Source organism: Panicum hallii, chromosome 3 (genome assembly GCF_002211085.1).
Source record: "Panicum hallii strain FIL2 chromosome 3, PHallii_v3.1, whole genome shotgun sequence".
In the NCBI taxonomy this organism is placed as follows: Eukaryota; Viridiplantae; Streptophyta; class Magnoliopsida; order Poales; family Poaceae; genus Panicum; species Panicum hallii.
Window position 1 is genome coordinate 16,155,053 of NC_038044.1, and position 278,843 is coordinate 16,433,895.

At 47.6% G+C, this 278,843-nt stretch overlaps 26 protein-coding genes, 2 long non-coding RNA genes, 2 other non-coding genes and 5 pseudogenes across 43 annotated transcripts; 19 read left to right on the forward strand and 16 right to left on the reverse strand.

Moving 5' to 3' along the window:
* The first annotated feature begins 7,627 nt into the window (after positions 1 to 7,627).
* Positions 7,628 to 8,675, forward strand: LOC112886220. The gene is made up of 3 exons (XM_025952037.1): positions 7,628 to 7,815; positions 7,897 to 8,002; positions 8,227 to 8,675. Exons 1-3 carry the CDS (start codon positions 7,777 to 7,779, stop codon positions 8,379 to 8,381), a joined length of 300 nt encoding a protein of 99 aa, XP_025807822.1. The 5' UTR covers positions 7,628 to 7,776; the 3' UTR covers positions 8,382 to 8,675.
* Positions 8,676 to 11,269: 2,594 nt separating this feature from the next.
* Positions 11,270 to 12,113, forward strand: LOC112886333 (putative glycine-rich cell wall structural protein 1). The gene has a single exon (XM_025952204.1). It carries the CDS (start codon positions 11,321 to 11,323, stop codon positions 11,897 to 11,899), a length of 579 nt encoding a protein of 192 aa, XP_025807989.1. The 5' UTR covers positions 11,270 to 11,320; the 3' UTR covers positions 11,900 to 12,113.
* A 1,440-nt stretch (positions 12,114 to 13,553) lies between these two features.
* Positions 13,554 to 31,072, reverse strand: LOC112885285 (annotated as a pseudogene).
* Positions 15,195 to 15,929, forward strand: LOC112886097 (glycine-rich cell wall structural protein 2-like). The gene has a single exon (XM_025951877.1). The coding sequence runs from the start codon at positions 15,217 to 15,219 to the stop codon at positions 15,718 to 15,720; it is 504 nt and encodes a 167-aa protein (XP_025807662.1). The 5' UTR covers positions 15,195 to 15,216; the 3' UTR covers positions 15,721 to 15,929.
* On the forward strand, positions 21,597 to 22,389 carry LOC112886095 (putative glycine-rich cell wall structural protein 1). Its single transcript, XM_025951876.1, has one exon. The coding sequence runs from the start codon at positions 21,617 to 21,619 to the stop codon at positions 22,187 to 22,189; it is 573 nt and encodes a 190-aa protein (XP_025807661.1). The 5' UTR covers positions 21,597 to 21,616; the 3' UTR covers positions 22,190 to 22,389.
* On the reverse strand, positions 23,519 to 36,418 carry LOC112886094 (annotated as a pseudogene).
* LOC112886096 lies at positions 27,613 to 28,185 on the forward strand (annotated as a pseudogene).
* A 1,597-nt stretch (positions 36,419 to 38,015) lies between the features above and the next one.
* Positions 38,016 to 38,592, reverse strand: LOC112886098. The gene has a single exon (XM_025951878.1). The coding sequence runs from the start codon at positions 38,486 to 38,488 to the stop codon at positions 38,231 to 38,233; it is 258 nt and encodes an 85-aa protein (XP_025807663.1). The 5' UTR covers positions 38,489 to 38,592; the 3' UTR covers positions 38,016 to 38,230.
* Positions 38,593 to 41,725: 3,133 nt separating this feature from the next.
* On the reverse strand, positions 41,726 to 46,049 carry LOC112886100. 2 transcript variants are annotated; one of them, XR_003227331.1, is made up of 5 exons: positions 45,853 to 46,049; positions 45,649 to 45,766; positions 44,268 to 44,572; positions 43,770 to 44,080; positions 41,726 to 41,879 (listed from the first exon to the last, which is right to left on the reverse strand). It is a non-coding gene; the product is annotated as an uncharacterized LOC112886100 (long non-coding RNA). The 2 variants fall into 2 exon arrangements; XR_003227330.1 differs by lacking the exons at positions 41,726 to 41,879; positions 43,770 to 44,080 and having other exon boundaries at positions 44,180 to 44,572; positions 45,853 to 46,038.
* Positions 46,050 to 48,137: 2,088 nt separating this feature from the next.
* On the forward strand, positions 48,138 to 49,230 carry LOC112886431 (probable histone H2A.4). Its single transcript, XM_025952333.1, has 2 exons — positions 48,138 to 48,479; positions 48,563 to 49,230. Exons 1-2 carry the CDS (start codon positions 48,264 to 48,266, stop codon positions 48,833 to 48,835), a joined length of 489 nt encoding a protein of 162 aa, XP_025808118.1. The 5' UTR covers positions 48,138 to 48,263; the 3' UTR covers positions 48,836 to 49,230.
* Positions 49,231 to 52,836: 3,606 nt separating this feature from the next.
* Positions 52,837 to 53,912, forward strand: LOC112885286 (annotated as a pseudogene).
* A 24,850-nt stretch (positions 53,913 to 78,762) lies between these two features.
* Positions 78,763 to 80,293, forward strand: LOC112886288. Its single transcript, XM_025952145.1, has one exon. The coding sequence runs from the start codon at positions 78,798 to 78,800 to the stop codon at positions 79,935 to 79,937; it is 1,140 nt and encodes a 379-aa protein (XP_025807930.1). The 5' UTR covers positions 78,763 to 78,797; the 3' UTR covers positions 79,938 to 80,293.
* Positions 80,294 to 82,847: 2,554 nt separating this feature from the next.
* On the forward strand, positions 82,848 to 85,941 carry LOC112884686 (ras-related protein RABE1c-like). The gene is made up of 9 exons (XM_025950164.1): positions 82,848 to 83,004; positions 83,097 to 83,214; positions 84,472 to 84,544; positions 84,662 to 84,762; positions 84,851 to 84,916; positions 85,007 to 85,104; positions 85,235 to 85,297; positions 85,372 to 85,464; positions 85,541 to 85,941. The coding sequence occupies exons 2-9, from the start codon at positions 83,142 to 83,144 to the stop codon at positions 85,619 to 85,621; spliced, it is 648 nt and encodes a 215-aa protein (XP_025805949.1). The 5' UTR covers positions 82,848 to 83,004; positions 83,097 to 83,141; the 3' UTR covers positions 85,622 to 85,941.
* Positions 85,942 to 86,318: 377 nt separating this feature from the next.
* On the reverse strand, positions 86,319 to 87,082 carry LOC112884687 (zinc finger protein ZAT12-like). Its single transcript, XM_025950165.1, has one exon. The coding sequence runs from the start codon at positions 86,943 to 86,945 to the stop codon at positions 86,394 to 86,396; it is 552 nt and encodes a 183-aa protein (XP_025805950.1). The 5' UTR covers positions 86,946 to 87,082; the 3' UTR covers positions 86,319 to 86,393.
* A 1,944-nt stretch (positions 87,083 to 89,026) lies between these two features.
* Positions 89,027 to 91,618, forward strand: LOC112884688 (coatomer subunit zeta-1). The gene is made up of 6 exons (XM_025950167.1): positions 89,027 to 89,185; positions 89,457 to 89,616; positions 90,296 to 90,443; positions 90,546 to 90,623; positions 91,195 to 91,276; positions 91,361 to 91,618. Exons 1-6 carry the CDS (start codon positions 89,183 to 89,185, stop codon positions 91,418 to 91,420), a joined length of 531 nt encoding a protein of 176 aa, XP_025805952.1. The 5' UTR covers positions 89,027 to 89,182; the 3' UTR covers positions 91,421 to 91,618.
* Positions 91,619 to 91,715: 97 nt separating this feature from the next.
* On the reverse strand, positions 91,716 to 95,090 carry LOC112884685 (protein ALP1-like). Its single transcript, XM_025950163.1, has 2 exons — positions 94,793 to 95,090; positions 91,716 to 92,900 (listed from the first exon to the last, which is right to left on the reverse strand). The coding sequence occupies exons 1-2, from the start codon at positions 94,923 to 94,925 to the stop codon at positions 91,861 to 91,863; spliced, it is 1,173 nt and encodes a 390-aa protein (XP_025805948.1). The 5' UTR covers positions 94,926 to 95,090; the 3' UTR covers positions 91,716 to 91,860.
* A 6,456-nt stretch (positions 95,091 to 101,546) lies between these two features.
* Positions 101,547 to 103,993, forward strand: LOC112885929 (very-long-chain (3R)-3-hydroxyacyl-CoA dehydratase 2). Of its 2 annotated transcripts, none has more exons than XM_025951635.1 (9): positions 101,547 to 101,705; positions 101,790 to 101,875; positions 101,976 to 102,023; positions 102,125 to 102,213; positions 102,320 to 102,373; positions 103,073 to 103,140; positions 103,339 to 103,388; positions 103,467 to 103,520; positions 103,690 to 103,993. In XM_025951635.1, the coding sequence occupies exons 1-9, from the start codon at positions 101,647 to 101,649 to the stop codon at positions 103,803 to 103,805; spliced, it is 624 nt and encodes a 207-aa protein (XP_025807420.1). In that variant the 5' UTR covers positions 101,547 to 101,646; the 3' UTR covers positions 103,806 to 103,993. The 2 variants fall into 2 exon arrangements, with proteins under 2 accessions (XP_025807420.1, XP_025807419.1); XM_025951634.1 differs by having other exon boundaries at positions 101,548 to 101,705; positions 103,467 to 103,564.
* Positions 103,994 to 105,380: 1,387 nt separating this feature from the next.
* Positions 105,381 to 108,451, forward strand: LOC112885853 (probable monofunctional riboflavin biosynthesis protein RIBA 3, chloroplastic). 3 transcript variants are annotated; one of them, XM_025951529.1, is made up of 7 exons: positions 105,381 to 105,554; positions 105,675 to 105,990; positions 106,571 to 106,792; positions 106,898 to 107,223; positions 107,414 to 107,543; positions 107,645 to 107,941; positions 108,042 to 108,451. In XM_025951529.1, exons 1-7 carry the CDS (start codon positions 105,499 to 105,501, stop codon positions 108,300 to 108,302), a joined length of 1,608 nt encoding a protein of 535 aa, XP_025807314.1. In that variant the 5' UTR covers positions 105,381 to 105,498; the 3' UTR covers positions 108,303 to 108,451. The 3 variants fall into 3 exon arrangements, with proteins under 3 accessions (XP_025807314.1, XP_025807316.1, XP_025807315.1); XM_025951531.1 differs by lacking the exon at positions 105,381 to 105,554 and having other exon boundaries at positions 105,852 to 105,990; positions 106,587 to 106,792; XM_025951530.1 differs by lacking the exon at positions 105,381 to 105,554 and having other exon boundaries at positions 105,984 to 106,032; positions 106,587 to 106,792.
* Positions 108,452 to 108,485: 34 nt separating this feature from the next.
* Positions 108,486 to 109,140, reverse strand: LOC112885854 (histone H2B.11-like). The gene has a single exon (XM_025951532.1). It carries the CDS (start codon positions 109,067 to 109,069, stop codon positions 108,635 to 108,637), a length of 435 nt encoding a protein of 144 aa, XP_025807317.1. The 5' UTR covers positions 109,070 to 109,140; the 3' UTR covers positions 108,486 to 108,634.
* A 3,541-nt stretch (positions 109,141 to 112,681) lies between these two features.
* TRNAV-AAC lies at positions 112,682 to 112,755 on the reverse strand. The gene has a single exon. It is a non-coding gene; the product is annotated as a tRNA-Val (tRNA).
* An 813-nt stretch (positions 112,756 to 113,568) lies between these two features.
* Positions 113,569 to 117,006, reverse strand: LOC112887712 (ubiquitin-conjugating enzyme E2 7). Its single transcript, XM_025953968.1, has 6 exons — positions 116,814 to 117,006; positions 116,615 to 116,717; positions 114,851 to 114,948; positions 114,669 to 114,769; positions 114,288 to 114,365; positions 113,569 to 113,954 (listed from the first exon to the last, which is right to left on the reverse strand). The coding sequence occupies exons 1-6, from the start codon at positions 116,863 to 116,865 to the stop codon at positions 113,877 to 113,879; spliced, it is 510 nt and encodes a 169-aa protein (XP_025809753.1). The 5' UTR covers positions 116,866 to 117,006; the 3' UTR covers positions 113,569 to 113,876.
* Positions 117,007 to 120,800: 3,794 nt separating this feature from the next.
* Positions 120,801 to 123,187, forward strand: LOC112886847. Its single transcript, XR_003227444.1, has 3 exons — positions 120,801 to 121,513; positions 121,616 to 121,700; positions 121,843 to 123,187. It is a non-coding gene; the product is annotated as an uncharacterized LOC112886847 (long non-coding RNA).
* A 3,581-nt stretch (positions 123,188 to 126,768) lies between these two features.
* LOC112885287 (retinitis pigmentosa 1-like 1 protein) lies at positions 126,769 to 128,280 on the forward strand. Its single transcript, XM_025950939.1, has 3 exons — positions 126,769 to 127,077; positions 127,189 to 127,590; positions 128,269 to 128,280. The coding sequence occupies exons 1-3, from the start codon at positions 126,769 to 126,771 to the stop codon at positions 128,278 to 128,280; spliced, it is 723 nt and encodes a 240-aa protein (XP_025806724.1).
* Positions 128,281 to 153,609: 25,329 nt separating this feature from the next.
* Positions 153,610 to 157,659, reverse strand: LOC112886911 (cysteine--tRNA ligase CPS1, chloroplastic/mitochondrial-like). Its single transcript, XM_025952935.1, has 9 exons — positions 157,209 to 157,659; positions 156,372 to 156,435; positions 155,848 to 156,009; positions 155,420 to 155,590; positions 155,058 to 155,339; positions 154,838 to 154,963; positions 154,537 to 154,740; positions 154,241 to 154,423; positions 153,610 to 154,124 (listed from the first exon to the last, which is right to left on the reverse strand). Exons 1-9 carry the CDS (start codon positions 157,460 to 157,462, stop codon positions 153,915 to 153,917), a joined length of 1,656 nt encoding a protein of 551 aa, XP_025808720.1. The 5' UTR covers positions 157,463 to 157,659; the 3' UTR covers positions 153,610 to 153,914.
* Positions 157,660 to 161,693: 4,034 nt separating this feature from the next.
* LOC112884556 (probable mediator of RNA polymerase II transcription subunit 37c) lies at positions 161,694 to 164,668 on the forward strand. Its single transcript, XM_025949964.1, has 2 exons — positions 161,694 to 162,043; positions 162,711 to 164,668. Exons 1-2 carry the CDS (start codon positions 161,833 to 161,835, stop codon positions 164,450 to 164,452), a joined length of 1,953 nt encoding a protein of 650 aa, XP_025805749.1. The 5' UTR covers positions 161,694 to 161,832; the 3' UTR covers positions 164,453 to 164,668.
* Positions 164,669 to 166,337: 1,669 nt separating this feature from the next.
* LOC112884557 (60S ribosomal protein L36-3-like) lies at positions 166,338 to 168,201 on the reverse strand. Of its 2 annotated transcripts, none has more exons than XM_025949965.1 (4): positions 168,105 to 168,201; positions 167,874 to 167,991; positions 166,964 to 167,163; positions 166,338 to 166,563 (listed from the first exon to the last, which is right to left on the reverse strand). In XM_025949965.1, the coding sequence occupies exons 2-4, from the start codon at positions 167,973 to 167,975 to the stop codon at positions 166,530 to 166,532; spliced, it is 336 nt and encodes a 111-aa protein (XP_025805750.1). In that variant the 5' UTR covers positions 167,976 to 167,991; positions 168,105 to 168,201; the 3' UTR covers positions 166,338 to 166,529. The 2 variants fall into 2 exon arrangements, with proteins under 2 accessions (XP_025805750.1, XP_025805751.1); XM_025949966.1 differs by having other exon boundaries at positions 168,110 to 168,132.
* A 289-nt stretch (positions 168,202 to 168,490) lies between these two features.
* Positions 168,491 to 172,640, reverse strand: LOC112884558 (fasciclin-like arabinogalactan protein 4). 2 transcript variants are annotated; one of them, XM_025949968.1, is made up of 2 exons: positions 171,072 to 172,640; positions 168,491 to 168,807 (listed from the first exon to the last, which is right to left on the reverse strand). In XM_025949968.1, the coding sequence occupies exons 1-2, from the start codon at positions 172,386 to 172,388 to the stop codon at positions 168,658 to 168,660; spliced, it is 1,467 nt and encodes a 488-aa protein (XP_025805753.1). In that variant the 5' UTR covers positions 172,389 to 172,640; the 3' UTR covers positions 168,491 to 168,657. The 2 variants fall into 2 exon arrangements, with proteins under 2 accessions (XP_025805753.1, XP_025805752.1); XM_025949967.1 differs by lacking the exon at positions 168,491 to 168,807 and adding an exon at positions 169,248 to 169,841.
* A 3,853-nt stretch (positions 172,641 to 176,493) lies between these two features.
* Positions 176,494 to 183,025, reverse strand: LOC112886074 (protein ESMERALDA 1-like). Its single transcript, XM_025951841.1, has 10 exons — positions 182,462 to 183,025; positions 181,154 to 181,223; positions 180,300 to 180,367; positions 180,103 to 180,191; positions 178,938 to 179,135; positions 177,767 to 177,971; positions 177,454 to 177,621; positions 177,108 to 177,275; positions 176,836 to 177,026; positions 176,494 to 176,727 (listed from the first exon to the last, which is right to left on the reverse strand). The coding sequence occupies exons 1-10, from the start codon at positions 182,906 to 182,908 to the stop codon at positions 176,565 to 176,567; spliced, it is 1,767 nt and encodes a 588-aa protein (XP_025807626.1). The 5' UTR covers positions 182,909 to 183,025; the 3' UTR covers positions 176,494 to 176,564.
* An 874-nt stretch (positions 183,026 to 183,899) lies between these two features.
* On the forward strand, positions 183,900 to 183,972 carry TRNAK-CUU. Its single transcript has one exon. It is a non-coding gene; the product is annotated as a tRNA-Lys (tRNA).
* An 886-nt stretch (positions 183,973 to 184,858) lies between these two features.
* Positions 184,859 to 189,409, reverse strand: LOC112886073 (kinesin-like protein KIN-10C). Of its 2 annotated transcripts, none has more exons than XM_025951840.1 (13): positions 188,997 to 189,409; positions 188,421 to 188,586; positions 188,124 to 188,324; positions 187,869 to 188,040; positions 187,583 to 187,788; positions 187,205 to 187,509; positions 187,032 to 187,117; positions 186,643 to 186,866; positions 186,513 to 186,559; positions 185,655 to 185,676; positions 185,504 to 185,572; positions 185,357 to 185,395; positions 184,859 to 185,250 (listed from the first exon to the last, which is right to left on the reverse strand). In XM_025951840.1, the coding sequence occupies exons 1-13, from the start codon at positions 189,176 to 189,178 to the stop codon at positions 185,206 to 185,208; spliced, it is 1,764 nt and encodes a 587-aa protein (XP_025807625.1). In that variant the 5' UTR covers positions 189,179 to 189,409; the 3' UTR covers positions 184,859 to 185,205. The 2 variants fall into 2 exon arrangements, with proteins under 2 accessions (XP_025807625.1, XP_025807623.1); XM_025951838.1 differs by having other exon boundaries at positions 186,643 to 186,869; positions 188,997 to 189,406.
* A 32-nt stretch (positions 189,410 to 189,441) lies between these two features.
* Positions 189,442 to 199,375, forward strand: LOC112885288 (annotated as a pseudogene).
* On the reverse strand, positions 195,908 to 199,842 carry LOC112886075. 6 transcript variants are annotated; one of them, XM_025951847.1, is made up of 3 exons: positions 199,571 to 199,842; positions 197,611 to 197,840; positions 195,908 to 197,064 (listed from the first exon to the last, which is right to left on the reverse strand). In XM_025951847.1, exon 3 carries the CDS (start codon positions 196,956 to 196,958, stop codon positions 196,299 to 196,301), a length of 660 nt encoding a protein of 219 aa, XP_025807632.1. In that variant the 5' UTR covers positions 196,959 to 197,064; positions 197,611 to 197,840; positions 199,571 to 199,842; the 3' UTR covers positions 195,908 to 196,298. The 6 variants fall into 6 exon arrangements, with proteins under 6 accessions (XP_025807632.1, XP_025807630.1, XP_025807628.1 ...); XM_025951845.1 differs by having other exon boundaries at positions 197,611 to 197,846; XM_025951843.1 differs by having other exon boundaries at positions 199,326 to 199,842.
* A 19,521-nt stretch (positions 199,843 to 219,363) lies between these two features.
* On the forward strand, positions 219,364 to 226,598 carry LOC112887170 (transcription factor MYB3R-2-like). 2 transcript variants are annotated; one of them, XM_025953277.1, is made up of 9 exons: positions 219,364 to 219,573; positions 219,678 to 219,886; positions 221,569 to 221,620; positions 222,090 to 222,147; positions 222,792 to 222,886; positions 222,971 to 223,074; positions 224,023 to 224,151; positions 224,825 to 226,058; positions 226,174 to 226,598. In XM_025953277.1, the coding sequence occupies exons 2-8, from the start codon at positions 219,714 to 219,716 to the stop codon at positions 226,041 to 226,043; spliced, it is 1,830 nt and encodes a 609-aa protein (XP_025809062.1). In that variant the 5' UTR covers positions 219,364 to 219,573; positions 219,678 to 219,713; the 3' UTR covers positions 226,044 to 226,058; positions 226,174 to 226,598. The 2 variants fall into 2 exon arrangements, with proteins under 2 accessions (XP_025809062.1, XP_025809063.1); XM_025953278.1 differs by lacking the exon at positions 226,174 to 226,598 and adding an exon at positions 224,247 to 224,422 and having other exon boundaries at positions 224,825 to 224,959.
* A 1,744-nt stretch (positions 226,599 to 228,342) lies between these two features.
* On the reverse strand, positions 228,343 to 230,779 carry LOC112886669 (laccase-13-like). Its single transcript, XM_025952633.1, has 3 exons — positions 230,547 to 230,779; positions 228,959 to 230,450; positions 228,343 to 228,846 (listed from the first exon to the last, which is right to left on the reverse strand). Exons 1-3 carry the CDS (start codon positions 230,667 to 230,669, stop codon positions 228,716 to 228,718), a joined length of 1,746 nt encoding a protein of 581 aa, XP_025808418.1. The 5' UTR covers positions 230,670 to 230,779; the 3' UTR covers positions 228,343 to 228,715.
* Positions 230,780 to 235,201: 4,422 nt separating this feature from the next.
* Positions 235,202 to 238,454, forward strand: LOC112887540 (probable glucuronosyltransferase Os01g0926700). Its single transcript, XM_025953729.1, has 2 exons — positions 235,202 to 235,357; positions 237,117 to 238,454. Exons 1-2 carry the CDS (start codon positions 235,240 to 235,242, stop codon positions 238,259 to 238,261), a joined length of 1,263 nt encoding a protein of 420 aa, XP_025809514.1. The 5' UTR covers positions 235,202 to 235,239; the 3' UTR covers positions 238,262 to 238,454.
* The last annotated feature ends 40,389 nt before the right edge of the window (positions 238,455 to 278,843 follow it).

Consider the following 278,843-nt stretch of genomic DNA (forward strand, 5'->3'; position numbering starts at 1 on the left):
GCTGGGATATGGCCCCACCTGCGGGTTCGTTCCTCACTCGAGGTGGGCCCGGGGGCCTCTGTCGGTACATACGAACAGGGGTACCTCCTGCTAGGGTGTCCAGACCCTTAGCGTCTCGCTATCGCCTCACAGGTAAGGGCGTGATGGTGTCTGGCTCCGGCGTGTGTGCCAAGCGCATCGTGGTGGACGCGCGCCACCACATGCTTGACCGCCTATCCTCCATCATCGCCAAGGAACTGCTCAACGACCAGAAGGTCGTAATAGTCCACTACGAGGAGGTCTGCATCTCCGCGGGCCTAGCCCGTCAGGGAGTCACCTGACAGTCTGTCCGCCATGGACACGAGGTTATCCGTGACCTCACCCTTATCCTCTGGGAGACGGGACGTACGGCCCGGACCTGACAGTTGGGATCGTGGTCTCCGGACTTTCCCCCCGAGCTCATATAGGTCCGGCGCCCCCACGTGCCCATGAGGACAAGGTACTCGAGGATGGCCTCCACAGGCCCGGACCTCCCAGGGGGTACGGCACCGCCACGTGTGGGAGCCAGACCCCTATGGGTCTGTCTCTCCAACTGGCCTCGGGGGCCCGGACCCCCCTTTCCTCCGGGATGGGGTCCGGCGCCACCACGTGCTGCTAAGGTGGCAGCTCCAGGGCCAGCCCTGCCACGTGCCCGTGGCAAAAGGCCCTCCACGAGACGCCAGCCCAACAACCGCATTAAATGCGGGTAGGTGGGCTGGGTGTGCCCAAGTCAAAGCGTGGTCTGCCCAACTGACACCACGGTAAGCCCGCCTATTTCCAAGACGGCGTGTCATTGTGCTCTGTGCGCAGGCAGACGGCGTGTAGTCATATCATGGCGCCGCGCGTGGGTGATGATGGCCTGCTGCAGGTGAGCCGAGGCGTGCGCTGCAACAGTGTGCGCGGAGGCGACGGTGCGGCGGGTCAGTGCTGCTCCTTCACTTGTTAGAGGGTCCTGACCCAACAGTGGTAGCACGGCTTCCACTGTTGGGTAACACTGGCAGCAGTCACTATGTCCGCAAGGCGGCACACGGCCATATCTTGGCTATAGATACGCACATCAACTTCTCGATCGTGAGAACTACAGGAAGGAGTTGGAGAAGAAGATCACATATCTCTCATATTACAGGCTCCTGTTGGCCGAGCCCACCTGTCGGGGCCTCGTACAGTGTAAGCACTCCCCTTAGTTTATAAAAGGGAGAGTGCACTCGTTAGAACACAAGTCCCTCCTCAGGCTTACACAAGGTCTTGACTCACAAGCTGTCCGCAAGCACACTCGAGCAGTACAACTCAAAAGTGGACGTAGGGTATTACGCTCTGGCGGCCCGAACCACTCTAAATCCTTGTGTCCTTCCTGTGTTATCCGCCCATCAATCAAGCGCTCCTAGGTCTCCCCCAAACTCTTCCTAAACTAGGATTTGGCGAGTGCATTCCGCCACCCGGCTGGAGATTTCCTCCAACAATCTCCCTTTGGTTTGGAGGCACGGCGTAGCGTTCTTTGTCTGGATTCTTCATTTTCCAGAGTCTTGTGGTGATCGGCACACGTGCATGAACAACAACCCCACACTAGGTTGTAAACCTTTTACCAGCCTCCTCTAGAGCACATGGGCAGCCTTTACATCCACTTGTGTGACGAGCTGTCTTCCCTCCATCTTTTTGGTCTGCTGTCGTTTACCTTTGGACTTGCTATTCTTCGATCCGGAGGAGGACTGAAAAAAGATATATTAATAAAAAACTAATATTAATACAAAATGTAAATCAAGTTTCTGTGAACATATATATAAGATACGTACCCCGATAGGAATCTCGCTGGAAATAGGGTGCTCATGCCTCGGCGCAAAGTCATCATCTTCTTCTTCTATGCCATCTCCGGACATATTTAGGAAAGAATCAGCAGTCCGGGCCTCTTCTTCACCATAGCGCTCCTAGACAATTGTACTATCATAGTTGATTTGATCTAAAAGAAACCGTTTGGTGTCTGGACCATTGCCTTCACCATCCATCTTAACTGAAATCCTAAGACCTGAAAGATAAACAAATTATTAGAAAGTGTATGCGTGAGTATGTGAGTGTATGTGTGTGTGAGAGTGTATGTGTATGTGAGTGTTAATAAGTCTAGAAAATGGCACGCGTAATTTCATGGAACACTTTACCAAGAAAAATGTGTGTGTGAGTGTTATGTGTGTGTGTGTGTGTGTTATATGGGTGAGTGAGTGTGTGCGCATGTCTCAGAGTGTGCGTGTGTTATGTGCGCGCGCAATAATTAATAAGTCTAGAAAATAACACATATAATTTCCATAAACAATATTATATATATACATCTTTCAAATTACACATCTTTATAATAGATACACATGAAATTTCATAATTAAAGAACTAAAGAAAAACTAAATTTGAATGTAAACTAAAGAAAACTAGATATGAACCTAAACTAAACCTAATTTCATAATTAAAGAACATGTACCTAATCAATGTGATTTATAATCATCATAAACCTAAATAAAACATATAAAAAAATCTAACTAAACCCTAATAAGAAAAAAAATATAATAATAAAAAAGCCTAATGCGTTAATGCCCTTACGTTAGGGTGGCGGGTGGCCGAGCGTTTCGTACATCGTCGGAGGAGGGTGGGGCGTAGAGGGGGGTGGGGGGGGGCAACACACGAGTACGGGCTGACGGTGGCGGATCGGAGGCTGTGGAGGGGCCGGTGTGTCGCGGTGGCTGAGGCGCGGGCACGGAGATGGCGTGGACGAGGCCGGATTAGAGGAGGTGCGTGGGCGGAGGGGTGGGGGCAAAGATAGGAGGCGCACCGGCTCGAGGCAGCACGAGCACCGGGCGCCAGCGCAGGAGGCGAGCGATGGCGGGTGTGGCCCCGGTGCGGACAAGGAGGTGCACACGGGCGCGAGAGGAGGAGGCAGCCGCGGGCGCACGCGCAGACTAGAGGTGCGCGGCGGCGAAGAAGGGGGCGATGAGGAGGGTGAGCACGTCGGTGGCGGCTCGGGTCGGCTCGACGCGGCGTGGAGACGAGCAGCGGCGGAGGATGAGGGAGGCCAATGGCGGCGGAGGACGAGCGAGGGCGAGGAGCGTGGTGGCCGGCATCGTCGATCGGGCTGGACGAAGAAGGAAGGAGGAGGAAGAGAAGGAAGGAAGGACCTTTAGGTACCAGATGAAAATAAGAACCGGTACCTATAGAAGCCTTAGGTACCGGGTGGAAAGTTCAACCGGTTGAACTTTCCACCCGGTACCTAAGGGGGCACCAACGGGCGGGAACGAATTCCCCCCTTTAGGTACCGGTTCTTATTTTCACAGGGAATTCGTTTCCCACCGTTTTATTTTTCTTTCTTTTTGGTTTTGTTTAGTTTTTGTTTTTCTGCAGAAAGTCTTTTATTTCCCTAAAAAATCATATATGGGTGCAAAAGTTCACCCAAAAAATTATAAATATTATATTTTTTATATCTAATTACATGAAATTCATCCTAAAAAGAGAGTGTGTGCTAGTGAGTGAGTGTGTGTATATGTATGTGAGTGTGTGTTAGTCAAAATATTACATGATGACTAAAAATTATTCAAGAGGCTAAAAATATTACATAATGATAAAAAAATTATATGATGGCTAAAAATTATTCAAGAGACAATTAATCATCTAATGGAATATTAACGATAGTTTTCTATACAATCATCCCTTCATTATGATCATGGCGTACTTAGGGAGTGTCCTCCTGGGGTAAAAGGATACTTGTGTCAACATCCACTGCGAATGGAGTCCTATCCTCAGCTTATGTATTCTTCTTCATCCATGTCATTGTCGACTCCCACAATTTTTCTTTTGCCTGCCAGAACTATGTGGCTCTTTGGCTCATCATCTTCTGACTTGTCATTCATTGATTTTCTAGATTTGTCCTTCTTGGGTTTGCTGGACAGGTCCTTCATATAGAAAACTTGAGTAACATCTTTGGCTAGGACGAACGGTTCATCTCGATAGCCAAGCTCTTTGAGGTCTACGGTTGTCATTCCGTATGCGTCAATATCGATGCCTTTTCCAGTCAGCTTCACCTATTGGCAACAAAATAGAGGAATCTTCAAAGGCCCATAGTCAAGTTCCTAGATCTCCTCAATGTAACCAAAATATGATTTGCTTTGGCCATTAGTATCTATGACTTCTACACGGACACCACTATTTTGATTGATGCTCCTTTTGTCCTGGGATCTAGCTCGTGTAAAATGTGTATCCATTAATTTCATATCGTTGGTACGTCAAGATTGTATTGGATGGACCCCTAGCCAACCAGACAAGTTGTTCATTAATGTCCTCGTTAGCCATAAGTTCCGTGCGCAATTAGGTGGGAAAAGTTTCAATGTGATTCTTTGTAATCCAGGTTTCAGGCTTCCAGGGGTACTTGCTTCGTACGATCTGCTGTGCTCCTCAATGTACGGAGCCACCAAAGCTGACTGTTGCAGAACCGTGAAATGTACTTTGCTCAACGAAGCATGATCATTGCATTTATTGATTTCTTCCTAGTGTGCCCTTTCCAATCAGCCTCCCCTCATGCCGTGGTACTGGAACTCCAATTGGGCAAAGTTCATCCACATAGTCAACACAAAACTCAATGACCTTCTCTGTCATATAACACTTTGCAATGCTTCCTTCTAGACGAGCACAGTTATGAACCTATTTCTTTAGGATTGCAAAGAATTGTTCAAAAGGAAACGTGTTATGGAGGAAGACAGGTCCGAGAATACCGATCTCTTTGACAAGGTGAACCAGAAGATGCATCATAACATTGAAATATGATGGAGAAAATATCATCTCAAGACTAACTATACTTTGGACAGCATCTTCCTGTAGCTTCAGTAGACTCGTCGGATCGATTGCCTTATGTGAAATTGCGTTGAAGAATGCACATAGCTTTATGATTGTTGCTCGAACATTATCTGGTAGAATACCTTTCAATGCAACTGGAAGTAATTGCGTCATGAGCACGTGACAGTCATGTGACTTTACGTGTGCGAATTTCTTCTCTTTCATATTTAGTAGCCTCTTTACATTTGAAAGAGTAGCCTGACAGGACCTTTTGATACTGTTCAAACATTCAAACATACTTTTCTTCTCTTGCTTGCTTAGAGTATAGCAGGTAGGACCTAAGTAATGGCATCTTTTATCCCTCTTCTCTGGATGCAGGGCGACTCTTTGTTTCATACGTTGCAGGTCTTTGCGCGCTTTCGGTATATCTTTCGGCTTACCATACACACCAAGGAAGCCTAACAGGTTCACACAAAGATTCTTTGTGAGGTGCATCACATCAATTGCGTTGAGGATCTCTAAAACTTTCCAATAAGGTAAATCCCCAAAAATACTCTTTTCTTCCATGTAGATGCACGTCCTTCGACACTCGGCACTGATCTGCTACTAGGTCCTTTTCCGAAGACTACTTTTATATCTTTGACCATTGTAGTATCTTCAAAGAAGGCACCGTAGTAATCGTCCTCAAAGTGAGGAACAAAATCATCTTCTTTTTCATCATTCTCCAGTATAATCCATCTTTCTCCATGCTCAATTCAAACAATGTAGTTGGGCATGAAACCGTTTCCAAATAAGTGACTGTGAATGGTTCTTGTTGACGAGTAATCCTTCTCGTTCTTACAGATTCGGCATGGACAACGAAAGAAACCATCATATTTGTGATTGTTGGCCACATCGATGAATTCGTGCACGCCATTAATAAACTCCGTTGTTGGTACTTTAGGCCTGGATCTAAAGTACCAGCATAGGCATGGTACCGGCTGCTTTAGGCCTGGATCTTTAGATGATCCAACATTTGTAGACTCTATAGTTGGTCAGCTTTTAATTCTTATTTTGGTGGGTCTCAGGTCAAAATTTGTTTCTGGGCACTGCCTATGCTATATTGCAAGCTGTTCTCGCTCCATTCTTGGTTGCCCGTGGTATCCAACAAGTGGTCACATGATAAATGGGACCATTTCCCCCAATCCTCCGTATAGATGCCTGATCGGCTTTGGGACAGCGATTGGCCAAATTTCGGTTAGATGGGCCACCACGCGATCTTATGGGACATATCGCTGGTCACTGCAATGTGGGCCATGATATCTGCCCGCAAGGAAGGATTCGGTTCTTCTGCGGCTTGACCACCACATGTGGATCTTCCACCACTGCTAGATCTAGCCTTAGCAGTGGACCATCCTATAGTGCTAAACCGATGGCGCCCCACACTGCAAATTCACGAGCTGATTCGTGCCACGGGTGACACTGTCCGGAGTGCCAGGTGCTTGATTGAGCTCTCTCCACAGTATCATTATTGTATTCTGCTGTCACGCCGTGCCACTACTGTACGCACGTCAGTAAATTTACATAGTATGCGTAAAACAAGACACTCCATAGAACGTGATGGCTATCCAAATATACATAAACACGTGTCTATTTTAGTGCTGTGATTAGTTCCAATATTTGGATAGATTCATGCGTATGTGCATCACACAAAACAAAATAAAAGACTCTCGATCCCAATGCAAGTTTTGCGAACTACTACCTCCTGGTCATCAATAAGTATCGTTTTGGACATTTTATTGTAATATATATATTTCTAAGTACAGCAAAAGTAATATACGTTTATGAGACTACCTTTTAAGACAAATCTACCCGCATATCATGTTCAAATATCCAAACCCAACATAAAAAGTAATTCCTAATCAAATAATTAAAGTTTAGATCATGCATTTGCACACAAAATCAGACATGCATCATTTATTTTTTACTGGAGGGAGTACACTTTTTTTTCCCCATACGCATATATCACACTATAGTAATCAAGGCCATCAAAGTGTAAGTGGCACATGGTAATATTGTGTGGCGTGCGCTGTATGGGGACTAGGCGCATCATCGTCTAGCCTGCTAGATGACTGACATTTTGGTAGATTGGAGAAGAAAAGTCTTTCAGATGCATTACAAAGTTTGCACACTTTGCAATCATAAATGGTGCCACGAAGTAACGTGCACATTGACCTTATGCTTAAGTTCAATACTAATTACCAATGAAATAGACATAATCCCGTTTGTTCAAAAAAAATACACATTTGGTTCTAGCTTAGGAGGCCTAAGTTCAAGGAAAATAACTGCTGTTTTGCAGCAATGTATACGTATGAATCATCATAGGAAAAAGCTACAGCAAAAGTTGGCCAGTGCCCAATATATATAAGGACTACAGGAAAGTTAATTCTTTTGTTAAATCTGAGGAAATACATAAACGTCCATGGTACGTCGTCTTTCAGCAGATAGAATGAAAAGAAGAGCACGCACTCAACGTCGTGTAAAAGTAAAAGACTAGTAGACTAGTATGTCCCGCGGGCAAACACGCCAAAATATGAAGGCCCAAGCACAGTGAATTCCGCCTTAGCTGGCCGTCCATGCATAGCTTGCCGCTTCGGCCGCCCACACACTCCAGCCACAGAAAAGCATGATGGCTTGAGCCGAGAGCCTGAGAGCGAGGTGTGGGCCCGGAAAAATCTCCCCGGCCACCTCCCGGCCAATGAGGAGGCGGTGCCCACGTGGAATCCTCCACGTCCCCCTCTCCCCATTCCCCTATTTCTATCGCCTCGCCGGTGGTCGTTGCAGCTTGTAGAGGCACACACAGGCCGGGCGATCTTCTTCTACGCTACTCCCTGTCCAGTGTGCTCAAAGCAGCTAGCAGCTAGCTCTGAAGCTTTCCTTCGAAGCCCTAGCTGGTGGTGGTGTCCTACTCAGCTCACCATGGGCGACTCCTCATCCTCAGCATCTTACATCAGAATGGTATGCATGTGTGCTATATCATTTCTACATATGGAAGCATCAAATGATAAGCTTGGTTATTTTAATTTGCTACTGTGTCAGGTTCACCATCTGATAGAGAAGTGCATCTGCTTCAACCTGAACAAGGAAGAGTGCATGGACGCCCTGGAGAAGCATGCCAACATCAACCCTGTCATCACTTCCACTGGTATGCTTTAGTTCCTGCATGCCTCTCGGTTTATTAGCCACTTGTCGGTTTCGCATTCATGCTGCTTCAATTCCCGATCGATACTGTAATAGCCTGCAAGGTCGACTCATGCTTGCTGCGTGCGGATCATGTCGGCACCCTTTCTTGTGTTGCTCTCTTCTAGTCTGTCATTATCATTTCATGTGATCTGAACATTTTCATATATGAATTTATGCTATGCGCAGTGTGGAAGGAGCTGGAGAAGGAGAACAAGGAGTTCTTCGAGACGTACAACAAGGACCGCGCGGAGCGGAACATCGAGGCGGAGACGATGCAGCGGATCCAGAAGATGCTCGCCGAGGCGGCGGCCTCCAAGACCTCCGACGACGACGAGAGCTAGCAAGCAGCCAGCTAGCTAGAGCTTTAGATCAGCCCGTGCATGGCCTCATGTCCACTACACAGCAGCGCCTCCATTAGCTCCGTGGGAGAAGCCTACACACCGTACCTCACGTGAGACCATTCTGTGCAGCTAGCTTACTTAGCGCTACCAATAATTATATATGTGCCTTTTGCAAGAACACCATGCGTGCATGTGTCGTGCTTAAGATTATATTAGGAAGTCATCAAGATAAAACTATGTTTCATTCATGTATGTATATGTATTCATGTACAAAGAGGATCCATATTCAACCTATATATATAGGAGTACACACAAGGATCTCCACAGGCCTCCAAAGCTATAGGTACGGTGGATCTAAGCAGCAAGTAGCCAACAAGCAAGTAAGCTAGGCTTATCACTGCCGGTAATCTTTTCCGACACGTGGCGGTCGCCGCGCGTATCCGTCTGTGATGACGTGTAGCCGATCGGCGATGCTACTTGCTGGCGGTTCCGCGCGTGGGGATAGCCCGGCGCAGCTCGCCTTGTCGTCTTCCAACCCCCTCCCAGTAGTTAGCTAGCGTAGTGCCGGTCTTTCACGTGACGAGGGCCGGGCGCGCGATCGATCGTCTGGATTTGTCGTAGGGTTGCTTCTCGCCGTCGTTCTGGGCCCCCGCTTTGCAGGGTCCCTCGCCGTCGTTTCGGCCCCGTGGGGTGTGGGGGAGGGGGGGGGTGTTGCGGCGCGGGCCGCCGGCGACGCGACCCCCTGAGCTGGACGTCAGCGGCTGCCGCGCCTTTCCACAGGTGTGCGTCGACGCCAGCCGGTCGGCCGGCCGCTCGTGAGGGCGACGCCAGTCACGCCACCGCCCGTCTCGCTCGAGCTACAGTGTGGAGCAGGCGGGGCCGGCCGACCGGTATTAATGGCGCAGCGCAGGGAGGCTTTTGAGCTTTGCAGGTCGCAATCCAATCCCGTAATGAGTCATCCACTCGTGACAACGAGAGGATCGGAATGTCATGCAATCGACCGGGCTGGCATGCTCGAGCAGCTGGTTGGTGGTGCACAAACGGAAGAGCGGCCCAGGGCCTGCCCGGCCGATGTCGTGGGCCTCTTGAAGGGGCATGGCCCAGGGAAGCCCCCCTGTTTGTGCCCTACGATTAAACTGATCCTGAAATTTATGCGCGCTATGCCATTTGTCTGTATCAAAGCAGGCCAAGTATGGCCTATTGGCCCATGGACCTCAAATTGATCAGCTGAATGTTTAATTTCTTGTTAAGTTGTCGTCAATGTGTGCTGTAGCAATTGTTTTCGACCAATGAAATCAATTAACTCGCCCAGTGTCGTTTGGAAGTATTTAAGCAACCAAGAAGGCATGCATGAGAAAAAATTACAAGCGCGATCCTAGCATTCCAAGATGACATCTATTTCAGAAACGAGGCAGTAGTAAAGTTTTGTTGCTGTCAGAAAATGATGGTGGTATATGAGCATTTTCTTTTACAATACTATCTGACGGCTAGGAAGGGACTAGAACACACAGGACCCTAGCCTGTTAAATGTTGTTGCTGTAGTGAACCACCGGATGATCTGCAAGTGGATACTTAGGGTTCAAGATTTCTTTTCCTACTAAATACTAATACAGCTTGGATTGTACTAATTAATAAATAACCTGGGGAGTTGCCAACCTTATCTTGATCACCACATGCATATAGTTCTTAGGTCTACAGTTGAATTTGTCAAAGTCTCTACGAAAACCTCGAGGTCGCCTCTGCAATGTCAACCACTGCAAGAGGAATAGAATTGTTCGGGTGATCAGCGGATGCCTGTGTTGATCTCCAACCATGCAGTTAAGAGTTAATGCGGGTCGTCGTTTACTAGCACTACTGTTAGTATAATACTTACAGTATCCCTGATCAGAAAAAGTAAATCTTGGGTTTAACTACTGTGGGCCATCTAATTATCTTTTGATTGTCGTGTCACCAGTTGTTCACGTTTCACGGTGCTGGAGAGTATGGTCAAATGTATGACACTATGAGCAATGCAAAGTCACGAGCATTTATATATGAGTCACCATTTCCATCAAAAAAAAATATATGAGTCACTTACCTGTCCACGGTTCCCTTGCGTGTGCTTGTATAGCACATATAAATTTGCAGATATTTCATCCAAAACAATTTATCTCATGAGAAGTAGTCAAGAAAAAAAAATAATGTTTGATAGAGGGTGATCTACTAATCCTTCAAATTAGAGTAAGAAACTTTGTTCTCAGATCGGTTGAAATTGGAAATTTCGTTACAAATCGATTGGAAGTTACTACTATTATACTATCCATGAACATTTTAAGTACTTGTCCAAGAACACATCAAGGACAGAGACGACATTTTAAGTAAATTCCAAGCAACAGGTTATGGACCTTGACCCAGCTCTCAACTATTACACAAAGCAATTCAGACAACGAAACCTTTCATATATTTAGTAGCAGTGACAAGAAGTACGGAAAACGGTAATAACTATATGTATAACTTCACCATTGAGACCAAGAATACTAATAAACTGCCTACTTAGAAGTTAGAACGGAACAAACAGTTAGGTTTAGTTTCAATGGGCCTTTTAGACACACCAATCATCATATCAAATGCTAAACCTTTGCGCCAACGATAATCTGTGGGAGATGGGCTTTTCAGAAGCTAGAACTTAGCAGAGCATCTAGGTAGGCACTAGAGCATAATTAACAAGTACTAGTGTGAAGACAAGTTGTAAATTACAACCACACATTGCTACTTGCATGTGGTTAATCGTCAAGTCAAGAAGCTCCATTAATTCCAGTGGCCTTTAAAAGCCTCCACTTGGTCTCCTATGGGAACACCACTGCCGCTAACGTGCATGCAATGGCCTCAAGATCTATAAATACCCATGCATCCTTCATTTGGAACTCATCACAACCCATACTCACTAGTAGTAGCTCACAATGGCAGGCACCAAGCTAATAGCGCTGGGTTTTGTTGTCCTCATGAGCATGGGGTTAGCCAATGCCGTGAGGGTGGCTAGATACTCTAGTGCTGATGGAACAGGCACAGGAGGAGGAGGGGGTGGCGGATATGTGAATGGTGCGGGATCAGGATCTGGATCCGGCACCGGCGAAGGTGAGAGCAGTTCAAGTGGTGTCCACGCAACTGCTGGAGGGGGTGGCGGAGGTGGTGGAACTAGCCAATACGGTGGGTCTGGTTATGGTGGAGGGTCCGGGTCAGGTTCAGGATCTGGTACATATAACCAAGGAACCTATTCTGGTTATGGAGAATCTTCCAATGCTGGTGGTACGGGTGGTGGTGGAGGAGGAGGACAAGCAGGAGGTTCTTGGGGATCTAGTGCACAGGGGTCTGGTAGTGGCACTGGATCTGGCTCTAGCTACTCTAACCGGTATTGGTACGGACCTAGTTATGCAGGTGCAAATGCTAATGGCAATGGTGGTGGCACCGGGAGCAGTCAAAATGGTGGGGGAGGTGGTGGTCAAGGTTCTGGATCCGGGTACGGCAATGCCAACCCCTGATTACTGCATCAACTCCATCTGAAGTTGGAGCCCATCATCCTTTCTTGTTTGAAGTCGTGAGATTGTTTCGGTTTCTTTGTACTTGTGTTATGCTTTTGTTAGAATGAAATTAATAAAGGGCCCAACGTTTCTAGTAAATGCAGCCTACTTTAAGGTGCAGCTTATGAGATGGTGTAAACATGTCAGTTTAATGATAAAATTAATACTTCTGTCATTGTCACTGCATCTGGAGAAATTTCATGAGAGAACTGTTTTGTCTTGGGAGTTTTTAAGTTTAGATGCCTACACCCCATGCTTATCACATGGTTGTGTTCTACCTACTACTAAATAAAGACGTTAATTACAGGCTCCAAGCGACTCAGTTATTGTAATCTAACATCAATGAAAGCTACTAGAGTAGTTCTTGGCATTTTTTTTTCTTACACTGAAGTCAACTGAGTAAGGCAAGAAGTGCTGCCACGAGCCCAATAACGTTAGTGATGACGTCAAAAAAATGATTTTGTGCCTAGTCCTTTCTCAATTTCATTGTTGAATGAGCGGCAATATATGATCGGGAGAAGCTTCAAATGTCACTGATGAGAGCACAATTTCCTGCTCTTTTTGTCAAGTGGAATTCATTCCTGGAGCGAAGTAATCAATATTAATTGCTGGTGTAATATATAGGAACCAAAAACATTTCGAAATAATAAACAGTTGCAATTCCAATGTCAACTTTTCGAAAATATGAGTGTTATAGTTATTTTGGTGTGGCTCACACAGTTCATGTTGTAGTAGATAACGTGGGGTTTAGCAGGGAGATGAAGCCGTGCTCCTCCGATCCTTACGGAGGCTCGGGGGGGGGGGGGGGGGGGGGGTGTTTCCTTGCTTTACCGAGCTGTTCTGCTGTGCTGAATATATAGCAGCAGCACTATAAAGTAGATGCGCCCTTCTTCCCTTTCCTCGAGCGCTTGCTTGTATGTTATGCCCAGAAAAGCGTCCACAGCAGTTCATCTGGCTTCTATAAAGATTAAAGAATCAACAGTCAAGCAGTCTGATGCAGGTACGAACATAAAGTACGCCAAACAGGCAGGGGAACAGTTTCTTTTCTGACTGGCTGACTGACGGTAATCTTCCCCGATGAAGAACATGAAAAATTTCGTCCTTTTAGAGGCACCCAGAAGTGAGAAAGGATCACGTTTCGAGTTGCTCTAGTTCGTTGTAGCTCTTGACAGTCAATCCCAGCCGCTTATCGAAGCTTTGTCTTGAGTTGCTAGTCGATCTCCCAGCCGCTTCCAGTTGCTCTGGTTGTAGCTCTTGACAGTCAATCCCCTAGTGGAGTTACGACCAGGCCAGATCTCACATTTCCAACAGAATGGCCTGGTTGGTTGCTGTGTTCTCTGGAATGATGACAGAGCAAGGCTCGGAGGATCAGGCAGCCTACATGAGTACGTACAACGGCTACCGACTCTGCAGTAGATTACCCACCGTACCAGCAGTAACTTCCTGCTAAAGCTCAGCAGGCAATGAAATAAAATAAAATATATGCACGACTGAATCACGGACGTGCTGCTGTCACGTCTCACGTACTCACTTGCAATCTGCCTGCGTCCGGGCACATTGCTGTGCCTGTGCTGATAGCTCTGAAGTTCTGCAAACCTCACTGGATTTCAGCCAGCTACGTGTCATGCGTCCGGGCATGCTCGGGCAGTTGGGCTGGTGCATGGGTGAGCTCGTAGTCGAGGTGGACGAAGGCCCGCCAGAGTTCGAACACAGGAGCTTCAGGTTCTCTACAGGGCCTGCCGATCTCGTGGGCCTCTCGCAGGGGCCTCTCTTGCTTGCATACATGCTGGTATAAAAAGAAAAAAAAGGAAACAGGACTGGTACAAGGACTTATTAGTGAACTAAAAGAAAACGAAGTGCCAAAGGCAAAAAAATAGCGAACGGCATGAAGCAAAGCTAAGGAAAACAAAACTCCTAGCGAATTCCTTTGCCCTAAGCCTGAAGTAACATGTAAGAGGTAAATCCTTCCACCTAGAAGAGAAGCTGGGTCTTTTGTCGTAAAAATCAAACCAATTTTGACGCTTCCAAATGAAATGTGTTGTCTTATGTTATAGTTACTCTCATTGCAAGTAAATGTAGCCTATTTACATCTTCTACCTTCATCCATTATTTTAATAAGAGAGTGTTAAAATAAGCCACTATATTTGATGAGCGAGTCTATAAATTACCACGTTGATCTGAAAAAAAAGAGAACATGGACCCTTAGATTTTATGATGATCTAATGGTATACATTAAACCAAAGATTTAATATCTAATACAATCAAGAAATAGTAAATTCGGAATAGCTAATTATGTTCAAATAATAGTAGTATGATAGTATCTGAAGGATAAAAGGGTACTAGAAAACATAAAAGGGGTGTTATTGCTACGATGTACCAGACGATCTGCCTGCCTTGTGCCCACTTCGATCCAACTACTGCAAGTGGATGGGTTCAAGATTAATTTTGCAACTAATACAGGTTGCATTGTACTAATTAATTAAAGTTGTGACCTGCCTACTTATCATGATCGCCACATGCATATAGTTCTCAAGATCCCATCTGAATTGGTAAGTCTCACTACGTTAATTAATTAACATGTGACCTGCCTACTTATCATGATTACCACATGCATATGGTTCTCGAGTTCCCATCTTAATTGGTAAGTCTCTTTATGAAAACCTTAAGGACATCTCTGCAATGTTGACCACTGCAAGAGGAATAGAATTCGGGTGATCAGCAGTTAAGAGTAAATACTGTTCCTTGTTTACTGCTAGCTTTGATGTCAGTATAATACTAACGCCTGGTCACAAAAAAAAAACTTAGTATGGAAAACGGTAATAATTATATGGATAACTTCACCATTTAGACAAAGAATACGAACAAACTGCCTACTTAGATAGAAGCAAACAGTTAAGTTTAGTTTCACTGGGACTTCTAGACACCAATGATCATATCAAATGCTAAAACATTGCGCAAATGATAATCGACGGTGATGACTTTATTGAAGGACTTAGCAGAGCATCTAGACAGGAAGCATAACAAGTAGTAGCGTGAAGACGAGTTGTAAGTTGCAACCACTTTGCTACTTGTGGTTAATGGTCAAGTCAAGAAGCATCCTTCCCGTGGCCTTTAAAAGCCTCCAGTTGATCAATTATGGGAACACCAGTACCGTTAACTAACATGCATGCTACTAAGATAAAGAACCAGTGCATGGCCTGAAGCACTATAAATACCTATGCAACATTCATTGGAACTCATCACAACCCATGCTCACTAGTAGAAGGTCACAAGTCACAATGGCAAGCACCAAACTAATAGCACTGAGTTTCATTGTCCTCATGAGCATGGGGTTAGCCAATGCTGCAAGGGTGGCTAGATACTCTAGTGCCGGTGGAACAGGCACGGGAGAGGGAGGGGGTGGCGGATATGTGAATGGTGCGGGATCAGGGTCTGGGTCCGGCACCGGCTTAGGTGAGAGCAGTTCAAGTGGTGTCCACACAACTGTTAGAGGGCGTGTAACTAACCAATATGGTGGGAATGGTTACGATGGAGGGTCCGGGTCAGGTTCAGGGTCTAGTACATATAATCAAGCAACCTATTTTGGTTATGGAGAACCTTCGAACGCTGGTGGTGCTGGAGGACAAGCTGGAGGTTACTGGGGATCTAGTGCACAGGGGTATGGTAGTGGCACTGGATCTGGCTCTAGCTACTCTAACCGGTATTGGTACGGACCTAGTTCTACAGGTGCCAATGCTAATGGTAATGGTGGTGGGTCTGGGTACGGCAATGCAAACCCCTGATTTCTGCATCAAATCAATCGAAACTAGGACTCCATTGTCCTTTGTTGTTTGATGTCGTGCAATTTCGATTTCTTTGTATGTTTGTGATGCTTTTGTTGCAATCAAATTAATAAAGGGTCCAACTGTTCTTGTAAATGTAGCATTCAGCTCATGAAAAGATGTTGTAACCATGTCAGTTCATCGATACTCATTTGCCATTTGGTACTGTATCCGGAGAAATTCCATGTGGAAACGTTATTTTGCCTTGAAAGTTATTCATTAGATGCCTACACCATGCACATAGAGTGGTTGTATTCGTTTTTTAAATATATAACTTTTAGGACAAACTAATTATTTCAAAGTAATTAGCTTGTCCTAATTAAACGATATATATTAAAATTGAAAAGTGAGTGAGTACATTGAAGCCCCTAATTCCCTAAATGGTTTAATTTTTAAAATTTAATACTCCCTCTGTCACATTTTTACTTTTAGATTTGTTCTAAGTCAAACCATCTCAAGTTGACCAAGTTTATAAAATAATATTCACATCTATACACCAAATAAGTACATCATGAAAGTATGTTTCATGATTGTTTTAATAATAATGAATTTCCATAGGTCTTGATAGATTTTTCATATAAACGGTCAAACCTAAATAGTCTGACTTAGATCTAGAGCATCTCCAATAGATTACTCATACCTCATAGACAAAATACACTCCCTCCATTACCAATAACTATTTTTTATTTTTGGTAATGGTTACTAAAATTCAATCACCAAGAATAAGGTAGAGAGATAAATCTCCTTCATTTATGGTGGAGGAAGGTGTGTTTTGGTGATTGCTAAAAACTTTTAGGTATTGGGGATTAGATTGGTAATCTGCTAAAGCACCTCTAATCATCAAAATATCAATTTTTTGGTATTGGAATAAGGGATGAGTAATCTATTGAAGTTGCTTTTAGGATAAACTTAAAAGTAACTATATTTTAGGACGTCAGACATTTTAGGACGTCAGACAGAAGAGTATCAGACTAGTTCATGTCATATTACAGAAGTAGAAACAAAGATTGAATTACTTTTATACTTATAACGGCAGCACACCAACTGGGTCGATCCATGCTCCAGCAGCCTTTCATCATCACATAATAGTTGACGAAGTGCTGCCATAAGCTCAATAACGTTAGTGCTGACGTCAACAAAGTGATGCTGTATGTACATATAGCCCTTTATAATTTCTTTGGTGAATGAGATCGAGTCTATATATGGTCAGGAGAAGCTTCACCACTCTCACTCGGAGCGTAATATCCAAAGCCTACTTTTGCTTCTCTTTTTGTCAAGCGGAGCCCACTCCTCCCTAGAGCAAAAGTAATCAATATTATTTTTGAGAGGCACTCAAAAAGTGAGACGGGATGTCCTGATAATAATATCTATCAGAACTTTTTGAAGCTTTGTAACTTGCCTCCAGAGCTAATCTCCCAGCGAGGCTGATTTGCTTTGAGTTGCTCTAGCTGTAACTTGTGTCAGTCAATCCCCTAGTGGAGTTAGGGCCAGATCTCCCATTTCAAATGGGAACAAGAGCGACATGTATCCAGCAGAATGGCCAGATTGATTGCTGTGCCCTGTACGCTTGTGAGGAACATGGTTCCATTAGATTATAAGTGTGATTTTAGTAATTGTGTGATAAAATAGTTAATGGGAGTAATAAGTTTGTGACCTCAAGTTTATAGAAACCATATAGGATTTCTAGGTCTCATAGATGGAGTCCAATTCATATATAAAATGGTCCAATAATTCACTGTTAAGATGTCTAAGATGGTCCAATTCGCTGTCAAGATGGTCCAAATGACCACCAAGATGATTTGGACAAGATTTAGCATGACTACATGTGTCGGTTAAACCGAGAGCATAAACTTATAACGGGTCGGTGCTTTGGTGAGTTGATATGGTGGTCAAGTGAAGAAATTGCAATAGCACCGGTTGAACCGATGCTATAAGAATGAAGGCGTTGGTGCAATAAGAAGATGACATGGCGATAAAGTGAAGAAATGACACAGGCGCTAGTTAAACCGACGGTGCAAAAGAAGGTATCGGTGCAAGCGTGATATGGTTACTCAGTATGCATGTTTTGGTTCCATAAGGGTTTTAAAGTAAAGTCTTCAGCACCGGTTAAACCGACGGACGTCGGTGCATTGCGTCGGTGCAATGACGTCAACAGAGAATGGCAGTTGGAGTTCAACGCCTAGTAGGCAGGCTGAGTGCGACCGGTTAAACCGATGGTAACGACTGGTTCGGTATAACCGGCGTTTTATGCTTTTCTAGGTAAAAGCAAGCAACGGCTATGAGCTGCCCTCTAGTCTATATAAGACCTCACCTTGGATAATTCGAGGTTGCTGGAGTTCGTGAGAAGCTACCCATACTCTAAAGAAGTTCTCCAAGCCACCAAAAAGCTCATCGATCACATCTTTAGGTTTAGCATAAGCTTTGAGAGTGTTAGTGCTAGAATTAGCTCTAGAGAGTGAGCGAGCAAGGAGTTGCTGCCTTGTATAGTGAAGCACAAGTTGTATCTCAGTGCCAGCCTCTTGGAGTTTTGGTGGCTCGCCGGCAAGTCATCGACCCTCCGGCTTGGTGTGGAGCGGCGACGACAGCTTTGTGCGGAGGATGTGGAGACCCCCTTCATGGAGGCGAGAGCCTTGGTGGCGAGTCAAGAAGAGTTCCGGAAGAGACTCGGTGACCGGGAAGCAATACTCGGTGCTTCAACAACATGGACTAGGGATAATCTTGTGCCTACCGATATCACGGGATAAATTTTCATGTCGAGAGTTTGCTTCCCCTCATCCCTTCCTTTAAACTTCTACATTTCTTGCAATCTTGTGCGCCTTACAATCTTGTGCGCCTTTATATTCTTAATGTAATATCTTGTTAGGATTGGCTATAAGTTGAAAAAATTGGAATAAAGTTTTCATACTAGTTGAACCTTAATTATACATTTAGATAATATGTTTTAGGTTATATTTTGTGCTAACTAGTCTGAGCCATGTAGATTAAAATTTTTAAAATTATCTAATTCATCCCCTCCGCTTCGTAGATCACGAGCACGGATTCTTTCGTCGCTTCTCTGGAAAGACGAAAGAACAAGGCACGGATGATCAGGAAGCGTACATTAATCTAAAATTGCAGCTAAAGATATACTAAAAATAACTTCAGGATCAACGCCTAACAACTCTGTAGTAGACTATCCACCAGTAGTAACTTATTGCTAAAGATTAGCAGGCAGTCAAAAAAAATATGCACGGACTCACGTGCAATCTGCCTCGGCGCCAAAAACAGGTAACTCCCAGGATTCTCAAGCTGTGCTGATCCCGTTAGCATCAGATCGCTCTGAAGTCTGAAGTTCTGCAAACCGCAATGGATTTCAGCTGCTTGGGCTGGTGGGTAAACTTGCCGTGGTCAGGTTTCTGAAGGCCCGCTCGATTTCAGGCAGGCGCTCCTCCTGCGGAGCCTCGCCGATGCCATGGCCTCATGGGCCTCTCGCAGGGGCGTGGCGCAGGGGAAGGATGATGTCCACCTCAACGAAGCAGTGGGAACCCAATGTGTAAGCCGGTACTGGGTCGATTTGCCTCACCGTTTTATAGGTGAGCTTCCGGAGAAATCGACCAGGGAGTGGGGCTCCGTCGATGACCACGTCCTGATAGTGTAGTTTGCGAGCTGCAAAAGAGCAAAGGATGTATTTTTTTCTCTTTTTTTTGAGCAAGAACAACAGTAGGAAAACCATGCTGTGGTAGAAATATATTAGTATAGGAAAGAAAAAAGGGAACTGTAGGGGCTTGAAGCCACATATAAAACAAGCTGTAAGACAAGGAGAGGAAAATTAACCAAGCGGATTGAGCCATTAATTGCTAAGAAAATACTCATTGCGGGTGCCTTTACTCTATGACCCTGAAGTAGAATGACATCAGTAAATCCTTTCTTCCAAGGAGAGTTTTCGTTACTTCCAATTGAACCATGTCGTCTTTTATTTGTTACAGTTGTTATCGATGCAGGTAGCCCCTGTTTGTAAAAACCAGAATAGAGAACCTACGATTAAATTGATCCTAGAATCAATATATATGGTTTTGTGCTATGCCATTTGCATCAAAGCACACCAACTATGGGCCATATTAGCCCATGGACCTCACATTAATCAGCCCCGATGTTTTATTTTAGGATGCAAAACAGACCAACTATGGGCCATTAGCCCATGGACCTCATATTAATCAGCCCCAGTGTTTTATTTTAGGTTGTCAATGCTCAATACTGTGTGTTGCAATTCATTTAGACCAATAACATCAACTCGCCCAGTGCCATTTCACAGTAATTAAGCAACCGACATGCATGTACGAAAAAAATTGGAAGCAGGATCCCAGCATTCCAAGATGATATCTATTTTGGAAGGGAGGTAGTACTAAAGTTTTGTTACGTTAGCGATGATGGTGGTATAAGTACGTATTTCCTTTTACAATACTATCTGACTGCTAAGAGGGGATTGCAAGACATAATTCTGTTAAATGCTGTTGCTATGGTGAACCAGACGATCTGCCTGCCTTGTGTCCACTTTGATCCAACTTATTCTGCAAGTGGATACTTAGGGTTCAAAATCTCTTTTGCTACTAACAGCTTGCACTGTACTAATTAATAAACCTTGTAAGCTGCCAACCTTATCATGATCACCACATGCGTGTAGCTTATTAAGTCCACATCTGACTTTGTCAAGATCTTATGAAAACATCGAGGTCGCCTTGCAACGTCAACCACTGAAAGTGGAATAGAATTGTTTGGGTGATCAGCGGATGCCTGTGTTGATCTTCAAACATGCAGTTAAGACTTAGGAGTTAATACGGGTCGCCGTTTACTAGCTGTTAGTATAATACTAATAAAATAAGCTCTGGGTTTAATTACTGCGGGTGATCTCATTATCTTTGGATTGTCGTGTCACCCAATTGTTCACGTTTCACAGTGCATGAGAGTATGGCCAAATATATATGTAAGCAATGCAAAAGTCATGAGCATTAGTTTCTGAGTCTATTGCAGCAAATATGAATTTTGCAGGTATTTCACCCAAAACGATTTATCTACTGTAGAAATCAAGAACAAGTTTAATGTTCCAAAGAGGGCACATTGTCCTTCAAAGTAAGACACTCTGTTGTCAGGTCGAATGAAATAAGAGATTTGTTAAAGATTGGAAGCTACTAGTACTATCCTTGTGAGTTCAGTATCGTACTTGTCGATACTGAACTTATTTTTGTTTTCTTCTAATAAAACTTGCGGCAAAGCTTTTTCCATCCATTCGAGAAAAAGTTCAGTATGCACACATCAAGAAGAGACGACATTTTAAGTAAATTTCAAGAAACAGGTTATGGATCCGGACCCAAGCTCTCAACTGTTGGACAAAAGCAGTTCAGTTACCAAAACTTTTCACATATGTAGTAGCAGTGACAAGTATGAAAAACAGTAACAATACATATAAACTGCCTACTTAGGACGGAGCAAACAATTAGGTTTAGTTTCAATGGGCCTTCTAGACACCAATGATCTCAAAGGCTAAAAACTTTGTGCCAACGATAATCTATGGAGATGATTTTTAAGAAGCTACTAAGACTTAGCAGAGTGTCTAGACAGGAGAGCATAACAAGTACTACCAGCATGAAGACAAGTTGCCACTTCGGTCGCGACTAGCATGTGGTTAATGGTCAAGTCAAGAAGCTCCACTAATGACAGTGGCCTTTAAAAGCCTCCACTTGATATCCTATGGGGATACCACTACCGTTAACGTGCATGCTATTTAGATAAAGAACCACTGCATGGCCTCCAGCACTATAAATACTCATACAGCCTTCACTCGGAACTCATCACGGCACATACTCACTAGTAGTGGCTCACCATGGCAGGCACTAAGCTAATATCACTGGGTTTCATTGTTCTCATGAGCATGGGGTTAGCCAATGCTGTGAGGGTAGCTAGATACTCTAGTTCTGATGGAACAGGCTCGGGAGGAGGAGGGGGTGGCGGATATGTGAATGGTGCAGGATCAGGGTTAGGGTCCGGCACTGGTTTAGGTGAGAGCAGTTCAAATGGTGTCCACGCAACTGCTGGAGGCGGTGGTAGAGGGGGTGGAAGTAGCCAATACGGTGGGTCTGCTTACGGTGGAGGGTCCGGATCAGGTTCAGGATCCAGTACATATAATCAAGGACCGTATTATGGAGAATCTTCCAGTGCCGGTGGTACTGGTAGTGGTGGAGGAGGGGGACAAGCTGGAGGTTATTGGGGATCCAGTGCACAGGGTTCTGGTAGTGGCACTGGATCTGGCTCTAGCTATTCTAACAGGTATTGGTACGGACCTAGTTATGCAGGTGCAAATGCTAATGGCAATGGTGGTGGCACCGGGAATAGTCAAAACGGTGGGAGAGGTGGTGGTGAAGGTGCTGGGTCTGGGTACGGCAACGCCAACCCCTGATTTTTGTATCAAGACAATATAAAGTTGGAGCCCATCGCCTAGTTGTGGCACTGGGGTTATTTTTGTTTATTTGTACTTGTCTTATCAGAATCAAATTAATAAAGGGCCCAACTGTTCTAAGTAAATGTAGCAGCCCAGTTTACGAGAAGATGTTGTAAACATGTCAGATTCAATGAACTTCTACTCTTGCCATTTGGTCACTGTATTTGCGCCACAGCACTTTTACTGTATTTGCGCCACACCACTTTTGTCATAGCGGCCGTCTGGCTTGCCGTACGAGCCAAGGAATCCATGGTAGCAGGAGGCGGCGAACAGATGCATTCGTCATGTAGTTTGTTAGCATATCTCCTATAGGTTAGATTTGTTAGCCAGGCTGTTAGTTGGATAAGATTGTTAGCCGTAGGCTCCAGCAATAGCCCCTAAAATATACCTTCCAAATGGTAGATGGGGCTGCCTCAAACTTTTAGAAGTTTCTAAATTTATTTTAACTTCAGCAATAGCCCTCAATTCTAATTTATAATACCCCCCTAGAATGGAGGGTGGAGGAGGAAATTTAGAGACCTCCCAAAATAGAGGGTCGAGTAGAAGCTTTGCTGGACTGCATATTTTTGGTTTAGCCCTCTAAATTTTGAGATAGAGGTCAGAATCTACTGGAGTTGCTCTTGGAAGCTATATATATATGCGCCACCAAATCATCTATTGGGAATCAAGCAGGAATTAAGAAGGAAAAAGCCTTCTTGCTTGGTCATGGGCAGAGGCCCCCAGCCAGCGATCTCGCCTTCAATCCTCTCTCGCTCCCTAACCCTCACACTGATGAGCCCATTATAGCCCATGGGTCTCACATTGACCAGCCCAATGTTTGAGGTTAAGTTGTCATTACTGTGTGTTGCAGTAATTGGTTTAGACTAATGCAATCAACTCGTTCAGTGCAGCTGTGAAGTACTAAAGCAACCAACAGGGTATGTATGGAAAAAATTAGCCGGTTGATCCCAGCATTCCACGACATCTATTTCATGAGGGAGGTAGTACTAAAGTGTTGTTACATTAGTACCCTTACGTTAGCAACCAACGATGATGGTGTAAGCATTTGCTTTTAAATATTATCTGACGGCTAAGAGCAGACTGGAAGACGTAATACTCTGTTAAATTTTGCTGCTAAAGTGAACCAGACGATCTGCCTGGATTTTGTCCACTTCGGATCTGAAAGTGGAGACTAATTAATTAACCTTGTGAGCTGTCTCCCTTATCATGACCACCACGTGCACCTAGTGATCAAATGTACCTGAAGTCATGAACTGGAATCGGCTGACTTGGTTAGTCTGCGTGGCGTGAAGATTGAAGTGGGCTGATTGTTGCCACATAAAGACTATAGAACAGTCAACACATAGTTTGATAGTTATATACGCACGAACTCTTCTTCCACGGAGGAAAAATACATATAGAAGCTCCAGAGGCTACACCCGTCTATATGTGCGTTTCAACGTGGATGTTCAGACAGAGCTTACTCCAAATTGGCAGCCATCCAAGTTCAGCCTTACATGTGGATTCCTCATCTATCACCCCGCTGAAATCCAGACCAATAGGCATATGTGATATACTGATATGTGCAGTGGAAACATGGATGCTATTATAGGACGCCCCAAGAAATGAACCGGACTACAGCCTCTCTAAACTAAAATAATTCACCTCTACAGTGTGGTGCCGGACATGCCACTTTATGCCATAGTTTTCAGCCGAATCGGAAACAAAACCATCGACGGAGACCTGTAAATATGGAAAACGAAAAGGCAAAAGTTCAGCTGGTGCATGTAGTACAAATAAATCAGTTCAAATGAAGCATTGTAGCACATATAACTGAAAACAAAAAACTTGGAAGTACCGCAAAATATCAGTCAATTACATTGATGACCCATGATAGGCAAACTAAAGAAAAAGGCATTGCAGAATAGGAGGGTTTAGAAAATCAGATTTCTTCTGCAACCTTATTGATATCAGTATCAGACAATGTTGGCACACGAATCACAATATAGTAAAGAAGTTAAACTAATTTCTATTCCTGATTGTCAGAACTGGGAAGCAGGACAGGTTGTACACCTTCCTAGTTCATGACTCGACTAACATCTTAGCAACATTACCAACCTGAAATATTGACGAAATAGAAGACACAACAACATATATGTTCTGGTAAAAGAAAGAACAGAATTGAGTATGCAGCTTTAGGTAGCCAAGGATTAGACAGCGTGGAACCGTCAACTTTCTAATAATGACAGGCATACGGCAAAAGTAATGATCCCATCCCTCCAAACCAGGGCAAAGGCAACACCATCAGTCAGTTACCTCCTGACCACAATTTGTAGTAGACTGGTTCTTGGAACCTTCTCACTTTACCTGGAAATGAGGCCCCTGCTGCTGTGGCCATAAAACAGAGGCCTTTTATTCGCAGCCAAAGAGGAAAGAAACAAATGAAGTAGGCAATAATTCAGTGCACGTTCTCAGGTGGATAGGATCTATGGTATTGTTTCCAAATGACAAAGATTCATATATGAAAAGGCACATGCATAAAATTTGTTGTTAGACAAAACCAAGAGACCATTTATCAATTTATATGTCTTTATTATGGTCTTGCAATCCGTTTTGTCCTAATATGACTAAATGGCAGAAGTGCCTACATTGAACTCTAAGAATTGCTATTGCCCGGATGCCCTCACATCATGCTTGGAAGGAGATGCCGCATTCATCTATATAACCAGCATGACCTTGCACTGTATCTCTATCCCTCATCATGTATGTCTTGTTAATGTGCAAGATACCTTTCCAATCAAATGACAAAAAAAAATCTGATTAATCAACAGCATCTCTGCATATAAATATATAATCATGAAGGTAAAGTGATTTTTAGCATCAAAGAACAATGGGAAAATAGCTATAAGTAGTATATTTGGACGTATAAAGATGACATATACATGCATAACACAGACACCAAACAATGGTATGGATTATGAATAAATCAGAATTAAATTGCAACGCATAATGAAGGCTAATTTAACCATCATTAACCAGGATTTAGAAAAAACACCTCGGATTGTTTTTATGGAAATAGTCTACTCATTTACCAAAAAAAAAATGCATCACCACTTAGCATCTTGTATGTCAGTGCCCTAACGAAGTTTGCATCTGACTGACATATAGAACCCAGTCATGTTGCATTGCCTGGTTGACCATGTGGCTTCAGGATGGCAGGGTCTATATATAATAAAGCAAGAAGCAGAGGCCAGCAATCCATTTGAAATATAGAAACATACAAACCATGGGTCTTCAGCTTCACTTCCTGGAGAAGAGATTGAAATCAAAGAATAAGAAATGTAGAAGTAAGAAGACATGTATCATCCGGTGAGGCAAACAGTTCACAGCAAATTAATTTCTCATATCTGCAACAAAACAATTGCTCCTATTTTCTGCAGGATGTCAGCCAATGTAAAAGAAAAACAACTACAGAGCTTAAATTTGGGCATAATTTGGTAACCACTAACCACATCATGAACACACAGACATCATTTTCAGAATTCCTCTTGATATGAGGTAGCAATGAGATTAACCTAACTACGCCTAATTTATTCTGATGGGAAATTTGGACATGGGTGGGGGAGAGCAAAGGAAGGGCAATCATGCGATCTCCATTTCAACTGGCTCCTGCACTATTATTCCATTAGAGAGAGGGATGAAAAGAGAGGTACCTGAAGTTATGTTTGGCGTTGCCGAATCCATTGGAGGTGAGCAGAGGATACAACAGCTTCAGTCCCTAGAGTGCCAGAGCTGTTGGAGAGGACATTGGGGAACAGGCATTGATGCACTCGAGGTTAGGCGCGGTAGATGCCTCGGTTGCGGTGGCCACGGACAGGCTGGAAGTTGATGAGGTCGCCGCTGCCGGGGCGGATAAACCCCCACGGACGGCATCCCAGATCACTCCTCTGTCCACCTCCTCGGCAGGAGGCTCGGAAGGAGGAAGCAGCATACCAGCGCCAGGGCTAGGAGGACCCTATCCCTGTCCGCTGGAGAAGGGGCAGTGGAGGGGCTGCGTAGATTCCGGTGGAGGGGCTGCATAGATTCCGGAGAAGAGCAGTTCGGATGGGGAAAGGTGACGGAGGAGGCGAGGTGGGAGGCGGTGGCGAATGGAGCAGTAGAACCGAGGAGGGAGAAAGAGGACCGAGGGAGACGTGATGGCGTGGAAAGCGCTGGTGTGGCCTGTGGGCGATTTCTTTTGGAGGCAAGGACGAACCCCACGCAGACGCAGGCATGTGGCATGTCTTCATTTTCCACTGCGTTAGGGCTACCACGTAGATAGCACGCGAATGGGCATGCCTCGACACGTGTGCTTTTATCGTCCACGTAAGACAGATCGTAGCGGTGAACAGTAACGTGATATCCTGGGAGAGCTCCTTTTTCTTCGAGCATAAGAGATAAGTTATAATGCTAGTACCTGATAAGAAAAGATAAAGCCTGGGTTCAAATACTATGGGCGATCTCGTTATCTTTTGATCGTTGTGTCAGCAGCTGTTCATGTTTCACAGTGCTGGAGCCTGGAGAGAATGGTCAAATGCACGTAAGCAATACAATGTCATGCATGCAATATTTAAGCGTATTGTAGCATGCATGAATTTTGCAGATTTTTCAACTAAACAATTTATTCTAAGAGAAAGCCAAGAAAAAAAATTCATGTTCCAAAGAGGGCAAAATCCTTGTGAAAGTGACACGCTTGCTTTTGTTCTCAGGTCAGGTGAAATGAAATATATCTTAGAGTTTGGAAGTTTCTAGTATACTTGACAGATCTGTATGGTCCTTGTCCAAGTCTCCAAGAACCCTATAAATGCACACATCAAGAAGAGACGTGACATCTAAGTAAATTCCAGGCAGTCTGGTCCTAAAATCTTTCGCTCATTTAGTATCAGGCATGAAAAACTGTAAAAACTCAATAAATAACTTCACTATTGAGAAGAAAGTACAAATAAACTGAACTACTTAGAATCGAGCAAGCAGCTAGTCTTAGTTCGGATGGGCCTTCCAAACACCAGTGACCATATCAAATGCTGAAACTGTGTGCCATCGATATTCTATGAAGATGACTTTAAGAAGCTAGCACTTAGGAGATCATCTAGAGAGGAAAGCTTAGCGAGTACTAGTGAGAAGACAATCATAAATTTTCGACACTTGGCTTCTTGCATGAAATTGATGGTCGAGTCAAGAAGCTCCATTAACTCCAGTGGCTTTTAAAAGCCTCCACTTGGTCTCACACCGGAACACCAGTATTTTTACAGTGCATGCTATTGAAATAAAGAACCACTGCATGGCCTCAAGCACTATAAATACCCCTGCAGCCTTCACTGGGAACTCATCTCAACTCAAATACTCCCTAGTAGTAGCTCACAATGGCAGGCACAAAGCTAATATCACTGGGGTTCATTGTCCTCATGAGCATGGGAATAGCCAATGCTGTGAGGGTGGCCAGATACTCTAGTGCTGATGGGACGGGAACAGGAGGGGGAGGGGGTGGTGGATATGTGAATGGTGCATGATCAGGGTCTGGGTCCGGCAGCGGCGCAGGTGAGAGCAGTTCAAGTGGTGTCCACGCAACTGCTGGAGGGGGTGGAACTAGCCAATATGGTGGGTCTGGTTATGGTGGAGGGTCTGGGTCCGGTTCAGGGTCTGGTGCATATAATCAAGGACCGTATTCTGGTTATGGAGAATCTTCCAATGCTGGTGGTACTGGTGGTGGAGGAGGAGGAGGACAAGCTGGAGGTTACTGGGGATCTAGTGCACAGGGGTCTGGTAGTGGCACTGGATCTGGCTCTAGCTACTCTAACCGGTATTGGTACGGGTACGGACCTAGTTATGCAGGTGCAAATGCTAATGGCAATGGTGGTGGCACTGGGAGCAGTCAAAACGGTGGGGGAGGTGGCGGTGAAGGTGCTGGGTCTGGTTACGGCAACGCCAACCCCTGATTTTTGTATCAAGCAAATCTAAAGTTGGAGCCCGTTGTCCTTTCTTGTTTGAAGTTGTGGAACTTTTTGTTTTGTGTGTTTTTGTTAGAATTAAAGTAATAATAAAGGGCCCAACTGTTCTAGTAACAGTAGCAGTCTAGTTTAAGGTGCATCTTATGAAAAGATGTTGTAACCATGTAAGTTATGAAATATATACTTCTTTGTCAGTTTGTCACTGACTGAAGAAATTTCATAAGGAACTGTGTTGTCTTCGGAGTTATGTAGTTTAGATGCCTACACCATGCACACACATGGTTGTGTTCTATCTTTGTTACTAACTAAACATATTAATGTTTCTAAGCAACTTGGTTATTAAAATATATATATATATATATATATATCAATGAATTACTAGAGTAGTTTCTATCATAATACAGAAGTAAATAGAGATTGGATTAGTTTTGCTTACAACGATAGCTCCAACAGGGTCAATCCAGCCTTGAACATAATTAGCAAGAAGTGCAGCCACAAGCCCAATAACGTTGGTGATGACATCAAAAAAGTGATCCTGTGCATAGGCCTTCACTATTTCATTGGTGAATGCTCGGCAATATATAACCAGGAGAAGCTTCACCAGTGTCACTGAGAGCATAATATCAACAACCCACTTTTCCTGTTCATTTCTCAAGTGGAACTCATCTCTCTGGAAAGCAAAAATATTCAATATCGGCAGTACCAGTTACAGAAAAGATTCAGAAGTAAAAATTGCTATTACAAAACCACTGTTCATACAGAAACTAATTGCTTGATTCATTCGCTATGTTAATTGTGCCAGATAGGCAGGGAGGACGAGTCTGGGTCAAGAAGAAGTGCACGATAGAATAAGCACGAGAAGTGGACTTACATCAGGTACCAGTGAGCGTGTAGATTCTATGATAACGTGAAGGCCAAGCGTAGCCATGATAGAAGCGAAAACTAGTATTCCCTGAATCATATATTGTGGTAAAGTTGTCAAAAAGATAAATAGGCAACTATGGACAATTTAAAAAACATTTTATAAAAAAACTGATGGACAAAAAAGGTAAAAGGTAAAAAGTTTCATGAAACATGTTGAAACTGTGATTTTGGTTATAAGGATCAAAGCCTCAAACTGCCAGATGAGCGTACTTGCTGAAATTCCAGTGCTGTCCAAGATTGTTCTATGTGGTGTTTTGCTAAAATTTTGCTAGAGGTGTCAATCTTGGCATAACTTGCAAACTTCGCAAGTAATACTGTAATAGGACCAATTGAAATTCTAGTTCGCATAAATAACATCATAGATGAGCATAATTGTGCCCTAACATCCAGTCTCCCAAGAATGAATGTTAAAGACCTGAACAGGGAATAGAGGGCCATTTCTTCTATCCATTTGTTAGTCAGTTGTAAGTGCTTTTTCCCTTTTTTTTCCTTTTACATTATGTGCTAATTCACTTTGCTGAATTAATATATGTGAGACACATCATTTCTAACAATAATACACAGGGACTATTGAAGAAAGCAACGTACAATGAAAATACTTCGATTATTCTATCCAAACAGAATCAAATGCAAGAAATAAAAGTAGATAAGAAGCATATCCTACTTGATGTGGAACTCACCAGAGGTTGCAGGCGCCTTTTACCAATTGGGTATCTGTATGGGTTTGGTGTTTCCATGGAAAAGGCGGTAAACCACAATATAAACCCAGATAACAAGTCGAGTAGAGAATCCAAGGTGGAAGCAATAATAGCTAGGGAGCCACTCCTTACTGAGGCATAAACTTTTGCCAAAAAAGAATCATGTTTGCAATGTTAGATAATTGGATGGCCCATGTCTCCTTTTGGGCAACCCTCTCAAGCTCTTCTTGCAAGTAGGAAGTAGGATAATCTATAGGTGAAAAAGGAATTGCTTCATCTGGAAAGAAAAAAAAATGCTGCACATTTTATCCGCAAGGAAGTGTTTTCTCTTTCCTTTTTCCATGTCACGATCAGAGGAAGAGTACACAACAAAACTTAGACATTCCAGGAAGGAAACCACGGTCTGTCAGTGTATCCATTTCATTAAAACCTTCCAGCATTTCAGACTGTTGTTGGCAGTATTCTGCAACATCATCAGCAGGGCCTTGAGCTGCAGATAGAGTTAAAAATGGAGCATTAGGAGATGAACTATACCAACAGGATCCAAATAATTGTACAGCATTAGTCTCAGAGAAACTCAATCCACAAGAATAATATTCGTGGAGCAAATAGCAACATATGCAAATACATCAAAGGAACCAATTCGTTGGATTTCATTTGTGTGCGAACTATTTGCACATACAAAATGTGAACTTCCACCATCCATACACAATCTTTTTCCTTATGTAAACAATGAGATTTAATCAAGAGGTGAGCCTGAATGTAAGGTACCATAGCAAACAAACCTATTCCAGAAATTTTGTACAGATTTAATCACACAAAATGCTTATTGCAAGGGAGTACCCATGAGTAACTCTGACATGGATACATCAGGTTGCAAAAGGAACAAATAGACAAGATATTTGCTGAAACATACAAAAACATGATCCGTGTGATACTTCTGTTGTTAACAATGAGGGCATAAACCAAACATCAAAACTCAATGCTGAAAGGTGCAGCACGGTCTAAGCAACATTAGCCCGCAAAAAGGGGTCGCCGGAAATGAGTATTTACAATGCCATGTCAACAAAAACTCAAAGCATGGATGAAATAGGCCAGATAGGATGACAGGTACATGAGTGGAACTTGCTATCTGTACCTCAACCTGCTATAATTGATGGATGCAGGAGCACCCTCACATATGACCAATCGCCGAAGAAAGGGAAATAACACCATATAAATGCTGTACAAGGCAAAGCAGTACGAGTGGTCCTTCCTATCGGCCGTTCTCAGGCGGTACGGTTGTCTTGCTCACTATGCCCTTGCTAAAATAGTCCGCCACAACAGAAAACCCGTCCTTCGAACCCCTCAACTGCCTGAAAAATAGGTCATGGTCTCTGGTGTTTTGTTCTAGCTTCTGCTTTGCCTCCATAACAGATCTATATTCAGGTGCACATTCTGGGCATTCTTTTTCATTGTCCCCAAGGCAGCGGAGGTGGAAAGAATGCATGCACATGAAATGGACAGCTGGAAGATCAAGAGTGAAAGTACAAGCTGTACACTTGCTGAGTTGGAAAACCTTCGCGTTTGTCTTGAGACCTTCAATCTCCCTTTTCATCAACTCTGTCTCCTCCTGTAAAAAAAAATATTGATTCACAGAATGTTCGATTTCAATCGTTGTAGATTATTCTTGCTACCAAGTTTCAAATATCCGCTCACAAATCATGCTACATCTGAAAAAGATTATGGTGATCCCTCTTTCATACACAAGAAATACAAAAAAGATTCACTTGTGCATGTGCTTGTTATAGGACTGTTAATCTTTAGGCACACTCAATTTGCATTATCGATACAACGTCAAGTGAAAGTCAGGTGTGGGTCATCATCAATTTCAAGAATTTCATTGCTACAATGGAAATGATTTTTAATCAGTGATTCTGATTTCATTGTCAGACTCCCAAAATTAAAAGAAGGAAACTTGACGATGGAAGAAGACACCCCCCTTTGTCTCAAGAAAGGGGAGTACCGAACCATTTAGGGAGGTTCTCATGTCTCAAGAAAGGGGAGTACTGAACCATTTAGGAAGGTATTCACACAATTGCAAGCACCCAGGTTCCATTTGACCATGGGGAGAAGACCTCCCCCTTTGTCTCAAGAAAGGGGAGTACCGAACCATTTAGGGAGGAACTCACACAACTGCGAGCACCAAGGTTCGTGCCCACAACTGGAGGCTCTACCAACCAAGCTATTCTACCATAATTTTCTACATTAACCTCTGTGTGTTTGACATGAGAATCATTATAGTTCAGAATCATATTTTAGTATATTAGAAAAAAATGACTATGTCTAATCTAAGTATGAACAGTTCAACGTATTATGATGTATGATTAAATAAAAAGTAAAAAGAAAACTAGAACTCAAGTAATATTACCATGGTGCATGGTACACATAAGAGGATTTTAAAAATTCAGTGAACTGAGAGAATATGGTCCAATACATAGGTTCCTCACATGTAAAGGGACTTGGTGGTAAACTGAGAGTAGCTGCTGAATGTTGTGCTACTGCTACCTCCAGCTACTGCTGTATCATGATTGCAGGGTACAAGGGGAAAATAAAACCAATTACTAGAACTACATTTGAGGTAACATCATCTCAAATAACACCCTCATGTAATGTGTTAATGCCAACAGCCAAACACCAATTTGCCACGTACTTATTTTAAACTGATCCTGCATTGCATTGTATCTAAAACCATTATTTTTTCTATCTTCGATTTATCAAAGAACCAAGAAATATTAATGCCTTCCCCTAGAGATTTTAAAAGTACTAAGAATGGCAATGGGAAATAAATGTCACAATAACTTCACAAATAAATTACTAACCTTATACTTGTCAATGGATTTTCTATCATCTTCAATTAGCTTTGATTCTTGCTCAAGTTTGCGAGCAATGTAATCCCTGACAACTGAGAGTGTCAAGCATGGGTTTTTTGACAGTGTCTATAGCACAACAATGGGAGGCACAACATCGTCCTTTTCAATGTAGGTCAAGACCTCTTTAACTTCTTTAGAGCAATCTTCCCCTAGCTCCCCAAAATACTTCAACAAATCACCGCACAGAGATGGATCCCCTCCTTGAGATGAGTCCCCTAGCTTCTTGCAGCATGCAATTAAACCTTGATGATCGTGAGCTTGCTTGTAACAACTAATAACTTCTTTGCAAAGTTTTAGTTTCTCATATAAACAGAGCAATCCATCTTTGAATGCATGTGTATTACAAAGAATAAGAGCAAGATCAACATCATACAAAGGTTCTTGCATCTCAGATGTCCAAGCAGACTTGAGTAATGCAAGCCCTTTTCTTCTCCTATCAGCAATACTCTTTGCTATTTTAGTATCTTGTTTTCCAAGAATTGCTTTCTCTCTTGTTCCAGACTTATAGCCATTTGCAGTTTCCTTAGCGTTTATTTCTTTTATATTGTGATTCTCAAAGCCATTTTCTTGTGACACAGATGAGAAGCTCAAAGCATTTGAAATATAGAGCTCCAGAAGGGTGTTATGAATTTCTGTTTGTGCAGGTGAGTCCTTGACTGCTTTGATATAATTTTCCAGAAATTCCATAAGATATTGTGGGCTGTGCACAAATATATTCACAAAATCCATTGGCGATGGTATCATAAGCAAGTGCATGTTGTTTGAACCTCTTGTTGTAGGATCTCCAACATCAGTACAGAGCCTTAACAGTATTTCAACTGTTTCGGAAGGTCTACGTTCCACAAGAATTTTCCCATATTCTTTTACAGTAAGACCTGCTTGATTTGCCTCAAGGCCAGATACATATTGCAGTGCCTCATCATATCTACCCAGATCCTTAAGTAAAATTTTCAAGTACCTCCCAGCCTTTTTTGCCACAAACATGGCATGTTCATGATATCCAGCAGCACGGCATACTCTTATAGCAGTTTCCACATCGAACTTGATTTCACCTATCCCCTCTTCATCTTTGATGAAATTGTTAAGTTTCTCCACATCTTTCAATTTGGTATAGCAGTTCAACAGAAGGGTCATGTGGTCTTTGGATGCTAACCCTCTATCATGTAACTTCTCTAAATAATTTGTCAGGTTGTAGATGTGCTTTGCATCAAGGAACTTCTGTATAACATATGATGGTTCAAGATGACCAATAGTGTGGATATACTGGGACATAGCCTCATCATAATCCTGTTTCCCATACAGATGGTCACCATACTTCCGCAGCACCTCAGCAGTCGAAGCAGGATCAGCCTGCTGACTTTGTACAAGATTGATAGCAACTGTATAAAGATTTTTCTTGAACAACATGTCAAGCTTACTTTCCATGTCTTTCTCTCCAATGCACAGAATCTTTTTGTCAGCTATAATAAGAATAGTATAACCCCACTCACAGACCAAATGTGAAACATCCCCCACAGGCATGCTATGTGCAATCAGCCGATTCTTAAGGTCGTAAACATTAAGGGTACCCTTCTGAGTCCTCTGATCTTCAATAATGCAAAGTAAATAGCCTCGAAACCAACCTACGAACTTTTTCTCACCATCAAATGCCCAGCAAGGACCCCTACCATTGACTTCATAGAAATAGACAGCTTCAGGTCTACCAATAATTAGATCCTGTTGAGTGAATATGGAATAAATAAAGTTTGCAGCTAGAAATATAAATCTCTGATAACAAATGTATTAGAACAACACAGGCATGATAGATAAAGAAGTGTGTGCGCAAGAAAGTAACCAATTGGCCAAACTATTAAACTAGCCTAAAGTTTCCTAATATCATATACATTGTCTTGTGGACAAAACGTCAAAACCATACGATCAACATCTGTAGCAAATTGGATAATGATTTGGTAGATTGTGAGTCCCTTTTCAATATACTGAGAGACTATTTGGACAATTGACACACATTACCTGCCAAGAGTATCAGTTGCTGCAACAGCATTTTAGTTGGCAGGTTGCAGCAAATTTGAGGCTTACAATTAGGTGACAAATTAACCATGAACTTTCAGCTAGTAAAACTTCTTCGGGTCATGAACTGCACCCTAGCTTGCCTAAATTATTTGTAAGCCGTGCAACTAACCAAACAAGTAGCAGGTCCTAAAGCATATTGAATTACCCAAAAATTTACAAACAGAATCCATAAGCTATATGATCAGAAAATTAGCAGAGGAACATTTGTAATCCATCCTTACCATTCTGTCACTCATTGCCACAGCATTGGTCTGGCAACCAATCTGATCAAGTGTTTGCCTCCTTGGTGGTTGAACATGCAAGCTGAACAAGGATACAGAAATAGGAGTTACAGCAAAGAGCTGATGTGCTTGCCCCTCAACTCGGAAACCAAGACCAGTGATAGGCAAACTAGTGCTGCCATTTGAAGCAGCCTCAACCTGCAACTTGAAGCGTGTAATACACTCACGTGCAATGTCACCTTTGATGCAATAAATGAAACCATTGTCTAGTCCAATAGCAATCAACAATATAGGTGGTGCTTCTTCTAGAACCATAAATGATGTAATCTGCAAAAAGTCAGTAAAATAAGCCAATTAAACTAGAATCGCATGTTAACATTCATATAATATATGCAAATCTTCGTAATAAAAGAACATAGGAAATGCATTACATTGGGTTCAAAATGAATTAGGAGAATTTACCTTTGCTTGAGGAAAGTGATCGGTGAAGACCCGCAAAATTTGAACACAGAAAGGAGTTGTTGTACTTGATCCCTCTTCTTGTACTTTGTCAAGGTCGAAAACCTTGAGGCATATTGCCGATGACTGCAAAGATGATTGATCATCATCTCCAACTGTGACAAGAACATTCCTTTGCTGATCACACAGACAGATAAGTTGTTGATTAAGTATATGATGTAGCTGTAGTTATCACAATGATACAGTGCATACATGTTTCACAGTGCAGTAATAGGAAATACACAGATTAGCAAATGATCTATGGTACTGGCACCGCTACTGAAGCAAATGGTACTTTTGCCCCGAGAATAGGGAATTTGATAGGCTAACACAAATGAAACCGTTGATGATAAACATTGGCGTAATCAATCAATTCAGCAAGATACTTGTCCAAATTCAGATACAACTTTCTGGCATTGCTTCAGGACTCAATTGCTGTGCACAACTTATGAGTCCATCTAAGACTGGGCAGCCACACGTCAGTTGGTCATCATACGCTGCAGCTGATTCCGAGTCGTAAGAAGAAACATGTCATTTTTCTCTTTTTTCTTGTTTCTAATATAATGCACCCCAATTACGCACGACCCAGTAGCAGACGACGCTAGCTAGTACAGTAACAAGAAAACTATCGACAAACCCAACGAATTTCCGAGGCGGAGAAGAATCCCGCCCGCAGCATCAGTCAGATCGAGTCTGCGCGCCCGTACCTTGAGCTGCTGGAGGAAGAGGACGGAGGAGGCGTGGGCCTGGAAGCCGTAGGAGAGGCGGAACCCGCGGTCGAGGAGCCCCAGGGTGCCGTCATCGCACCCCACCGCGACGCGGCCGCGGCCGCCCGAGCAGCAGGTGACGCGGCCCGCGATCTCGGGCGCCGGCGGGGCGATGCGGGTGGGATTGGGCTCGGGGGTGGACGGGGGGAGCAGGAGCGGCTGCGAGCGTGGTGGGTCGTCGGCATAAACGACTTCTTCGGCAATCACTGGGCCGGAACCGAGGAGGAGAGAAGGGAGCCGCGAACTCTCCTCCCCCGCGCCAGCTATGCGGGAGGCCCAGGCCCGGCCCGGCAAAATTCGCGCCCCAGCGCCAATAAGTTTCCTCGGCCCACTGCGCGAAGGCCTCGATTAGTCCTTTCACTTCATTTTGCTCACTTCAGGTCATTGAGCCTACTAATAAAACTTGTTCAATTTTTTTAATCACAACGGATTCTTCTTGTGATGCCTTGGATAAAGAATTGTAAAAATTTAGGAATAGACCAACTCATGTAACTAGGACAAAGTGATTCATGAAAACAAGCAACGAACTTCTTGTAGAACTTTTAGTTGTTGGCTTCTCGTCTCATACTACTCCCTAGAAGAACATAACCGCGAGATTTAGCTTCCGGTGGCTATCACTACCCAAATCCGCTCATTTACCACCCAGTTCACTCCATGTTCTCTGCCCCGCCGAACCATAGACGCCACGGCAGATCATGCAACCATACACACCGAAGCACAGGCGTCCGGCGGGCACGAGCGCTAACCCAGAGCCGTGGTGTCTAATCAGGACGGTTAGCTTAGCTATCAGGCCGTCCCGTCGCGCCTCGCCGCGTGCATGCTCCGTCATGTGGAGCTGCTCCAGTCCAGATCGAGATCTGGGCGCCAGATACGGCGGAAACCACCCGAAGTCGACAGCCCGGAAAAGCAATAATTCCGAGGCGCAATTATAGGGGGCCTGCACACTAACCAACCGTACGTGCCAAGAGACGCAGGTGCAGGTACGTACGTACGTACAACATGATCCGTCCGGTATTCTGCAGCCAGCGCAATGATGCGTCGCATGCAACATACTCCGAAAGTACCCAACAGCCTTGCAACTTTATTATCTTTGCATATATGTTTTATTTATATATATATATAAAAATGTATAATTGCGGTTGCTGGAACGACATGCGCGGCATGGGCGAGGGGAAGGAGCCAAAATGCGGCGAACGTGCCCTGTTTCTCGAGCGAGGGACAGGGCGCCCCTACTTTAATCTTTCTTTGCTCGTACGTATTGCCATGGGAGATTGGGAATTTGGGAGCGCTGCAGCCAGCCGGAGTGTGGCTGAGAGACTTCACCCGATCGAGGAGAACTGCTCCAGGAACCTCCCGCGATTTCGATGCGCTTTTGCAGACGACGCTGTCCAAGTATAGAACGACAGGCGCTGGCCGCTTTCTCAAAGGACACGAATCTGTTCGAGGTACTGTGCTTATGCTGGGCTTGCGGCCACTTGCCATCTCTCGTCGTCAGAGCAACAAAAGACAGATTTGAACAGAGTCTGAAGAACTGATACGAGTTCTAGACTTCTAGTTCTAGCGAGGAGAACAAGATCGGTCACTGCGTCTAAAATCTAAACGCCAGTCGCGCGCTACTCAACAGATGCAAGATATATTGGTGATCGTTACTACCTTTTCTGGCTATCAAAACACAAGGCAGAGAAGTCCTCCTCTGTCGCAGAGCAGAGGTACTGATTGATCTTGGTATGCGATGAAAAGTTCAAATACTTTCTTCGTCGTGAGGAGAAGTTACATAGCAGTAATATTACATGCATGAGCCAAAAAAAAGAGAGAGAGCAACGGAGAACTTGAAACTTGAGCCACTAGTAAGCGTCGATCAAAGCTAGCTTCGGGTACGGTTCACCCACAGGGCTCTATACACACACGACGCGACGTGTGGAGGCGCACGGCCTCCGTCAGGCTCAAGCGCCGATCTTGTAGCTGCCGAGGTCCTCCTTAATCAGCTCCAGGTCCCTGGACGCCACGGCCACCGACATCGCCCGGCGGTGGCGCCCCACCGGCGGCCTCGCCTGCTGCTCGGCGCCGGAGCCGTCCGTGCCGGCCTTATTCCCGCCGGCCTCGGCCGCCGCGTCGACGTCGAGGGTGGCGAGGTTCTCCGGGAGCACGAACACGCTCTGCGACGCCCGGCGCTGGTGCCGGCCCGGCCGCTGCGACGACATCGGCCTTGCTCGGAGGTCGCGGAGGCACGGAGGGGTGTGTGGTACGGAGTGAGTGAGCAGAGGCTGGTCACTTGGCTTCGGTGCGTCTGGATTTGAGAAGAGAGCAGGGGGGAGTCGCGGCCTTATATAGGACGGGGTCCGATGCTGCTGCGTTGTGCTGTACTGCTGTGGCCAGCCGGCGAGCATTATTTTTCCATTATCTTTTTAAATTAAAGATTATTTTTACACTAGCTAAATACTTTAAATGTACGTTGCAGCAGTGCAACAATCAAGTAATTACATGTTCATACATAGCTGGTACGAAAATAGAAGAAATACAAATGACTTAGGTTTCACGCGCTTTGAATAAGTTGCTGAAGATGTGTGTTCAAGGACAGTAGTGGGTGGACAGGCACACCATCAGCACCAACTTAGAAAGTTCTTAAGCAGTAGAGACGGCATTGTTTGTCTGTCTAATGAGAATCACCAGCATCAGAAGCTATTCCAATGGTCGCAAAAGTAGCTCCAAATTACAAAGAATTATCACAACGAAAAAGAAAAGGAGAGAGAGAGGAGAAGAATTTGGTGAGCAAAGGGATATTGCTGCAGGAACGGAATAGATGCCCGCATCTTCGTGCATGAACTGACAGACGCGTACAGGGGAGGCGGAGCACTCTGCGATGCGCCAACGTTTAATAAAGATTTTGGATCTCCGCGACAGTACACGCATGCGGTTGCGGGGCGTGATCCATCACGATCCGTCCTTATCCTTTCGAGCCTCTCGTCGGGTTCCTCATCACGAATACTAGAAAGATGGCACGGGGATTTTGACGATTGATAGCGACCCGGCAAATCCTTCCTCGGCTGCTTATACTTAGTTAGGGCTTGTTCGTTTCCTACTCTCTAAACTTTAGACCCATCACATCAAAAAGAATCTTGCTATTTAGAAGTATTAAATAAAATCTGTTTATAAAACTTTTTGCACAGCTGGGTGCTAATTCGCGAGACAAATTTAATGAGCCTAATTAATCCATAATTTGCCACAGTGATGCTACAGTAATCATCCGCTAATCATGGACTGATATACCTCATTAGATTCGTCTCGCGAATTAGCCCCGGGGTTCTACAATTAATTTTGTAATTAGACTTTATTTAATACTTCTAAATGATAAGATTCTCTTTGATGTGACCCCTCTAATCTTTAGACCCCCGGAAACGAACACACCCTTAGAACGTTAAGCGCGTTTGGCGCGTCCTATCACAATTCTAATATTAGGTATAGAAATATCTATAATAAAATAGTAGTATATTTTGAAAGTATGCCAATACAGCCCTCAAAATTCTGTATAGTTATAGGTTACAAGTTTATATCTTATGACCAGAATTTATAGCTACCATACTGATCCAAATGGGGAGAATAGTGAATCTGTTTATCGCCATGATCTTAACAAACGCATGTATTTCTAAAAAAAACACATGTCTCGGTCTAGTTTTTTAAAATCATCGGACTTCAATCACACATGACCAGGCACATAAAAGGATGATTGAAACGGGTAAAGAATGGATGCTACCTTCAGCAGATAATCAAACCTAAAAAAGAAAACAGCCACAACTACTATGGGCAAACTGGATAAGACCACCCTTCTGACTATATATGCATCATCGCTTGGGCTGTAAAGGAAAAACTAAATGAATCACGGTTCTATATAATTAGAACATGCAGAAGACTTGTTACTCAGATCTCATCCAAAATATTAGAATATGTATGTAAATTAATGAGCAAAGACGGTGCAAGAAATTACCTAGTTTTAGTATAGTCATCTGCACTGTTATTATCATCATCATCTCCACCATCACCTTTGTTAGTTAATAACTTTCTGGCATTTTTTTCTAGAAGATGAGCGAGACCTATAAGTACATATATAAGTTTATGTTTTATTTATATTACACAATCGACAAAAACTTAAAAAATAGGATGTTAGTGGACCTAACTTTTCCTAGTAATATTTTTCTTTATCTTGTTTGTAGAATCATCAGATGCATTTGCATTGAAAGCAACAACAATGTCTTATGATAAAATACGTTAAAAACAAGCAATTAAGGTCACTACAACTTAGCTACTCGTGTGGCTATCACAGACAGACTACTGCACCATGCCTAAATTAGCTGCAAGATTTTTTCCAAGTTGACTAAATACATCAAGGGCAGGTCTAATCACATAATTTTTACTTCTTGTGCGTATAAGAAAAAAAACTCATTGGTAACTCAAAATTTGTCGTACAATATTCAAATGATGTGTTGGTATTTTTTTCATTAATGTGTTATCTAACCTGGTGGCAAGGGGCATAGGTTCGTAATTTTTTTTAAAACATAACAAATGATACATTATAAATATTGAACTAGATACACACGGCAACTGGGGCATGTCGTCTACGTCCGAGCAGCAGTAAAGCCGAGCGAGGGGTCCAACCGCCGCGTCATGAGCCCTCTGAAGCACGATGCACACCGATTCCGCGAATTGAGCTTAGCTCAGATGGTAAGATTTTCTTGTGGCGGAGTCTGCTCATCCGGATTTCATATCATAGACTCGATATGAGTGCTCGTATTTTACTGGACTATTCTAATATTTAACTGACGCTATTCTTTCAGTGGTAGGCGACGTACCCGTCGACAGCGAGGCGCTTGTGCTGACTTCCGGTTTAGTATTTCGGAGATGCTTATATGGGTAGAGTTGAGTAGGTGTTTTCTTGAAGTGAGTGTGCATTGTATATAAACACCTACATCTTTACTATATTTTAAAAAGATAAGCACTAATTCCATACAGCAGACCATCTCGGAGCTGATGAGTGGAACATCGTTGTGTGTCCTATTCCACTGTATCAAGCACTCTAGCCTGTACAATTGTACGGTTCTTGCATATAAAAAAGAGCATGCAATTTCTATTTTCTTTAAAGGAGTGTGCACTTCCTATTGGTTGCAGCCCTTTAGGCCTGCAGTTGCAGCGCTCGGAGCCGCAGAGCTCGCGTGGGGCGTCACGCGTCATGTGAAGTCCGGAGGTAGCTCCAAACGCCAGCATCTTTTAAGAAACCCGACTAGGATGAATTGCGCGCTTCGGCGCGCCCATATAGAGGCTGCCTGCGTGATTACTTCTGTTTGATGTATCCTATTTTTTTTTCTTCTTGTTCCTACCGAAATATGTTTGTTGGAATGTGCATAGGGCAGTGTTCGTGCAATACAACTTCCAAGCACACACCAAGGTTAAGGAACTAGTATGCAACTGAATTATTCTTAGGAAATAAAATACAAATGGCTTTGATATGCACGGGGTCGTTGCCTGATCCCTTGGGTCCATCTACATGCTGTTTAACTCCATGCACCAGGCAAACACCATTGTAGGAATGATTAGTTTCCCCTACAAAGATGAAAAGATTGTTTCCAGTATTCATAAATCGACCAAAAGAGCAATATATATCAATCGAAACAGCACAATTCAATAAGGACAATATGAAACTTTGCTTGCTTGTTTGGGCGCAAAGGACAAATGCTTGTTGCCATGGTAACAAAACATTTTGTTCGTTAAGCATGCACCACATCAAAGTTTAAAAAACAAAATTGAATCGCAGTGATGCCCAGGTTGTGCGGGAAAATGACCCAGGGTCGCTCGTGAGGGCGGCGCGGGAGTGACCGCGCGTCCAGCCGCCGGTCCCTCCTCGACCATGCTCTGACGCCCGCTGCCGCCGCCGCCACCGGCGACCGGCCGTGGTGGTGGCGACCCAACCCCCACCCGTCTCCCCCCCCCCCCCCCCGCGCTGTTTTCCTTCCCACTCTCACTCTCACCCTTGCAAACCCTAGGTCGCCGGTTGCCCCATTCCGCCGGCGGTCACCGGCCACCGATGGCAGATCCACCTCCCCAAAGCCCGGATCTACGCATCCCTTGCGGGGGGAGGGGGGTCTCCCTCGACAACTGCCTCGCCCTGGCCTTCCGCGGCTGCATCCCACCCCTTTTGCCGCCTGGTGTGCCGGGGCGCGAATGGGTGCCACGCCGCCCCTGGCCGGCTTCCCCGGACCTTCACCCGCCCCTCCGCCGCCTTGTGTATTGGGGGCACTGCTATGGTGCGGCGCCGCCGCCCGGCGGCCGGATCCGTGCCGCCCTATCGGCTGGGTTTCGCTCGCCCCATTCCTAGGGCTGGGGGAGCGGGTGGAGTGTGTCGCGGCCATGCCTGGGTCTGGCGCGGAGGCTTGGTGCTTCATCATCATGTTTGGCCGGGTGGCTGACACACCCATGGGTGGAGGCACCCTCTGCTGACGGCGGGGGTGTCCGGCCGGCGGTCTACCCCGATCCGCGTTGTGGCGACACTCCTCAGCCCGTGGCAAACGTTTCTGGTGGCGGCAGTGTATTCCGGGGAGGGAATAGGGAAGGTGAAATTCTAGGGCCTGCTTGCGGGCCACTGAGGGCGACGCTCTCGGGCGCGTTTACCTTCTTGAAGGCGTCATTCCCCCTTCTCCTTCCTCTCCGGTGAGTTTTCCTGGTGAAAACCTTGACCTTGTAGGTCAGACGATGACGACGCTAGTGGCGTCGCCCCTCCTTTGAGGTGTCGTTATGGATGCTTTGCCGGATGTCACTACCATCACTTGGGGAATTGTTGCCAAACGCCGTCCCCGCTTATCTCTGGCTTGTCATTGTCGTGGCGGTGGTTGTCAGCTCTTCTCAGGGAGTTTCCTCTTATGCGCCTGTCTTCGCTTTGATTCGGCCACTTCGTCCAGGTTGCTCAGGTCGTCGTCGTCTGGCGAATGCTTGGCCGCCCCTCTCTGCGCTGGCAGATACTTTGCTGCCGTTGATTGCTTATTCTGGTGGATGCTTTGCCGCCACCGTCGTGTTGGTCGTATCGCTTCGGGTGGATGTTTTGCCGCCTTGTTTCTGTTATTTGGGTGGATGCTTTGCCACGACCTTTGGCAACCTTGTCGTGGTAGTAGGTTCAGATGTTTGGTCTTATCTAGATTTAGTGAGTTTGAGTGTGTTCTGCCCGTGTTATTCTTGTTGTTCTTGTGTTGGGTCGCCTACCATTAGCTTGGTGGTGCTCTGCAACCATCTTAATACCACTAGCTTGGTGGTGCTCTACAACCATCTTAATAGTCTAAGGTTTGTACTGTTCGTATTGCTTTCCTCTTAATGAAAATACGTGCTAAGGCACGTTCTAGAAAAATGAATCGCATACTGAGAGAGTTCATGTGATTAACCAAGCACTCAACTGGAGATCTCTATAGTGAAGCATGTATGCAAAGGAAAAAAAAGGGGGCTTACCTGGAAAAACAAATAACACAATAATTTGGTATGCAATATCCAGAAAACCATCCTGTGACAATTTGAAATGGAAATTCGAAGGACAATATATAAATTAAAAGGGAGCATCGTCAAGAAAGAAAGGAAAATATATTGAAGGTACAGTTACTCTGTCAAATTTGTATGACTATCCTAGTGGATATTGATTCGCTAGTGTCCACAGGGTCTCAGGGAGAAAGTAAAACCATCTTTCTATTAGCTCAGCAACTGCTCTGTTACGGTGATGCACCGAATAATAAAGCATCAAACCAAGGGTTGAAAGTTTGTGTTATCTGCATGGAATTTTAATTCAACATTAACCTGATGAATTGTCACATGGAGAAGATGCAAACGCACTCAACAAATTGTGGTGGATAAATTCCAGATCCCAATTCACAATACTAACTAAAATTAGTCACATTCATTAAAAGAGGAATAATGTCAAGGAATCATAGGGACAATAAACGAACTGAATTGCACCTGTTGTCCACAATGTCATATCTACTCCATGTGTAAGGACATGCAGTGCCTCTTGTTCCAAATTTGCGTAGAAAAATAACCCAAAAGGAACGACAGCAGGTTCTCACTTAACACCGCAATGAGGACATCAGAAGGCAACAATTGTTAAGAAAAATATGGGGCTAAAACACCAAGGCGATTAAGGGCTGAAACCTAGTGTGGTGTGTGCATCTCAGGTAGGATTTGTTTCCCATACTGCTACGGCTTCACCAGATCGAAAATTGCATGTCCATGGAGATAGCTCATTTGGTTTAGGACACATGTCACTGTAACAGTAAGAACCAAAAAGCAACAATGAGCTTAATTCATACTACTGCTGTTGTGTAAACCTGAAAAACAGGAAGAAAACACCATATACAACTGAACTTGGCCATCCAAATGTGACAGGGTACATGAATTTTTAGTCAATATAAGCAAACAGGAAGAGGAGCTAACCTGACTTACAGTAGCTAATAAGAGGCGGCCAACACCAAAGGTTGCTAGTTAGGCTTATGAATTAGCCCCCAATAAAGAGAAGAAAACTAACCTATCATATTATCTTAGCAATTATTGGCAGACTATGAGGTCATTTCAATCCTAAATAAATATCTATCCCATTATAGTGATGCAGCTAGGTCTCAAAAGAAAAAAAAATTATGTGAACTTAATGTTTTGTAGCCTTGTTGATCCAGGCATACAACAGTTGTATTTTTGGATCTGGTCCTGCTTTCAGTAGAAGGTGAACAATATAGCTGAGAAATATGAAATATAGAAGATGCTTAATTTAATTATCTAGAGCATATTAGATATTTATATTACTATATAACTACTATCTCCTTCATGGTTATTTTTGGACATTTGTATAATCAAAATCCTCTCCGTTTCACTGAAAGGGATCATGACCACAGCCAATTACTGCGACAGAAGCAATCATCATGCAAAAGCGATGAGGAAACAAAAATAAGCAGGGTCTAAATAGCATCACCATTATGCAGGCCGGGGTTGAATAATGACAGCAGATTTCGGAATAATGATTCTATTTTTGCATATTAGTACCTATGAGGTATGTGATGTGCTCAGGAAACGGATTGCAACAACACACGGAAATACCAAAAGGTAAAAATTTGTGAAATTTGAGAGAAAAGGACTGTACAGGAAGCAACACTTGTAGAAGAATTCAGTAAGTTGAGAGGAAATCGCCGATTTTTCTCCCTCTGTAGATGAAGGACACGCACCTAGAACTAATTCATCACCACTTAATATACTGTAATCTATCCCCTTTAGGAGAGCTTAGCTACTATTATTTAGGAGAGCCACAGGGGTTAGGGGAAGCACAAAAGACGAAGACAGGGAGCCCTCTCACCGGATCAGGCTCGAAGGAGACGCTAGGTGCCTCCCTTAAATTCAGTCTCGGCAAATTGATCCGTGCAGCCGCTGAGGTGTGCAGCCTAGCAACACAGCGAATCCAGAATCGAGGAGCACTAGCATCAACGGAGGCAGCTAAAGTCAATCCCAAGAGGCTCGGAGTATCGGACGAGGTGAACACGAGAGGGAAACCGTAGCTTACCAAGGAAGACGAAGAGGAACAGCCAACCCGAGGAAAGGCGGCCGGCGAGACGCCGACGCAGCATCGACGGAAGGGGCGGTTCCTACATGGGCCAACAGCGGGAGGGCAAAACGTTGAGGCGGCACCGACGACGCGTACGGAGGCGAAGCCCAACCACAGGTAGAACAAACGGGCCAAGACGGAAGCAGATTGCGATGTGGCAGCCAAGAAAAAAAAGAGAGCAAACAGCTCAAGCGTCAGTGGCAAAAAAAAAAATTAGACACGGAAAGATACACGCGTCAGGAAGCAATACGGTTAAAACAGAGAGTTGCTCCCGTCGCTCGGATTTCTTCGGGCATAAGAGTTTACATGCATGTTTACCGTCCATTTTTATTCGCTGTCCGTCGGCAATCGGCATGAGCCTTTTGCTACGACAACTGAGTGACGCTTCTCCTGTATTCCAACTCTCTGGAAATTCTCTTTATTCGTATCTGAGGCCGTCTCTTAATTCGCCCTCCAAACTCTCTGAAAATTAGTACTGCGTCCTTTGAATTTCTTTGTAGATTTCGTTGGGCTCCTGGACATGTTTCGATGGAGTTTTCCGTGTTTGAATTCAGACCACTTAGGAAATGAAATGCAAGTACCACATGGAGTTCAGTTCGAACAGAGTTAGTACTAGTTCATTCCGGTTCTACGTCTGATCACCGAAGAGCACGTTACTCTCAGCAAATCTGATCTTATCGTTATCGCTCACCGGATCACGCGTGGTTGATACGCCTTGCATTGTCTTCGGGGTCTTCCGGACTCGCACAGCTCAGGAGACAGAGATTGCCAGTAGCTACACGTACCGGCGCACGCGTTCCCCACCGCTCGCAACAAAGCTCCGCGCGCGCCGAGCAAACGAAGCGGACGGCGTCGCGGCGCGCCACATGCGTAGGCAGGCACCCGGGTCCGCGAGCTTTTACTTCAGGGCGACCGGCACACATGACACATGGCCGCGCGCGGCCACCACCGACGGCAATCATCGCCGGCCACCACAGCTGAAGCGCCGGGAGGGACCGAGCCCCGGGCGACGCGAACGCGAGCAGCAGGGGACGGACACTTGCCGGGGCTGCAGCGCAGCCGCGCGTGCGGCGGCGGGGCACCCCCGTGTGAAGAAAGATTGAGCGGCCACATGCCCCCGGGAACCGCCCCACGTTTGCTGGTCCCGGGGCCGCGCCCGCAAGCACATGGGCACCGGCACCGGCTGCGCGCACGGGCGGGCGGGGCACCCGTGAGGCCGTCGCTGGCGCGCGATCGCCGCCGCGTGGTTGGCTAGGGGGAAATGGAGCGCGCTGCCGCCTGGCACCGGGCATATTTCATTGCGTCGTACGTCGTGAAATGGCCCGATTCGTGACCAGGCCCACCAAACTAGCCTACGTAATTCCAAACAGCCCAGCAGCAACGTTTGTTCATGCTGTGGGCTTTCTATGTCAAAGGCCCAGCCCATGAAGGCACAAAGCCACCCCCGGCTTGCCGCTGGCACCCCGGCTCCACATGGTTAATTGAATTATAAGCAATCATCCCACCAAAATTCATTAGATGGCACTATGATGAACTGTTGCATTCTAGACGAGGTAATCCGTCAAACCAAATATTATATTTATCCGTAACTCAAAATATCTCAAAAATTTAAGGTGAAACTCCCTAATTCATCATAGTAGTGCGTGATATGAATTACTAGTGCAAGACCAGACATTACAGAAGGGGGACGAGAGAGCATTACTAAGGACCTAGAGCTTTGACAATAGTTACGGAATGGGACATCTTCGCATCTCCTGGCATGGGAGACGGGTAATTGTGGAGAAATAAACGGTTGAGAAATCCGAGGAAGCATGTCGCGGTTGCATGTTACTAATAACCTTAATTGGAAAAAAAATCCTACCATCTCTCGTCTGACCTCGTCGTCTTCCTAATTTCAAGCAGAATTCATCAGTTTGGGTTCCAGTGCCATGCAAAGTGAAAATTCAAAGTTTCAAACAATCTCAAGATTAGAAATATCGAATTCGCAGAAACCTCGAGGGCTGAGGTGCACTTCCAACTTCCAACTTCCAAGAGAGGGGCAAAAATACAATAACACCCACGAGGAGCAATGAATCATGATCTCTCACCCCCTCCAACCTCTCTTTTCATTGGTCGGTTTCCCTCACCCACGGATCGCCGAGTCCCATCCGACGGCTCACATCAGCTGAGCCCGAAACGCCAGCACTCCAGATCGCAGCACCGCCCTCCTCCACAAACACCGAAAACACAAACAACGCACACAAGCACAAGGCGCAAAGAAAAACCAAAGAAATCGAACGCGAAAAAGGGTGACGAGAGAGGGAAGAGAAGAGGCCAAGAGGGGAGAGAAAGAGGCGTGGGGAGGGAGAGCGCGCGCGCTTCGATCGGCGATGGATGTCGGAACGAAGGTGCCGAGGAAGGCCGCGGCGGGGCGTCGCGGCGGCGGCGGCCCCAAGAAGAAGCCGGTCTCCCGCTCCGTGAAGGCCGGCCTCCAGTTCCCCGTCGGCCGTATCGGCCGCTACCTCAAGCAGGGCCGCTACTCCAAGCGCATCGGCACCGGCGCCCCCGTCTACCTCGCCGCCGTCCTCGAGTACCTCGCCGCCGAGGTCAGTGGGCCCCACCCATTCCCTACACGCCGCTGAAGACGCGGAATCCCTGATTCGTCTCGTCTCGACCCTGCCTTTTTTAGGTCCTCGAGCTTGCGGGGAACGCGGCGCGGGACAACAAGAGGAACCGGATCATCCCGCGGCACGTGCTGCTGGCGATCCGCAACGACGAGGAGCTCGGGAAGCTGCTGGCCGGCGTCACCATCGCGCACGGCGGGGTGCTGCCCAACATCAACCCCGTGCTCCTCCCCAAGAAGACCTCCTCTGCCGCCACCAAGGAAAGCAAGGAGGGTAAGGAGACGAAGTCGCCCAAGAAGGCCGCCACCAAGTCGCCCAAGAAGGCGGCCGCCGCGTAGGTCCCGGCAAATGGTGGTGCCCTGCCTCTCGCTCTCTCCCTGTCCGCTCTGAACTGGAACACTCCTAGTTGTCGTCGTCATCATGATCTTTGCTGTTTGTCGTGGTTGTTTGTGTGTAATTGTGTGCCTTTTGCTCAATCATCATGCACTGTGTAGGTTGACACTGGTCTAGGTTCGATCTGTAAGCCACTGGTTTAGGTTCGGAGGAGTGTATCTGTGAAGGGCAATGGAGGGGTGGGAACTGTGAATCATTAGGTGCTGTTTGTAATAAGATTGTGAAGATGTGTAAAATGATGGGCCTCCATTCTGTGCTTGATTGTCTGGATGTGGTTTCATGACCGTGATTATGTTTATCCGGTTTTGTTTGTGCTAATTGGTGACCGTTCTTATGTTTATGTGGTTGTGTCGGTGTTATTTTGTTTGCTGGGATGCTGTTTCTTATCAGTTCTTGTTACAATTTGAACTCATAAAGTTTATGGTTTGTACCCTAAATAAGTAGGCTACGGTTTGGTTTTGTTGTATATCATGTGAAGTGATGATTGCAAAACACTATCTGATGTTAACATCAATTGAATAGGGGGCTGTCGACATTTCTGTTAGCTGATCAATGACACTAAAACCCAATTGAAGGGATGGCTGAAAAAAATTATGTGGTGTTATGTTCAACCGAATAGGGGCTTGCCTTCTATTGACATTTCTGCTAGTTGATCAATGATGAATTGTGCTGTTACATCACACGCTTTCTGACACCCCATTGTAGATGGCGGAATATGATATCCAGCAAAGTTCATTCAAAATCCCAACTGTGAAATATGGCGGCTGGGTATCATGCTTCTGTAGATCTTTCAGTTTTCACTTGTGATTCATTCGGTAAATTATAGCAACATATGTAAGAATTGATACCTGAGAATGTTGTGCAATTTGTTCCAGAGTTATACAAGAGGTGCAAAGTTGAGTTTATGTTTTGTTTTGTGCAACATGTGGTCTCTGCATTTTCCGGTATGCACTTGGGGCAGAGTGAGTTACTGCTATAGGATTTAGCATACTAAACAAGCCATGTTTTTATGTCCAGGAAGACAGAATTTTAGGAGTTTCAGGTCAGTACTTCATTTTTCTATTGGTAGTTTGTTGGCTTCCAAATTTGTGTAGTAACATATATCTTTACACGTTAGGTTAGCTGTGAAGATGTTATTCACTTATTTGATGTGTATGTGTTGCCTATTAATTGGGGCAATGGTTGAATGTCAGGGTTGTTTCGTTGTTATCAGAATTTGGGAGCAGATGGATGGCATGGCATGTTATCTATATGCTTAACTTATTTTTTATTTATTTCTGTCACTGATAGTTTCACATTGCATTGGATGTCAGGGTTATTTCTTGGTTTGGTTTTTTTACAATATTTGAATTTTATATCGTTTTCATTGATGGTGATTGGTTGGATCTTTAAGATAAGAAAAAAAGGTTGGGTAAACTGCATTTAGCCTAACTCACAATTGTAGGTTTCTGTTGGAAACTCTTATCTATCTCCTTTTGACAAAGCTCTGGAATAACCAAAAACAGGTTTAGTCAGACTGCATTTTGGTAAATCATGTTCCAAGTTCTAACCGTATAACAGCTTAAAATCTGAATGCCTATTGCACACTTCAGAACACGTTGAGAGACATTAGAACCCCCTTTGGCTTTGATGCAATATCGCGGCAGTCGGTATGCCAGGTTTTGTTGTACTCTGTATTCATGTGGTCATGTCGATCAGTATAGTTATATTGAAATGCACTATAATTTTAGTTTGTGATGCCTATGTCAACATATCATGTGTGGATAGGGCGTCGCTAATAGTTTATGGTTGCAATTCTGGAACGATTTTTGTCAACATTCACATCATTATATAGTATAGGAAGGTGGTCGCTAATTTGATATTGCCTGCCTTGCCGTTCTGAGTTTGTCACCGGTCTTGTTCAACACCACGGATTCAGAATTCAGATGCTTTACCTGGTCTTGGAGTTGCACCGTGCACGGTGCGAGCACACAGAACTGGGTAATTGAATGTCATTTCCCTTAACCGACACCTCAAATTCTGCACAATCTCCAGTCCATTGAGGGCAGGGAAACATGGCAAACCGATCAGGACTCACTCTCCGTTTCAATCTCGCCTTCGCCCAATCTACAAATAGAATGCTCTGCACTGTACCAGACCAGCAGGCAGCAGCAGCACGTAATGCACGGACGGCACTCGGTGCGGCTTTCCGATTCCACAGTGACATTGTTGTCCAGGAAGAGAATGAAGCCGTTGTTTTCGAGGGAAGGGAAAGAAAAGAGAGAATATAGCCGTTGACCGCCGAAATAGAATTTTCCTCGTAGAAATTGATTGGTGCGGCACCCTGTATCTGAGCAGGATATATGAAAAATCTGACCTCCATATATTGCTCACTTTCAACCAATCTCTCCCGCATGCTCAGTCCAGCATCAATCATAGGCGTTGTCGTGTGGCGTGGCAGCACGGCGGCGGTGGCTCGCCGTTTACATAGAGCCTCTTTGGCAGGGTTTCTTGAGTGGCTCCAAAACCGGCTTCTTAGGGAGCCATGCCAAATAGTGGAACTGGGAAGGGTTTCGGCACCGGAGCCCACGGTGACCAGAGCGGTTTAGGCGAGCGGGAGCCAGAAGACGTGGCTCCGTCCGGTTCTGCGCGGCTCCTCCCCCTCACTTACTTTTTTAACCTTCGGATGGCGTGAGGGGAGGCCCGCGGCGCAAGCAGAGGCTACCGGTGCAAGGCTGATGCGGAGGCCTGAGGTGGAGGTGGCGGCCGCCGGTGCGAGCTCGAGAGGGGGGCGGCGGTGCGAGCATGCAGGAGGCGCGAGATTGGGGCGGGCCGATGCAGGGAAGAAGAAGAGGATAAGGAGGAGAGAGAATGGGAGGAAAGAAAATAAGAAGGAAAAGAAATAGAAAGAAAAATAAAAAAGAAGGATATTATGGACATTTGATCTATTTTAAGCAACTGAAGAAGCCGTTTTGCTCAATATTTTCAAAACAGCTTCAGCTCCACTAGAGAAGCTAAAGCCAGAGCTATTTTTAGAGAAGCCGGAGCCTTACCAAACAGGCCCATACATGTGGTTCTTTATGCCTTTTGGTCAACAATTTGTTTAAATTTCTGCTAAGCACATGTAGCGTTACCAACACACTACTTCAAAGCCGGACATGCGAATTGCGAAGAGCTACCCATACAGGGTTACCAGCACGACTTCAAATGCTATTTTGCGGTAAATGGCACGTGATGGTTGTGGTGTATGTATAATGTGAGGATTGTTATGATGCAAGTCGTACGAGCCACTAACGTACGTAGAGGGGGAAAACTTAAGTGATTGGACTATTTGGATGTCATTATTTCGAAAAACTATAGTAAAAAAATGATTTTATATTATAAAAATGAGCAGCACAGTGGCTCACGATACCATGGTTTTTGAAACTTGAAGATTTGTTGCATCCAAACACTCGACATCTTTTGAGAACCAAAGTATTTTTTGAAATCTTAGGGCATGTTTGGATGTTATAGTTTTAGAAAATTAATTAGGGCATCAAGGAACTACGGTTTAATAAGCCAAATATGTGCTTTTGGAAAAAGAGGTCTTTTGATTGATTGGAGATCCAGAAAATCTAAAAATAATATGGTTTGATAATACTATATGGGTTTAGAAGCTAGAAGATTTGTTGTATTCAAACAACCAGCAGCTTCTGAAATCAAATTACTCCAGTGTTCTAAGAATAATTTCCATCCAAACAGAACCCAATTAATCTAATAATTCAAAAAGAAATTGCATCCAAACATGGCTTAAATGATATTTAGAAAATCTAGTCTTCAAGCTAAACTAAAATATGTACACACTGTACATATTTTTTTGGATGAAGTGTGACATGCGCATGGATGACTGGCGTATGCCTAAGCAAAGTCAACGACATCCAGCTCATTGACTTTCCTCCTTTGATCCCTCGCCGGCACTCACGCCACGATGAGCTGGTCCGATCTGCCGGTCGACATTGCAGCTGCGATAGCCGACAGGCTCACCGAGGTCGCCGACCTCGCGCGCTTCCGCTCGGTGTGCCCGTCATGGCGCTCGGCTTCCAGCGCGCACGCGGCGCGCCGCCCCTCTGCTTCTCCTGCCCACCCAATACCACTGCATCGTCATCAGCCGCCGTGCCTGGTCCCTCGCCGACGGCAGCCTCGCGGAGGTCCAACTCCCCGCCGCGCGCGGCCGCTCCTTCCTCTTCGCCTCCAACCACGGCTGGACGCTGGCCGCCTCCGGCCGTGACCTGTCGGCGACCCTCGTGCACCCATTCACCGGCGCTTCCTCGGACCTGCTGGCGTTGTCGTTCTGCCACGGCGACCACCGCGAGGCTGTTCTCCGTGAACTGGCGTGGGAGTGGTCCCCACATGGCGTCCTGGTGTCCCCGCGCAAGGGAGCGTTCTTCTGCCGGCCCGTCGTGGAGGCCCGTTGGCTGCTCTTCCGCCTCTATCAGCAGCATCACCTACTGCGACGGCGTGTTCTACCTCTTCGACGGGAAGACCTGCAAGGCGACGGTCGTGGACGCCGAAACTTTGGCCGTTGCCGCGGTGATCGAGCCGCCTGCGCTGGAGATCCCCTGGTCGGACTTCGAGACCAGCCTCGTTGTGTCCCCCGACGAGCTCCTCCTCCTCGTCAAGAGTTGGTGCTGGGAGCGGCGGCACGGCAGATTCGTCAAGGCTTTCCGTGCCGACCGCTTGCCGCCGGCCGGAGGCCGGAATCCGAGCTGATCGCAGGTGGGCGACATCGGCGAGCGCGCCGTGTTCGTAGACCACCTCCGCGCCTTCTGCGTCGAGGCCAACGGCCTCAACGGGGTGAGGAGGAACTGCATGTACCTGGCGAGCTCGCACGAGCAGGTCATCAACGACTACTACGGAGTGGACGTCTGCAGGATGTACACTGTCTCCGTGCTCGACTGCTCCGATCCTGTCCAGGAGAATCTCGGGCATGAAAGGTTGCTGAACGTGGAGGGCAGCACCTTCTGGCAGTGTCCTCCGTGGCTGTTGCCAAACCCTCATTGCTGATGACCTATCACGTGCGAAATGATTCAGAGTGCGTGAGGCAGCGTGTTTGCGAGCCTTTGGAATTTGCATGATTTCGTCTTATCAGTAAGTCCAAATAATTTTTTTCAAAAAAAAAGTAAAAAACAGTAGAGGACGGAGACAGTATACTGTATTTCAGGAATGGCAAATAAATAAATGTAGTAGTGGTGCACAATTTGAATACTTAACTGGAGGTGCCAGCGTGTTTGTAAAAAGGTAGCTGTTTACGCGAAATCCAGTCAACACACTAAAAGCGTTAGAACGCGCGGATTATAAGAGGATTGAATAGCTGTGAATCTGTGAAAAAGCCGTTCAGCTGAGTTTTGCCGCAAGCGGTCGTCCGAGATGAATAACGATCACACTTACGCGATGGAGAACGGTGAGGTTTACAAGCAAACCAACAAAAAATAACCAACGCTATTATGTGACGAAGAACAATCAGTTTATGAGCAAACTAGCAAAAGTTCTTGATGCTCTCACCCAAGAGGGATCTTGTCGGGATGTGGATGTCATCGATGGTGATGGAGATCAGTAGATGAACATAAAAAGAGGTTGGAAGAAAGAATTAGGGCTTAGGAGGTAAAAAGTAAATGCATAATATATTTGTTAGATTAGATGTGTTTCAATCGTGGACACAGAGCGGGAAAATCTTAACTTAATAGGAGTCGAAACTTATACAAATTCTATAATAAAATACATATCCTAATTTATTGGATTGGGCTATTAAGACCGATCTGACCGGTCCTCCAACCGATCTCACCACCCTCGGATTGCTTTGACCTAGGTGTGGTCTTTCTGGAGCTATAACTTCCTCGTCCAGATTTTAAATTGAACATACTATATATGTATTTTGATGTCCTCTACAGATCTACGCAATGGTGCAGTCAAATTGATAATTTGACAATGTTACTCAGACCAATTTGATCGGTTTATAAGACCGGTCAGACCGGTTTGCTCAAATTGTCCAACAAATCTGATTTTTGCCAAATTTGATTGCCAACGGTAGACAAATTCAGGCAATTCACACTTGATTTGTATGTATTTCAGGACCATTTCTATGACGAAAATGTCAGATCTTCGCCCCCGTGTCACATCCCGAATTTTCAATTCTGCAATTACCTTAGAATTAGCTTAATTAATAACTATCCAAGTATTTAACTAGAAAAGATTAGTAAATAAAATAATAATAATAAAATAAATTAAACATTAAATCGAGCTGTACAATATATTGGCTCTCCAGACTTCATAAACTAATGACAAATACACAGACTATATTCATTCATGCACCAGACGCAAAACTCCATACGTGCGGATAGAACTCCGTATCGCGCTAGCGTCTCGCAGCACCAGCACCTTCTCGAACGAGCTCGCCCCTTCCCTCGCCACCGCCATTCTATGTCAGCCGTTTCCCCGACCGCACGCTGCCATCTGCCTGCCTCTCAGCCAGAAAGAGAGGAGGAAGAGATGAGGCGTGAGAGAGAGAGAGAAGAGAAAGAAAAGAAAGAGCGATGAGATGTGAGACACAGAGAGAGAGAGAGAGAGATGAAACCTGATAAGGAATGGAGAGAAATGAGACATGACATGCATGTGTGGTGCAAGTTGACTACTATGCCTTGATGTGAAATGGCGAGCTGCAGAGGCACAAGTAACCAGCCCTCTCTCTCGAACTATCCCTGCAGCATTCAACACAGAGTAACCAAAGAGAATAGTTCGCGCACGGTACGCGTCGTCGTACGCTCGCTGCAGCGCAACCTTATCTCCTCGCACTGTGCCGAACCGTCTTATCCCGTTTATAAAAAGACAGCGGCGCTGGTTTGCGATCTCTCGCCAAACACTGAAAAACCAATCGACCCTCTCCCAAGAATCACTGAGCTTTCTCCAACTCGCAGTAACAAGGTAGCCATTCCCGCTGATCTCCGAACTCGTTTTTCATTTCCGAAATTAATACACAGCCACACTGTAAATTTCATATCTCACCCATCCGAGCTCCGAATCACCCAATTCTTCTTCCTAAATTAATATAAATTCAAGTGCTATTTTATAATGATGATTGTGTGCTGAGCTTGATTGTCTGTGTGATTATTTGATGCGATAAAGAGGCTGTACCCGAGGAAGATCCCGTCGAGCAGAACGACCATGTGATGGGTGTTGAGAACGTTAGCGAGGACGAAGGCAAGTCTCACAGACCCTTTGATCATATTGATCCTATGAATGATTGCTTATAGTAGAGCCTGGATAGGTGATCATTGCATAGTTGAATGCATTGCCGTTGTGAACCTCATTGACTGCCTTGATTTGCATATTGTGATTTTGAATGCCTTGATATGAGTCTGCATTTAATATTTATTATTCCTTGTTATTGGATGCATGGTTAAATACTTGTCTATGTTTGAGAAGTGATAATGATTTATGGACAAGGCCGTGTAAGTACTACCGTTGGTGTAGGCTTACGCTCAAGCGCTATCGTGGTGATAGACTTGGGTAGGCGAGTTTTGTGATTAAGGATTTGTGGTTGTGGTGCCATCTCACCTAACCTTTGTTCGTACAACCACTCGATCCTGTATGGGCAGGGCATAGGCTAATCCCACTGGCTATTTCGGTGACCGTCCTGACATTGAGTTGATTTATATTTGAGACCGATAGTGGTCTGGATATAATGATGGTGCTGGACGGGTTTATCCATCCGGGATAGGCCATGGCTGGGTGTCGCCTATGTTCGGGCCGTGCTGAGCGGTTCCGGCTTGTGGGTAAAGTGTACAAGCTCTGCAGAGTCTGAAAATCCATTCAAATGGCCGTGTCCTCGGTATAGGACAGGTTACGGTGTGGACATCTGTGACGCCCTGAAAATTCGCCAAAATAAATCACGCGCTAGAGTGCTTTGTTTAAAAGTCATTCGTCGTCAAAACCCTAACCCTAACCCTTGACGACCCACAGCGGACTTGACCGCCGTCCCATCCCGCACCGCTCACGCACGACCGCTTTCTGCGATTAGCACTGGCGCGACTCTTTTCCTCGCGCAGCGCGCGAACGCCGCGCACGCGTGGCCGACCCGCACGCGATCACCCGCCGCGTTCGGCGCCGGCGCAGTCCCCTTTCTCGCGCAGCGCGCGAATCCCGCACGCGCGTGGCCGCGGCCGCCGCCGCGACCGGCGCCGACACGCCCCCCCTTCTCTCTCCCCCCCTTCCTTTTTTTCCCATTTCCCAATCTTTCTTTCTCTTTTCCTTTCTTCCTTTTCTCCTTTCTTCTCTCTTTTCCCTCTCTCTTTCCTTCCCGGCTTCCTCCTGCTTGGCTCCCGCACGCGCACCCCTGCCCCCCCCGTGCTGCGCCAGGCACTGGCCGCGCCACCCCTTTCTCCACGCTCGCGCGCCCCAAGCACCGCACGGCCGCGCCGCTTGCCGTGCCGTGCGCACGCGTGCCTGCGCGCACCGCGTGACGCGCCGCCCGGCACTGCCGTCCCGGCCTCGTCGCTCGCCCCATCGCGCCGCCCGCCGCTGCCGTGACCCTGCCCTGGCCCACGCCTCGCCGGACCGCTCGCGCACGCGCGCGCTTTCCCCCTGCGCGTGACCGCGCCGCCCGCCGCTGCCGCTTCCCTGTGCGCACCCACGCGTGGCACTGCCGCCCACGACACCGCGCTGCCCGCCGTCGCCGCGTCCTGCCCCGCCGCGAACGCCGTCGCTTCCTCGCTCCTGTGCCGGCACAGCTCCATGTACGGCACCTCGGCGCCCTCACCGCACGCCGCGTCGCGACGAAAGCAAATGGCCGAGCGCCATTAATGGCGCTCCGCGCCGCTCGCCGGCCTCCATCTACCTCCGGCCTCCCCACCGCCTCAATTCGCCTATAAATTGGCTCCCGCCCCGCTCCTTGCTTCCCCACGGCCTCCACAGCCACCGCCTGCCACCCCTCTCGCCTCCAGCGCCGCCGCCGCTCACAGCCTCGCCGCCGCCCTCGGTCCGCCGCCGCCCGGCCTCCGCACGCCACCCCGGCCCGAGGTGAGGCCGAGGATCGGTTCCCCTCCTCTCCCTCTTCCTTTCCCCCTCTCACCCGAGCCGCCCCGGGCCCTAGGCCGCCGGGATTTGGGCCGGCGCCGAGCCTCTTCTCCCCTCCCCTGTTTTCTGCTGGCAAGAGGAGGAAGAAGGGGCATATTTGCCCAAAACCCCCTGCCCTTTCCCTTTTTCCCTCAAGAACCTTTCACCCTTTTGCGTTTGTTTGCAAAAGAAACCCTGCCCTTTCTGGTAATCCAAATTACACCCTCCACCATATAAACTTAAACCTCCACCACTTTCTAATGAGCCTCAAACATATATAGAAATTACGACCAAGCCCTTTCCATATCATATACAATTACGAATAGGCCCTCGGACCCTAGTTTAAACCCTAAACACCCCGTTAACTCGTCATTTTATGTGCGAAACGACCTCCGATCGACCCGAAACTTTACCACGCCCTTTCTAGTGTAGTTTTAGCCGTGCCAATAAGAAACCACCCAAAGATATCACCCCTAACTCCGTAACTAAATTATTTCCGATTCAAGCCCAACGATAAAAGCTTTCAGTTCTTGTGCTTGATTGTGTGTCTGTTTGTTTGCGTCGTAGGACACGGAGTGAACGAGGAAGGCCTCGACTGCGATCAAGCGAACGAGAACCAGTTCCGTGACTCCGAGCCCGAGGGACAGTGCTACGATCAGGACCTTCCGCAAGAGTTTGACGATGGCAAGTTCAATTCCGCCCTTTGATGCATGTTTCTGTCCTAGTTTTTATAAACACAACCCAGTGGCCTGTTTTATAAAATTGCATGGTTTTGCGTGCTGAAAACATGGTAGGATAGCCACCCTTGTTTGAGATAACCCTACCTTGACCACCTGATTTTATAAAGAAAATGTGTGTGTGTGGGAAGGGATACAATGTGGTTTTGAAAGACGAGTTAGACGGGATGGATGGCATTTCTGTGTGAATTGCCGTTGGTGTGCTCGTACCTGTGTGGTTGAGCGAGGAAGGGAGATATCCATCCTGTCACCCCTAAGGACCGAGTTGATGTGACATCTCACCTAGCTTCTTGTCGTGCGAACCACTTGACCGTTGTATGGGCAACGGCTTAGCATAAATCCCACTAGTTAGCCTGATAGCCATCAGGAGAGCTGAGAGCAACGGGTGATCAAGGAGACGGGATAAGCTCTGTGTGACTTATGCCCCGGTTAAACCTCGGTGATAGGTCGAATGACCCCTTGATGGATCCCGCGGTGGCTAGTCAGGTCTAGCTAAGGTGGGTAATGGCTTTGTTGGGATCTGCACCGGCACTAAGGTGTTCGTGCTGTGGTACCCCACCTGTGGGTAAAGTTGCACACCTCTGCAGAGTTAAAAATCTATTCGAATAGCCGTGCCCACGGTATTGGGTAAGTTACGGTGTGGTCACATAACTAGTGTTTATCTTGGGAATGGATGGGCTAGTGTGAGTTGTTTGGAAAAGTGTCCGGCAGTTGTGCCGTGTGCTACGGCGGACGGGGAGTCCGGTAGCAGTTTAAAACTTGGATCCTGTGTGGATCAACATCGTGTGCTCCTTGGTATTGGAAAACTTATTTTGAAAGTGTTTTCAAAATGAACCCTTGCATATAACTGAGTTTTCCGTAAATAAACCCTAACCGTATCCTTGGATTGCCCTTTGCATTAATTCCTGTATTACCCCCTCCGTGGGTGTGATTGGACTTGCTGAGTACGTTTGTACTCACCCCTCTCTTACTTTTACAGTGGAAGACCCAGACTACATCCCCGAAGACAACGAGTAGGGTTTCGTCCTGCACCCAGTCTTGCCTGTGGTTGAGGCCACCGTTGGATTCCGCATGGCGCAAGACTCTGATGATCCTTTGTTCGTCGCTAGTGTAGTTGTGTGGGTTCTGGTTGTAATCCTCGCGATAGTGGCGCTTCACTGCCCATTACCGCGTAGAGTTGTACGGTGATGTACCATCTGATGTAATAAAAGTGTTATCAGCCTTCTGGGACTGATAAATCAACACTTTTAAGTCTTCCCTGATGGGGGGACGCTTCAGGTGGTATCAGAGCCGTAGGCTGGCCGTAGGACGTGACCCTAGGAACGAGACCCCTTTTCAGACCCTAGAACTTGTCCCGGTTTAGAAACTTTCTGCACAAACACTCACCACTGGTCTTTTGCCTTGTTCCAGATGGCTGGCAATGGATGGGTTAGCGGAATCTGCCACGCAGAGCCCGGCCTCCCCAAGTTACTATTGCTCAGCCTGGAACGCATTGGGGTCATGGAAACGCCGGAGTACGCCTTCCGAGAATACATCTCCGGTAGCACCCTTCGGTGCGACACGATGATTTTTGTGGAGAGGAGCACCCGCTACCCTGATGTGGACCCTTGGTTTATCTCCACCACTGGCTTCCGATTCCCCGACACCTACCGAAAGGCCGCCCGTAAAGCCCTGCGCCGACTACGTGTGCTCTACAGGCACCACCTTCAGCGGACTCCTATGGGATTTTTCCCACCCGCTGAAAGAAATGGACGCACCTGGATTGCCCGGATGAGGAGACTTGGACGAGAAGAAGAAGGCTTAGAAGATGCGGTCTCCCACCTGTCCATCTACCTTACTGGCTTGGATGCACTCTGCAACGAGCAGGCGGCACAACTGAAGAAATTAATCCATGGGATTGAAAAGATAACCCAGGAGCTGGAGGAACAACGAACTAGGGCCGCAAACGCCGAGTATTCCTTAGCCGCCCTCCAAGCCCAAATGCAAGAATACGAGAACCGCAACGGGATAGGTGGATGGATCGAAGAAGAAGAGGAAGAACCCATGGAAACCCATTGGGATAAGGGAACTCAGACCGAAAACGAGATGGATCGGTTCCTTCCAATAAAGAAGCGCTCTATTAGGACCGAGGAAGAATCCCCATGATAGGATTAGCGCCCCTAGCCAAAACCCTACCCTGATGAGCACGTATCCATGAAAACTGTACCACCCTTGTTGTAATAATAAATATCATCTACTCCCTTTTGCACCTGTACCAGGTTGTTTACCCTGTTCCTGTTTCAGATGGCTGAGGAAGGATGGACCCAGGGCGATTGCCAAGCTGCACCTGGATTCCCCGGCCTCTTAATCAACACCCTGGAGGACCTTGTCGTTACAGAGCGCCCAAGGTACTACAGCCGAGAGTACGAGCACCATTGTACCCTCCGCTGCAGGGTGATCCTGGTCATCGCCAGGAGCAACCGCTACCCCAACATTCAGCCCTGGCGGGCGACCGCCACAGGGTTCAGACACCAAGACACCTATCCCTTGGCCATCAGGAAAGCACTCCGTTATTTGTGCCGGATTTTTGAAGAACACCTCGCCCCCACGCCAGCGAAGTTCTTCCCGCCGGCCATCAGAACCCCAGTCTGGGAAGCGCGCATGAGAAACCTGGAGCGACGTCGCCACGAAGAAGGCCCCCTATACCAAGTGGCTACTTACCTAGCCGCCCTGGACCAACTCTTTGACGAGCAAGCCAACCTTCTGAGGGAGCAGACTCACCGAGCCGAGCAAGCAGAGCTCGCGGTGAGGATACAGCAGATCCGAGCCGCCCATGCCGAAGCGAGAGCCGCAGCCGCGGTCAGTAGCGAAGCAGTCGCCCAAGAGAGCCTCAGGCAGGCCCGGGACCGGCGTATGCAAGATTGGACCCAAAGTGGAACACCAGTCCCGGCGATAGGGGAGGACCACGTTTTACTCGGGACACCCGTCATAGGGTGGGGATCACTCTTTGGGAGCACGCGAGCCCCACCCGAGAATCCTGAAAGTTCTGCTGCCGCCGACGAAGGGGATGCTGCAATGCAGCCCCTGACCGATGGGAACCCAAAAGACGGCGAGCAAGAACCCCTCACCCTGTCCGCCCCGGAAGAGGACACACCACGCAAGTAGAGTGACCGACGCCATCCCAGTGATGCCCCTCCCCAGCCTTTCTGATTACGCCGTAACCTTAAGACAAAACCCTGGCCGAGTAGCACGAGACCTAGTCGTACCCCCAAGCTGTACCCTCCTTGCAGTAATAAAATGGTTTGTGCTTGTTGTTTGTGATGTTGTGTGCTGGTTTGTTGTGTGCTGATTATTTATATGAGTACCGGCAGGAGGTAGATTCTGCCTTATATACATATACGAATTAAACAACTTAAACATCACATAAACGTAACCCCAACCTACCCGATCAACAGGTGACCCCCCGGAATGTCGCGAGGGCCTCCCGTGGCCGGAACCCCGTAGCCGCTAGTGTCGGAGCACATCCCGTTGAACAAGATCTTCCCCAAGGAGAACAAGAAGTAAGCCAGAACCGAGGGGGAAGTCAAGAAGGAGAACAACTACCACCACCCCCACCCCTCGGAGACCTGGCGCAGATCATCCATAACCAGACCCTCATACTGGAGACTCTGGCCAATGCCCTCATTAACCGGCAGCCACGAGGGCAGAATATGAACGACAAGCTGACGGCCTTCCTAAGGACCAAGCCACCTACCTTCGCCGGATCCTGCAACCCGTTGGATGCTGACGACTGGTTGCGAGTAATTCAGAGGAAGCTCGAACCATTCGAATGTCAGGACCGGGATAAAGTCCTTCTGGCAGCCCACCAGCTCACCGGAACAGCGTTATCCTGGTGGGAAAACTATTGTGCCGCAGCCGAAGATGCCTCTACCATCACCTGGGCAGAATTTGTAAGGGAGTTCCGCCGCTATCACATTCCTTCGGCTACCATGAAGCGCAAGGCGGATGAATTCCGCGCACTACAACAAGGAAGCATGTCGGTGGAAGAATACACCCACCGGTTCATAGAATTGGCCCGGTACGCGCCGGAAGAGGTGAACGATGACGACAAAAAGCAAGATATGTTTAAGAAAGGATTGAGCCCAGAACTCCGGACCCTGCTCACCCCTCAGATCTACCCTGACTTCAACACTCTGATGAACAAGGCCATCCTTACGGAAAGGGCCAAGGCTGAAGAAAGAAAGGACAACAAACGCAAATTCCTGGAAAGCAAGGCCCGCCAGCAGGACCGTTTCCAAAAGCCGAGAAACTCCAGCTACACTGCACCAAGATCACAGGCCCCGATGCAGTATAGGACCCAGTCTCAGGTGACAGGATCACAGGCCCCACCCAGGAGCCAGAATACCACAAGGGCCCCGCAGAGCAATACAAGCCAGGTCGCCCCCGACAATAACAATGTTAGGGCCTGTTTCAACTGCCGTGAAATAGGGCATTACATCGCCAATTGCCCTTATGCCAAGAACAAGCCGGCCACATCCGCCTTCTCCAACTCGGTGAATGGACCCAGACCAGCCCTGACCGGTGCCAACCGAGTGCCTGTCCGCAACAACGACAACAGCCAGCAGACAAAGCAGCCCCAGCAATCCTTTGGACGAGCCCGCGTCAATCACATCGACGCGCAGGAGGCTCAAGAAGCTCAGGGCGTAGTGCTCGGTGAGTACCTAGTCAACTCAGCTCTGGCAACAGTACTATTTGATTCTGGAGCATCGCACTCATTCATATCCTCGAGCTTTGTGGAAAAACACAAAATACCCACGGTACTACTAAAAACACCCCTATTAACCCGGACGCCTGGAGGCGACATCAATTGTCAATTAGGCTGTCTACGGGTAAGAATCAATTTAAGTGGGGTAGAATTTCTAGCAGACTTGGTAGTACTTAAGTCAGGGGGAATAGACGTGATCCTTGGGATGGATTGGTTAAGCCGACACAATGGTCTCATAGGCTGCACTAACAAAGTGGTACATTTAACAAACCCCGAAGGAATACAAGTGATCTGCCATACCCAGGATAGTAAGTTTGATCCAATGATGTTCAGCATGGAGGCCAAGCCCTTAGAAGGAGTCCCGGTAGTAAACGAATACCCAGATGTGTTCCCCGAAGAGCTCCCAGGTATGCCGCCAGATAGGGATATTGAGTTCGTCATAGACCTTATCCCCGGAACATCCCCTATAGCCAAGAGACCCTATAGGATGGCGGCCTCTGAGTTAACAGAATTAAAGGGACAACTGGAAGAACTGCAACGAATTGGCTTCATTAGACCAAGCTCGTCGCCGTGGGGAGCCCCAGTGCTGTTTGTCAAGAAGAAAGATGGAAGTATGAGGTTGTGTGTAGATTACCGAGCTCTGAATGAGGTTACCATTAAGAACAAGTACCCCCTCCCCAGGATTGATGACCTTTTCGATCAGCTAAAAGGAGCCAAGTACTTTTCCAAGATCGATTTAAGGTCGGGGTACTTTCAGCTCAAAATTAGAGAAAGTGACATCCCTAAGCCAGCTTTTGTCACCCGCTACGGGCAATTTGAGTTCACTGTAATGTCCTTCGGACTAACCAATGCCCCTGCCTATTTTATGAACCTCATGAACAAAGTATTTATGGACGAGCTGGATAAGTTTGTCGTAGTTTTTATTGACGACATACTTATCTACTCTAAGAGTATTCAGGAACATGAGCAACATCTGCGGGTAGTATTGGAAAAGCTGAGGGCACATAGGTTATATGCCAAGTTCAGCAAGTGCGAATTCTGGCTGGAGAGAGTAGCTTTCCTTGGTCACATCCTGACCGCGGAAGGCGTAGCAGTGGACCCAGAGAAGGTCGAAGCCGTTTCCAATTGGCAGCAGCCAACTAACGTTAGGGAAATCAGGAGCTTCCTTGGATTAGCTGGGTACTATCGGAGATTTATTGAGGGATTCTCCAAAATAGCCCGACCCATGACGGAACTTCTTAAGAAGGAGAAGAAGTTCGCCTGGACAGAAAGTTGTGAAAGAAGTTTTCAAGAGTTGAAACAAAGGCTGACAACTGCTCCAGTGCTGACCCTACCGGACATTCATCGGGATTTTGTCATTTACTGTGACGCATCCCGACAAGGATTAGGATGTGTACTGATGCAAGAAGGGAAGGTCGTTGCATACGCTTCCCGCCAACTCAGGACTCATGAGCAGAATTACCCGACCCATGATTTGGAATTGGCAGCCGTAGTGCATGCCCTTAAGATTTGGAGACACTACCTAATTGGAAATAAGTGTGAGGTTTACACCGACCATAAGAGTTTGAAGTATATATTCACCCAACCAGATTTAAACCTAAGGCAAAGGAGATGGTTGGAGTTGGTTAAGGACTACAATTTGGAAATCCATTATCACCCCGGAAAGCGAACGTGGTAGCCGACGCCTTAAGCCGGAAACCCTATGGACCCAAGAAGGACAACCTGTGCGAGGAAATGGCACGATTAAATGTGCACATTGTTCCTCGAGGTTCCAGCCATGTGCTAAGCGTCAAATCAACCTTAGAGGATAGAATTAGAGAGGCTCAAAGCTCGGATCAGGGGTTAATAAAGATTTGCAAGCAAACTGGAGAAAACAAAGCACCGGGCTTCAGAGTAGATGATAAGGGAACGTTGTGGTACGAGAATAGGATTTGTGTGCCCCAGGAAGGAGACTTCCGGCAGATAATCATGGACGAAGCCCATAACTCAGCCTACTCCATCCACCCAGGATCCACTAAGATGTATATGGACATAAGACAAAAATATTGGTGGAATGGAATGAAAGCGGATATTGCGCGATTTGTGGCGCAGTGTGATACTTGCCAAAGGATCAAGGCCGAACATCAAAAGCCGGCAGGATTATTGCAACCCCTACCCATTCCAGTTTGGAAATGGGATGAGATAGGCATGGACTTTGTAGTGGGACTGCCCAGAACACAGAAAGGACACGATTCCATATGGGTAATAGTGGATCGACTCACTAAGTCGGCTCATTTCATACCTGTACGAACCACTTACGGTGGAGAAAAGCTGGCAAAGCTTTATGTGGAGAATATAGTAAAGTTACATGGAGTGCCTAGCAGAATTGTCTCAGATAGAGGGACCCAATTTACGTCTAGGTTTTGGAAAAGCTTGCATAAAGCTATGGGTACTAAGCTAGACTTTAGCTCCGCATACCACCCACAGACGGATGGTCAAACCGAAAGGGTGAACCAAATTATGGAAGATATGCTGAGAGCATGTGTCCTGACCTATGGAAATGATTGGGAGCAAAGTCTACCTTACGCAGAATTTTCGTACAATAATAGTTACCAAACCAGCTTGGGCATGTCGCCATTCGAAGCCCTCTATGGAAGGAAGTGCAAAACCCCTTTGATGTGGTCAGAAGTTGGAGAACGTACCCTAGTTGGACCCGCGCTCATAAAAGAGGCAGAGGAAAAAGTAGCGGAAATCCGCGAGAAATTGAAAGCGGCTCAATCCCGACAAAAGAGCTACGCAGACAAGAGAAGGCGAGAAATAAGTTTCAACCCAGGAGATTTTGTTTATCTCAAGGTCTCGCCTATCCGAGGAACGCGGAGATTTCAGGTACAGGGAAAATTGGCCCCTCGGTACATTGGACCGTATCGAGTTCTGAAGAAAGTCGGAGCAGTGGCATACCGACTGGAGTTACCAGAAGAAATGTCAGATATACACCCAGTATTTCATGTCTCGCAATTAAGAAGGTGTTTAAGAGTACCCGAGGGAGAACACGTGCCGGTAGAAACAATAGACCTGCAACCGGATCTGCGGTACCAGGAAGTGCCGGTCAAAATTCTGGACACCGTCACCAGAAGGACAAGAAACTCCGAAGTACGGATATGCAGAGTTCAATGGAGCAGGCACGGAGTAGAAGAGGCAACCTGGGAACGCGAGGAGGCTCTAAAGAAGGAATTTCCCCATCTATTTAGGAGCCAGCCGAATCTCGAGGACGAGATTCATTTAAGGGGGGTAGGTTTGTGACGCCCTGAAAATTCGCCAAAATAAATCACGTGCTAGAGTGCTTTGTTTAAAAGTCATTCGTCGTCAAAACCCTAACCCTAACCCTTGACGACCCACAGCGGACTTGACCGCCGTCCCATCCCGCACCGCTCACGCACGACCGCTTTCTGCGATTAGCGCTGGCGCGACTCTTTTCCTCGCGCAGCGCGCGAACGCCGCGCACGCGTGGCCGACCCGCACGCGATCACCCGCCGCGTTCGGCGCCGGCGCAGTCCCCTTTCTCGCGCAGCGCGCGAATCCCGCACGCGCGTGGCCGCGGCCGCCGCCGCGACCGGCGCCGACACGCCCCCCCTTCTCTCTCCCCCCCTTCCTTTTTTTTTCCCATTTCCCAATCTTTCTTTCTCTTTTCCTTTCTTCCTTTTCTCCTTTCTTCTCTCTTTTCCCTCTCTCTTTCCTTCCCGGCTTCCTCCTGCTTGGCTCCCGCACGCGCACCCCTGCCCCCCCCGTGCTGCGCCAGGCACTGGCCGCGCCACCCCTTTCTCCACGCTCGCGCGCCCCAAGCACCGCACGGCCGCGCCGCTTGCCGTGCCGTGCGCACGCGTGCCTGCGCGCACCGCGTGACGCGCCGCCCGGCACTGCCGTCCCGGCCTCGTCGCTCGCCCCATCGCGCCGCCCGCCGCTGCCGTGACCCTGCCCTGGCCCACGCCTCGCCGGACCGCTCGCGCACGCGCGCGCTTTCCCCCTGCGCGTGACCGCGCCGCCCGCCGCTGCCGCTTCCCTGTGCGCACCCACGCGTGGCACTGCCGCCCACGACACCGCGCTGCCCGCCGTCGCCGCGTCCTGCCCCGCCGCGAACGCCGTCGCTTCCTCGCTCCTGTGCCGGCACAGCTCCATGTACGGCACCTCGGCGCCCTCACCGCACGCCGCGTCGCGACGAAAGCAAATGGCCGAGCGCCATTAATGGCGCTCCGCGCCGCTCGCCGGCCTCCATCTACCTCCGGCCTCCCCACCGCCTCAATTCGCCTATAAATTGGCTCCCGCCCCGCTCCTTGCTTCCCCACGGCCTCCACAGCCACCGCCTGCCACCCCTCTCGCCTCCAGCGCCGCCGCCGCTCACAGCCTCGCCGCCGCCCTCGGTCCGCCGCCGCCCGGCCTCCGCACGCCACCCCGGCCCGAGGTGAGGCCGAGGATCGGTTCCCCTCCTCTCCCTCTTCCTTTCCCCCTCTCACCCGAGCCGCCCCGGGCCCTAGGCCGCTGGGATTTGGGCCGGCGCCGAGCCTCTTCTCCCCTCCCCTGTTTTCTGCTGGCAAGAGGAGGAAGAAGGGGCATATTTGCCCAAAACCCCCTGCCCTTTCCCTTTTTCCCTCAAGAACCTTTCACCCTTTTGCGTTTGTTTGCAAAAGAAACCCTGCCCTTTCTGGTAATCCAAATTACACCCTCCACCATATAAACTTAAACCTCCACCACTTTCTAATGAGCCTCAAACATATATAGAAATTACGACCAAGCCCTTTCCATATCATATACAATTACGAATAGGCCCTCGGACCCTAGTTTAAACCCTAAACACCCCGTTAACTCGTCATTTTATGTGCGAAACGACCTCCGATCGACCCGAAACTTTACCACGCCCTTTCTAGTGTAGTTTTAGCCGTGCCAATAAGAAACCACCCAAAGATATCACCCCTAACTCCGTAACTAAATTATTTCCGATTCAAGCCCAACGATAAAAGCTTTCAGTTCTTGTGCTTGATTGTGTGTCTGTTTGTTTGCGTCGTAGGACACGGAGTGAACGAGGAAGGCCTCGACTGCGATCAAGCGAACGAGAACCAGTTCCGTGACTCCGAGCCCGAGGGACAGTGCTACGATCAGGACCTTCCGCAAGAGTTTGACGATGGCAAGTTCAATTCCGCCCTTTGATGCATGTTTCTGTCCTAGTTTTTATAAACACAACCCAGTGGCCTGTTTTATAAAATTGCATGGTTTTGCGTGCTGAAAACATGGTAGGATAGCCACCCTTGTTTGAGATAACCCTACCTTGACCACCTGATTTTATAAAGAAAATGTGTGTGTGTGGGAAGGGATACAATGTGGTTTTGAAAGACGAGTTAGACGGGATGGATGGCATTTCTGTGTGAATTGCCGTTGGTGTGCTCGTACCTGTGTGGTTGAGCGAGGAAGGGAGATATCCATCCTGTCACCCCTAAGGACCGAGTTGATGTGACATCTCACCTAGCTTCTTGTCGTGCGAACCACTTGACCGTTGTATGGGCAACGGCTTAGCATAAATCCCACTAGTTAGCCTGATAGCCATCAGGAGAGCTGAGAGCAACGGGTGATCAAGGAGACGGGATAAGCTCTGTGTGACTTATGCCCCGGTTAAACCTCGGTGATAGGTCGAATGACCCCTTGATGGATCCCGCGGTGGCTAGTCAGGTCTAGCTAAGGTGGGTAATGGCTTTGTTGGGATCTGCACCGGCACTAAGGTGTTCGTGCTGTGGTACCCCACCTGTGGGTAAAGTTGCACACCTCTGCAGAGTTAAAAATCTATTCGAATAGCCGTGCCCACGGTATTGGGTAAGTTACGGTGTGGTCACATAACTAGTGTTTATCTTGGGAATGGATGGGCTAGTGTGAGTTGTTTGGAAAAGTGTCCGGCAGTTGTGCCGTGTGCTACGGCGGACGGGGAGTCCGGTAGCAGTTTAAAACTTGGATCCTGTGTGGATCAATATCGTGTGCTCCTTGGTATTGGAAAACTTATTTTGAAAGTGTTTTCAAAATGAACCCTTGCATATAACTGAGTTTTCCGCAAATAAACCCTAACCGTATCCTTGGATTGCCCTTTGCATTAATTCCTGTATTACCCCCTCCGTGGGTGTGATTGGACTTGCTGAGTACGTTTGTACTCACCCCTCTCTTACTTTTACAGTGGAAGACCCAGACTACATCCCCGAAGACAACGAGTAGGGTTTCGTCCTGCACCCAGTCTTGCCTGTGGTTGAGGCCACCGTTGGATTCCGCATGGCGCAAGACTCTGATGATCCTTTGTTCGTCGCTAGTGTAGTTGTGTGGGTTCTGGTTGTAATCCTCGCGATAGTGGCGCTTCACTGCCCATTACCGCGTAGAGTTGTACGGTGATGTACCATCTGATGTAATAAAAGTGTTATCAGCCTCCTGGGACTGATAAATCAACACTTTTAAGTCTTCCCTGATGGGGGGACGCTTCAACATCACACCTAGAGTGAGATTCTTGGAGATGAGATATGCTTCTGGATAAGATTTGTTTGCATATATAGTTATTGTTGTTGCATGGGTATATCCTGATAATTTGCATTACAGTTTCGAGATCATTCACCTTTGAGCATATTTATTTGATCATTGCATTAATTAATTGCTCTATATATCTCCCTCCCTGGCAAGGTGGGACTTGCTGAGTACCTTGTACTCACTCTTTTATTGTTGATGTTTTTAGCCGCCGATCCGGATTACGTGCCTGAAGACTGCGAGTAGTTCGCGTCCGCACCCAAGTCAAGCCTGTGGAGTTCAATGTGGAGTTGTGGTCGAGTCGTAGCGTCTAGTTAGTATGTCTGAGAGTGAAGACCAAATAAATGCCCTCGTGTTAACGATCATCGCTGCTTTAGTCGTTGTTATCATCTTGATGAGGTGTTGTGAATGTCATTAGTGTGTTATACGACTATGTACCACTTGTGTTATGTATTGTGCCAGCTACTGATCCAGAGACTAGCACTGTACTACATAATAAACTCCGATTTATTTGATTGGGGTACTTCAAGTGGTATCAGAGCCGTACTTGGCTGTAGGACGCGAACCGTAGGGTGTAGGAGACCCTAGGACATTGGTCTTAGGTCAAGAAACCCCATAGAAAAATTAGAAATCGTAGGAATCGCGTAGAAATAGGATTTGTTTGAAAATCCTGACCCTTATTTATTTTGTTAGTCAGATGACAAATGACTGGACCACCACCTACTGCATCCATGAAGAAGGTTTTCCCAAGGTGCTCTATGCCACCACTGTCTGACTTGGTATCCCGGGTCGCCCGGAGTACGTAGGTCAAGAGTACATGGAGCAAGGCACGGAGTACTGTGAAGTCACGGTCCATATTGGCACCAGTGACAAGTTCTTGGAAATGAAGCCTTGGTGCGTTACTGCTACAGGAACTCGCTTGACCGACACCTACCAGCTTGTTGCCCGCAAAGCCTTGAAGTATCTTTGCCAGATGTATGAATGGCATCTGGGACCCACTGCCATGAAGTATTACCCACCCTTGGACCGCAACCGACCAGCATGGGAAGCCAGAGTCCGAACCTTGGAGAACTTAGGATCCCAAGAGAATGACCCTACTTTCGTAGCCATGTCTGGGTATTTATTTGCCCTGGACGACATGTGCGATCGGCAGATTTTACAAGTAAAGTGCCTCACCGCACGCGCAGAAGCCGCAGAAGCCCGTTGGCGCAAGTTCCGAGTGGAGCTGGCTAAAGCCGAAGCACGCGTCGCGCACGCCGAAAGCCGTATTATCACCTTGGAAGAAGAGCTGATGGAGCAGGCCGACCGCCACAGCAAGCTTCTCAGAGGTGTATATTTAGTGGAGCGTGCTAAAAGAAAGGAACCCCATCCCGAGAATGCTGACCCACCAATTCTGGAGGGAATCCCACTGTTTCACAAGCCCAGCTCTCCTAAAAGAATATGCGAGCCTGTGCCACCCACTCCACCGACATCGCCTCGTGGTGAGGGAACCACCCAGAAGGAAGACCTTGGTGACCGTGCCAAGCCTGAAGATGAAGACCCTTAGGTGTCATAGCATTAAAGTTCGTCCCGGCCGACTTTATGCCAAGTATTGTATCTTGTGTTGTAGTAGACTATTGCCCTGCTTGGTTTAAATGAATGTATTGCTTGGGTGTCCTCGTTTGTGCCTGTTTGTTGGTGTGTGATTGACTGCTTAATAATTAGCCTGCAGTATAGCAGGAATATTAAAACATATACATAAATAATAATAATAATAAAACAATAAAAAATTATTATTAAGTAAACAATAACAGTAACATTTCATACAAGAGTCTAACCTCCTATCCCCTCCTGGTTAGCAGATGGTGAACTTGGCTCAAAGGGCCGAGAGTGAAGTCCGTCGAGCTGCAGGAGCAAGGGGAGCTTTCTCTACCCTAAACCCACTCCTAGCCGAGCACTCTAGGCGAGTGATCAGGAGGACCACGTAGAGAAAAACAATCCAGAGTTACCACCACCCCCGGCTGTTGACTTAGCCACCATTCTGGACCGCCAAAACTGCATCCTGGAGCTGCTAGCCAATGCCATCCTGACCCAGAACACCAACAGAAATGGTAATGAAAATGGAAATGGTCATCATGCCCTTTCATCATATACCCACAGGATTGTGGACTTCCACAGACTTATCCACCAAAGTTTGGAGGATCTGACAATCCCATTGAAGCTGATGATTGGCTAAGGGAAATCGAGATGAAATTGGAGGTTATCCATGCTGACGACAGAAATAAGATGCTCTTAGCCGTTCAACAGCTGACTGGGCCCGCACTAGCATGGTGGCAGAGTTATAAGGAAATTAATCCTGAAGCACGCACCATGCTCTGGGATGATTTTTTTAAACTATTTAGGGAGCATCACGTCCCTATTAGTGTGATGAAGTTAAAAAGGTAGGAATTCATGAGCCTTCAGCAGAGGAACTTATCAGTGACAGAGTACTTGCATAAGTTCACAGAGTTATCCCGTTATGTCCCGTACGAGGTGGACACCGAAGAGAAGAAGTAAGATGCTTTCCTTCGTGGCCTTGACCCTGAGCTGAGGACTTATATTGAAGCTTCTGTCTATCCTTATTTTAGCACCATGGTGAATAAGGCCATCACCACTGCAAACAACAAGTAGGATGAAATGAGGGACAAGAAAAGAAAATTTGAGGCAAAGAAGGCTTATTCCCAAGAGAAGACTTTGAAGGTGCAGCAACCTACCTTCTCTGGACAGAAGAACTATAGTAAAAATTCTTATCAAGCCCCCACCAAGACCTACCAACCATCCACTTACAAGCCACCCACTTCTCCCGCAAAAACCCAAGGATCTTTCCAGAAGCAGTAGACGGGAGGAAGTCAAGTGACCAATCCGAAGGCTTGTTTCAATTGCAGAGAGGTTGGACACTTCATTGCCAATTGCCCTTACAAGAAAGCAACCCCATCGGTCTTCTCCAATTCTGTGAATGGACCAAAGCCAATGACTGGGATCACTCGTGGGACCACTGACAAGACACAACCATCCTTTGGAAAAGCCAAGGTGAAACATGTGTATACTGAGGAAGCCGAGGATGCACCAATAGTAATACTCGGTGAGTTCCTAGTCCAATCCTTCCTAGCTACGGTACTTTTTGATTCCGGAGCCTCCCACTCTTTTATTTCGTCGTATTTCCTGGAAACCCATGATATACCCACCGTAGCCTTGAAAAAGCCATTAATAACTAAACCCCCTGGAGGCCACATCCCATGCCACTTAGGAGTGATCAACATTCCTATTAATCTAAGTGGGGTAGTATTCCTCACCAACCTAGTGGTCCTAAATTCCCACGGAATAGATGTAATCCTTGGAATGGACTGGCTATCCAAACACCGAGGGAACATCGCCTGTGCGGAAAGAACTGTTACTGTCACAAACCACCAAGGAAAAACTATCACTTGTCACATCAGACCAAGCCTATCTGACTCCTTTGTCCACAACCTAAAAGTTGAAAACCCTGAAGATGTCCCCATAGTAAAGGAGTACCTTGATCTGTTCCCTGAAGAGTTGCCTGGAATGCCACCCAAATGAGAAATTGAGTTTGTAATAGACATGGTCCCTGGGACCGCACCTATTTCCAAGAGACCCTATAGGATGGCAGCCACTGAGTTGGCAGAACTTAAGAATCAACTCATTGAGCTTGAGCAGAAAGGATACATAAGACCTAGCTCGTCACCGTGGGGAGCACCAGTCCTTTTTGTAGCAAAGCAGGATGGAAGCAAGAGAATTTGTGTGGACTACCGAGCCCTGAATGAAGTAACCATAAAGAATAAGTACCCACTGCCAAGAATCGATGATCTATTTGATCAACTAAAGGGAGCCAAGTATTTCTCAAAAATAGATCTGAGGTCGGGGTATTATCAGCTAAGGATTAGGACTGAGGACGTGCCTAAAACAGCTTTTGTGACCCGTTATGGACAATACAAGTTCACAGTAATGTCGTTTGGACTAACCAATGCTCCGGCCTACTTCATGAACCTCATGAACAAGGTGTTTATGGAAAAACTAGATAAATTTGTCGTTGTCTTCATCGATGACATATGTCTATTTTCAAAGTGCAGAAGAGCATGGTCAACACTTAAGGATTGTCCTTGGGAAGTTAAGGGATCATCAACTGTATGCCAAGTTCAGTAAATGTGAATTTTGGCTACAGAAAGTAAGCTTCCTAGGACACAACCTGACCGCTGAAGGAGTGGCCGTGGATCCTGAGAAAGTGACAGCAGTGGCAAATTGGAAGAGGCCAACTACTGTCACAGAAATTTGGAGTTTTCTTGGACTAGCTGGCTATTACCGAAGATTTATTGAAGGATTTTCTAAGATAGCCAGACCAATGACAAAGCTACTCCAGAAGGACAGGAAATTCGAATGGACCGGTGCATGTGAAATAAGTTTTTGTGAGTTGAAGAGGAGGCTAACTACCACCCCGGTGTTAGTCCTACCAGATATTCGCAAAGACTTCACCATATATTGTGATGCCTCTAGACAAGGCTTAGGCTGTGTGCTTATGCAAGAAGGAAGAGTAGTAGCCTATGCCTCTAGGCAGTTGAAGACCCATGAGCAAAATTACCCAACCCATGACTTAGAATTAGCAGCCGTGGTCCATGCTCTTAAGATTTGGAGACATTATTTAATTGGGAACAAGTGTGAGATTTATACGGACTACAAGAGTCTTAAATATATCTTCACCCAATCAGACTTGAATCTGAGACAAAGAAGATGGTTGGAGTTGATCAAGGATTATAACTTGGAGATCCATTACCATCCTGGTAAAGCCAATGTAGTGGCCGATGTCTTAAGCAGAAAAGCTTATTGCCACCACCTGGTGACCCGAAAGCCGGAGTTGAGTGAAGAAATGAAGAAGCTAAACCTGACCATTGTGCCCCAATCCCTCAATTACAACCTTAGTATCCACCCAGTCCTAGATGACCAAATTAAGGAAGCCCAAAAGGATGACGGAGAGTTGATGAAGATTAAGAACCAAACTGGAGAAAATAAAGCCACAGACTTCAGAGTGGACCAATATGGAACCTTATGGTTTAAGAAGAGGTTATCTGTGCCAGAGCAAGGTCATTATAGGAACACCATCATGGATGAAGCTCATAACTCTGCCTACTCTATCCACCCGGGAGCCACTAAGATGTACGTGGATATTAGAGAAAAGTATTGGTGGAGAGGAATGAAAGGTGACATAGCCAGATTCGTGGCACAATGTGATGTATGCCAGCGGGTTATGGCCGAGCACCAGAAATCTAGTGGATTACTTCAGCCATTACCTGTACCTGAATGGAAGTGGGAGGAAATAAGTATGGATTTTATTAATGGACTCCCAAGGACCCCAAGAGGTAATGACTCCATATGGGTAATTGTTGACTGCCTTACTAAGGTCGCGCACTTCATACCTATGCGTACCTCATATGGCGGGGACAAATTGGTAAGGTTGTATGTCAACAACATTCTAAGGCTACGTGGAATTCCAAAAAGGATAGTGTCTGACCGAGGAGCACAATTCATATCCAAGTTCTGGAAAAGTTTACACAAGGCACTTGGAACCAAATTGGATTTTAGCTCAGCATATCACCCTCAAACAGATGGACAGACTGAGAGGGTTAATCAAGTATTAGAGGATATGCTAAGGGCATGTGTCCTTACTTATGGCGAGAACTGGGAAGATAGTTTGGCCTTTGCAGAGTTCTCCTATAACAATGGATATCAAACTAGTCTAAAGAAGGCCCTTTCGAGGTGCTTTATGGAAGGAAGTGCCGCACGCCGCTAATGTGGTCAGAAGTTGGGGATCGTATTGTCGAAAGCCCTGACTTTATCAAAGCTGCAGAAGAAAAGATAGCGGAGGTGTGAGAGAATTTAAAAATAGCTCAGTCACGCCAGAAAAGCTATGCTGACAAGAAAAGACGAGAGCTAAAATTTGAAGTAGGAGATCATGTGTATCTCAAGGTTTCACCAATTCGCGGGACACAAAGATTCCACGTGCACGGAAAGTTAGCCCCGCGGTACATTGGCCCATACCCCATCACAAAGAAGATAGGTGCCGTAGCCTATAAGCTGAAGCTACCAGAGCAACTGTCCGACGTGCATTACGTCTTCCATGTCTCCTAATTAAGAAAGTGTCTACGTGTGCCACAAGAGCAAGTAGTACCTGACACTTTGGACCTACAAGATGATCTGAGATATCAAGAAGTACCCATTAAGATCTTGGACACCATGGCCAGAAGAACCCGGACGAGGACCATTAACATGTGTAAGGTTCAATGGAGCCGGCATTCCGAGGCAGAAGCAACATGGGAAAGAGAAGATGCGCTTAAGGAGGAGTTTCCCTATCTGTTCAAGGATCACACCGAATCTCGAGGACGAGATTCAATCTAAGTGGGGTAGGTCTGTCACATCCTGAATTTTCAATTCCGCAATTACCTTAGAATTAGCTTAATTAATAACTATCCAAGTATTTAACTAGAAAAGATTAGTAAATAAAAAAATAATAATAATAAAATAAATTAAACATTAAATCGAGCTGTACAATATATTGGCTCTCTAGACTTCATAAATTAATGACAAATACGCAGACTATATTCATTCATGCACCAGACGCAAAACTCCATACGCGCGGATAGAACTCCGTACAGCTCTAGCGTCTCGCAGCGCCAGCACCTTCTTGAAAGAGCTCGCCCCTTCCCTCGCCACCGCCATTCTGTGTCAGCCGTTTCCCTGACCGCGCGCTGCCATCTGCCTGCCTCTCAGCTAGAAAGAGAGGAGGAAGAGATGAGGCGTGGGAGAGAGAAGAGAAAGAAAAGAAAGAGCGATGAGATGTGAGATAGAGAGAGAGAGATGAAACGTGATAAGGAATGGAGAGAAATGAGACATGACATGCATGTGTGGTGCAAGTTGACTACTATGCCTTGATGTGAAATGGCGAGCTGCAGAGGCACAAGTAACCAGCCCTCTCTCTCGAACTATCCCTGCAGCATTCAACACAGAGTAACCAAAGAGAATAGTTCGCGCACGGTACGCGTCGTCGTACGCTCGCTGCAGCGCAACCTTATCTCCTCGCACTGTGCCGAACCGTCTTATCCCGTTTATAAAAAGACAGCGGCGCTGGTTTGCGATCTCTCGCCAAACACTGAAAAACCAATCGACCCTCTCCCAAGAATCACTGAGCTTTCTCCAACTCGCAGTAACAAGGTAGCCATTCCCGCTGATCTCCGAACTCGTTTTTCATTTCCGAAATTAATACACAGCCACACTGTAAATTTCATATCTCACCCATCCGAGCTCCGAATCACCCAATTCTTCTTCCTAAATTAATATAAATTCAAGTGCTATTTTATAATGATGATTGTGTGCTGAGCTTGATTGTCTGTGTGATTATTTGATGCGATAAAGAGGCTGTACCCGAGGAAGATCCCGTCGAGCAGAACGACCATGTGATGGGTGTTGAGAACGTTAGCGAGGACGAAGGCAAGTCTCACAGACCCTTTGATCATATTGATCCTATGAATGATTGCTTATAGTAGAGCCTGGATAGGTGATCATTGCATAGTTGAATGCATTGCCGTTGTGAACCTCATTGACTGCCTTGATTTGCATATTGTGATTTTGAATGCCTTGATATGAGTCTGCATTTAATATTTATTATTCCTTGTTATTGGATGCATGGTTAAATACTTGTCTATGTTTGAGAAGTGATAATGATTTATGGACAAGGCCGTGTAAGTACTACCGTTGGTGTAGGCTTACGCTCAAGCGCTATCGTGGTGATAGACTTGGGTAGGCGAGTTTTGTGATTAAGGATTTGTGGTTGTGGTGCCATCTCACCTAACCTTTGTTCGTACAACCACTCGATCCTGTATGGGCAGGGCATAGGCTAATCCCACTGGCTATTTCGGTGACCGTCCTGACATTGAGTTGATTTATATTTGAGACCGATAGTGGTCTGGATATAATGATGGTGCTGGACGGGTTTATCCATCCGGGATAGGCCATGGCTGGGTGTCGCCTATGTTCGGGCCGTGCTGAGCGGTTCCGGCTTGTGGGTAAAGTGTACAAGCTCTGCAGAGTCTGAAAATCCATTCAAATAGCCGTGTCCTCGGTATAGGACAGGTTACGGTGTGGACATCACACCTAGAGTGAGATTCTTGGAGATGAGATATGCTTCTGGATAAGATTTGTTTGCATATATAGTTATTGTTGTTGCATGGGTATATCCTGATAATTTGCATTACAGTTTCGAGATCATTCACCTTTGAGCATATTTATTTGATCATTGCATTAATTAATTGCTCTATATATCTCCCTCCCTGGCAAGGTGGGACTTGCTGAGTACCTTGTACTCACTCTTTTATTGTTGATGTTTTTAGCCGCTGATCCGGATTACGTGCCTGAAGACTGCGAGTAGTTCGCGTCCGCACCCAACTCGAGCATGTGGAGTTCAATATGGAGTTGTGGTCGAGTCGTAGCGTCTAGTTAGTATGTCTGAGAGTGAAGACCAAATAAATGCCCTTGTGTTAACGATCATCGCTGCTTTAGTCGTCGTTATTATCTTGATGAGGTGTCGTGAATATCATTAGTGTGTTATACGACTATGTACCATTTGTGTTATGTATTGTGCCAGCTACTAATCCAGACACTGGCACTGTAGTATATAATAAACTCTGATTTATTTGATGGGGTTACTTCACCCTGGCCCCTTCATTTTCTGATTCCGCCGCTGCCAAAGCAAGTCAACCGCATCTTTCCCCATTGCCTTGCATCTCCTGCCTTCGCCGGCACGGAGGGGCACACAAGATGGACTGGTCCGATCTGCCGGCCGATCTCGTCGCGGCAGTCGCCGACAGGCTCGGCACCGAGCTCGCTGACCTCGCGCGCTTCCGCTCGGTGTGCCGGCCATGGCGGTCGGGATCCGCGGCGCACGCCGCGCGCCTCCGCGTCCCTCTGCTTCTGATACCGATGATGTCCTACGACACCAGCGCGGAACGCCTCGTCTGGTCCCTCGCCGACGACCGCCTCCGGGAGGCCCCCCTGCCAGAGGCGCGCGGCGGCCACTCCTTCGTCTTCGCCTCCCACCACGGCTGGATCCTGACCGTCGTCGCCGGTGACGGCGGCTTGAAGGCCACTCTGGTGTACCACTTCACCGGCGTCTCGGAACAGCTGCCCCGCCTGCCCTCCTCGTTCGGTGGCAAGGGCGGACGGAGGGTGACCCTCGATGGCCTGTCGTGGGATCGGTCCCCGCACGGCGTCGTGGTCTCCCCGGGCAAAGGCGCGTTCTTCTGCCGCCCCGGCGACGGATCGTGGAGGAGCGTCGGCTGCCCTTCCGCCGCAGTCACCAGCGTCACCGCCTGCGACGGCGCGCTTTACCTATTCGACAGGAAAACCTGCAGCGCGACCGTCGTGGACGCCGAAACCTTGGCCGTGGTGGCCGTGATCGAGGCCCCCACGCTGGAGGTGCCCGGGTGGGAGCGGAAGGAAATTGAGGCCAACCTCGTGGTGTGCCCGGACGAGGTCATCCTCCTCGTCCGATCGAAGCTCCATCACCCGTGGTGCAGCGGCTGGCCGAGTTTCTGCAAGGCCTTCCGTGCCGACCCCCGCGCGGTGACTGGCGGCCGGAGCCCGAGCTGGTCGGAGGTCGCGGGCATCATCGGCGACCGCGCCGTGTTCGTGGACAACCTCCGCGCCTTCTGCGTGGAGGCCAATGACCACAACGGGCTGAGGAGGAACTGCGTGTATGTAGCGAGCTCGTACCATGCTGTCGACGACGACTGCGACTACACTTTGGATCGATACGGGCGGATGTACTCCGTCGCCGTGCTCGACTTCGCCAACCACACGACGGAAAGCCTCAGCTTTGGAAGCCTGGTGAAGCTCTGGAGCCCTGGAGACGGACAATGCTCTTCGTGGTTGATGCCTAGCTGCTGCAGTCTGCACTGATGGATCGCAAAATGCTTCACAACAAGTGGGAAGAAGTAATAAGTAACAAAAGGTGAGTCTCTTCTTGGTGCCTCTCGGAACAAATGAAGATCAGCATGCTCGTGTTTTATTCGAAGAAACTCGGAGTAAGTAAGAATTGTACGTGAAACAATAATTTTTGCAAATCGATTCGAAATAGCGGATCGAGACAGCTTGCTTTAGTTCAAACTCGTATGTGCTAATAAGTCCGTGAAGGCATCTTGGGTATGGATATCCTATATTGTCTCGTTTGAAATCTTAGACTCAAAATATTAAATTTTGTGTGATTTTGAAATTTTTGTTTTTTGTTTATGTTGAATAAACAGGATTTGAGAGAAGTAACTTGAAGATTCAACTAGTAATTTCAATTTTTTTTACCCAAATTTGACAATCATGATCCATCATTTAATATCTCTTTGATAAACTAAGGCCACATCATCGACCAAGTGATAACCGCAGTGGCAAAACCATTTCGTCCAAGTGATTATTTGCATGGCATCGAATAGTTCAAGGCCCTCGATCCTCGCCCCAAAAAAGAAGGAATGGTTCAGGGGCTCAAGCTCAACTGACGACCCATGTTTTTGCATCAGTTTCATTTGAGCGCCTCTCCCTCAACACAAGTCCATACTCCCCAGAGGGAACTGCGGCACAATGCGCGGAAGCTGATCGTCTAGCGCCATGGCCCCACAGAGCTCATGAGCTTCGATTGCCACACCACTCCGCCACTCCATATGTCACCGTCGCCACCATGCGTCAAGGTCCAGACAGCAATGGTGAAACTAGGACCAGGCGCCATCGCTGCGGACAACTTTGACGAACTTCATCGTTTCAGCCTTGGTTACGCACACAGCCTGCGGCAAGTCGCTGCGGAAGGGATGGATTTGTGGGCTTTGCCAAGGCAGATGGCCCAATTCTTGCGCACAGCAAGCCCATATAACCATCGACCACTCTCCTATTATAGCGCACGTGCCCCATAAACTTAGGCTCTGATTTGTAGGCTGCATAAGAATTTATTGTACAGTGCAGGTTTGGATGTTTGATAGTCTGAATAGATTCGTTAGTCATTCTTCGGTTGTGCAAATAGCCCAATACAATCTGCATAGTGGGAAACACAAATAAGATTCGTCTCCGATTGTGCAGGCTGCACAGTCCTCGGCTGGCTAAGTTTTAGCCTCAGTCTAGCTACAACGGTGCAGCCCTGGGAGCAATAGTCATTCAAATAAAATCTTATGCGAGTCAAGACAAGATATACAACCAACCAAATAAACCCACAAAATACTACATAATCTTAGTTTGAGCTGGCCTGCGTAACTCCTGGCCAGATGAGAAATAGAGCAGGTGACCAATCACGCTTGGTTGGACTTGCTCGAGAGTTGAGACAGCGACACAGGCCGGCGTTCACCTCCTCCACCAGAAGTAACCGGAACACTAGCAATAAGCTAGCTCTCTGCTCTCGGACCAAAAATGGCAGCACTCAAATATCAAGCTAACTACGGCAGATTACATTAGCTGGTACTATTCTGGCCCGAGTCTAGATCCATCCCGGTGCTTGAATTTTTGGCTAATGATCCTTTTAGTGACGCTGACGTTCCTGACAACAATGACATGATGCTTATGGTAACTTTATTAATCTTAGAATCTACTAAGAGCCTCTTAAAATATATAAAAAAGCATACCGCTTTTCACAATCTTAAGCCGTTAGCGTATGCTAATCAGTTCTGCATTTTGCCAGCGATGGCGACTTGAGCTTAAGTAATGCTAATATCTACGGAATTTGCTAGTAGAGTACTGCCATCTGAAAGAGTCTGGCACTTCTGTCATTTTGCTCCGCAGATAACATATAAAAACAGAAACGGAGCATTGGATGCAATGCAATTAGAGCTGCCCTGGCAAATCATGGTTGCAAGAAAAAGTGCTGGTCCTGGCTGGACACCACCCACCGTTTAGGCATTTTGCTGCGATCGCTTCTCGCGCGCACTGTCCGGAGCCTGCACGTGATTGGTTAGCGATTTGAGGCTTTTGGAGTTACCAGCTACGGCATCAGCGCGGTTTAGAATCCTGATGGTGGCATTAGCACGCTTGAAAATGCCATCAAGCCAACCCTTTCTCCCACCATTGCTTGCACCGTCCGGCTCCGGCCATCCTCTTTCGCGTGCTGTAACTGCACCGAGAAGCCACTGACGAGTGCAGTTTCCAAAGGGAGCAGGGAGGGCGGCATGGAGGCTGCGTGACCACACGGATGGCATTTGTGGAGTTGAAACCTGAAGACTCGAAGAAGCACACCACCGATCTGCTTTCCGTTTATCCCTTTCTTTCACGCAAATGTTGCTACCACTTTAGTCTTGTACCACCAGTCCACCGCATAGGGCAACTGCTAGGTACACTTGGTGATTGTTGGGTTCTTGGGGAAAAAAAACTTCATTGATTGCCCACGTAGTCGAGTTTGAAATGCTAAATACTTGTACCTCTGGTTCAAAATAAGCACCAACTTGTACCTCTGGTTCAAAATCGACACCATCTTTTGTAAAACTAATTTTTTAAAACTACAACATAAAACCGTACACGCCAAACGATTCGTATGCAATGTCTACCATAGAAACCAGCAATCTCCCACATAATCCCTAGGCTGATGATATTCTACAAGGAGCATATATATCCACCATCCAGTACAATTTCTCAATTGAAAACTGGAACGGTCTCCCTCCCCTCACACTGAAAAAATTGGCAACGATCTTGCATCGCCATTAGCGCAGGATACCACCCGGTGTCAGGCTTAAGCTCACCGGTCGGTGGCTGCTCGCCTCGGGTCGCAAACCGCCGCAAGTCACCCAGCCGGCCAGCCCTTGTGTCTTCCAATCCAAGTGACCCGCCTGACCCCATCATATCACACGCTCGCTCACGCGCCCGCCCTCCGGCCGAATCAAACCACCACCGATTGGTTTTAACCCCCCACGAATTTTTTCCCCCGTCTCGCTTCCCCACCCTCCGTCTGCGCAGCCCCCAGATCCGGCGCCGCCCGCTCCTCGATCCCCGCGCCCCGTGCCCGCAGGTGAGCCCGCCGATCCGCCCCCCGCCGTCCGCCGCCGCCATCCCCACGGGGTCGCTCACGCCGCGGGTTCCTCGTCCGCCCTCTGCGTGCAGGTCGGGGGGTTTGCGCGCCCCGGGCACCGGAGGAGGAGGAGCGGCATGGCGGCGCCGCCGGCGAGGGCCCGGGCCGACTACGACTACCTTATTAAGCTGCTCCTCATTGGGGATAGCGGTGGGTGCCACTAGATCTCTCTCTCTCTCTCTCTCTCTCTCTCTCTCTCTCTCTCTCTCTCTCTCTCTCTCTCTCTCTCTGGATGTGTTTGTCTGTACGCGCGCGCGCGTTCGGGGGATCGGGGGTTGGGCTTGGCTTACACGTCATGTGGATCCCGCTCCTGCTGCCTGTAGCCGTATTCGTGCGAATGATCCGTGTTCAGTTTCTACTTCGTAGTAGAGAGCGGAGTAGATGTTGCTTGCTGGTTCCTGCTTTCTGCCTAACTTACCGTTCGTTCATCTAGTAGCCGCTTTGCTGCGTTAGTTTGATCTGCGAAATTAGGGGGCTGTGAAGGGAAGGATGGTTTGTGCCTTGCTATGTTTTTTTTTGTTTTCTTCTTTGGATGAACACTCAGTTGTGAAATTGCTGTGAGTTTTTTTCCCTTCATTGACGAACATTCAATTGTAATTGTTTGGTTCAAGGAATATGCACACTGGAAACAGTCCGATTTGTGGAAATGTGTTTTCAAAGTTCCTTGCTCAGCAGATTAAGTTGGTAGACCAGTTCAAAGGTTGACGTGTTGAGCTGATACTTCCTGGTTAAGCAATTGTTTCTTTTACCCATTCTTACATTGAGCAGACAGACTAGAAAAGAATATGTTCAATATAGGTGCTTTAGATGATGAAAAAAATCATTCATAGTTGATGTTCTGTCTTTTATTAAAACCATGAAACAATTGAATTTGCTGTGTAAGTGGATAGAGAGAATTGCTTGTTTGTGGGGTATGGATAACTTGTGAAAATGGCAGCTGTTGGATATTAGTTGGAGCAGTGAAACTAATTTATCGGCACTGGTAAAACATTACAATTTTTCTTTAAAAAACTTAACCACAAAATATGCCTCAACAAAACTAGGTAAATTGCTGTGTTCCCTACGTGATTCATTTTAACCATATTTCACTCTTTACCTAATACAGCGTTACTGATGATCATCTAAGTCGTTCTTGCTACACAAGGGTGTCTGTGTGTTCTATGCATTGATTTGGAGCATTTCTGGTATTTGCTTGAAGTCCATTAGTTTCTGGCATAACCTTGGTATTATGCTAATGTCTGAATCTTGCTCTAGTAGCTATGTCGTTATAATATGTATAGTTTTGGACAGTGACCATACGAAGTTTTGTTTTTGACTGAAAAGTTAATGTGTAGCTACGTTCATGTTCATTTGTTAAGTTTTCCATTGTGTCAATTGCCTGACAAGCCCTCTGTTACTTGTTTCTAGGTGTTGGCAAGAGTTGCCTCCTATTGCGGTTCTCCGATGGTTCCTTCACTACAAGCTTTATTACCACAATTGGGTAAGTCTCTTCGGTGTCATGAAGACTGTTTAACTGCTCATCATGTCTTCCCACGTCCAAAGGGATTGTGGTATTTGTTATGTACTCCACACTGATTTCAATGCTTGTTTTGTGCAGTATTGATTTTAAGATAAGAACAATAGAGTTGGATGGCAAGCGCATCAAGCTACAGATTTGGGATACAGCAGGCCAAGAACGCTTCCGTACCATTACCACTGGTATAATGTTTTATTTCATTTCCGATGGTCTACTTCCTTGAAATTATATGATAAACATTTTGATCCAGTAAACTTTATTTTATCTCAGCATACTATCGAGGAGCTATGGGCATCCTGTTGGTTTATGATGTCACTGACGAGTCCTCTTTTAACAGTACGCTCTTAACAACACACTCTATTCCCTAATGCTTCCATTTTGAACAATTTTAACCATTTGTTGACAATTGTTTTACCTAACATACAGACATCCGAAACTGGATTCGGAACATTGAGCAACATGCCTCTGATAATGTCAACAAAATATTGGTCGGCAATAAGGCAGATATGGATGAGAGCAAAAGGGTAGAGATCCCTGAAGTCATCTTTCCCTTTAATTGTTGTAATGTTCTATAATGTTGACCGATTTCACCCAGTGTCCTTTGTTTGAAATCACTAGTTATCATGCTTAAGTTTACTGTAACTGTTGCATCAGGCTGTACCTACTGCAAAAGGACAAGCGCTTGCTGATGAGTACGGGATCAAGTTCTTCGAAACTGTAAGTTTCTGCCTGAATCGGACCTTTTCAGTGACAGTCGTCCTAGTCTGACAGTAGCGTTCTGTGTTTTGCAGAGTGCCAAGACAAACCTTAACGTCGAGCAAGTGTTTTTCTCGATTGCACGTGACATCAAGCAGAGGCTTGCGGAGACTGATTCTAAGCCTGAGGTACAGATGGTTGCACCATTTACATTTGGAATTTTATCTCAACCAATGATCTGAGCAATATATCCTTGCACTGTAGGAGAAGGCAATCAAGATTAACAAGCCAGACCAGGGTACCGAGCAAGCAGCTGGTCAGGGATCTGCTTGCTGCGGTTCATAAGCGATGTGCGGTGTCCATGATCATTGGTTATTTGACGTTATTTATTTCCCGCTTGGCTGTTATAGGAAGAATTTGAAGAAGCCACTTATGATATACTGATGTGGTTGTACTCGTGTTTGCTTCCATTCTTTGAAGCAAATCACCTCTTGCTGTTGACGTAGCTATTGCTACTGCTGGGAGCTATTGCACTCTGGATTTCGGTCCTTTGAAAAAAACTCTCCCCTCCCCACAGTGTGTAATGAATGAAATCCATGTCGTTGGGTTTGCATTTTATCGATCAATGCATGGAATAACGTGATGCTCTGGCGTGCATTGTGGCATTGTATTTTGCCTTGCAATCTGTTTTCTTGGGAAAACAGACTTGCTGTTCTTTTGTTGCTGTCAGGTGTGCTTCCTCCTTTTATAAAATGTGGTTTGACATAATATGATCACCATCGACATATTTTGACCGTTAATGTCAAATTGTCCATGGCTATAAAATTGATAACATCTGAGAGTGATTTCAAATATTATTGTAATGATTACCGAATTTATATAGTATAATATAATTAATGAATTCATAGATTTGGCGTTTCTCAAAGATTAAAATGGTTCAATCTCAGATTTCATGCGCATCTTTGAAAATAGGAGTGCTCTTTATACCAAGGGATGTTACTGTGCAGTATAATTCTGTTGATGAAGAAGGCCCGGTAGAAAATAAGACCAATATACTTTTTGAACTATACGGGAAAGAATGGAAACAAACACAACTTATACATTTGATGGCTGCTTCTCAAAGAGGGCTGTCCAGTATCAAAGTTTTCTGCACGCCTTGCACCATGTCGCCAAGCCCAGCGTTCTTGCGGCACTTGGCGCAGTTCTCGGACGGCGCCAGGTTCAAGTCCAAGCAGATGCCACCGGCGGCGCAGCCGGTGCCAACGTCTTCACCTTCCACCGACGTCGCGTCCCCGGAACGGAGGGTCCCGGCAGCCGCCGTGGTCCGGTGCCGCCGCATGTGGCCCCCCAGCGCCTGCCCGACCGCGAACTCGAGCCCGCAGACGGGGCAGCCGTGCACCCTGGGCCCGGCCGCCGCCGCCGCGCACTCGTCATGCGCCTCCAGCGTCGCCCGGCGCGGCCCCGGCGCGCCGTGGTAGGGCCTGGGGCGCCTGTGGCTGGCGCGGTGGCCGCCCAGCGCCTGGAACGTCGGGAACCGCCGGCCGCACGTCTTGCACTCGAACACGCGCCCGCGGGTGGCGAGCCCCGCCGTCCTCGCGCCGCCGGTGCCGTGCCGCCGCTGCTGCGAGAGGAGAACGAGGACGCCGGCCGTGTCCACGCTGGTCTCCATCGATCTCCTAGCTTGCTTGCCGCTCCGATCCGAGCTACTCGATCGATGGCGCAAGTGCAACGGTGTCCAGGAGGCCTGCGGCGTCCACGGCTATATATAGCGCGACGCCCGACTAGCTTTACCTCAGCTCTAGTAGTAGGAATTCGACTAGCGAGTGTAAAAAGTTTCTAGAAATCTAGATGTCGGTACGCTTTTTCTACGCTGGTGTTTGAAGGGATTAATTGGGCTCGGTAACAAGAAACGGCACGTAGCCAGCCTCAGTGCCCCAAGCTGCCCCAATTAAAGCTTCATCGGGAAAAAAATGGCGTAACGGCGGCCGGGTTGTTGCGAGCTGGAGTGCGGGCGGGCGTCGGCAGCCGTCGGATCGCCGAGGTTTCGCGTCCGCGCGGCGCGGCGGGCGCGACGTCTGGACCGAGAGCGAGCCGCGGTCGTGGTAGCTCGGCGTCAGGTGGTTGAACTGGGCGCACTGCCGGAGTGGCTCAGCGTTTCACACCCAGGTTCGGGTTGGTGGTTGAAACTGGACTTGCCGGAGTGGCTCGCTTTGCCGGACCCTGACCTGAATCCATGTCTCGGAAAGTCAGAGCTCACATTCAGCACGCGTCAGAAACAACTTCTATCTGCACGATCTACTGACTCGTACCGGGTTGGTGTGGTTAAAAGGCCCCAGTCTGGACGGCTAAGCATAGTGTTTGACCAATTGTCCAGCAGGGGACACCGATGTTATGTAACAATGTCCACCAACCACTGTGATTTCAACCCTGACCAATCGAGAGGTGACGCGAGCAAATTTTATTGCGCACACTTCTTTGAACCAGGCAGGTTCTAGGCGCGTACTCGCTCGCACAGATCGGACGGCACGATCCAGCACGTCACGTTCAGCTGCTTGAAACGGATCCATGCTGAATCGCTGATTCTGAGTTCTGAGTTCTGACCAGGGTCCAGTCGTGCCAAGTTACCAACCCCATCGCCGAGGCAGGCGGGTGAGGCTAAAGGCTATCCATCACTTCGTGATGAATCCATCGCCTGAAGACAGCCTATAATGACCCACGAGTGCTTCTTTTTCCTCCTCTCCGACCGCCACACTCCTCCGCCCTTGTGCCGCCCTCCAGCTCTATCTCCAGCTCCCGCTGCTGGATTCGCCTCCGCCACCCACCGCCGTCCTAATCCAGCTCTCGCTGCCACCAGATACGCCTCCACCGCCCACCTCCGCCGGACCTCGCTGTGACGCCTCCGCGCCGCCCTCCAGCTCTGTCTCCGGTGGCTCCCGCTGCCAGATTCGCCTCCGCCACCGACCGCCGCCCTAATCCGGCTCCCGCCACCACGGGATGCGCCTCCACCGCCCACCTCCATCGACCTCGCCATGACGCCCCCGCCGCCTCCACCGCGCACCGAGGGTCCTCCACCACCCGCGGCTGGCGGCGCCTCGCCGCCTCGCCGTCCCGTCCACAACTCGTTGCCACCGCTGGTCCACCACCGTCCAAGACCTTCCCTCCGTACCCGCAGCTCACCGGAGAAACCAGCCCCCGGCAGCCCGAAATCCGAAGCCCTAAACCCTGAACCTAACCCTAGTGCGGCGGCGGTGGCAGTGCGGAGCCATAGAGAAGAAGCCAACGACGAGATGGAGGTGGAAGAAAGCTTCAGGGCTGAAGTTGGGTCGCAAAAGGTCGAATTGGCTGTTGATGCGGCTTCAGGCGATGGATCCGGATTTTGTAATATATGCGATGTATATCCACCGTGGAGGCAGGCCGATCGCAAAAGTCAGGAGGAGCACTTGGGACCCGGCTGGCTTTCAGTTCTGAACCCGAATGAACTGAAACTGCGCGACGCCGGCTCATCGCTCGATGCCACGATCAGGCGGGCCGGCGCGCCGTGCGAACGAGATCCGGCAGGCCGGCGACCACGCGCCAGCCACGTAGGCCGCCGCCGGTCAACCAGCGGCAGCCGCGCGACGCTCTCTTTTTCCTGACCCGGCTACTGCGCGGTCGCTGCCAGGTGGTGGCAGTGTGGAATCATCGAAATGAGGCCCAAACTGCACGTCAGCCCATCCTGACACCACGAGAGGCAATTTGGGCCGGACCCGCAAGCCCAACAACCAAGCCTTCTAGTTCCACCACTAGCCTCCTAGTCTCTCTGAACAGCGTCTTCCCGGTCCGCGCTGCGCTACCGCCGGCTACCCCGACCACCGTCCCCTCTGCTGCCTCCCCTGGCGCCCGCCGCGAGCTCGTCAGCCTCTCGCCATGGTAGGCGACCCCATCCCCCGCCCTCGCCCTTCTCCGCTCTCTCTCGCTCCACCGCGCGCGCTTGCGGCGCTGCCGGTCCCTTGATCTGCCCCGATCCGTCCCTCCGAGATCCGGCCCCTGTGACGTACTACCTCGTTCTGTCCTCTCTCGTGCCACCATATTGGGTTATTCCTTCTCAGTTTGCTGCAAGCGCGGTGGGATCTGCGGATGGTGGTGGTGGCCTCGATTTGTTGGTCGTTGTGGTAATAGGATTGGGCCTTTGTTGGTGCAGGAGACCTGCCCGTCGGTGAAGAACATCCTCTTGCTGGACTCCGAGGGGAAGCGCGTCGCCGTGAAGTACTACAGCGATGACTGGCCCACGCTCTCCGCGAAGCTGGCCTTCGAGAAGTCGGTCTTCGCGAAAACCCAGAAAGCGAATGCTGGAACGGAAGGTAATTTGCATCTGAATCTTTCTTATACGGGAGGTGTTACTGTGTTAGCTTGTAGTTCCAAAGCATGCGCTTGTTATTATCTCGTAATGAAATCATAAATCTCATATTGAACTCGTGAATCTGATGTGTGTAACTGTTAGAATCCGTTCCATATGTTCCGATGCTGGTAAGGCTTAATATATTTGTGATGGACTGATCACCAATTGCCATAGACCCATAGTTAATTACTACAATGGAATATGACTTTCTGCATTCATGGGGATGTGCTGTACATCCGAGAGGGGGTAGAGCCGCTTCTCCAATGTTAAAATGCACCATTCTTGTTTTCAGATTATTTTCCTCGGCAAATTATTACGCATTAGCCAGTGGTGGCTATGCCATTTTATTGTCAATCATATTATCAATTGCTTCTTTCACACAGCATACCTACCAAATCACAAAGAATAATATTACTCATCTGTATTTTTTTTTTCATGTTCTCCCTTGTATCTTCGATTAACCTCAGTAGGAGCGCTGATTTTATACAGATCCCACTCACAGAATCAATCTGAACATGAGCTTGGGCTAACTCTACATCTGACTGGCTTTAATTTCTCCTTAAACATGTAGATGTGACTGCCTGAAATTTTCTGTCTGCTTCTTCAAGTATTTAATATCTGTATTTGTTCCTCTTTAACAGCTGAGATTGTAATGTTTGACGGTCATATTGTGGTATATAAGTTCATCCAAGACCTGCACTTTTTTGTTACTGGAGGAGAAGAGGAGAATGAGCTTATTTTAGCATCAGTTCTTCAGGGTTTCTCTGATGCTGTTGACCGACTTCTCAAGTTGTTCTCTCTCTATTAAAGTTTATCTTTTCAACCACTGTTTGTTCTGTTACATTTTATGCTGATTGCATATGGATGTGTCTCCAATTTTGGTGGTTTCAGAAACATGGTCGACAAAAGAACAGCACTCGAGAATCTGGACCTGATCCTATTATGCCTCGATGAAATTGTTGATGGAGGGTAAAGCCTTTACATGATATTAGGGTTCTATTCTTTTGTTCCTTGTATTGTGTACATTTATTATCATTCCATTGCTCTGAAATCACCTGAATGTCATCTCCCCTATGTTTCATTTTTGGAGTGGAGCCATGGCAATATAATTCTATTAGGCCTCAATTTTATAAATGGTTGCATTCACTGGATAAAAGGTTTAGTAGCCTGGTGTTATGCACCCCAACCATGCCTCTAGTGGGTGGCACAATTTGATACGTGAAACAATGGCTTTTTGTGAAATACACACATCTTCTCCCCATTGTTTGTTTTGAAATGGAACAAAACTGAGTATCAACATAATGAATTGTGTATATTTGATTTTAAGGAGTTAGGTTTTGAGTTCTTGACAGCAGCTACCAGTCTACCACACCTTTGTGCTCTACCTCAATGTGACTTAGATAACCCCAATACTGTCTGTAATTTGAAAGTGAATCCCTAATTGGTGTCAAGCTCAGTGATATGGATAACAGAGCAAACTGTAATCAGCCTGTATTATATGCTCCATCACTATACTTAATGTTCTTGTATGGCTGCACAGGATTGTTCTTGAAACAGAAGGGAGAGAGATAGCTGAGAAGGTGACAGGTCATGGATTGGAGAGTGCTTCATCTGCCGAGCAGGTAGGCTGCAGCTGCATCCACTTTAATTTTGAACTGAAGTAAACTGGTTGCTTTTAGCTTACCATCTATCACTTTTTCGTGCAGACTTTAGTCAATGCCCTAACGCAAGCAAGAGAGCACTTTGCCAAGTCTCTTCTCATGTGATGCTGTGCTTTCTATTTGGGGGTGAAGATGGTGTATCATCATATAGCTATGTTTAAGGATATAATATATTCTTTTAGCATTTGAGAATGAAATTTTCTGAAGTCTATTGATGTGTAAAATGGCAACATTCTCTGCCCGTTCAGTTTTGTAAGCCTTCGAAGTTTGTGTAACGTGATTGTTCCAATTATGGTTGGTTCAGTTCCTGGTCGTTTTGCTTAACCTTTTGCTGTTTGACAACTGAACTGGCATGCTTATGGAGATAACTTGGCATGTCCTATGTCCTATCTTAACGAAGTTGGGCTACAATCTTCAACATTGTACTGTCTCGCTGAAACCAGCATTACCGGATTCTGCCAAAATTCACATTACAATTTTGTATCCATCGTTCTATATAAATGGGGTGCAAAAAGCACAGAAAACAACTGCGAAGCTCACGTTGTCTACTCGCTGGCGGTGACATGATGAGACAGGTCATCTCTCTGCTTGACTGCATTGTCATCTGCGACGTTGCTGAACTGCTGCTTGTAGCCATGGTCATGGTCGCCCGGAACCAGCATCTCTTTGCTTGGAGTGCCTTCCATGTCGATGATGATGTTCGTGATCAAGCAGCAGACGAAAATGATCCTCGGCAGCCGGTGCTTGTCAGGCCTCCACAGCTCTCCCTGGATGACCCGCCACCTCCCCTTGAGCGTCGCCAATGCGGTCTGCACCACCTTCGTGGCCGCCGTGTGCCTCTTGTTGAATTCCACATTGGCCGCAGGGAGACCCTGTCCTTGGTATGGGGTCATCAGCCAGGGAAGTAGAGGATAGCTCGAGTCTCCAACGATATATTCCCTGACCGCTGAACCTCCAGGAAGCTCCATTTGCCCGTCCAGCCTGATGCCTTTCTCGCACAGCCTATACAAGCCTGAAGTGCGCAGGATGCATGAGTCATCCAAGCTCCCAGGCCAGCCACTGACAATGTCTCTGAACCTCATGTCGGTGTCGACAACAGCCTGCAGCACCATGCTGTTTTTGTTCTCATTGTCCAACCAGACCCTGCTGTTGGGCTGAGCTGAGGAACACATGAGAATGTGTGTGGTGTCAATGGCACCGCAGCAGTTTGGGAGGCCATAAATCTTCTCAAATCTCGCCTTGATGGTTGCCATCTCCTCAGGGCTCGGCCACTTCAGGTGACAGATGGCGCGCTCCTCCATGGACTCAATGAACCGCCATGTGATGTTTGAGATGGCTGAGTGATTCATGCCAAACCATATTCCTATGTTCTGCAGTGACTCCCCTGTTGTCAGCCTCATCAGAGCCACTGCGACCTGGTCCTCCACGTCTAGTATTGTCTTGTCACCAAACCTGAAGTTTCTGAAACCATATGTCTTCGTTGTCAGATCCTTCTTGACAAGCAAGCAGATATAGTCGAAGGTCTTTCTTGACATCTTTAGGACAGACTCTATTGTCTGGTATTCTCTTGGGAAAGAGGAATGTCCTGTGGCAACAACAGAAAAAAAGATGTAGTAGTGTTACTAGGCAAATACATAATATATATGTTATGCATCAGGAACATGAGGGCTCTATCTACGGAAGGCGAATAATTTAAAATGTAGAGAAAAGGATATCTATCAGAAAATGCTAGGCACAACATGCTTTACATCTAGAGTGACACAGATGATAATGGCTATGTAATTATGAAGCAATCTAAAATGTAACCCTTTGCAAACAATATTGCATAGATGTGTGCAGCATTGTCCAACGAAACCAAATGTTTAAGGCAGATATATTGTTGATCATAACATACATATCCAGATAAGTGTATGAATTTGAGGGTATAATTTCGTTACATAATTTTGCCCAAGAAAATGCAGGAGATATGCATGCCTTGGAGCAAAAAAACTGAGGACATAGTTTTAGGTTTAACCCTTCACATATTCATTCAACAAAACTTTGAATTTTGAGTTTCAGGCTCAGATTTTGTAGTCAATGAGGCCATTTAATTTTAATAACATCTAAATGACCCTACTAACGCCTGGCATATCTTCCAGTTTACGAGTCGAGATAAGATCTAACATCTGTGGAATTGTGGTATGAACCCTCCTGCATATTTTAGAAAAGTAAAAGAATTGTGGTCTGCAATAATTTTCTTCAAAAATAAAGGAGTTCTAAACAAACTTCTGGTTGCCACAATTGACCTCTGAACTTGACTAAGTCACACCAAACACTGAGGATATATTACAACGAATAGTGCACAAGGATGTTGAAACTATCAGATTGCATTACAATTCTCCATAGAAGCCCGTTTGTTGGAGATCCACTCACAATACACCTAGTTCCGAAGTTCTTGTGAATGATGCCAAGTAACTGCACGTTCTTCAAGTACAATGCTCGTCACAGTACTAGAGAACTCGAGCTCTCAATGCTTGTATAAATACACTAGTTGACTCCGAAATTGCCACTTGAAAAAGCATACCCAAACTTTAGCAAAAACAATAACATACCACAAGTAACAATCATACCACTAATATTTACAACTGACTTTCAGTTTCCTAAGACCTTTTCCTGTAAAAACCCACTGTCTAATTGGGAGAACCTACTCATAAGTCATAATGAAACATCTTCAAATTTTCACAATATCACAGAAATACTGATACAGTTTCAAAACTGCAAAATCACTGTTGGAATGTTCAGTCAGCAGTCCATCAAAATCAAAGAATTACAGGATGCAGACGTTCCTTTCCCCTTGAAGCTTAATGAACATAACACTCCGTTTAGGAAAGGAAAATTTTCAAGGCATTGTTGTGTAAATCGTCGATTGCCGGATCGAGAATCAGCTTTCAGCCTTTCACTGCAGCTGGTTTTGGATCGAATCAATACAAGTGCGCAAAAACTGCCGCTGCCTAAATTCAGCTTCTGCTCAAATTTGTGATTGCAGCAGGTTTACAGATCTGGGTTCCAGAACAAACATGACCAAACAGCAAGAAATGGAAACCAAATGCTAAATTCCCAAAATATGCTCTACTGAAAGGATGCAACAAAAGCCACGAGCAATCGCGTCAGCAGCCACGGTTCCAAGCTCTCAATCCACAACGCACCACTCCAATGCATCAAGCCCCTACGCACCGGCATCCTCAAAGTCCATCTCGAGCAATCAATCGATTAAGCTACACATCGACGCTCACAGACTGCAATTCCAACTCCCTCCAGATCCACCCACGAACTATCTCAATCTTTTGAGGCTCACGCGCATTACCCAGAACTAGATACTTTCTACATGCGACGGTGATCAAGCTTATCGCAACAACAGGAGCAAGTAGGCGGACATGGTAAACTCTAAAGAGCACAGCGATGCAGCCAAGGAAGGAGGGGAGGGAGAGGAGAGGCGACCTGCAACCCTGCGATAGAAGGCGCCCCACCAATCGCTGCCGTCCGGCAGCGGCGGCAGCGGCAACCTTGGAGCCGGCGCCGGCACGGGCTTCTCCGGCCGCTTCCTCTTCTTGGCACCCCGCACAGGAGCCATGGACGCCGAGGAGATCAAGAAAGGCACAACGAGAACTCGAAGACTGGAGGTGCTAAGATGTTGTGCCCCCGAAAAAATAAAGTGTTTTCCAGGACGGGTTTCTTTGGGTGCTATGAAAGCGCTGCGCAGCAGGGCATGCAAGAGAGCCTCCGCAGCCTGTGTGCTCCGGCGCTGCATCTGCGTGGAACATGAGACGGTCATGCAAGGCACAAAGATTTGTCCAGGGGAGATGGGCTCACATTTTGGATCGATGGCCTGGATCCATGATTTAGGGTGAAACCGTATCCTAAAGTTCGCGGTATGCGTTGCGGTGTACCTTGACACACTGTATGAGTTGGGGTCAGATGTGACACGCGATAGACGGTTTCACTTCCATCTGTATGAGCTGCAGTATAAAGTTTTGAAATACGACATGCTATTTTACTTGTAGATCCATTATAAATGGGATATGGCTAAACAGGTTATACTACAATGTTAGGCAATGTGCCATTTTACTTCTAAATCCATGTTATATCAGACACCTCCAAACTACTCTAAGATATAATTGTACGCGCAGTTAGGTTCACCATTTAATTTTGTGCTTTTTGAATTCCAAAGAATAAAATCGTTCAGGAACCAACAATTTGCGTAAATATGAATAGTAATTCATGTGAATGTTTGGAGTTGCTTTCAGCCAACTAGTTTGTATGGGGTCAACTTATGTGCTATATATTTCGCAAAAAAAAATTATGTGCTATATGATAGTATATTGATTTCAACTAATAGTATGGAATCATTGTGAGTGATAACATTGCTACAAGTGAAGTAAATATCTATAATAATATCTTTATATGCATGTCTGGATGTCCATACTGTGATGTCCTTGGTAAAACCACAAACAAACAAGTGGGGACAAAATCAAGGCAATGACCCATCTTTACCTTCTCCAGTTTTGCTTACATTGCCGATTGTGAGCCATTATATGTTTAGTGACGGGAGTATCCCGCTCCCCGCTCGTGTCGCCCCCAAGGGGCGACCCGAGGGGACCACCGCCCCCCCCCCTTTTCGGCGACACGAGGGGACCACCGCCCCCCCCCCCCTTTTCCTCCTGCCTCCTCCCTCCACCTCGCCGCCGCCAGAGGGCCTCCGCGCGGAAGCCCGCCGAGGCTCAAGGACGGCGGCGGCGGAGCTTCTTCCTCGTGACCTTCTCCCTCCCTCCCACTGTCCCTCACACTTCCCTCTCGACGGCGCGCATGGCGGGTGGCTTTAGCTCCGGCGGCCGGCGCTACGGCTCGGTGGTGGCCAGATCCACCTCGTGCCAGGTCGGATCTGCTCCTTCCCCACTCACGCTGGCAAAATCCAGGGCAGCGCGGTCGGCTCGCCGCTGCCAGCGGCTGGCATGCCATCCCGGTCTTGCAAGTCGGCCAAGTGGCCAGATCCGGCACCATGGCGGCTGGATCTGGCACCTTTGAGCACGGTGCGGTGCTCGGCCGTGGCGTGCGCCTGCAGAGCGGCGCCTGCGCGGCAGGGGCAGTGCTCGGCTGCGGCGCGAAGAAGCATAGCGGCGCCCCGGCAGCGTCGGATGCCCAGGTGCCGCGGGTCCCGGCGGCGGCACGCCGTCCAGTCGTGGCTCCGCGTGCACACGCACTGCCTGTTGGCCTAACATTGCGGCCGAGCCTGGTGGCTTCGTGTGCGCGGGCTCGGCGGAGGCGGAGGCTACGGCGGCGGCGGCGGCTCGCGCGGGTGCTCCGCGCCTCTCAACGCGGTGGAGCCTGGTCTGAGGAGGTGGCGGCCGACGCAGCTATGCGGCTGCCATATGCAGTCGGCGCATCGATGCCTCTCTTCGTGGGCTCGCATAGGGCTGAATCGGTCATGGATCTGCGCTCCCCCTCTGGTCCCGCTGCTCCTCGTGGCTCTGGTCTTCCTTGTTCAAGCTCGGTGGTAGCCATAACCATAGCTGTATACGGCGGCGGTTCTAGGCGAAAGCTCAGTCTAGCTCATGCTTAGACCAGCGATGGTAGCGTCCTCAGACATCACATCTCTCGCTGGAGGCGTCATCGAAGAACCTCCCAACACCCTTGGCCATGGATTCTCTTTCTCTAGGTGAACCAAGATCTGGCTTGCCGGATCGAGCAATGTTGGCGTCTTGACGTCAAGTTCTCGTTGGAGGCATTATCTCGAAGACAGGCATCTCGAACTAGTGCATGGTGCGGTGCTATGGTTCCTGCTACAATTTAGAGCTTGTGTTGTGTTTAGCGTAGTTGTGTTATTCGCGATTAAACCGCATTTTCATCCTTGTGCTAGGACATGGTGTTCATCCATGGTTATGCCGCAATCTGCCTTTAGGATAGGGTGTGTTGTATGAGATCTAGTTTATCTAGGTAGGTTATCATATTTTAGCCTGATTTTTCTAAATTAACTTAACATTGTAGAGTTTTGTCTTATTTTCTCAAAATAAGACCTTTAATTTATGGTTTGCCACACCATTTGAATACATTCAGGTGGGGGTGCTCTTCCCCGGTGACCATTCAAAAAAAATATTTCCAGTGACTTGTGAGGTCAATTCCCAGAGTCAGGATCTGTGCACCAGTACAGAATCGGCTGCTATGCACCAGTACAGAATCGGCTGCCAGTAGTCCCAGTTCCTAACCTTTTTAATCTCGGTTAGTAACTTGCGAGGTCAATTCCCAGAGTCAAGTATGGAATCTGTGCACTAGTACAGAATTGGCTGCTAGTAGTCCTGGTTCGTAACCCTTTTTGATCTTAGTTATGGAACTGGGACTATAAATCCAGGACTAAAGATCTAGATTATTAGTTCCGGTTCCCACACTCGGAACTAAAGAGTCCGTGCAAGATAAAAAAATTACTCCGCAACTAGGACTCAAACCCTCGTGTATAGCTTCCTTTCCACCCTACCTACACATCACATATGACTCTAGTTGGGGTCCTATCCTTTTGAACTAACCCGTAGAGAACCTTTTATTCCGGGTTGATTCCGGGTTGGTAACACCAACTGGGACTAAAGATTTGGACTTTTAGTCCCGTTTCGAGCCACCAACCGGGACTAAAGATAGATTTTTAGTCCCGGTTGATGGCTGCAATCGGGACTAAAGAGCCCTCCCGCCCCCAAACCATTGGATACGGGACTAATATTAGTCCCAGGTCCAACTATGGTCGGGATAAATATCAAAGATCAAAGACCATTTGTGTACTAGTGGTGGTATAACCAAGCTGCCAAGCTCAAACCCTGAAAGGAGCAAATAGTCCAGTCAAATTTGATTAATACTCGTATATATAGTTACCCAATACTTTCCAAGGACTATTCATGGAACTATCTACTTAGAAGATTAACTTTTATTAAATTTTATCAAATACGTACGGCATAAGATACTATCCAAATGTAATGTGAACTCAAATCAGGTTTACTGGTGTATTTCAAAAAACTTATGTGGGTACCTTTGGAGTGAGTTTGAGGAACTCTAAATCTAATGTAACAATTCTGAAAGGAAGTCTTGGTTTGCCTAAAGCATTAAGAACAATGCATGCTTCTCACAGGTTGGCATGCTGTTGTTTGAACCCTGTAATGAGAAGAAATACAATTATGTATATATTGCAAAAATTTCAAAAAATGGGCCACCCATTTTTTAGTAGACATGGTACTTTTTTTTTCAAGTCTAAAATCCCACTCCAGATTGTAAAGCTAATCAATGGCAGGTCATGCTGGAACACGAAGGTGTGACTACTCGCACCCTTTGGCCGTCCGCGACTAATGGGGGTATGTTGAAATAAATAATTATTATAAGGAATATTTGTTGCTCATGGCTGAGATAAAAGATTTTGTATTGATTAGGATGTATTGATTTGGAATGAAAACCGCATTTTGCTTTTAGATCCATTCTCTTTGTACAGAAATTTAGAACTGCGGCCTTTGGAATGCAATTTTCTTTAAGATCCATCCTCCCTAAACCGCGGTACAAGGCTCATTTTACTTTTAGATCCCACCTAAATTGGATATCTCTAATCAGGTTAATAGTGTAGGGGCACATATATATGATTTTGCTTCTAAATCCATCTAAGTCGGAACAAAATTAGAATTAGATGGCGGTCGTTCCATATTTTGTTGGTTCTACTTGCATTGGCAATCATTGAGATATAATATATCTAATGGCGATAATTCCCAATATCAAGATCATGGTTTCCAAAGGTCAAAAATAGGATTTAGGATACCCAAACGGCCAAGCCCGCAACCTCAAATGGAGCAAAAATTGGAATTTGATTCGTACTTATATAGTTGCTCAAATATTTTTTGAGGTCTATTCATGAAATTATGTATAAGAAGGTTACACTTTTGTCAGATGTCATCAGATACTTATGTTCTATGGCATTATACACTATCCAAATCAAACTGGTGGTGTATCTCAAAAAGTTATGTGGAGTGAACTTGAACTGTTATATAATTTGTGAACTAAGAACTCCGAAAGGAAATTTTGGTTTGCAAAAAGATATTGTGTGAGAAGAATGACAGTACATTATGAATAATTATTGTGAAGAAGTGTAAATTACTCCCCTCAACTATAGCAAAAGTCCGGATAACCTCTTAAATTATCGTATTGGTTCATTTTACCCCAAACTATACCCTTTGGTTCAAATTACCCCCTAATACAATTTGTCATTTTCATTTCTCCATGCATAGGTAGAGTTTTAAGTTAAAATTTTACAAGATGATAGTACATATCATAACACATGTTAAAAAATACATTATAATTTCTATCATTATTTTGATAGGTTAGGATATTTAATAATAAATTAATCGTTGGAGTTCAAATTTTATAAAATATAACGATGAAAAATTATAACAATTTTTTAATATGCATTGTGATGTCCACTACTACCCTGCAAAATTTAAAATTAAAATTCAACTTGTGTATGGAGAAACAAAAAAAACAAATTGTATTATGGGGTAAAATAAACTAAATGGCATAGTTTAGGGGATGAATTGAACTAAGTTATAGTTTAGGGGTTATTCAGACTTTGGCTATACTTAGAGAGTAAATTGAATTTTTTCTAATTATTGATAAGAAAGGCAGAAATAACTGAATATGAGAAATAGAAAAAACAAACACATCGATGTCGTATACGTTAACTACTCAATGAATTGACAAGAAATTTCTGAAGTTGTAGTCCGAATCTCTAAAAGAAACTTTTGGCTTTCACAAATATATAATGTAATGAATGGAAATTTTATTGTTCACATTGCAAAGACAAATGGATGTGCTAAAATATTTCCCTTTTGCCACTAATGAACCTTGTTGAAACTCCGGTAACCGGTGCTCTCTCTTTCTTACGAAGCTAGAAAACCATCTCTATTAACATATGACAATTGCTACTAATGGCAGGTTTTAGAGGGAATTTCTATCCTTGCGGTTGATGATGCGATTTGTAATAACCTATCCTCTTTCATCATCGGTGAGGTCCACTAAATCCAACAAACTTAGGATTTTCACCTCTTCCATCCACCGGCACATCCCAAAGTAGCCCACAACCAAGCAAGCACCATCTCGCACCCTCACATGCAACTATTGTACTCAGCAGCACCGGCAACCCCTTTAAAAGTCCAGACGCTATTGGTAAGCTCATTTTCTGTCACTTCGGTGCCCCCGCTATCCGCCTAGCTCGGACATCGTCATTGTTATTGGTGCCGCCACCCTTTACCATCTCCAACCCTAACTACCCGTATGCAGGAGTGGTAACGGATCATGATCCTGATAATCTCTTCACAATCTAATTTGATCCTTATATATTTTTAGCTTAAAATTAAATAAGATTAGAGCCCGATCTTTAGATTATCTAGACTAAATTTTAAAATTTTAAGACTCTTTACCACCCCTACTCATATGAGAATGCCCCTATTAGCATCCTCGTCCAATCACTATCCACCACCACCGCAACGACCAGTTTTCTTTTATAGCCTCATCGTCCCGCTCATTGCTTGTTTCCACCGCTAGACCAACAACCTCTGCGAGCATCACTGCATGCAACTACCTCAAGTCACACCTAAACTCTAAACTTCTAACCCTAAACCTCGCCGGAGTTAATGAAGGTCGTCGGATATGAAGAAGAAGATATCCAACATTGAATCTCATTATCACATCTTGAGACAAGAAATTCGATAGATTCCCTTTTAAAATCTGATGATAGATAAATGGTACTATTCATGTCTTTTCCAAATTTTATAGAGTCATTACTTTTTTTCGAGAAAGGACCCAAGTCCCTGCCTTTGCTTGAAGACATACAGGATTGAGGTTAAAGCTCCGGCTGGCTGGCTCCCAGCTCTCGAGCTCAACCACCGAGCTGCAATCAAATCTGCGTAAAATATGCCATTCCTTTATACGTCTTTCACGTTGCCGTAGACGAAAACGATGATTATCGTTCAAAGTATGCCTTACACATAAGTTTTGCTCAACCGAGATTTGAGGTCCGATAATGCTGAACGAGTGCACTGCGCATGCGTATCGGATACACAAATTGGCGTGGCATATACTTGCCTCCAGGCCTAGCTAGCGGAGTGGACCGGACCGATCGACCCGGAGCAGGAACCAACCCGGACCAAGTACCGAACCGGACCGGACCGGACCGCTCATTGTTTCTGTCGACGCCTCGGCGGTGTCGAAACCACAGCCACACAGTGACGCGGGCAGCCGCCGCTGGGCGTCCGGCGGCACACTGCGGTAGGCCGGCAGCCATGGCTCGCCCTTCGAAGCTCTACCTCGTCTGCTACAACTCCCTCCAAGCGCTCGGATGGTAGCCACCTGCAATCAGCGACGACCGGCCGGTGGCCGTTGCTTCCACTACTAATGTTTCTTTTCGTTTCCTTGGTGGATTCAGGTTCGTCGCCCTCCTCCGCCTCCTGCCCTGCCTCGCCCCTCCCGTCTCCGTCCACTCCGCGTACGCGGTCGCCGGCGACCTCATCTGTACCCTCCTGGCCTCCTCCCCTCCTTCCCTCCCGTTGTCTGCTGCCTCATCTGAACTACCTGCGGGGTCTGATACTTTCTCTTTTCTTCTGGTTCAAAGGCGTCCTGCAGACCTGCGCGATTCTTGAGACAGTCCACGCCGCAATCGGTGCAATGAATTGTTTAACACATCTCTCTTGTTTACTGAATTTCTTCTATTGTGATGCTTGTTGTTTGAATTGACGATGGACTGGTGCCGTCTTGATTCAGGATTGGTGCCCACAGCGCCGCTTCTTGCCTTTTTGCAGTGGGGTGGGAGGACTCACTTCGTTCTCGCTGTTGTCCGGCAAATCCCAGAGGTGAGATTCTTTGATGGCCTTAGAAGCGATCAGAGGGCTTCAACTTTGCTTGGTTTCATCACCTGGAGCTGAAATGCTTAATTCAGTTCACGTTTGGCAACTGCAGGTTCATAGCAGTCCGTCTGTGCTCATAACGTTTATGGCTTGGAGCATATCTGAGGTGCGGATGTATGGCCTCTTAATATTCTTTTTCATCTTCCTATGTCCATCTATTACGCACTATTGTTTGGATTGAGATAGGATGCAATGTCCTGCAATAACGATTTAGCTTGGAAAATATTTTGCAGTATGCAGTAATGGTCAATCTCAATTTGTGATGTGTTATTCTTAGTACCCCTATGTTTGTTGTGGTTTTATTGATAGGCTAGGTTATATTTATTATGCATGTCTGTGGAGTTATTTTCACACTAGGTTCAGAACTATTAGTATGGATATTGAATTGTAGTGGATTATATTATCTGATAATACTAACTAGTTTGTTTGAGTCAAGATGAATGACAGTGTTAACTGGTGATTACATATTGAGGAATAAATATTACATTGATATTATCCTTCAGGAGGTAAACGATACTGAAAAAGTTATAGCAAGTAGGCTTGAATGAAATGTGTCATAATTAAAAATGTATATACATGCACCATGGAGAAACTCTTGAGGGTCAACCATGAGTTTGCAACCTGTCGTGTATCGGACTATATGTGAATGTACCGTATTGCATAGGTCTGTGTAGGTACTTGGATCTGTATATCTTATTCTAGATACCTTATGTTCAAATTCTCCAAAATATGCGTTCATCAAGTTGCATCTTTTATGTTAGGTTTGTTTTAACCAAGTACAATCTGCTGCATGTTTATAATACAGGTCATCCGCTACTCCCACTATGCTCTGACTACCTTAAAAGTTTGTCCATCTTGGCTGACTTATCTCAGGTTCCATCCCATGACAATCTCAGTGTCACACTTCTATGGCAGTTCATTTTGGTTCCAATTTATATGCCGTTGCATTTTACATGTTGTTACCTTGTAAACAAATCCACAAGGTAAACCCAACTGATTGGCAGAAGTATTTATCTTTTTTGAACGCACGAGATCTTTCTAATTATAAAAAGGAAAATATACTCCCTGTAGGTACACTGCTTTCATCCCGCTGTATCCAATCGGGGTTGGACCAGGAGAAAGTAAGCTCAAAAGGTCTTCCCACAATAGTGTCACTCTTGACTACAGTTAAACTAAGCTTGTTCTTGCTATCCTTGCAGTGTGGACTATGTACCAAGCCCTTCCATTTGTGAAGAAGAGGAACCTCTACTCAGGTTTCTTCAAGAAGTTCTCCATAAGCTACCATTCATTCTTAGTTGTACGTCGGCTCTGTGAATCTGAAATGTCTTGAGTTACTATTGCGTTCTGTTCGACCATTTGATTGTTTCTTAACAAAATATTCAGCTAGTTCTTGTTCCTGATATGCTCCTGGCGGTTAAACAGGGCGTGCTGGTGTGCTATCCGTTCCTGTGGCTGAAGCTGTACATGCATGTGTTCAAGCAACGCAAGTCGAAGCTGGGAAAGGGGAGCAGGAAGAAACGAGCCTGAGAAAATTTTAACTCAGCTCAGCTCAGGTGTAAGTGTGTAACTTGTCACCGGCATGTGATTATGTGAAATGCAAACGGTCATTGAAGATTATTTAAACAAAGTCATTGTGAATTGTGGGGGGTGTTGCAGCTGATGCAATGGTGAAGGCTTTGCTGAATCGACCAGCAACTGAATATAATACTAGCAGATTACTGCGTTTTATGTTTATTTCAGTTGCTCTGCATTTCGTTATTGTCTATAAGATATGTTGCGAGTCCAAAGCACTAACCAATCAATCTGATGACCCTGAGCTGCTTGTTCAGTTGCTACATTCCGGTAGCCACACTGAACCTGATGACGCTGTTCTCCGAGTCTAGAGCACGCGGTTGTCATATAATTTTACAAGGGATCAGTGTCAGATTACTAATCATCGGCAGGGCAGAGTCATAGACACACTTGTTCATGTGATGGATGATTGCTGATTTACTGACGTTTTTGAGCCATCATCACCTACCTTGTCAGTCTGCCACCTTAATGTAGAATTATCACATCAATTCAAATCGCAGATTTATCCTTTTTTTTCTAAATACGCAGGAGAAGCTTGTATTTTTGCATTAAGAATTCCTAATACTGAAGTAATCATGTTTTTTTAGATGGGAGTAATCCCGCTGCATTAGCATTTACGGTCTGAAATTCTGAATATGACCTGCTAAGCCATCAAGGCGTTTCCGTTTCCCAATCCCCAAAACGCCAAGCCAAGCGACCGGACGGCTCCCGACCTCACCGCCGCCGGCCAAGCCCCCCGCACGGCCGCACCCTCGCCGCGGCGGGACCACCGCGCCGTTCCTCTCTTAGGCCGAATTATTCCTGCCCTTGGCCTCGCCCTTGCTTCATTTGGGCGCAGGCTACCTCTTGGCCACCGTGCTTCCTGCGAGCGCGACCATGCCTCAGATCACAACCGCGGCAGCCTCTTCCCTACCGGCTGCTCACTCCCCAATGCAAGCGACGTAGCGTATATTTGCTGATCAGGAGAAGAAACGGCGAGCTAGAAGGACCTGAAGGCGATTGATTTACAGGTTCGCAGCTGGCCAGGTGCCTGATTTGTTCTAGGGATCGTTCAGCTACTTTTCAGTGCAAATCCAGACACTTTCTAATTCAGGAAACTCTCGGTCTCACATGTTGCTTAAGCATCTAGATCCTTCAAGGAAAAAAAAAGGTCACCATCTCTTCAGATGGTCTACTACTCTACTGTAAGTCTGTAACTGATGACATTGTTATATTTTGCAATGTGGTGGGTATTTGCCGGCTCAAAAAGAAGGGAAGTGGCAAATCTGATTTCGATGGAAATTGACCTGAAAGAAGTGCTATTATCATGTGAAACCATCCAAAAGATGAGATCTGCAAAAATATCGTTTGCCTGTCATTGTCATGTGCAACTTATATTACATTTGACCCACAACAAAAGGCATTCAGGGGGTGATATCTTGGCACCACCTAAGTGCGCGATGTGTCCATACGGCTGCTGCTATCTTGCAGCTCAGAAATATGTGGTCAGCTTTACTCCACCTTGTGGGATTTTCCTTCCGTTATCTGCATGAGCAGATAAGTCCAAGTGATAGGCTGAGAGGTGTTGTGACACTGCACAGGGATAAAGATATATAAACCAAAGAAATTTTGGAGCTGTGAAATCTGAGTAATAGTAAACTGGAAGTCTGGGATCACCAAATGGATTGTGTTCTGCTGAGCTCTCACTTGACACCTCACAATTTTGTTAACACAAGGTATGATTTTTGCACTTGCTTTGTCTGTGCAAAAGGTCTTTGGAAGTTTCCAAGGACCATAAGTTCATGGTTTTATATCCTTTTTTTTTCAGTTTGTCAGCTCACCTGATCTTCTTTCAGGTTTCAGCAAGGCTGTAGTGGTCTCAACAGTATAGGAATTGCAGTCATCAGAAAGGGATGCCTAAAATTAAGATGCTATGCTATTGGTGATGAACTTGGTGGTTCAGGGCAAGTAAATCAACCGTTTAACAAGAGCAATAATGGATCTGTTTTCCAAGGACTCAATGCATCAGGTGCTTCTTTTCGAACTGTTGGTGCGGAAATCACTCAGGAAACAGGAGATTTCTTTGTCAGTGATGCAGAGGGTGACCCGGACAAACCTACAGACGGTTTCTCCTCAATAGATCAGGCGATAAATGCTTTGCGTGAAGGAAAGGTGGGTGAATGACTATATTAGGATTACCCTCCTTACACATTGGTACCTTCTTATCTCTATATTGCATTCGCACTTTATTTTGTATCATGGTTTCAGTCTGATCTTGCGATCTTGGGCGTGGAACCTATATTCTGTGGCATTATATTCAGACTTTCCGTCTGTACTTTCATCTCTGTATTTTGTTCCATTCATGGGCATAGTCATGGAGCATGCATGATCAAGGCTAACTGGACATCTCTACTTGAACATCATATCTCATATGTACCGTGTACTATATGATTCTTAAAAATATATTAGTAGTTCCCAGTCAAGCATGATCCATGAATTGTACAACTTAACTAGACAGAACAGATGCAATTGCCCATTCTTTCAGTTATAAACACCACATTGTGCTATGGGTTCATTCCCACAGTGAAAAACTCTGCTGTTCCCATTTCCCAAAGACCAAATCTATTGTCTCTAAAAATGATAAGACTTGGTGGAAAATTCAGGACAGGACCTTAAAATGATACTCACATTAGTAATGTTTCCATAGGACAGTTGAATTTAGCTGTAGAGTTAACTATTCATTCTTCTCCAGTTTGTCGTTGCTGTAGATGATGAAAACGGTGATATCGAAGGGGATCTTGTCATGGCAGCCACTCTAGTGAACCCGGAGTCAATTGCATTCATGATCAGGAATGGTTCTGGGATTATCTCAGTAGGCATGAAAGAAGAGGATTTAACAAGACTGATGATTCCTATGATGTCCCCAATCACCGAGATCGAAGACATTTCGACTGCTGCTTCCACAATAACAGTGGTAAAGATCTGTCATTTAATAGCCTTTGCAACATTAGACAATCCAGAATCCAAAATTTCTTGTTCATTTGTGCCAAACTTTAAGCGTTGTTTTAATTCTGTTCAGGATGCCAGAGTGGGTATAGCTACTGGTGTCTCTGCTGCAGATAGAGCAAAAACCATCCTTACTCTAGCCTCCCCTGATTCGAAGCCCAGTGATCTCAGACGACCGGGCCATATATTCCCCCTCAAGTACCGAAATGGAGGCGTGCTGAAAAGAGCTGGGCATACAGAAGCATCAGTTGATCTAGTCGCATTGGCGGGTCTGCGTCCTGTATCTGTCCTGTCCACGGTCATGGACCCAAAGGATGGTTCGATGGCAGGCATTACTGTGCTGCAACAGATGGCTATGGATCACGACATACCGATCGTTTCAATTGCTGATCTCATCCGGTTAGTATATCTTAAGGTGAATCCTTTCTGAACCTAGCTTCCTTTGTTCTGCTTTTGATTGTACTGCTTGCCTAACTCACCAAGAGCAAACAGACACTCAAAACTGAAATGTATTGGTTTTGTGTTAGCATAGTTCCAGGTTGCAACTATCGTTTCTGAAGGTTTCGACAAAACAATTGGTTTGATTCAGGTATAGAAGAAAGCGGGAGAAGCTGGTGGAGCTGATTGCGGTGTCTCGCTTGCCAACGAAATGGGGCCTCTTCCGGGCTTACTGCTACCAATCCAAGCTCGATGGAACTGAGCACATTGCTGTTGTGAAGGTAATGCGATTCAGTTCAACCACGTCTCCGTCTTCCAGGAAGTTGACTGGGCAGAATTGTCTCCGGTGATCTCAGCGTTCTTCAACGTCTCATGCTCGCAGGGCGATATCGGCAACGGTGAAGACGTCCTCGTGAGGGTGCACTCGGAATGCCTGACGGGCGACATCCTCGGCTCTGCCCGCTGCGACTGCGGCAACCAGCTGGACCTGGCGCTGGAGCTCATCGAAAAGGCCGGCCGTGGCGTGCTCGTGTACCTCCGCGGCCACGAGGGCCGCGGCATCGGCCTGGGCCAGAAGCTCCGCGCCTACAACCTGCAGGACGAGGGCCACGACACCGTCGAGGCGAACGTCGAGCTCGGCCTCGCCGTCGACGCGCGCGAGTACGGCATCGGCGCCCAGGTACCCAGAGCCCTCCATTAACATGCGCTCATTTCGTCAGGTTAAGGGGGAGAGTGATGTGCTAAAATTTAAGCGTTTTCTATCCAAATGTCTGTTCCAGATACTCCGTGACATCGGCGTGCGCACGATGCGGCTGATGACCAACAATCCTGCCAAGTTCATCGGGCTCAAGGGCTACGGCCTCGCCATGGTGGGGAGGGTGCCGGTGATCTCCCCGATCACCAAGGAGAACCAGAAGTACCTCGAGACGAAGCGGACCAAGATGGGGCACGTCTACGGCTCCGACCTCCCCGGCAGCCTGCCGGAGTTCGCCAATCCGCAAGACACCGCCGCTGACGAAGACGACGATACCCAAAACTGATACCAATACGATTGCAATAACAAATTCTCATTTCTTTTCGGTTATTCGTTCCAAACCATGATTCAGATTGAGAACGAGATTTTTTTTTTGAAAGAGAACAACTCTGCTTATATTGAAAGCAATAAATTGAGAACGAGAATTGCAGAGTATTATCAATTGCGAGCTTATTACAGTGACAAGATATTCAGATACCAAACGTGGCACTACCATTCATTTCATCGTTTCGTAAACCAGCATCACCAATTACAAAATACAAACTTATCATCGACCCCCTAACTAGGGGGAAGAGGCGAAGAACAGATAAGGTCAAAGGGGGCGCATCATCTAGCAATCTAGGAGGAGGTAAACTTGGTGACGGCCTTGGTGCCCTCGGAGACGGCGTGCTTCGCGAGCTCGCCGGGGAGGACGAGGCGGACCGAGGTCTGGATCTCGCGCGACGTGATGGTGGGCTTCTTGTTGTACCTGGCGAGGCGCGCCGCCTCCTGCGCGAGCTTCTCGAAGATGTCGTTGATGAACGAGTTCATAATCGACATGGCCTTGGAGGAGATGCCGATGTCCGGGTGCACCTGCTTGAGCACCTTGAAGATGTAGATCTTGTAGGTCTCGACGCTCTTCTTGGCCTTCTTCTTGCCCTTCTTGTCGCCGCCCTCCTTGGACGCCGGCAGCCGCTTCTCGGCCTTGGGCTTCTTCTCCGCCTTGGGGGCCTTCTCGGCCTTCTCCTCCGCGGGCTTCTTCTCGGCCGGCTTCTTCTCCGCCTTGGGCGCCATGGCGCACGGATCGAAGCGTACGGGAGGTTGAAGGAAACTCGAGGAGACTGGAAGAGTCGGTCGGGTAGGGTGGTTGCGTAGTGATGCGGCGGGGAGTCGGGTTGGCATTTATAGAAGGACTCGGTGGCTCGTGATTGGTTGAGAGGGGGAGGACGCGGATCTCTGACATGGCATGGTATCCAGAATGTTGGAAGGATCGATGGCGCCACTTGAGACACGTGGAGGAGGCTGAATGGGCAGAAGTGATGGGTCGGGGATCCTGGGACGGGACGGTTCAGGGTGGGCCCCAATTCTTTCATTTTTTTATCCTTTTGTTTTCACGTCACTAGCCAAGCAGAGAGGTCCTATACTGGTCTAGTAGGGAAAAAAAAGCAGAGGTCCTACCTATACGGGGGTATTACCTGTCAGTGATCCTATCAAAGAAAGAACGAGATAATAGGATGGGCTCGGAACAGAGTGCAACTAAGCGTGCGTTCGTTTCCTGGGGTTTAAAATTTAGAGGAGTCACATCAAAGAGAATCTTATTATTTAGAAGTATTAAATAAAGTCTAATTATAAAACTAATTGCAGAACCCTAGGGCTAATTCGCGAGACGAATCTAATGAGGTATATTAGTCCATGATTAGCGGATGATTACTGTAGCATCACTGTGGCAAATTATGGATTAATTAGGCTCATTAAATTTGTCTCGCGAATTAGCACCCAGCTGTGCAAAAAGTTTTATAAACAGACTTTATTTAATACTTCTAAATAGCAAGATTCTCTTTGATGTGATGGGTCTAAAGTTTAGAGGGTAGGAAACGAACAGAGCCTGAGAGAAAGATTCACTTGCAACATTCAAAAAATAATATCTTTTAACACAAACATTAAAATAAAAGTCCGATCACATCACTGTGTCCTTTATGAGACCACCTTAACTATATTTTGATAGTTTTTATACTGGAATAATTTTATTGGAAAAGCGGAACAATTATTCTTCTTCAAAAAATGTTCCGAACAATTTTTGGATAATTTTTATACTGAAAAAAAATTATTGGGAAGGTGGAACAATTGTTTTTCTTTCAAAAATTATTCCATACTATATTTGGATAATTTTTATACTGGAGCAATTTTATTGGGAACACGGAACAATTGTTCTTCTTTCAAGAAAAATTGTTCTGGAAAAAGGATCATTAAAATATAGTCATATGTGATCTTGTGTGATCTAGTTTTGAAGATCACGTTGTCACGAACACAAGGTACAATCAGAATTTTATTTAAACATTTGATCCAAAAATTATGAATGTTTTTCCTTAAATCTTTGTTTGCATGTCCACATCAGCGTATAGCTTGTCAACTTATATGGGCTATGGGTCAGAAAAATTACACTTTCAACCTTCTATCGGTGTTTCCTACCACCGACCGACCAGTGAATCTGTGTTAGCGCATCTGGTCCGGATGGTGTGCAAGAAAGATACATAGATTTATACCGGTTCGGAAGGAGTGTCCCTATATTTAGTTTGAGCTGCTCGTGTTCTTGCACTAGTTTGCAGTAGGAGGTTACAAACGGTGAAGAGAAGGAATGGGCTCCCAAGTCTCTGGTGGTGAAGTACTGTGTGGTTAAGTGAACGTTGTTCAACAAATGCCCCCCCCCAACCATGGGGTCCTCCCTTCCCTTTTATATGCTATGTCAAGGGGCAGGGGTCGGGTATGAGAGAGACAGAAAGGTCGCCAGGATCCCACTTTTCCTTCTCCTAGCGTGTGGTCCCCACTGGTCCTGTAGATAACGATGGGGGTGTCCCTGCGCCGCTCCCTGGCGATGTGCGATGTATGTCTCAACAAGGAGGGCGGCACAGGCTCCCCGACGTGTTTGGTGGGCGACGTGCGTCCCGACAAGATAGGCGACGTGAGATCCCGATGCGTTTTACGACTTGATCTCCGGTGCGGCAGACGATCGGAGCTTGCGGTAATAGCCTATCCTCTCCAGGAGTCGTGTCGAGGCACGTCCTTACCTACCCCCGTGCAAGAGGTTTGACCGCCGGCACGACCTGTCATTCCGTGAGACCCCGAGGCGTCCCTGCGATGGGTACGATCAAATCCGTTACCCCAGGATCGGACGAAGCGGAGCTCCCCCTCGGGGTCCGGCGAGGCCGAGCCCACGCCCTCGGAGTCGGGCAAGGCGGGGCTTCTCTCACGGGGTCGGGAAGTTGGAGCCCGTCCTCTAGTGGTCGGACGAGGTGGCTCGTATCTTTCTTCTAGGCTTGGTATTAGGCCGTTGGTGCCTTTCCTTCCGGTGGGTCATCGTGGTCGTGCGACAGTCTTAATTAGACTGAGCCGCATATTGCGGAAGAGTTGGTTACGTGAGGAACATGCTTTTCGGGGGATCCGTGATATTGGCCCCCGACAGCGACCAACCGTCTCCTATCCGCGCTCACGTCCTCTAATATTGCTGACCTGTACTCGTATCCAGAAAAATAAAAGCAAAGCAGAATTGTGGGCGTGGCATTTGCAGTGAAGGGTCCGATGCCATAGCTTAGAAAGCATTTTCAATTCACCTTACTTTGCAAATGGTGTTTGAAAAAAAAACAATACAGACTATGTTTAAACCTGAGTTTCTGCCAACGGATTTTCCCTTGCCAATTAAGGTACTCTCATATATTAAATTGCAAAGGATGGTTATATATTAAATTGCAAAGGATGGTTTAAAGTGAGGATGGAGCACATGGTTCACCCGATAATTCGTTGGATGTGCCTATCAAGAACTAACTACTCCTCTGAGCTGAAACATATTTATCCCCACTATTTGAAAATTTCTCCAAATAAAAAGAATTTGAAGGAACTAAGACTAATTTTATTAACTAACATGTGCTACCTGCGAAGTGAGTTTAGCTCAACTGGTAAGGTTTCCTGTGGTGGTGGAACCTGCCCATCCGGGTACGAGTCCTCGTTTCGGGCACGGCTGCTCACTTTTTTCTGAATTTATTCCAGAATTTAACCGGTGCTATTTTTTCAATGGTATGCCCATCGACAGCGAGATGTCTGTGGTGACTTCGTCTTAAGGATCAGCCAGCTCAATCATTCGGAGGTGGTTATAGAGATAGAGTTACGTGCGTGTATTCATAGGGTTGGGTATGTTTGTGAGCATATGCATATGTGTTGTGTTTCTTAAAAAAACTAAGGTGTGCTACCTTGGAGCCAATCGAAACAAGTGCATTGGTCTTTAATAAGGGGCGCATCTATATTCCTTAAATTCTCCTATAAATCCTAGGATCCCTTACCTTACATTTGGGGATAAAAAGGAGTAGCGATTTATATAGCTGAAAAATCTCTTGCTAGGACGAGTATGGTAATGTTCCTTGACTTTTGACATCCTTGTAATCCATATGGCTCATCCCCCATGCCATCTTCTTGCCACATTGTACGTGGTGTAACTCCTCTCATGAGGCGGTGGTTGTGCCTAAGATTGCAATCGAGTTTGACTGGACTAGGAGCGTATCATGTATTGATGCCTAGGTATTCCTCTTCTGCTAAAAATAAAGTATATTGGTACCTTTGGATTTTAATGCATGTGTCATCTTGAAGAGGCTCCCACTGGCTCGTTTAACTCACATGACACATTGGAAATAAAAAAAATGGCGTCGCCCGGACTCGAACCGGAGACCTTCAGTGTGTTAGACTGACGTGATAACCAACTACACCACGACACCTGATTTCTATTATTGGTTCAGTGGATTGTTTTTATTCTGTTGTTGAATAATGGTCCAACGGCGCTCGTACTTGACTTTAATTTGACGCCGCCGTTGCCACTGCGGTACTACCACCACAAGTGAGGCGGCATTTTGCTACCTGAATGTTCTGCACTTCTGCTACTGAGTCTTGGCCTCTTATTACCTCACAGTATTAGCTTTGCTTGTACGTGGCAAAATGAAAGAATGTACAACGACATATGGGCATCCAGAGCAATGTGATGGATTTGGTACTAGTTGGCGCCCCAACTCCCAAAACATTGCGTTTTGTTGCGGTGTTTTCCTTAGGCATCCTCTTCTTTTCCTCTCCCGTCGGTTCTTCGTGTCCTCTTTGGATATTTGAATTCTCACGAGAATATGCATCTGGATGTGTGCTCTTTGGATGATTTTGCTAACAGAGAACATCGCTGAATGATTTTTGCCAGGGTCAGGACCCAGCTCGGATATTTTTCAACCCACCTCCGAATTTTCTTTACTCTTCCTCTCCTTCCAGCCCGAATCCTAAGAAACCTCACCAGAAGGACCTTTTCAGAGACATGGAATAAGAGAGTGCCGGGCACACCCGAGGATCACATCGCACGGACCAAAATGGAGCTAATTACCCGAGAGGCCGAGAAACATTTTAGCATTTCCCTTCTGCTGACACAGGGCATACCCAGGTTATGTATCATTCACACGAAGTACAGAGGATAGTGGATAGAACACATCCGGAAGCTAACTAAATGCATCAATCACGCATAACTTAAGATAGTGGACAGAACACATCCATAGACCTAGAAAAGTCAAACTAAGATGCATTAGGCAACCATCACTTCTTTTTTATGATGTTCATCACGAAAATTATGATTAGGTGGCAGCATGTTCAAAACATTTTCGACATCGACACCCCATGCCACATAATACAATCAAATTTTAAGGATAAGCAACATTCCCGAGTTTCACTGGCGAAGAGACCAACACCACCATACTAATGACACTGAATGGAAAATATACAGGGGAGAAGCCGAAATGCGGGCGTCGGGTGATTGATGGTGAGTCACAGCACCGGTTGCAGCACTCGTTACTCCCCAGATGATCCTCTTTCAGAGCATTTCCTGAGATTTGCGAACAATGCGCCTAACCTTTTTCTTGAACTCGTCCCTCTTTTCTCTCCAATCCTTCTGCAAGAAAAAAATCAAATGTAAAAAAGAGCAGAGCTCATCTGATAGTTCACTACCCAACAACAGCAGAAGTGCTATGTTCCAATCCTTAGCTCAAGAAGAAAATGATCTCAAATAATATTCACTAGATGAATATGCAGATAATTACTCAAGGAGCGTGTTGAATGACAGATTAATACAATAATGTATTCATCAATCAAAAAATTGACTGTTGCAATTGGAAATCAGATAAGAGGATGATGCTTTTACGTTGCACTGGAAGCATCAGAAAAGAATTAATTTTGCAGTTCCTTTTCTTATGCAAAGAAAGCGAATAATGTCGAGTGCACTTACAGCCGCTTCAATGTTCGCTGGAGACTCATCATTTGGACTAGAGAGCATCGAAATGATGCTCAGAACTATACTTTCAACCTGCATGTTACAAAAGCACAATAAATTAGAAAAGGCAACAAAACTATGGATCATTGTCTGAAGAAAGAAAAGGTCCAACAAAATTACACCTGAACACACACACACTAACCAGAACATCACCAAGACATCCACCCACCCACCCACCCACAAGCAACACACCCAGACACTCAGACACACACCACACAATGCAGGGTTAATTGATTGAGTCTAACAGTATAAACAAAAGGATCACACAGAAAAAACCCTGCCCTGTAGAAGAACAAAGAGCGGGAGAAACATTTATGTGCCTTATAAGAAGCCTACCGTGTGCACTGGTGTCCACCGCTCACTTGCAAGTTCATAGCCATTAGGATCTTCACCAGGTGGATGAAGAATAGAAATGCACACACGCCCATCAGGATAAACTGACAATTCAAAATAACGCATACTCAGAAGACATGATCAAATCATAGACATGAATATCAGTCAGCTAGTGATGAGCTTACCGTTAGGATGCCACATCTCAGAAGTAAACCTCACTGATGGCGGGCTATTGGGATAATTCTGGGGGAAGGTCATTATTGCATTGAAGTAGCCTCCGTCACTGCAAAAATAAAAGTTTACCCTTTTAATTTCATGAAAACCCAGGAACTTTTTTTCTCAAACAAGCAAATTCACAGAAGCACATATAAACCATCAGATAAGAGAGAACAACACATGCACGCGCACTCATACAAAGACACATGGGTGCATGCACACACACGCACACATGTGTGACACACACGCACACGCACGCACGCCCACACGCATGCACGCACACGCCCACACACGCGAGCGCGGACGGATATCTTTATTTTTGAAATTCACACATGCTAGCAGTAGCAAGAATTTTGTTTTATCATTGTTGAGTAAACTGGGAGAAAGGGGTAATGTCTGCAAATTCTATTTGGGCCCTATGTGTTGACCCCTATGTTTGGTTGACAAATAATGATTTCAAAATCTGAAAGAACTTTTTCTTCTCTACAGAGAAGTAGGTACAATATTTTAGCGAACATTCTTTTCCAAAACATATACATAGTTCCTAAGCCTTTTCCAAAGCACCATTATATCTGATGACGAAATCACAAAACATATGTTTGGTGTGTGATCTCAAATTTGACCCCACAAAACCTTGCCAAAAATTTGATAACCAATTTGCCAACCCACGGGTTGCCCAAACATTTGCAAGAAAATAAACTATGGTAGCAAGTGGGTGGAGAATCTTGCCAAAACATAGGAGCCTGCTCAGCCAAATTTGGTCAGCACTATTAGCAAACATCAGCTGCAAAGCAAACAGACTCGTACATCCCAAGATCCAATGAACAATAAAGGGAGGTCAAAAATTCTGATTAATATGGTACTTCCCTGTTTGATATGGTCTAGCAGTGTAATAAAGATACGCACAATTGGTATTCCTTTACAATTACCTCAAGTGTGCATAAGCCTTACTGATCCTACATTCCATCCATGTCTGCACCTGAACTCTAAACAAATCAATTTCTTACTGCATATTGGTAAGCTAACTAAATCTGTTCTATTTTTTACAACAAGATTATCTGCTCCATTCAAGTAAATTACATCTATGCATTTGTCCTGGCATTGCACGAAAACAGCTGAAAGTGAAATAAACATGTACATGTGAAAGCTTCCCACAGTTTAGACCATCGGAAAACTTCCAAATCCTGTGAGCCACATGATCTTAACATGTGGGAAGTAGCTGGATTTATCAGCAAGCGATCTGAATCAGCATCAAAACATGAAATCCGCTCTATTGCACCATAGTCCATCAACACATGCTACGCATGACATCACAACACATAATTCCCACAGTTTAGACCATGGGAAACTAAACAATCACAAACCAGAGGTGAGAATGCACAAGTGATACGGACCGGCATCAAAGCACAGAATCTGCTCGGTTAAACCACAATTCATCAATACGGGCTGCGGATCGACACCGCAACACAGAATCCCCACAGCATACACCATGGAAACCAAACAATTGGAACTGGAGGCGACTACGGATCGGCATCAGAACACAGAATCAGCTTGACTACACCACAATTCATCGATACAGGCTGCAGATCGAGCAAAACGAAATTCTCATAGATATTAGAGGGCAAACCAAACAATCGGAACCGGTGTCAACTACGTGCACCCATCAAGCATGCAATCTATATCCGCTAGGGCAATCGTGCAGTGATTAGAGGGCTGGCAACATTCGAACTCACTATAGGGTGTCAGGCGGGCCGATGATGGTGACCTGCCACTCGAAGACGTTGCTATCGTCCACCAGCCCGGCGGAGAACCCATCCACGGGGTTCTTCGCGAGATCTGCGACAATCAACAAACAAGGCGCAAGAGATCAGGAGCCGATCGCGGCGAATCGGGGCGATAAAGGAGAGAACAGGGGTGCGTTCGGATCCGTACCCTTGAGCTGCTTCTGGAGCAGGAGGCTCGCCTGGCTAGCGGTGCCGGCCATGGGAAGGAAGCAGCGCTCCTCGATCGGATCGGGGCTAGGGTTTTGGCGATGGGGAGCTGTTCGCCGCCCCCGGGAGGAGCTGCTTTATTTCTGGGGGCGAGAGCGGCTTTGGAATCGGGAGGAAGAGGGGAGAACGGAACAGGCTGGACGATTTATAAGAAGCTTGAAGAGAGAGTTCCAGGTTGGTTTGGTTAATAATGACAACCGGGTTAATTTCCGCGGCTAATCACCACGTATTTTAGGTTGTAATTAATATTCACTCGTAAAAAAGTTGCCATTATTAACAACTAATTGTTGCTTCTTTGGTACACCTAAAGCAAATAATAATTCTATGCTGGAATTCTGTTGGATATTTTTTATGCTAATATAAATTGTATTTTAATATAATTTGCGAGCCAAAGTTTAGTGAAGACCGCTTGATATATTTATCTGCAACTAGCAAATATGCTCATAGGTTGCTACGGGAAGCCGAATAAATATATTGATTAATATATAAAAATATATATTATACATCATATATATTTTATAATAATATAGTACGGTTGATGATTTTAATATTTATCTATTTTACTCGTCAGGCGCTAATTTTAAATGGTTTCGAACTCTTAACTCAACATACGGTCATCTTAATTCTGATTAGGACTCCGATTGACAGAACAAGAAACATTTGCTTGCTTTAATAGTAGAGATATAGACAGAGATGTAGAAGAACTTTACTCGCCGTGATACAATCATACTTCATGACTACCCCGCTGCTAGTAGGTCTAGGTGGATGCCAGTAGAGGGCTAAGCTGCTAGCTAAAGTCACTCTAGATCCATCCTGTTGTAGCGTCAACATAGCTGTGTAAACTAACTTACATAATTGTTTTCATGCACGAGAGGATTCTGCATGTCTTTTGTGTTGCCTATATATTTTTGCGATCCAGTTTGATGTCAGGTGAGCTCTAGCTAAACTCACTCTTAATACACTCTGTCACAATTTTAACGTAGCTTAAGAGAGAGGTAATTTTTTTTAGAAATCATAGTCTTTTGAACACGAGGTCTTTAGGTGTGTTAGATCACTATACGTCACTGATAATTCTTTGATTAAACTTTTCTTCCATTCAGTTCGATGCTAATAGAGTACTCCCTCCGTCCTAAATTATTAGTCATTTTGGATTTTCCAGATACATAATTTTTGCTATATATTTACATATATACTTATATCTAGGTGCGTAGTAAATTCTATAAATTTGAAAAAGCTAAAATAACTAATAAATTGGGACGGAAGGAGTACTTGTTAAAATCAATGTGGATCGTGTTGTTGCAATGTCAACACGGAAGGGAGATAGGGAGAGAGATATTTGGTGTAAAACATTTTACATGAGTGCCTTCTGAGTACTTAGACTTATTCCTCTTACTACCCATTGTATGTATGTAAATACTAATCAATTAGCTACGCGGCGGAACCGAGGGAGGGCTGGCAGGGGCCACGGTCTCCTCAACAAAAGAAAAACAATATATAGTATATAATTTGTTGATGAAATTAGATCAAATTTCTATAGGAAATCAATGCAAAACCAAAAGAAAAACTAGTTTGTTTTTGACATACTAGCCTATTTCGTCCTCGAACTTTTAATCGAGAGTTAACTTCATCCCTAAACTTTTAAAATGAACGTTCCAGTCCTCAACCTTCTTTATGCATCTCAATTTAGTCATTTGTTTTAAGTATCTTGCCACATTGACATACCAAGTCAGCACCCAATTATTCCTATTTTTTAGCCGTAACATATATTGGTTCATACATACTTAAATATGACATAACAAAACTTTAACATGTGTCTACATAATTTTTTTTCAAAAAAGAACTTTTGTGCATGTATAATAAATATGTTCGTATCAACTCCCTTCCTTAAAAATTGTACATCATTTTAGTTTTGTCAAGGTAAAACTTTATAATGATCAAATTTATAGAAATGTTGATTTTTTTTTATGAACAATAGTTAACTAGATGTGCAAGGCTTGCTACCATAGCATGCTACGCAGGATGAAAGATTAAATTGAGCCGGATGGAGAAGTCTGAGGATTAAAATGATTGTTTTGAAAGTTTAGAGATATTTCTTCAAAAAGAAATTTAGGGATGAAGATGAGCTTCGGCTGAAATTTTTTTTGACAAAATTAACTATTCCATAAGTTCGTATAGCTCCCCTTTGGTTTTCTCTCCAGTTCCGTCACTGATTAGCCAGTGGTCTTAGGTCTCTAAGATCCTGTTCAACGGCAGCTTAGTGCTAGTTGAAGTCACTTTAGATATATTTTTGTCCTAGCTTTAACGTAACATGGCTTCAGGCGAGAGATAAATTCAGTGCTAACGCCATGCCACATTTTATCCATGGTAATTACTATAATTAAAGAAACTTGCAAAGTTTTTGTAAATTATCCAGGGCAGAAGCCCATTAAACAGCCAAAGCCTTTCCCATTTTCAGCATCCAGATCCGCACATAGAAGCTCCAATGACCTAATAATACATACGCTAGATTAAATTGGAAAATGAATATTTCATGGAATCTTGAGAGTTACACTTGTAGTGAAAGTCTTACTTTCTTTTTTATGATGAAATCAGCTAGAGCTAGAGCTGTTCGTCTTCCCAACGGGAAATCTGCGGATGCATTAACCCGTGTGACGCCCACTTTACAGCGACAAATGAGAGATGCAATAATGGCAAACTCTCATGGATGGAAGAATCGTAATATACCTTTTTCTTCTATACTGATATGCACGAAGACTATTTGCTAGCCTTGCCAAAGTTCAACAGCAGATTTGCAAGAAATGCATGGAATATAAAAAGGGAGCGTACAGTTGCATTCAGTAACCATCCAAAAATAAGGAGGAATATAGGAAATGCATGTATATATGGAGAAATCCCAACAGTAAACGCCATATTTTCTCAGGATTCAAAAAGAACACTGTCATCAGCATAATGAACTCGATAGACCTATGTAAAAAAGGTAAATTACCAAAAGATTGAATCAAACCAGAATGCAAAATAAATAAGTACGACTAAACACATGTACTTTATGGGTGCCGATTCGATCCATAGGGAGTTCATTGGTTCTATCAGCCCATAGAATTCGGGCTTATACTGACCATCCTCCAAATCATAGAATGCACTAGCTTTGCGGTCTTCCGCTTCGCTAGATCCAAAGAACGGCAAGTATATTCTGCTGTGGCACCCAAACTCTTGAGCCGACTTGATAGTTGTATTCTGATTATCTGAAAACAAAACTGCATCATCCAATCGCAACACTTTTTCCCATGACATATGAGATCGGTCAAGCTTGAAAATGTCAATTGGGTTGGCATCATATGGTCTGAAAACTGCAATTAAGTCCCCTTTACATTCAATAAGGTGACCAAATCTATCACCAATATTTCGAATGGGCTCCGGTTTACCAAGGACTCTCCACATCATTTCATTTGGGTTGAACACACCAAGATTCCCATGAATTCCTAAGCAATAGAATCAGGTTGATTAAAACCTACTCCGTTTTGCTGCTTCCTCCGCGCTCCACGCGAAAGAAACGCGTGTCAATCAGCACTAGCGCTAATGCACGCCGATGCACACTCTCCTCTCCACCTAGGGGCACGCCGAAGAAAAAAACACGTGGAGCCCCGTGCTGACATTTATCGTAGTGGTCCATAACTCTTCCTTTCCTTCACCACAGCTCTCTCTCTCTCTCATTGGAAGCGAGAAAGGTGGGACAAGTATATTATAGCCCCACGTGCCAGCGAAAAATAGCAGACGAATTGTGGTGGGTAGACAGAGATGCTGGGCACCAGAGCCTCGTCTCGCACGCCCACTCCCTGACCAGCAGGCCACTCCTCTGCTGCGTTAGCAATTATGACGGTAGCCTGCACTCATCCTCTCTCTCAGCGCACCTCCGTCGTTGAGTGGTGGCCCAAGTCTATCGTGGCCCCGCGTGTAGCTGGCGAACCAAAGGTCTAGAGGGGTGAGGACCAACCAAGTGTCATGTGCCGTGTGCTTCGTCTTGCGAGTCATGGATGCTGCCGCTAGGAGCGAGAAGCCATCCCGGCGCCGTCGTCCTCGCCGCGCTCGGCAGCCATGCCCTCCGTCGAAGCTTCGTCCTGCTGCTCCGGCGCAGAGCTCTTCGTTTAGCTTGGCAGCCATCCCAGCAGAGCCCCCACGTCGTGCGCGCCATGCCGAGCCGCGAGGGCCCCGCTAGCTGCCATCCGGCCTTGCGTGCCCCGCTTCCGCTCCACTGGGCTGCAACCCCATGCGAGCAACATCGCCGGCTGCAGTTTCGTCTAGCCGTCGAGCCACGGGGACCACGCCGCCGGCCGCCACTGCCCCGCCTAGCCACCGAGGAGCGAGGACAGCTAGGCCGGTGCCCTCTCGGCCCCCGCGCTGAGCTGAGTGCCGCCGTCGGGTGAGGCGGAGCGTACTTGGGATCCGCTATGGCAGCACCGGTGCCGCCGATGGGCGCAGCGACCGCGGCCGCGGCAGACAGTATCACGTAGCGTTGCCCCTTGGCCGCCACCTGTGCCTCGTGTCCTTATCTACTCAGCCTGGTTCAGAACCCCCTCGCTCCCTCTCCTAGCCCCAATCCCTAGCCAGATGTTCCATGTTCGAAGCCTACTCCCCGTATCGGTGGTGAGCTTCTTGCCATGACGTCTATTGTTTTTCTTTTTTTATACTTAAAACTTTCGGATTGTTTTGCCTTGGCCTGACACAGAACTGTTCGTACTGTTTCAGGCGTGCTGCCAGTCACAATGGTGTCGGCGATCTCAGACCACGAAAGGGGCTCTCTACGTGCTTCCTTGCATCTGACGTCCGAAACGTACATGTTCTCATTCTCATGTTTCCTGCTTCCTTCGGCTATGCTTTGTGTGCCAATAAAAATCCTCCTTTTGTGAGTAGAGCCAGTCTTGCCTCGGTCTTGGAAATATATTTTTTGATTTAGACTTTTTTCCTTGTGCCAGATGGGAGGGTCGTGAACAGGAGCAGCTGGATTTAAACCTTTTCAGAAAACTCTGAATGTTTTTGAACAGCTGGTTACACAAGAGTGGTAGAGGCACTGCTGTGGATGCGGTACCATCTTTCTTGCAATCTATGCGCTCATTGAGAGCTACCCTAGGTTTTGCTGCTGTTCGAGCAAACAAGCGGAAGCAAACGAGAGAAGACGACGACGGTATAGGTTGTTCTGCTGTGCGACCCTCCTCTGCCTCTCCTCTGATGCCATCGTGCTGCCCCTTCCTACAGCAGGCGTGAAGTAAGAAACTGCTTACACCACCATGCATCTCCAGCCTCCTTTTTTTCTTCTTTTATGTTTCACTTGGTAAATTGTACCTGATGTTATTAGGCTTCATGTTTCTAATGCGCAATTTGCTCCATGTGGTCATGTGAACAATCTACGTAGAAAGATGATTGCCATATACACAATGTCAAGTACTGTTACTTCCTTTTGTTCAAGAATGCAAAACAAGTATGATTTACGCAATACACGAGTATATTTCATTTTATATTATAAAACAAAGAGAGAACTACAAGGATACACTTTTATTTTTCTGTTTCTTCTTCTCAACATGTTTTTCTTAGTACTAAGCAGTGATTGAAGCCATAAAAAAATATATCCTTATTCCCTCTGAATTAGAATTTGAATTATGGACTTATGATGCTTAGGTTTGGATCAGATCAAAACCATGTTACAAATCAGTTTTTTTAATCCCAGGGCTTCATAAAATTAGCCCGCCCTCTACTTTTCTTGCCCAAAGAGGTTATGGTAGGATTGGGTTATGTACAGTTCTACATCCAGATAGAATGTGTGATTACCCATAATACTTAGAAATACTGTTGTATAATGCTTTGACTGAATTTGACTTTGAATGAATTTTAAGTGCAGGCAAATTCAGTCTTAGAAACATATCGATGCATTCTATTTTGCTGCAAATTTAGTCGAGCTTAAATCATAAACATTGGATATAAGCACATCTATGATATTATAATATCTAGCAATGCAGTCCGCAAGTGCAATGCTTATCATCTATTCTTTTTTCCTTTCTCAAAGCCACTTGTTGTAAGTGAGATAAAGCAGAAGGGTCTTTGGCAATCAAATACTTTGGGGAAGGTAGCCTTGGTTGATTTTTGGGCAGGCAATAGCAGTTCTGTTTCTTTTTCGATCTAATTTATTTTTAGGAAGAAGCAATTTGTAATGTTATAATTTTCAGACAAATATAACTTCAATACCATTCATGGTGGAACAATGAGGTTTAGTATATTGTATTTGGTGATTGTGATCCTATTCAATATGAAAAACAACTTTTTTTAGAATTTATATTGTTTGTATTTACTCGAGCATATGATAGAGTGCACATCGTGCGTCGAATGTTCTAGTTCATTATCGAAGAACACTGGATTGCAACGCGACATACGAAGCAGGTCATCACAAAGTAATTCTTTCCTGGTCCATCGGTGTCGGAGGAATTCTCCAGCCGGGTGGCGGAAAGCACCCGTCTAATCCTAGTTAAGGATGGGTTTGGAGGGGACTTAGGAGCGCTCGATCGGCGTGCGGATGAACACAGGAGGGACACAAAGATTTTAGAGTGGTTCGGGCCGCCGGAGCGTAACACCCTACGTCCACTTGGGAATTGTATTGGGTGCGTGAGCCTAAATGGAAGGCAGCATAAGCTTGTGTGTGTGCAACCTCTCTTCTAACGAGTGCACTCTCCCTTTTATAGTTCAAGAGGAGTGCTTACACTGAGCGGGGCCCCGACAGGTGGGCCCGGCCAACAGGAGCTGTTCTATGAGAGGTATGGAGGTCATCTCCTCGAGCTCCTCTCCGTAGTCTTCTCGATCGAGAAGTTGATGTGCGTATCTTTAGCCAGGATATGGCCGTGTACAGCCTTGTCTTGTACAGTGTCCGGCGTCAGCGTTGCATAACAGTGAAGCCGTGCTGTCACTGTTAGGATGGGACCTCCCGTCAGGCGGTGAAGCAGCGCTGACCCGTTGCGTGTGCACTGTTACAGCGCACGCCTTGGCTTTGCCTATTGCAGACCATCATCACGCGCGCAGCGCCGTGACGGGACTGTACACAGTCCGCGCACTGTGCACGGTGATACGACGCGCCGCATTCAGATCAGGCAGGCTTACCGTGGTGTCAGCCTACCTGCCCCGTGTGTCAGTGGCAGGCCGCTCTTTTTGACTTGGGCGCGCCCGGCCCAGCTACCGCATTAAATGCTGGTAGGTGGGTTGGAGACCCACGAAGGGCCTTCAGCCGCAGGCACGTGGCAGGACCAGCCACGCTCCCTCTATAGGACGGCACGTGGTGGCACCGGTCCCCTTCCCCGGGGGGAAGGGAGGTCCGGGTCCTCCGAGGCCGGTTGTAGCAGTCTGGCCCGTGATGGTCCGGCCATCACACGTAGCGGCCCCGGACCCCCTGGGGAGTCCGGGTCCGTGGGGGCAACCCGAGAGCCCTCCTGCCCTCCTGGGTGCGCAGAGGCCCCGGACCTCTTAGAGCTCCGGGTGGGTCCGGAGACCGTGGTCCCAGCTGTCAGGCCCGGGTAATGTGCCTCGTCACCCAGAAGGCGAGGGGGAGATTATGGATTATGAGACGCCAAGGGCCTGGACACCCTAGCAGGAGGTACCCCTGTCTGTATGTACCGACAGAGGCCCCCGGGCCCACCTTGGGTGAGGGATGAACCCGCAGGTGGGCCAAGTCCCAGCTTCGCGCCGGGTGGACAGCTCGTTCCCGCCGGGTAAGGGCATGGATGTCCTTTCGCCCATAGCGGGATCCCCGAGGGGCCCGTCCTCCGCGCGCACCGTGCGCGTCAGACGGTTCAGATTCTTGTCTTATTCGAGCCCGTCCTGCGGCCTGGGCGGTTCGGATTCCGCCTTTTCCCCTTCCCTCCAGTGGTCACACCTTTGACTGGCGGGCCCGGGCCCACCAGTCATAGGGTGCGAGAGGAGGGGCCTGGTGTAGACAACCGTTCGGCTTGTCCTCGGTCGCCGCGGGCGCGAGAAGGCAGCGGCCTTTTGCATAAAAGGTATGCGCCGAAGGGAGCGGCTACCTTTTCGCTCTTGCCAACAACAGACGCCGTAGCGCCCCTTCGTCTCCGCGCCCCTTCTCGTGATCGGTTTCCTTGCGCTCGGCTCCCTTCTCTTCCCTACTCCTTTGCAATCCACTCCCAACAATCACCATGGCTTCGCTTCCTTTCCCGCGCCGCTTCCAGAGCCAGGGTCAGTTGGACGCGGTGCGGCGCCTTCTGGGGTGGACCGCGCCGGCGTACGCCGGGAAGGTCAGCGCCAGCAAGATTCCCCTCCGCGATCTTGCCGTGGGGGAGTTCGTCCTTTTCAATTCGTACATTATGTGCGGGTTAGTTCCTCCGATCTCCTCCTTCTTCCTCCTGCTCCTGGAGGAGTTCGGCCTCCAACTTCATCATCTCACCCCCCACTCCGTCCTCCTCGTGGCGGTCTTCGCCCACTTTATGGAGATGTTCGTGGGGGTGCGCCCCTGCACCACCATCTTTAAGCATTTCTACTCCCTGGTTGGGACCGGGAAGAAGCGCGGCGAGATCGGCGCTTATTACTTCCAGCTCCGGCACGGGATGGCGGGCTCCTACATCGCCGCCTTCTCCAGCTCCAAGTGGGAGGACTGGCGCGAAGGCTGGGTCATCGCGGCAGTCGAGCCCCACGACCGCCTGGAGCTGCCAACAGAGGGTCCCAGAGCGACCGGAGCACATGGAAGACCAGGCCATCGATACCAGCGGAGCTCGACCCGGTGCTGTACCGGATCAAGAAGCTGGCAAGGAGCGGCCTGACTTCCATGATGGTGCTGGGCGACTTCCTGAAGCGGCGGATCGCCCCCCTGCAGCAGCGGTCCCGGATGGCCTACGTGTACACGGGGCTAAACGACTGCTGCAGAATCGCGCGCGGGCCCGGCGGCGACTTCACCAGGGCGGAGCTGGAGGCGGCGATCCGGGCGATGAACGGCGAGGTGTTCGTTCCCGAGTCCCTGGTCCTCCCGAGCGGGGTGAAGGCCCTGTGCGAGGACCAGGCATTGCGGTCTTCTGTCCTGGCGTCGATGCCGACCCTGGACGAGGGTGGCCTGGCGGTCCGGCAGCTGGGAGGAGACCCCAACCGCGGGCTCCAGATCCCTGGCGCCTCTCCGGACCGCCAGCAACGCCCCAGCGAAGGTCCCGGGGAGCCGGGACCCAGAGGTCCGGCTCCCAGCGGAAAAGGGAAGGAGAAGGTGCCGGCGCCAGCGCACCGGGAGAAGGATAATGTGGGTGCTGGCCCGGCCCAAAGGAGCAACGAGGCTCAGGGGGCAGCACCCGCACGGAGCAGCCAAGCCGAAGGGAGCAAATCCCGGAGGCTCCAGCGAGGCGACGGCTCCTTGGTCGGGGAGCCGGTGCCCAAGCGCCAGAAGACGGCGGGAGTGGAGGAGCAGAGCGGAGCTCCACCACCTCCGCCACAACACCGGCGGACGGAGAGGAGTTCGGAGGGAGTGCGACGGCCTCCTCCGAAACAACAGACTCCTCCGCCGCCACCACCAGAACGGCGTCCGGTGACGCCACCACCCCCGCTTGAGGCCAGGTCACAGTCCCCACTGCCGCCACCAGAAGCTCCGATGGCCGGGGACACCCATCAAAAGTTCGGGGGGTCTTCAGCAGGGAGGAAAGTCCCCCCAGCCGCCCTGGGCAGATGGGAGTGGTGCGACTACGCGTAAGCATCCTTCTCATAGCTTTTCATTATCTCTCTTGGCTTCTGGTTCTTAACCATACTGATGGTACGGCAGGCCGCAATCTTCATATGCACCAACTGGGGGATCCGGCCCCCAGCCAGCGTCGGGACCCTCGGCGCCGACCCCAGCAGGTCCCCTGCCAGAGACAGCTCCAGAAGCCCCCGGACCCATGGGCCCGGAGCCGGAGGTCACCACACCGCCGCGACCCGAAGCTGCCCCCCAGGAGGAGGGCACCAGGCCCGCTGCGACGACCGAGGCATCGGCAACAGAGCCGGGCATCGAGGTCGGGCCCTCTCCAGCTGAGCTAGCAGCAGAGGGGACCGCTGCCACGGCGGAGGCTGCAGCGCCAGAGGCAGCGGAGGTGGCTGCACCGGAGGCGACAGGGGTGGCGGCACCGGAGGCAGCAGAGACAGCGGCACCGGAGGTCGACGAAGTTGCCAGCAGCGCCGCCCCACCGGCAGAGGAGGTGGAACCGGAGGTGGTGCTGGGATGGCGCCTCCTCCCAAGCACAGCGGAGATCCCTCTTCCCCGGCTCATAGCCAAATACCACCAAGCTCAGCAGGAGCTGGAGGCTGGCATGCGCCGAGAGTGGGAGAAGCTGGAGGCCGAGCGCCACCGACTCTCCGACTGGGAGGTCCGCCTGGGCGACCGCATCAACTCCGTCTCCGCCCGCTACGCCGAGGAGCGCGCCAAGCTCGCGCAGGGGCGCGAGCTTCTACAGGAGGAGCTGGAGCAAGCTCGCGCCCGGGAGGCGGCGGCGCTCCAACGGGAGAAGGAGGCCAGGCGGCGGGAAACTGAAGCCCTTGAGGGGCTGATCGCCGTGGAGGAGATGAAGGTGGCGTTAGCAGACAGGGAGCGGGTCGCCCGGGAGCTGGCGGCCCAGGCCAGGAAGGCGTCAGCAGCGATCGAGGCGGAGAAGTCCGCCCTCGCAGATTTGGCGGCGGCGGCAGCAAAGAAAGAAGAATGGCTGGCCGCCCGTGAAGCAGAGGAGGTGGCCCGGCTTCAGGAGCTCCAGAAGCGGGAAGAGGCCGTGGAGGAGGAGCTGGCAGCCGGGAACCGGAGGCTCCAGGAACGCGAGGCAGCGCTCCAGGAGAGGGAGGCCAAGGTGGAGGGGCTCCTAGCAGAGCAGCGCGCCGGCACCGACCGGTTAACAAGATGGGTCGGTACGGTGAACCCTCTGCTAGGGGCACTCGGAGCCAACCCCATCTGGGTACCGGAGGCTCCTTCGCCATTTGGCGCCGCACTCCAACTGCTGGACTCCACCGCCAGGCGGCTACTGGACGCGGAGGCCGGGATGCAGGACCTCCTAGAGACAGAGGGGAGAATAGTTGCTCGGGGGATGGCTGAGTACATTCTCACCAGCTTCCGGAGCCATGACCCCTCCATCCAGCTGACTCCTGTCTTGGTCGGACCCCTCCGGGCGTCCGCAGCCACCGCGCGAGAAGGGGTCCAGGAGGCGGTGGACATGGTCGCGGCCCGCCTCCGGCGTCGTCCCGAACCTGCAGAGAGTGGGAGTGCCTCCGGACCACCAGAGGAGTAGTGCTAGTATCTTTTTGTTATTTCTTTTGTAACATAACTTTTGTTATTGTAAGATAGCTTTAAAATGTTGTGCACATTATTAGTAACGCGTTTAAGTATTTGATGTGTCTACTTTTCGCGAAAAACTTAGCTTTTTTCCTGATTGCCGATCTGCAAAGTGCTGTTGGGCACACCGAGGTCCCGTGGCCCCCTGGGAGGTAGTCGCGATAGGTCGGGACTAGCTGCCATAAAACCGAGGTCCTGCACATGACTTAGGATCGACGTTTAGAAGACGTCCCCACGGATCCTCAGTCTGGCTAGCGAAGGCCTCCTAAGTTGCGTAGCAAGCCAGAGCACTAGGACCTGCGTTCGGGGATTAAAAGGGGTCCCGGCCCCCGGGTCCACGGTTCAAGGTACGACGGTACCCACCCTAGGGGGGCAGAGTGTGTAGGCTTAGGGTACGGAACCAGGCTAAGCAGCTAGACAACCCTAGACCCCAGCAAAGGGCGAGCACGTCCCCCTGAAGCCAGTTCCCAGGAGTCCGGTCCTTTCTCTCCCGCGAAACAGAGGTCCGAGGCAGAGACGTAGCGTAGCAACTCAAGGGAGGCTTTAGGCACAACACAGACGTGAAGAACACGTGGGGGGTTAGCGTAACAAGAAGCGAAAAAATATAAAATCGCATAGACTTCAAGGACGCATTTGAGAACAAATTTTCCCTTAATTAATTGGTACAGAAGAGTTGTGCGATGTACGCCAGGGGCCGGGTTTACGAGGGCGGACCTCTACCGCCCTGGTCCGCACGGCAATGCTACCAATTACAAAGGAAAAATTTCCTCTCAACCAGGTCCTAGGGATAGAACTTACGGAGGTGCTCAATGTTCCATGGATTGGGTAGTTGCATTCCATCCTCCGCAGCCAGGCGAACAGATCCGGGTCGGCACACCTTTGTCACCTTGAATGGCCCCTCCCAGCTGGGGGAGAGCTTGTGCATGCCTTCCCGGTTCAGGATTCGCCTTAGGACTAGGTCCCCGACCCGGAGCTCCCTACTTCGCACGAACCGTTGGTGGTAGCGCCGGAGCGCTTGGTTGTACCTTGCATTTCGGACTGCTGCTCGCCATCTGCGCTCGTCGACGAGGTCCACGTCTTGGCGACGCTGCTGTTCCTGCAAATCCTCATCAAAAGCCTGGACTCGGAGAGAGCCCATGATGATCTCCGGGGGAAGGCACGCTTCGGCCCCGTAAACCAGGAAGAAAGGGGTTTCCCCTGTTGCGCGGCTGGGTGTGGTCCGGTTCCCCCATAACACACTCGGAAGCTCTTCAATCCACCTTGCGCCATGCTTCTCAAGATCACAGTAGGTCCGGATCTTGAGTCCTCTGAGGATCTCAGTGTTGGCCCGCTCAACTTGGCCATTGCTCCTGGGGTGAGCCACTGAGGCAAAACAGAGCTGAATACCCATATCCTCACAGTACTCCTGAAAGTATTGGCTCGTGAACTGAGTCCCATTGTCAGTAATGACCCGGTTCGGAACCCCGAACCGGCACACAATTGACCTGAGGAAAGCAATTACCGACGCCTTGGTGATGTTGACCACAGGGGTTGCCTCCGGCCATTTGGTGAACTTGTCAATGGCGACATAGAGGTACCGGTACCCGCCTACTGCTCTGGGGAAAGGTCCCAAGATATCCAACCCCACACGGCAAAGGGCCAAAAGGGAGGGATCATCTGCAGCGCCTGAGCTGGAGTGTGTATCTGCTTTGCGTGGAACTGGCACGCTTTACAGGTCCTTACCAACTCAGCTGCATCCTGGAGTGCTGTCGGCCAGTAAAAGCCATGCCGAAAAACTTTACCAACCAGCGTGCGGGATAAAGAATGACTTCCGCACTCACCTCGATGGATCTCCGCAAGCAAGTCGCGGCCCTCTTCCTAGGTGATGCACCGCATGAGGACGCCGTTGGCGACACGGCGGTAGAGATCCCCTTCTACCACTGTGTATCGCTTAGCCATCCGGACAATGCGCTCAGCAGATGCTTGATCTTCAGGAAGGTAATTATCTTTCAGGTAGTCCCGGACCTTAGAGATCCATGTATCGGGACCTTCCTGAGAAACTGGGCGTGGCTCCCTGAGGTCTTCGGGTCCCTCAAGGGAGCACACGACCCTTAGCGGGCACCACGGATGGAGCGCCGCCGGGACCGCTAGCTTCGAGGTGCTAGTCCGACCCCCATTGCCCAGGTCGGCAGGCTGGGCGGAAGGCTTCAGCAGACGTCTCTGAAAGACGCCCTCAGGCACGGGTGCCTGGGTAGATGCGCTCGCCAAGAGTGCATCAGATGCTGTGTTGCCTTCGCGTGGAACATGTTGCAGTTCCAGCACATCGAAGTCCTTCTCCAGCCTTTTCACATGAATGAGGTAGGCTGCGAGCTGGGGGTTGTTGCAGCAACACTCCCCCCGGACTTGCCTGATGATGAGCTGGGAGTCTCTCCTTTGACTAGGAGCTCCCGGACCCCTAGGGACAGAGCCGCCGTGAGCCCAAAGATTAAGGCCTCATACTCCGCCATGTTGTTGGTGGCCTCAAAATCGAGGTGCACCATGAACTTTAACTGTTCGCCACGTGGGTCGATGAGGACCACGCCAGCCCCGGCCCTCTTGCCGCGGGCGGACCCGTCAAAGAAGAGGGCCCAGTGAGGTCCGGTAAAGACCGGAGCCTTGACCTCCGGACGTGAGGGGTCCGACTCATGGTCCGGACCCCCGGAGGCGCTTGGTGCAGGCGTCCATTCCGCGATGAAGTCTGCAAGGATCTGGCTCTTGATGGCGTGACGCGGCTGAAAGTCGAGCTGGAACCCAGCGAGCTCTGCTGCCCACTTGGCGATGTTGCCTGTGGCGTTGGAGTTGTGGAGGATGCCCCTCAATGGGTAGGCGGTCACCACCACAATCTTGTGGGGCTGAAAGTAGTGGCGGAGCTTACTGGACGCAACAAGTATAGCATAAAGAAGCTTATGCGTCTCAGGATACCTGGCCTTTGCCTCATGAAGGACCTCACTGACGTAGTAGACCGGCTTCTGGACGGTCCTGGCTCTGCCAGGTGGACTAGATCCTTCGGGTCCAGCTGGGCACCCGTCGGCCCCTAGGCTGCTTAGCGCTTCTTCGGGTCGGGACCCGGCCGGATCCTCGGAAGTAGGGCCGGTTACTGGAGTGGTGGAGGCCGGACCTCCCTCTCCAGCAGGGGGGTCCGCGGGGGCCCCCTGCGAGAGAGGCCCGGACCTCTCGGCGACCAGCACCATGTTGATCTGTGGCAGAACCAACCTGAATTATACCGGCTCAAGTACGCGAGTCCAATCCTGAGGGCTCCAACGTGCTTCAAACGGTATAATTCCTTGGCCTGTCGGGTAACGTCCCGATAAACCACCGATACACAGGATCAAATAAGGCTACCTCACACGAAGGTGAGTCCAGAGATACATTCACCATCACATTTTACATCATAGGGAATTACATTACAAGGGTTTCCAAAAGAGGTACGATAATTTAAATTCAGAGAAAAGATTACAAATTGTTAAAAACTATGGTTGTTAGCAGCGGAAAACATACGCGATGATTACCATACGACGTTAAGACGAATGTCATGCTAAGCCCGAGCACGACATCGCTCGATATCACCAGTGCTGGCCGGGGACGGGTCCCATTCCACGGACCAACCTTCTGGGAGAGCACAGGGCCAAGGCAAGGGAAGAGTAGGGTCTTCAAGACATCATCTGCAAAACATATAACTAGCAAGGCTGAGTATACTAATACTCAGCAAGGCTTACCCGGGATTGGGTATACTTAGCTCATAACTAGACTTATGAAAGCTTATAATGGTTCTAGGTTTAGTTTCAGCTGAAAAGCAACAAAGAGTAGATCCTTAATTTCAAGTTTTAGCTTTCAGATTCTAGTTAATTATCCATTCTAAGTAAGCACCTATATCTAAGCAAGCATGGTATAATCTTTGGTCAAACATCATCTTTGATAACCATAATATTGCTCTTGTTACTCTATGTGGAAAAGGGATCAAGCAGTCTCAATCTTCGTGAGAAGCGGACGATTCAGAATCGAATTTTTCAACCTTGCAAGGTAAACCTAACTCACACGCTTGGAACACCAAAGGGTCATTCCAAAGCAACCGTTTGCCTTTCATTCCGACTCGTGGACAGGTCCACCACAAGCGACTGTAGGAACATACGCACATCACCCGTGCAGGACATACGTCTGTAGCGCGACTACAAAACCCGTATTCCTGGTTGCCCTTGCAACACGTATTTCCCCAATCGAACCAAGTAACCAAAAGAAGCAAATACATGTGGTGGGAGGTATGTCCACTCCTCGGTCCGATTGGCTACTAGGCTTACCGCTTACCCATAACTCACGGTATGTGGCTAGTACTTTCAAACACTTAACCCGCACTTCCACACGCTGCGACCTTAACAGATTTATCAACACAGACGGGGTATCACCTCAACCATGATACCGCACAAAACTCCCGTCCGGCATCCTTATAGTGGTAACAGGAATGTAAACATTACAACTCCTATATCGCGCGAGTGACAGGAAATCACCCGACTTTTACCGGCCCTATTAGCGGAGCATCTATCCGTTAAGGACTCGGGAGCATTACATTGGATTCCTAGAATTCATGCATCTAGGGTTTCACTTCAATTCCTAGACTTAATGCAAGATATAATATGGATAGACATAGATTGCAGTGTAAATAAAATAGTGGGATATGTCCGGGGCTTGCCTTTACTGGTGGGACTGAAGTCAGAAATATCAATATCTTCCGAACTTTGGTTCGGGGCTTCAGTTAATTCCTTGGTGACGTTCATCTGGTCTTCAGGAACATCCTCCGTAGACTCCGAGGAGATCTCGTAGGTACCATTGCCGAAGTAATCGTATCTACATGCAATGCGACATTACATTCAAAGCGTGCACATAACACTACCTTACGTCACAATACAATTGCAACCTAGCATTCATATAACACACTATTCACATATTAACCGAAAGATCTGAAACTAAATTTAGATAGAGTTTTAAGAGGACATCTAATTATGATTGGCTATTTGTTGAAGATTGCAACAGAGCCGATTGGAAACAACGAGGGTTTAGCCGATGGAAAGGTGCATCAGGTTCCTAGATGATCGATGAAAGCATCGATTACCTTGGCAGAAGGATGATCCCTCAAGCAATGGTCTTAACTAAGATGTGCTTAAGTGTTATTCTAGGTAACTAAGTGTGGTTATATCGACTCGACTACGTCAGCACAATAATTGAGTGACGTACAGCCGATTGGGGTGTGGTTAAGGGTATATGATCGATAGGTATAAAACCGACCTCTCAGTCGATAAATCGACTGATAGAAGTGTGTGGATAAGGATAGAGAAACTAAGGATCGATTGGCCGTGTGTGACCGATATGGAAAAGCAATCAAAATCGGCTTGGGTCGGCCGATGGCAAGAACCCTAAGATCATGGGTGTCTCTCCGATACATCGTCTCCGTGCAGTCGATGTAGGACGGAACAAAGGACTGTATCGGCAGTAGCCGATACTAGAAAGGTAACAACCGTATCAGCTAACTGATCGACGGTAGAAGCATCGACTGATAGCTGTTACACAGGGACGTCATCAACTCAAGGAAATGGATGCTTAGCAGCTGAACTGATAGCCAACGCTGAAGCATAGCCGTAGAGATGTATAAGTTAAGCAGCAAAAACACATAAACTATTAGGGATCTTTTTACGAGAAGGATCTTAAGGAAACGGCAATCAAGACAAGGATAACATCTTGACGGTAAGGATATGAGTACTAGGGTGATAGGATTAACTAACTGTTACACTTCTCCACTTAAAACATACACCCTATAATTTATATCTCAGCTATAACACATGCATACAATATAAGGTACAAACAAAGCATTCATTCCCTAACATTTGACCTAGACTACACATCAAAGACCTCAACTCAAGATTATAACATAAAACTTGTAGATTTCGACCTAGGGTTTTCAAACAAAACTGATTTTGCATTTTTATGAACTTCCTGCGAAAATCTATGAAATGTAGAAGTTCATCGATTTGAAATACAGCAAGCTTTGGAACTTTTATAAAAGACACCCTAGAACTTCCTAAAACCTAGCAATCAAGTCCCTGGTTCGGGAAAAACAGATAACAGGAAGTTAACGGCGACATTCCGGCAAAGGAATCGCCGGCATTAAAAAGATCTAGCAAAACAGGGCAAACCTTGGGTAGCCTTGGTTATGAAGAGGAACACGCGGAACGTGAATTCCCGCGGTGAACAGGTTTGGCGATAAGAAGAGCTCGACGGTGATGAGATCCCGTGGTTGATGAAGAAGTTCGTCGGGGAGGGTTGCCATGGGTGGAAGAGGGCCGAAAGGGTAATCCCCGTGGTAACTTGTGGTCTTGCTTGGCGATCGACGAGAGAAAAGTGCTGCTGGATGTCGTGGGCTCCTGGGACAAGATGATGGAGCCGAATGGGCTCGCTATGCCAACTCCTCCACGAACCTCCAGGGTCCATCTGCTCACAGGCTAAGCCTTCCTTTGCTTCCGCATCCTTGGCCCTCAACCTGCTCGCGCGTAGCCTGTTGCCTTGCTCGCGTATACGCCAGGGCCATCTCCATATCCTCCACGAGTAACTTGCAATGCCACCTGACTTCGTCTGCTGCCTTCACTTTGACGGCTTCCGACGTTCCCCATGCATGGCTCTACTGCTCCCTGGGCGGGTCCGCCCCAAATCATCACGCTGCATCTCCTCCCGCACTGCGTGCGACTTTCCTGTATATCAATTCGATCACGGCGTCGCCACCCTGTACGTCGTCGCTCTACATAGCTCCTCTTCCTCCTTTTGTTGCTGTATCCGCGCTTACTCTGGTCTTGTCACTTTGCTCCTGCGCACGCCCGAACTGCGTGCATTCTTGGCCCGTGCTACGTCTGCTTACTCCGCCCATCTTCTGCTCGCACGCTGCCATGCCACAGCCGCAGCTCTGCTCACACGCGCGCCATTGCTTCCTCGGGCCACCTGTTCCAGCGCCGCCAATATCTGTGCCCGCTCTGCTCTGCCGCGCACACGCTCGCCCTGCACTCCAGCGCCTGGGGCCACTCACGTCCGTGCCATCCGCTCCCATACGTCACCGCGTGCACGCTCGCGCCGTTCCTGCACAGCGCCCGCGTTCACGAGTCCATACTTCAACGCCACCCGAACCGCCCCCGCGTCGGCTCGTTCCCGCGCGCCTCCGCACCTGCTCGGGCGCCAGGGCCTGTCCGCGCCGTGCGCTCACGCCCAACGCTTGCACTGTCCGCGCACGCGCCCCATACATTCCTGCCCAGCTCCACGTCCGCCGCCAGCACCTCATCTGAGCCGTTCGTGCTCCGTTCACCATCGTGCTCCAGCTCGCGAGCCACCGCGCCACGCCTGCCTCCGCGTGCTGCCGGCCTCACCTGCACGCCACTTGCCTCCACCTGCGCTCCAGCTTCTGCGCCGCCACCAGCGCTCGCACGAGCCGGCCTCCACACACGCCCGCACCCGCCTGGTGCCGCGAGCCGCACACCTCGCCAGCTCGGCCTCCGCTCGAGCCCGCTTGCGCACTGCCCCTGGGTCCGCCCGCGCCGTCGCGTGCCAGGGCCCGCATCGAGCCGCCACCGCCTGGAATCGCTCGCTCGCGCTCAGGCCGAGCCTGCTCCGCACCGCGCCGGCTCCGCTTCCGCGCGCGCCACGCCAGCGCCCCGCCAGCACGCGCCGCTCCCTCCGCTCGGCCGCTGCCGCCTCGGGCCTGCACCGCCTGCTGCGCCGCGCGCTGCTCTCCGCCTGCGCGCCTGGGCCGCGCGTCCGCGCGCCGCCGGCCTGCTGCAGCCGCCCGCGCGCGCCTGGCTCCTGCGGCCGCCGCCCTGGGCCCGCCAGCCCGCCTGCTGCTTGGGCCGCCTGCCTGCGCCGCGCCCGTGAGCCGCTCGCCCAAGCCGCCGCCAGCTCCCGCGATTGGAGAAAGGGGTTAACGGGAAGAGGAACAGAGGAAGAAAGAAGAAGAGAAAAAGTGTTTTACTGCTGCTGCTGGTGGGACAGGATAGGGCAGACGCCAGGGGAGGAGATAAGGCAGAGGGAGAAGAAAGGTTGATGGAATTCCCCAAGGGCTTCTGCATAATTTCTGAAAACTGCAGGGACCTGTTTGTAAAACTTAAAATTTCCCGTTGATTTAAAACCCTAATGAAGAAATGCCCAAAACGGAAGTTGGAGAGTTTTTCAAGCTCTACAACATTGCTTTAGGGCTCAAGTTCAAAAACTCAAAATTTATATTTTTATACGTGAAGTTTTGAATAAAAGTTGGATTTGTATTGTGTTTGTCCTAAAGAATGAAATTTTATAAAATTCAGGATCTAAATGCAAGCATTTATGACATGTCATGATGACTTGCACTTTTACACTTTAGTCCTAAGTAAATTTGAAAGTTACTTTTGTAAATCAACATTTGCATAAAAGGACTTGTACTTTTATAAAATCACATAAATACCCTTATTTTTACCACTTTATCCAAAAATTTTACACAATTCAACACTTGCATTTCCAATGCAACTTTGGATAAATATATATTTTTTTACAAGGAATAAAATAAGAAAAACATGTTTACAAAACCACTTTTCACTTATTTTGAAATTACTCTTATCTAGGTACATTTTGCAAAAACAACCCTAAGTTTTTCTATAATTACAAAAATACCCTTTTTACTTGTACTTTTAAATTTTCAAAAACTTCACATAAACACACATAAACTTTATACAAACAAACACATATTTCACACTAACAAAATATATGTCTAGTTTACAAACACATGAACTGTCACAGCCCTCCCCCCTAAAAAGAATCTCGTCCCGAGATTCGGACGAAAGACTCTTAAGGGAAGAGAAGCAAATTACACATCAAAAGTGGAAAGAAGCAATCACACCAGAGAAGATTGAGATTGATGACGAGAGCATGACGAGATGAGTATAACGAGAGCATGAAGAGATGGTACATAGATGAGTTTAACAAGATAAGAGATTATACATAAGGACGATAAATGTCGATGACATTCATCGCAAAACTCATGGATAATAAGTAAGGATAGTACAAGGGATTAACAAAGTGATGTTTGAAATATTCTTGCTCAGAGTTTGTTACCTGAATAATTTTAGATGATGTTATTGCAAAACATGCCTATTTAGACCGATGCAATCAAGGGATAATAATAAAATGCTCTACTCCGAGTGCAATGCTCAATATAATTATGAATATGATGCACTGTTGAGATGTATGATTGTATTGATAGTGCAACATGAGGATGAGGGATCCCATGCACGATCGAGATGATGCATATAACACAATGCAATTACCATGATGCTGACCAAATGATGCATACAACATGATGCAAGGATGATGATACTTGCAATGTATGCACGTATGAAGTGCATGAAATATGATGCATATTGCTATCATAAGTTGATGATGCACACGACTCGCACCCTGCAACCGTTCTCTTGTAACTAACACCTGGGTAGTTCTATATCCTTAAGCGAAGATCAAAAGTTAGGACACTAGTAAGGTTGCATAAGAAGAGATTGCAGTGGGGTTACGTCACATAGAGACCTAGTCACCAGTGCGCTCCTAATGGCTCAATCATATGGCTGCAGCACACATGAGGCCTTAGGTTCCGACACGGCATCATGGTCATGTGATTAAACACCACCACAAAAGAGGAATAGCAACCCCGTAGTGCCAACAGCAGCAGGATAGGTCTTAAGAAACCCAAGATAACCCGAAGTTGCACTAGAGGCATACCCGTTAGTCAATCTACGGATTTCCGATGATGATGCAACACCATGCACTGACCAAAGATGGTATATGTTATGATGCATAACTTTTGCCATAAATCTTTTTATTTTACTCAAAATCATCTGAGCAAAAATTGAAGGTACAGCTCTCAGATGTTGTAACCAGATTAATCAACGATATAAGGTACAACACCAAGAGAGGATAGATAGATCACTAGATGATGGATTGAAGGGTTTGATGATAACCATCAAGGTTTAACCATCAAAGGAGGAGTTCAATGGTTCTGCCGAAACAGATTTAAAGCAAAATCAAGGATTTGATTTGGCTGTCAAGCTAAGATTGGTGATAGGGTCCAAACATAACCCAATCCACTTGAGTCACCAAAGACTGCTTTAACTCTAAGTTAGTCTAGCATATTACGTTAACTCCTACAACACAAGGTCTAGGCAGGCATTCAGATACAAACATATGTTTCAGTACATCAACATAACAAACAAGACAATCAAAGCAATCCAAGATGACATGATGCATGCACGTTTCTACACGTCCTCACAAACAAAAATAACTGCCAAGTAACCTTGGTCTTACGTGGTTAGTTACGGTGGCATAACATAAATACGTCTCTCCCTATAATAGCTAGTCGTTCTTACGTTCAAGCTTACGCAACAAGGTTAGTGTACCTGCAGAAAACCACAAGATATATGTATACCGAACCTTTCATGCCAGCATATCATGAAAGCGTCCCCAATAATTATTGTTCACTATAGAAACAGCATCTGTACAATTACCGTCGTACAGACAACGTTAACATACGTTATCGAGATAACGTATTCACGGGGGTACCGCAAAATGCGGGGGTATGAACTGCGATCGCCATACCCTGCGCCGAACCATATACTCCCAATGTAGTCAACCGAAGTTGGTACATTGGCAGCATCTCAAGTAGGCCACTGCTTGAGAAACAGCGTTCGGTTCGCATCACCGACGGGAAGGCCAAGCTCCCTCAGTTGGCTGAGGATCCTTACCTTCTTACCTCACCGTCGAAGATGTCGTTACAAAAAGTAAAGTTGGGTTGTGCATGAATTTAAGTTTTGACAGAAAAGTAATGCTGGTAGTTAGGATTATATATATATAGCCACCTCTATTTCCCTCATAAACATTACCCTAGGGCTTTACGTACTAAGCATAATCCTTAACGAATCCAACGTGACTTTTCCAAACATTTGGTGGGTCAACCTTTTATACTGAAAGCATTTTTAAGGTAAAGTGTATCTCCAGGGTAACCTTATAGCTCTGATACCAGCTGTGGCAGAACCAACCTGAATTATACCGGCTCAAGTACGCGAGTCCAATCCTGAGGGCTCCAACGTGCTTCAAACGGTATAATCCCTTGGCCTGTCGGGTAACGTCCCGATAAACCACCGATACACAGGATCAAATAAGGCTACCTCACACGAAGGTGAGTCCAGAGATACATTCACCATCACATTTTACATCACAGGGAATTACATTACAAGGGTTTCCAAAAGAGGTACGATAATTTAAATTCAGAGAAAAGATTACAAATTGTTAAAAACTATGGTTGTTAGCAGCGGAAAACATACGCGATGATTACCATACGACGTTAAGACGAATGTCATGCTAAGCCCGAGCACGACATCGCTCGATATCACCAGTGCTGGCCGGGGACGGGTCCCATTCCACGGACCAACCTTCTGGGAGAGCACAGGGCCAAGGCAAGGGAAGAGTAGGGTCTTCAAGACATCATCTGCAAAACATATAACTAGCAAGGCTGAGTATACTAATACTCAGCAAGGCTTACCCGGGATTGGGTATACTTAGCTCATAACTAGACTTATGAAAGCTTATAATGGTTCTAGGTTTAGTTTCAGCTGAAAAGCAACAAAGAGTAGATCCTTAATTTCAAGTTTTAGCTTTCAGATTCTAGTTAATTATCCATTCTAAGTAAGCACCTATATCTAAGCAAGCATGGTATAATCTTTGGTCAAACATCATCTTTGATAACCATAATATTGCTCTTGTTACTCTATGTGGAAAAGGGATCAAGCAGTCTCAATCTTCGTGAGAAGCGGACGATTCAGAATCGAATTTTTCAACCTTGCAAGGTAAACCTAACTCACACGCTTGGAACACCAAAGGGTCATTCCAAAGCAACCGTTTGCCTTTCATTCCAACTCGTGGACAGGTCCACCACAAGCGACTGTAGGAACATACGCACATCACCCGTGCAGGACATACGTCTGTAGCGCGACTACAAAACCCGTATTCCTGGTTGCCCTTGCAACACGTATTTCCCCAATCGAACCAAGTAACCAAAAGAAGCAAATACATGTGGTGGGAGGTATGTCCACTCCTCGGTCCGATTGGCTACTAGGCTTACCGCTTACCCATAACTCACGGTATGTGGCTAGTACTTTCAAACACTTAACCCGCACTTCCACACGCTGCGACCTTAACAGATTTATCAACACAGACGGGGTATCACCTCAACCATGATACCGCACAAAACTCCCGTCCGGCATCCTTATAGTGGTAACAGGAATGTAAACATTACAACTCCTATATCGCGCGAGTGACAGGAAATCACCCGACTTTTACCGGCCCTATTAGCGAAGCATCTATCCGTTAAGGACTCGGGAGCATTACATTGGATTCCTAGAATTCATGCATCTAGGGTTTCACTTCAATTCCTAGACTTAATGCAAGATATAATATGGATAGACATAGATTGCAGTGTAAATAAAATAGTGGGATATGTCCGGGGCTTGCCTTTACTGGTGGGACTGAAGTCAGAAATATCAATATCTTCCGAACTTTGGTTCGGGGCTTCAGTTAATTCCTTGGTGACGTTCATCTGGTCTTCAGGAACATCCTCCGTAGACTCCGAGGAGATCTCGTAGGTACCATTGCCGAAGTAATCGTATCTACATGCAATGCGACATTACATTCAAAGCGTGCACATAACACTACCTTACGTCACAATACAATTGCAACCTAGCATTCATATAACACACTATTCACATATTAACCGAAAGATCTGAAACTAAATTTAGATAGAGTTTTAAGAGGACATCTAATTATGATTGGCTATTTGTTGAAGATTGCAACAGAGCCGATTGGAAACAACGAGGGTTTAGCCGATGGAAAGGTGCATCAGGTTCCTAGATGATCGATGAAAGCATCGATTACCTTGGCAGAAGGATGATCCCTCAAGCAATGGTCTTAACTAAGATGTGCTTAAGTGTTATTCTAGGTAACTAAGTGTGGTTATATCGACTCGACTACGTCAGCACAATAATTGAGTGACGTACAGCCGATTGGGGTGTGGTTAAGGGTATATGATCGATAGGTATAAAACCGACCTCTCAGTCGATAAATCGACTGATAGAAGTGTGTGGATAAGGATAGAGAAACTAAGGATCGATTGGCCGTGTGTGACCGATATGGAAAAGCAATCAAAATCGGCTTGGGTCGGCCGATGGCAAGAACCCTAAGATCATGGGTGTCTCTCCGATACATCGTCTCCGTGCAGTCGATGTAGGACGGAACAAAGGACTGTATCGGCAGTAGCCGATACTAGAAAGGTAACAACCGTATCAGCTAACTGATCGACGGTAGAAGCATCGACTGATAGCTGTTACACAGGGACGTCATCAACTCAAGGAAATGGATGCTTAGCAGCTGAACTGATAGCCAACGCTGAAGCATAGCCGTAGAGATGTATAAGTTAAGCAGCAAAAACACATAAACTATTAGGGATCTTTTTACGAGAAGGATCTTAAGGAAACGGCAATCAAGACAAGGATAACATCTTGACGGTAAGGATATGAGTACTAGGGTGATAGGATTAACTAACTGTTACACTTCTCCACTTAAAACATACACCCTATAATTTATATCTCAGCTATAACACATGCATACAATATAAGGTACAAACAAAGCATTCATTCCCTAACATTTGACCTAGACTACACATCAAAGACCTCAACTCAAGATTATAACATAAAACTTGTAGATTTCGACCTAGGGTTTTCAAACAAAACTGATTTTGCATTTTTATGAACTTCCTGCGAAAATCTATGAAATGTAGAAGTTCATCGATTTGAAATACAGCAAGCTTTGGAACTTTTATAAAAGACACCCTAGAACTTCCTAAAACCTAGCAATCAAGTCCCTGGTTCGGGAAAAACAGATAACAGGAAGTTAACGGCGACATTCCGGCAAAGGAATCGCCGGCATTAAAAAGATCTAGCAAAACAGGGCAAACCTTGGGTAGCCTTGGTTATGAAGAGGAACACGCGGAACGTGAATTCCCGCGGTGAACAGGTTTGGCGATAAGAAGAGCTCGACGGTGATGAGATCCCGTGGTTGATGAAGAAGTTCGTCGGGGAGGGTTGCCATGGGTGGAAGAGGGCCGAAAGGGTAATCCCCGTGGTAACTTGTGGTCTTGCTTGGCGATCGACGAGAGAAAAGTGCTGCTGGATGTCGTGGGCTCCTGGGACAAGATGATGGAGCCGAATGGGCTCGCTATGCCAACTCCTCCACGAACCTCCAGGGTCCATCTGCTCACAGGCTAAGCCTTCCTTTGCTTCCGCATCCTTGGCCCTCAACCTGCTCGCGCGTAGCCTGTTGCCTTGCTCGCGTATACGCCAGGGCCATCTCCATATCCTCCACGAGTAACTTGCAATGCCACCTGACTTCGTCTGCTGCCTTCACTTTGACGGCTTCCGACGTTCCCCATGCATGGCTCTACTGCTCCCTGGGCGGGTCCGCCCCAAATCATCACGCTGCATCTCCTCCCGCACTGCGTGCGACTTTCCTGTATATCAATTCGATCACGGCGTCGCCACCCTGTACGTCGTCGCTCTACATAGCTCCTCTTCCTCCTTTTGTTGCTGTATCCGCGCTTACTCTGGTCTTGTCACTTCGCTCCTGCGCACGCCCGAACTGCGTGCATTCTTGGCCCGTGCTACGTCTGCTTACTCCGCCCATCTTCTGCTCGCACGCTGCCATGCCACAGCCGCAGCTCTGCTCACACGCGCGCCATTGCTTCCTCGGGCCACCTGTTCCAGCGCCGCCAATATCTGTGCCCGCTCTGCTCTGCCGCGCACACGCTCGCCCTGCACTCCAGCGCCTGGGGCCACTCACGTCCGTGCCATCCGCTCCCATACGTCACCGCGTGCACGCTCGCGCCGTTCCTGCACAGCGCCCGCGTTCACGAGTCCATACTTCAACGCCACCCGAACCGCCCCCGCGTCGGCTCGTTCCCGCGCGCCTCCGCACCTGCTCGGGCGCCAGGGCCTATCCGCGCCGTGCGCTCACGCCCAACGCTTGCACTGTCCGCGCACGCGCCCCATACATTCCTGCCCAGCTCCACGTCCGCCGCCAGCACCTCATCTGAGCCGTTCGTGCTCCGTTCACCATCGTGCTCCAGCTCGCGAGCCACCGCGCCACGCCTGCCTCCGCGTGCTGCCGGCCTCACCTGCACGCCACTTGCCTCCACCTGCGCTCCAGCTTCTGCGCCGCCACCAGCGCTCGCACGAGCCGGCCTCCACACACGCCCGCACCCGCCTGGTGCCGCGAGCCGCACACCTCGCCAGCTCGGCCTCCGCTCGAGCCCGCTTGCGCACTGCCCCTGGGTCCGCCTGCGCCGTCGCGTGCCAGGGCCCGCATCGAGCCGCCACCGCCTGGAATCGCTCGCTCGCGCTCAGGCCGAGCCTGCTCCGCACCGCGCCGGCTCCGCTTCCGCGCGCGCCACGCCAGCGCCCCGCCAGCACGCGCCGCTCCCTCCGCTCGGCCGCTGCCGCCTCGGGCCTGCACCGCCTGCTGCGCCGCGCGCTGCTCTCCGCCTGCGCGCCTGGGCCGCGCGTCCGCGCGCCGCCGGCCTGCTGCAGCCGCCCGCGCGCGCCTGGCTCCTGCGGCCGCCGCCCTGGGCCCGCCAGCCCGCCTGCTGCTTGGGCCGCCTGCCTGCGCCGCGCCCGTGAGCCGCTCGCCCAAGCCGCCGCCAGCTCCCGCGATTGGAGAAAGAGGTTAACGGGAAGAGGAACAGAGGAAGAAAGAAGAAGAGAAAAAGTGTTTTACTGCTGCTGCCGGTGGGACAGGATAGGGCAGACGCCAGGGGAGGAGATAAGGCAGAGGGAGAAGAAAGGTTGATGGAATTCCCCAAGGGCTTCTGCATAATTTCTGAAAACTGCAGGGACCTGTTTGTAAAACTTAAAATTTCCCGTTGATTTAAAACCCTAATGAAGAAATGCCCAAAACGGAAGTTGGAGAGTTTTTCAAGCTCTACAACATTGCTTTAGGGCTCAAGTTCAAAAACTCAAAATTTATATTTTTATACGTGAAGTTTTGAATAAAAGTTGGATTTGTATTGTGTTTGTCCTAAAGAATGAAATTTTATAAAATTCAGGATCTAAATGCAAGCATTTATGACATGTCATGATGACTTGCACTTTTACACTTTAGTCCTAAGTAAATTTGAAAGTTACTTTTGTAAATCAACATTTGCATAAAAGGACTTGTACTTTTATAAAATCACATAAATACCCTTATTTTTACCACTTTATCCAAAATTTTTACACAATTCAACACTTGCATTTCCAATGCAACTTTGGATAAATATATATTTTTTTACAAGGAATAAAATAAGAAAAACATGTTTACAAAACCACTTTTCACTTATTTTGAAATTACTCTTATCTAGGTACATTTTGCAAAAACAACCCTAAGTTTTTCTATAATTACAAAAATACCCTTTTTACTTGTACTTTTAAATTTTCAAAAACTTCACATAAACACACATAAACTTTATACAAACAAACACATATTTCACACTAACAAAATATATGTCTAGTTTACAAACACATGAACTGTCACATGATCACTTCGGTCGTTGCTGCAAGATAAAGAAACAGTGTCTCACCTGGGTCCGGTGCGACCAGGACCGGCAAGGAGGTAAGGTACTGCTTCATCTCTTGGAAGGCACGTTCTGCCTCTTCGGTCCATGCGAATGGGCCGGACCCCTTCATCAACTTGAAGAAGGGAAGTGCTCTCTCCGCCAGCCTCGAAATGAAGCGGCTGAGGGCTGCCAGGGACCCCGTCAGCCTCTGTACATCCTTGAGGCGTGCAGGGGGTCTCATTGCCTCGATTGCCCGGACCTTATCCGGGTTGGCTTCGATTCCCCGGTGGGAGACCAGGAAACCAAGGAGCTTTCCCGCCGATACGCCGAAGACGCACTTCTCGGGGTTAAGCTTGGTGGAGGTCGCTCGTAACTTGTCAAAAACACGAGCTAAATTTTCCAATAGGGAACACGACTCTCTAGTCTTGACAACGATGTCATCGACATACACCTCTACAATATCTCTAACCAAATCACCTAGAGTGATATTCATTGCACGAGCAAAGGTGGGTAAAGCATTGAGCAATCCATAAGGCATCACTATATAACAATAAAGACCATCCACTGTTACAAAAGCTGTATGCTTCCTATCATCTCTAGCCATTTTGATTTGATAAAAACCAGAATAGGCATCTATGAAGGACAGCAAATCACACCCGGAGGTGGAGTCTACAATCTGATCTATTCGCGGGAGTGGATAAGGGTCTTTTGAACATGCCTTATTAAGATTGGTGTAGTCGATGCACATCCGAAGCTTCCCGTTGGCCTTTGGGACCACAACTGGGTTGGCCAACCATACAGGATGGTAGACCTCCTCGATGAAGCCAGTCTGCAGCAGCTTGCGGACCTCTTCACGGATGAAATTTTGCCGCTCAATGGACTGCTTGCGTGGCTTCTGCCGGACCGGCCTGGCGTCGGGGCGGATCTTCAGATGATGCTCAATCACCTCCCTGGGGATCCCGGACATTTATGACGGTTCCCAGGCGAACACATCAACATTTGCCCGGAGGAAGGCAATGAGCGCGCTTTCCTATTTCTCTCCCAGGTTGCCACCGATGCGGGTGGTCTGGGAGGTCTCCGCTCCGACCTGGACGGTCTTCACGGGAACATCGTCTGTGTCGGACGGACAGACCCTTGGTGCCTTGGCCAGAGCCTTGGCACGTGAGGTCGAGGGGTCGGACCCCTGGGCGCCGGCTGCAGGGGCAAATCCTGTTGCCAGCGCATGGAGCTTTTCAACCGCCACAACAGCAGCGGCACGGTCACTCTGGACAGTGAGGACGCCTGCCGGAGAAGGCATCTTCAGGACCAGGTACCCGTAGTGGGCGACGGCCATGAACCGGTACAGGGCCGGTCTGCCGATGATGGCGTTGAAGGGGAGGTTAACTTCCGCAACCTCGAACTGCACGTTCTCGGTACGAAAATTATCCTCCGTCCCGAATGTAACCGGTAGGGTGATGGTCCCCACCGGGTACACGGGATCCGGGCCCACTCCTGAGAATGGGCGTGATGGAGCCAGCTTGGACTCCGGGATCTGTAGGTGTTTGAACGCTGCATAGCTGATGACGCTGAGGCCGGCGCCTCCGTCAATCAGCACATGGTGAAGGCGGACATTGGCGATAGTGGGTGCCGTGATGAGCGGCAGCACTCCAGCGCCCGCCATATTCTCTGGGCAGTCAGATGGTCCGAAGGAGATGGTGGTACCCTTCCACCGCTGGTGGGGCGCCGCCCTCGGCACCCCTGGCTTTACCGAGAAAACCTCCCGGCGAAGGGCCTTGACGTCCCGCCGAGAGACGAGCCCTGAACTGCCACCGTACATAACGTACAACTTCTTGCGGCGCTCGTCCCTGCCGGACTCGGAATCGGACTGCTGGAAAAGTCCCTTGAGGTCTTTGTTGGGGGCTTGATACCTCAACTCCCTCTCGGTCGCAGCTGCATCGGCATCGGAGGCTTTTTCCTTACCGGACCGCCGCGGAGGGGAGGTGCCTTCCATAGAGGCTTGGTCACGCCTCTTACTGAGGCGCTCCGCGAGCTTCTGGATCTCGCGGCACTCGGCGGCGCTGTGGCGAGCCCCTGGATGAACAGGGCACGACCCGGGGTCGGTGCGCTACTGTCGCGGGCGCTTGCCACGGGAGTTCTGGCCCCCGGTTGTCACAGCTGCAACGGCCGGACCCCCAATCCGTGACTTGTCAAAGCCACGGTTCTTCCTGTTCTTCTTCTTGCCGCTGCCAAGGGCAGCGACACTGGGCCCACTCGTTTGAGCAGGTCCTGCATGGGTTGCAGAGTGCCATGCACGGCCTTCTGCAGCCCGAGCGCACCCTTCCGCCAGAGCGAACAGGGTGGTGACGGCTTCCACTTGGTGGGTCGCCAGCTTCTCTAGCATCTTCTCGTCTCGGACCCCCTGTCGGAAGGCCGTGATGATAGATGCATCGAAGATACGTGGGATAGTCCCACGTACCTTGGTGAAGCGGGAGATGAAAGCCCGGAGGGTTTCCCCGGGTTGTTGCCTCACGGCGTGGAGGTGGGCCTCCACGCCATGCTGCTGGTAGGCACTGGCGAAGTTCGCCGTGAACTGTGCGCAGAGCTCACCCCAGGACTGGATGGATCCCGGGGTAAGATTCATGAGCCAGGTCCGGGCTGGCCCGGTCAAGGCTACATGAAAGTAACTTGCCATGACGGCTTCGTTACCTCCAGCCGCCGTGATGGCGGTGATATAGACCTGCAGGAACTCTGACGGGTTGGTGGACCCGTCATATTTTTCTAGCAGGTGAGGCCGAAACTTGGACGGCCAGGCGACCGCGCGGAGGTGGTCTGCGAGCGCCGCTCAGCCCACGCCCGACACCGGTGCCTGGGTGAGTCCCTGCGGCCTGGCCGCAACCGCATCGAGCTCGGGCGCAAGGTCCCGACCCTCAATGTTGAGCCGTCGGTTGCGCGCTCGCTCGATGGAGACCCTGGCGTCCTCTCCCGCATGCCTGCGGTTGAGCTCCGCCCGGAGGTCCTCGGTCCGTGCACTCCTCACGGATGGTGAGTGCACAGAACCGGATGCGCCGCCCTGGCGACGGCGCTGCCTGGATACAGACCCCCCCGCTGGGCCTGGGGAAGCATGCGCCAGGTTGAGGAGGCGATCGACGTCGTCACGCCATTATCTGTGCGCGTCTGGCGACGCCACCTCACCAGGGGGGTTGCGGAGCAACTCTCTGGCTGCCATGAGGGGCCCACTCGGTGATGGCACCGATTGGGCCACAGAGGCCCGCTCTGCTGCACGTTGTGGAGCAGCGCGCGGGGCCGCCCGAGAGGGGGGACGGCACGAAGCGTGTGGCGTCGTGGACGCCACTTCTTCTCCAACCATGAGGTCGTGATGACTGTTCTCCTGTGCCATCGCAGGAGTCGAGGAGGTCGACCGAGTGCTATCCAAACCTAAACTCCCCTACCTGGCGCGCCAAATGTCGGAGGAATTCTCCAGCCGGGTGGCGGAAAGCACCCGCCTAATCCTAGTTAAGGATGGGTTTGGAGGGGACTTAGGAGCGCTCGATCGGCATGCGGATGAACACAGGAGGGACACGAAGATTTTAGAGTGGTTCGGGCCGCCGGAGCGTAACACCCTACGTCCACTTGGGAATTGTATTGGGTGCGTGAGCCTAAATGGAAGGCAGCATAAGCTTGTGTGTGTGCAACCTCTCTTCTAACGAGTGCACTCTCCCTTTTATAGTCCAAGGGGAGTGCTTACACTGAGCGGGGCCCCGACAGGTGGGCCCGGCCAACAGGAGCTGTTCTATGAGAGGTATGGAGGTCATCTCCTCGAGCTCCTCTCCGTAGTCTTCTCGATCGAGAAGTTGATGTGCGTATCTTTAGCCAGGATATGGCCGTGTACAGCCTTGTCTTGTACAGTGTCCGGCGTCAGCGTTGCATAACAGTGAAGCCGTGCTGTCACTGTTAGGATGGGACCTCCCGTCAGGCGGTGAAGCAGCGCTGACCCGTTGCGTGTGCACTGTTACAGCGCACGCCTTGGCTTTGCCTATTACAGACCATCATCACGCGCGCAGCGCCGTGACGGGACTGTACACAGTCCGCGCACTGTGCACGGTGATACGACGCGCCGCATTCAGATCAGGCAGGCTTACCGTGGTGTCAGCCTACCTGCCCCGTGTGTCAGTGGCAGGCCGCTCTTTTTGACTTGGGCGCGCCCGGCCCAGCTACCGCATTAAATGCTGGTAGGTGGGTTGGAGACCCACAAAGGGCCTTCAGCCGCAGGCACGTGGCAGGACCAGCCCCTCTCCCTCTATAGGACGGCACGTGGTGGCACCGGTCCCCTTCCCCGGGGGGAAGGGAGGTCCGGGTCCTCCGAGGCCGGTTGTAGCAGTCTGGCCCGTGATGGTCCGGCCATCACACGTAGCGGCCCCGGACCCCCTGAGGAGTCCGGGTCCGTGGGGGCAACCCGAGAGCCCTCCTGCTCTCCTGGGTGCGCAGAGGCCCCGGACCTCTTAGAACTCCGGGTGGGTCCGGAGACCGTGGTCCCAGCTGCCAGGCCCGGGTAATGTGCCTCGTCACCCAGAAAGCGAGGGGGAGATTATGGATTATGAGACGCCAAGGGCCTGGACACCCTAGCAGGAGGTACCCCTGTCTGTATGTACCGACAATCGGTTATCTCCAGCTCGCCACAACATAGTATTAACTGAATCTTGACATGGATACTTACGGATAGCAAAAATTATACCATGGAGATTTTGGAACTGATGAGAATGATATACCATTAAACCATTGAGGATCCATCTTCGGAAGATTACAGACTTCTTTGGTGAATGGGCTTGCTGCATACATGCACCTCTTGCCCTTTGTTGCTAGAACCCAACCATACTTTGAGAAACGAAGGGTTTGCCAATTACCATGTAATGGCATGCAGTCCTTCACAATGTATTCCTTTTCAACCATGGGATCGTAAAATCTGCACATACCACCTGATGTAGCATAAATGCTCATAAGCATTGGTTGTGCTCTTGCATGTTAGATGGGCTTGTCTATCAAACTCCATTCCTTGCAGACAGCTCGTGTTCGCAAATAGTCAACAAATGACAGCTTAGGAATAAGTAGCTCTATCAACTCAACAGGGAGTCTTGACCATGGTGACGCAATCTGCTCTTTGTCTTCCATCAATACAACATTTTCATTGATCTGCACGCACAAAGCCAATTTGAATATCTAAGATCCAGACCCCCAAAAAAACACATGATTTAATTTCAGCTACATAAAATTTTCAACAAGTTATAAGAAATTCCCTACAACCATGTGTCCTTTTTTGCAGCATATTTTCTATATGTACGTGTTTAAGTGTATAGTCCCCATAGAAATGTCGTTATCACTATATAAATGATTAAGATTAGCGTAGGATAATTTGTAAGAATAAACAATTGGAAAAGGGATGCTAGGTGCATGTCATGGTATATTTGTGGTTACAAAATGGACTTGCGTGTAAGGCCTATTTGGCAAACTGACCACAACTCACAAGTTTGAACCTTTTTTTTTAACCTTCGGACTTTCATATTATTACATACTTTATTAAAATAATGCGATGAAGTTGTAACGTTGCAATTTTTCTTGGAGACTTTGCTGCAAGCCTGAAATGATGGGCTGCCCGTTTCAAAAAAAAAAGAAGAGAAATGATGGGTTGCACATCATTTTAAGTCGTTAGTCGTTACCATATAAGCACCTAAAATTTTACACATTTTACTTAGTTTGTACACAAAGCATCCATGATATGTACAAGACTTGTGGACTAACCTTGCCCGTGATGGTGCTCAAAGATTTAGTTGGTTCCTGACAGTAGTAGCTGTAGATAGGAATCCGGTGAAATAAGAGAACTGTTAATGTATATGAAGTGAAATTTGGATAGGAAATTGAGCGTAAGTTTGCGATTTCTTACCTTGGAGGAATTACCCAGAATAGATTATACCATGTACCGGCCCAATCGTCATCAGGATCAGCAGTACATGCAGGTACCAAAACGAAGCTTATACTCCAATCATCCAATCGGATGGAATACAATCTAATACCGTCGTAGGACCATAGCAGAAGATAGATACAATCAGCCAGGGTTCCTCCAACTTGAGAAGACACTGCCACACAATTTTTTGCACCAAGGAAAAATATCTTGAGGTATCCATTTGATAAACCTCAATGTCGTCCACCCCTTGTGCTTGATACTTGATAGGCATGGAAATAGACCCGCACCAGGAAGATATCTCCATTTGACTCAACCCAAAATGTAGTATACATGCCATGCTCGGTGGATGTGTCGTGGTCTGCCATACCAATCTTCTCGATGTGATAAGCACCTGAAGTAGTAGTGTTGATCACAAAGCATCGTCTCCTCCACCAGCAAGTTTCGACATACATTTTCTCATGGCTATTGTCAAGATCAATGCGATGCCTTTTCCACTCTTTATCGCCGGGGCGACAATACAAGACAAACCTTTCATCTGGTGTGCAGGAAAACATTACAGTGCAATCAGGGGGGAGTTTGTGACGACAAGGCACATCGGCCAAGTGAATCTATTGGGTCGGGTAGTGGAGGAAGGGCAACTGTTGAATCAGAAGCGATGTTGGCTAGAAAGCACTCTTGGGATCCCTCGTCAAACATCAGCAACCAACTTCCCAAGCATCTTAGGCATTGTTTTCCCTCTAAGATTGGCAGACTTGCTTCGTTGAAGTGTCCATTGAAAGGATTAATGAGTAGAGTTTCAGTTTCGTTGAAACTAATTATCCATGGGCTTGAACAAAAATCCGGGAGAGGACAATCCATGGCGTAGACTTGTTTGTTCGAATTGACTGCCGTATGTCCTTGCCAGATACCAGCAATCCTGCTGGTAAGAACAAAGTAAAAGGCGTATTTACCAGCCCACAAGCCAATGCGTGATTAGTAGTCTATCTGGTTAGTGGATTACTAAAAGGTCAACAAGTGAAAGGTCACCAGAATTGAGATGGATGGATCTTCTTTTCGTCTAGTAGGTATATGTCCGATGCGCCATATTACTAGAGAATGAAGCAACTAATCCTTGAAACAGACAAGAAGAAGTGAGAAGCATACGTCGGACTTGGGTATCAGGATCTGTACTGTGCAGGGGCGCGTGCTCAATGTACTCTTGGCCTGCGCAGCTGATGACGATGATTTCTGGAAACGAAGGAGATCGAGGTTTAGTTTTGATCGGGAAGCAATTAAAATCAATAGCAATGGAGTCCGCTTGCCCAAGGGCAAGCAAGATGGGGCCGCTCGCCTACAGATCGGCGGTGGAAGTGGAAGAACGTACCGGCGGCGGGTGAAGCCGCTAGCCGGTGATACCACAGCGGCGGCGTGGCGTCCGCGGTAGCGAGAATCTCTCTTCCAGTAGCTAAAGATCGTCTCCCCGCGCTGGCTGCGCGTGGCGGAGTACGTTCAGCTCTGAAGCGGACAAAATTAATACCCGATCCGCGAGGGCAGAAATTAAACAACCCGGGCCAATATTTTAGGCTCTGGACGAGTTCCCGGAGTTCTTCTCCGGTGGTTGGGAAGTCGGGAAACATCATGTCTCGGTCTTGCTGTGCTGGCTGGGGAGGTCGGAAACATGGCAGGGAGCACTTGAGCTCTTGTTTCTTGAAGGACACGAGGACGATGGACTGGCCGGATCAGATTTCACCGTCCCAGAAATCCTCCAGACTTGTAAAAGCTTGTCGGTGTGGGCCACAAAATCGAACTACTTGGAAAGCCCGGACTGTATTTGCAAGCAGAGTGCACATCTCAGAGCAGCCAGCTTATCGGCTGTTTTCTGTCCCTTTCAAACACACACCGGATGTGTTGATCTTGGCTAGGTTTGGTTATTACAGTGTTTATTATAAGTACTGTCACATCAGATGTATATGTTTGAGGCTAATTAGAAGTAGTAAATATAGATTAATGATAAAACAAATTCCATAACCTTTAGGCTTTTTTCGAGACAAATCTATTAAGCCTAATCAGTCTATGGTTAGCCCATATGATGCTACAGTGTCTAATTATGGATTTAGTAGGCTTAATAGATTCGTCTCGCGAATAAATTCTAAATTTATGCAGTTAGTTTTATAATTAGTTTATGTTTAGATTTTTTAATTGGTATCGAAATATTCGATGCGACAGAATTTATTATAAGCCTATAGAATCTAAACAGCCCCCTAGTTGGATCGGACTGACGGACATGCAGCTCTTGAACGTGTTCTCGGATGGCTGGAGAGTTACGCCATTACGCGAGCATTTGCGTTGGTTGGCGATGGCTACAGGCAAATCCTTTCGACCGGTACACATGCCTACCTCTCGAGGCATGGTGCACCGTGCCCAAGCATGGTATGGCTCATGCAAGGGTTTGGGCACGCGACATACACCTCACTGCACCGTCCCTCGTGCCACGGCATCGTTCGTTCCGGTATCAAAGTTGGAAGTGCGCTATTTTTGAACTTCAGGTCACAAATATTTGATGTTTTAGATTACCAAGTAGTTTCAATTGAATATACTTATCAAAAATAAAAACACGAACAATTCATGACCAGAGGGAGCTAGCCAAATTTTGGTGGACCGGTTTACATTTTACCCTAAAGCATGGGTCACATCAACTCTAGCACAGCACTGCGTCCACGACGGATGAGTCTCCACCCCGGTAATGCAGAGGGACTCACCCGCTGCCGTGTGGGCCTGAGAAACAACAAGAAGAGTAAACAAACTGGAGCGCAAAATAAATAGTACCAAGTAATAATCCCTTTGTTCATTCAAACGCAATTGCCAAGTCTAATATTCAAATCCAAAACTCAGAACTTCCCAAGGAGTCCGGTATTGGCAGTATAAAGTATATATGGGGCCACTAGCTTCTTACACAACCAGAAATTAAAGTTTCAACTGGTGAGTGAACCTGGAACCCCTACCCTGTAGAATACCACATCCAAAGATGGCGATCTTTGTTAGTCTATATCAAAATGCAATAGCTGCACTCAGGCCAACGCTTCATTTTACACCATCATTTGTTCAATCAGTGATCGCACAATCATGACTCTGGTTCGCATGGTCTCCATACTGTACCAGTAGGCTCATCCATCAGGGCGATGCCCTTGGTAGCAAGATTTCTCCTGATTCCGTCAGACACCTCAAACTGCTTGTTCTTTCTTGCAACATTCCTCTGCTCAATCAGCTCTTGCAGTTCTTCTTCAGTCAATCCTGCTCGTATCAATGCTTTCTCCTTCAGTTGCTTCAGTACCTGATGGGTAGACATTTTGCTCGTTAATTATGCACTAAAAATTAAGTAACCATAAATGGAACACATGTTAAGGGGAGATTTATTTTATTTCTAGAAACGTGCAGTGGGTATAGTACCTCTGCCAGAGAGGATGGTGGCATCAGACCAAGTATTGATAGTTTGTCTTTGAGTTCTGCTTCCAGTGCGATCAGAGCTTGAATGTGATCTGCTGGCTGTTTTTGTGATTGTTGTTGCTTCTGTTGCTGCTTCTTCTGCTGTTGCTTCTTCTTGTTTTGCTGGTCCAATTTTTGCTGCAGTTTCTGGTTGTAGAAAAGGTGCAGAAGTTAAAGGAATTGATAGTGTCTCATGAGATTTCAAAACATTAAAACCATGGAACTTTGAAGCATAAGAAACAGTAACATAGTGATGCAACCTTCAAATCAGTCAGATTGCTGTTTATGGCCTTCAGCATATTCATGAAGGCATCCAGAACATCTGTAGTTTTAAGGTCATCTGACATATCATCCAAGAAATTCTTATGGTGTTCTTCAATCATTTTTTGCTCCTCAGCCAGCACCGGGACAGAGATACCATCTTCACGATATATAGCTAACACTTCCTCGCAGTCATATAGAGTCTACACATAATTCAATTGGAGTGAATTGGAGGATAGGGATAATAATGTTCAAATCTGATAAATCACAAACTGCTAATATTTCAAGTAAGTCAAATACCTGGTAAATATAATATACACGATCAGATGCGATCTCAAGTGCTTTATCAGAGTGATTCACATCAGATCTATAATGTGTGCGCATCAAGAAAAATCTTAAAGCCATAGGATGATATAGGGCAATGATCTGAAAGAAGTCAACTGTTAGAGATCTCAAGAGAAACCCAAAAGTTCGAAATCATCCAAAGTAAACTAAAAGGAACCATGTGTTCACCACTTACATCTCTGATCGTGAAAAAGTTATTATCTGATTTAGCCATCTTCTTATCATCCTTGTTAACGAAGCCATTGTGCATCCAGCACTTGACTTCGCTCTCAGGATAAGCCGCTCGGCTTTGAGCAAGCTCGTTTTCATGATGAGGAAAAATCAAATCTTTCCCTCCACCATGAATATCAAATACATGTCCTAAATAGTGAGCACTCATTGCACTGCATTCAATATGCCATCCTGGTCTCCCACGGCCCCAAGGGCTATCCCAAAAAGGCTCACCCTCTTTAGCCGCCTAAAACAGTGATTAATGAAGAATTAGAAGAATGTGACAAAGCATTGGAGTAAGTAGAAATATCAATACTTCAAACTTACCTTCCATAGTGCAAAGTCTGCAGGGTTGCGCTTCCTCATATCAAAAGCAACCCTCGCACCTGCCTGATTTTGATCCAACTTTCTTCCAGATAAACTGAGATACTCAGGAAAACTATCTACTGAAAAGTAAACATCTCCTTCCATAGCATAGGCTTTCCCATTCTCCATTATCTGTCCATAAACAATGACAACATTGCTGAGTACAGAATCGCATGTGGTATAAGAGCTAAAAGGACCCCATTTTGTCTGATCAGTATTATATATTCATCATGCTAGAACTGGATATGATGTGCGAAAGAATGGTTTTAATTTGTATGGTGGCAAATAATGCAATCATCAGTGTTGCTTTTGTTTACAACAGCTGCACAGTACCATGAACAATATAAGCAAAATGTATTTCATCAGTTAGGTTTGCAGCAATACTGTACCTTTGTTATCAACTCTATGATATGCTCAATGTGATCTGTTACACGTGGCTCCCGAGTAGGAGGCAAGCACTGGAGCTCAGTCATATCAAGAAGAAATTCATTTATAAACTGGCTACTCAAACTTGTAACTGTTTCACCACGTTCATTTGCACGCTTGATAATCTGAACAAAGAAATAAGGAAATATGCTTATCTGATTTTTGGCCAAAAGATTTTTCAGAAAGAAAGATAACATGACATGCAGCACACTGGAAAATGGAAAATACTTTCTAACCCTGGTCTCTGCTCTATGAACTATGCCAACAAAAGGAACTGATGTTTGGGTGAGGGAATCAATGGCACTGTTGACAATTTCAGGTTAAGAGGAATGGACAAGATAACTAGTTGATCCCAGAAACAAATTAACTTACAGATGCCACTCTGTAACAAATCAGATTATTCTCTTCCATGTTGGAACCTCAAAAGGTTATCCTTCCTTTTCAACTACTAAAGTGTAACTGTAGAATGAAGTGGACAAACTATTACCTTGTCATCGATGTCTGTGAAATTACGAACATATTCAACTTCATACCCCAGAAATTTAAGGTACCTACATGGAATGTGAGACCAGATATAGAATAAATATATTATCAAAATGTCAGAAGCAACAACAGATCCCAATATTATGCTTCGAATCAGTACTAACAAAAAAGCCCTTTGGCAAATGTATTAAAGCATTTAATTTATGCAGACAATCGTAGGTATAAAATTCAAAACAGCATGGCAGTACTGCAGTACCAATATACCACCACACTAATGTTAGCTTATCTCATATAGAAGCACTTAATTTATAGAAACAGTCATAGGTTTAATTTCAAAACAGCACAGCATTACTGCAGTGTTCCAACTTACAAAGGATCACACATTTACTGTGATAAAATACAGTGAAGCCAAATGTCAAGGGTTTCATCTGTCGCAGTAACCATCACTATATCAACATGTATCCAGATGTAGATGCAGAGGTAACAACAAACTAATACAGTTCAAACATCTCCTGGCTCCACCTAACAAGTGCTGAACATCCAAGTCCAGCAAGACCAACAACCCATAAACCCACGACACTACACTAGAGCAACTACTACTAGACTATTTCCCAGTTGCAAGCTAGTCGATCAATCCCATGTGAGCTGGCGAACTGCAATCGAAGGACACCGAATTCTAGAACTAAATCCTTATTGTTCCTCACATTTTTATTTTTAGAGCACAAACAATGAGCAGAATTCCACCCCTAGTAAACGCATCGTGTTGTAACAGCAGATCCCGCCAACTGCGCATCCACGAAGAGAAAGGGACGCCAGATCCGAGGGGGCCTGGGGTCGCTACCTGTAGAGGACATCGAAGGCGACGTAGGCACGCGCGTGGCCGATGTGGCTGAAGTCGTAGGGCGTGACGCCGCAGACGTACATGGCGACCTTCCCCTCCACAAGCGGCTGGAAGGGCTCCTTCCTCTTCGTCATGGAGTTGAACAGCTCCAGCTGCGGCGGCGCCTTGGCCCCCACCGTGGTGGCGGGCAGCGGCGCCTCCTGGACCTCCTCCGCCACGGCGGTGGGCGGCGTCGCCTGGGCCTCCTCCGCCATGGTGGTGGGACGGAGGGGAGAGGGCTGCACGCGCTAGCCTCGAAGCCCCGGCGGCGGGGCAGGCGCGGAGGGGAGAAGGGGGAATCTGCGACGGCTGCCTGCTGGATTGCGATGCGGCCGAGCTCGAGGGCGTGGGGGTACGAACGAGTACTCGGGGAGTCGAGCGGCCAGTGCGAGGTCAGGTGGAGGTGGGCTCGAATGGGTCAGCAATTGGCGGCCCGTCTCACACTTAATAGTCGGGCTTCCATCCCAGATGTTATGTTAAGCGCAGAGAGAACTGTTGTCTTTCCTTTTAAACGTGTCCAAGTTTCATTTTCTCCCTTAAAAAAAATGAGAGGTTACTTGCCTCCCAAGCAGGCCTATAATTAACAATTCCAAAAGAAACTAGGATCCTTGTGTCCCAAGCTTTTGACAATTCCAACCGCTCGGATACAGGAAGATACAAAATCGAAATCAAAGGTAAAAACAGAATGCTCACAAAATTTAGTAAAGCGAGAAATTTAGTGCGATATCCAAATGGAAGGGTTAAAAAAACAGATTGCTTCTTCATTTACTGAGGCCTTCAGTTTCCAACGAGGAGTCGTCGGTACTCAGTAATAAAAGTAAACAAACTGAACAAAAACGAGCGCAAGAGGTGCTGTGATGAGCCGGCTCTATTATTCTGAGTGCCCCGAGCGAACCAGGCTTTATGGACCCTTTAGACTAAATAATTTTATTAACATGATAAAGAAGATAATAATACTTATATAATTCTTGAGAACAATGTCTATATATAATACAAACTAAAGAGTGAAAAATAAAACGAGTATGATTACCTCAAATATAGCTAAACCCCATGACTCCATTGGACGATCTTCATTGTCCTCATCTTCTGCATTTAAATTATGATCATGTTCCTGCTGCTCATGATCAGATTTCTATCCTTGAACTTCGTTGACATCAACATCCATTACTTGAACCAACAAAAAACTTATGTAAAGCACCCCTTTGCGATTCAACCAATTGATCATCATATTTTTCTCTTTTTCCTTTTCTGAGAACCTGAATAATTGTTTCTTGGCAACATCTAAGATCTAATCAGAAAAGAGCATGTAATCTGCCTAGCTGGAATTGAAAATTTAGAACTAAATATCTCAGACACTAGACAAATATTAAATAGGAACAAAGAATTACCAATCAGCCGATCAGGCAGGAGCAATCCACGATCGATGGCAGCAGCACTAGAGGCAATTAAGAGTGGTAGAGGATCTTAAATTTTAGGCTACATAATCTAAGGCCTGGACCTTAAATTTTGCAGCTCCCAGCAACCAAACCAGCTACCTCACTTCTCGAGGTTATGCCCATACGAGCTAGCTTTCACCTGGCCTACCTAGCTCGGCAAGGTGGATAGGTGATCCAAACGCACCCGTAGTGGGCACCGTGTCGACCGCATTGTGTGCCTCTGATCCAATGCCGCACGATGGATGAAACGATAGTCCATCCACCTGGAGTTTGTTTTGATTTGCGTCAAGAGAAACGACCGTCCGGAATGATCCGATCCTACACCGAACTTGACGTACTTTGTGCCGAGCCATCAACTTGTCCGGCCGGCACCAAGTCATTCCGCGTGGTATATTTTCATAGGCCAATGGTAGGCAATCTCACGGATGAACTTGATCACATGCCAAAGCCGGATGAATTAATTCCGCAACTGAAACACTCACTGCAAAGATTTCGGAGGAAGAACTATCAATCTATCATGATGCATAGCGGCCGCCAAGAGACTTCACAACTTATTCATTGAGTTTAAAATGCGAGATTCTTTTTATCGGAAGAGAGAATATATTTGGAGGCAGGGGCGGAGCCAGGGCCCATGCTGCGCGTGCTGCAGCACGGGCCCAGCCCAATTTATCCCATATAAATCTCTATATTAATTAGACCTAAAGCAATATTATTTAATATAATTTTGATCAGTTTAGCACTTGTCCATTGGCTAAGCCTGAGCTGGGCAGCCTTTCTGGCTCTGCCGCTACTTGGAGGACACCCCCTCATCCCCAGCCGGCTCGAGGGGGCAATCCCGTCTCACCGCCCGCTCCCATCCCCTAGGTCACCTCCGGCCGCCGGCCAGCCGGCCAAGCGGGGGCGGCGGCCCGTGGCTGGGCCAAAGCGGGCCCTGCTTGCTTCTTCCCTCCCTCCTCTTTCTCCTTCCCCTCAAGTCTACAAACCTAGGTTGCCGCCGCTAGCCTCTGGCAGCCGCCGTGGGGAGTGATCTAGACGTCCTTTCGCTGGATCCAGGCACCTCCTAGCCGGATGCGGTCGGGGCACTCCTTCTTCGGCTCGGTCCACAGGCTACCGATCGAGGGCGCTGGCGCCTCGGCGCCGGGCTGGTGCTGAGGCCGCCCCACTCGGTGTCCTCTCCCGCCGCCTGGTGGGTCGGTTGCACAGCTCGAGTGCACCGCCAAATCCCCGGCCGGTTCCGCACCTCCCCTAGTGGTCCTGCACCTCCTTTCACCGTTTGGTGGGATGGCGTGTGGCTTGGATGCGCCGCTGCCCCCCAACGGCTATGGCCTTGTCGTGGGGCTTGGCCTAGGTGCCCTGCTCATGGGATTGGTGGGTGGGTTGTCCCAATCCGCGCTGTGGCAACGCTTTTCCGTCCCATGGAACATACTTCGACTATTGGGAACTAACAAGGTGAAGGCGAAAAGCCTTGGACCTTCTTGTGGGTCATCAACGATGGCGACACCTTTGGACGCCGTTTACCTTCTTGAAGGCGTTATTCTTTCGCCTTGTTCCTTTCTCTTCAGTGAGCTTTCCGGGTGAATGCCTTGACCATGTTGGTCGGACGACGACGGCACCTGCGTCGCCCCCTCCCTTGAGGCGTTGTCTTGGAAGCTTTTTTGTTTGTTGATGCCGTCGCTTGTGGGATTGTTGCTGTGCGCGCTTAGCCTGGCGATGGTCGTATACTCCCCTCAGGGAGTTTCCGCTTCTGCGCCTGCCCTCACTTTATTGCGTCTATCTCGTCCGGGTTGCATAGGTCGTCATATGACAGATGCTTGGTCGGCGTTCTCTGCTTGCTCTGGTGGATGCTTTGCCGCCGTCGCCGCGTTGTTTGGTGATCGCTTCAGGTGGATGCTTTGCCGCCATGGTTGTGTTGGTCAGGTGGATGCTTTGCCACCTATGATGTGTTGCAGACTTTTTACGTTGATGATGTTGTATCTTTTAGCAGGTTTTGAGATGTAGTTGTGTCTAAGTTTGTGTGTTCCCTCCCCGTTGTTCTTGCTGTTTTTGTTCGGTGTTAGGGTCGCCCGCCACTGGTGCTCTGTAACCGCCTTAGTAGGCTCTGCCTATTAAGATTTATATTGGTCATATTGATTGTAACTGCTTAATAGCCTCTGCCTATTAAAATTTATATTGGTCGTATTGATTTGTTTTTAATAAAATATAGGTTCATGCACGTTCGTGAAAAGAATATCTTTTTATCACCTCTTTATTGTGTTGTTGTTTATTTTTGTCGATCACTTGGTTTTTTGTATTTTTTTGTTGCCACGGCTCCGGTGATGTAAGCACGATAATGCTCTTTGAACGTTGAAGCCATAGTGAGTTTAGTGACTTTTTAGTCCTAAAAAAATGGAATTATGACTTTGTCACTAACACATATACTTAGTCCCTGGCTCCACAAAGTGATGGATTGGGCACAATGAAATGTTGAATTTGGATAATTTAGGATTACCCGAAGCCCAAAAATGATAATCGGGTAGCAAATCGTTAAATTTATGTTTGTTCGAGTCATTCTCATATATATCAGTTCTAAAGCCTGAAGTTTAAAATTGGAATAATTCTTATCCAAACTAATTTTCGGGATAAAACGAAGGGAAGTGGGCCTTCATGGGCCGCCTGGAATAGCACCTAGTGGGCTGTTCACGGCCCACTACAAACTTTTTATGTCCGCCCCTTGCAAAATGAAAATGCAGCACCGCCCATGCCATCCTCGTGCACAGTGTAGAACCTACCAGAGGCGACCGGCTCAAAAAGCGCGCGCGAGTGGTCCCACCTCCCCCCGACTGTCCGGCTGGCTACACACACGCGCCACCCGGCAGCGTTGGCCGCCTGCCCTGCCCGCCTCCCCACCACCAGCTCGGAACCAGCACCCTCCGGAGCCTTCCAGAACCCCGATCCAACGGCCCAGATCGCCCGCTCCCGAACGTTCTAGACCCGCCACCTCCGCAATAAAACCTTCCCTCCCGTCTCCACCTTCCCTCGTCTCTCGTTTGAGAAAAAAAAAAAAGGTTTCCCACGCGAAGCCATCTCTTCTCAATCAACCAGCAGCGCTCGAGAGAGGTTTGGGTTGAAGGATCTGCGAGGGCTTTCCGTTCGTGAAGGAGGAGGAAGAGATGGCGAAGGGGGAGGGGCCGGCGATCGGGATCGACCTGGGCACGACCTACTCGTGCGTCGGCGTATGGCAGCACGACCGTGTCGAGATCATCGCCAACGACCAGGGGAACCGCACCACGCCGTCCTACGTCGCCTTCACCGACACCGAGCGGCTCATCGGCGACGCCGCCAAGAACCAGGTCGCCATGAACCCGACCAACACCGTCTTTGGTACGTGCCAGGCGCCCTCCTCTTCCCTTCCCTTCGAGCTTAGAACGCCAATTAGTGCTGTTTGAATCCTCAAGCTTGCGCGCGTAGTGTATTTATCTAGTTGTATGCTTCGGAGTTTCCTAAGATGTTTGCAGATCTGCTGGATTAGCATTTGTTTTACTGTGAGCATTAGCTGCTCCGTTTTATGGGAGACACGAGTAGCGTAGCAGAAACCATTGGGAAGTGATGTGTTCATTGTGAGTAGTAGCTTGTTTGTGTGCTCTACATGAGTAGCATTAACCATTAGGAAGGCGAACCTATTTGTTGAAATCTGTAGGTCAGAATTAGATGCTGGCATGCTGCCGTTTTCGTGCAATCCTCTGTTTCTGGAACTTAAAAAGTAAATTGCATTCAGATTTTTCGATTAGATGTGCAATCAGTAATTAGTCAGTTTCCCTTCTGGCATAGATGCTTCAGATCTGCTTAGATGGATAGCACCGCGTGCCATTACATTTTTTCACTAAAATTTTATTGGAATGTTGTTTAGCTTAAGTAAAATTTCCTATCATCGGTTGTAATTTCAGATTAAAGTGGTGGAACTCGTTGATTTCTGAAAGCTGAATGATAAGTTTTTCTTCTGTGATTTGACGGTCCAACTGACTGTTTTTGCCCGTCTCTTTGTATGCAGACGCGAAGCGGTTGATCGGCCGGAGGTTCTCTGACCCGTCCGTGCAGAGTGACATGAAGCTATGGCCGTTCAAGGTCGTGGCTGGCCCTGGCGACAAGCCGATGATCGTGGTCAACTACAAGGGCGAGGAGAAGCAGTTCTCTGCTGAGGAGATCTCCTCCATGGTGCTGACCAAGATGAAGGAGATCGCTGAGGCCTACCTCGGCTCCACCATCAAGAACGCCGTGGTCACCGTCCCTGCCTACTTCAACGACTCCCAGAGGCAGGCCACCAAGGACGCCGGCGTCATCTCCGGCCTCAACGTGATGCGCATCATCAACGAGCCCACCGCCGCGGCCATCGCCTACGGGCTCGACAAGAAGGCCACCAGCACCGGCGAGAAGAACGTGCTCATCTTCGACCTCGGCGGTGGCACCTTCGATGTGTCGCTGCTGACCATCGAGGAGGGCATCTTCGAGGTGAAGGCCACCGCCGGCGACACCCATCTGGGTGGGGAGGACTTCGACAACCGCATGGTGAACCACTTCGTCCAGGAGTTCAAGCGCAAGCACAAGAAGGACATCAGCGGCAACCCGCGCGCGCTGCGGCGCCTGCGGACGGCCTGCGAGCGCGCGAAGCGCACGCTGTCGTCCACCGCGCAGACCACCATCGAGATCGACTCGCTGTACGAGGGCATCGACTTCTACACCACCATCACCCGCGCCCGGTTCGAGGAGCTGAACATGGACCTCTTCCGCAAGTGCATGGAGCCCGTGGAGAAGTGCCTCCGCGACGCAAAGATGGACAAGAGCACCGTGCACGACGTCGTGCTCGTCGGCGGCTCCACCCGCATCCCCAAGGTGCAGCAGCTGCTCCAGGACTTCTTCAACGGCAAGGAGCTGTGCAAGAGCATCAACCCCGACGAGGCCGTGGCGTACGGCGCCGCCGTCCAGGCCGCCATCCTGAGCGGCGAGGGCAATGAGAAGGTGCAGGACCTGCTCCTGCTAGACGTCACGCCGCTGTCCCTCGGTCTAGAGACCGCCGGTGGCGTCATGACCGTGCTGATCCCGCGGAACACCACCATCCCCACCAAGAAGGAGCAGGTCTTCTCCACCTACTCCGACAACCAGCCGGGCGTGCTGATCCAGGTGTACGAGGGCGAGCGCGCCAGGACCAAGGACAACAACCTCCTGGGCAAGTTTGAGCTGTCCGGCATCCCGCCGGCGCCTCGCGGCGTGCCCCAGATCACCGTGTGCTTCGACATCGACGCCAACGGCATCCTGAACGTGTCGGCGGAGGACAAGACGACGGGGCAGAAGAACAAGATCACCATCACCAACGACAAGGGGCGGCTGAGCAAGGAGGAGATCGAGAAGATGGTGCAGGAGGCGGAGAAGTACAAGGCGGAGGACGAGGAGCACAAGAAGAAGGTGGACGCCAAGAACGCGCTGGAGAACTACGCCTACAACATGCGCAACACCATCAAGGACGACAAGATCGCCTCCAAGCTGGGCGCGGACGACAAGAAGCGCATCGAGGAGGCCATCGACGGCGCCATCAGCTGGCTGGACAGCAACCAGCTCGCGGAGGCGGACGAGTTCGAGGACAAGATGAAGGAGCTGGAGGGCATCTGCAACCCCATCATCGCCAAGATGTACCAGGGCGCCGGCGCAGACATGGGCGGAGCAGCGGGCATGGACGAGGACATGCCGGCCGGCGGCGGCGGCAGCGGCGCTGGCCCCAAGATCGAGGAGGTGGACTAAGCTGGATGCTTAATCCATGGATGGGGTCCGTGCTGCGTGTGATGCTTCCACCTGTGTTACGCCGCTCGTGTCGGTTGGGTAGTCTGTCGTTTCGTCATGTTATCGTGGTAGGAGTTTAGTTGTGGAAGCAGGAGACATTTTGAAGTTCGTGTTTAAAAACTTGGATGCTGAGCCCTGCTCAGCCTTTGGATATGCAGTGAAATGATGCTTCCTTAATTGTTTTCTTCATGCTTTATTAACTGATGAAAAACGACGTTGGTTGTGCGCAGAATGACTTCTGCATCAGGGGTCAGACTCGAATTATCTTTCCTAAGTCTGATTTTGTTGTGGAAGAAGAACGGTTGTGTTTGTAAAAAACTGCTCGGCCATATTTACAGTGGTGTTGCTTCCTTGCCTTATTCTCTTGACGAAAATGATGCTCCCTTACTTGTTCAGTTGTCTGTTATGATGGTTCAAAAAGATTTTGTGAAATTGTCGTTCGTAAAATACACTATCCTGAATGTAAGATGCCAAGCCCGTCCACGATCACGACAGATTTCCGGTTCAGAGCCGCGTGCTGCGAGTTAGTACATAGAGATGATGAGCCAAAGCTAAGCTGAAGCCATTGCTGTCAGGAAGCAGTTTCCTTTGCCTTACAGTCTCCGGATAGTTATTGTAGCCTCTCAAACGGACGAACTGTTATGAACAAAAATTCATGTTGATAGATCTCATGTTGGAGTAGTTTAGGAATTAGGATGCTAGAAACTAGAAAAAAGTCCATTTTACTTCTCTCAACAATTCATTTTATCCACTTAACCCTCTAAACAAAATTTAGACATAAACTACTACCCCGACCTATTTCAATTGGTCCAATTATTTTATTTCTCCACTTATAAGTGGAATTTGAACTTTAAATTTTACAATATAACTTATAATATAATGCACTATGCTAGAAAAATATATTATAATTTTTTATAAATATTTTTCATGCAGAATTGTATTTTTTATAAATTTTGTATTAAATGTTTCCAAATTATGAAAATAATTATAAAAAATTCTTAATGTATTCTTTAACATATGACATCATGTTCTCTGTCCACTCACAAAATTTGAACTTAAAATTTAATTTGTACGCAGAGAAACAAAAAAGAGAAATATCAGTAGAGGGTAGATTAGACTAATTGAAATTGTTAAGAGAGTAAATTCAATCTAAATTTTGTTCGGAGGTTAAGCGGACAAAGTGAATTATTGAAGGGAGTAAAATGGACCCTTTCATAGAAACTAAACCGAAAATCCCGCTGTATCACGGTGTAACGATGCAGCTCATCTTTTAGCTATCTGATCAGTTGCAGATTTTTAAACCGAAAACCCTGGTCTACTTGCCATGCCGGCTTGCCACCGAGCAACCCGATAGGACACATTCAGGCTAGCGGAGTCGCGGTCCGGCGTCCGGCGGTGCCACCGTCTAACTCGTTAGTGCCAGACGCCGGAGCTGGATTTCACTACTTTTTTGTTCCGTCAGCAGCCAGACGTGATCGTCTACCACCGCTAGCTCCCCGAGTCCCAGCCTAGATCGCGGGCCGCAGGGAAGCAAACTAGAAGGGGGAGCACTTCTCTTGTTTGCACTGCAAACTGTTAATTCGGTATGACAATGAGCTAATTTTTGGGACAATTTGAACTGGATAAGTCTCCCGATACTAAGCAAATGTTGCTCGCTTCGAAACAAGAAAAACAACCGTGCTTCTATCGTGGCAATGTTTTACAGGAATTTCATCTCCTATTAACAGCCCACACGATGACTAGATTCAAGAGACCACAAGTATAACAAATGGACAACGACCCTGCCGTAGCATAACCACTTGGCAACGGGGAAGTAAACCAAAATCACGAATGAGTAAACCACAGCAAAGCAAAGGGTAGACAAACCATAGATAGATGCATTCAAAGTTGGATCAAAAACTCATGGGGTGGTTCGACACACATAACTAACAACACAATGTTTTGCTGGCAGGTACTTCGACAAGTCTATTAGGTTCTACAGGTAGGAAAAACAGACACAGGAGAATGTCACCGCCAGCTTCACAGACTTGGAGATGCTCTATTTCTTCTTATCAGTGTGAGTACCAGCCGATCTGCACATCCCAACAGTAAGCTTAGATTAGAGATAAAAAATATCTTTACTATGTCTAACAAGACGATGCTTCCCAAACCATACGAAGTATACTCAAGCCAGGTTAGAAGTCTGTCTAGTAAGACTGTAATAACAAGGCAACAAAATGTTAAGTATGCAAAGTCAAATTAACTAAGACAAAACATCCAGCATATATGGTAGAGAACTCATTATGACAAGGATAAACCAACCTAGAGTGTAGTAAGGTAGCATACCAGCAGTTTTTATACACAACACTCATTACTTGCAGGATTATATGTATAAATGAATTAGCATTTCACAATCATTATTTGGTGGAGCAGATCATTAAAAAGGACAAAACCCAATGTAGTATAGAAGAATAAGGTTTCAAGTTTACACACCTCATCTTCCTGAGGACATTGGCCATCTCCTCTCTCTTCTTCTTTGCCCTCTTGTGAGTTCCGAGCTTTCTTTTAGCAACCTTCAGAGCGCGCTTGTCCTTGCCAACCTTCAGAAGCTCAGTGATACGCTTCTCATAAGGAGCAAACCCAGCAACCTCTCTGATCAGGCCCCTAACCATGGTCACCCTCTTCGTTGCTTTCTGCAAATCATCATATGAAGTTGTGAGGATAAAATACAAATAAATTCAAAGTCAAAAGAATAGGTAAATCTAACCAATAGAAAAAGACACTGCTTGCATATTAGTGTTACTTCCTTGTGCAGATGCAAGACAAAAATAAATCAACGTTTCTCAATGCAAGGCACACCTCAGCAAATTCAACACATCAGGAGGTACACACTAAAAACTTTGAATTTCTTATTTCCATAGCACTAAGATAATAATAATAATAATAAACACTAAGGGGCAACACCGACCTTAACTTCATATTAAAAGAACCGTTTATGAATAATTTTTTATTAAAAAAAGCTAGAAGAGAAGGCAAAACCTGTGACACAACAATCTCCCTAACATTACTATTAGCAATCAACACAAAACATAAACGAGAGCTCCATGTTGGTATTGAAGATCTGTAACATTGTATTATAAAAAGGTTGGAAATTGAAAGGACAACTCAACACACATGGTCTGAAATGGTAAATAGCCACTCAGGTTCATCAATAGAACTATCAAGCACGATCCAATGCTCAAACCCGCGTGCTAGAGAACCGCATCCAACCAAAGCTTCTACCGCACGATCGACTAGTAAAATCTATTCAGCATGCTAAACCCAAAAGATCCAAGGCCTAATAACAGAGACACTACCCGCATCATCAACAGCACATCGCTAAGAGGGGTCAGAGTCGGCTTACCCCCTTGCGGTGGGACGGGCGCGGCGGCAGCTCGCGCTTGGTGACGACATGGCCCTTGTTGATGCCCACGAAGAGGCCGGACTTCGGCTGCGCCGGCGCCATGAGGACCAACCCTTTCCTGCGCACGCAAAACGAGCGGATAGATCAGGTCAGGCGGAAGCAGAGAGACGAGGATTTCAGATCGGCCGTGGCGGCGGCGGCGGCGGAGGCGGGGGAGAGGAGGGGGCTTACCTTACCTGGAGAAGTGAACCGGCTGCTACCGAGGCGAAACCCTAGCGGAGGGGAGGGATTATATAGGCGGCGAGGGGGTGGCCTCGCGACCTGTGGGAAATGGGCTGTTCCGGGCTGAGGTGAGATTTAATTGACAATGGACTCTTTTTGGTTTGGGGCCTTTTATGTTATAGGCCTTTTTTTATTAAGAGGACTGAGCTGGGCTCATATGGGCCGTTCTGAGTCTCATTTGTTGTAATTCCAGGAGTTTGGCTGTTTGGCTGGACCGGGCTACTTTGCATTCGTTAGCTATTGGTTTGGCTTTCCTCAAAAAAAATAAAAGCTATTGGTTTGGCGTAATCCTGCAGTTTACGTCTGCTTGGATCACTCAGAGTAACTTCACAGCCAGCTTGGCAAGTGATAGGCGTGAGCGCCGATCTCAGTCTTAAGAACATGACACCACTGAGAGAAAATCATGGAAATACCTGGTTTCTTCAAGAACTTTGATCCGAAACTTTGAGCTCGCTTTCGTTGACAAGAACGCTGCGTTTCTCACCTCACAGTAACGCGGTAATTACCGTTCAGAAGCAACAGGGGTGAAAAAGGGGCGTGGGGGCAGCAATGAAATATACTCCCACCTGCACAGACGGATTACGGTTCGGCTACACGTACGCGCGTAGGATCCATTCATGGCGCCCCCGCTCCCGCTCGATCGGATTTTAACCTGCGCCAGAACAATTTAGTTAGCTCCTATATATATAGTCCGTACGCATCGAGCTCCCCTGCGCGCCTACACTTTGACCTACTGCGATCCCCATGGCAGGTGACGTGCTCGCCGCCCGTACCAGCTCACATCATCCGTAACCTTTCCGCGTACGTGGCACGTGCTACTGACCTACTGTTGTCAACTCGTAGTAACAGTTTTACTCTGGCTGATGAGCTGATCCGAGTGCTGCAGGCCGTTACTGGCTCGCCGCAGCGCCGCAACGCAGGTGATCCAGCTGCAACTGCAAGTCCTCTCATCGCCGTTACTGCCGCACCCACGGTGCCCACAGTGACAAGGCAGGCGTGTGGACATGTGGTACGTGAGAACGAGCACGGAGCGACGGATCAGACATTCGGACGTCCGAGCGAGCGGGATCGTTCGTTCCCCTTGCACACGAACAGATCGACCGATTTTTCTTTGTTAGCACGGGAAAGACAAACGAATCAGCGGCCGCATCGCCGGAGGAACATGTCCGTGTCCGTGGGCGGATGTGCGTTCGAGCTGGCGCACGCCGCGACCGACAAAACACGGGTCCAACGCACAGCTCCTTCCAGTGCCTCCACGAGCCGCCCTCCCTATCGGCAAGGCTCCAGACGGATTTGCTTCCCGGCGGAATGGACCCCATGCCCTGCCCAGCTCACCCCGCGGCCGCGCCGGCGACGAGCCGCCAGGAAACACCTCGTTCATCAGGAAAGCTTCCATTCCATGTGCCCCTCGCCCGCTGATGTTAACATAGCATGGACATCGGCCGCACTGGACTCGGCTCAAACTCGAGTCACCGCGAGCTTTCCCGCCGCGTGTGAAACTCGCCTCTCGTTGTCGTAGGCGAGGAGGCCCCCCATGTGGCCGGGCTCTTGTCTCACCGTGGATGTCCCCGGCGGTGAGGGTATGTAGGGATCGTCTCGTCCAGATGCCAGCGCGGTAGGGAGGTCCAGCACCACGGCAGCCGTCAGCCGAGCGAGAGAGAGGGTGGTGCCCGTCTCAGGTAGCAACTAGGGAGGGAAGTTATATATATATTTTAGTTATTAGATCGATCTATAAAATTTAAAAAATAAAATAGAATAATATTCTACGTAAATAATTTAAAAAAATAAGTAAACACTGTTGGATATCTTACGCCAGTCATCCGAGCATGACGGCCGCCGCAAAAGCTTTTAGCGCAGGAAGGATCAATCCGCTCGCAGGTAAACGGAGGACGCGCGGCGGAGGGCGTGGACAACTCGTCCCCGGCCGTCGGGGACGCTTTCGCTTCTCACAATGGAAGCCCGGCAAGCCGGCAAGGTGACCGCAACCTCCCAGCGCGTCCGGCAGGGTCCCAGCCTACCGGGAGGCCGGGTTCTTCTCTTTCCCTCGCCGTGAAAAATGTGGGGGAGAAAGAGAAATCCATCACCGTTCCATCCACCACCAACACCAGCCTTCCAATCAGTATTGGCCCAATGATGAGCAGGCGCGGCAGCCGCAGAAAGACGGGAGGGGCTTTCGCTTTTCACCGCGGCCGCCCTGGCTGGCTTAAACTGCGCGCACCAGGCACGGGGAGGAGGAGCCCTGGACCTGCAGCCGGAATTCCTGCCGGCCCGGGCCGTGACGCGGCGGGGCGACAAGAAGCAGACACGCGCGGGCGGGTGCCAGAGCCGGAGGGGTGTGAGCGCGTCGCGTACGTCCGGCGACGCGACGCGACGCGAGCGGGGAAGGCGATCGAATCTAGCCGGGGGCGCGCTGACGCATGCAAGCCTGACGGCCGCGTCCCCACCCCCGCCCTCCGCCAGCTCACTGCCAGCCATCCACCACCACGCCACTCCTCCGCTCACCGCCCGGTGAGCGCGGCAAAACGGAATTCGAGCAGCAGCAAGGAAGCCCGCAACGCGGCCGTGCCGGCGCCGAGGAACACGGTCATGGCGATGCAATGCGGGTTGCGACGAGCTCAGGATCAGAGAAATGGAATGGATTTGACTGGATTTTTACATGGCGGTACTATTATTCCCCTTTTTTATGGTGAATAACCAGCTCCTTTTTCCACCTTAAAAGGATGCCGCATTTTCTGTTTTTGCAGCCCAATCATCTTCTTGAATCTTCACCTCCCCCTCCCCCCTCCCAGTGTACAGATTCTAGCAAACCCCAAATCCAAAAGAAAAAAAAAGAATAGAAAACAAAAGCAAGAGCGAGGCAAAAATTGAGCAGAAGAGGAATATGGCAATGGGCTAGCGGCCGGCCGGATCTCATACCAGGCGTAGCGGGAGAAGGAGTAGGTACACCAATGCTATACACCGCCACCCGGTTGCCCGCACCGGCGCCGACGCCGTGTCGTAGTCCTGCCCGCCGCCCCGGAGCGCGGGCGGGGAGGAGAGCTTCGTCGGCGGCGTCCGCGCGCTCTCGGCGGCCTCTGGGGCTGTCGCGGCCGGCGGGGGCGAGGACGCGGCGGCCGTGGCGGCGATGACGGAGGAGGAGTCGGAGCCGCCGGGGGCCTCGGTGCGGGTGAACATCTCCTTGGGGAGGAGCACCTTGGAGACGGCGAAGACGGCGACGGGGTTCTGGTCGAAGACGGTCCGCGTGATGGTCGCCTGCACGACGCCGGTGTCGATGGCGACGGAGCCGTTGGCGCGGGTGATGTTGAGGGTGAAGCGGCCGGCGTTGCTGAACTCGGTGGCGAGCGTGGGCTGGACGGGGTTCACGATCGACTCCAGGGACCCCAGCGGGTAGTAGGAGTGGAGCACGTGGAAGCGGAGCACCACGGCCTTGCGCTCGGCGGGGAGGGACTGGAGGCGGTCGCCAGCGGGGAGCCCCGCGAAGGCGTCGTCGGTGGGGGCGAACACCGTGATCCCGGCGCCGCGCTCGTCGGCCTCGAACTCGCCCGCCACGCCGGACGCCTCCAGCATGGACGCGGCGACGTTGAAGGCGCGCGCGTCGGCGAGGATGCGGGTGATGTTCACGGCCACGGGCGGGCGGGTCTCGGACGCCGCGAGGTCGAACCCGGAGGGCGCGATGAGGCCGTCCACCGCGAGCACGCTCAGGTTGTACGGCACCGCGGTGACGGCGCCCAGCACGGTGGCGTTCGACCCCGGGAACGGCGCCGGGGACCGGACGACCGCGAGCGTGGCGCCCGCGGTGGTGACGTTGACGGCGCCGAGGTCGGCCGGGGCGCGGCCGGTGGTCTGGAACAGCGTTGTGACGAGCTTTCCGGAGGCCGGAAGCCGGCGGAGATCGGCGGGGGCGAGGTACTCGAGGAGGACGTGGTACCGGAGCACATCGGCGAGGTCGGCGCCCGACGCGGCCGCGTACGCCGACGGCGACTGCGGGAGTTTGCCGTTGGGCACGGCGAGCAGCGTCAGCGACGACCGCCCCGCGAGCTCGGCCAGCACGGGGCTGGACGCCAGCAGCCGCGTGAAGTCGGCGAGTTCCGGGAACGCCGAGAGCACGCCCGTCACGTTGACCGCGACGGGCCCCGGCCGCCGCGACGCCGCCTCCGCCGTGGAGGCGGCGAGCAGCGCGATAGCCACCGCGAGGTATACGAGGCGGGAGACGGGAGGGATCTGTCTCCGCATCTCGCCGCCAGTGGAGCTGAGCGGAGCCGCAGCCGCTCGAGGGTGGGAGTGAGGAGCGAGCGGGGTGGTGAAGCTCGTCCGAGATGCGGTGGGGTGGTGAGCGGAAGGAAATAATATTTTATTAGTTTTTGTCAGTTCAGCGGCCCCTTTTTTTTCTTGAGGAAAAATCGTGGAAAGTTTTTGCCTATTTTATCCGGGGATATTTGGGGCTCGTTGGCAAAGGTTTCTGTGCTGTGCCGCTAGCCAGCGCGTTGCGAGGAAATTAATGGCGGTGGGGGCCCGGCTCGGGTGGGTGGCTTGGGCTGTAGCGGCAGCGGGCAAGGCTGGCCAGCTCGAGCGCAGCAATGCACGACGCCGCGGTTCCTGATATGATAACTAGCTATTTTCCGTTTATGCTCAAACAGTTCTTGGAATAAAAAGACGTACGTACCAGTTAACCCTAGGTCGCCGGAACTATAATTTGATCTGAACGCAGATGCGTAACCAAGCTCATCAAACCTGGTGCTTGCCGGTGGTTTTTTATGGCTACTCCGTGTTGCATCGACTTGTCTAAGGAAAATGGTCCAAATCAGGGCGGAGGCTGGAACCAAACTTAGGTAAGCTGATTCAAACTATATCAAATTAATAAATAATAATTCTATTTATAATGGTGTCTAGAATGTTGGCGTCCGTAAAAAGCTACGCCAGATATATTTTTTCATACTGATCAACGATCATGATGCGAGCTCCAAATGATAAACACGAGAAGCCACGCCAGATATAGATGTGCTGCCGCATGACATAGTTCCAAATAAGTGATAATAGTTGTGGTTGCAGAATATATAGTATGATAGAATACTTATTTATATTGTAATATAGCATGGATAATTATATTTCACCGATATCAACGGATGGCCAAAAGATGAATAAACTGACAGTGCTTTTATAGTTTTAACATAATGTGTAGCTTATCTATAGAAAAAATAACTTGTATGCCTGATAAATAAGATAGTAGAATATGATATTTATATAGCAGTGCTTGGTTCTAATGATTAGAAGTTCTAATTATTAAAAAAATGATTCATAATTACTCTAAATCTCTAAATCGGTTAACCTAAGCAAGTTTATCTGGATCCATGCACCCCCCCCCCCCCCCCGGCCCGGGCCACCGGGCCAAAAGTTGCCTTGGTATGCATGCTCTATGTTTTCTTTTTTACATGGAAAACTAAACCCGCTCGAGCATTTTAGGCAGCATCATTTGCATGCTTCGAGCTGTGTAACCTAGTTCCAAACTGTAACTAAAGCCGGCGAGAGTTTGAGTGCGTCGGAGGACAGGTAGAGTTGACGGTCGGTAACGGTGAGGAACGAGGTGGGTAGCAATGAGGCTACCACAGAGAGCTACCCTAGCCCGGCAAGAAAGTGGCCCTGGTAGACGATAGGTTGGTGGAACATTGGAGCCAAGAGCGGAGGAAGAAGACAGGAGAGCCAAGAGCCAATGTTTGCTTGTGACCTAGAAGAAGAGACAAAGAGGGGAAAGAACAATGGAGATTTTTAGAAGTGATGGCAGGGAAGAAAAATAGAAAATCACATTGGAGCTGCAGGGGGGGGGGGGGGGGCGGAGGAGCTGACGGGGCGCAGTGCCACGCGGATGTTACGTAGGGGACCAATTATTATCGAATCGAATGATAGATAAGGGTTATACAGTGACATGGCATATGAGATTTTTCCTATCGTTCTCGCAGAAATTCCAGTGACAGGCGAGCCCGGGCCATGTGGGTCTCGCTGACAGGCAGGCGTGTTGGTCAGGTCACTTCAATCCAGCACGAGAATGGTTAGCATACTGTTAGGTTAACTAAAACTGGACAGTACTTGATCCCAACAGTGCCCACCTCAGTGCCTTCGTATGACCTATGACGCAAAAGAAACGGAAAAAAGAGGGGCCTGCCATAACTGCTTCGTTCTAACTGGATGCAGTGACGTCAGCAAACAAAGTGGACTAATGATCATTCCTAATCAGCTAGGCTAGGGAATCAAGCATGACAAGAAATCCGCTGCTTTATTTGGATGAAAGCGTTGTGACATAGCACAGCCAAGCATTCATCAGTCATAACGATGTTCAACGTTAGAATCAAATCATGCACCTGAACAACCAATCATCAAGATAAAAAGGAAAACCTACGTGGGAGAGATTAATATTAGATGACGGGAACTTGGTTATTCAAAAACTTGTATTTGCAGTAGACAAGGATATACTCCATGCTCATGCGGCCATGCCTACTTAAAATCATTATGTATATGCCCTCTCGAATGGTCACTATTTTAAAGTATCCTCAAGTATAAATTTCCAAGTTTGTTCAAACAAATGCCACATATTGCACCTTGCAGGGTCATCTGGTGAAGTTTACCAATTAAGTTATTACTTCCTCCGTTCTAAAAATGTAGGTCGTTTTGGCATTTTTAGATTAATAGTATTTGCTATGTATTTACATATAATATATATCTAGGTGCACAGCAAAATCTATGAATCTAGAAAAGTCAAACGAACTATATTTTAAAACGGAGGGAGTAACATTGGTCAATTGCTTGACATGAGAATGTTGCAATAATTCTTTTCAATAAAGAGAGTGGAGCAAGAAAAATCAAGCTTACTTTCCCAGATTGTATTAGAAAATGCGTAGACTATCAACCAACTTTAGTAAATTTTGCTGCATAATGCTACAAATCTGCAATACATCGTAAAATAACATCCAATGTAAGCGAGCAGCAAGGTTTCACCCAAACGTATAAATTCACTAATGCACAATTAGTGAAAATAAAAAATATGCTGTCATGAACCTGCTGGGAACTAATGCAGAACCTGATTTCAATTGATGTTTTCCTTCAAAAAATGTTTGGCCTAATGGGTTCCTTCATGATGGGTCAAGTAAAACTGCCAAATTTTGAAACAGAGATTTTTCCTCTCCTGTACTCATTAGAGCGAGTATAATAAGGCTGAGTCAGCCGGCTAAATAGAGTCCACGTTGAAAGAAAAGATGATGTGGCAATAAGAGAATAGAAGAGATGATGTGGCAGTAAGAGAATAGAAGAGAAAGAACGGGCCGGCGCTAAACTTTTCGCCCAGTTGAGACACACCACACCGCTCGTTCCCAGTCGGTTACGGGCGATAAGGTCGACGCTTGGCTCCCCACCTCCCTCCCTTCTCGATCTCCCGCTCATATGCAAAGCATTAAATACTAATATTTGATACAGCCAACCTCTCAACCAGTTTGTTATATTCACAGGCTACATATGATATGGCAGAAGTTCTTAACCGGCGGTTGGCTGGCTTAACCTCTCAGCCAGTTTATTATATTCACAAGCTATATGACATGGCAGAAGTTCTTAACCGGCGGTTGGTTGGCTTATGAGCCATGCTCTTAGCTTCCTTCCACTGAGTGAAAAGGTGTTGCCTCCATACCAGATTCCCACCCCACAATGATCAAAGCTTGCAGAGCTGCTGCTGCTGCAGTTAACGTTGTGCCTAAAACAGAATGAAATCAGAAATAATAGCACTTCAGACCAGGATTGATGTACCTTACCAGCTTACCTAAAGGTCATTCTCAGACGCCTGATCATCATAATGACATTAACAAAATCACCAATAAGCAAATTCCGAAAACATACTGCAAATAAGCAGATAACTTGTCGCTATAATGACAAAGCAAGAATCAAGTGCCATTTGGCAGCTTCCATTGTTATAGTTGTGAATAGAAGTGTCAGAGACAGTTACAACAGCGAGGAACTAGCTAAAAGTATACAAGGAGACTATTGAGCAGGATGATTAACAAAGACATTTACATTGTCTGTCTTCCATTCAAAATTTGTACATGATGACAGACTGCTAACGAACCATGTACAAGAGCAATACTACCCTAAACCGTGTGATACTTCCTTGACAATGGACAGTAGCCTACTGGTGTTAGATCTGTTGTTGAGGTTATAGTCGGTCAATGTACTGTCAGAATCTGGGGTTTCCACGTTGGCACGTGCTATATAAGGAAAAACCGCCACCTAGGAGAATGAATTGCTGTTTAATGCTGTGGCAAGTATGCCTTGCAGATGAAGTAATGAAGGACCACGCATCACATGAAGAATGATCAAATTAAACTGAATACCAGAAATAATAGGGTTAGTCTATGGAATTGCGATTATGAAGTACTATCTACTGTGTTTGGGTTTTGAGTGTTCTGTTCTGTTCAGCCGGCACATGCAGTCAGGACATGGAAAGGTATATATAGATTCGTTTGGTCTTTTCATTTCAACTCCTTTGATATCACTGTGTGCTCTCATATTAAGCAAGTGCCTTTTCAATGACTTCCACCTGCACATAAATGGAAATTGTGACTTTAGCGACCTAGAATGTGGGTTCCAGTGCTTAGGATCCCAAACTAAAGCAAAATAACACTATGTGCATAGAGTATCATCATACCCGATACGTGGGTTATCAAAGAGTACGGCAAGCCTTCTTTTGTCTGGTTTAATTGTTTTTGAATGCCCACCATACAAGTATCTCCTGTGACCCATAAGGAAATGTGGAAAATTTCCACCTTGTGTGGTCACAAAAGCTTCACTTTGGGCGCAAACACTATAGTCAATAGCAGCCATCCTTGAGGAGAAATTCTGGTAATAATGCGTCATTTCAGAACAATAAACATATAGAAATATAGAACAAGAAAATTTAGCTAATCCTATAATCCCTACCTTGAATGGTGCAAGTTCCTCTTCTGATGCCAGAGTCTCTTTTGTCTGTAGGAGAGGAAACATTTCAAGAAGAGGAGCCATGTTCTTCTCTGCTTTGTAAATCTTTCCAGACGCCAAAAAGATTGCAGTCTTATTGCTGAAACCCATTCCACGAAGCATCAACCCGACCTATCATAACATAAGCATCTAAATCCTCAAGACATTCTGCTGTGATCCTAAATGAATCTGTCTTAAACTGAGTAGAAGACATGAACAGAGCATAGAGCAGCAAAATGTGCTTGAAAACAAATTTCTGAAATGTCCTTAAGAGGACATTTTCAGCTTCTGATATTACATACGGATATACCTCCAAAGGTGTAAGAGGGCATTTTCCATTCATTCTGATCACTCCTGGCCTTATTACCCGTCCTCTCTTAGTAAACTTCCCTCTCCAACCTATTTCTCTGGCCGCATCCATTTCCTTCTTCTCCTCATCACCACCATCATAAACGCAGCACGAGAAGGCAACCATATCCTGCAAAATAATAATTAGAGATGCCATAATTATTTCAGAACACTGGCAGCATATTAATATATTTATGCATCAAGAATTAAATGCACGATGCTGGATCCCTGGTCCCAAATATTATAAGCATCAAGGTTCATGAAAGAGATCCAACCTCCTCAAAACGAAGATGCACTGAGATATATTTTCCATCGCTTTCAAAACTTTTCTCTCTCATTCTATAAACTAAGGTTTCAGACAAAGACACAATTGGCTTAGAGAATTTTAAGGCTTCAAAATTTGCCAAGCATCTAAGCCGTTGAACAGCAGGAGGTGCATCAAATGAAAGTCGGTTGGCAAAAGGAGAAACCCTGATGAATCTGCACTATAGAGCATAGCATCAGAAAGAATCGTATCATAATTGAATTGAGCACCTCATGATACTTAACAATATAGAAACGGCACTTCCAATTGGATGCAATCAGCTCTACTCCTACCTAAACAGCAGTGTCCTTGTAAACAGGGAAATGGTTTCGCCAATGATGGCATCTATTTGCATAATTAAAAAAATATTTGTAAATGTAAAAGGGAGTGTCAGCAATTCAAACTTCCTTGAAACTTGGCGTCCCACAAGCCACAGGCCACAGAAACTTTGATGGCAAAGAAATGAAAGAACTGATCAAGTCTAGAATAAATTTAACAGGATACAGTTGAAGAGAAACTATGAGCAACATTAATGATTTTTAATATAGGATGTCCTACATGAATTAACTAATACAATAGCGAGAGTAATAAATAGGCTGCAGAGGTTACAAACACAGAGGTTCATATTTGGAGTACTAGCAGTGCACTCTTAATTCTTCAGTAAATGATAGTAATCAGATAAGGGTCTGTCCTTGCACACAGCCAGTGCTGCTGTAGTTTAGCGGGTGTTGTGGTCAGGTCTTTCCTGACAAGCATAGGTGATTAAGTTCTTGCAGGTTTAGTGGGTGTGTGTGTGTATTTGGGTCTATGTAAGACTCCTTCTCTTCTATTAATACAATGATACGCAGCTCTCCTGCGTGTTCGAGAAAAAGATAGTAATCAGATTGTTCGAGGAAAAAACATGATAGTAACCAGATAAAGATGTTCTGTTAGCAATTATTTTTTAGATCAAGATTGCATTAACAATTAAAGCTATAAAATTTGGAATAGTAAACTAGTTAAACCATATGGAAGGCAAGCAGCTGATGAGTAATGACAGGATATAGAATGAACTCACAAATAATAATAAAGCACTATATAGTCACGATCAATATAGCAACTGTGAATTGAAGAAACAATAACTGAACTGTATTTAAACTCACCTTTCTTCAATTAATTTTGGAAGAACAACATCTTTGTAATATTGAATACGTGCCCAAGCCTTTATCTTGAAATTGAAAACATTGCTGAGATTGTGACCAAACCGCTCCATTATGAAGTCAGGAATCTTGTCAACTACTCGAACATCATTTTGTAGATGTTGTACAAAGTGATCTTTATCATAGATATCACTGAATTTGCTGTATCCAAAATGAAAGGTCAGTTGTTAACACAATCTACAAGTAGAAAAGTTTAGTACTGGTAGGCGGTCTTTTCATCAGCTCACAAGAAGCTCAATCTCATAGTGCACAGAAATGATCAATTATATTTACACAACCACCAGAGTTGTCAAAAACCTGAAGAAAGTGGAACAACTCAATAAAAGGCAGAGTCATCCAACCAAGCACAAATGTATATGACACCCAACAATAGGTAAAGTAATACCACAATTGAAAATACTGCTGCAATTTATCCTCCTAGAATTCATTTGATATAATTATTTTAGAAATTTCTCAGCAATAATAACAAGAAACTGCAGTTCAGTTACTGAAGCCAAATTTTCCCAATATGACATGCAAACAAGGATAATAACCAATACCAGCTTTCGGTCCTTTATGGTGTGATACTTGTGCAGTCAATAACTAGCAACAGAGTGCACGCGTAACTTCAGATCGACATGATTTTGTGCATTGTGCAGGGAGATGAGTAGCACAACTCCCTAAGGCTTACTTGACATTATACAGTAATAAAAAAACTACATTCAAAATGAACATAGAGAGATTATAATGAAGCATTTTCTTAAAAAAAAGAGCGAGTTCAACATTCTAGAAAACTTAAGAACTCAAACATTACTACTGCAGGAGAGTGTTTTTCAAAGGTAAAAGGAAAGATGATCTCTAACATTAACAACAAACAAGATCACCATGCATACTATAAGAAAATGATATGTTACGGTTTTACATCATGAACCGAGGGAAATCTATTTATTTACAGGAGTTCATGATAGAACTTAATGCAACTGTGTAGCCAGTCAAACAAAATTAGAGAGTTGAGAGAGAGAGAGGGAGGGAGGGAGGGGAGGGAGGGAGAGAGGGAGAGAGGGAGAGAGAGAGGGAGAGGGAGAGAGGGAGGGGGAGAGAGAGAGAGAGAGAGGTGTTGAAAACAGACCTAGGATCCCTCCAAATGCTATGGAAATGGAAATTTGGGATGATAAGAGTAGCATTCAGAAAACCAGCAATGGCGACTGCATTGCATATCTGAAAAACAAAAGAATGAGAAGCATTAGTTATTAACTCAAGATATTTATAAATAAATGATTGTAAAATATAAGTAGTAACAAGGAACCACTGAAGTAAGGCGACTACCGATGTCCTTTGTTGATTTAAACCACCATTTGCCTCAACATATAAGTAGCCATTTGATTCAGGTAAACCTAACAGAAGTTGCGGAATAAGTTATGAGTGAGAGAGACAGATAGGGAGACATACAAGATGCAAGTTTTCTAAACGCAATTCCCTCCAGTCACAAATGAAAAAGGAGATGTTTCTGCCTTTACAGAGTCATATTATGGCACTTTCACTAACCACTAAATTGTAGCATGTCCCGAAAAGGTTTTCAAAATGTGATACTATTAGGGTAAATTTTATGAGATATTTACTCATCATTTCCATTTATCCAAATAACCTGTCCTATGCAAAATTAATATGGTTTGAATAGTCTCTACACATTGACCTTAATAAAAGAAACACTGGAGGTAGTAAGTAGTAACCCATCTGATTCTTCCCAGTGTGAACTTATAGTAAAACCCAAATCATAGAAGGAAGAAAGCTATTCTTATATTAGGATGATGGTCAGTTAACCATCGATAAACACTTGTCAATCGTATGCAAGAACCATAGCCCTAGTATGTGCTGCTTGTAAGTTTTATGATAAAATCATTACAGTGGAGCATAATAAGCAGTAGCAGATCTCATGTTTGCAGTTTAATAATAACAATGTAACTGTGCACGACAGCAGGCCATTTTCTAAAAACAAAAGATAAGACCACATCAAAATAATTTGAATTATATCAAAGACACATTATTAGTACCCTAAATGAAGACATATTAGAAGCAACAAACAGCATTAGAAATAACAAACGCGCAAAATCTGCACTACTGATGTATCATATTTTGTCAAGAGTCAGGACAAATGGAAAACCAGCAAGAAAATGGCATACCATTTGTCCCATTTTTTATGCAGGGCCGCCATGTGCCACCTTTGTAAGTGTGCCTCCATACAGTTGCTAGCTAGAAAAATACGACAATGTGAGAACAACAATACACAAATTAATAGGCAGAAAATTACGTTGATGCTCCCCCCCCCCCAACACACACACCCACCCATAAAAACACAAACACAACCACCACACTCACAAGAAGCAAAACGAAAAAAACATGCAGCAGAACATGACCTTTTTCTATTTCATTCGTGGACATTACCTTGCCATACAGTTAGGATCCTTTGTAGGGTGTTGCAATGAACTGTGTAAATTCAGATGCATATACATACTCGGTGTTTATTCCAATGTTCTTATTTTTATTCCACTTGATATGAGAAAATGGATTTGATGTTTTTGAAGTTCATTTGCTTGGTCTGTTCACCCATGCTTTACATCAGAACAATTGAATTTCATTTGTTTTGTACGTGAAACCACAGTATACATTGATTCATTTGAGGACACAGTAAATGGATGTTACAGGGGCTTGCAGGTGACATGAGTAGATATTGGTGAAGATGACAGTAAAAGAGATGTAGAACACTTAAACACCAGAAATGCAGGTGAAGTTTGCCTGTTGTGTTGTCAGTGGAGCCTCTTGATCATGAGAGTATAATGTTTGGTTTCAGGCGTCACATTATTTTCCTTTTGTAGTATCCAATCATGCATGTGAATGCTACTTTTTTATTAGGAGCAATGATATTCTCCATGACAAACGAAATCAACATCACTTATGAGAGCTGGTTTAATAGATACAGAAACTACATTATTCCTATTTCAAAACTAAACTAACTCATGTATTGCCCTAGTTTGACTAATAAACTAACTCATGTTACAAGGTAACAAGGATCGATAATATTCTACGGCATCTGATAACCTGAACCAAGTTTCAGAAGATGAGGGTAACTGTTTGTTCCTGTCACCCCGAGAAACCAGAGGAATAACACAAACAAGTAAATAACCACACAGCCCCCCAAGTTTCAAGCATATCTCCACTGTCATTCCATACTATTGGACGAAGACCAGGTTCCAACCCGAATTGATCAACACAATTTAAAATAATCAAAACTGTTACCAGTCACTAGCTACGCGCACAGTACACCATGTCAGCTCGACCAACACATCTGCAGAAGCATTGCACATTTGCACACAAAGTCCAATCGCTACGCAGTTAATGATCAGTACGGCCAAACATTGGCACCAAATGCGAGCCCCACAAACAAAATTGAGACGCGGCAGCGAACGTGTAAAGAGGAGGGAAGGACTGACCGCGTCGGTGGAGTTGTCGGCGTCCATGTCGGCGCGGAGCCGCGCGTACAGCTGCGGGCTGCGGTACACCGACCCGGGCGGGCGGCGCGCGATGATCCGCGGCACGGCGTCGAGCGGGAGCGAGCCCATGTACAGCAGCATCGCGGCGACATAGAGCAGCGGCGCGAAGAGGAACACCGCCTGCCTCCGCAGCAGCGCCGCGAGCACCCCCCTGGCCGCCCTCCGCGCCACGCCGCCGCCCCGCCCGACCCCCGCCCGCGCCGCCGCCGTCGCCGAAGCCGCGGTCCCCGGGGCGCCCCTCGCCGAGCCTCCCCCCTTCGTCGGCGCCCGGCTTCCCCCGCCGGAGCCGCTCCCTGCCTGCGCCGAGGACGACGACGGCGGAGGCGGGGACGGCGCGCCCGCCGCCCCGCCGAAGCTCCCCAGGCGGCTGTACGCGTGCCCCGGCATTGGGTCGGGGGCCCCCTTCCGTAGATAGGTTTAGGGCTCTCCCGCGCGCGATCGCTGCCGCCCGCGCCGCGCCGCGCAATGGGGGGCGGGACGAGGAGGTGGTGGCGCGTGTGCAGGCGAGCGAGCGAGCGGGGAGGAGGGAGTGCGCGGCGCGTGAGCGTGACCGACCCAGCTTGGGGTGGCGAGGTGGCGTCTCGGTACGATCCCGGCGGGGGGGTGGGGGGTGTTGTGGGGTGGTATTCGTTTGGCTCTGGGCTTTCAAAAAGCGCTTGGGTTTTTGCCGTTTGACGCGGGCGCTAGCTGATGCTGCTGATGGAGAAATTGATCTTGACGGCGATACGACGATCACGTGACGTGCGGCGCCGATGGAATGACCAGAACGTACGGCGAAATTCGGGGGCCTTGATAGGAGAAGCCGTGGACTTTAAGCAGGAGGAGGTACGTGAATTATGGTGTGCGCTTGTTCTAAAGAAAAAAATAATTATGGTGTAAGCTCAAGCATCAGTTATATCATACTCCTATAGCCGTAGGAGTAGGCGAAGATAACGGAGGTTCATGTCAACATCATGGGGCTTTCAGGTTTTGTGTTGCAGGATGTGCATCATGTGCCTTGGCTACTTCAGAAATTTAGTATCTACTGGATCTATGGATGAAATTCTTTTTTTTTTCTAAACGGCATCACATCGAAGGATGTAGGCACTACACTGAAGGAAAGGATTGATGTTTTCTTTGTGCCTCAAGCTGCCTCCCTGCATAAACGGCAAAGGTGCATTGCTGGATTCGTAATAAACGGTGCTACTGCAAGCGGTATTATCTGTGTGCTCTTTCTACGTTTTCCTCGATGGTGGCATCAAGATTGCAGAGCATCCTAACGGCTTGAAATGAAACTATATAACGGACACAACAAGTTCTAGAAACACAAGATTTATGATTACTAATTGATGTATAACTCATCAAATAGTAAAAGTAGTAGGTCACTTGGCTACAAGCAGCCCGTCTAGCTCAGTCGGTAGAGCGCAAGGCTCTTAACCTTGTGGTCGTGGGTTCGAGCCCCACGGTGGGCGCTATGTTTTATTTTGTCTTTCCGTTTTAAAGTCACTGTAGGACGCATGTCCATTCAATGGTCAGTCAGCGCTGTGAAATTGTACTATATGAGCAAAACTGACGCGCTTCAAAATTCATTTAAATTGTTCAGCTCGTGAACTTCACAGTACTCGAGTACTTAAATAAGGAAAAAGTTTATTTTACTCTTTTCAACAATTCACTTTATCCGTTTAGCCTTCTGAAGATAATTTAGACTTAATTTACTTCCTAAACAATTCCAGTCAGTACAATCTACCCCCTAATGCTATTTTTATTTTTTTTCTCCGCATACAAATTAAATTTTAAGTTCAAATTTTATGAGTGGGCAGAGAACATGATGCCCTATGTTAAAAGAATACATTAAGAATTTTCCATGGTTATTTTCATAAGTTGGAAACGTTTAACACAAAATTTCTTAAAAAATACAATTCTGCATAAAAATATTCATGAAAAAATCATAATGTATTTTTCTAACATAGGCATCATATTGTAAAAGTTACATTGCAAAATTTGAAGTTCAAATTCCACTTGTATGCGGAGAAATAAAAGAGAGAAATCTCAGTAGGGGGTAGATTGGACCAGTTGGAATAGTTTGGGGAAGTAAATTAAATCTAAATTTTATTTAGAGGGTTAAGTGGATAAAATGAATTGTTGAGGGGAGTAAAATGGACTTTTTCCTAAAATTAAAGGCAAGGCACAAGAAGACATTCCCAAGCTTCATATGCAGCCATGCAGGCTTGTACTTTGGGAAGTTTCGTACAGAGAAAATTCAGAAATCGCTCTCATAGTTCCACAACAAAGAGGAGCGGCAGATGTTCCCAAACTTCATCAAACTTGTGGTGCATCCTACGGAAATTTCATCACAGAGTGCTTCAAAAAGAAAGAGAAAAGAAAGTACATCACAGAGAGCATTTCAGAAACATGTTCCCGTAATATTCAGCAACAAAGACATGCCGAAATTCATTGCTCCATGTAAAGTGGCAGCACAACTCCTATAATTAGCTGTTCAACTACAATTCTACAGACATGCCGAAAGGCGAAAGGTACACGATCTAGATGAGAGAAGCAGCAGGACATTGCCTAGTCACCAAACGCAAGACTGAACTAACTTTACCGGCAGCCCAAGACTGTAACGCAACATCCATTTTGGTGATCATTTTTAAGGAAAAACTCAATGCTGTTACTTCATTACTCTGGAACATCAATTTTGGTCATCATTTGAAGATTCCAGAGGCCGTCTTCCTAAGGATGTCTTGGATCTGCAAGTGCAAAATGACCAAGAAAGCCAAAAGGAGTTACAGGTGACAAAAGAGCACACTGTAAGAAGTCAGAGATGCATGCATAAGTGATGAGCACAAAAAACACCTGTTTTGATGACAGGCCGATGTTTTCCAAATCCGCAAGCTGGACAATCAAATTGTGTTAGAAGGTCATTTTCAACATCTAGGTTCCTTTTCCATTTTTTCTTTGAAAAAATAACATCTGGATTGTTTCATACTCTACAAATCTTACAGTTTTGAATGGTGTTGGTGATTCCTCCCGTAATTCAAGAATATATTCTGCTCTCCTCACGCCAATTCCCTAACAAACAAGCAGGGAAGTTAGTCATAGGAAAAGGATGAAACAACAGTGATCAAAATGCTGTAAGATGAAAGGATCATACTTTCAGCTGCTGTAACTCTTCCCTGCATTCATAGGTAAAGGAGAAAACATTAGAAAGAAAGACTGGTAAAAAAAGTTGAATATTTTTGGAGACATAAATCAGTGTAAGCACAGAAAGTTCATGTATCATACTAGATTAACAAGCCAATAGTCAGAGTTTCTTTGATGAGAAAACTATAAAGAACGGCAGGATTCCTGCTGAAGTGTCATAATGAGAAGAAATGTAGCTTGGCCTCTCATTCGAACCAACACCTAGGGGAGCAAATTACTGGAGCTAAAAACTAGGAAATTGCATAAGCACCCCCAAATGTCAGTCCATGTTTGCAAAGGATCTTTAGTTAATGTGTGGTGTTCACTCCTCACAAGGCCACAACTGACATGTCCATGTTGATTTGTAAAGGTTGAAGCAAGACCATGAGCATAGAAGAGAGAGATAGAGAGAGAGTCATCACCATTTGGGCTATTTGATGGTGGCTATTTATTATGTTTCTAACGCTTTTTTGTGTAAATTATGGCCTTTTTAGAACCAGGGAATTTTATGCAATTTAGATCATTGCCTTCTCTCTCTCTCTCTCTCTCTCTCTCTCTCTCTCTCTCTCTCTCTCCCCCCCCCTCTCCCTCCCCCTCCCCATCCCCCCGCCCCCCCCCCCCCGCCCCTCCCTCCCTCCCTCTCTCTCCCTCCCTCTCTCTCTCTATCTCGTCAGTTTCTCAACAATAAGTAACAGCATCAGCCATGTTATGCATGACAGTTTTTCAACAATAAGTAACAGCATCAGCCATGTTATGTAAAAAAAGCCAAGACCATGTAAGAATCTCGAACACTGGGGTGCCAACAAAAAGGCTGTAGAATTGCACTTACTTGTTTGCAACATTTAAGAAGTCAAGGTACTGCTGGACAAGAGCTTCCTGAAAATTTGTAACGCCATTTGCTAAATGTTAAACTGTAGCAAATTGCTCGTCTATGGAATGGGAAGGGTAACCATACAAACCTTTAAGTTAGAACCTAGCGCATTGAATTTATCTAGCAGTGTTGCACCGGGAATCTTCTCGATTTTAGATGTTTCTTTTGGAGTTTGGGGCTCCAATAAAATGGCGCGGTTAACATTATCAGATATTTGCTGGTTCGTAGGCACCACATTTGAAGAAATTGGCGAAAGAGCTTTCCTGAGAGAAGCTTCATGCTTTTCTTTGCATTGAGTTACTGAAGGAAGCACTGCTGCATAAGATATTACACATCAGACTCATACATGAAACCACAGGTAAAAATCTCAGAGTTTGCTCCGAGTAAATTACAAGTAGCTTTCGTATTTTTAGTGATTACAGATAGTCTTTGTTCATTATGTAATCACTATTTCACACAAATAGTTTTGTAAAGTACCTTTCTTCGGTGTATTTACTTCATTTTGCATGTGCTCTCGTGGTATTTTTTCAGTGGGTACATGGACTTCTGGATCGAAAAGAATCCTGTGCAGCAGAAGATAAAGAAATAAGAAGTTAAGAACTATGTGGTTCCATGTAGTATTTAAAGGGGAAATGGTCAGAAATACTAACTTCTTGATTTTGCCACCATCTTGATCCATTGCCTTAGATCTACAAGAGATTCTGGAAGATGCTGGTTGCTTCATATGGCTAACAGAAAACGGAGTCTTGCTGGCAATTGGGGAGAAAAGACCATCCATTCTTTGAATGCTCTTTGTTTTCCCCTTTGATTCCAACCAGGCCCGTAATTTTGCTTCCATGTCAACCTTGACCTTGGGGGTTTCTTGCTTGCTTGCTGAACTTGTGAAATTCCCAATGTGGCGTGAACGAGCAGCCAGACTTACTGTATTGACAGACTCCTGGTATTCTGCAGGATTCTGAAACAACAAGAACAATTAGCACAGTTCTACAAGATGAAACATCAATTGGGAAAAGGTATGGAAAAGTCACCAGGCATGCTATCATCACAGCACGACTACTGCCTCCTAGAGAATCTTGTAGTATGCGGGTCAATTTGCTCTCTCTATAGGGTATGCGGAGCTCATTCTTGTTTAGAGCTGAAATTACATTGGACAATGTAAACAATGACTGGTTGATCTTAGCACTTTCTTGAAGGCGGATCCCCTCATTGAAAGTCCTTCTATTGTCCTCGCTACCTAGAAACGACAATCAAGCACACTATTTAAATTAGAAGGATAAAGCTTAAGCATGTATGGCTCAATCCAGAGAGACGTACCTGCCAAGTCAATCAGGTTAATCCTCCCTTTCACAACATCAGCGCTGACCCTGAGAGAGAGCACAGCATGGCTCCGACTGGAAACGTCATTCAGTCCAGTGTGGGCAACTTTTCTCCTCTGCACACCTATGGAATAGAGCTCCTGGAATTCCTCCATAGATCGCACAGGGACCTTGAACCATCAACGGACAAAAATAAGCAATAGGTTGAATTTCAAAAAATACATTCAATAATCACCAACTAGCATCACATTACCCAGCTCAAGCCCTTCAGCTGCATATTACCGTCTTTGTCATCCAAGGCCATAATCTCCTTGGCTTTGGGCTCCAGCAGGTCATAGCACCGCTCCATGTACACCTCATAGTACGATATCTCCACAGAACACCATGTGCCTGTGCAAAGTGCCAGTACTGTTGAAGCAGCCAAGGGTATGAGCCCGGGAAAATCCTCGGTGCCCTGCGTAACAGCCACTCAGCCAGGTTTCAGTAGCAGGTTGTTTTGCCAATAGCGTCATTTCGTCAAACAAATTGCAGTCAAGATAATAGCAGGCACCTGCATCGTGTATGTCTTGCCGCTGCCTGTTGCCCCGTAGGCGAAGACCGTGGCATTGACCCCCTCGAATATGCCCTGGATCACTGCGCTGACCTCCCGGTCAAATATCTGGCTGATGCTGTCCTCTTGACCGAAGAATGCATCCAGCTTATAATGCTCGCTCCGGCTGCATAAATGGACCAGTAAACCAACTAAGCACCATGAAACAATGCTCGCTCCGGCTGCATAAATGGACCAGTAAACCAACTAAGCACCATGAAACAAGCTAGAAGGCTCTCCGCTGAATTAGCAATCAGTTCCCTTGCAGAGGACCATGAAACAAAAGCTAGAAGGCTCTCCACTGAATTAACAATCACTTAGTAGCGGAATGACAACTTGCAGTTTTTTCCTGGAGCACACTATGTTAGAATGAATTTTCCCTTAGTACTTCACTAAAATGAATTTTCGCTTAGTACTTCACTAATTTCTGGCAATTTTGCTTAAATGGGTGCCAAACGTGATGATCTGAGATCAGCGCAGGAACTACTCCCAAGGGCTCCAACTCGTACGCTGATGATGGGGGCTGGGGAGGCGTACCTGGTGTGCTGGTCCTTGAGTTGGACGGTGACCTCGCCGCCGGGGTGGCTGCCGAGGAGGGAGACGCAGGGCGCCGCCGCAGAGGTGGCCTCCGACGGGAGGAACGGGCGCACGCGCAGCACGACGCGCACCGGCTGCGAAGAGGGCGCGGCGGATCGAGCGGATGTGGCGGCGGCCGCCATCGGAGAGAGGATCACGGCGAGGGTTGCGCGAGCGGCGAGGCGGCTGGAGCTCGAATTAGGTATTCGGAGTCGGGGTGTGGGTGTGGTTCGACGAGACGAGCGGTGGGGGATTGGGGAAGACGGCGACCGTTGGGGCCGGGGACCGGGAGGCGGTTCGAATTTGAACACGGGAGGCGGTGCGAAGGGGATCAGGTGGAATTGATGACAGACACAGTCGCCACCTCGGATTCCCTTGCACTTTATCAAGCCAAATCCGTGGCAGCATGGCAGTTCCAGCATGGCAGAGTGTTAGAGATGGGATTATTGGTGGAAGTCAGCGTTCATCGAAGAATTTGAACTAGTGATTTTCGAAACCAAGTCCTCTATAAGAAACATTTTCTTCATGATTGCCTAGCTTTTTTTAGATAGTTTTCTTTCTCACTTCTTTTGTTTTTTTTGTATATAATACCGTGTTCAGTTCCTTTTTCTTTTAAAAGGCAGCTCAGTAGGAGTTCTCCTCTCTTATTTCGTCATTTTTTTTTGAAAACTTCTTTTGTATATGGACCAAAGAAAGTAAATACTTGCAGGATGGTCAATGCATATTACGAGCATATATTTGCTCTAGGGATCAAGTGAGATATGATGGGAGTGGGACTATCCTCTTTTGAAACGGTTTCATCGTAGGGCTTCCTTGGGACTTGGGAGGGTTTGTACTAGCTCCGGCTTCACCCGTTCTATGAAACTGTTTTGTAAATCGTGAAAAAAATAAATTAGAAACTGTGAAACCTTTTTTTTAGTTCACACTTGAAGTCCCGAAGAGGGAAGCTCTCCTAAATAAATTCCTCGTGGTCACGCCGCCCCTCACCACGCTCCTCCGCGTCGTAGCCGGCGCCGCGGCGGCCGGGACCAAGATGAAGGTGGCCACACGGTACGGCCACAGCGCGCCCAAGCTGGCGTGCCCCGGCGGCCTCGTCATCAGCACCAACGCCCTGAACCGATTCGTCGGCGTGGACGCCGCCAGGAGGGAGATCACCGTCAAGAGCGGCGTCACGCTGAAGCAGCTCATCGACGCCGCGGCGGGGGCCGAGCTGGCGCTGCCGCACTCGCCCTACTGGCTCGGCCTGACGGTCGGCGCCTGCTCTCGACGGGCGCGCACGGGAGCTCCCTCTGGGGCAACGGCTCCGCCCTGCACGAGTACGTCGTTGGGATGAGGATTGCAAGGCTGTCTCCAACGGGAGACTCTAAACCGTTCTCTACCCTATATATAGAGAAGATTTCGTTCTCTATATGCTCCAGCAGCGTTCTCTAAATGGTCCTCTAAAATAGAGAACGCTACAAGTTTTCTCTATATACAGAGATTCTCTCTACTCTTCTCTATTTTTTCTTTACGTTTTAAACACTGGATTAAATAAAAATAAAATATGTCCATAGCATTTGAGGTATGATAAATACGTACGTACAAAAATTTGGAACAAAATACGTTTCTAATATAGGGTTTAATGTATAGAGAACGAGATTTAGAGAACGTTATTGGAGAGAAATGAGATATAGAGGAGAGAATCTTGTAGAGAAGTGTGTAAATGACGGATATAGAGAATGACGGTTGGAGATAGCCTAACGCTAGCACCAGCGCGTGAGGGGTATGCCAAGGTCCGGGTGCTCGTCACCGGCAACCCTGAGCTGAATGCGGCCAAGGTGTCCCTCGGAGTACTTGGGGTCATTTCTTAGGTAAAAAGGATCTGGACCACCATCTAACTTAGTAACTTTAAAGTTAAATAGGCTTATAGGCGTTCTAAGGTCCTATTTGTTTCCGCTTATTTTGGATTTTGAAGGCTCGATTTTAGAAAATTCAAAAGTCAGATGACTCCCAGAATCGAGAATCGAGAATTCATAATCAGCTGGGAGTCTCGATTCTCGATTCTGGAAGTCATCCGACTTTTGGATTTTCTAAAATCGAGCCTTCAAAATTCAAAATAAGCGGAAAGAAACAGGGCCTAAGTCCAGCCTAAAAACCAATCACATTGGTGATATGAACGTAGTAGGGTTAAGTCATAGCTAGCAAATCTTTTATTTCAGTGGTGAAGCTAAGAATTTTTCTTTCGGCAGACAATAGAAATTTAAAATGTGAATCAGTAGAACTAGCCCATCAACCCGTGCGGGAGCACGGACTAATTATAATTAATATAAAAATAAGACTTATAGCTAATAATTATAATTATCTATCTCACATCTTCTTTCACCTATTAAATATTCTAACACATACACTAGAATATATATATATATTTATCATTATCCAGTTACAATAGATTTTATTTTGCATCACAACTACACATGTGTTTGATATATATTTAATTAAACTATTTATTTATGAATTGTTATTCTTATCTCTTCCGTACGTGAATATATGGTGACGCATATTGGTATTGTTATCTCGGTCGGGATCACTCCCTCAGGCATTGACTTCGTAGGATCACTCCAATGCTTACAAATTTTTCCCTGCTTTCGGTCAGGTCACTCTGGCACTGCAACTGATGTTCAAGCGTTCAGTGACGTACCGGAAGGCCTCCGACTCCGACCTGGCGGAACGAGCCGTGTCCTTCGCCAGCGAGCACGAGTTCGCCGACATCTGGTGGTACCCGGGCCACCGCGTCGCTGTCTACAGGATCGACAACCGCGTCCCCGTCGGTGCCCCCGGCGACGCCGTGAACGATTTCGTATGCTTCCGGACCACCCCCACGCTCGCAATTCAGACTGTTAAAAAAGCTGGTACTCACGCCGCCGATCATCCTTGATCGTAATCTCATACTGATATGATACTAACAGCAAGTGTTCTTCATGATCTCCTTGTCACACGATGAAGAGGATACCGCGGAAGCCACAAGGGACGCCCAGCTCAGGTGCGCCACCGCCACCACGGAATCGGCGCTCATCACCACCGCGAACTACGGCCTGACGATGGCGCACGGCCTGCTGCCGACGCTCCTCGGCCAGACGGCGGTCGGCTACCAGAACCGCATCCAGTCCTCGGGGAGCTGCCTCGACGGCCCCGACGACGGCGCCCTGCTCACCGCCTGCGTGTGGGACCGGCGCGTCCCCGGCGGCGTCTTCTTCTTCCAGGCCGCCATCAGCGTGCCCGCGTCCAGGGCCGCGGACTTCATCCGCGACGTGCAGCGGCTGCGGGACCTGGACCCGGAGGCGCTCTGCGGCCTCGAGGTGTACGGCGGCGTCCTCATGCGCTACGTGCGGGCCTCGGCGGCGCTGCTCGGGAAGCCCGAGGACAGCGTGGACTTCGACATGACCTACTACCGGAGCCGCGACCCCGCCGCGCCGCGCCTGCACGAGGACGCCCTGGAGGAGATCGAGCAGATGGCGCTGCGCAAGTACGGCGGCCTGCCGCACTGGGGCAAGAACCGGAACGCCGCCTTCGAGGGCGCCGCCGGCAGGCTCGGCGCGGCGCGCGCCGGGGAGTTCCTGAGGGTGAAGGCCGCCTACGACCCCGACGGGCTGTTCTCGAGCGAGTGGAGCGACCAGGTGCTGGGGGTCGGCGGCGCCGGCGGCGTGAGCGTGGTGAGGGGCGGGTGCGCGCTCGACGGGCTGTGCGTGTGCTCCGAGGACGCGCCCTGCGCGCCGAGCGAGGGATACTTCTGCGAGCCGGGGAGGGTGTACACGGAGGCCAGGGTGTGCCGCTACCGCGGTAATCACTATTAGACGGCTTGTGACCGCCGGAACTGGCAAACTCGCCGGAGTTGCCGGCTTGCCGCTGACTTGTGACTTGTGAGTTCCTCGTCCAGTCGTGTTTTCGTAACCTATATTTATATTTGGTCGCTGTTTCTGTAATCGAAAATTAGTGTTGGCAGTTGTGTTATCACTTATTAGTAGGGAGATCGATAAAATTGCTGGTTTTGGTAATATTCCGTACCATGCAGAGAGCTTAATTAAAACACGGAAACTTTGAACGCTTGCTTGTTCTGCACTTGTAATTTCGTTGCTTAAAAAGTAATGAAATTAGGAGTAATCCCCCGGAGTGTAAAAAAAAAATGAGAGCTTAAATACGAAATGTCTTTATGCTGAAATGTATGAAGTTCCAGGGCGGGTTAGATTCGTGTTCTCTCCTTGTAATAACGTATCCAAACCTGGCCCACCGCCTCAATCAAACTCGCACAAAAGTACAAAACTGAGCTCGGCCCTTTGAGCCCAATACGGCGTGCCTTTTCCTTGTTTTTTCAAACTAAGGCTGGTCGGTGGGCCGCTTCAATTACAGCCCATTTTGACTAGGTTCCGAAAGTTTCAAAGAAGCTGCTGGCTCATCTGAATTTGCCAGGCGCTTTATTAGGCTCCTCCAAAGTGATAGCTCTAAGCCAGCAAGAGAGAAGATAGAAATACATATGAACAGAATAATATTTATGCTAGCTCTAAGCCAGTCCGTTGGAGGAGGCTTTATGTGCTCTTTTGTCAGAGGTAGGCACCAGGATGCACCGACTTCAATTTTCCATCCGAGTCTCTAGTTCGGTAGGAAGGGTCAATCAGCTTTGACCCAGAAATCCATTGGGAACATTTTTGTGAATGGAAACTGAAAACTGAAAGCGAAGGACGGAAAGAGCGAGTCAAAAGCTTCTGTTAAAGCCCTGGAACGGACAAACGATGGTGCCAGTACGCATACGAAGCATCCACCCACTGTCTGTCATCCGACTCATCCCGCCGCTCGTATAGATTCCCCTTTAATCACCGATTATAGAAAGTTAAACAAAGCCTAAACACTGTTTGCCTCCACCAAAAGAAGCCCTCGCGATCACCCTGGGCGCACTGCCAGCCTGCAGACTTGACACTCCACCATCGTCGCTCATGGAGTCGCGAGCGGCGAACCCCTAGGGCCTAGGCTGATGGCACGGGCGCGCTCGAGATTTTCCCAATCCTCTGGCAGACGCAGACCGCAGACGGTGTCCGGTGCTAGCTCACCGTCCCAACCCGACCGCCCCGCAGTGTACCAGATCGACCACGATCCGCCGGGAAACCGGACCACTTCCATGACATTTCGCGCCCACCTGTCCCGTTCCGTGCCATCACACCAACGGTGCCAGGACTCGCTGCCTTGCCTACCCCCGGAACAGCACGGGAACAAGGAGGAGCAGAGCAGGCAGAAAAGTCCCCTCTGCGACGCGCAGGCAGGGCGCGCGCCCCCGCATCGGGGCCGAGGACCAGCACCAGAACATGCGCGCGCCAGCACCAACTGCCACGGGGGGCATGGCATGGGGCTCGCGCTCGCCGAGCCTGCCGGCAGGCGGGTCGCCCATGCACCGCCACATGAGCGCATAAATACGTCTCGATCTGCTTGCTCCCCGTGCCCGGTCGCCCGGCTCGCGCCCGGCGGGGCCCCGGCGGCATGATTGGAGCTCGCCCGTCGCCGCGGTTTGAAGGCGACCGAGCGCGCACGCGGCCGGGCGTCGGTCAGGTTAGGTGCCCGTGTTCTCTTTCCGCATCGTTTGTTTTGTTTCGGCAGCAACGCACGCGGCGGCGCCAGAAATCAGCTGGGCGGGCCGGGGGTGGCTCGGCGACGGCGACGAGACCAGCCAGCAGCCTCTCTGCGCGCGTGACGTCGAGAGGACCCGTCGGCCAGCTACCGATCGGCTGCAATTACACATGGGCCGCCGAAACTTATTGTGATGCTTGCATGTCTAGGTGCGGTTGCTGGAGGACTAGAAGAAGAATCCCCTTGGCTTACAATAATCTTGATCCGGTAGATGCAGTTCCTTGCGAACAGCGATCAGATGATCGGATGGTTGCTATAATCTCCATCTCTTTGCAGCCACGCCAGCATCTTTCTACAATTCTACCCGTGCGTAAACGCTCGTCAAAGGAGGCTACTCCTGCTTCTCAGCACTGCACTTGCCTACTCACAGAACACTGCAGATCCTATCGTTAGGTACCACTTCAGCTTTGAATAAGCTTAACAGAAGTTGAGGTACGCAACCATCTTTCAGAGAAAAAAAGGTTATGGTACACAACGATTTAGCAGTACATCTCGGGGGGGGGGGGGGGGGGGGGGGGTTATTGACACCAACGAGATCCAAGGACAAAATAAAGGGATGATCCGGGAGGCAGGTCGCAGGAGTAGGGACTGCACCGTCCTTCGGCGCCGCGCCCGGAAGACGGCTTTTGTTCCTCATGATTCAAGGGCGTGGTGGGTGGCCCATGCCGCTCAACCACTCATCATGCACGTCACTGAACCCAGTGTCCTGCCCAACTAACTTTTACCTCCCCCATGATCACGGCGGCAGCGCCCCCATCGCAGCCCCCCTGCCACCTGCCGGGCGTATTTCTATCCGGACTCTCGGTCAAATTTCTGCGCCGCAGGGGGAGGATGGAGCAAATGCCCGAAAAGATCGGTGTCACCCCCCTCAAACAGGTCAAAAGATAGCATACATGCATCTTTTTTCTACCTGTGACATGATGGCTACATCCACATAAAAAGATAAGACCTGCTTATAAAAGAGAAAAAAACAGATAACAGCAACCACTTCCTCTGAGATCCTGCAGCGTTCACTTTCCTCTCTCGAGTCCTGACTGACAGCTCCATTTTTCTTCGAAGTGAATACCGACAGCTCCATTTTGGCAATCCTAACAAGCAACAGCGTCCCAGAGAGAAACAGCTGGGCGATGTGCAATTGGGTGCGATCCTGGTACAAAAAAGGGTGCTCGCAATTCTGTGGAACAATGAGTGTAGGGAGGTAAAGGGACTGTAGGAGCGGAGGATATCCAAAGACTGTACTGTACCGTAGCTACAGCAGCGAGTGCTGTCCAGTACGGCCAGAAAGTGCCATAGAACAGATGGCTTCATTGATGGATTATTTCAGGGGACAAAGGCTACAAGAGTATAACGAAATGTAAGATCCATGGAAGGAAAAATTGCCTTTGGAAAAACCTATGCTTGATTTGCTGAAACACTTTTTGTTCAACAGATCTATACAGCTGCTCCCAGAAGCAGAGGAGGTGAACGCTTGCACCGACACTGACCAAACGAATCCATATCCAACCGAGAAAGAATTAGGACCTCTGAAGATTAAAAGTCCGCGTACCTGTACTTCTGCAGCGCTGAACCGATCGAGATTCTCGTGGTTCCATCAGAGATCGATGCTCTGCGGTCTCAGTGAGCCACCGCGGTCCGGGACTGCAGGGTGATACTCTTCTGGCTCGGGATAGCGAGCATGGTGGTGTGGTCCAGGAAGTCCTTGAGGTCCACCACCGACTGCAGGATCCGCCTGAGGTCGTCGGCGCGCATGAACCCGGCTGCGCCCAGCCGGCGCACGGCGTAGACGTAGATGGTGAGGCAGCCCTTCCGGAACTTGAACCGCGCCATCTCGCTGCCGGTGAGCCCGCGGATGAGCTTCTTGTTCACGTCCCCGAGCGGGATCATGGCCGGCCACAGCTGGTCCACGGCCGCCTTCATGCTCTCGGACTCGAACACGAAGAGCACCACCTTGGACTTCTTGGTGCCCAGGCCCAGCGTCAGCGTGTGCCACGCCTGGTGCGCCAGGATGGTGAAGCTGGTGGGCATGTAGGTGGTGGTGGACGGGAACGGCAGGCTCTGGCACTCGCTCAGGTACGACGGCGGGATGTCCAGCAGCCGCAGCAGCTCCAGCGGCGACGCCCGCCGCACCGTGAACGACTTGACGATGAACTGGCCCCCGAACCGGATGCCCTTCACGTCGGCGCACGGCTTGAAGTGCGCCGCCTGCTCCGTGCCGCCCTTCTCCTTCTCCTTCTCCTTGTGCTTGTGCTTGTGCTTCTTCTTCTCCTCTGCCATGGCGTGCTTTCGGCTGGAGTGAGCTGTGCTGCTGGGATGGTGTCCGGGGGAAAGGCTGTAATGACGAGTCCCACAGCTCCCCTCCCCCCTCGCTGTGTTGTGCCTGCTGGTACCATATCACAAAGGTGCTGTCAGAGTGAAGGGCCAGCCGCTTGGGCATTAAGGAAGAGCTAAGCTTTACCATTTTTGTGGTGTAATCGGTCGGGTAGGTTGGTCAGACAACGCGGAGGCGCTGTTGGCAACGCTCCCCATCTTTGCCATAGATATGTATAATAAACGTGCTAACACTTGTTTATTTCAGAATCTTTGTACACGCACGCATGCGTGTCTACTTCTGTGTTGTTGTATATAGTTTTGCCTATTCCTTTTCGTGTAGTGTAGCCCTACAAAGTAACCCAACCAAGATGATGCTTCTAAGTGCCTGCTCAAAAAGGCAGCACATGATTGCAGGTTCTGCTAAGGAGCAATGAGGCCCCATGGTGTAAATCTAGTTCCGAATTTCTTTTTCAGATGTTCCAGTACTAAGTTCCGAGATGATCAGTAAATTTCTTGGAGCAATACCACGGAACTATGGGGACGAAGAAGATGGATCTAGAGCTGCCAATGAGACAATCCAAAATAACAGCTATACAACATAGGTCTTGAAACGTACCTGTTCACGCAATTGATCTCATAAGAAACATCCAATACTCCAGAGTCTTGACGGCGGTTTACAGAAGCAGCAGCAGCAGCAGGTCTCAGCAGATCAGGTGAACCATTGCTTTAGCTTCTGCTGTCCTCTCCACTTCTCTGGTCACAGCAGCTATGAAAGCGAGTGGTCTCGCCGATCTGTCGGAGACCTCAGGTGAATATCTTGACATATAAGATTATCACCACAGACAGCTGTTCCTACACTTGGAAGAATGCTATGCTTAAAAGAGAATCCATTGAGGAATTACTGCAACAACGACAGCACAACAACTTATGTCTAGCCCAACACAATTAGATCATACTGAATATTGACACTGTACAGAAAGCTCCCGAATCTGCAACCAATCCAAATTTGTATTGAATGTCTCATATTGATATATTATGTATCTGTAAGGATTCTTTTCAAAAGGGGATTTGCCATATTGTTCTTGTCAGTACATGTGGAAAGATTCAGATTTATCAACCTGGTAAAAGGTTTACGTCTCAAATCAATCCCTATAAACAACAAAAACCATAGAACGTCAGTCAGGATGACAGACAGCTGAAGCATTAATTTACTGCCAACTCTGTTTGGAAACTAGCTGTTTCAGATGTTATCCCTTTTGCTTTCTCTCAGCTTGGATCACAGAGGGGAGTAAAGCACTAGAGTGAGCAAACAGAAGTACCTAGTGGCTATCTGGTGGTTGTTTATAAGCTAAGTACATCACAATGGTACAGCTGGATAATGATTTCTCCAGTGCAACAACCAACCAGGCAACCAGCCTTAACATATAAATGCTCTCGTCTAAAGTTCAAAATCAATCTGCATTGATGCTTACCTTAATGAATCAAGGTAACAGAAAGCTCATGATTAGAAAGCACGCCAGCTATTCGCAACTATGGATACAAGAGCAGACGTCACAGTGTCAAATCAGAATTCAGAGCTACGTGTCTACTAGTAGAATGGAAGGAAGTTGTGAATTAAGCCTGAGAGAGTTGGCTCACCAACAAAAGAGTCAAGTCTTTACATACTTGGCCTTGATTTGAGGTATCACTGTAGAAATGATGATGACCAACAGGGGAAAAAATCAACAGCATGTACATAATACATCTAGTGTAAAAGTAAAATATCTACCAATACAGTTGTTCATATGTGCCTTCTAAGCTAAGAATACGAAAAAAGTCACCAGGACGTACATGAATACATCAAATCGAGATGCAAAACTTCTCTAAAAGAAGTTCATTATGTTCCCTGCACAGAACCGCTCGCGCTTAAATTGCTTTGGATTGAAATCCAGTGTCCTAGTTGATATATGGAGACCACTTAAAACACCTAGGTGAGCACATAATGTACACAAAACGAAATCAAAAGGAAGAACAAGAAGCAGGTCACTCAGTGCAGATCATTGATTCGCTGGCACCAATGAGAAGTAATAATTTTTTTTCAAAATCCTGGGTTAGCAGGTCATCAGTGCCTCACACGAGATGCTATAGCTACTGTGCAATCGATTTTTCAACTATCAGCATTTTTTAAGGAAAAGAAAACATGATAGAATCAAACTCTACTTTGTTTCAGAAAACAATAACAAAACATATTCTGGCTTTTGATTTGGACTCGAAACAAAATTTGGCTTGTAACACTGTTAAACTGTCTCCCATGTTCCAAATGAGAAACATGAATTCAGTTGGACAAAATACCAGGCTAACAGCTCGTTGCATTCACAGCAGGAATACACCTCCATCAAAACGCAGTAGGCACAACACGACCACCATTGCCTAGAATTGGTTCTGGAACCCTAGGGGCGATCATACGGTTGCACTTGCACCACGCAAGCAAGCAGATAAACAAGTCAATCGATGAGCATGACGAAGAATCAACTACAGGAAAGCAAGAGACTTCGATTCTACAGCTGTTGTATCGGATTCAGAAGGGCGCGAGTCACCTCCAAACGGAAGACCGAGCGGAGCAGCAGGCCTCTTCTCACCTCAGGCGAATACCATCAAACACCTAGCCTGCAGCCTAACGCAAAACCTGATCGCCCAACACGGACTCCAGCGACCCTGCTTCCCTTGGGTTGGGAGCAAATGGCAGGTTGCTCCAAGGAAAAGGGAAGGCGATCGGGGCGTGTCGAGGAGAATTGGAGAAAGAAGGGGGAAGCTGTCATCCTGACACGAGTCCGCATCTGGTTGGCTGACGCAGCCCGGCGTGAGGCGAGCCGACGCGGCATCGCGGGCACCAGCACGGCGCAACGGGTCAAACCCGGAAGAAGCCTGAAAGGCCAGGGGGGAGACCGGGGGCCTCTGCGGCAATTCCCGCGGGCTCTGGCCGGAGGGGCCGCGCGCAAAAGAATGTCGCCTTCGTGACTTGGCCCGTGTTGGCTAGGCCCGGGTGGATGGCCACGGCGGACGGTGCGCCCTCTCCGGTGGCAATGATGGGCAACAGGTCTGGGCCGCGGTCTGCGTCCCGGACCTGCTGATGGGCTGACGACTTTTTTTTTGATACAGATGGGCTGACTGACTCTAAATCATCACAGTATTTGAAAACCCATCTCCATTGAACTGGAGGTTTGCACTTCACGGTACGAGAGACCTTAAAAATCTGAGAACGGTGGTCCCAACCATTAATATTGGTGTTCGTACTTTTTTTTAATATCCTTTTCTAGCAAAAAGAAAAAAATGGAGATAAAGCCTAGTGGTCCTTCACAACCTAACACGGCCAGTGGATAAGTGAATGCGCCCGACTAAACACTAAAATCGACCGGCTGGATATGCTCTGCAAGGTTGTTCTGAAGATACACGTAAAGAAAAAGAAGTTGTTCCGAAGATGTAACGACGCTCTTCCGCAGCTTGGTCTGCTTTGGAGCTATTTTGCGTGCCTTCCAACATGCTCATGATGCAAGGAGCCATGAGCAGATCCACACACGTGTTCTGAAACATGAATTTGCTTCATGTGAATTGGTGTCAACTCCATTAACCAAAGCAAAGGTTGGCTCTTGGCTCATTTCAGAGTTCACCGATGCGAGGATAGCTCTCGCCCACCGTGTGGCCGCAGTTGATCCTCTTAAGCATCTCGGCGTCGTCCACCCCCACCACTAATGCCATCTCGTCGCCCTCACGCAGCTCCGACGCCCTCTTCTTTTGCCCCTACATACGCTATTGGATTGAACTGTCTACGGCTGCTACTTTAATTTTCACAATGACGATGAACACGTGCTTGACTCGATCTTCAATGTTGGACTTAAGGGCGCTGTTCTACAATGACGATGACATACAAGTGGCTCGACATATATATAGATGCGTCTGTTGGTCTATATCCTTACCGTCCTCAGACTCAAACTCCAGGTCGGATTCAATTCTATCTATCTGCTGGTTACCTACTTGATCATATTTATACTGAGTCTTGATCCATCCCCTCCTAGCTACCTGCGGACCCGTTGATCCGTGGAGTTTGCGTCATGCTGCCTCTGTTTTGTCTAACATATCATGCCATATTACTTTGCCATTTTTCTTCTTCTTCTTTTCTTTTTTATTACTTAGTTCGCTTGCTCAGCCGATTGTGGTCTCTTTCCGGCCTAAGTCGCGACGCAGGACCAAGAGCTATTGCAAGCCGGTCGGTTCAGAGTCTCTTGCCCCGCAACGGCAAGTGCCGGATCGGGCAGTTGACGCATCGTGAACTGCCGCCACTTTTGCGACGAGACCCCGAACGACACCGCTGTCGCGTCGTGAAATTCCTCCTACCGTTCCTCGGTTATGTTTTTTTCGTAGTCTGCTATTTCATTTTAGTACTTGATCCCTTCAAGATCCATGAATCACATTATGGTCCTCCGGATGTAGAACTGCAGTTCCTCGATTGAAACAAGTAACCAACCAACCACGGAAGTACGCAACCAGTTCAGTCGTTCTGGAGGAGGGGATATAGTTCTTTGCATTCCCCTTGTAAAACGATAATTAAACGGATCATAGAACTCTACTAGAGATTCTATGTACTTGGTATTTAGAGAGGCATCCCTCATCCGGAGGGATGGAGAGAGGTCTACACTATCATTCCGGAGAGAGGCATCCCAGTACAATGGGATGGTTGGTATTAATCGGAATTTCTCCCTTTGGTCGGATACTTGGGTCATCTATTTTAGTGGTTCCTTTGGTCACCTCTAAAATTATAGGATTGGCAGGTTAAATAACAAAAAAGGGATTATCTAGAAACCCAACATGGTTTCTAGCTCTATTTATTAGGCGATATGAGGGTTTTCCAACTTAAGATACAAACACCTTAAGACCCCTCGAAACATGCGATAGAGAGCTCGCTAGAGCATGGCCTTTTTCATGCGGTTTAACCTTTGTGAAAATCCATTTGACCGAGAACTGGCAGTGGATATCCAGAAAAGTGGATAAATCAATGATTTGAGGCCTTTCCTATCGTTTTTTCTGGACGGATTGTTCATGAATCAATAACTTAAAGTGGTCTGTGAACCCGATGATGCAACATGAGTTGTTTCCTCAATGGGATAACATGCGTTAGTGCTGGCCATCAACTTTTCACAAACCGGTAAGACCTACCGAGAGGGGTTTTGTCGGTACATACAGATAGGGGTACCTCCTGCTAGGGTGTCCAGGCACTGGGACTTCTCATAATCCACGCTCCCCCTCGGCTCTGGGACACATGGATTACGGCCTCCGGGCCTGACTGCTGGGGCCACGGTCTCCGGACCCTCCCCGAGCTCCGTGAGGTCCGAGGCCTCTGCACACCCACGTGGGCAGGCGCGCCCTCGGACAACCCCTGCGGACCCGGCCTTCCCTGGGAGGTCCGGGGACGCCATGTGTGATGGCCAGACCATCACAGGCCGGCCCGCTCCGACCAACCACGGGGGCCCCGGACCCCCGTTCCCCCGGGAAGGGGTCCGGTGCCGCCACGTGCTGCGCTGCGGGAGGAGCGGGGCTGGCCCCGCCGCGTGCCTACGGCCGGAGGCCCCTTACGGGTCTCCTCCTCACCTACCTGCATTCAATGCAGTAGCTGGGTCGGGCGCGCCAAAGTCAAAAGGTGCGGCCTGCCACTGACACACGGGGCAGGTAAGCTGACACCGCGGTAAGCCCGCCCGTTCTGAGGGCGGCGCGTCGTATCACCGCGCACAGTACGCGGACTGTGTGCAGTCCCGTCACGGCGCTGCGCGCGTGATGATGGCCTGTAATAGGCGACCCAGGGCGTGCGCTGTAACAGTGCGCGCGCCACAGGACGGCCCCGTGTCGCCCACTGACCGAAGGTCCCATCCCAACAGTGACAGCACGGCTTCACTGTTGGGTGACGCTGACGCCAAACACTGTACAAGACAAGGCTGTACACGGCCGTATCCTGACTGTGGATACGCACATCAACTTCTCGATTGAGAGGACTACGGAGAGGAGCTGGAGATGGAGGACTCTGTATCTCTCGAAGAACAGCTCCTGCAGGCCGGACCCACATGTCGGGGTCCCGCGCAGTGTAAGCACTCCCCTTGAACTATAAAAGGGAGAGTGCACTCATTAGAACAGAGGTTCTGGACACACACGGGCTTATGCTGCATTCTATTCAGGCTCTCACGGCCAATACAATTCCAAAGTGGACGTAGGGTATTACGCTCCGGCGGCCCGAACCACTCTAAAATCCTCGCGTCCTTCCTGTGTTCTTGGGCATATCGACTCAGCGCTCCTAGTCTCCTCCAAACCCATCCTAACTAGGATTAGGCGGGTGCATTCCGCCACCCGGCTGGAGATTTCCTCCGACATTTGGCGCGCCAGGTAGGGGACCTAGGTTCGGTTTTGCGCTCGGTCGATTCCCACGACTTCAATGGCGCAGGAAAATGGTCACCATGACCTCCTGATCGGTGAAGAAGTGGCGTCCACGGCGCCACACGCCTCGCGCCATCCCACCTCCAGGGTGGCCCCGCGAGCTGCTCCACCATGCGCAGCGGCGCGGGACTCTGTGGCCCAATCGGTGCTCCCACCGAGCGGGCCCCTCATGGCAGCCAGGGAGTTGCTCCGCAACCCCCCTGGAGAAGCGGCGTCGCCAGACGCGCACAGACAATGGCGTGACGACGTCGACCGCCTCCTCAACCTGGCACAGGCTTCCCCAGGTTCAGCGGGGGGGTCTGTATCCAGGCAGCGCCGTCGCCAGGGCGGCGCATCCGGTTCTGTGCACTCACCATCAGTAAGGAGTGCACGGACCGAAGACCTCCGGGCAGAGCTCAACCGCAGGCATGCGGGAGAGGATGCCAGGATCTCCATCGAGCGAGCACGTAACCGACGGCTCAACATTGAGGGTCGGAACCTTGCCCCCGAGCTCGATGCGGCTACGGCCAGGCCGCAAGGACTCACCCAGGCGCCGGTGTCGGGCGTGGGCTGCGCAGCGCTCGCAGACCACCTTCGCGCGGTCGCCTGGCCGTCCAAGTTTCGGCCTCACCTGCCGGAAAAATATGACGGGTCCTCCAACCCGTCAGAGTTCCTGCAGGTCTACATCACCGCCATCACGGCGGCTGGGGGTAACGAAGCCGTTATGGCAAGTTACTTTCATGTAGCCTTGACCGGGCCAGCCCGGACCTGGCTCATGAACCTTCCCCCGGGATCCATCCAGTCCTGGGGTGAGCTCTGCGCACAGTTCACTGCGAACTTCGCCAGCGCGTACCAGCAGCATGGCGTGGAGGCCCACCTCCACGCCGTGAGGCAACAACCCGGAGAAACCCTCCGGGCATTCATCTCCCGCTTCACTAAGGTACGTGGAACCATCCCACGTATCTCCGATGCATCTATTATCACGGCTTTCCGACAGGGGGTCCGAGACGAGAAGATGCTAGAGAAGCTGGCGACCCACCAGGTGGAAGCCGTCACCACCCTGTTCGCTCTGGCGGACAAGTGCGCCCGGGCTGCAGAAGGCCGTGCATGGCACTCTGCGACCCAGGCGGGACCCGCTCAAACGAGTGGGCCCAGTGTCGCTGCGCCGGGCAGCGGCAAAAAGAAGAACAAGAAGGGCCGTGGCTTTGACAAGTCACGGATCGGGGGTCCGGCCGTTGCGGCTGCAACGACTGGAGGCCAAAACCCCCGTGGCAAGCGCCCACGACAGCAGCGCACTGATCCCGGGTCGTGCCCTGTCCATCCAGGGGCTCGCCACAGCGCCGCTGAGTGCCGCGAGATCCAGAAGCTCGCGGAACGCCTCAGCAAGAGGCGTGACCAAGCCGCCAAGGAAGGTTCTCCCCCTCCGCGCCGGTCCGGTAAGGAGAAAGCCTCCGATGTCGACGCAGCCGCGGCGGAGGGAGAATTGGGGTATCAAGCCCCCAACAAAGACCTCAAGGGACTTTTCCAGCAGTCCGATTCCGAGTCCGGCGGGGACGAGCGCCGTAAAAAGCTGTACGTAATGTACGGTGGCAGCACGGAGCTCGTCTCCCGACGGGACGTCAAGGCCCTTCGCCGGGAGGTCCTCTCGGTGAAGCCAGGGGCGCCGAAGGCGGCGCCCCACCAGCGGTGGAAGGGCACCACCATCTCCTTTGGGCCATCTGATTGCCCAGAAAACATGGCGGGCGCTGGAGTGCTCCCGCTCATTACAGCACCCACCATTGCCAATGTTCGCCTCCACCATGTGCTGATCGACGGAGGCGCCGGCCTAAGCGTCATCAGCTATGCAGCGTTCAAGCACCTGCAAATCCCGGAGTCCAAGCTGGCTCCATCGCGCCCATTCTCAGGAGTGGGCCCGGATCCCGTATACCCGGTGGGGACCATCACCCTGCCGGTTACATTCGGGACAGAGGACAATTTCCGTACCGAGAACGTCCAGTTCGAGGTTGCGGAAGTCAACCTCCCCTTCAACGCCATCATCGGCAGACCGGCCCTGTATCGGTTCATGGCCGTCGCCCACTACGGGTACCTGGTCCTGAAGATGCCTTCTCCGGTAGGCGTCCTCACTGTCCAGAGTGACCGTGCCGCGGCCGTTGTGGCGGTCGAAAAGCTCCATGCGCTGGCCACGGGCCTTTCCCCTGCAGCTGACGCCCAGGGGTCCGACCCCTCGACCTCCCGTGCCAAGGCTCTGGCCAAGGCACCGAAGGTCCGCCCGTCCGATACGGACGACGTTCCTGTGAAGACCGTCCAGGTCGGAGCGGAGACCTCCCAGACCACCCGCATTGGTGGCAACCTGGGAGAGAAATAGGAAAGCGCGCTCATCGCCTTCCTCCGGGCAAATGTTGATGTGTTTGCCTGGGAACCGTCACAGATGCCCGGGATCCCTAGGGAGGTGATTGAGCATCATCTGAAGATCCACACCGACGCCAGGCCGGTTCGGCAGAAGCAGCGTAAGCAGTCCATTGAGCGGCAAAACTTCATCCGTGAAGAGGTCCGCAAGCTGCTGCAGGCTGGCTTCATCGAGGAGGTCTACCATCCTGTATGGTTGGCCAACCCGGTCGTGGTCCCAAAGGCTAACGGGAAGCTTCGGATGTGCATCGACTACACCAATCTTAACAAGGCATGTCCAAAAGACCCTTACCCACTCCCGCGAATAGATCAGATTGTAGACTCCACCTCCGGGTGTGATTTGCTGTCCTTCATAGATGCTTATTCTGGTTTCCACCAAATCAAAATGGCTAGTGATGATAGGAAGCACACAGCTTTTGTAACAGTGGATGGTCTTTATTGTTATATAGTCATGCCTTATGGATTGCTTAATGCTCTACCCACCTTTGCTCGTGCAATGAACATCACTCTGGGTGATTTGGTTAGAGATATAGTCGAGGTGTATGTTGATGACATTGTTGTTAAGACTAGAGAGTCAAATTCCCTCCTAGAAAATCTAGCTCAAGTCTTCGACAAGTTACGAGCGACCTCCACCAAGCTTAACCCCGAGAAATGCGTCTTCGGCGTGTCGGCGGGAAAGCTCCTTGGTTTCCTGGTCTCTCACCGGGGGATCGAGGCCAACCCGGATAAGGTCCGGGCGATTGAAGCAATGAGACCCCCGGCGCGCCTCAAGGATGTACAGAGGCTGACAGGGTCCCTAGCTGCCCTCAGCCGCTTCATTTCGAAGCTGGCGGAGAGGGCGCTTCCCTTCTTCAAGTTGATGAGGGGGTCCGGCCCATTTGCATGGACCGAAGAGGCAGAACGCGCCTTCCAAGAGATGAAGCAGTACCTTACCTCCTTGCCGGTCCTGGTCGCTCCGGACCCAGGTGAGACACTGTTTCTTTATCTTGCAGCAACGACTGAGGTGATCAGCATGGTGCTGGTCACCGAGAAGTCCGAGATTCTCTCGCAGGGGGCCCCTGCGGACCCCCCTGCCGGAGAAGGAGGTCCGGCCTCCCCCGCTCCAGCAACCGGCCCTACTTCGGAGGGTCCGGCCGGGTTCCGACCCGGAGAAGCACTAGGCAGCTTGGGGGCCGGCGGGTCCCCAGCGCAAATTGAAGGACCCAGCCCACTTGGCAGAGCCAGGACCGTCCAGAGGCCGGTCTACTACGTCAGTGAGGTCCTTCATGAGGCAAAGGCCAGGTATCCTGAGACGCATAAGCTCCTTTATGCTATACTTGTCGCGTCCAGGAAGCTCCGCCATTACTTTCAGGCCCACAAGATCGTGGTGGTGACCTCCTACCCATTGAGGGGCATCCTTCACAACTCCAACGCCACAGGCAACATCGCCAAGTGGGCTGCAGAGCTCGCCGGCTTCCAACTCGACTTCCAGCCGCGTCATGCCATCAAGAGCCAGATTCTTGCTGACTTCATCGCGGAATGGACGCCTGCACCAGGTGCCCCCGGGGGACCGGACCAAGGGACGGACCCCCCAAGTCCGGAGGTCAGGGCTCCGGCCTTCACCGGACCTCACTGGACCCTCTTCTTTGACGGGTCCGCTCGCAGCAAGGGGGCCGGCGCAGGCGTGGTCCTCATCGACCCAAGTGGCGAGCAGTTAAAGTACATGGTGCGCCTCGAATTTGAGGCCACCAACAACATGGCGGAGTATGAGGCCTTAATCTTTGGGCTCACGGCGGCTCTGTCCTTAGGGGTCCGGGAGCTCCTGGTCAAAGGGGACTCCCAACTCATCATCAAGCAAGTCCGGGGGGAGTGTTGCTGCAACAACCCCCAGCTCGCAGCTTACCTCATTCATGTGAAGAGACTGGAGAAGGACTTTGATGCGCTGGAATTGCAACACGTTCCACGCGAAGGCAACACAGCAGCTGATGCGCTCTCCGCGAGCGCATCGACTCAGGCACCCGTGCCTGAGGGCGTCTTCCTGAGACGTCTGCTGAAGCCTTCCGCCCAGTCCGACGACCTGGGCGAGGGGGGTCGGACTAGCACCTCGACGCTAGCGGTCCCGGCGGCAATCCATCTATGGCGCCCGCCAAGGGCTGTGTGCTCCCTTGAGGGTCCCGGAGATCACAGAGAGCCACACCCAGTTTCTCAGGAAGGTCCCGATGCATGGATCTCTAAGGTCCGGGACTACCTGAAGGATAATTACCTTCCTGAAGATCAAGCGTCTGCTGAGCGTATTGTCCGGATGGCTAAGCGATACACAGTGGTAGAAGGGGATCTCTACCGCCGTGGCGCCAACGGCGTCCTCATGCGGTGCATCACCCAGGAAGAGGGCCGCGACTTGCTTGCGGAGATCCATGGAGGCGAGTGCGGAAGTCATTCTTCATCCCGCACGCTGGTTGGTAAAGCTTTCCGGCATGGCTTTTACTGGCCGACAGCGCTCCAGGATGCAGCTGAGTTGGTAAGGTCCTGCAAAGCGTGTCAGTTCCACGCAAAGCAAATACACACTCCAGCTCAGGCTCTGCAGATGATTCCTCCCTCTTGGCCCTTTGCGGTATGGGGGTTGGATATCTTGGGACCTTTCCCTAGGGCCGTTGGCGGGTACCGGTACCTCTATGTGGCCATTGACAAATTCACTAAGTGGCCGGAGGCAACCCCAGTGGTTAACATCACCAAGGCGTCAGCAACTGCTTTTCTCAGGTCAATTGTGTGCCGGTTCGGGGTCCCGAACCGGGTCATCACTGACAATGGGACCCAGTTCACGAGCCAGTACTTCCAGGAATACTGTGAAGATATGGGCATCCAGCTCTGTTTCGCCTCAGTGGCGCACCCCAGGAGCAATGGCCAAGCTGAGCGGGCTAATGCCGAAATCCTCAGGGGGCTCAAGATCCGGACCTACTGTGACCTAGAGAAGCATGGCGCAAGGTGGATTGAGGAGCTCCCAAGTGTGTTATGGGGAAACCGGACCACATCCAGCCGGGCAACAGGGGAAACCCCTTTCTTCTTGGTTTACGGGGCCGAAGCGTGCCTTCCCCCAGAAATCACCATGGGTTCTCTGCGGGTCCGGTCTTTTGATGAGAAAATGCAGGAACAAGAGCGTCGCCAGGATGTGGACCTTGTCGACGAACGCAGATGGCGAGCAGCAGTCCGAAACGCACGGTACAACCAAGCGCTCCGGCGCTACCACCAACGGTTTGTGCGTTACAGGGAGCTCCGGGTCGGGGACCTAGTCCTAAGGCGGATCCTGAACCGAGAGGGCATGCACAAGTTATCCCCCAGCTGGGAAGGGCCCTTCAAGGTGACAAAGGTGTGCCGACCCGGATCTGTTCGTTTGGCAGCGGAGGATGGAATGCAACTACCCAATCCATGGAACATTGAGCACCTCCGTAAGTTTTATCCCTAGGACCCGGTTGAGAGGAAATTTTTCCTTTGTAATTGGTAGCATTCCCGTGCGGATCAGGGCGGTAGAGGTCCGCCCTCATAAACCCGGCCCCTGGCGTACATCGCACAACTCTTCTGTACCAATTCGTTAAGGAAAAATTTATTCTCAAATGCGTCCTTGAAGTCTATGTGACCCTGTATTTTTTCGCTTCTTATTACGCTAACCCCCCATGTGTTCTTCACGTCTGTGCTGTGCCTGAGACCTCCTCTAAGTTGCTACGCAACGTCTCTGCCCGGGACCTCTGTTTCACAGGAAAAAAGGAACCGGTCCCCTGTGAACTGGCTTCAGGGAAACGCGCTCGCCCTATGCTGGGGTCCAGGGTTGTGTAGCCGCTTAGCCTGGTTCCGTACCCTAAGCCTGCACGCCCTGCCCTCCTAGGGTGAGCGCCGTTGTACCTCGAACCATGCTCCAAGGGACCGGGACCCCTTTTAATCCTCGAATGCAGGTCCTAGTGCTCTGGCTTGCTACGCGACTTAGGCGGACTCCGCTGGCCAGACCGGGAACCTGTGGGGACGTCTACTAAGCGTCGATCCTAAGTCATGTGCAGGACCTCGGCTTTATGGCAGCTAGTCCCATCCTATTGCGACTACCTCCCAGGGGGCCACGGGACCTCGGTGTACCCAAAAGCGCTTTGGCACTTTGCAGATCGACAACCAGGAAAACAGTTAAGTTTTTCGAAAAAAAAAAAAAAGGTAGACATATGGAATACTTAAATGCATCACTGATAATATACACAGCATTACATAAGTTATATTACAAAAGAAATAACAAAAAGATGCTAGCACTACTGCTCTGGGGGTCCGGAGGCACTTCCACTCCCTGTTGGTCCGGGGCGTCGTCGGAGGCGGGCCGCGACCATGTCCACCGCCTCCTGGACCCCTTCCCGCGCGGCGGCCGCTGTCGCCCGGAGGGGCCCGACCAGGACGGGAGTCAGTTGGACGGCGGGGTCATGGCTCCGGAAGCTGGTGAGGATGTACTCCGCCATTCCCCGAGCAACCGCTCGTCCTTCTGTCTCCAGGAGGTCCTGGATGCCGCCCTCCACGTCCTGTAGCCGCCTGGCGGTGGAGTCCAGCAGCTGGAGTGCGGCGCCGAATGGTGAAGGCGCCTCCGGTACCCAGATGGGGTTGGCTCCGAGTGCCTCTAGCAGAGGATTCACTGCACCAACCCATCTTGTTAACCGGTCGATGCCGGCGCGCTGCTCCGCCAGGAGCCCCTCCACCTTGGCGTCCCTCTCCCGTAGGGCCGCCTCACGCTCTTGGAGCCTTCGGGTCCCGGCGGCCAGCTCCTCCTCCACGGCCTCTTCTCGCCTTTGGAGCTCTTTGAGCCGGGCCGTCTCCTCTGCTTCACGGGCGGACAGCCCCTCTTCTCTCCTTGCCAGCGCCGCCGCCAGATCCGCAAGGGTGGCTTTTTCCGCCTCGACCGCCGCGGACGCCTTCCTGGCCTGCGCCACCAGCTCCCGGGCAGTCCGCTCTCGGTCTGCCACCGCCTGCTTCATCTCCTCCACGGCAATCAGCCCCTCCAAGGCTTCCGCTTCCCGCCGCGTGGCGGCTTTCTCCCGCTGGAGCGCTGCTGCCTCTCGGACGCGCGCTTCCTCCTGCCTCTCCTGAAGGATTTCGCGCTCCAACTCAAGTTGGGCGCGCTCCTTGGCGTGCCAGGCGGAGGCGGTGTTGATGCGGTCCCCCAGGCGGACCTCCCAGTCGGAGAGCCGCTGGCGCTCCGCCTCCAACTTCTCCCACTCCCGGCGCATGCCAGCCTCTAGCTCCAGTTGAGCTTGTTGGCATTTGGCTATAAGCCGGGGGAGTGGGACCTCCGCTGTGCTCGGGAGGAGACACCTTCCCAATACCACCTCCGGCTCCTCCTCCTCCGCTGGTGGTCCGGCGCTACTGGCGACTTCGGGGGCCTCCGGAGCCGCAGCCTCTGCAACCTCCGGAGCCGCCGCCTCCGCTGCCTCCGGAGTCGCCACCTCCGCTGCCTCCGGTGCCGCCGTCGCCGCTGCCTCTGGTCTTGCAGCCTCCGCTGAGGCAGCGACCCCCTCAGCTGCCGCTTCGCCTGGGGAAGGCCCGACCTCGGCGCCCGGCGCTGTTGCCGGGGCCTCTGCCACCACAGTGGGCCTCATCGCCTCCTCTTGGGGGGCGGCTTCTGGACGTGGCGGCGTGGTAGCCTCCGGCTCCGGACCACTGGGTCCGGAGGCTTCAGGGGCTGCTTCTGGCGGTGGCCCTGCTGGAGCCGATGCCGAGGACCCCGGCGCTGGCTGGGGGCCGGGTCCCCCAGTTGGAGCATCTGAAGGTTGCGCCCTGCCATACCACCTGTTTGATTAAGCCCCTGAAGCCGAGAAATGAAATGGAAAATCCTGACAAAGCCACTTACGGGAAGTCGTACCACTCCCATCTGCCCTGGGCTGAGGGGGGGATCTTCCAACCAGCCGAGGACCCCCCGGACCCCTGGCAGGTGTCCCTGGCCGCCGGAGTTTCTGGTGGCGGTGAGCGGGGTCCTGGATAGGCCTCGGGCGGTGGAGGCGGTGTCGCCGGACGTCACCCTGGAGGCGGTGGCGGAGGGGACTGTCGTGTCCCCCCCCGCCCCCTCTCCGGTTGTCGGTGTTGCGGCGCGGGGGGTGGAGTTCTTCTCTGCTCCTCCGCCGCTGCCGTCTTCTGGCGCTTCGGCGCCGGTTCCCCGACATAGGAACCGTCGCCGCGCTGGAGCCTCCGGGACTTGCTCCCTTCGGCTTGGCTGCGCCGCTCAGGTGCCGCCCCCTGAGCCTCATCGCTCCTCTGGGCCGGGGCAGCACCTGCACTTTCTTCTTGCCGGCGCTCTGGCGCCGGCGTTTTCTCCTTTCCCTTTCCGCTGGGGGCCGGACCTCGGGGTCCCGGCTCCCCGGTACCTTCGCTGGGGCGTTGCTGGCGACCGGGAGCGGCACCTGGGATCTGGAGCCCACGGTTCGGGTCTCCTCGCAGCTGCCGGACCGCCAGGCCGCCCTCATCCAGGGTCGGCATCGACGCCAGGACCGATGACCGCAGTGCCTGGTCCTCGCACAGGGGCTTCACCCCGCCTGGGAGGACCAGGGACTCCGGAATAAACACCTCGCCGGTCATCGCCCGGACCGCCGCCTCCAGCTCCGCCCTGGTGAAGTCGCCGCCGGGCCCGCGCGCGATCCTGCAGTAATCGTTTAGCCCTGTGTACATATAGGCCATCCGGGACCGTTGCTGCAGGGGGGCGATTCGCCGCTTCAAGAAGTCGCCCAGCACCATCATGGAGGTCAGGCCGCTCCTCGCCAGCTTCTTGATCCGGTTCAGGACCGGGTCGAGTTCTGCTGGTATTGTTGGCCTGGCCTTCCAGGTGTTCCGGTCGCTTTGGGGGCCCCCCGATGGCAGCTCCAGGCGGTCGTGAGGCTCGTCAGCCACGATGACCTAGCCTTCACGCCAGTCCTCCCACTTGGAGCTGGAGAAGGCGGCAATGTAGGCACCGGCCATCCCGTGCCGGAGCTGGAAGTAGTAGGCGCCGATCTCGCCGCGCTTCTTCCCGGTCCCGACCAGGGAATAGAAATGTTTGAAGATGGTGGTGCAGGGGCGCACCCCCACGAACATCTCCATGAAGTGCGCGAAAACCGCCGCAAGGAGAACGGAGTGGGGGGTGAGATGGTGGAGTTGGAGGCCAAACTCCTCCAGGAGCAGGAGGAAGAAGGAGGAGATTGGAGGAACCAACCCGCACATGATGTACGAATTGAAAAGGACGAACTCCCCCGCGGCAAGGTCGCGGAGGGGAATCTCGCCGGCCCTGACCTTCCCGGCATTCGCCGGCGCAGTCCACCCCAGAAGGCGCCGCACCGCGTCCAACTGATCCCGGGTCTTGAAGCGGCGCGGGCTAGGAAGTGAAGCCATGGAGATTGATGGGGACGGATCGCAAGGGAGCAGGAAGGAGAAAGAATGCCAAGTGCAAGGAAGCTGGATGCAAATGTGCGTGCGGAGACGATGGGGCGCTACGGCGTTTGTTGTTGGCAAGGGCGAAAAGGTAGCCGATCCCTTCGGGGCTTACCTTTTATGCAAAAGCTGTTGCACTCTTGAGCTCCGCGGCGACCGAGGAGAAGTCGAACGGTTGCCTACATCGGGCTCCTCCTCTCACGCCCAATGACTGGTGGGTCCGGGCCCACCAGTCGATGGCGTGGCCGCTGGAGGAGGGGGAGAAAAGGCGGAATCCGAACCGCCCGAGCCGCACGGCGGGCTCGAATAAGACAAGAATCTGAACCGTCTGACGCACGCGGTGCGCGCGGAGGACGAGCTCTTCAGGAACCCCGCGATGGGTAAAAGGACATCCATGCCCTCACCTGGCGGGAACAAGCTGTCCACCCGGCGCGATGCTGGGATTTGGCCCCACCTACGGGTTCATTCCTCTCCCGAGATGGGCCCGGGGGCCACTGTCGGTACATACAGATAGGGGTACCTCCTGCTAGGGTGTCCAGGCACTGGGACTTCTCATAATCCACGCTCCCCCTCGGCTCTGGGACACATGGATTACGGCCTCCGGGCCTGACTGCTGGGGCCACGGTCTCCGGACCCTCCCCGAGCTCCGTGAGGTCCGAGGCCTCTGCACACCCACGTGGGCAGGCGCGCCCTCGGACAACCCCTGCGGACCCGGCCTTCCCTGGGAGGTCCGGGGACGCCATGTGTGATGGCCAGACCATCACAGGCCGGCCCGCTCCGACCAACCACGGGGGCCCCGGACCCCCGTTCCCCCGGGAAGGGGTCCGGTGCCGCCACGTGCTGCGCTGCGGGAGGAGCGGGGCTGGCCCCGCCGCGTGCCTACGGCCGGAGGCCCCTTACGGGTCTCCTCCTCACCTACCTGCATTCAATGCAGTAGCTGGGTCGGGCGCGCCAAAGTCAAAAGGTGCGGCCTGCCACTGACACACGGGGCAGGTAAGCTGACACCGCGGTAAGCCCGCCCGTTCTGAGGGCGGCGCGTCGTATCACCGCGCACAGTACGCGGACTGTGTGCAGTCCCGTCACGGCGCTGCGCGCGTGATGATGGCCTGTAATAGGCGACCCAGGGCGTGCGCTGTAACAGTGCGCGCGCCACAGGACGGCCCCGTGTCGCCCACTGACCGAAGGTCCCATCCCAACAGTGACAGCACGGCTTCACTGTTGGGTGACGCTGACGCCAAACACTGTACAAGACAAGGCTGTACACGGCCGTATCCTGACTGTGGATACGCACATCAACTTCTCGATTGAGAGGACTACGGAGAGGAGCTGGAGATGGAGGACTCTGTATCTCTCGAAGAACAGCTCCTGCAGGCCGGACCCACATGTCGGGGTCCCGCGCAGTGTAAGCACTCCCCTTGAACTATAAAAGGGAGAGTGCACTCATTAGAACAGAGGTTCTGGACACACACGGGCTTATGCTGCATTCTATTCAGGCTCTCACGGCCAATACAATTCCAAAGTGGACGTAGGGTATTACGCTCCGGCGGCCCGAACCACTCTAAAATCCTCGCGTCCTTCCTGTGTTCTTGGGCATATCGACTCAGCGCTCCTAGTCTCCTCCAAACCCATCCTAACTAGGATTAGGCGGGTGCATTCCGCCACCCGGCTGGAGATTTCCTCCGACAGGTTTGAATCCCCTTAGTGAGATGCATGGCCATGGAATTACAACCTCTATGACTGGCGCAAGGTTCCCTATCTTGTCGATTGCCTAGCTTAGGAAGCGCCATAAGAACCTTTCCGCAATCAACCCCCTGGGGATAACGGAATAACTACCCTCCAAGGAGGACACCACATTCCCTGGCAAGAAAAGGTAAAAGACTTGAGCATTTATCGGACAAGAAGGCACACACTGTGGCATATCTTACCAACCTTCACTTAGTCTTTATATAAGATTGCTTCATATCTTCAAGGATTGGGTGGAGGTGGCGTAAAAAGGAAGGAAAAAGGAATTTGAAATCCGTCCCTTCCCATAGAATCATTGAGCTTGACTTTCCTTACTTTCCCAACCCCGCTACTGTAAAAAGATTCATTCCCGTAATGATTATAACAAACAGCAGACTCCTTGCCTTATTTTTAGGATGAGTGATACATCCGGCGAGCGCCGGTGAAGAACGCAAGCAAAGCTGGAGCTCGGGCATTGAACTATTCCATCAAGCAAGAGAAAGGAGGCAAACAGGGTTGAAGGCCTGGGGAGCGAACCGAAAGCTCAGCTTTGTGGACTCTTCCTTTATTTAGTATAGGCAAGTCAGTACCCTCAAGTAAACTCCCTCTCCCCATACCGATCGAGTACTAAAGCTCTGTCCTATTTCTGTTCGATCACAAGCGAAATAGTGGCTTGGCTGTCCGACGCTTGATTCTCCGGGTTCGGTTTATCCACGCTTTGTTTTTAGATATTGATGCTCAATGTTTGTGACCGCCACTCTTCATAAATAGCTTTAGCTCGGGTTGACTGTGTACCCATAGGCTTGTTTATTAGGCTCATACAGATAAACTGGACATCTCGCCGACCTATAACCATACAAAGAAGATCCCTTGATTCTGCTTCGGTCTATCATTCTTCTGTAAGGAAGTAAAAAATCGGTTTGGTTAAGCAATTGGTAGCCCCCGGATGAACGGTAGAATCCATCCATAGATTCACTGAAATATACTCATCAGGGCTAAAAAAAGAAAGACTAGTAGAAAGAATATCGAACCCCCTCGTAGAGGATTCAAAAAAGAAAAAGAAGACACCTCGAGTCAGCGCATAAAGAATGGAATGGTACATTACCACCATTATTAGTTAGAAATCATACCATTCACTGAAGCACAGGCCCGAGATCGAGCGCCAGGGTCAAAGCCTTGATGACCGGTAAAGAAAGGGGTCGGCATAAGATTCTATAAGACTCGCTTGGTCCATCAAAAATAGAAAAAGAGAGAATTAGGCAGAACCACCTATCAGCATTCTGACTTAAGAAGACAAAAAGTTCATACCAAGATGAGGCATCTTTAGATGGAGAAAGATAAAGTCTGGCAATGACCAGGCTTATACATCTATCAGTCGTAAGCTCAAGGCAAGACGAACAATTCTGCAAAGCCTTCGTCCAATCCGCAAAGGAGTCAGGAAGAGCCTGATTTGAAGTAGGGGCAAGGGGGAGCTTGGTTGTTTAGGATAAGCATGACGTTGACTCATTTTATAGAAATTCCACATTTCGAACCCCGCCTGTTTAAAATAGATACAAACAAGCTACCTACATGTCAGTCAGGTCTGAAAAAGCGATATATATATATATATATATATATATATATATATATCAACTTGCTTGTTACATATAACAGTGAATATTTGTTGGGTCTCTAGGAACGAGATCCCTTCTTTCATTTTGATGAAATGCACTAAGTTGTTCTTTCATGGGCGCATACCAAGGAGGGACTCTTTAAAGCAGAACGGTTCAGAAAAAGATGAGTGAGCAAAATGAATAAAACCATAGTGCAGATCCCTTGAACTTTGAGGATTGATGGTACCAGTTCAGTCTCTTCTCTCTGGTGGCTGCAACAACAGCAACTCAAGTTGTTTAACCATGGGCCTCTTCTTCTTTAATACGAGTCAACTACTGCTACTCCAAAAACTTGAGGAAAAACATCTTGTCCAACTCCTACAAAACCAACCCCCGAGGAAGAAAGGTAAGTTAGAAGCACCAATGGAACATGAAAACACCTTTTTTGCTTCGCCCATCTCTATATGCCACGGCGAATCGATCGGTTGAATCCGCTGCAAGCCCATCTTCCAAATCCCCACATAGTAGGAAACTAAAGGAGCTACTAAGCGAGGAAGCCCAATTTCTAGAGGACTAGAGAGGAAGGACTAACTCGGAGATAAATCATTCAATAGCGGATAAGAATCGGGTTCATAGAATGGATCAGCTGCCCCAGAAAGAGGTGCCTAAATGGGACTAGGGTTCTTATGAGCAAGTATAAAAAAAGACCTTTTTTGTTATTTAACCTGCCAATCCTATAATTTTAGAGGTGACCAAAGGAACCACTAAAATAGATGACCCAAGTATCCAACCAAAGGGAGGAATTCCGATTAACACCAACCATCCCATTGTACTGGGATGCCTCTCTCCGGAACGATAGTGTAGGCCTCTCTCCATCCCTCCGGATGAGGGATGCCTCTCTAAATATCAAGTACATAGAATCTCTAGTAGAATACTAGAGTTCTATGATCCGTTTAATTACCCTTTTACAAGGGGAATGCAAAGAACTATATCCCCTCCTGGGCGAGGGCTCGGCTCGGGAAGTGTTCAGTTCTTTCTACTCAGCCTTTCATGGCCGCAGAGCTAGAACCCCGAATGAAAATACTACCTAATAATCCCAAAACAACTCCCCTAGCGAGGGGAGGTAGGAGGGGTGACCCTAAGAAAGGCTTCTTAGATGTCAAAACCTAAGTCCCCTTGAGGGGGTTTGGGCGTGGGGCGGGAGCTGCAATGATATGTTATTGGTGTGAGCAACTACATTGCTACATATCGATTGTTTCATAGGTTATCTCGTGCAACGTCACATATAATTTTTTATGATATGATTGTGAGAAATGAAGGTGAGAGAAAGAAGTGATTGTTTTGTCGAACAACTGCCTCCTAAGCTAAAATTTAAGATTATAAGACTACCAACCATTATATGGTTTTTGTTGTCGTGAAACTCATAATAATTTTTTTCGTTCACAGACTGAGAGATATGATACTAGCATGAATAGAAAAATTACAACCTATTGGATTTTAGAACGAAATCAACATGAAGAATCGCATAGAACAAGATCTAGAATGAAAAAGGATTGGCACATTAGGGAACAAATTCTCAGAAGCTCTCTCCTCAAAAAAGATCCCACATACAAATACGCCCCTCTATTAATAAGTCTAGGAGCTTGGTAAAGTTACAACCCGACCCCCTTTGGCTTATATGGATATAAAATATCTAAAGGGCCATTGTGGTCTTTTTACAGCAGTAGGAAACATAATGATCACGCAAACTCTCCCGATCATGGGCTCATGCATAGGCCTAGATGCTCTGCTTCACGGGACGGTTCGTCTTGATGCACCTAAGTCCTTCATCCCTGAATGGTTCTGGCCTTCGGCGCCGGATTTTTGCTCTTGAATCTTCGTGCATGAGCCTTCACTGCCGTTGAAGCCTTTGCCCACGGTGTCCGCTGCGTCCTTCGAGCCTATCGACGCCCAACACAACCTATTGTAGATATTATCTTTCAAGTTGTTGTAAGATTATGTGTTAATGTATGAAATCAACTATTAGACAGTATTAACGTACTTATCCTATTTATCTTTAAATATACATGCATGAACAAATATAGAATTTGTGAGCTGCGGCGAATATTTTGAAATTTTGTTCCTTTAAATCCTTAAATATATTCGAGTCGGTGGACTTGGTGCACCATAACTACTTTTCGCACACGTCATGCACTTTTAAGTAATGGAGTAGGAAAAATTATCCATTCAAATCTTTGAAGCACCCAAAGCTTTATTAGTTGCTCACATTATTTGAGACAATGTCAAATAACTGAGGCTAACAATGTATATTGGTATTCATTGGTGGCATCTAATTTACTCATTTCACTATGTAGCCTAATATAGTTTCTATAGAATTCCAACTTGGATTTTTTTTCTAGTTTCCTCATTCCAAATGCAAATGGAGTTTTTTTACAGTCTTGAGAATGTGAATTTGTTACAAACCATAATGAATCATGATTAAAAAGTGATAGACTTCTATAGATACCTCTAACTTGGTAGACAATCTTCCTCCTTAAAATTTGCTATAAAACCAGGCCGATCCTTCTACATATATAAATCATGATTAAATATAGTTATATATTTGAATCATGATTAAATAGAGTTTTTTATACATATGAATCATGATGATTAAATAGATTTTTTTATGTCTCGTAGTTCGACGAAAATGGCAGTCGCTCGTTGGCAGTACGTTGCACAAATGTCTACAACAATGACGAAAGGTTGAGGGTGCTAAGTGCAAAGCACTCGAAGTAAATTATTCCTCGCCGCTTTTGCTCAACGGGCAAGGTTTTTTGAAAGCCGCCTCCTTCCTATCTTCCCCTTCCCCGGCTCTTCCTCTCCCCCAACACACAACCGAAGCCGCCAGCGACGCGGTACCCGGCAAAACGCTCGCGCTTTTACCCCGCCTAGGGTTTCGGGCCGCCCCCGCCTCGCCTCCCCTCGCGCTCCCTTCGCACCATCACGCGCTCCCGGTTCGATCCTCCCCGATTCCCCGATCTGGGGGTTATCCGGTTCGTAGAGCGTCGGCGTCCCCTTTGATTCTGTCTTTCCAGCCATTTCTGTGGGGAATTTCCACTGAAAGCTTGTCTTTTCCTCCATTTCCTGTGCCGTTTAGGTGTCTACGGCGTTGATGAGGTTGTTGCGGCGGTAGATGGGCGCGATGGCGGCGGTGAAGGTGGAGGAGCACGAGGGGAGCGCGGGGAAATGGTGGAATCTGGCGGCGTCGAGCCCGTCGACATCGGTATCTGAGGCGGGAAGCTATGGAGGCGGCGCTCGGATGTCGTCGGTGGTTTCCAGCCCGGCGGACTCTGTCTCTGGTCGCAGGTAGTGTGCTCTCGGCGGCTGTGAACTGTCCGAGACTCTGTTGCCGGATACTCGTGGTTGATTACTTCATTCGGACGCTTGCTTGCTTAGTCGATCAGGCTGTGGAACGGATATTTTTTTTTGCCTTGGATAAATTTTACTTTTTAATGGTCTGTTGAGTTAGATGATGAGGTTGACCTGTTCATTTTTAATCTCGAGAATATGTTGCCTTTTGGATACCATTCCTGAAGGAAACATAACGATGGTGCTACGAGTTGACTGTTGGGACAGCAAGGTGTAAGCTTTTGCAGGTAGCATAGTGTTGCTGAGGTTAATAGCTGTAACTTGCTTCCAGTTATGAACGATATATATCTCACATTTCTCTAATGTCGAGAAACATGGTCTTGCGAGTAGACTAATTCGTGGTATATCTGTTCTGTTAGGAATTAGTATTCACAGTGGGTTATCTGGTTTGGATGTTACATATTCGAGGTGCTGGGTTGTGGTGGTTTGGAAAGGACACATCACACATGTAAATTCTTTTGATTTAAATGCCATTTCTAGTCTCCCTTTTGTGGATATGGGATGCTTGCCTTCTGCCATCTTGTTGCTGGTTCATCAAAAAAATTTGTTGATTCACCCTAGGGAATGCGAATCATTTTCTCACCTGAGGCATGCTGAAGGTACTCTGCATCAATCCTTAACATTGTAGAGAATGGTGATTTCTATTGGTTTTAAAGGTGGTGCAGTGAATGGGTGATGAATCAGTTTTGTTGAATTACTTTTGCGAAGGCTATCATATTCAGTATTCAGTCAAAATGTTCCTTATGTTACATTATGATGATTTATGATGAAGGCATTGTTTAATATATTGTTGATGATGTTTAATGGCTCAACTTTGCACAAGTGTGTAGACTCATTATTTGCTTTTGCCAATCGATATTAGTCTCTACAAATTTGATAGCATGAAGTTATGCATCTTTAGATAAATGGTCTTCTATAAGTTTAATTTTACGCAAATGATTTTATTACTGCTTATGTTTACTGCCCCTAGTTGTGTATGGATGCTTATCTTTTGGTTTACCTTGCACTAAATGTGAGTTAAGGACCATCAAGATGAATATATAGGAACAAAGTTTCGAACAAGATGACTCCTTCTAAGGTCATTTATGGATATTTGGGCAAAATTTATGAAGTTTAAAATAAGGGTTTCACAGGAAGAGACTCTGACAGTAATACTATAGTTAATTTGCATCTATTTTGAGGCCCACACTCAAACCATCATGTGAACTCCACATATATCTAGAAACCATTTCTTTTCCCAAAGAGAACATGTTTGTCTCCAGAAACCATTTTTCAAATGAGAACATGTTTATCTTACAACTCCCCAAAAACAAATGACCATGTCAACACATATTAAGTTGTTTTAAATATCTCCTCATATTTGAAATCCTGATAAACCATTTCATTGTTGTAAGCTATTTGCTGAAAAAAAGCATCAGTTGCGGCCAAGACTTGAGTAATGACTGAGAAATTCAGTTCATGAGAATCGATTTCTCGACTGTGCTGTCTTGGATGTTGCTTTCTTCAATTGGCAGTTTGTATATTGTAACTTGTACATTATATAGTCTATGTAGTTTCTCATTACATTACTGTTTATATCTTATTTTATTGTTGCTGATTAAAAATCTTACATATATCAGGCGAACAAGTGGCCCTGTAAGGAGAGCTAAGGGTGGCTGGACAACAGAAGAGGTACATGATATTCTTCTAACTCATTTCTACTTCATTTCCTGTTAATTCAGTGTATCTTAAATAAACCGTATCTGATGTCCCTATATTTCCAGTTAAATAAACGGTCCATTTTCATTTTATAGAAAATTTTATATATAGGAGACAAGAATCAGAATTAAATATCAACGATCATTACAAATAAAAACGAATATGGACATTGGTTCTGCACCAATGCTGGGATTTTGTCTTTTCTCTTTGAGGTTTTTAATCTTTGCTTCCAGCACAAATGCTCAGCTGTTGCTTATCTTCTTCTTCTTGTTTTTTTTAAAGAAAGGGCAGGAGCGCTGCCAAATCATATAAGAAGAAGAAGCAAGTCCGATCTTACAATAGGTCTAATACATAGGAAATAAATTAAACTCGAACTCAAACGCAAAAAAGCGACTAACATTAGAAACTAAAAGGACTCTGGGTTTTTTTTATGTCTCTGCAGGATGAAACATTGCAGAAGGCAGTGGATGCTTGTAATGGAAAAAATTGGAAGAAGATAGGTTTGCTTTCTGCTTTATGCTCTGCATCCCTTAGCATGCATTCGACAGGCAATTCTGAGAAAACTATTAACCATGCATTTTTTTTCTTATGCACACTATTCTTGTGTCCCAAAGTTTATCTACTTATTGGGCGTAGAAATATTCAGCATATTGTATTTTCGTGGAAGAGACTAAGAGTGTCCTTAAATTGTTGTTTCACCTCTGAAGCTAGTTGCCTATTCGCTCTTACGCGTGCATAGAATAGTCTTGAGTCGATTACTACAGCAATAATTGAGGTAGTTTCAGATTTTTATTTGAAGGTAACAGAAGCAGATAATCATGAATCTGAAGATAATGTCAATAAGTTCTGTCTTGGACATTATATTAGAAACAGGGTTGGTGACTGCAGTTCCAATGAAGTCTTTACTCTTTAACTTTGTTTATAATGTGTTGTTTTATATATTCATAGTAGGTTTACAAGGTATGCTCAAATCATATTCATTTATCCTTATTTTAAATGTAAAGGCAGAACTCATGATGTGCCCCCTATGCCAAGGGAATTGGAAGACCCTACTTACAAAGTGTAGTTCACTACTTAACTACTGAGTAGCCAGGAAGGTTTCATTTCATGTTAAGCTAACTTCTGATTCGTTATCTGTATGCAGCTGAATCTTTCCCTGATAGAACAGCGGTACAATGCCTGCATAGATGGCAAAAAGTTATTAATCCTGAACTTGTAAAAGGGCCTTGGACCCAAGAGGTTTGCCCAATTCATAATTTCGGTCTCACAAAATGAATGCTTCTAAATTCCTTAATGTAATTTGTCTATTGGGTTCTTAAACAGGAAGATGATATCATTATCAATATGGTAAAGAAGTATGGTGCCAAAAAATGGTCCCTGATAGCAAGGTCACTAAATGGTCGCATTGGTAAACAATGCCGAGAGAGGTATTCATATAATGACATACCAAGGGTGCTGATATAAACAAATTATTAGTGGAATGCTTCATTCATATTTCATAGACCTCCATGTTAGTCATTCTTGTTTTTCCTTATCTAACAACTGACATCTTTTGCATCTTTATTTTCCCTACAAATTTGAATTCAATGATCTGTTTTTTTCTGAGATTTTGCAAAAACGTTTAAGTTTCTTGGTGATGTCTTTTTTCCCCCTCTCCATCAGATCTTATCCCTGGTAACTACATAGTGTCCAAATCGCTTGGCAGTTTGTTAGATTTTCACCAGCATCACAATAACTGTGAGCAAAATATTGAATGTCATCCATGACCCATAGAAGTTTACATCCCATTTCCTATTTCCCAATCACGAAAATGAAGTCTAGATAAAAACCTTCCTGCCTTTTGGTCCTCAAACTCCGATGCTGCAGCACTCTTGTGCAGTCTCGTCCTAGTTTAACATGGGGGACATGGAAACCTTGAAGGGATCTGTCGGAGCCATGATTTTCTGGTGTTGTGTGGAGGTAATAAAGTATGCTGCGATTTGCCCACAGCTGCAAAATCATGTCCTTGGGATGCTTAGCGGCACATCTCTTATGCACATTTTTTTTTCTGGGTGGGGAATAGACTGAAAGTAGCATGGTTTTCGTGGTTAACCATTTTAATTAGAATATCATTTCTTACACAAGATAAAATGGGTGCCTGCTTTTTTATTTCCGAAGGGGAGGGGGGGAGAGTGGGTTGATATTCCTCGACTGTGGGACTAACAAATTTGAGCTATTAGTCCAACAATAACCAATTCACATATAACATGAATTTCCTTCAAAAAAGCATATAGCATGAATGAGCATTGTAAGGTTCCATGCCTTTGTCTTTTTTTTTTGGGCCAGAATAAAGGACCTAAAGACACTTCATTTTTCATGCTACTCATATAATTTAGGTGGCATAATCATTTGGATCCTCAAATAAATAAAGATGCCTGGACTGTTGAGGAGGAGCGTGTGGTTGCTGATGCTCATCGTTTGCATGGTAACAAATGGGCAGAAATTGCAAAACTTCTTCCTGGAAGGTATTACTTAATAGTTCCATCCCTCTGAAATATTTGTTTGTTTGCTTATGTTATAGCTCTAGCCAAATATTTAAGAAGCAATATATTCATTATAGAAACCCAGGAAGTGTACTAGTCATGGAGACTTCATGTACTTGCTCCATAGAGATGTGGATCGACCACTGGAAGGAAATAATAGGACCTTTCTTTGTGAACATGACTACTTCGTGCTTGCCCACGGTTGATGCACATGTTATGTATGGGAGTGTTTTCAGCCGAGTTTTGTAGTGAGGTTAAGTTTTTGGTGGATACTTGTGTGCTTTCAATGTTTAGTTATGTTTCATTTTAAGATTATGAATCTGAATCCTTATTTTGGTAAATCATCTAAACCTTTTGCAATTTAGTTTCTGATGTGTAAGTCACTCTGCTTTATTCGTGTCAAAAACATGATATTAATAAGTTGAATCAGTCGGAAAAATAGCTTTTCTTTGTCACAAGTCCAGTTAACATGTTAAGAAACCACCGCCAAAAGCTATTGGAGATTTTCCTGCTGGATTTGAGTTGACAAAATAGTGAAATACATTTCTGTAAATCATCTTTCTATATTTTTTTCACTTGCATAATTTATCTCACTGTGTTGAGCAACTGCTTATACTTTGAGCCTGTGCTAATGTAAGTTTGTTCTTGTTTCCAGGACTGATAACTCGATAAAGAACCATTGGAATAGTTCATTGAGAAAACGGCTAGGTGATTACAATGCAAGCAGTCCTCTGCCAGTTTCTGTGCATATGGTTCGTAATAGTTTGAAACATGAAAAGGCAAAGCTAACTAATGGGAACCATATTGACTTGAACAAGGAGCCCAATATCAATTTGAAACACCCCCCAGAAATAGCTGATCATTCTGAACATACAACTGATCTGCGCGCTTGCAGTTTAAAAAATATTAAGAGCTGTTCAGATTTCCTTTCACTTGTCATCCCAACTGCTCAGCCAGAAACTCATGGGGCATTAGAAGAAGGTGACTATTCTGATGTTGCTTTAGCAGCAATACAAGGGCTGAAAATGGATTCTATTCATGACAAGGGCACAGAAATAAATTTTGTTTGTAAGGAGCGTTCGAAAATTGACTCGCTCAATGTGGAGGTACTGAAACTTGATCATGTAACAGATACAATGGGGTATTCAGGATCAGCTAAGGTAGAAGGCAAAACTGTCAACAATGTGTGCACATTATCCTTGCCAAATGAGTCTAACTCCTTTGGTTCTCTTTGTTATAAGATACCTAAGCTAGAAGATGTTGTCCCTTCCCACTCCCCTGTTTTTTCTACACATCATGTACAACAATGCTGGGGGGATGGATTCCAATCACCCGTTGGCTATACTACCTCCCCTGGGGTTGAAGACATATATCAACTAAGTGCTGAATCAATATTGAAGAGTGCAGCTGAAAACTTCCCAGGTACTCCTTCAATTTTAAGGAGAAGAAAAAGGGAGACAGCAGCACATGCTGAAGATAGTAATTTCAAGATTGATATATTAAACAGTGATAGTTATCATACTCCCTTGGGAAAGTGCACTGCAGAAAGCCCGCATTCGTTCAAGACAGCAACATTTTTGTCCCTGGGTCCTCCAAGTAATGAAGGGTTATCTGCTGCATTAGGGAGTTTCGATGTTTCTCCGCCAAATCGTCTAAGGTCCAAAAGGATGGCTATCTTGAGAGTCGTTGAGAAGAAACATCTAGATTTTTCATTAGATGGGATGGACAATTTTGATACTCCTGATACTACGAAGAAGACTTCCTCGTGTACTGAATGCACCAATTCCTGCACAGATGTTTCAAGTGAGCATATGGTTGGCTTGGAAATTTTAGCCAAGGACTTTGCACGCACAACCAAGTTAGATGTGATTTAATTCTACAGCATCCAGGTATTATTTTCAAGTCATCTGCGCTCGCTGCATATCCTACGAGAAAGATGACATCTATTCATTCAAGCTATCAAACATACCTGGGTTTTTAGTCTAATTTAATCTTTTCTTGCAGAGACAACTGACAGTATGCTGAAGTCGGCAGGAAAATCTGATGTGTCTTAACTGAACGAATGTTCCTAAATACAAATAGGAAGCATTACATGAGAAACGTAATCTCTCTGGTCGGATCGGTCTACCCAAACCTTCTCTCGGTGTGGGGTGTACAAAGCCTTCTCTTCTCTTAGCAATATTTTTTCTTTATACATATGGGATACATCTTGTGGGTTCACAGGTAGTACTCCAATATTAGGAAAAGCACAGCTTTTGAAACATACAGGTGAAAAACAAAAATATTCTGCGTAGTCCCCAGACAGTGTTCTTTCTCCAACTTCTGTACTCTTATAGTGACGGTGAAACGAGGCTTCCGTGACTGCTGAACCAAGTACATCTGGGGGATACACGCATAATTGACTGCCATCGTGCGTCTTGTTTCTGTTCTGCCTTGTTTGGATTCAGTCATCCAGTGCAGTGTAGCGCCAATTCGGGTTATGCGTAACCAGGCTGAATCACCACCAACTGCCGTTGCCAGGTAGTAGAACTGTACTACCGGTTTCGTAAGCTCTAGTTATAGCAGGTAATTTATGGGAAAAGTTTTCTATATGTCTGTGGCTTTTGTAGATATCTACAAGGCGAGCTGAGCTGAGCTGAGCTGATGCGTACTGACTCGTATCAGGAAAATTAATATATTGGACTGCAAGCAAGTAGAGGGGTAAAATTAGCTTGACAGACGAGCTGGCCGGCGTCTAGCACGTTGGCAGATCGGCCGCCGCCGGTGGCGGCAGCAGCAGCTTCTGGTCCGGCAGGCTCCCGTCCAGCACCACCACCCACGCCATTTCCAGGCCCCGCTAAGGACGATGCCGCTGCTGTCCTGCATCAAGCAAGAGCTCCACCTTCTTGGCGAACGGCAGCACCACCACCTTGGTCCCGTCCATCGCGCTGGTGTTGTTCGGCGGCGTGCCGGTACGGTGTAGTTGAACGGCACTACCGGCGGCACGACGGGGAAAGGCGGGGCGGGGGAGCGCGCGCGTTCGACACGCTGGGGGCCGGGGAGTCGTGTGCGCCTGCACTGCAGCGGCGCCGCCTTGCATGGGCAGCACCAAGGAGATGCTGTTGACGGACGCCGCGAGCCCGATGAAGCGGAACACTGCCTGCGAAACCGGTGCACGATCTGTCCCTGTCCGTCTTCTTTTTTTTGTTCTTTTCTCCGACGGCTCTCCCAGCCCGGCTGCGCGGTCTGTGCGACTCACTATCGTCGTTATGCATACTCAATAACGAGTTCGGATCGATCCACGTTTAGAGACGAGCCTTGCTACCGAATTTCAGCTATACCACCCAAGAGCTCGAGCCAACAGGGCCGCACGCCACAAGAATGGACGATGACGCGGACGGACCAGTCGGTCTCTATCTCTGTCCTGGAGGGTACGAGAATTGGCAAGGTTAATTCACCATCGATCAGCTACTCAGTCGTCGATCAGCAAAGCGCGCGAGCGTGCGTGGCCAAGAGAAGCAACGGTCGACGACGAAGTGTACACGTCCACCGGTCGAGCCATTGGCTATGGAAGTGAAGCGTCGCCGTCGTCGACCGCCAATAAAAGTCTAAAAGGGACTGGTCTTTCCTTACGCAGGAATTGCTTGCGCGTGCAAGTGTGACGGATATAGATGCATTGGGGGTGTTCGGCCGTCGTGAATTCATGACACCGAGGCACCTCTCTCTCTCTCTCTCTCTCTCTCTCTCTCTCTCTCAGAGATATATATATATATATTATTTGGCCAAATAAATATGGAATAATATCAGCTAAGCATCATCTACTGATCAAACCGTACCGAATGTCCCTATCCATTAGTTGATTGAGCTGTACGGTTTGGTGGCTGTACATTTGTTGCATCAAAGTGAATGTCAATATCAACTGTTATACATCCATTTGCTGATCACTACCAACGACCTAAGCACTGGAATGATAAAATCATTGTTCTAAAAGCATTTTACAAGGATGCACGTGCTACTGAAGGAGGTCACCTGTCTGAAAGTTACTATGAATCAATAGTTGGAAAGTGACAAAGTACGTCAGAAAAGTTGGTATAGTCTGTGGAGTATATATGAAATTTGGAACTGATAGGTATGTAACCGTGTAGTTCAACAACACACACTATATGTGTTCACCAAAACCATTAAAATTCGCACTCTTTATTAATTACGGCGGCAAGTAAGATCAAGGTTACATTGAATTAGATACAAAAGACACAAAAAGCTGCAGGGCAAGCTTTTGAGCTACAAGAAAGGTGACAACAATGCCGCTGAATGGAACAAAAAGAAGGAAACACTTATCTGACATGGTCAGTCGCCTGAGGAATAATCAATTACTTTGAAAAAAAAACCACACCAACAAGGAATTAATCATGAGATACGACGAACACGATCGATCATATGTAATAGCAAAATGAACGGCATTGAGGCAGTGTGATTTGGTGGGAAATGATGCAAGTGAACTTGTGAAGCGAAGAGATCATCGATATGGGCCATTGGTGTTGAGATGGGGGATGAGTTCGTTTTGTTGCTAGCATTGAGGCAGATCCGACGGTGGAGGCGGCAGCTTCTGGTTCGGCAGGCTCCCGTCCTGCACCAGCCACGCCATCTTCAACCCCCAGCTCATGTGCACCTCAAGGTGGCAATGCATGAACCACACGCCTGAACAATGTGCCATCGATCGATGAAGAGTTTAGCAAAAGAACGCGAACGTGTACACATGATGCAGGGCGTGCACGGCATTGCTAGGAAAAATGAATTTAGCTGCACGGACCTGGGTTGTCGGCACGGAAGCGGATGGCGACCCATCCGCCGGCGGGCACGCCGACGGTGTTGCGCTCGACGGGGTCGACGAGGTTGAACTTGGCCGGGTCGCTGGCGGGGTCGAAGTTGCCGAACCCCTGGCCGACGACGTAGAAGTTGAAGCCGTGCAGGTGCAGCGGGTGGCTCTCGGCGCCCAGGATGCTGGTGTCCTGGAGCACCAGCTCCACGGTGGTGCCGAACGGCAGCACCACCACCTTGGTCCCGTTCATCACGTTGGTGTTGTTCGGCGGCGGGCCGGTGTAGTTGAACGGCATCAGCGGGACGGCGGGGAAGTCGGTGGCGTAGACGCCGTTGGACCTGCCGGCGAAGTGCGCCTGCAGCAGCGCCGTCGTGGGCAGCACGAAGGAGACGTTGTTGATGGACGCCGCGAACCGGGACCCGTTGGGGCCCTGGCAGGTCCCATTGACGGCGCACGGGTGCGTGCCGAGCCCCACGGTGAAGAAGAAGCGCCGGTCGATGCTCTGGGGCACCGCCGCAGGGTACGTGGCGCTCGCGAGGCTGCGGAGCTTGGCGGTATAGTTGGCCACGAAGTTGGTGTCGTTGATTTGCGGCAGGGTCGGCGCGAAGATTGGGAGGTTGCTGCTGCTGGCGGCGGCGGAGGAGGGGTCCTCGTACTCGAGGATCCCGGCGACGGTGGTGTTGTCGAAGGTGCCCTGCGTGTTGGTGTAGGGCCGCGCCTCCATGTAGTATCGCGCGCCCGGGTACGCCGGCTTGGCGGCTAGGAGCACGTTGCTGGTCTGCCCCGGCGCGATGACGAGGGTGTCGATGGTGAAGGGCTTGACGTAGAGCGCGTCGACGTCGACGACGGTGAGCGTGTGGTTGGCGACGGAGAAGAAGAGCTCGTCGTTGAGCGCGGCGTTGATGAGCCGGAGCATGTACGTCCTGCCGGGCCTCACCTTCAGCCTGAACGTGTCCTGCGGCGCCGAGCAGTTGTAGAGAGGCCCGGGGAGCCCGTTGATGGTGTAGGCGTCGGAAATGTCGGGCCCGCCGCCGGTCCGCAGCGCCTGCGCGATGACCGCCTCGGTGTCGTTCCTCCACCACTCGCCGAGCATGAGGGGCACCTCCTCGTCGGGCTTGGGGAACGGGTAGGGCACGCCGGCGGGGGGCAGGATGACGATGGGCCCGTAGAGGGTGGCGCGGAGCCAGGAGATGTGGGCGTGCCACCACAGCGTGCCGCGCTGCCCCACGATCTGGTAGCGGTAGACGTAGCTCCCGCCGGGCTGGATGGGGCACTGCGTGATGTAGGAGGGCCCGTCCGCCCACCCGCTGAGCAGCTGCCGCACGCCGTGCCAGTGGAGGCTGACGTTGTAGGGGGAGCGGTTGACCACGGCGACCTCGACGTGGTCGCCCTCCCGCGCGAACAGCGTCGGGCCCGGGTACTGCCCGTTCACCGTCACGATGCTCTTCGTGCCGCACAGCCGCGTCACGCTCGCCATCCGCACCTGCATGCCATTGGTCGCGTCGTCGTCAGCATGGCCAGTCAAGGTCGAGGAGATACATGGAGACTCGTGATGATGAGCTGAACTAAACAAACTTACATCGAACTGGTACTTTCTCGTCTCGGCCTGGGCTCCGATGGCGGCGAGCAGCAGCACCGCCGCGGCGACGGCGACGGCGGCGGCGGCGGACGCGCTGGAAGGGACAGCGGAGGAGGACGCCATTTCTCCGCGCGCTTTCAATTCCCCTCCGATCCCTCTGCTACCTGCCTGCACCGCTAGATCTCCTCGAGCTAGCTCCTTCGCCAAATGAAGCAAGAAGGCAAGCTCTCCGCTTCTGCTGTGCTGCGATGCTATGGAGGCACGGCGGGTGTCCTATATATACACCAGTGCTGGGGATCGGCCGGGGCACTCGATCGCGTAGGATCGACAGGTAAAGGTGGGGGCCAAGGCATGCAGACGAACGATGGGTCTCGGCGATCGGCCAATATAATGCATGGCTTACTCCTATCCACACTCGGCCGGGGATCCTGCTGCGTGCGTGCACTGTTGTTGCTTCACGATTGCGCTTGGGGCTTTTGCTCCGTGTAGTAGCTTTCGGTTGCTGTTCGGCTTCAGGCGATCGGTGGACTCTCGGACTCTCGGTCTCTAGGCGCGTCGCGTTCAACGTCGGTCGCGGCTAGCGGCTCGGCATGCTGGTGATACACCAAGGCGTTGGCCCATGCAAGCACTCTTTGTTTTCTGTAGCTAGCTTTGGAGTGCGGCCAAAGTCAACCTGCCTGCTCTCTACTGTGTTTATGCTGAGCTGTTCTTCATGTGTGTCTACTGTGTGCTTACGTTGACACGCAGCAATTGTCTCTTCTTCCTGCTATCTGCAATCATGCCAATAACGAATACAGTGAGCTATACATGTGTTAATTTCAACGGAAGAAAACTTGTTTCAGCAGAATGTGACATTAGTAAAAGAAAACGTAATATGTTCACAAGAAATTTGTACTAGCTACACCCGAATTTTTCCCTTCTCTTTTCTTTTCTTTTCTTTTATTTTTCTTCTTTCTAATTAGCATGCATGGAGGAAGGTAAACAAAATTTGGGAGTTTACATGCCTCTGACGCCTGAAGGAGTTTAAATGTGTTTATGTTAAGTTGATTTGGTGCACCTAGAAGGTACTCCCTCAAGATACCTGAATTTTGCAACACCGTACCTGCTAAACACCTAAATGATTTTTTTTTCTGAAAATAAGTTGCATATATGCGTGCCACATGTTTCAGGTGTAGCTAGTAGAAGCAAATACCCAGGTGGGATGTAGATCTTGGTTTCCTAATTTTGGACAACAGCAAGATTATTAGAGTGTTGCTTGTTCAGGAGTTGAGAGGAGCCAAGGTGTGGGGCTCTCGTAATAAGTCATAACCTTGATAACAAAATCCCCTTGCTTGCAAGATCTCCTGTCTGGTCTCCTTGTCCTGTTTGAAGGCTTTACTTACTTTCGTCGTGTGGTCTGTCTGTCCAACTGCTCTATATGTTTTTTCTTAAAAAAAACTGCTCTACAAGTACTCGCTCAAGGTAAGGCAGAGACACTTTGAGGGCTGCTCATCAGTTCAGAGCCGAGGTATAAGAACGACATCAATTTGGTCGGATATCCCTTGAAAGCGATGATTTAAGTGTAACCAACATCATTACTCGCATCCGTTTCCTCGTCCCGGGTACGTTCCGGAAACGATTATGTCCTAGCAACAGTAATTACATTCCCCTATATCCTAGTGCAAAAACCACCTGTATGTAAGTACCATTCTACGATCCTAGATCCCATCATTCCGAAAACATGGCTGCTAAGTGCCGTCATAAAAAATGCTACGTCGGCGGCTGGATCGGCCGGTAGGTGAACTCTCGATCGTCTCTCGGCGTCGCATCAAAGCCGGTCGTGGGCTCGTGGCTGGTCTAGCATGCTGCTGCTGCTGATAAGTGGTAAGCCGGGAGCGCAGGCAGGCTGGCTGGTCCATGCAGGCACTCTCTGTAGCTTTGGAGTGCGGCCAAAGTCAACCTGCGTGCATGTGCCCACGGTTTGTGTTCAGCTGTTCGAAATTCCGCGTGCGTTCATGGCTTGGTTGGCACGCGCGATTGTCTCATCTCTTTGTCGCTGCAAATTTTACTAAAACATTTAAACTGAAGCATATCCATCTTTGAAATGGTGGTTAAATTCTTGGTTAAACGTACAGCTCACGAGATGATGTAGACATGTTTCGGTAATCGACAGAGGCTCACACTCACTGATCAGTCTCCCATCTTGGCCGAATTTCTGACAAAATTTGACTTCCTAGAACATCTAGTACAATTATTAACCAGTTGACAGACGTTTTATCGGGGTTTTCAGGCCTCCAGGGCTCCACCAACCCTTAAAAAATGTGTTAAATCAGCAGTGGTTGAGTTCTTCGCTTTATTCTTTCAAAAAAAAAGAGTTCTTCGCTTTGAGTGGCATGTGACCTTGAGCCCAGATATCCACTCCAAGTCTGAACCTTTTTAGCCGATTCAGGCCTCCTAACCCTTACCCTTACATGCCAAGGGACTGCGTGCGCAAGCAAATAAAAAGGACTTCGAAGACGGAGGCATGACCTATCATGCTGACGTTTCCTGATAGCCTTGCCACTGGTTCAGAAAGGCTGGACACAATCTATCATGCCACGATTACGTGTGCCGATCTTTTGCCCTTCCAATTCTCCTGGGGAAGCAGAGAGGGACGGCTTAACCGACCCGATCGCTTGGATGAGATGCCTGCTTTCCTCTGAGTTTGTACATGGGTTCAGAGTTCAGAGTTTACATCGGAACAGATAGATGACCAAGTCGCTACAGTACATTGCATACCTTTTCTTTCTTGTTCCCTTTCCATTGTCCCTTATCTTCTGTTCGGTATGAATGAATACTGACACATTTCAATCTTCTAGAGAGCATGTCGTAGGAGTCTGTTGAGTGATTGCAACACTCTGTCGAACAAAGCAGACTCCACAGGTTCTCTGATCAAAAGGCTACAGACTTTTCAGCATTTTTCACATAGGTTCTGATGTATGTAGACCCCAGACGCGTCATTCATGAAGGATGCCAGTTTACTTCCAACCGAAGATATATGGATAGTAAGCATACTGGATACAGGGCCTGTTTAGTTCCGGCTGTGTAAAGGCAAAAAATTTTTTTTGCAAAAAAATCTTATCAATTTGAAGTACTAAATAAAGTCTATTTATAAAACTTTTTGCACAGATGGGTTGTAAATCGCGAGACGAATCTAATGATGCTAATTAATCCATGATTAAGCAATAATTAGCGGATGGTTACTGTAGCATCACTGTTGCAAATCGTGGATTAAGTAGGCTCATTAGATTCGTCTCGCAATTTACATCCCATCCATGCAAAAAGTTTTGTAAATAGACTTCATTTAGTACTTCAAATTAGCAAGATTCCTTCAAAAATTTTGCGTTTACGACTTTTTTACGTTTATATGCTGGGAACTAAACAGGCCCACAAGTAAACGGCTCATTTGGCTCAAGGTAGCATCTAGCATGTCAGATGGGACTAGCTCTCTTTTGCGGTATGTCATCCGTGCACGAGTCCGTAAAGGAACATCAGAACGTTCGGTGATGCCTTGAAAAGGGGAGGGGGGTGGTCCCAGGATTTCTTTCTCAGGCAGAAATAATGAAATATGAGGTACTTGCTCCTCATGCTACTTTATCAGTTCAGCTATTTCTTATAGGCCTCACCAACTCATCCCCTGACCTCATCGTCGATGTTGCATGCTTCCCGATTGCTGCAAGATCTGGCCATTTCAAAGCCATCATCCCTCTGGGATAAGGATACAAGCCCTACCGTTGCCTTACTGGCCCTACCTACCTACTCAATGCCGTTACAACTTATGAGTACCAGTCGAAAATTTTCCAATCAGAACCTGAAAGGCTGAAACAAACTGTGAATTAGAGATTTTCCATTAATATGGCCATAAAAAAATTCCACTAGTAGTATTGTGGTAACGGCTCAACATAACATGAAACACATTGATAAAACAACATGAGGCATTGGCTTTTTACTTGTTAAATTGGTGCAAGGCAAACAATAAGAACCCTTGCCAAACAAACCAGAATTTGTTGCCAAAATGCAACAGCATTGTCCATATTCAGGAAGCGGTCATGATTTAAGTGGCAAAGTATTAGCTTAGCAAACTATAGTCGTGCACCAAGTTAAAATAACCGTTGATCCATTCTAATAAAACCATACTTGAATTCGTTACAGTAAAATACAGAAATTTGGGAGACATATCCATGAATCCTTGCTATTTGACACAAAGCGCCAGATAAACGAATGTGGTGTGTGTGTGGTGTGTGTGTGTGTGGGGGGGGGGGGGGGGGGGGTACGGACCTCCAGCCACCTACCTAGCAAGTGATGAATGGAAATATAAAAGAAAAGAAGGGAGGCATAGGGAAAAATATTTAAAGATCAGCAAGGGACAGCCTTCCTACCCTCTTTCATGCTCCTTCCTTTCTCCCTTTGAAGTACGCATGGACTGTTATTGTTCCTGATATGTGATGTTGTTAGTGTGCAGCAGGAGAGGAGGAAGAATGAAGCAAGCCCCGGAAAGCTCCATTTCACCTCTCCACCAAACGCTTCTTGGTAGGAAAATTGGCACAAAAGCTTCCCCCTTGCCTTACACCTTTAACTACCACTGTGACTATTACAAAGCTCATGAGAATGTGAGACCAGACAAGGGGAGGCTTGGGAAGGAGACACAGCTGCTGCCAAGGGGCTTGTGAGGATCATGAAGATGAGGCCAGTCTTGGCCATCGCCATTCTTGGCACTGCTGCTGCAGCAGTGCTCTTCCGTGGGTCCCTGGCGCAGGAGGTGAAGCAGGATCATCATACAGAGAGGATATCAGGTGCGAGGCGGGTTTTCTTTTCCTTGTGCTATTTCCTTCGCGCTTTTCTTCTTGCCTAAATGCTGTGATGCGCCTCCTGTATACTTCTGCAAAGAGTAAAACCTCAATTGCTTAAAGATGACATTAGCAAAGGGGAAATGTTTACATTCCCTTTGTTCAGTATTCAGTACGCATAAACCGCAAAGAGTAAACCTCCACTGCTTAAAGATGACATTAGCAAAGGGGAAATGTTTACATTCCCTTGTTCAGTATTCCGTACGCATAAACTGAAAGACGAAGAAAGAAATTCCATTTTTTCTAAGGAAATGTAGGTTTTGGCTACTGCTTTAGAGAAGATCTGAAGGCAATAGGCTACAAATTAAAACAGACATTTGAGATCTTCCAGTTTGTGGTGATGTGGAAGCTTCAAATTTACATGAGTAGAAACTTGGACCTAAAAAATACATCCTTCCTGTATGAGACAACTGGGGAGCAATACATCATATTTTGCTCTGAAAGTTCCAATAATGGTACCTCTACAATTTAATTATGACCTATGCCTAGAGAGTTAATGATGGCTTATGTTGCACGACTATGGATAAGGCAAGCAATCAGGACACCTGTTCATAGTTCATATCCTATAGCTGTGCTGTGTCCATCAGCACATCCTTCTCCATGAATGGTCTTCCCAAAAAGACTCTGTAATTCAGGAACCAGTAAGGAAAAAGAAAAGCTGGTACTGAAAGAGAAAACGAAATATGAATAACAATTATAAGATGGACTTATTCATTTGTGCATAAAAATAAACATGACACCCGTTTCATCACTTTCATGTCAGGATTAGATTTGAGCGGAAGCCTGCTTAACTTGTGTCTCCAACTCCCCGACTTAGAACCTTCAAGCTATTAGTATATCCAGTAACAGTAAGTGCTGAGCAATCCAGATTGTCATTATCCTAACAATTAGAACCTTTAAAATTAATAAAATTGATTAGTTTTGACTTTGCAAGCTCTATGGACATAAACAATGTCCAGACTCTTACACTACCAAGGAATTTTGAACTTAGCAATTAATCTCCTCCAGTTTAACTGTGAAACCAAATCAAAATTCCAAGTTGAAGAGTCAAGGGAAACGATAATAAAAACTTAACACCAGTGTATCTAGGCAAGCATTGAATGTATACTAGATCTCAGGATGTCCTGAGAACTTGAACCAAAGCAGAAATCTTTCAATGCTCACCAAACCCTGTCGCCATAGGCACTCCATTTCCTAGCCCGATGGTGCCAGCGCCAACGGGGGGTGCCCCACGCTCTTCTGCACAACCACTGCCGGCGCGGCGGAGGTGTGGTGGCAGGAAGGGAGCCGCGATGAGAGGTGCGTGGAGGCGGCGCGGTGTGTGAAGGTCGCGGACCGGAGGCCGCCACTGCGGGGAGGAGGCGGCGCGGGGAAGGGAGGGCGGCGGCGGCGGAGGGCGGAGGCGGTGTGGGCGTGTCCGCGTGTGGTCTGTGGGGCTGCTCCTCTCTGTCGAAAATTAGATCGGTTGTTCACCTTCATCAGTTTACTAAATCAAACAAATTCAGATGTGCTCATTCGATCAACCTGGCCCAGCTGGCTCAAACAATGGTTATTTGGAATATGAATTTCTAAAGAAACTGTATAATTCTTGCAAAAGATCCTCAAAAATTCACACGTTGCAAACGATCGAGGCCTCAATTCTGCGCCTAAACTAAAAGATGCGTCGTATACAGTATGCCATCATTCTGAACCTGATGAAATGCAGGCAGTGCCGGTGATGTTCTGGAGGACGACCCTGTCGGCCGGCTCAAGGTCTACGTCTACGACCTCCCGGCCAGATACAACACAGCGCTGCTGGAGAAGGACCCGCGGTGCCTGACGCACATGTTCGCCACGGAGGTGTTCGTGCACCGGTCCCTCCTCTCCAGCGCCGTCCGCACCCTGGACCCCGAGGACGCCGACTGGTTCTTCGTGCCCGTGTACACCACCTGCGACCTCACCGCCTCGGGCCACCCGATGCCCTTCGACTCGCCGCGGATGATGCGCAGCGCGATCCGCCTCGTCGCCGAGCGCTGGCCGTACTGGAACCGCTCCGAGGGCGCCGACCACTTCTTCGTCACGCCGCACGACTTCGGGGCCTGCTTCCACTTCAAGGAGGAGAAGGCCGTGGCGCGCGGGATCCTCCCGCTGCTCCGGCGCGCCACGCTGGTGCAGACGTTCGGGCAGAGGCGCCACGCGTGCCTCAAGGGCGGCTCCATCACCGTCCCGCCGTACGCGCCGCCGGCGCGGATGGAGGCGCGGCTCCTGCCCCCCGGGACCCCGCGCTCCGTCTTCGTCTACTTCCGCGGCCTCTTCTACGACTCCGGCAACGACCCCGAGGGCGGGTACTACGCGAGGGGCGCCCGCGCGTCGGTGTGGGAGAACTTCCGGAGCAACCCGCTGTTCGACATCTCGACGGAGCACCCGGCGACGTACTACGAGGACATGCAGCGGGCGGTGTTCTGCCTGTGCCCGCTGGGGTGGGCGCCGTGGAGCCCCCGGCTGGTGGAGGCGGTGGTGTTCGGCTGCATCCCCGTGGTCATCGCGGACGACATCGTGCTGCCCTTCGCCGACGCCATCCCGTGGGCGGACATCGGCGTGTTCGTCGCCGAGGAGGATGTCCCGAGGCTGGACACCATCCTCACCTCCATCCCGGCGGAGGTGGTGCTGAGGAAGCAGCGGCTCCTCGCCAGCCCGGCCATGAAGCGCGCCGTGCTGTTCCCGCAGCCGTCGCAGCCCGGGGACGCGTTCCACCAGATACTCAACGGGCTCGCGCGCAAGCTCCCGCACGGCGACGGCGTCTTCTTGAGGCCCGGGCAGACGGTACTCAACTGGACTGCTGGCCCGCCGGGGGACCTCAAGCCGTGGTAGCTAGCTGGTAGCCGTCGAATTGCCATGGCTGAATGGTGATGGGCTTGCTGGCCATCAGCCAATTGTACATTTTTTTTCTTTTCTTCCACCATAGTAGAAGATAGCTGCGAACTGTTGTGATGCACGTATATCTACAGGCGTTTTAGGACTTGTCCTGCGTATGTGAATGTCATACCCAAATTTACAGAGATTATTACTCCTGGTGCATGACTTCACATAATGTCCCTGCAACAACCTTGTCCGATGTGTACGTGTTTCTGCTTATCTATGATTAGAGGCAAAATTTGCTGCCAGACACCGTTAAAAGGTGTCCTTTGCTCCAAACCACTAAAAAGAGTGTCTTTCTGGGAGACAATAAAATTACATCCCCTTGCGAGGAGACACTATAAAATTACATCCCCTTGCTGAGAGACGGTGGACTATAAAATAACGTTTTCGCTTAAATGAGCCCCAAAATACTAAAATCTGGACAAATATACCCTTTACTCCACACCCTGTACCGTCTCGTGGGGCCTTGCTGAGAGAAGAGGGATCAAGGGGAGTGAAAGAGACAGAACGAGAGAGAAGAGGGAGAGCAGGCTGAGCAGCAGAGCCGCACCGTAGCAGGCTAGCAGCTAAGCGCGGGCCCCACCGCTCCTTGCCTCCGCACCACAGCCACATCCTCCTCGCATTGCCTCCGCTGGTCCGGCCGATTTGACGACGGGAGCTGCCGTTGTTGCGCTTTTCCTCCAGGACCGCCACCGAAGTGGCATCAGCGGCACCACCTCCGGGAGCGGGCACCGCCGGGGCCAGTAGCCGGACTGTCGGGGCCGCGTGCCTCCCGGAGTGAGTGCCGCAGGAGCGGGCCTCCGGGACTGGGCGGCAACGCGGGCGACTCCCTGGGAGATGGTGCGGGCTCTGCCTTGCTCTGGAGGTGAAGCATGCTGCTGCAATGGAGGTGAGTCACGCGAGAGGATAAGGCCTGCCACGTGCTAAGGCTGAGTCCAGCGGTGGGGCAGATATTCTCACCCTCACTCCCACCCACTTTCATCCTATGCCTCCAATACACGGGCTACGGTCTACAGTGTTACCTCTCACTTCTCTCTCCTCCACATCAGTTTTTTTTCAGATTTAATTATTTCACCCTTTTGTTCATGTACGCAAAATAATTTAATAAACTAATTTTATTCAACTAAAAAATTACCGATTACATCATAATTAAAAAGAAATTACATCGCAATTAAAAATAGTAAAAATACATAATAATTAAAAGAAAATTCTAATTCTCCTCCGAATTCTCGTCTAGCTCTTTTTCCACCGTCTTGGCGACCTTGAAATGAGTACGTTTTTCTGCTTCGTCCATAACTGCGGTTGATCGGGATTTCATTATATTCCATTGCTTGAATAGTTTAGTCTTCACTAAACCACCCTACATGTTCTTCATTGCAAATGCTTTACTTGCTACCGCACTGCTTGATGAGGATTCCTTCCCCTTTTCCTTCCCCTTAGCCTTCTCTTTCCGCTTAGCCGCCTTGGCCCTATCACGGCCTATTGGACGAGTCTCATTGTTTTCCTCGGTGTCTTCTGTTCCGCTGGAGCTGTACTCATCCGAAACTCCGAGACGGGTTCTCTTGCTACTCACATCGGATCCACTGCCAGGACCATATTTTGCTGCCCACTTGGGTTCGTGGCGAACAGCTCTCCACCAATGATGGAGCTTGAATGCTGTCGTCACTTTCGGGTCGTTCTCGTACCTCGCCATTGCCCCCTCCATGACCATTGCATCGTCTGCTCCACTCTGACGTACTCTTTCTTCTTGGATGTAGTATCCATTAAACAGGGTCACCTCGCGGTTGTACACGTTCCAATGATCCTTCAGTTGCTTCGCGGTGCGACGACGGGACGGCTCCGCGGTAGAGTTGAAGGTCTCCGCTATTTGGCCCCAAAAACTCAAACCGGTCTGGTTGTTGCCGGTGATAGAGTCATTCGAGTGATAAATCTAAACATGTACCTAGCCCGAACATATTGTTAGTAATTTAAAAAAAACACGATATTTAAATAGATGAACACTAATTAAATTACCAGTTTTTTCTCCTCCGCAATCGTCCAGTCAAGTCTCTTTGGATGCTTTGGTTCGGTCGCTCCCGCTCCTTCATTTTGAGACTCAACGGAGACGGGGCTTGGAACCGTGGGTGCCGCGTGCGGAGGTGGTGAGTATGGACCATATGGAGGTGGAGCGTATGGAGGTGGAGCATATGGAGGTGGAGCGTACGAAAGTGGTGGGTACGGACCTTCAGTCCCGCTCCTTGTGCCTGGAGGTGGAGCATATGGAGGTGGAGCATATGGAGATGGTGGGTATGAGTACGGACTGTACGGATAATGATATGGCGATGGAGGTGCCCCCGGAGCCGGAGGTGCAGCAGGGGGGATAATGCCCGGGGTTGCGGCGAAGAATTGACATCAGAGCGGTGATGCATCGGAGAAGACTCATCTTGGGGAGATGCTTGTGACCCGTCGGACTGCAAGAGATCGGTGAAGGTATGGAAATCTGGAGACCAACCGGTCATGGTGGAAGAGATTTTGGATTGTAGAGGAGAAAAATGAGCTCAAATGGGGGTGTGGAAGGAGTGAAAACCGGGTGGGGCATTTATAAAGGGGTTGGGGATGAAATTTGAAATTTTTTGCAATTTTTTTTATTTTTTTGGAGTTCAAACGGTCAAATAACGGCTAGATAGTCCGCGTGGACCAATCGAAACACGCCACGTCACTCCCGCTCCACCCCTCTCGCCCGCGCACGGCGACGCTAGCGCGCCACCTCGCTCCCGCCCGCCTCCCGCCCCCGCGCGCCTGCCAACGCGGGCGAGAGCGGGGCGATAGCGCTCCCGCCCGGCGGGATCCATCCCGCCCTCTCTCTCCCACTTGCCCACCTCCCGCCTGCGCCGCGCCGATAGGGGGGCGGTACCGCCCCCCATCGGCACCAGCCTAAGGGCATCCGCAGTAGCGAGTTGAATCCTCGATGAGAGAGACAGCCACGTACGCAAAAAGGAGGAGTCGAAGGAAGAGTCGACTCCTGTGGCAAAAGAGTTGTGGGCCCTATGTAAAAGAAAAGGAAATCACGACCTCTGCTCAATCTCCGCTCGTTCCTCACCGGCTCCGTCATTTAGCTTCCATCCGCGCTCGCTGCATTCGCTTGCTCCGGCAACCTGAGGCTCCGGAAAATGCGAACGTGAAGGCTCTGGCGAGCGTGGCGGCAGCTCCGGCGACTCTGTGAGTGCGACAGTGCTACCGCGGAGGCTCCGGTAGTCCGGTGAGCGTTGTGCAAAGCGTGGTAGCCGGTGAGCGTCGTGTGCGGCCATGGAGGCTCCGGCGAGCATCGCGGCAAGCGTTGTTGAATAATACTTGTGCTTGCTAGTCGATAGTGAAAGGACCTCAAGATGCCTAGAGGGGGGGTGAATAGGCTAATCTGCAACTTAAAAATACTTCGAGCACGGTTAGCAACACAAGTGTCCGGATACTCCGGATATATGTCCGGATACTCCGGATACAGTGTCCGGAGTCTCCGGATATAATGTCCGGACTATCCGGATATGAGAGAAAATGCTACTAATCACAGATAGAGATGCTGTAAATTGAATCCAATAAATTTAGAAGGACAAGTGATACTTTTGAAGTGTTTCTCACCAGTAGTTTTACTCCTGAGACTTGTACAATGATAGATCGGCCTCAAACCCTAAAAGGTTAGTCTCACAAGCAAACTAATGCAAATGTACACTAAAATTGCGAGAGAGACACAGAATTTGTTTCCCGAAGTTCACTACCAAAGGAGCTACGTCTCCGTTGAGGAAGAATTCAAGAGATGGTGCTCAAGAACTCCTATGCTCCTCTCCCAAGGGTGAGACCAACGCTCAAACCCTAGGGACACTTTACTATGAATTCCTCGGAAAGGAATGAAGATTACAAACCAGCTGTGATGCTTACAAACCAATCACGCAATCACAAGCGACGCTTAGCCGTCTAGGAGCTTGGAGCTCCAAGAGTAATAAACTAGAATCCACGGGCTAGACTTGGTTTGATGTGCTCAAGAGATGAAATCAAGGCTTACTTGCACAATCTTAGCTCTTGCAACAATCTCACTTCAAACCCCAACGAAAATCACTCAAGAATGAAACAAATGGGGAGTGAGAAGGCTCTCTTTGGGTTTTCTGCAGTTCTGGTCGAAAATGAGCAAGAGAGAGAGAGAGTGAGAGGGGGGTATGGGGTATTTATACCCCCTCTCCCAGAAACTAGCCGTTGGGAGAGCGGTACCCGGAAACTCCGGGTATATGTCCGGATACTCCGGACATAGGGGTCCGGAGACTCCGGACCAAACTGGTTTTGCAGACCGGTAACAGTAACCCGGACACTCCGGGTATACGTCCGGATACTCCGGACATTCTGTCCGGACATTCCGGACTGGGACCCGGACACTCCGGGTTAGACACTGAATTTCACATTTAAGTCCCCTTTTGAGTGTTGAGATGGTTTCTTATGATTTTTGTGGGTTCTCTTGAGCACAACTACCATGTCTACACTAGTGGATCACAGTTCCCCTTGATAGTACGGCGTTCCTATACTCAATTTCAAAAATAAAATCTAGTCTTTAAGAACACTTGAGGACGCCGCTTTTCATATCCTTTTTGAGGGTTCACGCTTCTCTAAAAGCTTTGCTTAGTCACCATTAGCACCTGCACACATGCTTAATAACACGATTAAATATACATGTGCTTTGTCATATATCACCAAAACCCACTTAGTGGCCTAGATATCTTTCAATCTCCCCCTTTTTGGTGATTGATGACAACCCACATGTATCTCATTTGATAACCATAAAAATGTAATCTTAAGCATGTAAAGAGCTCCCCCTTAATGTATGCCATGAATTTGAATTTCAAATTGACTTCTCTAAAGTCAAGATTGGCATATTTAGAAAAAGATATGGAAACTCTTTATACATTCTACAGTGGGGTGAGCATGTGTGTGTGCTGAAAAGTGTGTGATGCAAAAGTCATGTCATATAATCAAGAAACACTAGTGTTTGATCAAGATAACCCGGAGACTCCGGGTTTCAATCCGGAGACTCCGGACCATGTGTCCGGAGTATCCGGAAGATTGTCCGGAGTATCCGGACCATCAGGTCAGAACACAGAAAAATAACATTGCATCATAATCAAATTAAGATCACACTATCAGCTCATCCTTAAAAACAAACTGAAAAACTAGTAGACAACAGAGTAGCACACATTACAAAGTTTACACCACATAGTCCTTACATGACAAATTGTTCAAAAGAAACGCATAAAGTTGATACAAAGCCCAAATGAGTGCATAAATGACATCTTCACTCCCCTTTGTCATCAAGTGCCAAAAAGGAGAGGAAAAATGGCAAGAAGGTCTTCTACTCATCATCATCTTGGGCATCCTCATCGGAGGTGTCCTCATCCTCATCCGAATCGGGAATTTCGCGGTAGTTTGGAGGTGCTTCTTCCTCGGTCTCTTCCTCTTCATCAAATATCTCTTGGCCACGAGGAGGAGAGCGACGGGATCGTGTGGGGGCACGTGTGCGCTGACGTGGGCGAGGAAGAGGAGCATGGGCAGCAGCAGTGGCGGCCTCATCCGCAGCATCCCATTCGGCAAATGGGTCATCAAACTCGGGCAACTCATGGTATGGATCCGCCGGAAGCCCCAAGTGACTCTTAATCTCAATAATATCACGGCGGTTTTCATTGATCTCTTGAGTTGCAGTCTTGCACATGTAGAATATGCTCTTTAGAGCTCTCTTGATAAAAGAATCATGATGACCACGACGAGAGGAAGAAGGACCCGAATAAGATGGAGCTGGGTCAAACCGAGGGTTCCTTGTGGCACCGGCATGAAGAGGAGGGGCGTGCGGTGCATCACCGGATCGAGGACGAAGATGCAGTGCAGCATGCTTGCAATCCTTGGGGAAGGTGACCTTTGTAACCCTCTCAATCATATACATAATGTAAGGAGCAGATGGTAGAAACTTTTGTGGATCATTCATCGTCCTCCTTAACTCATTCCAAATAAAGTCCATAATAGAGAAGGGTCGCCCACCGGGCATAACACGGGCAAGGAGATTGCAAGCAAAGTACCTAAGAGCAGTGGCATCACCATCCTTTGCATCAATGGTGGCACGAAAAAATTGGTTCATGGTGTAGTAGAAAGGTTGAAGAGTGCTTGCATTGCCGGCTTCCGCTAGAATAGGATTGTAGAAAAGAGCCGGTAATTGACTTGGTTTCAACTGATGTTCCACATGAATGGGATCTCTCTTCTCATCCTCTGAGCCAAGTCCAACGAGTCTAGAGAATGTCATGTAATCAACTCCGTACTTCACTCCCTCGGTAGTCCAAAAGAAAGCAACTTGCCTTGCATCATAATATAAAGAGGAGTGAAACTGAGCAAGAATTTCCTCATTCCAATCATACCGAAAACCCATGATGTCATAAAGATCAAATTCCTTGCACTTGGCAATAGCTTGATTGAAGAATGGGTCATTCATCCTCTCAAAATATTCCCAATCAACATACTTGCAAGGAACAATGGGAGCTTTGCCCTTGCGCATGACAACGGAGGAGTAGAAATCTTGATGCAACTGACACCAAAATCTCCTTTCCAAATTTTCAGCCTTCTCATACTTGTAAACATCCTCCTTGCGTGCATCCGTAAGAGCCACAGTCTACTTGAAATAGTTCCGTCCCATGGAAACAGTAAACTCAGTGAGAATTTGAGGACGGTGAAGCTTTGGGCACCTAGGATATTGGCGTTGATCTTGTGGATATTCAATTTGAAGACGAGGAGGAGTGCGAGGGCAGATATCCCAAGCAATTCCCCGTCTTGATGGATTTGCCCGAGAAGGAGGAGGCACTGCCATGCTTGGCATCATGTAGGGAGCTTGACGAGGTGGACGGGCTTGTGAGCTGCTTCCTGCAGGCTCTTTGCCCGGACGGTGGCGAGGACGAAGTTCTCTTGGAGGAGGACTAGGAGGTGAAACTTCCTCCTCTTGGATTTGAGGATCATGACGGCGCTTTTGCCATCTCTGACCGGAAGAAGCCTGTGCACGCTCACGTCCCATAGCCTGGACATATGATATATCGATTAGGAGCAAACTAGAAGCAATAGGGATGAGACACGTAGGCTGAGATGCTAAGAGTCCGGAGAGTCCGGACATATGTCCGGATACTCCGGACAATCCGGAGTATCCGGACATTAAATCCGGAGTCTCCGGGCATCTCATACAAACCCTACTTTCATGAAATCTAGAGATTTGACCATGGGATTTGAATGAAATTTGGGGCACAAGCTGCTGCACATGAGGGAAGATAATGCCCCAATGGATATCTAGTTTGACCACTACATTGAGAGATCGGGCGATTTGAAGTTTGAATACCTTAATGAAGAGGGAAGCGCGGGAAAGTCCGAATCCAAAGCGTTCTCCGGAGATTCCGGACGAGAGAAAGCACTCCCTTCAAAGATTCGCAAATCTCACGGGAAAAAGTGGTGAAAATCGCCCCTTGGGTGAGTGGAGGGCAGTGGAGAAGAGGAGAGGCACGGTGGAGGTGAAAATAAGAGATAGAACGTTTTTGACCGACCCCCCCTGCGGTATATAAAGGATGGTTTACCATCCGGAGTATCCGGACGTATGTCCGGAGTATCCGGATGTGTCCGGAGTATCCGGACATGGATCCGGATTATCCGGCTCCCCCTAAAACTGCGATGAATTCCAATGAGAATCGGATTGAATTTTGATAAGAGAGATCTAGTGATGTGAGAGGCTTACTTAACTTGAGACTAGCAGCAATCAACAATGGGAACAATAGTCTCAAGCAAGTAAGAAAAGATTCAAATTATTTTCAAAGTCACACTCCTACTAATTCTAGTAGATTTTTCAAAATAATTTCTCTATAGCACTCAAACATGTGCATGATATCAAACTAAGTTACGAGAGTCCAAAATATTTAGCTCACTCCTCAAGGTACAAAACCTTTGCTCATCAAGTGGTTTAGTGAAGATATCGGCTAGTTGTTTATCGGTGCTCACATGACTTAAAACGATATCTCCTTTGGCTTCATGGTCTCTCAAGAAATGGTGCCTTATGTCAATATGTTTGGTTCTTGAGTGATTAACGGGGTTGTTAGCTAGCTTGATTGCACTCTCGTTGTCACACAAGAGTGGAATCTTGCTAAACTTACAACCAAAGTCTCTCAAGGTGGATTTCATCCAAAGTAATTGTGCACAACAAGCACCTGCAGCAACATACTCGGCTTCGGCAGTTGATAAGGCAACGGAATTTTGTTTCTTGGAACTCCAAGACACAAGGGACCGGCCAAGGAATTGGCACGTCCCCGATGTACTCTTCCTATCTACTTTGCAACCGGCATAATCCGAATCGGAGTAACCAAGTAGATTGAAAGTGGAGCCCTTGGGATACCACAAGCCAAGGTACGGAGTGAAAACTAAATATCTTAGAATTCTCTTAACAGCCATAAGATGACATTCCTTAGGATTAGCTTGAAACCTTGCACACATGCACACACTAAGCATGATATCGGGCCTAGATGCACAAAGGTAAAGAAGGGATCCAATCATGGAGCGATATACCTTTTGATCTACGGCCTTGCCATCCTCATTTAGATCGAGATGTCCATTAGTCGGCATGGGTGTCTTGATGGGCTTGGCATTTTCCATGTCAAACTTCTTCAACATATCTTTGGTATACTTGGTTTGACAAATAAAGGTTCCTTCCTTGAGTTGCTTGATTTGAAATCCAAGAAAGAATGTCAACTCTCCCATCATGGACATCTCGAATCTCTTCGTCATGATCCTACTAAAATCCTCGCACCAAGATTGATTAGTAGAACCAAATATAATGTCATCGACATATATTTGGCACACAAAAATTTCTTTGTCAACTTTGCAAGTGAAAAGAGTAGGATCGGCTTTGACTATCTCAAAGCCTTTTCTTAAGAGAAAATCCTTAAGGCATTCATACCATGCTCTAGGAGCTTGCTTAAGCCCATAGAGCGCCTTATGGAGCTTGTAGACGTGATTAGGTAGCTTGGGATCTTCAAAACCCGGTGGTTGCTCAACATATACCAATTCGGAGATTGGTCCATTAAGAAAAGCACTCTTCACATCCATTTGGTATAGCTTGAAATCATGGTGAGTTGCAAAGGCAAGCAAGATACGAATTGACTCAAGCCTAGCTACGGGTGCATAAGTTTCACCAAAATCCAAACCTTCGATTTGTGTGAAGCCTTGAGCAACCAACCTTGCCTTGTTTCTTGTCACCACGCCATGTTCGTCTTGTTTGTTTCGAAAGACCCACTTTGTTCCAATGACGTTTTGCTTGGGTGTTTCTACCAAGGACCAGACTTCATTCCGTGTGAAGTTGTTCAATTCTTCTTGCATGGCCATCACCCAATCCGGATCATCCAGAGCTTCTTCAACCTTAAGTGGTTCCAAAGAAGAAACAAACGAGTAATGTTCACAAAAGGTTGCTAAACGAGAACGAGTAGTTACCCTTTGTTTATGCTTCCAAGGATGTTATCCACAGGATGATCCTTTTGAATAATTTGATGAATTCTTGGATGAGGAACTTGAGCTTCATGTTGTATAGGCTCGACTTCTTGTTCAGCCTGAGGTTGATCTTGATGTGGAGATGATGGTTCATCTTCTGTAACCCGGATACTCTGGCCCTGTGTCCGGATACTCCGGACAGGGGATCCGGAGTCTCCGGACATATTACCGGAGTTTCCGGATTGCGCCGCGGAAGTCGATGTAGATGACCCTTTGAACATCAGCACATCATCATCGTCTTGATCCTCTTGTTCTTGTGGCTTTATTTCACCAGTGGCTAGCTTCTTGATCGCCTTGTTTGGTGATTCTTCCATGCCTACAACATCATCAACTTGCTCTTCTTGAGAGCCATTAGATTCATCAAATGTCACGTCAGACGCAACTTCAACACAACCGGAGGTTTTGTTGAAGACACGATATCCATGAGCATTTGAGGCATAGCCAAGAAGAAAACCTTCATCAACTTTAGATGCAAATTTAGAGTTCTTGGGCTTCTTGTTGAGAATGAAGCACTTACTTCCAAAAACTCTAAAATATGACACGTTAGGCTTTTTACCAAGTAGAAGCTCGTAGGCCGTCTTGTTCAAGATCTTGTGAAGATAAAGACGGTTGATAGCGTGGCATGCCGTGTTGATTGCTTCCGCCCAAAATTGATCCGAGACCTTGTATTCATCAAGCATTGTTCTTGCGGCTTCAATGAGAGTTCTATTTTTCCTTTCAACAATTCCATTTTGTTGTGGAGTATATGGAACGGAGAACTCATGCCCAATGCCCTCTTCTTCTAAGAATTCTTCAATGTTGGTGTTCTTGAATTCGGTGCCATTGTCACTTCTCACTTTCTTGATCTTGGTCTCGAATTCATTTTAAGCTCTTTTTGCAAATTTCTTGAATGTCTCTTGCACTATACTTTTGTCATGCAAAAAGAATACCCAAGTGAAACGAGAATAATCATCAACAATAACAAGTCCATATTTGTTACCCCCAATGCTTATATAAGCCACCGGACCAAAGAGATCCATGTGTAGTAGTTCAAATGGCTTGACGGTGGTGATGATGCTCTTTGACAGATGAGGGACACCAACTTGCTTTCCGGCTTGACAAGCACTACAAATACGATCTTTCTCAAAAGAAACATTTGTTAGTCCTAGAATGTGATCCCCCTTTAGGAGCTTGTTAAGATTTCTCATCCCAACATGAGCTAGTCGGCGATGCCATAACCAACCCAAGCTAGACTTTGCCACCAAGCATGTATCAAGTTGAGCCTTTTCTTGTGAAAAATTCACTAGATAAAGCTTTCCCTTGAGTACACCCTTGAAGGCAACGGAGCCATCGCTCCTCCTAATGACGGTCACACCCTCGTTAGTGAATAAACAATTGAAGCCCGATGCACAAAGTTGTGATATGGATAACAAATTATACCCAAGAGATTCGACTAAGAGAACTTTTGAAAGAGAGAATTTTGAGTTTAGATCAATGTTACCGGTACCAAGCACTTTTCCCTTTTGATTTCCGGCAAAAGTAATGTAATGATCATCATTTGATTCTTTCAAACTCTCGAATACGCTTCCTTCTCCGGTCATATGATTTGTGCATCCGCTATCAATCACCCATGTTGATCCACCGGAGAAGTATTCCTACAAAACAAGATTATTCCTTTCTTTTAGGTACCCAACAATACTTGGGTCCTTGAGTGTTAGTCAAAAGCATTTTGGGTACCCACACATGGCTTTTCACCTTAGTGTTCCATGAGCGGTGACCCACAAATCTAGCAACCACTTTACCATGGTGGTTCCTAGTTAAAACATAATCCGCATAAAATGACATTTGAGGTAATATTTTTGGTGTCTTGTGTGTTTGGAATTTGTCTTGCTTCAAAGAGGATGCAACAATTTTGGCACCTTCATTACATGTTGTGCCTTTCTTGACAAACTTGATTTGACTTAATCCTTGCTTCTCACTACTTCTCCTATGGATGGGAGTCGTCATGTTCACTAGGCCTCCTCTTGCCCCTAAGGTGGCCTTCTTGTTATTCTTGACATAAGGAGTGGTTTGAGAAGTGCCATCTTCATACTTTCCTAGTCTCTTACCTTTCTCAAATCCATATTTGCTTAAGTACCTTGAACCAAACCCCTTGGTGTGCTTCTCAAACTCACCTACCCTAGGTGAGATATTTGTCTTGAGTACATCCTTGTGAGATGGTGCATCTTCTTGCACCAATTGGGTGAGTCTACTAATCTCTTTCTTCATAGCTTGCACTTCGGCATGGTTAGTCACATAGGTTTGAATATTAGCATTAAAGCATCGTGCACAATCATTACTAGTTGAAGGACTAGATGACTTTGATGCCTTACAAGTGTTAGAGGAATTTATTGAGAGAGTGCTAACTCTAACTTCAAGTGCCGTGTTCATGACTTGCAAGCTTGTTAAGCTTTCTTGAAGTTTATCATTGTCTCTCTTTAAGTTAGCATAAGTGTCTTCAACTAAAAGAAGTTCTTTAGTTAAGTCATCCACTTTCCTCTTCTCACTAGTAAATGACTCTTCCACCTCAAGAAGCATGTTATACTTAGCTTTTAGAGATTCTCCAAGCCTCTTGTTTTCCTTCCTTTCGTAGGTAAGGTGCTTTTCAAGAGTTTCGGATTTTTCTCTCTCAAGCCTAAACAATTCCTCTTGTGATTCAAGAGTCTCATCTAGATCATCTTGTTTCATTATTAATTTCATTATTCTAGTTGCCGCACTCTTGCCATATTGTTTAATAAGACTAGCAACTTCATCATCATCATCTATTTCATCATCCGATGAGTTCGGAGATATTACCTTTGAGTTCTTTGCCATCAAGCATATAATTGGATCTTGATCTTCATCATCGGTGAGATCTTCAAACATGCTTGGTTGATGTGAGGATAAAGTCTTGAATGCCATGGTTGCAATATCTTCATTGTCGGAGTTGCTTTCTTCATTTGAATCCCATTCTTGACCAAGATGAGCTTCACCAACATGCTTTTTATATCTTGGCTTGTCCCTCTTGGATGAACTCTCCTTGGTATTCTTGTTCTTCTTCTTTTCTTCCGGACAATCCGCAATGAAATGCCCGATTTTCTTGCAACCAAAGCATGGCTTGCTTGATCTTCTTCTTGATTCATTCTTGTTCTTGCCAAAGTTTCGAAAGTTGCCCTTCCTTAGAACTCTTCTAAAGTTCTTGATGAAAAAGGCCATTTGCTCATCATCAAGCTCATCCTCTTCACTGTCACTAGAGTCTTCAATCTTTGAGGGTTGGGTCACTTTTTCTTTGCCTTTCAATTTAGCTTGAAGAGCCAACCCATTATTCTTTGCAGCTTGCTCTTGTAGATTGGCCAAATCTTGATTTATTTTGACTCTCTTCAATTGATCATGATGAGCCTCAATTCTTCCAAGAATATTTTCAGCGGTGAAATGCTTGAAACCCCTTTCCGCTCTTATCAAACTAGGTAATGTGACATCTCTAGCCATGTAGACGGTTAAGAGCTTATCCACTATCTCATGATCACCCCATTTGTCTCCACCAAGAGACTTAATTTGATTGGTGACCTTTTTCATGCGGTTATACATCTCCTTAACGGTTTCATCTTTCTTCATGGAGAATAGACTTAGTTCATCTTCCAAAGTCTTGATTCTTGATTCTCGGACTTTCCTTGACCCTTGATGATTTACTTGGAGAGTGTCCCAAGCATCCTTGGCGGTAGAAGAATCTTCAATTTTGTCAAACTCTTCCGGACTCACGGAAGAGTGAAGAATGTTCAATGCTTGATAATTTCTTTGTAAGACATATGCTTGAACGGGTGTTGTGGCTTCTCCATCTTCCGGGATCTCACACCCAACTTCAATGATTTTCCAAAGATCCTTGTGAATTGCACTCAAATAACCAAACATTTTGGTCTTCCATTGATTGTACCCCGTCCCATCAAAATAAGGGGGCTTGCCCATGTGAATTGAAGCATTGTGATCACTAGGAATTTGAAATGTATAGTCATGACCAACTTGGTGATAGTCGGCTCTTTTCTTCACCTTTGAAGAGCCTGAAGATCTTCTCTTGTAGTCATTGTCCGAGTCATCACTTGACTCGATTATAACTTTAGTGCTTGATTTCTCTTTCTTTCTTTGCAATTTCTTCTTCTTCCTCCAAGCCTTCCATTCTTGAAATGACAACTCATCGTCGGTTGTTTCCAAATCTTCTTCATCTTCTTGTAGCCTGTTCTTTTTCTTATCTTCTGATTTTTCAAATGACTTCTCCTTCTGAACTTCAACCATTGGATCGGCTTGACCCTTGGATGAAGCGTCACTCGACATCTTGACTCTCCAAGCGGTTAAGCTTCAAATATGGAGAACCTCGCTCTGATACCAATTGAAAGGACCTCAAGATGCCTAGAGGGGGGGTGAATAGGCTAATCTGCAACTTAAAAACACTTCGAGCACGGTTAGCAACACAAGTGTCCGGATACTCCGGATATATGTCCGAATACTCCGGATACAGTGTACGGAGTCTCCGGATATAATGTCCGGACTATCCGGATATGAGAGAAAATGCTATTAATCACAGATGGAGATGCTGTAAATTGAATCCAATAAATTTAGAGGGACAAGTGATACCGTTGAAGTGTTTCTCACCAGTAGTTTTACTCCTGAGACTTGTACAATGATAGATTGGCCTCAAACCCTAAAAGGTTAGTCTCACAAGCAAACTAATGCAAATGTACACTAAAATTGCGAGAGAGACACAATTTTTTTCCCGAAGTTCACTCCCAAAGGAGCTACGTCTCCGTTGAGGAAGAATTCAAGAGACGGTGCTCAAGAACTCCTATGCTCCTCTCCCAAGGGTGAGACCAACGCTCAAACCCTAGGGACACTTTACTATGAATTCCTCGGAGAGGAATGAAGATTACAAACCAGCTGTGATGCTTACAAACCAATCACGCAATCACAAGCGACGCCTAGCCGTCTAGGAGCTTGGAGCTCCAAGAGTAATAAACTAGAATCCACGGGCTAGACTTGGTTTGACGTGCTCAAGAGATGAAATCAAGGCTTACTTGCACAATCTTAGCTCTTGCAACAATCTCACTTCAAACCCCAACGAAAATCACTCAAGAATGAAACAAATGGGGAGTGAGAAGGCTCTCTTTAGGTTTTCTGTAGTTCTGGTCGAAAATGAGCAAGAGAGAGGGAGTGAGAGGGGGGTATGGGGTATTTATACCCCCTCTCCCAGAAACTAGCCGTTGGGAGAGCGGTACCCGGAAACTCCGGGTATATGTCCGGATACTCCGGACATAGGGGTCCGGAGACTCCGGACCAAACTGGTTTTGCAGACCGGTAACAGTAACCCGGACACTCCGGGTATACGTCCGGATACTCCGGACATTCTGTCCGGACATTCCAAACTGGGACCCGGACACTCTGGGTTAGACACTGAATTTCACATTTAAGTCCCCTTTTGAGTGTTGAGATGGTTTCTTATGATTTTTGTGGGTTCTCTTGAGCACAACTAACATGTCTACACTAGTGGATCACAGTTCCCCTTGATAGTACGGCGTTCCTATACTCAATTTCAAAAAATAAAATCTAGTCTTTAAGAACACTTGAGGACGCCACTTTTCATATCCTTTTTGAGGGTTCACGCTTCTCTAAAAGCTTTGCTTAGTCACCATTAGCACCTGCACACATGCTTAATAATACGATTAAATATACATGTGCTTTGTCATATATCACCAAAACCCACTTAGGGGCCTAGATATCTTTCACACTGTACCTTTGGCATTCCTTTCCGTATCAGCCAATTTGACCCCAAGTGAACTCAAATCGGCTAATCTCTTCTGCTCATATACAAAGACCGCTCCTGCCGATTTCTCTTCCAAACAAAAATCAGCAGATTTCATAAAACTGTGTAGATAGCTCCCTTCTTTACCAATTCTATCAGCTGAACCCCTATTGTTTCCAATCGGCTCTGTTGTAATCTTCAACGAATAGCCGATTTTAAACTTAATGTTAAAAGGTATATTGTGCATAACTTCTACATACTAGCTTATTTTCTTGTGATCTTTGGTATAAAACATCTTTAGATCATGTGTAAGCTAATATAAAAAGTTCATGCTCATTACTATTTTGTAGTTTGAATTCTTTTGAACTTGTGCAACTCAAATTTAAAGGAATTTAAATTTGATTAGGCTTGTTTCTAAGGCTTATTTGTTTAGATCTTTTTATCATAATTTAACATGTTAATAATTAGTTCATAATTAGATTTTCAAGATTTTATAATTCTATTTACCTAAGATTTGAATTTACACTTGAAGTTTGAATTCAAATTCAGATGTTTTAGTTCCTATTTCAGTAAATCCAGTACTATAACCATAACTTAAATGTAAATGGTAATTTAAGACTAAACCCCCTTGTTTCATGAGTTCATGTGTGTTAACTATTGGATTGAAACTTTATCGTGAAATAAAATCTTTAACTCAAGCACCATCTCACTTAAATCATTGGATACCATGTAGAATCGACGACGCTCGACGATGGAGACTACGAGCTAGTCTTGGAACAAGATCAAGGGTTTTCTGAAGACCCGACAAATGTCGCTGAAAATCTAACTGAAGCCCTGAACAAAAGTTCAAAAGTCTTTGACACTCCTGCCCCCAACCCCACTCAAGAAGGTAAGCCCTGATGCATATCCCAGTATTTCAATTTATTATAATTTCATTATTATATTATATATCTTGCATTACGTCTAGGAGTTGAAATGAAACCCTAGTTGCATAAATGCTAGGAATCCAATGTATGGTACCCGAGTCCTTTTCGCTTAGGCGCTCTGCTAAATAGGACCGGTAAAAGTCGAGTAATTTCCTGTCACTCGCGCGATATAGGAGTTGAATGTTTACCATTCTGCAGTCACTATAAGGTTCATGGACGGGGTCATGTGCAGTAACATGACCTGGAAGTGTACCCCATCTGTGTAATAAATATGGATAAGGTCGAAGTGTGTGGTAGTGGTGGCTAAGAGTTTGAAAGTACTAGCCACGTGCCGCGAAATATGGTAAAGCGGTAAGCCTAGTACCTGAATGGCCCAGCAAATGGACATGTCTCCACCACTCGACTTTTATTTTATGTTTACACGCACTGACGTGTGGGAGTACGTTCTGCATGGCAGACACGAGTACGATCATGTAGTCGCGCTACAGACGTATGTCCCGCACAATTGGTGTGCGTACGGTCCTGCAGTCACTTGTGGTGGCCCTGATCCATAACCCGAAAAATGAGGGAAACGGTTGCTTTGGAACGATCTTTGGATATTCCAAGCGTGTGAGTTAGGTTTACCTTGCAAGGGTGAAATTCGATTCAGAATCGTCCGTTTCTCGCGGAGATTGAGACTGCTTATTCCTTCTGCCACATAGAGTAAGAAGTGCAATTATTAATGGAATTATCTTGATGAATGTTAAGCTCAACCTTGCTTGCTTAGTGTAGGTGCTTACCGAGAATGGATAATCAACTAGAATCTGGAAAGCTAAAATTTGAAAGTAGATCATACTCTTTGTTGCTTTTCAGCTGAAAATAAACCCAGAACCTTTACAATGCCTTCATGAGTCTAGTTACCTGGCTAAGTATACCACGAAGCGGGTAAGTCTTGCTGAGTATTAGTATACTCAGTCTTGCTAGTAAATTTTTCAGGTATGACCCTCGAGAACCCCACGGACAACCCTGCATGGCCAACTTCCGTTCCTTTTGGCTGGTCCGTGGAGTGGGATCCGTCCCCGGCTGGCACTGACCCTCCTGAGTGACACCAAGCTTGGGGCTGAGCACGGTGTCAACCTTCGCGACGTGTGTAGTCGCGTGATTATGTTTCCTTCCGCTGTGAACCTGAGAAAGCTTTTAGCTTGTTACTTTTAACAATGTTTGTATAAATTTACTTAAAGTTTGAAACGGTATATAATAACGTTCTATATGTTGTAAATTATAAATTTGGTGAGCTATGGCGTTGTAAACTCGCCTTCATGCGAGGTAAACCTACTTCGATCCTGTTGAACCGTGGTTGTATCGGGCGAAGACCCGACAGACCAATGGATTGTTCCGTTGAAGTGTGTTGATTTAATATCGGCTACTTAGCGATAACTAGCGCACTTGAACCGGAATAATTCAGGCGGTTCTGCCACAATTCTTTGCGTTCCAGGCCGCCTCGCCTCGCCCCGCACCTGCTCCGCTTCTCCTAGAGCCAAGCTGAGCCCCTGCCCGCGCTCCAGTGGTGCCACCGTATGCCATGGCCGCCGCCGCCCCTTGCTCGTCGTGGAGCACCCCTCCCCGACCTTCCTCGGCTCCAATCGACCCCACAGCTAGTTTCCCCACGGCGCACGGAAGCTCCCCGACCCCTTCCCCGCCGCTCACGACCGCCGGAGCGCCACCGCCGCCACCCACCGCCGCTCGGAGCAGAGCTCCGTGGCTGGCCCGCTTCCGACCACCCCAGCTCCACCCGAACGCCGCCCGAGGTTCTTCTCCACTTCCTTGTGCTTCCCCACCCCTGGCCCCTCACCGCCGGCGACCGCCGCCGCCGGAAACACGGCTGCCGCCGGCTCCTCTGTTCCCAAATCCAGCCAAGGGCCCAATTGCGAGCCCCCAATTCTTTCCAGGGTCCCCGGTGCTAGTTTCCAGGGGCCTATCTGTAATATTTTGCTTCAGCTCTAGTTTTCAAATCAGTGAACTTCTAAATTCCATAGAAATTTGTAGGAAATCCATAAAAATGCAAAACTAGATTTGTTTGAATCCTTAAGTCAAAATCTACAAGTTTTATGTTGTGATCATGAGCTGAATGTGTTTGGATTGTGATCTTGGTTAAATATTAGGAAATGAGTGTTTTATTTGTATCTCATGTTATATGCATGTGCTGCAGTTGAAATTTGAATCATAGGATGTGTGTCTCAAGTAGAGGTTTATATAAAATTTGTAGATCTAGTGCTGATGCCTAGGTAAGGATTTTAAATACCTTTGTGATATGTTGCTTGAATCTCTAATATTTATTCTAGAATGATCCTGTTAGAATTTATGGTTAAATCTTTTACAGTAATTTCTGCTTTGTAGAATTTAATCCATGATAAAATTTTCAGAATCAGTAGTACTGCCTAACTTAAGCTATGAATTTATGTTTTAGTTCTAAGGTTAATTAATTTGTGCTAGATCCAATTCGTGAAAAATGATGAAAATATTCTGGGGAGTTAATCTAAGGTAGTATAGTATTTCCATGAAGTTTCATAGATAAATCTTCTCTGAAACTCAAGTTATTAATATAGTTTGATGGGTTGTTTTCAGTTTTGTTTATTCTTGTGACTATGTTTCTTTTAGAGATAAATTATAAAAACATTACAGTAGCTTAGTTGTGGATCAATCAGTACCTAGTAAAACTTTCAACCCTAGTATTGCAGTGGTTTGATCTATAAAAATGAGTTATATTTTGCACCTGATTTACTTACCATATTTACCCTAATTTAGTTGATGCATAAAATATACTGGAAAACTTAATATAAGTTTGTTTTTGATAACTCCTTGTATCCTAATATTGATGGTATTAGAATCCATTGCTAACTTAGGACTTGTCTAATTAATCAAAAGCTATAATTCTTCATTTGTAATAATCTAAGTTCTTTTAAGAAATAAATTAGCTGGTTTTGCAAAATTAATAGTGATGTTTAATATAATTAGTCTGGTTGTGTAGGGTAAAATGGTCTATGTTGAATCTGTGTAGCATGATAATTTTAATGCCAAACTTTGTCTGTAGATTAGTAGTTGTTAGTTATAAATCATATCTATTAGGTTAAAATGAAACCAGCCCTAGTTATTTTACATAGTTAAACCTGTTGTTTAGTGTAGCTAATTAAGTTAGTCTATACTCGATAAATGACTGCCCAGTAGAAGAGTGAATGATATATTTGGTAAATAGAATGTTCTTTGTTTTGCATTGTTGATAAGTTTGATAGTCTTAGCTCATATTTTTGTGGTAGATCTGTGTAATATTTAGTAACCCTTTTACATGAAAGCTCATGCCCTGCTATCGCGACCTTGTCCTTGTCTGGTTTGCAATCTTTTAGGGCCCCTTTCTATATCAAAATGCTTAGTTACCCTCTCTGTCAACATATTTCTATCGGCCGATTCATCGGCTGAGATATTTGGCCACACACCCCTCAGCTATACACCCATAGAACACACCCCTATCGGCCACATGCCTTTTGGCTGCGCGTCTATAGAACACCCATCGGCTATATGCCTACCCACCACACGCCCTCTTTAGCTACATATCTATCGGCACAAGCCCATCAGCCACATCCTTTTTAGTCTAGTTCCATGCTTGTGGTCTCATCAGCCTAGTCCGATATTAGTGTTCTATTCCACCTGGTTCTTGTAGCGAGTTCGGTTTAAATGACCCCATCAGCTGTACGTCAATTGATTGTTGTACTGACGTAATCAAGCCGATACAACCACACCTAGTTAGCTAGGATAACACTTAAGCACATCTTAGTTAGGCACAGTCAGTGCAAAGTAGGACAATCAGCTACATGGCTGATATGCCCCAGTAGATATAGGAGAACATTAAGGATGAAAACCGGCTACACAGCTGACCCACCAATCAGCTGAATACACCGAGACACAGACCGTACGGATACATAGTTCAACTAGTCTACCAATGCACCATCGGCTAGTTACTCGCACTAATCAACTAGCTATGCCGATACATCACTCGACTAGTTCTACCCGATGTGTAAATCGGCTTATGTGCCGATGCACTAAATCGGCTAGTATGCCGATTCACAGATCGACCAGTACACGTACACAAATCGGCTCAGCCGATGTTCACTAATTAGCTAATTTTGCTAAAACATGGATCGGCTATGACGATACACACGCGATCGGCTAGATACACCGATACTCACACAGATTAGTTAAGACACAGCTGCTTTAGGAAACACCCCTCTTCTAAAATAATCGATACCTTCGTCGATCAATTAGGAAGTCGATGCACCTATCAATCGGCTACACGGCCAAAGTACACAACCCTAGATCAGTAAGATAGCATAGTCGACACGCCTCTATTAGGCACAACTAAGGCACATCAATCGGCTAAACCTGATGCACCCTCATCGACTAAGGCAAGCCAATGCACCAACCAATCAGCTAAACAAAAACATGCTGATAACTAGATCCAATCAGCAAGATCCTTCCTTGTTCTATCCTTGAAGCACTGTACCTTTGATATTCCTATCCATATCAGCCAATTTGACCCCAAGTGAACTCAAATCGGCTAATCTCTTCTGCTCATATACAAAGACCGCTCCTGCTGATTTCTCTTCCAAACAAAAATCAGCAGATTTCCTAAAACTGTGTAGCCGATTGATAGGTCCCTTCTTTACCAATTCTATCAGCTGAACCCCTATTGTGAAGCGTCCCCTCATCCAAGGTGACTTAAATGTGATATAAACATTAGTCCCAGGAGGCTGATACACATTTATTACATCAGATGGTACATTACCGTACAAACCTCCGAGGAGGCGGACACTCGATACAGACGATAATCAGTAATAAAACAGCTATGGTGATACACCAAAGCACGACCCACATGGGATCCAGCTCGGGCTCAGAGTAACACACTAGTAGAAGCATCTTGCGGAGGGCTAACACCACAGGCAAGGTTGGGTGCGGACGCAACCTCTATTCAACGTCTTCAACAACGAAGTCCGGGTCTTCCTCTGAAGAAAACCACAAATATATATCGGGTGAGTACAAAGGTACTCAACAAGTCCAACCACACCCGCGGAGGGGAAATAATAAAGATCATGCACGGGTATATCAAGGATGAGGCTAGGGTTCATTTGTGATAAAGCGTGGTTTTACACATGCAAGGGTTCATTTAATAAAAGAGTTTTCTCAAGACATTTTTATAGTAATCGAATAATAAGTGGGGTTGATCCTACACAAAGGATCCTAGTTTTACTGCTACCGGACTCCACGTCCACAGTAGCTTACTGCACAACTGCCGGGCACTTTCAAAACAACTCACGCCACAAAACCAACTATCCCAAGATATCTATTGAAGTGACCATGCTGTAACGCGTCCAATACCGTGGACACGGCTATTCGAATAGATTTTTCACTCTGCAGAGGTGGTACACTTTACCCACAAGTAGGGTACCGCACTACGAACACCTTAATGTCGTGGCGGATCCTAACAAAGCCATTACCCACCTTAGCTGAATCTAACTAGCCAACGCGGAAGCTACCATGGGGTTAATGACCTATCAACAAGGTCATAACCGGGACATAACTCACACAGATCATATTCCTTCTCCATGGTCTCCCGTTGCTCACCCGCTCTCCTTTTGGCTAGCAGAACAACTAGTGGGGTTCATGCTAAGCCATTGCCCACACAACGGTCGAGTGGTTGTACGAGAAATGGGTTAGGCAAGATGACACTTCAGTTCATCCTTATATTGACCAGACGGACATCTCCTGACCATGCTCAACCACAAAGGTACCAGCACACTAGTGGCATTTCACATAGAAAACGCCGTCCATCTCATCAGACTATATCTTTCCTTTATTTTCCCAAAATCCCGTTTTATCTTTTAAAACACTCGTACCCTTATTTTTGGTAAAGGCTTGTGGTCATGGTTCAAAATATAATAAAGGGAATAACAGGTAACAAGCACCTCTAGCAGTAGCTAATGTCTTGCAGAGCAATTCCTCGGTCATCAAGGGATGGTCATAACAATCAGGGGGTGGCTATCCAACCATGTCTTGCAATAAAATGATGCATTTTATAAAACAGGCCAATAGGTTGCGTTTGTAACACTGGGATAAATATGCATCAAAGGATGGGATTGGACTTGCCATTCACAAAGCCTTCCGGGAAGTCCTGATCGAGGTACTGTCCTTCAGGTTCGGGCTCGCGGTACTGGCCCTCGGGCTCTTGCTCGCAGTACTGCTCGTCGACGGGTTCTCCCTTGGTCACTTCGTGATCTACGGCGCACCCAAACAAACATACAATAAAGAAAAAGAATTAAAGGTTTTATCTTCGAGCCCGAATCAGGGATAACTTAAGAAACAGTGGTAGAAAGAATATTTTTGGGAGATTTCTTGATGGCATGGCCGACATTATGTTAGGAATGGCGTGATAAAGTTTCGGGGCAAACGGAAGGTTTTTGGCGCATGAAATAATAGGCCGAACGGGGTTTAGGGAATGAATAAGGGTCCAAGGGCCTATTTGTAATTACTGTTGGGAGGGGAGGGCTTGATTAGAATTTTTGGGGATACCTAGGGTACTCTGAAAAGGGTCAAGGGCTTATCCGTAATTATTTTGTGTAGTGGAAGGGTTCATTTCCTAAATAGAGCGAACATGGGGTTTATTTGGAAAAAGGGATTTGTGGCAGAACCAACCTGAATTATACCGACTCAAGTACGCGAGTCCTCACTGGAGGGCTACCTCGTACTTCAAACGGTATAATACTATTGGTCTGTCGGGTAACGTCCCGATAAACCACCGAACTCAGGATCCAACAAGGTACCTCACACGAAGGTGAGTCCAGAGATATAATGCCAAAATATCTTACACCACAGGCAGTTATATTACAAAAATGTACAAAGCAGCATTAGCTCCCACGGAGGAGAGATTATTACAAGACAGGTTTTAGTTTTTAGACAAAGCAGCGGAGTTTGAAAAGCGTAGTCATTATACACGTCGTCATTACAGATATTATGCTAGCCCTGGCATAATATCACTCAGCGGAATCTGTGTTGGCCGGGGACGGATCCCATTCCACGGACCAACCATCAGGCAAAGGGTAGGGCCACGGTGTAATGAAAGCTGGCTCATCAGGAGGATTACCTGGAGTAAATCAACAAAAGCAAGGCTGAGTATACTAATACTCAGCAAGACTTACCCGGAGATGGGTATACCTTAGCCCATAACTAAACTCATGATGGCTTTTAGCTTTAGGTAGAGTTTTCAGCTGAAAAGCAACAAAGAGTAGATCCTTAATTTCAACTTTTAGCTTTCAGATTCTAGTTGATTAACCATTCTAGGTAAGCACCTATAACTATTCAAACATGGTAGAATCTTTACTCAAACATCATCTTTGATAATCACATAATTACTCTTGTTACTCTATGTGGCAAAGGGAATAAGCAGTCTCATACATCGTGAAAGGCGGACGATTCTGAATCGAGATTCAACCCTTGCAAGGTAAACCTAACACACACGCTTGGAACACCAAAGGGTCGTTCCGAAGCAACCGTTTGCCTTTCATTCCGACTCGTGGATCAATGCCACCACAAGCGACTGCAGGTCATACGCACTTCCAAAGTGCAGGACGTACGTCTGTAGCGCGACTACAAAACCCGTACTCCTGGTTGCCTAGCAACACGTCTGCCTACACGTCGAACAAAGTAACCAAAAGAAGCAAATACATGTGGTGGGTGGTATGTCCACTCCTCGGGCCGATTGGTTACTAGGCTTACCGCTTACCATATTTCACGGCATGTGGCTAGTACTTTCAAACGCTTAACCACCGCTACCACACACTGCGACCTTATCAAATTCATCAAAACAGACGGGGTATCATCTTGACCATGATACCTCATAGAACTCCCATCCGTCATCCTTATAGTGATAACAGGAATGTAAACATTACAACTCCTATATATCGCGCGAGTGATAGAAAATCACTCGACTTCTACCGGTCCTATAAGCAGAGCAGCTATTCGGACTCAAGTTCTAGTGTTCAATACATTGGTTCCTGGAATTATGCAACTAAGGTTTACAAACAACTCCTAAAAACTTAATGCATAAAGATATACGTAAATAGTATAGGTTGCAGTGTAATAAAGTAGGGGTTATGTCCGGGGCTTGCCTTCGCTGGTGGGGTTGGGGTTAGTCAAATTTATATCTTCCGAACCTTGGTTCGGGGCTTCAGAGAAATCCACGATGAGATTCCCGGAGTCTTCAGAATAACCTCCTTCTTGATCCGGAATCAGCTGATAGTCCCTGTCAGCGAGAGTGGTCGAGTCTACATGATATGCAAGATGAAGTTTAATGGATGCATACATTTGTATTTCAATTCACGATAAAGTTGCAATTCCATGTAAAGGATGTTATATTTCGATAAATAACTTAGTTACCCTGTACTGGGCAGTCATTTATCGAGCATTATATGTTTTATCTAAACCCATTAAACAACAGGGTTAGTTACACTACATACCTAACTAGTGGCATGGAGCAACCATTGGGGTGATTCCTAAATATATGTAAAGGCTTTATACGATGACGACACTAATTATTTATATTAATTTTAAGTTACAATTATACTATAGATCAATTATATTATATCCAATTTATTTAATACCTAATTCGTAGTTGAAAACTTAATAATAGGTGGCAATAATACAAAACAGAACTTTAATATATTTTTCATGATTTTTTTAAACCATTAACATATATGAAAAATTAATTATGTAAGATGAACTATATACTATTTCTATTTAAACTTGTACATTAAGGAACTAATATTAGAATACTAAGATAATTATTTTTCTTCAATTCTACATGTTAAAAGAAAATTATCATCACTGGTTTTACCATTTTATCATTTTTCTATGAATTACTATGCATTTTCTAAGCCTACAAGCAATTAAATTTGATATTTAGATTAGATCATCAAAAATTCGAAAACTGAAGTTGACCCCTTAAGCAAAGTTGCAGACCTTTATCTAAAGATTCCAACAAAATTTAGTTTACAATTTTATGATTTTTCCTTGAAGAGATATAGCATTTCTAAGTTGGCAGCAATATTTACATAAGGAGGTCCCTCGGCACTATTCATCTGAGTCTACTCCTTTGCACAAACCCCCCTGGACTTCTATTCCTTCTAACCCGAGGTCCTTAGACTGGGAACCGAAGCAGAGCAAGGCGGGGCGGCCGTGTTCCGGCGACGATGATCACCGGCGGCGAGGTCCAAGGTCAGGGAAAAGCTCAGGGTCCTACTGTGGTCTAGTTGCACTACTTGTCGTGGACGGGGATGGCCGGAATGGTGAAGTTCGACTTGAGCCCGAGGTGACGGCGGAGGGGTCACCGTCGACGGCGGAACTCCGGTGGCGAACGTCGACAAGTAACCTGCGCACGAGAACCACTGAGTCGTGGGGAACGTGTACGTGCCATCAATTGTATGAACACATGCTAGATTGATGGGACTCGACGGAGACCGATGCGGCGGCGGCGAGGAAGAACGCCGGTGAGCGTCGGAAAGGCACGGTGGTGCACTAGAGGGCCAATGGATGGGTCGTACAGCTTCAGGGTGATGATGTGGTACTGGCTAGGGGGTTGTGGTGGTGTGGGAGTACCTGGAGCGAGCTGCCCACGGTGGAGGCCGAAGGCGGCGGCGGCGGCGCTCGTCGGGGACAAAACTTCAGTAGAAATTGAGGAAGAACAATGGGTCGTCGAGCACGAGCAAGTCACGGGAAAGCTTGTGTAGGCGTTGATTGAGGCGGAGGAGGTCCGGTGTGGGCTGCCCACGGGCGTGCTGTGCGCGGCCGGAGCGGAGGAAGACGGCGGCGAGGAAATGCGGCTCGGTTCCTCGGAATTGGGCTCTGGAAGTAACAGAATAGGCTGTGTGTGTTGAAGTGGTGCTGTTGCGCGCGAGAGGGAGGAGGTTATGGCGCTGCAGTGAGCTGTCCACGACGGCAAGGAGGTGGCGGCCGGAGATAGCTGGGATATCGTGGCGCGCGCGCGTGCGGCCAGGAAGGGAGAGGAAAACGGCCGGAACCGAGGGAAGGTGACGCGTGGATGGTGTAGCAGCTGGAGGTGGAGCTCTGGAGGTCTGCGCTGGCGGTGAACGGCGGTGGCAGGGCGGAGCAGAAGGGGGAAGCGGCGGGTCAGAGGAAGACGAAGCAGACTGGAGTCAGAAGGACTAGTTTGTGATTTCTAAAAAATTCAGGGACTCCTCTGTAAACTAAAATTTTCCCACTGCTACAAAGGTCAAATGAAAAAGTGTTCAACATGAAAGTTGTAGAGTTTTTCAAACTCTACAACTTTGCTTTAGGGCTTAGGTTCAGAAACTCAAAGTTTACAGCTATTTGGATTACATTTTGAAATAAGATGGAATTTAAATTAATTTGTCTTTGCCCACCTAATTTTGATCAAACTTTGGGCATGTTTACAAATTTTCTGACCTGTCATGATTACTTGTATTTTTACACATTAACCCTTAAGCAAATTTGAATTTGACTTTTATATTCCAACCATTTCATAAGTAACCCTTATATTTGTTTTAATTTCATATAAATCCTTAGTTTTATACAAAGTCTATTTCTCTTAGATTTTTAACTTCATATTTGTACTTTTCTTTGCTATAGTCAATTGAATTTGACATTTAAGAATATTTTCACACAATTGTACACAAGAACTTATAAAATTCATACTTTACAAATACACCCTTAGTGCTTTGTACTAATCCTACTATACATACCACACACTAATACCTAGAGTCTAAATTCTAGTTACAGGAATGTTACAGCCTTCCCCCCTTAAAAAGAATCTCGTCCCGAGATTCTAAAGCTGAGCAGAAACGGATGATTAAATTTGGGGATTGGCTTGAAGAAAATCTGGGAAATTCCGTTGAAGATAAGACTCAGTTTCCCAAGTCGCTTCTTCTTCGGTGTGATGATCCCATAAAACTTTGTACATCTTAACTGCCCTTCTTCTGGTGAGTCTTTCCTTGATATCCAGGATTCGAAGAGGTTGTTCGATGTATGAGAGATTGGTTTCAATCTCAATGGCGCATGTCTCAACAATTTCCGTGGGTACTTTGACACACTTCTTAAGTTGAGAAACATGAAATACATCATGAATAGCAGCCAATTGAGATGGAAGGCGGAGTTTATATGCTACTGGCCCACAAACATTAAGAATTTCGAAGGGTCCGACGTATCGAGGTGCTAACTTCCCCTTAATGCCGAAACGTTGGACACCTTTGGTAGGAGATACTCGGAGATAGACAAAATCTCCTACTTGAAATTGCAGAGGCTTCCTCCTCTTATCTGCGTAGCTCTTTTGTCTGGACTGAGCGGTCTTAAGATTAGATTGGATAATCTTAACCTTATCTTCGGCTTCAATGACTAGGTCTGGTCCGAAGATTTTACGTTCACCGGTCTCAGACCAACTCAAAGGAGTTCGAGATCTGCGACCATATAACGCTTCGAAAGGAGCCATTTGAAGACTAGCTTGATAACTGTTGTTATAAGCAAATTCAGCTAGAGCAAGGCACTTGTCCCAACTTGTACCATAGTGAATAATACAAGCTCGGAGCATGTCTTCAAGGATTTGGTTAACTCGCTCAGTCTGCCCATCAGTCTGGGGATGATACGCAGAGCTTTGCATCAATTTGGTCCCTAGAGCTGATTGCAATTGCTCCCAAAATCGTGTGATAAATTGGGGCCCTCGATCAGAGATGATAGTTTTTGGAACCCCATGTAATCGAACGATTTGGTCCAGATAGATTCGGCATACCTTTTAGCAGAGTAAGTGGTATGCACAGGGAGAAAATGAGCTGTTTTCGTGAGTCTATCAATGATCACCCATATGGAGTCATGCTTTTGAGATGTGTTGGGAAGACCGACAATGAAATCCATGCTAATGTCTTCCCATTTCCATGACGGTATGGGTAATGGCTGAAGCGTACCAGAGGCTTTTAAATGGCTAGCTTTAACTCTCTGGCATGTATCACACTCGGATACATATTTGGCAATTTCTCTCTTCATTCTGGTCCACCAAAAATGTTGCCGAAGATCTTGATACATCTTGGTCTACCAGGGTGAATAGAGAATTTGGACAAATGTGCTTCGTCGAGGATTTGCTTACGAAGTTGATGATCCTTAGGCACAACAATACGATCGTTGAACCATAGGACTCCTTGATGATCAGTATGAAAACACCGATATTTAGCTTCTCCAAGAGATAGCTTGGATTTAATAATCTTGATACCCTCATCATAGAGCTGAGACATGATAATTTTATCTCGAAGGGTAGACTCAATAGATAGCTGATTCAGACTACCTTGAGGAATGATCTCTAAATTGAGTTCCCGCATTTGATTGCAAAGAGTGTCACGGAAAGTTGCTACGGATAAACAGTGACAGTGTGCTTTGCGGCTAAGTGCATCCGCAACCACATTGGCTTTGCCTGGATGATAGTGTACTCAAGGTCGTAGTCTTTAATCAATTCTAACCAACGCCTTTGCCTCATATTTAGATCAGCTTGGGTGAAGATATATTTGAGGCTCTTATGGTCAGTGTAAATATTACACTTAGCACCCATAAGATGATGTCTCCAAATCTTGAGAGCATGGATAACTGCGGCTAATTCAAGATCGTGCGTTGGATAGTTTTGCTCATGAGTCCGAAGTGCTCGAGATGCATAAGCAATAACCCGGTTGTTTTGCATAAGAACACAACCAAGGCCAATTCCAGAAGCATCACAGTAGACATCAAAAGGCTGGGTATTATCCGGCTGAGCTAGTACTGGAGCTGTCGTCAGAAGTTTTCTCAAGGTGTGAAATGCTTCCTCACACCTATCATCCCAACGGAACTTAACTTCTTTCTTAAGTAGCTCAGTCATTGGTTTGGCTATCTTCGAGAAATCCAAATGAATCGGCGATAATATCCCGCCAATCCAAGGAAACTTCGGATTTGATGGACTGAAGTTGGAGGTTTCCAGTCCATAACCTCTTGGACTTTGGTTGGATCAACCGATATGCCTTGACTAGAGATAGTATGTCCTAGAAATTTTACACTATCTAGCCAGAATTCACATTTGAGAATTTGGCATAAAGGTGATGATCACGTAGTCGTTGAAGAACGACTCGTAGATGATTAGCATGGTCTTCATTAGTCTTGGAGTATATTAAAATGTCGTCAATGAAGACCACGACAAATTTGTCTAACTCCGGCATGAATACTGAATTCATGAGATACATGAAGTATGCCGGTGCATTAGTAAGTCCAAATGACATAACCAGATATTCATAAAGTCCATATCTGGTCGAGAAGGCCGTTTTTGGAATATCACAAGGCCTAATCTTGATCTGATGATAACCAGAGCGTAAGTCAATCTTGGAAAAGACCTTAGCTCCGGCTAGTTGATCGAACAAGATATCAATGCGGGGAAGAGGATACTTATTTTTAATAGTAACCGCATTGAGTGGACGGTAATCGACACATAGCCTCAGACTATCGTCTTTCTTCTTGACAAAGAGAGCAGAACAACCCCAAGGTGAAGCACTTGGACGTATATACCCCTTATCAAGAAGATCTTGAAGCTGAATTTTCAGTTCTGCTAATTCATTTGGAGGCATGCGATACGGCCTCTTTGAAATAGGAGCAATGCCCGGTTGAAGTTCAATGATGAACTCGATGTCTCTATCTGGGGGCATTCCAGGCAAGTCGTCTGGAAAGACATCGGGATATTCACATACTATCGGAATATCCTTGACTTTGATATCTGTGATAGCATATGTGCAAGGGTGTAGACATTCTGGCGAAGGCAGAATAAGAGTAATGGCCCCACAATATGGTGAATCAATTTCGATAACTCGGGAAGATATATCTAACCGGACTCGATGTTTAGTCATCCAATTTGTCCCAAGTATAATATCAATACCCTCCAAACTTAGTAAAATCAAATCAGTTTTGATTTCAATGTTACCTAACTGAATTGGCACATATCTACTTATTCGGTTGGAAGTGATATTTCCTCCAGGGGTAGTGATCATATATGACCCCTGGATAGGACAAGAATCAAGTCCTAGTCGGGTACCACAGTTGTTACTAATAAAGCTATGTGTTGCTCCAGAATCAAATAAAGTAACAACTGGTTTGTGGTGAATAGAAAATGTACCCGACATGACGGGAGCTCCATCTGGAAGTTCTGTCAAAGTGGTGAAGTTAATCCGTCCTTGCCGGACTTGCATCACCGGCTTCTTGCCCTTATTCTGGTTACCCTGGGTAGAACCTTGTCCTGGATTAGGTTTCTTGGGCCGCGGACAATCCCGGATGAAATGATCCGCACTTCCGCAATTGAAACAGCGATAGTTGCTGCCTCTCTGTGGTACTTGTTGAACATTTGGCCGTGGGCCAGATGGTTGTGCTTGTTGCGGAGGAACGGGAGGTTTATACCTTCCCTGCTGTGGGGGCGGCCTGAAAACCAATCGGCCTGTTGGGGCATTCCGCTGCGGTGCTCTGAATGGTGTATTGGGAACAACTCGATACCTCGGTGATTGAGCACTCGAGGGTCAAGTAGGAGTCTTCCGCTTTTTCTCGGCATAATGCGCCACGATGCAATCTTCTTGAGTTAAAGCCATATTAACCAGCTCGCTGAAAGTATTTGCCTTTACAAGGTTCAGGCGTTCCTTGAGCTTGGTATTAAGGCCTCGACAAAAACGATCTTGTTTCTTGGCATCATTATCTGCATGATATCCCGCATATTGGCACAGATGATTGAAATTCTGTGCGTACTGCAGAACTGTATTGGCACCTTGAGTAAGAGCCAGGAACTCATTAAGTTTTCGTTCCAATAGTCCTGCGGGAATATAATGTGCTCGAAAGGCGACCCGGAATTCATCCCATGTGATGACATGCCCTGCAGGTTGCATGGCATAGAAATTGTCCCACCAGATTCGAGCAGCACCACGAAGTTGTTGAGCAGCAAAGGAAGCTTTGCTAGAGTCCGCACAAGGTATGGTCAGGAGAGCGAACTTTGATTCAATAATATGGAGCCAGGCATCGGCATCCAATGGTTCTTCCGCCTTACTGAAGAAAGGCGGCTGGGTACTAAGAAAATCTTGGTAACTAGCCACAGGAGGATTGCGATCATCACGGCCTCCTCGGAATTGATGCTGCTGGTTTTGCTGGGCTTGTACCAGCAGGTTGAGCAGCTCCGTTTGCCGAGCCATGACTTCGGCAAGGTTGGGAGGAGGTGGTGGCGGTTGTTGGGAACCGCTGGCCTGATCAGCCCGGAAACCTTCCGGGGTTCCACGTGTGGCTCCAACCATCTGAAACAAAGGAGATGTCCATCATTAACCATATAGCCTTACTCCCAATTTCAGAAGATATAAACAAAGCACATACTCCATTCAATCATCTCATTTCAGAATCATAAGGATAATGAACAGGATGATAAAACAGGAAACTTATATTACAATATTGGTTCTTTTGTTTTCCGCATCGTACATCCGAAAGATCTCTACGCAGGCCATCTATGTTACAACAATTGGCATGAGATCTAGCTAAGTTACATACTCCTTAAGTTATTACACTCCTCATAGGTTACATCTAGATAGTCGACGATTTGCTAAACTAAAAATCGTCGAAGTTGCCTACAGAGGATTGACTGCCAGAAGAAGAGTGATGGGGACTAAGAACTGGATCCCCATGCTCAGAGTCAATCTCTGAAACACCCTCAATCTCTTCTGGGTCTTCTTCTTCTTCAGGAATTATGGGTATAGCATGAAGTATCGGTTGCTGCTGCAATTCCTCAATGTGAGCCTGAGCATCATCAGCCACAAGTATCAGATCATGAATTTGTGCCTGTAGGAACTCAATAACAATGTCACGCTGAGTGATAATATGATCACTCTCATTGATCTGATCTTCACGATGGAGGATTGTCTCATCTCTTGCTGCAATAATTTCATCCTTCTGAGTCACCAAAGCTTGTAATTCATCTATTTGGGTCACCTGATGGTCAGCATTCCGATAGTGACTTTGAGCCACACCAGTTATCTGATTCACACCGTGACGCAGTAGAATCTGGTAGTGATGTTGCACATCCATGAACCTGGTAAGGATACGGACGGTTTCTTCAGCCAGATCTCCTAGCATATGACCAAGATGCTCTGTCCGAAAATTCCATTCCGAATTATCAGGGTCAATGGTAGGAAATAACCCAATAGGATATGCGGCAACTTCAATTGGATGTTGATTGCAGAAGAGTTTGATAGCTTCTAAAGCAGCAGTTTCAAGAGTATCCACTAGACGATATCCAACCACTTCCACTTCTATGGGAGGCCATAAGGAGCGGAAAGGGTGTTGAGGAATTATCATCTTAACCCTGCAGCGGGAAACTCCTTCTTCACGATACTCTACCCCATCATACAGAGGAGGCTCTGTATAATGAAACATATTCAAGGATTCCCACAAAAGACGAGGAAACCCTTCCCAATGTAAACCATTGGTGTGAAAGTGCCCCTCCTGATCCCAAAAGGTATTAGCAGGAGCAGCCATCTACGACAACAATGCAAATGGTAAGATATTTTTACCCTGTTGAGAAAATTTACAAGGTAAAATGGATTAAGATAGCTAATTCTGATAACAGCAAAAGCTGGAAATCAGATGGATGCCTAAGATACCCAACTAAAGATTCTTACTTACCCAAATTAAGAAATACCAACATGTTGCCTATTTCTTAGGAAGCATCAATTTAAGCATTCAATTTAGTTGATTAATGGATTATGCATGCACGCACTAATCGTCCTCTCAACCAGAAATAATTGCCAAGTAATCTTGGTCTTACGTGGTTAGTTACGGTGGCACAATATAATTACGTCTCTCACTATTAACTAGTCGGTAAACCCTATCCGTCCTAGTTTCGTATTCGTGGTTAGTGTACCTGCAGAAAACCACAATATATATAACCAATGAACCTTTCATGCCAGCATGTCATGAAAGCGTCCCCATTCATTACTGCTCACTATAGAAACAGCATCTGTACAATTTCCGCCGTACAGACAACGTTAACATACGTTATCGAGATAACGTATTCACGGGGGTACCGCAATATGCGGGGGTATGAACAGCGATCGCCATACCCTGCGCCGAACCATATACTCCCAATGTAGTCAACCGAGGTTGGTACATTGGCAGCATCTCAAGTAGGCCACTGCTTGAGAAACAGCGTTCGGTTCGCATCACCGACAGGAAGGCCAAGCTCCCTCAGTTGGCTGAGGATCCTTACCTTCTTACCTCATGGTCGAAGATGTCGTTTCATAAAGTAAAGTTGAATTGTGCAAGAAATTTAGGTTTCAACAGAAAAGTAATGCTGGAAGTCAGAGTTATATATATATATATGTTACAGCCACCTCTAATTCCCTTAATAACATTACCCTAGGGCTTACGTACTATACATAATCCTTAACGAATCCAACTTACCTTTAGCAAAATACTTTGTTGGTCAAATTTTATATCGAAAGTATGTTTAAGGCACTTTATATCTCCAGTGTACCTTGTTAGCTCTGATACCAGCTGTGGCAGAACCAACTTGAATTATACCGACTCAAGTACGCGAGTCCTCACTGGAGGGCTACCTCGTACTTCAAACGGTATAATACTATTGGTCTGTCGGGTAACGTCCCGATAAACCACCGAACTCAAGATCCAACAAGGTACCTCACACGAAGGTGAGTCCAGAGATATAATGCCAAAATATCTTACACCACAGGCAGTTATATTACAAAAATGTACAAAGCAGCATTAGCTCCCACGGAGGAGAGATTATTACAAGATAGGTTTTAGTTTTTAGACAAAGCAGCGGAGTTTGAAAAGCGTAGTCATTATACACGTCATCATTACAGATATTATGCTAGCCCTGGTATAATATCACTCGGCGGAATCTGAGTTGGCCGGGGACGGATCCCATTCCACGGACCAACCATCAGGCAAAGGGTAGGGCCACGGTGTAATGAAAGCTGGCTCATCAGGAGGATTACCTGGAGTAATCAACAAAAGCAAGGCTGAGTATACTAATACTCAGCAAGACTTACCCGGAGATGGGTATACCTTAGCCCATAACTAAACTCATGATGGCTTTTAGCTTTAGGTAGAGTTTTCAGCTGAAAAGCAACAAAGAGTAGATCCTTAATTTCAACTTTTAGCTTTCAGATTCTAGTTGATTAACCATTCTAGGTAAGCACCTATAACTATTCAAACATGGTAGAATCTTTACTCAAACATCATCTTTGATAATCACATAATTACTCTTGTTACTCTATGTGGCAAAGGGAATAAGCAGTCTCATAGATCATGAGAGGCGGACGATTCTGAATCGAGATTCAACCCTTGCAAGGTAAACCTAACACACACGCTTGGAACACCAAAGGGTCGTTCCGAAGCAACCGTTTGCCTTTCATTCCGACTCGTGGATCAGTGCCACCACAAGCGACTGCAGGTCATACGCACTTCCAAAGTGCAGGACGTACGTCTGTAGCGCGACTACAAAACCCGTACTCCTGGTTGCCCAGCAACACGTCTGCCTACACGTCGAACAAAGTAACCAAAAGAAGCAAATACATGTGGTGGGTGGTATGTCCACTCCTCGGGCCGATTGGTTACTAGGCTTACCGCTTACCATATTTCACGGCATGTGGCTAGTACTTTCAAACGCTTAACCACCGCTACCACACACTGCGACCTTATCAAATTCATCAAAACAGACGGGGTATCATCTTGATCATCATACCTCATAGAACTCCCGTCCGTCATCCTTATAGTGATAACAGGAATGTAAACATTACAACTCCTATGTATCGCGCGAGTGACAGAAAATCACTCGACTTCTACCGGTCCTATAAGCAGAGCAGCTATTCGGACTCAAGTTCTAGTGTTCAATACATTGGTTCCTGGAATTATGCAACTAAGGTTTACAAACAACTCCTAAGAACTTAATGCATAAAGATATACATAAATAGTATAGGTTGCAGTGTAATAAAGTAGGGGTTATGTCCGGGGCTTGCCTTCGCTGGTGGGGTTGGGGTTAGTCAAATTTATATCTTCTGAACCTTGGTTCGGGGCTTCAGAGAAATCCGCGACGAGATTCCCGGAGTCTTCAGAATAACCTCCTTCTTGATCCGGAATCAGCTGATAGTCCCCGTCAGCGAGAGTGGTCGAGTCTACATGATATGCAAGATGAAGTTTAATGGATGCATACATTTGTATTTCAATTCACGATAAAGTTGCAATTCCATGTAAAGGATGTTATATTTCGATAAATAACTTAGTTACCCTATACTGGGCAGTCATTTATCGAGCATTATATGTTTTATCTAAACCCATTAAACAACAGGGTTAGTTACACTACATACCTAACTAGTGGCATGGAGCAACAATTGGGGTGATTCCTAAATATATGTAAAGGCTTTATACAATGACTACACTAGTTATTTATATTAATTTTAAGTTACAATTATATTATAGATCAATTATACTATTTCTATTTAAACTTGTACATTAAGGAACTAATATTAGAATAGTAAGATAATTATTTTTCTTCAATTCTACATGTTAAAAGAAAATTATCATCACTGGTTTTACCATTTTATCATTTTTCTATGAATTACTATGCATTTTCTAAGCCTACAAGAAATTAAATTTGATATTTAGATTAGATCATCAAACATTCAAAAACTGAAGTTGACCCCTTAAGAAAAGTTGCAGACCTTTATCTAAAGATTCCAACAAAATTTAGTTTACAATTTTATGATTTTTCCTTGAAGAGATATAGCATTTCTAAGTTGGCAGCAATATTTACATAAGGAGGTCCCTCTGCACTATTCATCTGAGTCTACTCCTTTGCACAAACCCCCCTGGACTTCTATTCCTTCTAACCCGAGGTCCTTAGACTGGGAACCGAAGCAGAGCAAGGCGGGGCGGCCGTGTTCCGGCGACGATGATCACCGGCGGCGAGGTCCAAGGTCAGGGAAAAGCTCAGAGTCTTACTGTGGTCTAGTTGCACTACTTGTCGTGGACGGGGATGGCCGGAATGGTGAAGTTCGACTTGAGCCCGAGGTGACGGCGGAGGGGTCACCATCGACGGCGGAGCTTCGGTGGCGAACGTCGGCAAGTAACCTGCGCACGAGAACCAGTGAGTCGTGGGGAACGTGTACGTGCCATCAATTGGATGAACACATGCTGGATCGATGGGACTCGACGGAGACCGATGCGGCGGCAGCGAGGAAGAACGCCGGCGAGCGTCGGAAAGGCACTGTGGTGCACTAGAGGGCCAATGGATGGGTCATACAACTTCAGGGTGATGATGTGGTGCTGGCTAGGGGGTCGTGGTGGTGTGGGAGTACCTGGAGCGAGCTGCCCACAGTGGAGGCCGAAGGCGGCGCTCGTCGGGGACAAAACTTCAGTACAAATTGAGGAAGAACAATGGGTCGTCGAGCACGAGCAAGTCACGGGAAAGCTTGTGTAGGCGTTGATTGAGGCGGAGGAGGTCCGGTGTGGGCTGCCCACGGGCGTGCTGTGCGCGGCCGGAGCGGAGGAAGACGGCGGCGAGGAAATGCGGCTCGGTTCCTCGGAATTGGGCTCTGGAAGTAACAAAATAGGCTGTGTGTGTTGAAGTGGTGCTGTTGCGTGCGAGAGGGAGGAGGTTATGGCGCTGCAGTGAGCTGTCCACGACGGCAAGTGTGACAGTTCATGTATTTGCAATGCTAGGCAAATATTTTGTTAGTGTGAAATATGTGTTTGTTTGTATAAAGCTTATGTGTGTTTATGTGAAACTTTTGAAAATTTAAAAGTACAAGTAAAAAGGGTATTTTTGTAATTACAGAAAAACCTAGGGTTGTTTTTGTAAAATGTATTTGGATGAAGGTAATTTCAAAATGAGTAAAAGATGGTTTTGTAAACATGCTTTTCTTATTTTATCCCTTGTAAAAATATATATTTATTTATCCAAAAGTTTCATTTGAAATGTGTATGTTGAAGTGTGTAAAAATTTTAGGTAAAGTGGTGAAAATAAGGGTGTTTATGTAATTTTATAAAAGTACAAGTCCTTTTACGCAAATATTTGATTTACAAAAGTAACTTTAAGAGTTACTCAGGACTAAAGTGTAAAAGTGCAAGTCGTCATGACATGTCTATCCAATCATTATGATGAGTCTATCCCGTCACTATGACATGTCATAAATTCTTGCATTTAGGTCCTGAATATTTTAAAATTACACTCTTAGGACAACAGTAATTCAAATCCAACTTTTGCTCAAAATTTCACGTGCAAAGATGCGAGTTTTGAGTTTTTGAACTTGAGCCCTAAAGCAATGTTGTAGAGTTTGAAAAACTCTCCAACTTTCGTTTTGGGCATTTCTTCATTCGGATTTTAAATCAACGGGAAATTTTGTTTTACAACCAGGCCCCTGCAGTTTTCTATATTTGCGCATAGGTCCTTGGGGAAAACTGTTCCTCCTTCTCCTCCTCTGTTTCCTTATCCTGACGCTTCCCTTCTGTTCTTATCTCCACCGGCGGCATCCTTGTTTTGGCCCTGTCCTTATCTCCTCCACCTCTCTTTTTCCTCCTCCTCTAGCTTGGGCAGCCACGGCAGCAGGGCAAGGCGGCGCCACAGGTGCAGAGCAAGGCAGGCCCGAGCGGCAAGCGGCCAGGACGGGCGCTGCACGGGTAAGCCGGCGGCTGGCGACGCAAGCGGGCTTGGGCGGAGGCCGGCCCAGGACGGCGCGGGAGCACGCAGCCCAGGCGCGGCTCAGGCGGCCGGCCGCAGGAGGGCGAGCGGCGGCTCGGCTGGGCGCCGGGGCAGCGAGCGCACAGGAGGGCGAGCGGCAGCTCGTGGGCGCGGCGGCTCGGCGAGCGCGACGCAGGAGCGGCGGCGCGCGGATGGCAGGCGTAGCGCCGAGCCGAGCGAGTGGTGGCGGGCGACTCAGGCTAGTCGCGGCTCGGGCGCGGGCGCTAGCGGGCGCTAGTGCGCGTGCGCGGAGGGGCCGGATGCGGCGCTGGTTCGGCGCGCGGGTGAGAGGAGCGAGCGGAGGCGGCCTGGGCAGAACGGTGGGTGGCGCGGCGCAGGAGGCAGGCCAGCAGGCGGCGCGTGCGTTGCGGGGATTGGAGCGCAGCAGCGGGTGCGGGTGGCTGGCGTTGGTGACCCGAACAGCTGGAGCGGCGGCGAGCAGTGGGTCACAGCGCGGCGGATCCAGGTGACGTGGCGACGCGTGCGTGAGCTGAGCGGCCCGGCGTGGGAGCGCGGTGGCGCCAGAGCGAGGCGGCCGTGGGTGCGCGCGGCTTGGGAGGAGCACTGGCGGAGCAGAACGCGCGAACGGCTCAAGCGTGAGTTGATGCGATGTGACGTAGGCGAGTTGGCGTCAGTCGAGCACGGGAGCTGGAACGGCATGGTTCAGGCGGTGCAGGAGCTCGCGTGCTGGAGAGCCGGTGTAGGCGCTGGAGCGGCAGGAACGTGGGCGGCACCGAGCGAGTGGCGCGAGCATGCGCGCGGCGACGTGCGGGAGTTGGCGGTGTGGGCAGCTGTTGAGCGACCGGAGCAGAGCAGGCCTATGGGCATGAGCAGGTGATACTGGAGTACGACATGCCGAGCAACGGCACGCGCAGGAGGAGTTACGGTGGAGGGTTTCTGCGCGAGATGTGGGAGCACGGTGACATCGGCCCTAGCTACGCCACGGAAATATCTGATGACGCAAGAGTGGCCGTGTCGAGGACGCGAGCTCGCTCGCTCGCGAGATGTGCGAGGGGCGGCGAGCCAGAAGAAAGGATGGCGAAGCAAAAGCGATGGTTATAGCGCAGCGAATTCGGAAGGAGTAGTCGTACAGCGGCCAGGTGATCAGGGCAGAAGTAACGCGGCGCGGGTTCGACGCGCAGCGTATGACCGGCGGCGGTGGTAGACCGGTTCTGAGGGCGTCACAGCGGATGGAGAGGACGGCGGAGTTACAGAACCCGGGGGTCTGAGCGAAGTTGAGCCAGCGCGTTCGCGAGTGCGAGCGGAAGCGTTCTACCGGTGGCCGACTCAGCTCGTGAGCAGGAAAACCCTAGGGTTCACGGAGAAGTCAGTATAGCGAACCCATTCGGCTCCATCGTCTCATCCCATAAGTCCACGACGTCCAGCAACTCCTATTCCTCGTCGATCGCCGAGCAAGACCACAACACCTCAAGAAAGCTCGTGAACCCTCTCATCGAGCTCTTCCCATCGCCAATCTTGTTCGCCACGGAAAATCACTTTCCGTCTGTTCTTCTCCACAACCAAGGTCTGCCCTAATTCTTTGAATCTTTCTAATGCCGGCGATTCCTTTGCCGGAATATCGTCGTTAACTTCCTGTTATCGGTTTTCCCGAACCAGGGACTTGATTGCTATGTTTTAGAAAGTTCTAGGGTGTTCTTTGTAAAATTTCCAAAACTTTCAGCACTTCAAATCTATGAACTTCTACATTTCATAGATTTCCGTAGGAAGTTCATAAAAATGTAAAATCAGTTCTGTTTGAACCCTTAGGTCAAAATCTACGAGTTTCATGTTGTGATCTTAAGTGAAAGTCTTTGATGTGTGGTCTAGGTCAAATGTTAAGGAATGAATGTTTTGTTGTGCTTTATATTGTATGCATGTGTTTTAGCTGAAAGATAAATCATAGGATGTATGTTTCAAGTGGAAAAGTATGGTAATTAGTTAATACATCACACAAACGCTCATATGCCTGCCATCAAGACATTGTTCTTGTCTTGATTGCAACCTTCTTAAGACCCTTTTTCGTATAAGGATTCCTGTTAGTCCATGTGTATCTGCTGCTTAGCTAATACGTCTCGACAGCTATGCTTCAGTGTCAGGTTTTCAACCCAACCGCTAAACATCCGTTTCCTTTGAGTTTAGAATACTTCTGTGTAACAGTTATCAGCCGATGCATTTCTTTTGGTATGCTTCTACCATCGGCTGGTTAACTGATACGATTGTTATCTTTCTAGTATCGGCTATTGCCGATACAATTCTTTTGTTCTGTCCTACATCGACTGCACAGAGACGATGTATCGAAAAGACACCCACAATCTTAGGGTTCTTGCTATCGGCCGATCCAAGCCGATTCTAGTCGTTTTCCGTATCGGTCAAACACGGCCGATCGATCCTTAGTTTTCCCACCCTTATCTATACACTTCT

Coding starts and splice junctions, on each gene's coding strand:
- LOC112886669 (XM_025952633.1), bottom strand. CDS start 230,669: ATGGCGTCCTCCTCCGCTGTCCCTTCCAGCGCGTCCGCCGCCGCCGCC. Junction 230,451..230,546: donor CGAGAAAGTACCAGTTCGAT/GTAAGTTTGTTT, acceptor AATGGCATGCAG/GTGCGGATGGCGAGCGTGAC. Junction 228,847..228,958: donor CTTCCGTGCCGACAACCCAG/GTCCGTGCAGCT, acceptor CACATTGTTCAG/GCGTGTGGTTCATGCATTGC.
- LOC112885287 (XM_025950939.1), top strand. CDS start 126,769: ATGGGCCCGGAGCCGGAGGTCACCACACCGCCGCGACCCGAAGCTGCC. Junction 127,078..127,188: donor CAGAGGAGGTGGAACCGGAG/GTGGTGCTGGGA, acceptor ATGCGCCGAGAG/TGGGAGAAGCTGGAGGCCGA.
- LOC112886075 (XM_025951847.1), bottom strand. CDS start 196,958: ATGGCAGAGGAGAAGAAGAAGCACAAGCACAAGCACAAGGAGAAGGAG.
- LOC112886097 (XM_025951877.1), top strand. CDS start 15,217: ATGGCAAGCACCAAACTAATAGCACTGAGTTTCATTGTCCTCATGAGC.
- LOC112886073 (XM_025951838.1), bottom strand. CDS start 189,178: ATGGCGGCCGCCGCCACATCCGCTCGATCCGCCGCGCCCTCTTCGCAG. Junction 187,118..187,204: donor GATGGTGGCAAAATCAAGAA/GTTAGTATTTCT, acceptor TCTGCTGCACAG/GATTCTTTTCGATCCAGAAG. Junction 185,573..185,654: donor AAGAGTTACAGCAGCTGAAA/GTATGATCCTTT, acceptor CTTGTTTGTTAG/GGAATTGGCGTGAGGAGAGC.
- LOC112886095 (XM_025951876.1), top strand. CDS start 21,617: ATGGCAGGCACTAAGCTAATATCACTGGGTTTCATTGTTCTCATGAGC.
- LOC112887170 (XM_025953277.1), top strand. CDS start 219,714: ATGGGCGCGATGGCGGCGGTGAAGGTGGAGGAGCACGAGGGGAGCGCG. Junction 222,148..222,791: donor AAAAAATTGGAAGAAGATAG/GTTTGCTTTCTG, acceptor ATCTGTATGCAG/CTGAATCTTTCCCTGATAGA. Junction 222,887..222,970: donor AAGGGCCTTGGACCCAAGAG/GTTTGCCCAATT, acceptor GTTCTTAAACAG/GAAGATGATATCATTATCAA.
- LOC112884685 (XM_025950163.1), bottom strand. CDS start 94,925: ATGGCTCCTGTGCGGGGTGCCAAGAAGAGGAAGCGGCCGGAGAAGCCC. Junction 92,901..94,792: donor CTTCTATCGCAGGGTTGCAG/GTCGCCTCTCCT, acceptor TTGTTGCCACAG/GACATTCCTCTTTCCCAAGA.
- LOC112886220 (XM_025952037.1), top strand. CDS start 7,777: ATGGGCGACTCCTCATCCTCAGCATCTTACATCAGAATG. Junction 7,816..7,896: donor CAGCATCTTACATCAGAATG/GTATGCATGTGT, acceptor CTACTGTGTCAG/GTTCACCATCTGATAGAGAA. Junction 8,003..8,226: donor CCCTGTCATCACTTCCACTG/GTATGCTTTAGT, acceptor TGCTATGCGCAG/TGTGGAAGGAGCTGGAGAAG.
- LOC112886098 (XM_025951878.1), bottom strand. CDS start 38,488: ATGTCGTCGCAGCGGCCGGGCCGGCACCAGCGCCGGGCGTCGCAGAGC.
- LOC112886431 (XM_025952333.1), top strand. CDS start 48,264: ATGGATGTCGGAACGAAGGTGCCGAGGAAGGCCGCGGCGGGGCGTCGC. Junction 48,480..48,562: donor TCGAGTACCTCGCCGCCGAG/GTCAGTGGGCCC, acceptor TGCCTTTTTTAG/GTCCTCGAGCTTGCGGGGAA.
- LOC112886911 (XM_025952935.1), bottom strand. CDS start 157,462: ATGGCGGAGGAGGCCCAGGCGACGCCGCCCACCGCCGTGGCGGAGGAG. Junction 154,424..154,536: donor GCAATCTGACTGATTTGAAG/GTTGCATCACTA, acceptor TTCTACAACCAG/AAACTGCAGCAAAAATTGGA. Junction 154,125..154,240: donor CACCATCCTCTCTGGCAGAG/GTACTATACCCA, acceptor TCTACCCATCAG/GTACTGAAGCAACTGAAGGA.
- LOC112884556 (XM_025949964.1), top strand. CDS start 161,833: ATGGCGAAGGGGGAGGGGCCGGCGATCGGGATCGACCTGGGCACGACC. Junction 162,044..162,710: donor CCCGACCAACACCGTCTTTG/GTACGTGCCAGG, acceptor CTTTGTATGCAG/ACGCGAAGCGGTTGATCGGC.
- LOC112885853 (XM_025951529.1), top strand. CDS start 105,499: ATGGATTGTGTTCTGCTGAGCTCTCACTTGACACCTCACAATTTTGTT. Junction 105,991..106,570: donor ATGCTTTGCGTGAAGGAAAG/GTGGGTGAATGA, acceptor ATTCTTCTCCAG/TTTGTCGTTGCTGTAGATGA. Junction 106,793..106,897: donor CTGCTTCCACAATAACAGTG/GTAAAGATCTGT, acceptor AATTCTGTTCAG/GATGCCAGAGTGGGTATAGC.
- LOC112886288 (XM_025952145.1), top strand. CDS start 78,798: ATGGACTGGTCCGATCTGCCGGCCGATCTCGTCGCGGCAGTCGCCGAC.
- LOC112884687 (XM_025950165.1), bottom strand. CDS start 86,945: ATGGAGACCAGCGTGGACACGGCCGGCGTCCTCGTTCTCCTCTCGCAG.
- LOC112886074 (XM_025951841.1), bottom strand. CDS start 182,908: ATGCCGGGGCACGCGTACAGCCGCCTGGGGAGCTTCGGCGGGGCGGCG. Junction 177,972..178,937: donor CCAAAATTAATTGAAGAAAG/GTGAGTTTAAAT, acceptor TCTATAGTGCAG/ATTCATCAGGGTTTCTCCTT. Junction 177,027..177,107: donor AGGAACTTGCACCATTCAAG/GTAGGGATTATA, acceptor CATTATTACCAG/AATTTCTCCTCAAGGATGGC.
- LOC112887712 (XM_025953968.1), bottom strand. CDS start 116,865: ATGGCCGGCACCGCTAGCCAGGCGAGCCTCCTGCTCCAGAAGCAGCTC. Junction 116,718..116,813: donor GCTCCAGAAGCAGCTCAAGG/GTACGGATCCGA, acceptor TGATTGTCGCAG/ATCTCGCGAAGAACCCCGTG. Junction 114,949..116,614: donor GGCCCGCCTGACACCCTATA/GTGAGTTCGAAT, acceptor TTATTTTTGCAG/TGACGGAGGCTACTTCAATG.
- LOC112884557 (XM_025949965.1), bottom strand. CDS start 167,975: ATGGCGCCGGCGCAGCCGAAGTCCGGCCTCTTCGTGGGCATCAACAAG. Junction 167,164..167,873: donor GCCCGTCCCACCGCAAGGGG/GTAAGCCGACTC, acceptor GATGATTTGCAG/AAAGCAACGAAGAGGGTGAC. Junction 166,564..166,963: donor AATGTCCTCAGGAAGATGAG/GTGTGTAAACTT, acceptor TGGGATGTGCAG/ATCGGCTGGTACTCACACTG.
- LOC112885929 (XM_025951634.1), top strand. CDS start 101,647: ATGGCTCGCCCTTCGAAGCTCTACCTCGTCTGCTACAACTCCCTCCAA. Junction 101,706..101,789: donor TCCCTCCAAGCGCTCGGATG/GTAGCCACCTGC, acceptor TGGTGGATTCAG/GTTCGTCGCCCTCCTCCGCC. Junction 101,876..101,975: donor GGTCGCCGGCGACCTCATCT/GTACCCTCCTGG, acceptor TCTGGTTCAAAG/GCGTCCTGCAGACCTGCGCG.
- LOC112886333 (XM_025952204.1), top strand. CDS start 11,321: ATGGCAGGCACCAAGCTAATAGCGCTGGGTTTTGTTGTCCTCATGAGC.
- LOC112885854 (XM_025951532.1), bottom strand. CDS start 109,069: ATGGCGCCCAAGGCGGAGAAGAAGCCGGCCGAGAAGAAGCCCGCGGAG.
- LOC112884686 (XM_025950164.1), top strand. CDS start 83,142: ATGGCGGCGCCGCCGGCGAGGGCCCGGGCCGACTACGACTACCTTATT. Junction 84,917..85,006: donor TGACGAGTCCTCTTTTAACA/GTACGCTCTTAA, acceptor CCTAACATACAG/ACATCCGAAACTGGATTCGG. Junction 85,298..85,371: donor GGATCAAGTTCTTCGAAACT/GTAAGTTTCTGC, acceptor TGTGTTTTGCAG/AGTGCCAAGACAAACCTTAA.
- LOC112884558 (XM_025949967.1), bottom strand. CDS start 172,388: ATGCGGAGACAGATCCCTCCCGTCTCCCGCCTCGTATACCTCGCGGTG. Junction 169,842..171,071: donor TCCTTCTCCCGCTACGCCTG/GTATGAGATCCG, acceptor TTCCCTCCCTAG/TTGCTACCTGAGACGGGCAC.
- LOC112884688 (XM_025950167.1), top strand. Junction 89,617..90,295: donor AGCGAATGCTGGAACGGAAG/GTAATTTGCATC, acceptor CCTCTTTAACAG/CTGAGATTGTAATGTTTGAC. Junction 90,444..90,545: donor GCTGTTGACCGACTTCTCAA/GTTGTTCTCTCT, acceptor TGGTGGTTTCAG/AAACATGGTCGACAAAAGAA.
- LOC112887540 (XM_025953729.1), top strand. CDS start 235,240: ATGAAGATGAGGCCAGTCTTGGCCATCGCCATTCTTGGCACTGCTGCT. Junction 235,358..237,116: donor TCATACAGAGAGGATATCAG/GTGCGAGGCGGG, acceptor GATGAAATGCAG/GCAGTGCCGGTGATGTTCTG.